A 234505-nucleotide genomic window follows, 5' to 3' on the forward strand; every position below is an offset into this window, starting at 1 on the left:
TGGAGGTGATGTCATTGCGCTGTGTTTTGGCTGGTATGATGTCGGGACTCGGTGCGCATGGAGAAATGCAGCAGACAGTAACCAGTGGCTAAGGATCGCGGGGAAGCCCGGAAAATCAGGTGCAAAGTGCGGCTGTTGCAGGTGGCTGAGTTTGCCAGCCAGTCACAGCTCTTCTCCCCCCACCCTTCTACCCCTCTCCCTCCCTTCCATCCTCTCCTTTCTTACCACATGCTGCATTGCGTTGCGCCCGTGCTCCCCACTACAGCTTGAAGTTTCCTCCATCAGCCAGTGCAGTGAGCTCACCTCCAACAGCACCATGCCGACCCTGCCCGCGGGGACTAAATCTGACTCCTGCTCCTGTCTGTGCGAGGACAGACCCGCAACCCTGATCTTTTCCTCATAAGAATTAATTTGGAAACTTTAATACACATCTGTCCACGTGGACAGGTATCCCACTGGGGGTCAACAAGGTGGCCTGGAGTTGCTCACCTCTTAAGCGTAAGTGCATATTCACCTGTTCCTCTCCCTGTCATGGACGTGCAGCACTTAAAAGCACTGACTTCGCCCCTTTGTTCCCCTGCCAACACCGCGTCTGCTGGACTCTTCACCACATTCTGGACAGATGTCCGAGATTGAGATTAATAAGTGCAATTTTGCACATTATCACTTACATGTATGTTTACAAGGCTAAATACTTGTTAAATACTTGTTCTGTGTTTACAAAGTTCAGTGCAATGTTCAGTCTACTGTGGTTGCACAAATCATTTGTTTTTTTAAATAATGGTGGTGGTATTTATGTATTTTAAATTTTATATTTATTTGTTGTCATGTTTGGTGCAATTGTTAATGCAAAATTATTTATTTGCAGCTGTTTTCAAAACATGAATAAATTATTACTAAAATAATAACTCAATATTAATTTGAGTATTGAGAAGTTATTTTGGCAATAAAACTGAAAATTTCTGAATTATTGTTCATTTTTGGGGTGCATTTGTGCTTAGGGCACCCAAATGTCTAGCACTGGCCCTGCTCTCAATCAAAACACTATGATCAACAGTCAAAAGCCACAGACAAATCCAAAAGTACAAGTACAAAATATTCACCTGCATTTCTGCGCATTAAAGTATAATTTGAAACTCTAATGCCACGTTCACACGGACACCACGCAACGCCACAAATTCATCGCCCAGTGTGTCGCTCTGCTTGAGCCGCGTTCACACCAGACGCCAGGCGACACCACAAATTCATCATTTGCTGCAGGAGCTGTGTCTGGATGATGCATGGATGCTTAGGAGAAAAAAAAAGACAGCAATGTGATTCATCTATAATATTCAAGACAGCAAAAGTTACCCCGAATGCTATAGGCGTTTGGAAAGCTGGGGGGGGGGGGGATGTCTCCCCCCCCCAGAAAATTTTGAGAATACAAGTGCCCTGTGGTGCATTCTGGTGCATTCTTTGGACAAAATTTGGACCTGAAACAGCTGTAAAATTTCTTTTGTGATCTCATGCAGTATGGCACAACATGTGGCTTTTGAATGCATGTTGTGCATCCTGTAGGAGCATGTACAGAATATAACAACACAACAGTTTACAAATATAGCTAAATCTTCATGAAAACTTTGTTTGTTTGTGATTGGGCTCAAAGACTAGGCAATTAAAAATCATAACTCTCAACTAAAATGTTATAAATAACTTCATAACTGCTTTCAGACTAGGTAGAGATATCATATCATAATATCATACCATAATACTGAAGCCACTCGATTACTATTATTCATTCAATAATGCACAATAAAATGTTAAATTTGTTTAAATTATCCATCTCAGTCTGAGCCCAAACACCTCTAAGAATCTGAACCTGAATTTATTTATTTTTTTATTTTATACAGAAATTTATTGATTGACATACCTTGATTAACATACCTTATAGTAAAAAAGCCACATATTCTTGTGTAAATTCCTGTAAATCCACTCAAAGCCACTGTGTCTTTTTCCCATGAAAAATGTCTACATTAATAAAAAGTCATTTACATTCTTGTGTAAATTCATGCAGCCTAAATCCATTCAAAGACAGTCTTTTTTCCCAATGAAAGAAAGTCTAGATTAATGAAAAAGTCACATAATCTTTTTTAAAATCCTGTTTGAACAGCACAATGTTTATTTTCCAGAGAGAGAAAAATTCTTACCGTGTTTCCTGAGGGCACAGTTCACTTTTCCCGTTTCTTTTATCTTTCAGGTGTATTGATGAAGCCAGCGACAGTTCCACGGATTCTTGTCCTTATCAGACTTTTTCAGTCTTTCTCGCCATCTTCTCTCTGTCTGACGTTGGTCCGTGACAGAGACATGCTGCACAAGTCTTCTTTTAAAGACTTTAGCGCTCTAACGGTTTGCGATGTCCACATGATACCTTTAGCTTAAGCTTCATGCAGGAGACACACAGTGTCGCCGCAGCAACCAACCAAGCAATCATGATTACAGAGTAAAACACGACCCCCCCCCCCCCCCCCACAATGATGATGAAATCCGTGGAATTACGCGAATCCATGGATTTTTCACAGCCCTGCATTTCTTTCAGATGGCAAGAATTTACAAAAAGATGGAAAACCGTCAAAAGACGGTGAATAAGCATCCCTGATGATGGCCGCTTTCAGCGGTAGTTCCGCCTCTCCAGGACCCAGTTTGAGGACCTCCTGTCCCGTTCATGCGCGCACATGTGAATAAAGAAAAAAATTGGCTGCTGCAGTTCCTCGCTCTCCTCTCCAACTCTGTCATAATTGTGTTATAAACCAGTCACCATTTGTTTTATTATACATCTGTGTAGTTAATAAAATTATCTTCACGGACGATTTCTTTGCGAGCACATGTGAACAAAGAAAAAAACTGGCTGCTGCTGCAGTTCCTCGCTCTCCTGTCCAAGTCTGTCATAATTGTGCTATAAACCAGTCACCATTTGTTTTATTATACATCTGTGTAGTTAATAAAATGATCTTCACGGACGATTTCTTTGCGAGCACATGTGAACAAAGAAAAAAAACTGGCTGCTGCTGCAGTTCCTCGCTCTCCTGTCCAAGTCTGTCATAACTGTGTTATAAGCCAGTCACCATTTGTTTTCTGTGTAGTTAATAAAATTATCTTCAGGGACACTTTGTTCGCGTGCGCACATGTGAAAAAAAAAACTGGCTGCTGCAGTTCATCGCTCTCCTCTTCAACTCTGTCATAACTGTGTTAAATAAATAAAGGACAAAAGGGACATAAGTCCTGCTCACAGGCTGGCTGCCAGAGACAGGGCATGTTCACATCAAGTATAAACTCCAGACAGCTCCACGTCACTACATATCCAGTCCCTGATTTGGTCATCGCTGCGCCACAAGACGAAAAACTTCAGATTTTTCAACTTGGGGAAGAGGGCGAAGCGACGCGATGCAACGCGATATCGCGCCACAAACGTGGCAATCGCACAAAATCGCTTTTTGGCTTGAGTCGCATCCATTGCGTCGCATTGCGTGGCTTGAACTTTTGTGGCACCACAATTCGTCCTTACATAGGGATTACATGTCAACCTGTCGCTGCCGTCGCTCGTGTGGCATCCGGTGTGAACGTGGCATAAGAAGAGCTGTGTCAGTAGAGCACAAGTGATGGAACCCAGATCAAAATTTATCATGAATATTATGTTCGGCTAAAATCTCAATCTGTCTGGCCACCACTTTTCTAAAATTTTGAAGATAAAAGGCAATTTTGAAATCGGTCTGAAATTCTGAGGAAGACGAGGGTCAGCATGAGGCTGTTTCTAAACAGAATGAATAACAGCCTGTTTAAAACAGTGAGGGGCACAGCCAGAAATCAATGATCTGTTGATTATTGATAATGCACACGGGCCAATGGCACGGAAACTGTTTTTAATAAGATGTGGGTTTATCAAGTGGGCAGGAGGAATGTTTGACATAAATGAATGAATTAAAATGACAATAAAGTTTTAAATTGTCATTTCAGCTGTTAAAAGTATTTTGTCCTTCAAATCGAAACATGTACGTTGGTATAATTTAATTATTTACGCTGAATTCCATTTTGTCACAACATAATGCTGATTGACAACATTCACAATTAATTATATTTTCAAGAAGCTTGTTAAGTAAAACAAAGGTCAGCTTGAATGACACCGAGCCTATTGGTGTGGGGGAGCCCCTGCTCCCCCACACCAACACACACACCAATGTAAACCCGGTTTTTATGATAAACTCCTGGTTTAGCTGTAGTCACAAAACCATGGAGCTTTTACACTGAACGTAAGAAGGTGATGAGGATTAAAATCAAGAAAAACCGGTTTGGCTGAACCCGATCTGAAGTGACATGAAGCCATGTGACAGAATTACAGCTCTGATGTTTACCGGCAGGCCAACCATTGTTCCTGTGTGTTTCTTGGTATGCCCGTCTCAGTGGCAGTTCTGGCAGTTGGGATGACAAGGCTGATTATTGACTCGGCATCTACAACCACTAGACGTGTCTCCAGTTCCCTGTTTAAAAAAAAAAGTTTATCCATTTCCTGCATACTGACAGCTTATCTGTTTAGTTGCGTGTGTGTTTTTACATTTGGTCCCCAGCGAGCTTGTTTGGTGACCCAGCAGATTTCTGTCTTGCACATCAAACAACGGATCCAATCGCAGCCATCTTTCTTTTGGACGATAATGTGGCACCGTGGACAGCGCATGGCCTCCCCGCTCTCCAGTAATCTCTGAGGTGACACACACCATTTTTTTTTTTTTAATGCCTTGTAACCACAGAAACGATAGCAAAAATCAACCAAGATTATGCTTCAACACATGCAATCACAATCACAGCACTAACATCAAGGAAACTTAACCACAGCAGAACTGTCTAGTAGTACAGACTGGATACCGATGGAATAGTCATTAAAAACACTTCTAAACAGATTATACAGTTAGCTGCTTATCTTAGCTTATTAGCTGCTGGCTGGCGCCACTTGTGATTACAAGTTGATTGCTGATGAGGGGGGTGGGTTTTACAGAATAAGCTCCTTATTGGTAATGGATTTGCAATGACTGAGCAGTGCCAGCCAGTGGAATGAAGCTAAGGTAAGTGGCTAACTGCATCATCTGGCATCTTAAAAGGATTTACATTTTGTGAGGTAAATATACCACTGATCTCTATATATTACTGGATCACTCACTGGCCAATATTTTTGAAGCAAACTGGCCGCCATATTACCACTCGCATGTTATGCTCTCGAACGTTCTTTTCTATTGATTTTTAATGAGGCGCACGCAACTTTATTCTTTGTACTTTTGTTAAAAAATACCTTCATGTGCAGCTATAACCTGCGTAAACTGCCAGATCAAAGGCTATGGATGAATATTTCACCTGTGAGTATGATTGAAATGGGAATTATTCCAGCATTTAGGCAAAGATAATAATAATAATAATAATAATAAAGTAAGTGGCTTATTAACTCAACGTGTAGCCACATCACATGTTGTGTTTTGTGTTGGGGGAACTATTTTAAGACATTTATTAGGTCTACTTGTGCATAGTTTTGGAGCTTTAGGTGTTGTTATGGGCTTTATTACTTATATTAGGCTGAAGCTCATAGAGCTGTGTGTAATAAATGTCACTGCAGGGAAAACAACTCTCCTGTAGTTAGTTAAGTGGTGCTTTATTCTTTTAGTGCAACTACACTCAACAAAAATTTAGACGCAACACTTTTGGTTTTGCTCCCATTTTGTATGAGATGAACTCAAAGTGCTAAAACTTTTTCTACATACACAATATCACCATTTCCCTTAAATATTGTTCACAAACCAGTCTAAATCTGTGATAGTGAGCACGTCTCCTTTGCTGAGATAATCCATCCCACCTCACAGGTGTGCCATATCAAGATGCTGATTAGACACCATGATTAGTGCACAGGTGTGCCTTAGACTGCCCACAATAAAAGGCCACTCTGAAAGGTGCAGTTTTATCACACAGCACAATGCCACAGATGTCGCAAGATTTGAGGGCGCGTGCAATTGGCATGCTGACAGCAGGAATGTCAACCAGAGCTGTTGCTCGTGTATTGAATGTTCATTTCTCTACCATAAGCCGTCTCCAAAGGCATTTCAGAGAATTTGGCAGTACATCCAACCAGCCTCACAACCGCAGACCACGTGTAACCACACCAGCCCAGGACCTCCACATCCAGCATGTTCACCTCCAAGATCGTCTGAGACCAGCCACTCGGACAGCTGCTGAAACAATCAGTTTGCATAACCAAAGAATTTCTGCACAAACTGTCAGAAACCGTCTAAGGGAAGCTCATCTGCATGCTCGTCGTCCTCATCAGGGTCTCGACCTGACTCCAGTTAGTCGTCGTAACCGACTTGAGTGGGCAAGTGCTCACATTCACTGGCGTTTGGCACGTTGGAGAGGTCGTCTCTTCACGGATGAATCCCGGTTCACACTGTTCAGGGCAGATGGCAGACAGCGTGTTTGGCGTCGTGTGGGTGAGCGGTTTTCTGATGTCAATGTTGTGGATCGAGTGGCCCATGGTGGCGGTGGGGTTATGGTATAGGCAGGCGTCTGTTATGGATGAAGAACACAGGTGCATTTTATTGATGGCATTTTGAATGCACAGAGATACCGTAACGAGATCCTGAGGCCCATTGTTGTGCCATACATCCAAGAACATCACCTCATGTTACAGCAGGATAATGCACTGCCCCATGTTGCAAGGATCTGTACACAATTCTTGGAAGCTGAAAATGTCTCAGTTCTTGCATGGCCGGCATACTCACCGGACATGTCACCCATTGAGCATGTTTGGGATGCTCTGGACCGGCGTATACGACAGCGTGTACCAGTTCCTGCCAATATCCAGCAACTTCGCACAGCCATTGAAGAGGAGTGGACCAACATTCCACAGGCCACAATTGACAACCTGATCAACTCTATGCGAGGGAGATGTGTTGCACTGCATGAGGCAAATGGTGGTCACACCAGATACTGACTGGTATCCCCCCCAATAAAACAAAACTGCACCTTTCAGAGTGGCCTTTTATTGTGGACAGTCTAAGGCACACCTGTGCACTAATCATGGTATCTAATCAGCATCTTGGTATGGCACACCTGTGAGGTGGGATGGATTATCTCAGCAAAGGAGAAGTGCTCACTATCACAGATTTAGACTGGTTTGTGAACAATATTTGAGGGAAATTGTGATATTGTGTATGTGGAAAAAGTTTTAGATCTTTGAGTTCATCTCATACAAAATGGGAGCAAAACCAAAAGTGTTGCATTTATATTTTTGTTGAGTGTATTTTAAAAAAAATCCACTATTTCTGTGTTATCCATAATGACTTTTGTTATCCATCCACTTTTGTTCATGATATGGTACCAATACACACACACAGAGACACACACACACACACACACACACACACACACACACACACACACACACACACACACACACACACACACACACACACACACACACACACACACACACACACACACACACATATGTATAAAACCTTGTTGATTATTGTACCACTTGTATAAACTTTGATTAAATAATGATAATTTTTAGAATTGAGTATTTGTCCCAGTGAGATATGAGTAAGTAATAATAGAAGGAAAGAAAGTGTCAAAGTAATAAAAGAAAGAAAGAAAAGAAATCAAATAGGTAATCATGACAGGCATAGATTAGGAGAGATCAATCTTACATCATCTGAAGACCAAAAATAAGTAAATGAGAGAATCAACTCAGTTGTTACTTGAAATTGTTGACCTTCTAATAAGCTGTCTATGTGCGGTCTGCATAAGTTGGGAGTGGCAAGATGGCTGCCAGTTTGCTTCAGCGGATTGTACAGAGTGTGTGGGCCAATGAGCGATCAGTAAAATATACACCTTTACTTCTGCAAGGATCCTGTCAATGCTAACAGAAATTTTTGATAACATTTTTGCGTGTTCAGTGGCAACAAGAAGTGGTTTACTCTGATTGTGATTTCCCCGTCCAACATCATTACTTCGCCGGTTAGCCAATGGTGGTGTTTGTGTTCTAAATAAATAATGCGCCAATGAAATTAATTTTTGTCCTGAGTGAACAGATGACCGCAAAAACATTCAAAAATAGCACCAAGGTTGAAAAATGTTTGAGTTTCTTTTTAGGATACCATTTTGCATATAATATACACTAAAAAATGCAAACCCAACTCTGTCATGGTTTTTAAAGATATTTAGCACCAAAGTTTAACAAAATGATATACTTTTTCTACATAAACCTTAAAAACTATCCAGTTAAATGAAAATTTTCTTATTTCCTTCAGTATTTTCATGTACAGATGTGCAGTGATGACTAATGTTTAATATGTCATTTAATATTGTCCAATGGCAATACTGGCATTGGCATGTAGAGCAAGTCTACATTTGGTCATGTGAAACTGACAAGGGATGGAGGAGATCTCACAAACTAGGAGCGAATCTGGGCTTTGGTATCATTACCATTACGGCAGGTTCCGTCCTCTGTGGGTGCATGAATTTTAAGCCATTTGCTAATGCCATGAAGTAATCAAAGAAAAAAAAAAGAAACTTTTCATTAACATTTTCAAATATGAAAATACTGGTGAGTACAGGTGGTACCTCCAGCCTCCATAGCAGTGGAAGGTACCAGAATTCCAAAATCAGCCATTTTCAAACTTGACCAAGGTCTTGACCTGAAACACCCTAGGCCTCTCAATTCCAGAGCGCTCACGGTAATAAGCCAATTGTTGATGCCACCCAACTCCTACCCACCCAGCCACCGCGGAGACAATAATACCTCTTCAACCTGTTATAGGCTGTGGGGAAACAACTTGCTCATTTTATTTAGAAATTAAAATTTTGGTTTAGATTTTGTACTGCTGGCCAGCGAACACCAGTAATTTGCCATGGTCCATGAGGAGGTGTAATGTAACAAGAGTGCTCTGATGCTACTTTGGTACAAGTGCTTGCTTCTGATGACATTTCAAGGTATGTGATAGCTGATTTCAGATGGCAGACACCAACTCATGAAACTGGCAGTGCCTAGGCTTGTTAATCAAGCAAGGGCCATAACTCTGGTAAAATGGGCCCAACTCAAATAATATGATAATATGTGTATTACCAACCTATAACAAGGACTTGTACCACATTTCATGAAATTCCTCTCGAAAATGTGAGAGGAGTTGATTTCAGAATGCAGGCAACCACTCATAGAACTGACAGAGTCTAGATTTTTTGATCAAGGGCCTTAACTGTGGTAAAGTTGGCCCAACTCAAACGATATGATAAAATGTGAGAGGAGTTGATTTCAGAATGCTTATATCCTTTTTGGGAATGGCAGACAGACTGAAATTGCCACAATTCCCCTTCGGGCCGTCAGCCAGTGGCAGATAAAAACCAAAATAAATACAGTAAAATAGAACAGCTCAACTGTCACCCAATGTGGAAATTTCTGACAGTTTATTTTAAAAGTGATTCAGGTGTCTGGTGTAACAGTACACTGCAGTCCTTTTGCAAAGTGCTCAGTAACGAGTCTGTTTTTTTAAGGCTGACTTACCTCCAACATCTGGTTCGTCTGCTTGGCTGCCAAGTCATTCTCTGCTCGGATGCGCAGGTCATCCTGGTAATCTTTACAATTCATGCCCTTATGAATGGCCTGTAAATACAAAAATCCTTTATGGTGGCGGATCCATTAGCGTCATCCAAAAAGAAAATCTGAATGTTTAATTTCTTACATTTGTTCAAATAAAACCAAATAACTATCATAAACACAAGACTCTACCCTGCAGAGAATGCAATTGGTTTCATTGCAAAGTTCACAGTAGAACACGTTGACTTCGTCCTCGTAGATGCACCAGCCTCTGCAGTTGAGAGTCTGACAGTGGAAGCTGTGCTCCGAGCGGCTTTCTGCAATGCTGAGACGCAACTCCAGAAAGCGCTGGTGCTCCTCTTCTGTCAAGAGCTGAATGGACAGAACCATAAGAGACACAGACAGGGGGTCAGTGCATATACACATTGTTCACTGTAGTATTACTACAGTCAAAGACACCAGAAAAGTGTGTAGATGATTCAAGACATTTTTACTGAATCCATACTGGAATAGTCAGTACAGAGGAGGGTCGAGCAATCTTAATAACAGCTGAATAACATACTGAATGGGTTTAACTACCCATTAAGTTTTCAATGATTACTTGGTTAGTTCCAAAAAATCTCTGACTTGTGTTATCAACTCACTGCTGCGATCTCTCGGTCTTGTAGCTTGCAATCGCAGCTTGGACAGGCCACCTCAGCATCCTGACCGCTCACTACGGTCTCTTTAAGACAATCCCTGAAAGAGGGCACACACAAGAAATAATTAAATAGGAAAAACATTATTTTAGAAAAACATAATTCAATACACTCTAAATACACAGATGGGTGACAAGTTAAACAAAAAAACAAGAGAAAGTGTCTTAGTAACAGTTTCACTGTCTCTTTGTAACGATTTTACAACTCTGTAGAACTACACCAGAGGGATGGAGGTCATTATACCAACAGATATTCCCTCATTTTGCATTGTAATGATGTTGGTAGAGATCGCCAGGCTTAAATCTGTCAAAGGTGTTCAGCTGGGTTGAGATCTGATAGTCATGAAGGCCATAACATATATTCACACCATTTTCAAACACATCAAACCATTCAGTGACCCAATGTGCTAGGGATGGGTGACTGTCATCCTGGAACGGGCTATTACCATCAGCATAAAAATATTTCCTCATCGACAAAGATCCAGTCTGTCTGAATGTTCCATGACACACACCCAAATGTCCTCAGACCACTTAATGCTACAAACTGGATTTGACCTGACTGCTTTGCATCCAGTCATGATGCACACCCTAAACCGATAAAAACAAGTGCTTCATATCTGTCTGAGACGAACCAGGGCACCTGATGGAATGTTCCGTTATTGCTTATCACGCTGACACAAACAAGTTCATCACAAAGATTTGATATGACACATGCTGCTTGAATAAACAATGGGATCATGTCACCTGACTTCCTGGAATAGGCCATCAGAAGTGTATCTCTGTACTTATCTCGGCTCCTCAGCAGTTGAGATACAGAGACACCTGGGAAGAGCTTATGGCATCAGGAGTTTGCAAGGCAGAGGTGTTTGGTGATGCTGATACCTTTGCAGGAGAACAAAGGCGCAGGTCTTAGGGTCCTGGTTTTTTCCATCTTACTGTAAGGTTGTGAGACTTGAACACTAACCAGTAACCCAAGGAGACAATTGGATGTCTTTGATACTAGGTCACTTTGATCCTTTTGTACTGCTGAAATGACTGTGTTCAGTGAGCTATTATTTAGGGAGACTAAGATTATGTGTATCACTTTCATTGTGAGGGAATATCAGCCACGACATTTTGGACACGGTGCGTTTCTCTGGACATGAAGCTCAAAACGCAGATGCCTTAGTGTTGAGGACCCCAGCGGCTGCAGAAGGCCAAAGGGACTCCCATATATCACTTGGTTGTGGCAGAGAGATGGGTACTTTTGAGAGATGGGGATCACTGGATATCCTGCCTGGGTGGCTGCACCAACGCGCAGCACCAGCGCATGTTCCCAGATCTGACCTGATGTCACAGCATGACTGAGCAAAAAGCTAATGATGAAAATAAATTTCCAGTGCAGACTGTTAACTTTAATTTGAGGGTACATATGTCTAAACCATGTAAAATGTGCTGGAATTACCATTTTTAAGTGACCATAAGTACTTAAGAAAACCCTCTGCTGTGTATGTTATTGTCTGGTTATTTTGTTAAATACTGTCAATATACATGGAGCTAACTGTGGGTTTGTTTGACTGACTTGCAGAAGCTGTGCAGACACTCTCTTAGCGTGATGCCTTCCCCGGGGTCCACGGAGCAGAAACAGACAGGGCACTCCATCTCTGACTCGTTGGGGACGAGGCTGTGACGGTCAATCTCCAACAGGTGCAAGAAGTTCCTCTGTCGCTCTTCCTGCTTAGCCTTCAACATCCACAAATAGAGGAAAACACACAAAATGGAGAGAAAGATAGAGATCCTGCAAGGCAGGTAACTTACCACTGTCACAATTTAGCACCATCACCATCATTCCACAAAATGGAAAAATAAACAACAATTTAGGGGTGTTGGCATAAGGCGACGTAAAATAAAGAGATGGCCAATAAGTTATTCCTGTTCTCACTTAAAGCTCCCTTGCTTCTCTGGTAATGAAGGTTCTATTGTAGTTCCGCAGTTGTGGAGCATCATTCACTCAGTACTACTGCTTGAAATGTGCCCAAAACGTCTCGTACCTGTACCACTGTGCTTGGAATATGCAGCACAGTGGTATACACAGAATTTTTTGTTTTGTTTTTTTGTTTTTTTTACCTGCAGCTACATCCCCATATATTCATGTTTGGAATCAGGTAAAGATGATTTGAGGAAACCTAGTGTTATTGTGATCTGCTGCTGGTTTTAAGGAGCAGTGCTGTTACCTGTTCATACTGCAATATGGCCAGCTGCTCTTGCTGGATTCTTTGTGCCTCTTCAGGGTCTGGTTTGTAGATGTTAGGCACCGTGTAGTCCTTGGGTCTTTCACCTCCACATATTGCACAGCCAGGACGTGTTGGTTTGTTTATGTAGGTACACAAGAGACAGGTCCAGCCCAGCTACAAACACACACACAAACACACAGATATTCTTGCAAAACCCTTGTATCCACACTATGGAGATATAACACGGCTGATAGTGTGTACACTGACCTGAGGTTTTGGAAGCACAGCAGGTTTAGTCACCACTGGGAGCTCAGGAGGAGTTGGTTTAGCTGCTGGAAGAGGCATCGGCTTCTCGGTGACAATATCTTTGACCCCTCTGGGTATCAGTTTCAAAATCTCAATGATGCCTGTAAACAAACCATATAAATGATTCTACTCAACCATTAAGTTGGCTCATTTACTGACAAGGCTTTTTTTCTTAACAAAAAGTGCTTGGCAACCTTACACACACAATGGATGTTATTAAACCGTTTACAATGGAACAAAGATAAGAGTAACATGGTTGTTGTAGATCCTGGTCATGCTACCTGTCTGTGTCCTTGGGCAATATGAGGTCTGTTAGAAAAGTATCCGACCTTTTTATTTTTTGCAAAAACCATATGGATTTGAATCACGTGTGATTGCATCAGCCAAACTTGAACCTTCATGTGCATGCGTGAGTTTTTTCACGCCTGTCGGTTGCGTCATTCGCCTGTGAGCAGGCTTTGTGTGAGCAGTGGTCCACCCCTCTCGTCGGATTTTTATTGCGAATAAATGTCTGAACGATTTGGAGATTTGCTGCATCAAATTTTTCCAGAAACTGTGAGAGACCTGCAGGTGGACACCATTCTGAAAATTCATATGGCTTTCAGCGACGATTTTATGGGGATTACACAGATTAAGGAGTGCTCCAGCCGGTTTAAAGACCGCCCACAGCTGCTGAGAGCACGGCGCACTCCGAGCACCGATCGACAGGCTGACACCCCGCTGAAACAACCAGATCATTTCCAACGTGAAGGCTTTGTTGATCCGGGACGTTGTCTGACTTCCACAAAAAAAGGCAGAAGACGTGGACATCAGCACCTTTTCGGCACATTCCACTGTTACAGGAGTTTTTTTCATGGAAGGAGGAGCGGAGGGATGCGCCACTCATGGCACGGCACAAAACCACCTCTGTGTTGGTCTCACAGGACAGCTTTCAGATGGCTCAGACGGCTGTCGGTGGCTTTTCAGTCGTGTGACTATCCGAGAAATTGTGCATGAGCTGGACATGCCCCAACATGTCCTGTGAGGCTTCATCACGGCGTTGCTTTTCGCCATGTGGCTCTGCCGCAACGCACGGAATTCCTCCGCTGCTCTTTCCATGACAAAAACTCCTGTAACAGTGGAATGTGCCGTTCATTTCTAAACTGGACGCTGTGTTGATCCGGGACGTCGTCTGAGTAGCACAGAAATTGTGGAAGACGTGGACATCAGCACTTTTTCGGCACATTGAGACAGACGTGCGGAGGAATTCCGCGCGTCGGGACGTTTCCGCATAGCGCAAAGCAACGGAGTGATGAAGCCTCACAGGACATGTTGGGGCATGTCCAGCTCATGCACAATTTCTCGGATATTCACATGACTGAAAAGCAACCGAAAGCCGTCTGAGCCATCTGAAAGCCGTCCTGTGAGACCAACACGGAGGTGGTTTTGTGCCGCGCCATGAGTGGCACGGTGGCGCATCCCTCCGCTCCTCTTTCCATGAAAAAAACTCCTGTAACAGTGGAATGTGCCAAAAAAGTGCTGATGTCCATGCCTTCTGCCTTTTTTTGTGGAAGTCAGACGATGTCCCGGATCAACAAAGCCTTCACGTTGGAAATGATCTGGTTGTTTCAGCGGAGTGTCAGCCTGTCGATCGGCACTCGGAGTGCGCCGCGCTCTCAGATGCTGTGGGCGGTCTTTAAACCAGCTGGAGCACTCCTTAATCTGTGTAATCCCCATAAAATCGTCGCTGAAAGACATATGAATTTTCCGAATGGTGTCCACCTGGAGGTCTCTCACAGTTTCAGGAAAAATTTGATGCAGCAAAGCTCCAAATCGTTCAGACATTTATTTGCAATAAAAATCCGACGAGAAGGGTGGCCCACTGCTCACACAAAGCCTGCTCACAGGTGAATGACACAACTAACGGGCGTGAAAAAACTCACGCATGCGCACGAAGGTTCAAGCTTGGCTGATGCAATCACACGTGATTCAAATCCATATGGTTTTTGCAAAAAATAAAAAGGTCGGATACTTTTCTAACAGACCTCGTACATGACATCTGCATTGTCCCAGTTCACTTAGCTGTAAAACCGTACCAGTTTTGGCTGGAGAAATGACCTGTGACTGATTGGCATCCCATCCAGGAGGAGTCATGGAAAGAGAAGGTCAAGGGAATGCCTGCGTTAAGACTCCATTGGCTAGTGAAGGTCAAGCGAATGCCTGCAATAAGACTCCATTGGCTAGAGAAGGTCAAGGGAATGCCTGCAATAAGACTCCATTGGCTGAAGAAGGTCAAGGGAATGCCTGCGTTAAGACTCCATTGGCTGAAGAAGGTCAAAGGAATGTCTGCGTTAAGACTCCAGTGGCTACAGAAGGTCAAAGGAATACCCTTGTTTCACCTGACTATAGCAGATAGATGGTTACTTTCGAGAGGTGGGGATAGACGGGTTGCGTGCCTGGGTTTTTACTGTCTAGGATCCAAGATGGTTCCGTGGTATCACAGATGCAGCAAAGTGCGGCACCAGTGCATGCTCCCAGACTTGACTTGTAGCATCAATGTTAATGAATGAGACGCCAAACTGACACACACAAAAACATACATATGTCCATCTTTTGAAAATACGAGGTCTGTGATAAAACTAACGTACCTTTTTATTTTTTTCAAAAACTATATGGATTTGAATCACGTGCGATTACATCAGACAACCTTGAACTCTCGTGCGCATGCGTGAGTTTTTTCACGCCTGTCGGTTACGTCATTCGCCTGTGGGCTGGCTTTGAGTGAGGAGTGGTCTACCCCTCCCGTCGGAATCTCTTTGTCTGACAACTTCCTGAGAGACTGGCGCTTTGCTTGATCAAAATTTTTTCAAAAACTGTGAGGCACATTGAAGTGGACACCATTCGAGAAATTCAGCTGGTTTTCTGTGAAAATTTTAACGGCTGATGAGAGATTATGGACTGTTGCTGTCGCTTTAAGGACTGCCCACGGAGCGGGACGTCGCGACGCGCCCTGAGCCGCCTTCGTCTGCCTGTTTCGAGCTGAAAACTTCCAAATTTAAGCCTCTGTTGACCCAGGACGTCGTGAGAGAACAGAGAACTTTCAGAAGAGGTCAGGATCAGCAGTTTATCCGGACATTCCACTGTTAAAGGAGATTTTATTAATGAAAGACGTGCGGACGGGTCCGCGCGTCGGGACCTGGAAGGCGCGGTGCGGCGGCACAGGAAAAACACCTCCGTGTTGATAACCATTTGTAAAAACCAGGCGGCTTTTGATGGCTTTCAGTTGAGTGAGTATCTGAGAAATTGTTTAACAGCTGGACATGTTCCAACTTGTCCTTAAGGCTTCCAACGGAGGTGTTTTTCCTGTGCCGCCACACCACGCCGGCTGCGTCCCGACGCGCGGACCCGTCCACACTTTCTTTCATTACAAAATCTCCTTTAACAGTGCAATGTCCGGATAAACTGCTGATCCCGACCTCTTCTGAAAGTCCCGACGTCCTGGGTCAACAGAGGCTTAAATTTGGAAGCTTTCAGCTCGAAACAGGCAGACAGCGGCAGCTCAGGGCGCGTCGCGACGTCCCGCTCCATGGGAAGTCCTTAAAGCGACAGCAACAGTCCATAATCTCTCATTAGCCATTAAAATTTTCACAGAAAACCAACTGAATTTCTCGAATGGTGTCCACTTCGATGTGCCTCAGTTTTTGAAAAAATTTTGATCAAGCAAAGCGCCAGTCTCTCAGGAAGTTCTCAGACAAAGAGATTCCGATGGGAGGGGTGGACCACTCCTCACTCAAAGCCAGCCCACAGGCGAATGACGTAACCGACAGGCATGAAAAAACTCTCGCATGCCCACGAGGGTTCAAGCTTGTCTGATGTAATCGCACGTGATTCAAATCCATATAGTTTTTGAAAAAAATAATAAGGTCCGTTACTTTTCTCACAGACCTCGTATATCTTTTTAAACATCTCTGCCATCCTGACACCAACCTTCTATACACTGTTGCTGCTGGTCCAGCTTGTCTTGTTGCCGTGTGAGATGAGCAGCAGCAGCTGAAAGAATAAACAGAAAAGCTTGGTCTCCACTCCGACGAACACCGTGGCTGAACAGTGTGTCTTGGTCCTGTGCCAGCCGCTTGCCAATGACCCAACGTTGAAGTGAAGTGTGGAAACCATACTCAGTGCTGAACTGTACATGGAAAACAATTAATTAAAACTATATATTTATATACAAGCAGCTGGGGAATCTTTTTACTATCAATTTATCTATAGACTATTTTCTTTTTTAACCCATTACTTGTTTGGCCATAAAATGACAGAAAATGGTGAAAAACGTCTGTCGGTGTTTCCAAAAGACTGAGATCATGTCCTTAAAGTGTCTTGTTTTATCCACAACCCAAAGATACTCCATTTATTTTCAGCAGATGAAAGAAACAAGTAATAAAAAACTGAAAATATTCACATTCACAAAATTGAAATCAGAGAATTTGCACCCCCACCTTCCTCCCCCCAAAAAACAAGTCAAAATGATTATTCTGTTCTGAAAATAGTTGTTTAGTTGTTGAATAATCATTGCACCTCCACAAACAATGCATGTGCTAGTGCACGTATAGACCCTGCACTGGCTGAAGAAGTTAATTAACTTGTGCTTTATGATGTTTGAACACCAGAGTAAGCAGATCAGTTTGAATGTTTCGAAACAATTGGTTCCAGTTGCCAACATAATCAGGACCCATTTCACACTACACACAATGTCCTCCTTTTGATGTGAACTGCACAACAATATTCTGAAATAGGGTTGTTGCAAACGTTTCAAAACATTTTACAACTGTGTCTGAAGTCTGCCATCAGTAACTTGCAGTGCAGACAAAAAGTTTTGGTATCATCCCCAGTCACACTTTCTATCCACTGTAAAATTTTGTAGTTCAGCAGTTCATTTTTTGATCGATTATTAATTATATTTGGGATACTCAAAAGGAAATCTTTAATCAGATCCATGTTTTCTTTATTCAGATCCATCTCCATGTGTTACTGTTTAATAAATTTAAAAATTATGCAAGATTTTGAATACAAAAATGCAAAGGTTCGTCAAATCTGCTTGGTATCGTATGACCACAGTAAAATTTATCATGCCATTTGGACTGATGCTTGCATAATTAACATTATATCTTTTTTCATTTTCTTCCCTCTTCCATCAGTCCATCTGGTACTTTGCCTGCTTTTCCTTCTCTCTGTATGTTAGGCTGCTCCTGGTTTGCGTGGGAAGGAGTTTGTCTGTCAATATTGGACGGCCCTGTGATAGACCGGCAGAGTGTCCAGGATGTGCCCCACCTCTCACCCACTGACTGCTGGGATAGGATTGTTTGCTTAGGGTCACCACAGCAGATCCAGTTGATTTGGCACATGCCAGATGCCCTTCCTCACGGAACTTCATGTGTACAAGACCGGTGTCCCGACGAGATTTCATTCCTATCGAGAAGCCAGCCCCCTGCGCAACATCGCATGCATGCGCAGTTCTCTTGACCCAGATTTTCACCTATTGATCTGTATATATTACTGGATCGCTCATTGGCCCACACACTCCGTACAATCCGCGGAAGCAAACTGGCGGCCATCTTGCCACTCCCAACTTATGCGGCCCGCACATAGACAGCTTATTAGACAGCTTATTAGAACATCAACAATTTCAAGTAATAACTGAGCTGATTCTCTCATTTACTCCTTTTTGTTCTTCGGAATGTAAGATTGATCCCTATTTGATGTATTTTCTTTCTTTCTTTTATTACTTTGACACTTTCTTCCCTTCTATTCTCAATTACTCATATCTCACTGGGACAAATACTCAATTCTAAAAATTATCATTCCTTAATCAAAGTTTATACAAGTTTTGTGGAATCATCAGCATATTGTTATTCAGCCAGATCACAATCAAGGGGTACAGGTTAACCAAATCTTTGTTATATGTGATTTACAATTTAATGTCTTGCCAGTGAACGATTTGCATGTGTTCGTTAGTTTCATGATACTGAAATGAACCATAATGTACAGTTTGGTGAAATTTGCAATGTTCTTTTTAAAATTATGGTGTACAGTGGTCCGTCGTTTATCGCGGGAGTTACGCTCTAAAAATAACCCGCGATAAGCGAAATCCGCGAAGTAGTCAGCGCTATTTTTTGCAATTATTATCAATGTTTTAAGGCTGTGAAACCCCTCACTACACACTTTATACATTTTTCTCAAACAGGCATTAAAATTTTCTCACTTTTCTCTCCTGCGTAAACACTCTTTTTTCTTCTGGCGAGAAGATTATAAACAGACACATGCAGAACACAATGCACGTGCGCTCCCTTCGCTCACTGCCTCCGGAGGTACAGATTCGGGACCCGCAAAGAATGCAAGTCCTCTCTGGGTGGCCATGGAGCTCTGCGGCTGCAGTCAACATCCGCATCAAAACAACAAGCGTAGTCTCTGGACCTGTTGCCAGATTGACTCAGTAAACGCATCGGAGGCAGTGAGAGCAATCGCGGTGATGCCGACCGGTGCCGCAACCGGCCCGCCTGATAAGGACGCAGAACACAATGCGCTGTTAAAAAAAAAAAACATGAAAAATTGCACTAAGAAAAATCCGAAAAACTGCGAGGCTGCGAAAGGTGAACCACGTTATAGCGAGGGACTACTGTATTAAACAACTAGAAACCGTTATTTTGATGTTACTGTGGTGCTGATTTCATCAAAGTACTACAAAGAATGTATCTTATATGCAGAAAACCGGTAAACAATGCTTAATACTTAAGTTAAATTTCGTTGTTGGATTGGTAATGTGTGATTTGTATTTTACTTGCTGAGAAGCAACGCTGATATGGCCGATTATTGTATTCATGTTTGCCGTTATGAAATTAATCTTTTTCATGTCACTGACAGAAAATGTTTTGTTTTAAAGTAAATATGCATATTTCTGAGTGACCATAACACTGTTATTTGATACACAATGACACTTTGATTGATCGAAATACATTTTGTGATTGGTGTCTCGATAAATTCTGGATTTATGTCTCGAGAAATATGACCCTTAATATTTCACAAAAATCAGTGTAGTGTCCATACACCACTATTTAAATGGTTTAGACTGATCTAGTTTAGCAATATTATTTCATTGAAAAGTTCAAATTTCTTTAGTAACAACTAAAATTATATTTACATGCAACAACTGATATTTAGTGTAAATCAGCAAGGCGGATTTGGAATTCAGGTTTGCAAAATGTACTGTCTGTACACCAAGATATTTTGTGCTGCAAGTCTGGTCTACAAACAGATACTTGTATTAGAGTTACAATAAATAATGCAAAGCTCACTTCTGTATGAGAAAACATGTTATATTTTCCCTAATAAAGAAACACCACATAATTATATGCTGCCTCCCACCCACCAATTCCCCCACCCTTCACACCCCCAACACACACAGACACACATACACGCTAAAGATCATTTCAGGTTGGTTCTGGGTTGATCGATCCTTCATAATAAATGATACCACTATTGTGAGGCAATATGCCTGTGGTAATGTCCTGTATATTTAGGACCAGTGTTTAACCCTGGGCCTTGTGCATCACAACGTTATCAGGGCTTGAACATGCATTTGATTGCGAGATTCTAAATCAGTTTTAAATGAACGCAGATTATATTCTATTCACCTAGAAAACATATTATACGTATGCATCACATATTTAAATAACAGCACCTTATCATTTAACAAATGATGAAATTGTAGTGTCTGTACACCACACTATAGCACAAAAAACATGTATTTTGAAATGAGCTCTAGCTTTTCAGGAAGTGAAGTTAATAAAGAGATATTTTGGCATTTATCAGATAACACCTTTAATAATTTTTTCTGAGTGTAAATAATTTAATAAAGGTACATCAAATTTCTATCCTTAGTGTACCCCATTGGCACCCCTTGATTGTGATCTGACTGATGATGATGATGATTATTATTATTATTATTGTCTTTGCCTATATGCTGGAATAAAAATTATTGTTCATTACTTCCCATTTCAATCAAACTCATGGGTGAAATGTTCGTCCACAGTCTTTGATCTGGCGATTTGCACAGGTTATAACTGCACATGAAGATATTTTTTAACAAAATTACAAAGAATAAAGTTGCGTGTGCCTCATTAAAGATATAAAAAAAAAGCGTTCAGGTGCGTAACATCAGAGTGGTAATATGGCGGCTGGTTTGCTTCAAAAATATTGAGCTATAAATAATGAGTTATCCAGTATTATATAGAGAACAGTGGTGGGGACTCATAAATCGACAAACCCACACATCTCGACAGAACACCGGGGGGAAGGTGGGCTTTTCATCCTGGCTACACTTGCTTGCATTGAGGCAAGAGCGCTACCAATATACCACCATGCTATCCTTTTTTCTCTCTGTATACTCCAGCTTGCTCAAATGAGTCTGAATGACTTTCCAGAATTAGTGATTCCACCCCCCATTATTCATTGTGATTTCATTAAATTTTGCTGCACTTTACATTTTTTTCCTCCAGTTCCCTATGGCCCCTCTGCAGTGGTTTACTGCACATCCACCCAGTTTTGGGAACCACTGGTTTGTACAATGAAAGGAAATAAGTAGTAAGTGATTACTATCACATCACCAAAATACCTTGTCTTTGAGTTGTGCAACTGTCATATCTGCAGAAACCTCAACCGACACTGGAATGTAGGTGTCTGACTGAGCATCTTCCACACCCACTTTCAACCTACGGAATAATCAGTCAGATAAGTTCCACCTCAAAGTTGCTGCTTGTGAGACTGTACTGAATATAATATCAAATAAAGTGACTGATCTTGCTCAGACATTTCAAGAATTTACTCATCAGTCACTGTGGCTGTAAAAATTGGAAATGTATGGAAAATAAAACAATAATAACAAGAAGAATAATAATAATAATAATCAAATTATTTAGTAGAAAAACTGACAATGTTCTCAACACAATAAAACACAAACCACAACAATAAAGCAAAGTTCTGTATCCATAAGGTCAGTTAAAACTAAATTAAATTAAGTTCTACAAATACAGCTTTTGAATGTAAGCTGTATGAATGTAACAAATTCAGGACATTTTGTTAGGAAGTCGTTTTGAAACACTGTGTGTCAAAACAGATCACTGATGTGACAAAGCAGGACTCACGACAAAAAGGTGGACTCATTGTCACCGTACGTGTATACTTAGTTGATAAAATTTAAAGACAGTCTATATCAGGCCGGGAATGAGAGGAACAGTAGTAGCTAGTAAACCCATATTGATCAGTATGTCTGGTATTTATATTGTGTATTTGTATTTATATTTGCAAACTGTTTTCTTTTTTTTTTTACTTTTGATACTCTGTGTGCTTCTTACCCTGTGTACTGCTATACAATGTTGCTGGAACCTCAATTTCCCTGAGGGAGTCTTCCCAAGAGATCAATAAAGTTCTATCTAATCTAATCTACAGTGTTTTGTGATTAATTAGGTCCGTTGTTATGTTTCGGACGCGGTCGGAGCACCGACCCAGCGTTTGAAGGACCCAGCATAAAATAAGCAGAGCACGGTTCAAAAGATAACAGAATTTAATAAACATAACAGAGTGACGTGCTAAACAACTAAAACGTCCGCGGTCTGGTGAGGTGGAAACACGGCGCGCTCTTAACAGCGCAAACGGTCCGGAGCCACAGCAGTTCGGACCCAGGGACCCCGCCGACACCCCCCAGGTGGCCGCGACAAACCGAGTCTGTGAAGAAAGAAAACATGAGGTGAGTCCAACTCCACACAGAGAGACACAACTCAAAGGTGCACGCAATCAGCAAACACTTCCTGGCTTAAAGCTATACATCAGCTTCTCACCCTGCAGGCACAGAACAACTCAGTTCAAATCTCCACTGCAGCAGAAGCTGATTAGACAATTAGCATAACGTGACAGCTCACTAACACAAGGTGTGAGGGACACCAAATCCACTGTCATTACTTCATAAAAGTCACCAAAATCAAATTACCTCAGGAAGTGTGCTGAAGAGCGTGAGACCTCACCCAATCCTCCTTCACAGACTGTGGCGTCAAACCTGGAGCGGTCTCTGCGTCCGTGATGGTGAGATTGCTCTCCTGACGTCGATCTCACACGTCTGCTCACAAGGTCGAGTCTCTGGCAATCACACACTGTGCATTCAAGGTTTAAATGCAGAAATCTCTGATTATGACAAAATACACCACAGCTGTGAGTCCTGATGACCTGCATGTGAAAACAAGCCTCAGGTGTTCAGGGTGAGGTCCTGATGCTCAGCCACTCAGTCCTGAATGCATACCACCTGGTGGGAGAAACAGAAAACAAAAACCAAGCCAGCCAAACACCCCAGCCCACAACTTCCGTTTTCATTTGTAAGATCAAAATATAACGCAATGCTAAAATACCCTCAGCCCCATGAGCATAAAAATAGGAAACAGAATGTGACCTTTAGACCTCTTAAAATAGGTTAAAATTAGCCATCTTTGAACGTGTCCAGGGTCTGTGCCACAAGAATGTTTCCTGTTAGTTTGAAGACCCTAATACAACCCCTGGCAAAAATTATGGAATCACCGGCCTCAGAGGATGTTCATTCAGTTGTTTAATTTTGCAAAAAAAAAAGCAGCTCACAGACATGACACAAAACTAAAGTCATTTCAAATGGCAACTTTCTGGCTTTAAGAAACACTATAAGAAATCAGGAAAAAAAATTGTGGCAGTCAGTAACGGTTACTTTTTTAGACCAAGCAGAGGGAAAAAAATATGGACTCACTCAATTCTGAGGAATAAATTATGGAATCACCCTGTAAATTTTCATCCACAAAACTAACACCTGCATCAAATCAGATCTGCTTGTTAGTCTGCATCTAAAAAGGAGTGATCACACCTTGGAGAGCTGTTGCACCTAGTGGACTGACATGAATCATGGCTCCAACACGAGAGATGTCAATTGAGAGGATTATCAAAACTCTTAAAAGAGGGTAAATCATCACGCAATGTTGCAAAAGATGTTGGTTGTTCACAGTCAGCTGTGTCTAAACTCTGGACCAAATACAAACAACATGGGAAGGTTGTTAAAGGCAAACATACTGGTAGACCAAGGACGACATCAAAGCGTCAAGACAGAAAACTTAAAGCAATATGTCTCAAAAATCAAAAATGCACAACAAAACAAATGAGGAACGAATGGGAGGAAACTAGAGTCAACGTCTGTGACCGAACTGTAAGAAACCGCCTAAAGGAAATGGGATTTACACACAGAAAAGCTAAACGAAAGCCATCATTAACACCTAAACAGAAAAAAACAAGGTTACAATGGGCTAAGGAAAAGCAATCATGGACTGTGGATGACTGGATGAAAGTCATATTCAGTGATGAATCTCGAATCTGCATTGGGCAAGGTGATGATGCTGGAACTTTTGTTTGGTGCCGTTCCAATGAGATTTATAAAGATGACTGCCTGAAGAAAACATGTAAATTTCCACAGTCATTGATGATATGGGGCTGTATGTCAGGTAAAGGCACTGGGGAGATGGCTGTCATTACATCATCAATAAATGCACAAGTTTCCGTTGATATTTTGGACATTTTTCTCATCCCATCAATTGAAAGGATGTTTGGGGATGATGAAATCATTTTTCAAGATGATAATGCATCTTGCCATAGAGCAAAAACTGTGAAAACATTCCTTGCAAAAAGACACATAGGGTCAAAGTCATGGCCTGCAAATAGTCCGGATCTTAATCCAACTGAAAATCTTTGGTGGAAGTTGAAGAAAATGGTCCAGGACAAGGCTCCAACCTACAAAGCTGATCTGGCAACAGCAATCAGAGAAAGTTGGAGCCAGATTGATGAAGAATACTGTTTGTCATTCATTAAGTCCATGCCTCAGAGACTGCAAGCTGTTATAAAAGCCAGAGGTGGTGCAACAAAATACTAGTGATGTGTTGGAGCGTTCTTTTGTTTTTCATGATTCCATAATTTTTTCCTCAGAATGGAGTGATTACATATTTTTTTCCCTCTGCTTGGTCTAAAAAAAGTAACCATTACTGACTGCCACAAAAATTTTTTTTCCTGATTTCTTATAGTGTTTCTTAAAGCCAGAAAGTTGCCATTTGAAATGACTTTAGTTTTGTGTCATGTCTGTGATCTGCTTTTTTTCTACAAAATTAAACAACTGAATGAACATCCTCCGAGGCTGGTGATTCCATAATTATTGCCAGGGGTTGTATGACTGGTAAAGGGAGAGAGCTGGCTGATATGATGGAGAGGAGAAAGGTAGACATATTGTGTGTGCAAGAGACCAAGTGGAAGGGAAGTAAGAGCAGGAGCATCGGCGGTGGGTACAAGTTGTTGTACCATGGTGAGGACAAGAAGAGAAATGGTGTTGGGGTCATTTTAAAGGAAGAGTATGTTAAAAGTGTGTTGGAGGTTAAGTGAGTGTCTGACAGGGTGATGAGTGTGAAGTTAGAAATTGAAGGGGCAATGATGAATATCATCAGTGCATATGCCCCACAGGTAGGTTGTGAGATGAAGGAGGAAGAAGATTTGTGGAGTGTGTTAGATGAGGTGGTGGAGAGTGTGCCCAAGCATGAAAGAGTGGTGATAGGAGCAGACTTCAATGGGCATGTTGGTGAAGGGAACAGAGGTGATGAGGAAGTAATGGGTAGATATGGTATCAAGGATAGGAATGGGGAAGGACAGATGGTAGTTGATTTTGCAAAAAGGATGGAAATGGCTGTGGTGAATACCTACTTTAAGAAAAGGGAGGAGCACAGGGTAACATATAAGAGTGGAGGAAGGTGCACACAGGTGAACTACATTCTTTATAGGAGATGCAAGCTAAAAGAAATCAGAGACTGTAAGGTGGTGGCAGGAGAGAGTGTCGTTAGACAGCATAGGATGGTTGTTTGTAGGATGACTTTAGAGGTAATGAAGAAGAAAAGAGTGAGAGCTCAACAAAGGATCAGATGGTGGAAGCTGAAGGAGGAAGACTGTTGTGTGAAATTTAGCGAGCAGGTGAGAGATGCACTGGTTGGAGGGGAAGCAATTTTGGACAACTGGAAAAGTACTGCAGATGTGGCGGGGGAGACAGCTAAGACAGTACTGGGTATGACATCTGGACAGTGGAAGGAAGACAAGGAAACTTGGTGGTGGAATGAAGAGGTCTAGGAAAGCATAAGGAAAAAGAGGTTGGCGAAAAAGTTTTGGGATAGTCGGAGAGATGAAGAAAGTAGACAGGAGTACAAGGAGATGCGGCATAAGGCGAAAAGAGAAGTGGCAAAAGCGAAGGAAAAGGCATATTGCAAGCTGTACAAGAAGTTGAATAGTAAGGAAGGAGAAAAGGACTTGTACCGATTGGCCAGACAAAGGGACAGAGCTGGAAAGGATGTGCAGCAGGTTAGGGTGGTAAAAGATGCACATGGTAATGTGCTGACAAGTGAGGAGTGTGTGCTGAGAAGGTGGAGGGAATATTTTGAAGAGCTGATGAATAAAGAAAATGAGCGAGAGAAAAGGCTGGATGATGTGAGGAGAGTAAATCAGGAAGTACAAGAGATTAGTAAGGAAGAAGTGAAGGCTGCTATGAAGAGGATGAAGCGTGGAAAGGCAGTTGGTCCAGATGACATTCCAGTGGAGGCATGGAAATGTCTAGGAGAGATGGCAGTAGTGTTTCTAACCAGATTGTTTAATAAAATGTTGGAAAGTGAGAGGATGCCTGAGGAGTGGAGACAAACTGTGCTGGTTCCTATTTTCAAGAACAAGGGTGACGTGCAGAGCTGCAGTAACTACAGAGGCATAAAGTTGATCAGCCACAGCATGAAGTTATGGGAAAGAGTAGTAGAAGCTAGCCTTAGAAAACAGGTGAAGATCTGTGAGCAGCAATATGGTTTAATGCCGAGAAAGAGCACTACAGATGCAATGTCTGCTCTGAGAATACTGTTGGCGAAGTACAGAGAAGGCCAGAAAGAGTTACATTGTGTGTTTGTGGACTAAGAAAAAGCTTATGATAGGGTGCCAAGAGAAGAGCTGTGGTATTGTATGAGGAAGTTTGGAGTGGCAGAGAAGTATGTTAGGGTAGTGCAGGACATGTATAAGAATAGTGTGACAGCGGTGAGATGCGCAGTCGGAATGACAGACTCATTCAAGGTGGAGGTGGGATTACACCAATGATCAGCTCTGAGTCCTTTCTTGTTTGCAGTGGTGATGGACAGGTTGACAGATGAGATCAGACAGGAGTCCCCATGGACTATGATGTTTGCAGATGACATTGTGATCTGTAGTGAGAGTAGAGAGCAAGTTGAGTCTAGTCTGGAGAGGTGGAGATATGCTTTGGAGAGAAGGGGAATGAAAGTCAGTAGAAGCAAGATTGAGTACATGTGTGTGAATGGGAGGGAGCCCAGTGGAATAGTGCAGTTACAAGCAGTAGAAGTGGTGAAAGTAGATGAGTTTAAATATTTGGGGTCAACTGTAATGGAGAGTGTGGTAGAGAGATGAAGAAGAGAGTGCAGGCAGGGTGGAGTGGGTGGAGAAAGGTGGCAGGAGTGATTTGTGACCGAAGAATATCAGCAAGAGTGAAAGGGAAAGTTTACAAGACAGTAGTGAGACCAGCTATGTTGTACGGCTTAGAGACGGTGACACTAACAAAAAGACAGGAGGCAGAGCTGGAGGTGGCAGAGCTGAAGATGTTGAGATTCTCTTTGGGAGTGACAAGAATGGACAAGATTAGGAATGAACATATCAGAGGGACGGCTCAGGTGGGACGGTTTGGAGACAAAGTCAGAGAGGCGAGATTGAGATGGTTTGGACATGTGCAGAGGAGGGACCCAGGGTATATAGGGAGAAGGATGCTGAGGATGGAGCCACCAGGCAGGAGGAGAAGCGGGAGGCCAAAGAGGAGGTTTATGGATGTGGTGAGGGAGGACATGCAGGTGGTTGGTGTGACAGAGGAAGATACAGAGGACAGGGTAAAATGGTAACGATTGATCTGTGGAACCAGCTCCCAATTCAGATCAGGGAGACAGACACCCTCTCTACTTTTAAGATTAGGCTTAAAACTTTCCTTTTTGCTAAAGCTTATAGTTAGGGCTGGATCAGGTGACCCTGAACTATCCCTTAGTTATGCTGCTATAGACTTAGACTGCTAGGGGGTTCCCATGATGCACTGAGTGTTTCTTTCTCTTTTTGCTCTGTATGCACCACTCTGCATTTAATCATTAGTGATTGATCTCTGCTCCCCTCCACAGCATGTCTTTTTCATGGTTCTCTTCCTCAGCCCCAACCAGTCCCAGCAGAAGACTGCCCCTCCCTGAGCCTGGTTCTGCTGGAGGTTTCTTCCTGTTAAAAGGGAGTTTTTCCTTCCCACTGTCGCCAAGTGCTTGCTCACAGGGGGTCGTTTTGACCGTTGTTTTTTTTTTTACGTAATTATTGTATGGCCTTGCCTTACAATATAAAGCGCCTTGGGGCAACTGTTTGTTGTGATTTGGCGCTATATAAATAAAATTGATTGATTGATCTGCTGTGGCGACCCCTAACGGGACCAGCTGAAAGACAAAGAAGATGGAGGCTTGCTTTAAAACGCTACATTTCCATCCACAAATTAAAAGGATTTTCCGAGGTCATTTTAAGAAATCAGGAACTGTATGTGGATTCATGTCCATCTGTGATGGTGAATTGGACTGAAATGAACAGGTCAAACTTTATATTTTTTCCGTGTGTGAATGCAACAGTCGTTCTGCATATGGGCCGCGGCTTTCAGCCCATCAGTGGCCAGCATTAATAGACAGATTTAGACTTATGAGTAAATTACAAGAAACATCTGCCAACAATCACATAACTTACAACTTATGTCCAGCATGTATGAGTCACACGCTGGCATGCGTTGAAAATGCCCACAATTTTTTGAGGAGTTCAGCTTCTCAGGACGTACAGCGAGCTTCAGCATGTTTCAACGTGCTTCAACTTGCTCTTAACTTATAAAATAACTTACCCTTAACTTATTGATCTTATGCGTTTTTTAATACGGTTGGCATACGCTGGCTAAATCGTCTAGGTGTGACAGGGCCTTAAAATTTAGAGAAAATTTTTCAAACTGGTCAAAGATCAAAAAGATCAATGTCTGTATTGGACGAGAAAACGTTAGATTGCTGCATCTCCATCAGAAATGAAATGGCACGCCAATCACTGTTTGTGTTATGCTGCGTTCACACCGGGTGCGACATGAGCGACAGCAGCGACAGGTTGCCATGTAATCCCTATGGAATAATGCATTTTGGCGCGAAGTCACGCAGCACGACGCGATGGACACGAATGAAGCGACGCGAGTGAAGCAATTTTGAGCGATTGGCGTGTTTGTGGCGCGATATTGCGTCGCATCACGTCGCGTTGCCCTCCTTCCCAAGTTGGAAAATCTGAACTTTTTCGTCTCGTCGCGCCGCGATGACCAATCAGGGACTGAATATGTAGTGACGTGGAGATGTCTGGAGTTTGACTGAAGATGTGAACATGTCCTGTATCTGGTAGCAGCCTGTGAGCAGGACTTATGTCTCTTTTGTCCTTTATTTCATAATTATGACAGAATTTTTGGAGCGAGCAGCAGCCCCACAGCAGCGGGAGCGGAGTTTCTTTTTCTTTTTATTTTACGTGCGAGCAAGCGAATCGTCCATGGAAAATATTTTATTAATTAACTACTAGGGATGGGTATCGAGAACCGGTTCCTTTCGGTTATCGTTAAGAAATGATTCGATCCACCGACATCAATAAGCTTTGTGCTTAACGATTCTGTTATCGGTCCTTCAGAGTGGCCGTTGTTTTGGCGGGTGTTTGTCAGGAAAATGATCGTTTCTCTACACTGATTACAGACGCTGCAGCGGGTCCTTAACTTTTCTGCAGCGCGGCTTTGCTTTGAACCTTGAACCAATCGAAGCGTGATTCGCAGATTGAAGCAATGCTTCGGTCGATTGCTTCGTTTATTTATTTATTTCGCTTAATTTTCCCCCGCTAAAACCCTAAAGAGCATACGTCTGTTGGGAAAGTGTAGGAACACGGACCCACAACAGGGGGCGCAAATGAACGGACAATGGAGAAAATCAAATCACAAAGTTTTACTGTTGTGAATTCACACAACAAACACAACAGATTACAAATACAGCAGTAACCGAATTCCAAAGGTGTCGTGTGGGCAGGCTCGACGATAGGAGACGTCTGTCCGAGTCGAACCGGAACCACCCGATTTCCTCTGCCACCGAACCCCGGGGATACTGGAGCCGCCAAGTCCCGAACCCCAGGTGGCCACTGCCTCCGCTCGTCGGATCCGGTACTGCTGGCAAGGAACAGAAACAGTCAGGTGTGGGTGCGGCTGCACCCAGTAACACAGGGTGGAACACCACCTCCACCTCTTGTCAGGAAAACACTAAAGTGCAGGAGTGTGAGTACTTATCCAAATACTGTTTCCTGCTGCTCTTCTCTCTCTCTGTATAAAGGCAAAAGGTAATTAAGGTTGATATAATCGGCTGGATACGTTACCTCCTTGGTAAAGCGATATCTCGGCAATGAGGTGGAGATGCCGTCCTGCTGATATACCTCCCTGTTGATTGATATCAGCTGTCTCGTCTCAGGTGATGGGTGACAGCTGTCACCCTGGCTGCTCCTGTGAGGCGACAGCGCCCTCTGGTGCCTGGAGCCCGCACTCCAGACAGGTCGCCCTCTGGTGGTGGTGGGCCAGCAGTACCTCCTCTTCGGCGGCCCACACAACAACGTCTGTGAGTATTATTTACCTTTTCTATGTTAAACCGACCTGTTATGGTCTTCTGAAACAGTTGATAGATGTATTTTCTAACTTAAAAATGGGAGCGATGCTAACGCGTTAGCATGTCTATGGCATTTTCAATGTTAAAAGTTAGCATTTAGCAATTCGTTCGGGTGCGTTCGGGTGCATCCATCACGTTCGGGTGCATCCATCCATCCATCCATTTTCTTCCGCTTTATCCGGAGTCGGGTCGCGGGGGCAGCAGCTCAAGCAAAGCCGCCCAGACCTCCCGATCCACACACACCTCCTCCAGCTCCTCCGGGGGAACCCCAAATTGTAATATTCCTTAAATTTATTTTTGCTTATACGAGGTCTGTGATGAAAAAAGCGGTCCTTTTTATTTTTTTCAAAAAATAAATGGATTTGATTCATATGTTTTTACGTCAGACATGCTTGAACCCTCGTGCGCATGCGTGAGTTTTTTCACGCGTGTCGGTGACGTCATTCGCCTGTGGGCAGGCCTTGAGTGAGGAGTGCTCCACCCCGCCCGTCGGAATCTCTTTGTCTGAATAGCCGCTGCGGACGGCGCGCGTTGATTTATCAACCTTTTTTCTGGACCTGTGAAGAATATCCGAGTGGACACTATTCGAGAAATTAAGCTGGTTTTCGGTGAAACATTTAACGGCTGATGAGAGATTATGGGGTGTTTCTGTCGGTGTAAGGACTTCCCACGGAGCTGGACGTCGAGCAGCGCTTCCAGGCGCCGTCGTCGGCCTGTTTCGACCTGAAAACATCCTAATTTAAGGCTTAATTCACCCAGGACGTCGTGAGAGAACAGAGAAGATTCAGAAGAGGCCGGCATGAGGACTTTATGCGGACATTCCACTGTTTAAGGACATTTTTTAATGAAAGACGTGCGCGCAAATTCGCCGAGTCGTTTCCGTGACGACTCGGCAAATCTGTGTGCGCCGCGACAGGAAAAACACCTCCGTGTTGAAAACCATTTGTAAAATTCAGGCAGCTTTTGATGGCTTTCAACAAGTGAGTAACTGAGAAATTGTTTAACAGCTTGGGCATGTTCCAACTTGTCCGTTAAGGTTTCCAACGGAGGTGTTTTTCCTGTCGCGACCACCCGCAGTCGGGTCCAGCCCGACATGCGACTCTGCCCGCACATTCTTTCATTACAAAATGTCCGTTAACAATGGAATGTCCGAATAAATTCCTCATGCTGACTTCTTCTGAAAGTTCTCAGAAAAAAGTTCTCCTGAAATGTGGAAGTTTTCAACTTGAAACGGCGAGACGCTGCCGCCTCGAAGCGCAGATCGCCGTCAGGCGCTGTGGGCCATCCTTACGGCGACACTACCAGACCAAAATCTCTCATCACCCGTTAAAATTTTTACAGAAAACCAGCTGAATTTATCGAATGGTGTCCACTCAGTTGTGCCTTACAGTTTTTGAACAAATTTTTATCAAACAAAGCAGCAGTCTCTGAGCCATTCCTAAACAATGAAAAAACGACGAGAGGGTGGGCGACTCCTCACTCAAAGACTGCCCACAGACGAATGACGTAACCGACAGGCGTGAAAAAACTCTTGCATGCCCACGAGGGTTCAAGCATGTCTGATGTAATCACACGTGATTCAAATCCATATGGTTTTTGAAAAAAATAATAAGGTCCGTTACTTTTATCACAGACCTTGTATATTAATAATCTAATAATTATTATATACAATTTTAGAGAAAGAGACAAAAAGAACCTGAATAGAAACACAACAGAAAATATATAATAGCAACTAACATAAATAAATAAATACATACAGAAATAAATGAACACCTAGTGACTCTCACACCTCTATTTCATCCCTGTCTTATTTAAGTTTAATGACAGTTTGTTTTGGTCAAACCATATTTTCAGTTTGTTAATTTCTTTAGTGATTTCGTCCAGAACTGTCTGCCAAACTAGAAAACTGCTGCATCCTAGTAAGAGCAGAATACTACTGGAATGAATTTGAATAAGGAAAGTTGTATGTTTTTTCTCTCACCTAAATGGATTCAGCACTCACTCCAGTTTATCGTCTGGAATAGTCCCAGATTGCATTTCAGAGCTTCTAGAATTCAAACATTTTCGTGCAGGTGGTGTTGGGGGGTAATTTTGGGTTTCAGCTTTTTTTGTTTTTCACCACTTTCATCCCTGAATATGAGTTGTGTTTCACTTTTGTGTGGATTAAAGTTACTAACTGGGACTCCTGTCTTGTTGCGTGAAAGAAACGAGAATCATCCTCCGTTCTGTTCACACAGCTCCAAATGTTGCGCGGCTCTCTGACAAGTCAAGATAGAACGACAGAATTCAGTCTGAATTAATAAATTCAAAGCGAAACACAGTTTTGTTTATTTTTATTTATGTCCAGAGATCAAGGATACAGTGACTAATTTCATATTTATTTACTTTAAGACTCAAGAAAATACATCGAAAACCTGTAAAGCCTACTTTTAGTACAAAATTCACGAGGTATCGATAAGGGAATCGATAAGGAATCGGATCGATAAGCAGAATTGATAATGGCATCGATATCGATAAAACCTTATCAATACCTATCCCTATTAACTACACAGATGTATAATAAAACAAATGGTGACTGGTTTCTAAACACAATTATGACAGAGTTTTTGGGGGAAGAGCGAGCTGCAGCCCCACAGCAGGCAGCAGAGTTTATTTATTTATTTATTTTTTATTGTTTACATGTGCGCACATGAACGGGACAGGGGCTCCTCAAACTGGGTCCCGCAGAGGCGAAAGGACCGCTGAAAGCGGCCGTCATCCAGACGCAGTTCCTGCAACAAATAATGATACTCCCTGAATTGGGAACGTCTCATGATATTTGTCAGCTTTCCACAACAGCTCGCTCCGTGTGATCAAGGTCCATCATGTTAACTTGACTGACAACCAGAACCGGCGAGCGGAATGGAAGCTCCTCCTATTTGATGACGCACCGGAGCGAATTTTTTTTAGCAAAAGCAGAGCGACACACCAGGCGATGGTGGTGCGTCCGTCACCACACGACCCCCGCGAATTTGTAGCGTCTGATCGCGCCCGGTGTGAACGCGGAATTAGACCCCATCTGTTTACAGCCCTGCCTGAATAATTACTGAGTGAACAGAACTGTGTCCCACCTTATGGAGTCCTGAGAGTAGGCCTGACTGTTAATGGTGACACACACTGGAATGTTGAGCTGTGACAATCTCTGGGACAGGCTGGCTGCCTCTTCTGCATCTCCATTGCTGAGGGCTTCACTCAGGGAGCGCGCCAATTCCTCCGCTACACACACACACACACACACACACACACACACACACACACACACACACACACACACACACACACACACACACACACACACACACACACACACACACACACACACACACACACAATAACAAAAGCCTTCACATCCAACATTTTATTACAATAAATATTTCTGCAGTGGTCCCAAAAGGCCATTTTAATGACATTATAATGCAAGTGTTTGTCAGATCATTTAGTAAATCCTGGCAAATACACTCTGGAGGACATCTTGAAAATTCACAAGATACCCAACAAGTTTCTGGTGAATTTTGGAATTCGGCATACATGTGCCCTGCCTTCCTGCTCATTTCAGTGTTTACATGTACTAGGGGTTGGACCGGGTTGTGTAGACCAACACTTGAGACGTTGTTGCCAGTGAGGAAAGTATTGCTGACCTTGACTTCATGGCCAGTGCTGTAGTTGCTGTGGAATCGATGAATGTCCTGATTGCAGCATTTGAGAAGCTGAGCAAGGACATGGCTCAAGGCCAAGATCCAGGCTTTCAATCATTAGTACTATATATGGTGAAACGGGCCATAGGCCTGAAGTGGATCCCTTGCAACTCCCCCCCCCCCTCCCCACACACACACACACACACACACACACACACACACACACACACACACACACACACACACACACACACACACAACTCAAAAAATCTATTTTTTCCAGCCCTCTGGACCCAACAAACATGAATTTGATTGTTAGCATTGAAAATATTAGGATGCTGTCCATGGTTTGAAGACTTACAAGGGCTGTCCGTAAAGTATAGGTCCTTTTTAATTTTTTCAAAAACTATATGGATTTCATTCATATGTTTTTACATCAGACATGCTTGAACCCTCGTGCGCATGCGTGAGTTTTTCCACGCCTGTCGGTGACGTCATTCGCCTGTGAGCACTCCTTGTGGGAGGAGTCGTCCAGCCCCTCGTCGGAATTCCTTTGTCTGAGAAGTTGCTGAGAGACTGGCGCTTTGTTTGATCAAAATTTTTTCTAAACCTGTGAGACACATCGAAGTGGACATGGTTCGAAAAATTAAGCTGGTTTTCAGTGAAAATTTTAACAGCTGGTGAGAGATTTTGAGGTGATTCTGTCGCTTTAAGGACTTCCCACGGTGCGAGACGTCGTGCAGCGCTCTCAGGCAGCGTCATCAGCCTGTTTCAAGCTTAAAACCTCCACATTTCAGGCTCTATTGATCCAGGACGTCGTGAGAGAACAGAGACGTTTCAGAAGAAGTCGGTTTCAGCATTTTATCCGGGTATTCCACTGTTAAAGGAGATTTTTTTAATGAAAGACGTGCGGACGGGTCCGCGCGTCGGGACGCAGCCGACGCGGCGCGGCGGCACAGGAAAAACACCTCCATGTTGATAACCATTTGTTAAAATCCAGTTGGCTTTTGATGGCTTTCAGTGGAGTGAGTATATGAGAAATTGTTTATCAGCTGGAGATGTTCCAACTTGTCCTCAAGGCTTCCAACAGAGGTGTTTTTCCTGTGACGGAGCGTCGCGGCGGCTGCGAGCCGACGCTGCAATCCGCCCGCACGTCTTTCATTAAAAAAAATCTCCTTTAACAGTGGAATATCCGGATAAAATGCTGAAACCGACTTCTTCTGAAACTTCTCTGTTCTCTCACGACGTCCTGGATCAATAGAGCCTGAAATGTGGAGGTTTTAAGCTTGAAACAGGCTGATGACGCTGCCTGAGAGCGCTGCACGACGTCTCGCACCGTGGGAAGTCCTTAAAGCGACAGAATCACCTCAAAATCTCTCATCAGCTGTTAAAATTTTCACTGAAAACCAGCTTAATTTTTCGAACCGTGTCCACTTCGATGTGTCTCACAGGTTTAGAAAAAATTTTGATCAAACAAAGCGCCAGTCTCTCAGCAACTTCTCAGACAAAGGAATTCCGACGAGGGGCTGGACGACTCCTCCCACAAGGAGTGCTCACAGGCGAATGACGTCACCGACAGGCGTGGAAAAACTCACGCATGCGCACGAGGGTTCAAGCATGTCTGACGTAAAAACATATGAATGAAATCCATATAGTTTTTGAAAAAAATTAAAAGGACCTATACTTTACGGACAGCCCTCGTATATGAGGGTAACTCCCAAATTGTAAATTGCCACTTTTTGTAAAACACAGTATTTTATGCCATATTAATTTGCTTCTGGATTAATTTATTTTACGTAGCCAGTGTAGTCGCCAAATTTTTCAGTCGGCATACGCTGGCTTAATAGTCAAGATGTCACAGGCCGATTAGCATACATCAAATAGAAGCTCATTACACGTACAATTCCCAAAACAAGCTTTTGTTTAATGGTGCTCCAGTCAAAAAATACTTTACATTCATTTACATGCGTATAGGGGAAACCGGGGCACGGTGAATCAAGGGACACAGTGAATCGGCAGCTATATCTGCAAAAATACATATATATTTGCAGCAGTTATGCCATATTTTTATGCATAAAGACATCCCCCCTTATAAATTAGTGTTTTGTTTTTGGATACATTAAGGGTAAAACTAAGTGGCAAGTGAAGTCAGTTTTTTTCCTATCAAAAGTAAATTTTGTGGATGTCAGTGTCTTTGTATTTATTTCTCATAACAGAGGAAAGGTGGCCCAAAAATTATTAGATAGAAGACTACCCCGTCCAACTGATGAGTATGTGTTATGTCTTCTCCAGACTATCAGCTATTTGATAACATAAATCATGTGTGTCACATGCACCCGGGGCACAGTGAATCAATCTAGAAAGTGATTTACGAAGCCCCAGTATCAAGCGGATGACAAATATTACTTATTGAAGCTTAAACATTTATTTTTCCATGAATTATTTCTATAATTTGTGTATATAAACAACTATTTTCACATTTTAACAGAAATAATGACAGTTGTATTTATAATACTTTCTAAAGGACTTATATCACTATATAAGGCACTCACACATTACATAGCTGGTTTGCTGGATTATACTTTGTATATGCATCAGCATATAGTTAATAATTTTTAAGAAATATTTATAATCATTTGTTTTTTCATTATATTCTAAGTCGATTTACTGTGCCCCATGAATTAGTGTGTTTATGCTGCCACAAAACAACATTTCTAATTCACTGTGCCCTGGTTTCCCCTACCCAAAGCACATATATTGAAATGACAAAAATGTAAGTTTATATATATATATATATAATTATGTTCAATAATGAGTGAATAATAAATAAACACGGATTGCATCCCAATAACTACTGTAACTCTTGTAATGCTGCTTTACTGGCCAGGTATCTTTTGAAAAAGATTTTAATCTCAACAAGACATGTCTGGTTAAATAAAGGATATGACATTAATGTTGATCAGATCCAGAGACTTGATAAAAAAAGAACTGGGAAAAGCTTACGGAGACATAAATTTGCAGGACAGGCGCCGAAAGCTTTGCAGCAGAACGAGCGTAGACATCTGTGGGGTCTTGGTACATCCCGTCTTCCTGCATGGTTGCAACACTCGGATGCTAATTAATGAATGTATGCGACATGTGGATGTTTCTTGCACTAGGTCTCTGAGGATCCTTGAGTACCACTGGATTGACTTCATGTCAAATGAATGGGGGAACTCACTGAGGGGTACCTCATGCATCGTGAGGGAATGTCATCTACAAGAACTTGCTCATGTGGTGCATTTGGTGAAGCATGGCGCAAAAGAGTGGGTGTGTGCCTGGATGGCTACCATTTGGGATTGGGGTCCATTGATGCAGCATTGTGTGGCACTACAGCATGCTCTGAGCACTTCATAGACATCCAAGAAATTACAGTAAGAAAGTTAAAGTAATTTCCTGTTACATGTTTATATAATCTGATTAATGCAGCAGATAAGAGAATATTTAGAAGGGAATCCTGCAAATGGTGATGAAAGCATCAAATTCAGCAGAAATACTTCTTAGACACCCCTCTTTAGAAAAAAATGATTGGCCACTTGAATTTTCAATCGGTGGTCAGGTAGGGGTCAATTGAAGAATTACACAGAGGTCATGTCAAAATTAAAAGATGCTCCAATCATATTGATAAAATATTCCACATTATTTACCTGATCATAAAGATTCCAAAAAGGTATAGTTTGGACTATCTGTGACTGAATTCTATGGAGTTACGGGATAAAAACAGCAAGAATGGTGAAAGGTCAGTTTCATTTTGTACAGAGGTCAAAAGTTAAAGTTGCTCCAGTTTTGGTAAAAAGTGATGCAAATTACTAGTTGAGTTAACATGGTTTTAAAAAGAAATAGTCTGGACCATGTATCATCCTTACTTAACACGTTACGGGGCAACATATGTCACATGTCATAGAATCCAATAGACGTAGACCTTGTTTGACCTTTACTTTGGAGACCAAGCATTCAGCACTGTCAAAACTATTCCATTTATTAATCCTATTAGCTCAACCAATAATTTGCATCACTTTTAACCAAAATTGGAGCAACTTTAACTTTTGACTCCTGTACAAAATGACACTGACCTTTGTCACCATTCTTGCTGTTTTTATCCCGTAACTCCATAGAATTCAGTCACAGATAGTCCAAACTATACCTTTTTGGAATCTTTATAATCAGGCAAATAATGTGGAATATTTTTCAATATCTTTTCATTTTGACCTCTGTGTAATTCTTCAATTGACCCCTACCTGACCACCAACTGAAAAGTCAAGTGGACAATTGTTTTTTTTTTAAAGAGGAGTGTCTAAGGAGTATTTCTGTCGAATTGGATGCTTTTATCACCATTTGCAAGATTGTTTCAGTTATTTGCTGCACTGGATTTGTTGCTGTTGAATTCAGCGCATAGAGAAGTCAATCTACAGTTGGAAATCTGAATGAATGAAGTGGGTGATGAGGGTGTAAAGCAGAGGGATCATCAGGGAGTAAAACGGTGGAAGTTTCACCATGTTCTCCTTTGTGCCCGGTAGGTGGCGCTGTTTTGGCTGTTTGTTTGTTTGTTTGTTTTTTCATAATGCGTCCGAGGAGACGGAAGAAATATGTAAATGCCAGTATGTCAATCCAAACACAAACTCACTTTCACATTAAATACATAATTCTGAAAAACCTAATCAAACAAACACGAAATACAGCAGTTTGACTGTTCTGAATAAAATCCAAAGTGTATTCGCTCACCTTCCTTTAAAGTAACTTCAGAAGCCATTCTTCACCTGAAAACGACCCAACACCGAATCTATGGACTAATTTTATATATATATAAAAGTTTTGTGAAGAAAAACGAGACTTTCCAGGATGTTTTCCATCCAACGTCTTCAGGTCGCCACAGCTGTCCCCCAAAAGTCCATCGACCTGAAGTTTATAAAGTAAAGCTGACGGCAATTCTACAGCCTGTGTAAAGCCTAAATTTCCTTTGTCTTTCTTTTGTGTCTTGATTTAAGGTTTTATTCTTTTAAAGCGACGTAAAGCAAGCTCGTTCTTCCGACAGGTCCCATAGAAAGTGAAACTAATCTGAAGTCAATATGAAGAGGAAACGTAACAGGCTCGTAGCTCCGCCCCCTTTTATACTCGTAGTAATGCAGTTATCAAAACAAAACAATTATCATCATCATCATCATCATTATTATGACTATTTTCAAAAATTTTATTGAAACAGGCACTTCAAAGTAAAGGTGTTGTTTGGTTTCCTTGACAGAAACACTTTGGTAGTCATTGGAAAAACATGATTATTATTACATATAATTACATTCGTATTATTATTATTATTATTATTATTATTATTATTATCGACTAGATGAGGAATAAAAGAAAATATAACCCAAATGATAAAACATCTGGAGAAATGAAAACCACGTACACTAGATGGCAGCGTCTAACTAAAGTAGACTTTGTGGGAAAACTGCTCAGATTTAATTAAAACTGAAAGTCATGATTTATTACAGAATATTTGAAGAGTTCAGGTGCAAACTTAAATCATTTTTGTTTAGAAATAAAATAATTTTTACCTGATGGCAGTTGTACATCTCACTAACGAACTTTATTTATTTCTTTATTTGTTTACAAAAATGTATTAATTACTAAATTTTGATTTATTTGTCTGCAAAACCCAGTATGTCGACCTTTGATTTTGTTTTAATTTTTATTTTATTTTATTTTATTTTATTTATTTATTTATTTTTTTTGCAAAACCCAGTTAGTCCATCTGTGGGAATTAGTCATTTGCAGCATTAATGAAGACACATTGGAAACTTTAGCAATAAATGCGACACCTGGCAGAGCACAGTACATTATGCTGTCATGCTAAACGAGATATCAATCCTTTCCCACTGTACTTTTTCTCTGGCAAAGGCAGATTGGCCTGGCCAACATCATTTACGTTTTCCTGTTGGTGATAGTACAACAGGTTCATCAATTTCATCAAATGTTTCCATGATTAACGTGATATATTCAGAAAAATAAGTGAATTCAGAGCGCAAATAAAGCAATCGTGGGCACAGCCATCTTGATCCCCGGATACACGGCTACTATATGGTTTTTGCAAACAAACTACATTTTCACTTGGTTTTTCTGTAGGACAACAGAAACGGGTCCTGCGGTAAAATTAATTTATCAGTTACTGCAGTTGACTGAGCTTGGCTCCATGCCCCCGTGACCCTTAACCAAGGTTTGGTAGGATTACTTTGAAAGAATACATGTGGATTACATGTAATCTGATTACTTTTGGATTACATTTCAAAGTAATCCTACCCAACCCTGCCCTTAACTGGATTAATAGGGTACAGAAAATGGATGGCTAGATGGTTGGGTGGGTAATACACTGCAGTCATTCATGTGTAATGGCTGTCTCATTTTTATCAGACTTGTCCTTTGCCTTGAGTTTGTGCCTGGACTCTTCATTTTAAACTTGTATTTTCAAGCGCCTTGGGGCAACTGTTTGTTGTGATTTGGCGCTATATAAAAAAAAATTGATTGATTGATTGATTGAATTTTCTATTCATTTTCTGTCACTTAATTCGGGCATAGTGAGGCGCATGCTAACTAAGCCACGGTATGTTCTGACCAAACTAATCCATACTTATATGTTAGCACCATAGTTAGCACTTCTTCAAACTGGTGTGGACTGTCACCAAAAGCATGTGTCACGCTGAGTCATGTTAACATGTCTGACTAAGCTTCATTTTTGTCATTGCTTGGGGTGTATGCTAATCAAACCACTGCAACTGTTTCCTTTCTCCACAGAAGCTTAGTGGTTCTACTGCAACTTCCTCCCTGACATCAGAAATGCATGAATATATGTGCTAAAATAAAATATGACTGACAGCCTAGCTAGCTGATGTACCAAGCTACCCCTGCTAGTAATGGTACCAATGTGTACAACTGGCGTCTTGTTTTTGTTGATGGAGGATTATCATCAGTTGAGGTCTGGGACAGTGCCTAAGTAGTGGCAAACTGGGGTGGTGGTCCCCATATTAAAAAAGTGGGCTCAGAGAGAGTGTACCAATTACAGGGGCATCACACTACTCAGCCTCCCTGGTGAAGTTTACTCCAGGGTGCTGGAAAAGAGGGTTCGGCCGATACTTGAACCTCTGATTGATGAGGAATAATGCGGGTTCTGTCCTTATCATGGAACAACCGATCAGCTCTTCACTCTCACAAGGATCCTGGAGGGTACCTGGGAGTATGCCCATCCAGTCTACATGTGTTTTGTGGACTTGGAGAAGGTGTATGATCGGGTACCCCGGGAGATACTGTGGGAAGTGCTACGGGAGTATGGAGTGAGGGGGTCTCTTCTCAGGGCCATCCAATCTCTGTACACACAAAGCGAGAGCTGTGTTTGGGTGCTCAACATTAACTTGGACTTGTTTCCGGTGGAGGTTGGCCTCCGCCAGGGCTGCACCTTGTCACCTATCCTGTTTGTGATATTCATGGACAGGATATTGAGGTGTAGCCGGTGGGAGGAAGGTTCCAGGATGGTAGGCTTAGAGTCTCATCACTGTTTTTTGCAGATGATGTGGTCCTGTTGGCGTCATTGGCCTGTGACCTCCAACACTCAGTGGATCACTTCGCAGCCGAGTGTGAAGCGGCCGGGATGAGGATCAGCACCTCTAAATCTGAGGTCATGGATCTCAGCAGGAAACCGATGGATTGCCTACTTTGGGTAGGGAATGTGGCCTTGCCCCAAGTAAAGGAGTTCAAGTACCTCGGGGTCTTGTTCAGGAGTGAGGGGACAATGGAGCGTGAGATTGGCTGGAGAATTGGTGCAGCAGGGGTGGTATTGCATTCGCTCTACCATACTGTTGTGACGAAAAGGGAGCTGAGCCAAAAGGCAAAGCTCTTGATCTACTGGTCACCTATGGTCATGAGGGTTGGGTCATGACCGAAAGAACTAGATCGTGGGTACAAGCGGCCAAAATTGGCTTCCTTAGGAGGGTGGTTGGTGTCTCCCTTGGAGATAAGGTGAGAAGCTCAGTCATCCGTGGGGAGCTTGGAGTAGAGCCACTGTTCCTTTGCGTTGAAAAGAGCCAGCTGAGGTGGTTCGGGCATCTGGTAAGGATGCCCCATGGATGTGTTCCAGGCACATCCATCTGGTAGGAGACCCCGGGGAAGACCCAGGACTAGATGGAGAGATTATGTCTCCACACTGGCCAGGGAATGCCTCGGGATTCCCCGGTCAGAGGTGGTCAATGTGGCCTGGGAAGACTCTCTCAGGGAAATTGAGGTTCCACACTCTAATAAAGGAACCGCTGTCTCAATGAGAAAAATTGATGTAACAATTTGCATAGACGTTTTTTAAGTTAATTCTTTACAATTGAGTTAATGCCACAAGACTTCTCCAGTTAAGTTGAAAAAAAAAAATCACTTTTTCTCATTGAGACAGCAGTTCATTTTGCAGCAGCATCGTATAGCAGCACACAGGGTAAGAAGCACAGAGTGTCAAAGTGAAAGCAAAAAAAAAAAACTTTTCAGAATGTAAATACAAATATAAATACTGCTTGCTACTGGCTTACTGGCTACTACTTTAGCCACTTAATCTCTTCTGGATTGGACTACTGGGCTTTCCAATTGGTTCAAAATGCTGCAGCCAGACTTTTGACACGAAGCAGAAAGTTCAACCACATTACATCCATTTTGGCATCCCTTCACTGGCTTCCTCCCAGTGATATCAGATTTTAGGTTCTGCTGCTAGTCTATAAAATTGTTCACGGACTGGCACCTCCCTACCTAGCTGACCTAATTAAACCTTACGTACCGGCCCGGGCTTTGCATTCTCAGGGTGTGGGACTACTTTGTGCCCCTATGGTGAATAAGAAGTCTGTGGGTCAAAGAGCTTTCTCTTATCGTGCACCTGTTCTGTGGAATGATCTCCCTACGTCAATAAAACAGTCAGATTCTGTGGAGACTTTCAAGTCCAGACTTAAGACGCACTCATTCTCCCTTTCATATGGCTAGCATACTAGCATAGTATAGTTCTATGCTTTTTACTCTTTTAATTCATTTTTTAGGAAACGGAGCGGGCCGCAGCCTCAACTTTACCTAAATTGTGGGTCTTTTAGTGAAGCTTAGGGCTAGTGACTGGCGATCACCTTAGTATTTCCTGTTTTTCTTGTTGTTTAATGCTGACAAATTATATTGTATTTCTTATCTTTCTGATGCCTGATTCTGTTTTTTTTCTCTGTGTTTAAGATGCAGCTCCATCCAGAAATGGGTGCGGTATTTGTGCTGGTGACCCTCCTGTCCTGTGCACCAACTGCATTTAATGTATATTCATTTTGTGAATTGTTCTGTAATTTATGTCTGTCGCATGGCCCAAGCAGAGGGTCACCCCTTTGAGTCTGGTCTGCTTGAGGTTTCTTCCTCAGAGGGAGTTTTTCCTTATCACTGCTGCTCTGGGGGTTAGTAAGGTTAGACCTTACTTGTGTGAAACACCTTGAGGCAACTGTGTTGTGATTTGGTGCTATATAAAGGAAAATAAATTGAAACTGAAATTACTTTTCCTCTCCTTCCTGTCCCCTGTCTTCCTGTTACTCCTCCTCCCCCAGTAGTAAAGCTGTTCAGAGTTTTACAGTGATGCACATAAGATTTTAGACAGAAATCATAGCACAGTAAAGCATATACAACCGGATCTCATGGCAAGTTTGTGATGGTGTCATGAAAGGTGATTTAATCTATTAGTTCTTGATATTGTCACGAAATTGAGTAGATTTTTGTCATGGTGTCATGAAATTTTTTTGTGATGGTATCATGAAATTTTGGGTGACGGGGGGGGGGGGTGTTGGGGTTAGGGTTACAGTTACATTTAGTGAACAAAGGGTGACTGTGTTATGAAAGTTAATAGATTGTATAAGAGTTTAACAAAAAAGTGAAACAGGGCTGAACATCATGCATCCAGTGGAAATATCTGCACCACTTCCTAACATGCCCTGCGTTGGAAATGGTCTTGTGAACTAATAACCCAGTTTGCAAAGGTGAATATTACGATTAGACAAACCATATCTTCCTGAATAGATAAATAAATAAATGAATTAAAGCAAAAATCTGTACATTTTTTAATAATCAAAGTACATACAATAAGTTACACATTTGTTGTTGCAATGCCTTTGTTTTCTGTGAACATAAACTAAGAGTAACACCTGTAACTTGTGGTATACATTTTTGGTATTTGTCACTTGCAGGTTTTATTATAATTTATGTGGGATTGTGTTTTATTTTTTTCATGTGGAACCAGTGTGCCTCTACTACACAGAAAGCTTTTGTCTCATATGAAATTAAAGTAGATTAGGTTTGGTTGTACTTTTTTTAGAATGGCGTGTTGCACTGTGAAGCTCTACAAGAAATGTGGCTGCTCACGCCTGTTTGATATTCTTATCAATAACGAAATCAATCATCAAATTAAACACCTTATTTTAAAAATGAATCACCTTGATTTGTTTGATGTATTGCCTGATACATAACAACACAATTATGACAAATGATTGAAGTATTTTTTTAAAAACATGATTAAATATAACCTAATTTTCTTATATAGATTATTACGTCCACAAGGACAAAATAAAAATCATTGGTTTATTTATTTTTCAGTCTGTTTCTTACCAGGATTACATCAAAACTACTGCACAGATTTTGACAAAATTTTCATCACAGATAGATATTAGGCCATGGAAGAACCCATTACATTTTGGAGGTGATCTGGATCCAGATTCTGGATCAGATTACACTTTAAGCTGTTAAGGATTACGTCAGAACTACTTCATGGATTCTCTCTAAATTTGCACTTCAATGAAGAAGACTCCACTGAATGTTGGAGGTGATCCAGATCCAAATTCTGGATCAGGATTTCAATTTTTACACTTCACTTTGCCAGATTTTGAGGACTACGTCAAAACTAATTAATAGATTTTCACCAAAGTTTCACCACACCTTGGTGTTAGGCCTTGGAAGAGGTGATCTGGATCCGGATCCAGATTCTAGATCAGGATTTCACTTTGTAGACTTTTAAGGATTACGTCAAAACTACCTCACACATATGACATCACAATGTAAAGCCAAGATCAGGAAGACACTATTTTGTTTCAGCTTGTGAATTAAATATCAGATTGCAACATCTTGATCAGTCGGAACATTCTGGATCAGTATGCAGTTACTGCATTGTGTATTGTGTTGTGGAATCCAGATTCAGGTAAAGTCCAGGTCATGACGTGAATCACATATCTTTTATTTTGAGTCCTCATTAACCCTTGGCAGACATCAGAAATATCAGATTGCGCTTAATATATTTTTTTCATCAAGAAGAAATGAGAAGTGGTTACAAATTATATTTATAAATGTTAAGTATTTAGCAGGGTTTCAGTATATATATATATATATATATATATATATATATATATATATATATACTCAACAAAAATATAAACGCAACACTTTTGGTTTTGCTCCCATTTTGTATGCGATGAACTCAAAGATCTAAAACTTTTTCCACATATACAATATCACCATTTCTCTCAAATATTGTTCACAAACCAGTCTAAATCTTGATAGTGAGCACTTCTCCTTTGCTGAGATAATCCATCCCACCTCACAGGTGTGCCATATCAAGATGCTGATTAGACACCATGATTAGTGCACATGTGTGCCTTAGACTGTCCACAATAAAAGGCCACTCTGAAAGATGCAGTTTTATCACACAGCACAATGCCACAGATGTCGCAAGATTTGAGGGAGCGTGCAATTGGCATGCTGACAGCAGGAATGTCAACCAGAGCTGTTGCTCGTGTATTGAATGTTCATTTCTCTACCATAAGCCGTCTCCAAAGGCGTTTCAGAGAATTTGGCACTACATCCAACCAGCCTCACAACCGCAGACCATGTGTAACCACACCAGCCCAGGACCTCCACATCCAGCATGTTCACCTCCAAGATCGTCTGAGACCAGCCACTCGGACAGTTGCTGGAACAATCGGTTTGCATAACCAAAGAATTTCTGCACAAACTGTCAGAAACCGTCTCAGGGAAGCTCATCTGCATGCTCGGCGTCCTCATCGGTGTCTCGACCTGACTCCAGTTCGTCGTCGTAACCGACTTGAGTGGGCAAATGCTCACATTCCCTGGCATTTGGCACGTTGGAGAGGTGTTCTCTTCACGGATGATGCGAAGGAGATGTGTTGCACTGCATGAGGCAAATGGTGGTCACACCAGATACTGACTGGTATCCCCCCCCAATAAAACAAAACTGCACCTTTCAGAGTGGCCTTTTATTGTGGGCAGTCTAAGGCACACCTGTGCACTAATCATGGTGTCTAATCAGCATCTTGGTATGGCACACCTGTGAGGTGGGATGGATTATCTCAGCAAAGGAGAAGTGCTCACTATCACAGATTTAGACTGGTTTGTGAACAATATTTGAGGGAAATGGTGATATTGTGTATGTGGAAAAAGTTTTAGATCTTTGAGTTCATCTCGTACAAAATGGGAGCAAAACCAAAAGTGTTGCATTTATATTTTTGTTGAGTGTATATATATATATATATATATATATATATATATATATATATATATATATATATATATATATTTTTTTTTTTTTTTTATTTTTTTTTTTTACGATTTTTGCACAGTACTGTACATTGTAACTTCAGCTAAATATATACCAGTTTAAGAGGATCGCTCGTGTCCAAAAATGAATAAAAGGCTACATTATTCCCCCTCGCTGCAGGTTAATATTAATGCGGCATATAATACTTTTGGCGTGATGTGTTGTCCTTTACTTCCATGCAGTTGCACCCAAATTAACTCAGAAAAACCAGCCAATCAGGGAAGCTTTAGGAGGAGGAGCTGCATCTCTGCTCAGCAAGCACAAACTTGCAGACCATCTCTGAGTCTGTGCTGTCACTGACACCTGCAGTCTGCCTGCCACTCGTCCACAGCCTGAGGTTCTGCAAGCCGTGTCTGGACTCCAAGATGCTGGCTTGCACGGAGATGATCACTATGTGCCTGCAGTCGGCCAAACAGAAGCACCTCCGGGCTCAGCAGCAGCAGCAGCAGCAGCCCCTGCACTGCACTGGGCAAGGACTTACTATTTTTCATGATGTGAGTAGTACACTCTTTTATTACAACATCACTGTCAAAGCAAAGTGGAATTTGTACACTGGATTGACTCATCCAGGTGTAGTCGCACAAGTTTCTATGCTGCAAAAGCTTGAAATAAGGGAGAAACAACAGAATTTCTTTTATTTGTAGAAACTGCATTGAAGGCAAATCTTGTATTAAAGATCATTATGATAAAGATCAGATCAGTATTAAAGATGTGCAAAATGATTAGAAGTAAATGGTATTTGTGCACTTGTGTCAGGAGAAACGTTGCTGCAGCTGCTGCCTCTGCATGATAAATGAAGCTCTCAGTTGGACACATTCACAGGATGCTGGCTTGTTTTTCCTGTTGTGTTGTACACATTATAAGATGCACAAGGATGTAGCTTTGTCTTTCATCAGCTTTAAGCACTGTAAAGCTACATTCACATTCAATAAGTATTTTATCACGTGTACTCAGAGGTATGTCCATCAAAAGAAGATATTGGAGGGAAGTGTCTTCATCTTCAAAGAGGTCTTATTGTGTTTTATTTTTTCATTTAAATCACTCATTAACAAACACAAACTGAGTGATACTGTATGGCAAATCTATCTGGAGTAGGCAGTTCTGAAAAATTGAGTCTCCATGCAAGAAAGAGACACATGAGGGAAGCCACCAAGACACCCTTGTCAACTCTGAAGGAGTCATAGGCTTCTGTGGCTGTGATTGGAGAAATAGGGCATCTACAGGGCAACTTCTATCTGTTGTGACAGCAGTTTGAAAAAGGATTTTTGTAAAAAGAAGACATAAAATTTAAGCTAATTTGCCAGAAGGCACATGGGAGATTCGAGCATAGATTTGATGTGTTTTCCTTCGCTGTTCCACTCCGTCAAGAACTTGTGAGTTCTAGTTGTAAAGCACTGGTCACACAGCAATAACGAAGGACAACGAAGCCCAAATGAAACAAGAAGTCTGGACTTACGTTGACTTTCAGAGGCATTGTTTAACCTTTGTTCCTGTAGCTGGCGCTTCATCAGAATTTTCAAACTGTTGAAAAATGTGAACGAATACCGACGACAACTTCAGCGTGTTTGTATTTTGTTTTGCTTTCTGTCTTGACGGTTCTTATTGTTTGCGTAGTTTCTGTAATGTCAGCGTTTTGTTTGACTGTCATCCAACTTCGTCCAACCTCCCAAGTCTGACGTCTTGTGCGAACATTGACAGTATCTGAACGGATCAATAACTAAAGCTCAGAGGACCTGCACATAACATCCTTGTATCGCTGATGACTCGTCCATGTTTGGGACGAAAAGCAACGTTGTCATACAGAAATAATAGCGTTAAGAACGTTTTATCAACTACTTTAACTTTTTATGCATGTTCCAGCCGTTTGTGCTTGGCCTGCGTGTGCGCACATTTTGTTGTTGCAAAGACCAACAACATCTTTCACCTGTTGTCCTGCACCTGCAACTATTGCGGACATGAGCACAGGGCTGGCTACGCTCTGTCTCATACAGACTGTTTCATTTTGATTTCATTTAAAGGGTTGAGGTTGACGTTCGCTTTGTTTTTCTTTCATTAGTTTCAGATGATTTTGGATGATTCGCAGGCTTTTCGGTGATGGGGAAGATCCAGGGTCATTCGTTCACCTTTGCACAATTTGTGGGTTTTTTACTTTTTATCCTTCGTTCAGCTGTTGCGTGTGACCGGGCCCTAAACGGAGCACAAAATTATATCTGCCATTGTTTCAGCTTTGATATTTTTCTTTAATTTCTGTCATGTTAAAGAGATTTATATTCTCTATGGGCTTAAAGGGAATAATTTCAGACAGTTTAATATAAACAAGCTTGAATGCTTCTAAAAATCTGATTTCATAAAAAATTCAAACCATGAAAAAACTAAGAGGCAAAACTGCATTTCCCATAATGCAAAGACAATGGTGTAAAGAAACAAACATACTTGATGCTAAATATGCAAATTCATGTGACATCACACATTCTTTCGTCATTTCCTTTAAAATTAACACATTGCAGTGAGGACGTATAATGAATAAGAAATACACTGAAAAAGAAAATACTTGAACCAACTTAATTGAATTGTTTCAATTGGTAACACTGGAAAGAATTAAGTTCTTTGAAATTAAGTTAAGATAGACTGGCACATTTGATAGATTAACACATTAACATGTTAATAAATTTGATTAACACACGTGCATTAATCAAATTTATTCATGTAATTTCAAAGAGATTAATTCATTTTGGTGTTACCAATTGAAACAATTCAATTAAGTTGGTTCAAGTATTTTCTTTTTTCAGTGTAGTCCAGTGGAACAATAAGAAAAGGAAAACTACAGAATGTTTTGTCCCAAACCTTACCAGTTTAATCTACCATCTGGTGGATGAACCTTTAAATTCTTCAGCCATTATGCTAGTAATGCATGTAAATACGTAAGCAATGGCGTTTGTGTCACATATATCTTGTCATGCAGTGAGACTGAAGCATCTTTGTAACCTGAATTTGTTCTTAGGAGGCCGGTTCAGTAACAGTAACTGTGATATCAAGTTTGTCAGTATTTGCCAAGTCCTGTCCACTTTCAAACTGTCCAATCAGACCAGATATAACAGAAAATGCTGTCACAATGTCTGGTAATTGTTGTGGCGATATTATATTAATTGTGTGAATGCACAAAAGGACAAACAGTCATCAAATTGCCATCTTTTTCTTGCTAATATTTGTTGTACACAGAAGTTGGAGTTGCCTGAACTCTCAGCTGACTGCAGAAAGTTCTAATTGGAGAGTTGTGGCAGATGTCTCAGCAGATGCCATGTTCTTGCTTTTGGGGGAAATGTGTTCTCAATCTGCTTTGTATCTAAGATGCCTTGAGATGATGGGCCCTCTTGAGAATATATAGTGCATAGTCTAAAGCATTAGGTGCAAGTGTATTTAGGAGGTGTGCATCTCCACTTTGCTATTTATGCAGCCCATAACCTGAGCATAAAGTAACATGCTGGGCATAATGTGATTGTATTTAGTCTCTCAATTAATCATGGGTGTATTTCGGATCAGCATGAAATACACCATTCAGAGTGCGATCTGTGAGGACCTTTAAGATCAGTGTGTGCTGGAACCTGGCATACTGCTATGTCCATGGCAGACTCAACTGAGAAACAGAACTGCACGCAAATATGATTACATTATTTAGGGCCCCTTCACACATATGTACAACTCAGGGCAACTCATGTCGTAACTGTTATTTGCTGACGTGGGTCAGAGAACCGAACCAGCATCTGACAATGGCCCAGCGCTAAATAACCAGAAAGTGGTTCCAAGAAACAAATTTATTCCCCCTCATGTGCAATAATTCGTGTACAACATAAATAGTCAGCTGTCTTGGCAAGGTGAAGGACGGCGCGCTCTCCAGCGCCCAAATGGATCAAAGCCCGGCACTTCTGGACTCAGATTCACCGCCGAACACCCCCCAGGTGGATACGACAAACTGACTCTGTGAAGGACGGAAAAGGTGAGGTAAGTCAACAGAGCTACAACAAATATCCTTCAGAGGCACACACCATCAGCAACACATTCAGGTCTGAATTTAAGCCTTATGTAAATGAGCAGCTTCTCACAACAGGTGGAGGATCATCAATCCGTACGCCATGGCAGTGAGAAGCAAACTGCACAATTCTCATCAATGTTCAAATATACTGTGTAACAAAACGCCAAATTACTATTAACGATTATTCAGACGATAATCACCTCTGATGTGTCTGACAGCACGTGTCCCTCACCCGTCCTCCTTCACAGGCACGAAGTGTCAAACCCTGGCGCAGTCCTCAGCTTCTCACAACCGAACGTCACAAGGTCGAGTTCCCGGCAATTCTGCTCAAATCACTCATGGCTTAAATGCAGAACGCCATCTCATTATCTGCTTCAGCTGAAAGTCTTTAAGTCTGCACGTGAGCATCATCCACAGGTGCTGCAAGTTGTTAGGCCTGCACGTGAACATCCTCCACAGGTGCAGCCAATAGTTCTGATGAGGGTGAAGGACTCTTCCGCCAGCACCTTCTCCACAGAAAAAAAACAGTTTGCATACCACAAAGAAAACAGCACCCAAATGTCCAGCCAAACCCCCCAACACACAACAGTACCCCCCCATCAACGGGAAGCCTCCCGGAGACCGAACAGACCAGGCCCGAGAACAGCACCTCCCTCCGGGGTCCACGACAGGAAGCAGATGGTGTAACGCCCCCAAAGTCCACAGCAGACAGCAGGACAGGGCACCGCGGCTGGAAGGCCGGCTGGCATCAACAAAAACCCCAAAAGAGTCCCAAGTACAACCTAACATACAAGAAAAATACAAAACCCACCCAAACCCTCCCCAGGGGACCGTCCCATCCAACCCCGGGAAGAAAAGAAAAACTCCCAAATCCAATAACCCAACACAGCCCCGACAACACAATACAAACACAATTTCACAAAGAAAAATAACAAACAACCCCTCCAGATGACGTGCAGAGCTCAACACCCCCCAGAAGACCTTTACCGCCAGTTCCATGAGTAATAACCAAAGCCGGAATCCCACAGAGGTCCCCAGGTATACATGGAGCAACAGCGCCCCCCAGAGGACCGTACCATCAACCCCAGGAGGCACCCTCCCCACAACCCAGAAACCCCAGACCAGGCCACACTTGGCTAGTCGGCCCCACAATCAATTCCCCCCCAGAGGACCGTCCCATCAACCCTGGAGGTGGAAGCTGGAAGGAAACATAAAAAACACAAAAATCCAACCCCCGGCGGACTCCACTAAACCACCCCGGGGGCAAAGAAAACAACTGGAAACCCTGTTACCCTCCCCAGCACCCCGAAAGACCCCAGATTACTCCCAGAGCCTATCGTCAGTACAATTTCGGCGAACGGCACAAAACTACCAAGCCGGGGAAGGAAACAGGAAAAACTAACCCAGTCCCATCCCCTATGCGCAGCGGAAAACCGGAAATATGTCCGGTGCCCCTAAACCGACCATACCACCAGCCTATCGGGAGGGGTGGAACTACCGAAATGGCAAACGGCACAGATCGGCCCACCACTCGACTGAGGTACGTTCCCGCTGCAACTACACCCCGGTAACGCCAATGACGAACGGTCAAAGGCCCACCGGGGCTGGAGTGGAACCGGGTAACAACCAAACCCAAAAAAATGCCCCTGACAACCCCCCCCTAGGCGCAGAGGTTTCTGAGAAGCGCTCAGCATAACCAACCTGCACCACCCCACAACCCAAAAGACAAACGGTCTTAGAGTACGTGAGGTTGGGGTTAGGGAAACAGGAAAATAAAAAACAACAAAACAAAACAACCCAATCCACAAACAAAAATTACCTAAGTTCAAATAATGAAGACATACGATTACCTGAGTCCAGCCAAGCTCCGAACTGCCAGTCGTTCACCCAACCAGAACAGCCTCTAATTCCCTAAACACTTTATAACCCCTACATGAAAACAAAAACAGACCAAATAACTAAATAACCAGAGGTCTGCCCCCTTTTTTTTTTTTTTTTTTTATATATATATTATGCCTGTCCAAAAACACCTGGAGATACGTCATCGTTATCTTTCTTGACGCTTATGTGACCAGGGCAATATGGCTGTTTCAGCTCGTCCGAGCTGCATGGGCTCATCCGCAAGAGGAGCCAGAGGTCCCGTCGGAGGAGTCTCAGTGGAACGAAGAAGAGGAGGCCCTGATCTGTGTCGGGGAAAGCCCCGAGATGGAAAGACCCGCTCACATGTCCACCCTCTCTCGCGTCCACGCTCCTTTATCCGATCATCTAGACGAATAACCAAAGATATTAGCTCATCTAAATCTTTTGGTTCGTCACGGACTGCTAGCTCGTCTTTTAATAAATCGTTCAAACCATCCACAAACACTCCTCTCAAAGCTGCAGCATTCCAACTGGACTGAGCAGAAAAAATTCGGAAATCAACGGAATAATCCGCCGCACTCCGCCTCCCCTGCCTGAGATTCAGCAACCGTTGGGCAACAGTATTTGTTTTCACCGGATGGTCAAAAACCAATCGGAACTCCCGGGAGAAATCCTTAAAGGATCCTAACAATGGAGAGTTATTGCTCCACAATGCAGTGACCCAAGCTAAGGCGTCACCTCGAAGCAAATTTGTCACATATGAGACACGGCTACCATCAGAAGAGAAGGAAGCCGGTCGCTGAGCAAAAACCAGAGAACATTGCATCAAAAACGGAGCACAGGCTTCAACGTTTCCCGCATAAGGTTCCGGATGACAAATAATTGGTTCGGAAGCAGACTCTCTGGGTGACGGAGTTATCTGCACCGGTATCGATGGTGCCGCAGCTGGAGCAGCAGGAAGCGGAACGGCTTGCGCTGCGAGCTCCGTAACGCGGGCATCTGTTTGTTTAATTTGGTTTGCGAGATGCTGTAATTGCTCCCATATCTTCTCCAAGTGTTCTTGAACTCTTTTCGCAAATGGAACCGCTTCTGCCGCTGGGTCCATTTTGTACTGGCCGGGAACTACTGTTATGTGCTGACGCGGGTCAGAGAACCGAACCAGCATCTGACAATGGCCCAGCGCTAAATAACCAGAAAGCGGTTCCAAGAAACAAATTTATTCCCCCTCATGTGCAATAATTCGTGTACAACATAAATAGTCAGCTGTCTTGGCAAGGTGAAGGATGGTGCGCTCTCCAGCGCCCAAATGGATCAAAGCCCGGCACTTCTGGACTCAGATTCACCGCTGAACACCTCCCAGGTGGATACGACAAACTGACTCTGTGAAGGACGGAAAAGGTGAGGTAAGTCAACAGAGCTACAACAAATATCCTTCAGAGGCACACACCATCAGCAACACATTCAGGTCTGAACTTAAGCCTTATGTAAATGAGCAGCTTCTCACAACAGGTGGAGGATCATCAATCCGTACGCCATGGCAGTGAGAAGCAAACTGCACAATTCTCATCAATGTTCAAATATACTGCATAACAAAACGCCAAATTACTATTAACGATTATTCAGATGATAATCACCTCTGATGTGTGCTGACAGCACGTGTCCCTCACCCATCCTCCTTCACAGGCACGATGTGTCAAACCCTGGCGCAGTCCTCAGCGTCTCACAACCGAACGTCACAAGGTCGAGTTCCCGGCAATTCTGCTCAAATCACTCATGGCTTAAATGCAGAACGCCATCTCATTATCTGCTTCAGCTGAAAGTCTTTAAGTCTGTACGTGAGCATCATCCACAGGTGCTGCAAGTTGTTAGGCCTGCACGTGAACATCCTCCACAGGTGCAGCCAATAGTTCTGATGAGGATGAAGGACTCTTCCGCCAGCACCTTCTCCACAGAAAAAAACAGTTTGCATACCACCTGGAGAGCAAAGAAAAGAAAACAGCACCCAAATGTCCAGCCAAACCCCCCAACACACAACAGTAACAGCTCGTATGAGTGAACCACGCAAACATCATGCCGACGGGCAGGCGTGCACGATCCCGGTGCAACGGTTCATGCATGCGGGATCATCGCGCAGCTGCTGTGAAGAAACAATTAAAACAAAAATACATGCTGCTATGGTTCCATCCATGCGGGAAAATTAAAAAAAAGAAAAAGAAATTATATGCCACCCATGGGAATCGAACCCGAACTTTCCAAAAGCTCTGACTGCCAGTCAGAAACTTTACCACTGACCTACCATCGCTGTCCTGTGAAAGGTGTGGGGAACTGCCTGATATCAGGAAGAATATTGATGTATTTTAAAAAATAAAACCACACACCATATAAAAACACCGCATTTTATTGAATCCCTCTTATCAAGCGGACAATACAAGTATGATCTGTCTGTTCCTCTGTGTACAGTCCTGAAATGACATGAATGAGAAGCAGGGCACTCTTTTGTCCACATCTGCTGTCGGTGTGTGCAGCCAGCCCCGTGCGTGTGTCCTCCCTGACACGTGTGTCCTCCCTGACAGGTGTGTCTTGTGAACGGCGCACTGCAGGACAGCCGCCCCCAGCCGTGACTTCCAGATCCACAGCTCCCCACAACTGCTCCTGTCGGCGGCCACACCTCCTGTCAGTTCACCGCACACACCAATTGTTATTGTGTCTGTTTTGCAAAGCCACACTCATGGGGCACAGAAATTTCACATTCACCTTGACATTGATCGTCTGCTGACTGTTTTTGTGTTAACAGTGCAAATGGCCACAAATTTTCTAAGTGCAATGCGAGCGGTGTTAGATGTTCGTGTGTGTCACCTGGAATTTGGCCGACACAGCGCACACTCTGTCTTTCAGCCTCTGATGTGTGGAAATAGTTGTAGCAACAGGTGTACGAGGCAGCTATGATTTTACACGTTTTGCATATGATTCCTGCTTCATGCGCAAATCAAACAAATATATATATATATGCTCATCTAAAAAAAAAAATTCAGGGCATTCAGGGCTATGCTCTAGAATGGGTCAGATCCTACTTAACGGATAGGAGTTTTTGTGCAAGAGATTTTGTTTCCTCCACAGCTGTCATGTGGTGTACCACAAGGGTCCATTCTTGGGCCACTTCTTTTTTCATTGTATTTGCTTCCACTGGGATCAGTTTTTTTCATAGATTTGGGGTGTCATTTCACCTTTATGCTGATGACAGTCAAATCTATGTGCCCCTAAAGCGTGAGAATGCTTTTGGTGCCAATCATCTTCTGGAGTGCATTGAGAACATTAAAGACTGGATGTCTGCAAACTTCCTACTCTTTAATGAAAAGAAAACTGAAGTTATTCTGGTCGGGCCAAGTAAATCATGTAGTTGTGGTTCAATAAACCTTGGACCATTGACACAATGTATTAAATCTACGGTTTGCAACCTTGGTGTGAGAATGGATAAAGATTTTAAGCTTGATAAACAAATCAGTGCTGTTGTGAAGGCAAGTTTCTTTCATCTGAGGCAGCTAGCTAAGATTAACTCCTCACTTTCAAGGCATCACTTGGAGATTTTAATCCATGCTTTTGTTATGACTCGGCTGGATTATTGTAATGCACTGTACGCTGGTATTAGCCAGGCCTCACTTGCTCGGCTGCAGCTGGTCCAGAATGCTGCAGCCCGTCTTTTGACTGGATCCCGGAGGTATGACCATGTTTCGCTCATTCTTTTTTCCCTTCACTGGCTGCCTGTTCGCTATCGTATTGATTTTAAAATTTTATTGTTTGTTTTTAAATGTCTTAATGATCTTGTTCCACGGTATCTGTCTGACCTGCTCGTGTCTTATTCCTCATCACGTTCTCTTAGGTCACGAAATCAAGCTTTGCTTGTAGTTCCTCATACAAAGCTCAAATGTAGAGGTGATAGAGCTTTTTCTGTTGTTGGCCCCAGATTGTGGAATGACCTGCCTCTCTGTATCAGGCAGGGCGGAGTCCACCTCTAGTTTTTAAATCTCGTCTTAAAACATACTTGTTTTCTTTGGCTTTTGACTAGAGGGTTGATGATTTTATTGTTTTTAAAAACTTTTATTGTTGCCAATCTATTTATTTATTTATTTTACGTCATTGTACAGTGTTTTGGTCAACTTTGTTGTTTTTAAATGTGCTCTATAAATAAACTGGATTGGATTGTATATATATATATATATATATATATATATATATATATATATATATATATATATATATATATATATATATATATATATATATATCACTGAACCTTTATTTCAGTAGTAGTCGAACAAATAAACAATAAAATATAAGACATGACTGCGACAACATGAAGTTTAACACAGCAGTTTATTATAAAACATGCAGCGCTTTTTTCTCTGTAGATTTCCAGGTTGCATGTTTCTGTGCATGAAACAGACAAACACAATTACTCATTTATGATGCACTTAACAATGCATCAAACGTCATGCTGCATGGAGTCTTTTCCATGTTAATGACCCACTTAGTTTCAGTAGTAAGAGAATTTCAGATTATTGAAACGCAGACCAGCAGAGTGAAAACAGGCCGCAGTGCCTTTGATGACATCTGATTCCAAGGCCAGAGATGATGAACCATCCTGGTAATCGGTAGTCTTTTTATTGTGTATGTGTGTGTATCCAATTCACCTCGTGTTTGTCTTCTCTTTCTTTGTTTCACATGAGCATGAAAAAACAAAAGAGCAATCAAGAAGGCAGAATGTAAAAATGTTCTTCAATGATAACAAGTGTTCTCACTGTTGTGCACACATCATCCAAGGTCCAGAAAAAGTCCTTAAAATGGTCACATTCCATACCTTTTCAGCAAGCTAATATACACCACCAGAAGTCTTAGGGCAGGCTTCCATGGCACATTTTTGGCTCCAATTTAAATATTGAGGAAAATGGGCCAAATAGTTCTTTTGACCATGACCCAACCCTCATGACTGTAGGTGAGATAGGAACTAAGATTGACCAGTAGATGGAGAGCTTCGCCTTTTGACTCAGCTCCCTTTTCATCACTACAGTATTCTGAAAATTACCATTGTTAGGGCCCCTTCACACATAGTACGAATAAGTACAAATCAGGGCGAATTACGGCGGAACGGCTCGTATGAATGAACCATGAAAACATCAAGCTGATGTGCAGGCATGAACGATGCTGCTGCGACGGTTTTGTGCACATGGGAACACAGTGCGAGCAGCTGCAGCATGTGTAACCACATCGCACAGCTGCTGTGAAAAAAAATACATGCCACCCACATGATTTGAACCTGCAATTTCCAAAAGCTCTGATTGCCAGCCAGAAACGTTACCACTGAGCTACCATCGCTGTCCTGTAAAAGGTGCGGGAAAATGCCTGATATCAAGAAGGATATGGACGTATTTTAAAAAAATACAACCCCACACCATATAAAAACACAGCATTTTACTGAATCCCTCTTATCAAGCGGACAATGCAAGTATGATCTGTCTGTCCCTCTGTAGATGACCCATGGTCACAGACGTACAGTCATGAAATGACATGAATGAGAAGCAGGGCACTCTCATCATGTCCACATCTGCTGGCATCGTGTCCAGCCAGCTCCGTGCACGTGTCCTGCCTGAGACACGTGTCTTGTGGACGGCGCGCCGCAGGACAGACACTGCGTCATGTGGAACAGAGGTCACGTGGGTAATGTGACATTCAGATCGCCCACTGCGTGTTATGATCTGATGGTCCGTTTCACCTGGGGTAGCTTTTCAGTGTGCGCGGCGTGCGCTCGCTCACTGCAGCCCATTGCAACAGCAATATATGTTTTTACATATGTCCATGTGAGGACAGCAAACAGACACACGTGCATCACAGTGGACAGTTGTTAGTTCATGTCCATCCAAACACAGTACGTGTTCTCCAGCTGGGATGTCCAGAACCAGAGATCTCCACAGCTGCTCCTGTCGGCGGACACACCCCCTGTCAGTTCAGGGCACACACTAACGTGTCATTGTGTCTGTTTGCAAAGCCACACTTGTGGGGACACTTGGACAAATTTCACATCCAGCTCGAAAGTGATCGTCTGCTGACTGTTGTCGTGCTAACAATGTGAATGGCCACACATTTTCTAAGTGCCAAGTGAGTGTTGTTAGATGTTCATGTGTGTCAGTTGGAATTTGGCCAACATCTGCCGCAAGAGGGTTCGATGGGCTCGCACAGCACACACTCTGTCTTTCAGCCACTGGTGTGTGCATATAGTTGTAGCAACAGGTGTATGAGGCGTTTGAGGCAGCTATGATTTTACGCGTATTGCATACGAATCCTGCTTCATGTGCACTTCATACGCAGTTCAACCACATTCGTTCTATGTGTGAAGGGGCCCTTAAAAGTGTAGCCCCTTTTGATTTTTTTTTTTTTAAACTACTTAAGTAAAAAGTAAAGCTTTGGTCCCACTGAATAATAAAGTCATTGTCAGAGGGGTTGGTTAGGAACGGTTGGACACAAATGCAAGGCTTGAACAAGCAGCTCTGGTTTTTAAAAGGCTTTATTGAGGAAGTTAGCAGAGGTCGGTACATGAGTAGGCAGTCCTAAAAACACAGCAGTACAAAAAACATCAGGCTAAGGTGTGGTCATTCAAACAGGCAGGAGGTCAGGAATGAGGCAGGCGGGACTATGGAATGCAAAGAACAGAGCTGGAGAGAAGGCACAAGGTGTGTCTGGTGAGGAACTACTGCACCCAGTGAACCTTATATAACCCAGGTGATGAACTGCAAATCAGGAACAGGTGTGCATAGAAAGCACCAGAACAAGGGTGTGGCCAGAGAGAGTGACAGGCCCACTGCCAAGAACCATGAGACAGACAAGAGCGATAGGGGCAGACAGACCCAAGTAGAACAACCCCCAGCAACAGAATAAACACACAAAGAAAACTAATGAACAACAAAAAATCACATAACAGACCAAAAAAAATAAAACAGACAACATGACAAAATCTCAAACTCTGTCAGCCATGAATAATGAGCCATGTATGGATTTGTAAGAAATTTCTGTGATTATTCGAATAATGAGTCACATATATGAGCATTGCGCAAACAATTAAAAAACACTGCGAATGAGTGCGTCAGCGCACATAGTGCACCTCATCTGTTCAATTATAATGAGATGTTAAATCTATCATAAACATACTTTTACAGTTGCTCATGAAAAGGAATAAACATGCAACTGTTTTACCAAGTCAGTACAATATAAACATTACAAATAATTACCTTTTAGGCTGTTCCAAATACGTTCTCCACCTCATGCAGTGCACGAGAGAGAGAAAAGAAAAGCTGCAGATAAAACAATCCTCTGTGATTCCGGAAGCGATTGGAGGTGTTTTCAACAGCCAAACTCTGAGAGAAAATTATTAACCTGCTATAAAATAATTATTTTATATACCATGAACAGTGCACAGAATGGGTGGGATTGTCACAAAGTGCGCAAGAAGGTGGAGCCAAAATAGCCTGTCCAAAATAGCCTGTCCTGTCCTCGTAGCCACCAGGTACTCGGATAATGGGTCCCTAACATGCTCATACTCACCACTAACATGCCTCTAATATCCTTGTTTGTCCTCGTAGTACCCCGTACACAAACTGCCCCATGCTGTTTTTGCTAAATTTTGAACTTCTTGAAAATAGTGCCATACTCAGAGATGAGCCTTGTTAGTTGAATATTCTGCCTCTAAGAGCCTCTAACAGCCACTATTCTCCCACGTTTGTTGAATAACTCGACTTGTACCAAAAAATATATACGACGTGGCTCTTTATTCATTGTTCATTATTCGGTGGGACCAGGGCTTAAGTCCCTTTGGCTGGTCCCTTGTTTTCACTCGGGGTCGCCACAGCAAATCAGAGGTGGATTTGTGTGTTGATTTGGCACGTTTTACACCGGATGCCCTTCCTGACGTAACTCCACATTACTTGGAGGAATATGGCAGCGGTGGGGCTTGAACCAAAAACCTTCTGCACTGAAACCAAGTGCACTAACCACTTGACCACAGTCATAAAAAAACATTTTCTTCAGCACCACTTATTTGTTCCTGTGGGTTGAAGTAAAGCATCCTTGGATATTGATGAACTTCTGTTCAAAACTTGTTAAACTGAGACTTTGGAAGGCTCAGATTAGCGATAAGGCATTGTGAGGGAATGCCCGCTATGGCATTTTGGTCATGTGACTGTGGGTTTTGTTAGACTTGAACAAAATGAACACTACTTGTTCTGTACTGGTAAATAAAACGTGTTTGAGATGTGGCTGCAGTTTACTCTTTGTTAGGCAGAAAATTAATAGTGCAGAACAAAACTGGTTGTCAGCAGAGCATGAGAGAACCCACAGTTTGAACACCTGCCACCACACCATCAGAACAGCGGTGCTCTGAAAGCATGTCTGACCTTTGCTGGGCTCGCTGTAAATCACGCCTTATTGTCTATTGAAACATGAGAGTCCAATTTCACAGCCACAAAACACATTTTACATGACCAATTCTGGTGCCAAACAACATATTGACTGCTGGCGCAGGACTCAAGAAATATGGAAATATAAAGCAAGAGTTTTTAATCATAAGAATGATGAAGGATAGAATGAATGCTGTTGCTGGGACAAAATCTTCCGCAATTATTTGAATTCAGACAAACGGCATGTTTAGCCAACCACCAGTAGAGGCTTGCCTCTACTGGTGGTTGGCTCTCACTGTGGTATTGTATCACTTCCTGTTCCGGAGCACAGCGGTGTTTTGCTGTATCTGTTAGCTGTTTGATCTGCGCAGTTAGATTGATCTAGTTACCTAGATAACGATTTGTTTCACAGTGTAATCTCTACGTGCCTTGACTAAAGCACTCCCTCTGCTGAATCACCTCTAAATTATTTACACATTATTCACTTTGTGTGTTTTTAGGAATCCGCTAGCTTAGCGCAACTACTAGCTCTTAGCCGGTTTAGCATGGCGGCTTCTCCTGTCTCTCCTGCACTTTTCTGCTCTGGGTGTGAAATGTTTAGTTATTCCTCGGCCTCCTTTAGCAGTAATGGTACTTGTAATAAGTGTAGCTTATTTGTAGCTTTGGAGGCCAGGCCGGGCGAATTGGAGACTCGGCTCCGCACCGTGGAAAATTCTACAGCTAGCCAGGCCCCTGTAGTTGGTGCGGACCAAGGTAGCTTAGCCGCCGTTAGTTTCCCCCTGGCAGATCCCGAGCAGCCGGGAAAGCAGGCCGACTGGGTGACTGTGAGGAGGAAGCATAGTTCTAAACAGAAGCCCCGTGTACACCGCCAACCCATTCACATTTCTAACCGTTTTTCCCCACTCGACGACACACCCGCCGAGGATCAAACTCTGGTTATTGGTGACTCTGTTTTGAGAAATGTGAAGTTAGCGACACCAGCAACCATAGTCAATTGTCTTCGGGGGCCAGAGCAGGCGACATTGAAGGAAATTTGAAACTGCTGGTTAAGGCTAAGCGTAAATTTGGTAAGACTGTAATTCACGTCGGCAGTAATGACACCCGGTTACGCCAATCGGAGGTCACTAAAATTAACATTGAATCGGTGTGTAACTTTGCAAAAACAATGTCGGACTCTGTAGTTTTCTCTGGGCCCCTCCCCAATCGGACCGGGAGTGACATGTTTAGCCGCATGTTCTCCTTGAATTGCTGGCTGTCTGAGTGATGTCCAAAAAATGAGGTGGGCTTCATAGATAATTGGCAAAGCTTCTGGGGAAAACCTGGTCTTGTTAGGAGAGACGGCATCCATCCCACTTTGGATGGAGCAGCTCTCATTTCTAGAAATCTGGCCAATTTTCTTAAATCCTCCAAACCGTGACTATCCAGGGTTGGGACCAGGAAGCAGAGTTGTAGTCTTACACAGCTCTCTGCAGCTTCTCTCACCCTGCCATCCTCTCATTACCCCATCCCCGTAGAAACGGTGCCTGCTCCCAGACCACCAATAACCAGCAAAAATCTATTTAAGCATAAAAATTCAAAAAGAAAAAATAATATAGCACCTTCAACTGCACCACAGACTAAAACAGTTAAATGTGGTCTATTAAACATTAGGTCTCTCTCTTCTAAGTCCCTGTTAGTAAATGATATAATAATTGATCAACATATTGATTTATTCTGCCTTACAGAAACCTGGTTACAGCAGGATGAATATGTTAGTTTAAATGAGTCAACACCCCGAGTCACACTAACTGCCAGAATGCTCGTAGCATGGGCCGAGGCGGAGAATTAGCAGCAATCTTCCATTCCAGCTTATTAATTAATCAAAAACCCAGACAGAGCTTTAATTCATTTGAAAGCTTGACTCTTAGTCTTGTCCATCCAAATTGGAAGTCCCAAAAACCAGTTTTATTTGTTATTATCTATCGTCCACCTGGTCATTACTGTGAGTTTCTCTGTGAATTCTCAGACCTTTTGTCTGACTTAGTGCTTTGCTCAGATAAGATAATTATAGTGGGCGATTTTAACATCCACACAGATGCTGAGAATGACAGCCTCAACACTGCATTTAATCTATTATTAGACTCAATTGGCTTTGCTCGAAATGTAAATCAATCAATCAATCAATTTTTTTATATAGCGCCAAATCACAACAAACAGTTGCCCCAAGGCGCTTTATATTGTAAGGCAAGGCCATACAATAATTATGTAAAACCCCAACGGTCAAAACGACCCCCTGTGAGCAAGCACTTGGCTACAGTGGGAAGGAAAAACTCCCTTTTAACAGGAAGAAACCTCAAGCAGAACCAGGCTCAGGGAGGGGCAGTCTTCTGCTGGGACTGGTTGGGGCTGAGGGCCGCCCACCACTTTAATCATATCTTAGATCTTGTTCTGACTTATGGTATGGAAATTGAAGACTTAACAGTATTCTCTGAAAACTCCCTTCTGTCTGATCATTTCTTAATAACATTTACATTTACTCTGATGGCCTACCCAGCAGTGGGGAATAGGTTTCATTACACTAGAAGTCTTTCAGAAAGCACTGTAACTAGGTTTAAGGATATGATTCCTTCTTTATGTTCTCTAATGCCATATACCAACACAGTGCACAGTAGCTACCTAAACTCTGTAAGTGAGATAGAGTATCTCGTCAATAGTTTTACATCCTCACTGAAGACAACTTTGGATGCTGTAGCTCCTCTGAAAAGAGAGCTTTAAATCAGAAGTGCTTGACTCCGTGGTATAACTCACAAACTCGCAGCTTAAAGCAGATAACCCGTAAGTTGGAGAGGAACTGGCGTCTCACTAATTTAGAAGATCTTCACTTAGCCTGGTAAAAGAGTCTGTTGCTCTATAAAAAAGCCTTCCGTAAAGCTAGGACATCTTACTACTCATCACTAATTGAAGAAAATAAGAACAACCCCAGGTTTCTTTTCAGCACTGTAGCCAGGCTGACAAAGAGTCAGAGCTCTATTGAGCCGAGTATTCCTTTAACTTTAACTAGTAATGACTTCATGACTTTCTTTGCTAACAAAATTTTAACTATTAGAGAAAAAATTACTCATAACCATCCCAAAGACATATCGTTATCTTTGGCTGCTTTCAGTGATGCCGGTATTTGGTTAGACTCTTTCTCTCTGATTGTTCTGTCTGAGTTATTTTCATTAGTCACTTCCTCCAAACCATCAACATGTCTATTAGACCCCATTCCTACCAGGCTGCTCAAGGAAGCCCTACCATTATTTAATGCTTCGATCTTAAATATGATCAATCTATCTTTATTAGTTGGCTATGTACCACAGGCTTTTAAGGTGGCAGTAATTAAACCATTACTTAAAAAGCCATCACTTGACCCAGCTATCTTAGCTAATTATAGGCCAAACTCCAACCTTCCTTTTCTCTCAAAAATTCTTGAAAGGGTAGTTGTAAAACAGCTAACTGATCATCTGCAGAGGAATGGTCTATTTGAAGAGTTTCAGTCAGGTTTTAGAATTCATCATAGTACAGAAACAGCATTAGTGAAGGTTACAAATGATCTTCTTATGGCCTCAGACAGTGGACTCATCTCTGTGTTTGTTCTGTTAGACCTCAGTGCTGCTTTTGATACTGTTGACCATAAAATTTTATTACAGAGATTAGAGCATGCCATAGGTATTAAAGGCACTGCGCTGCGGTGGTTTGAATCATATTTATCTAATAGATTACAATTTGTTCATGTAAATGGGGAATCTTCTTCACAGACTAAGGTTAATTATGGAGTTCCACAAGGTTCTGTGCTAGGACCAATTTTATTCACTTTATACATGCTTCCCTTAGGCAGTATTATTAGACGGCATTGCTTAAATTTTCATTGTTACGCAGATGATACCCAGCTTTATCTATCCATGAAGCCAGAGGACACACACCAATTAGTTAAACTGCAGGATTGTCTTACAGACATAAAGACATGGATGACCTCTAATTTCCTGCTTTTAAACTCAGATAAAACTGAAGTTATTGTACTTGGCCCCACAAATTCTAGAAACATGGTGTCTAACCAGATCCTTACTCTGTATGGCATTACCCTGACCTCTAGTAATACTGTGAGAAATCTTGGAGTCATTTTTGATCAGGATATGTCATTCAAAGCACATATTAAACAAATATGTAGGACTGCTTTTTTGCATTTACGCAATATCTCTAAAATTAGAAAGGTCTTGTCTCAGAGTGATGCTGAAAAACTAATTCATGCATTTATTTCCTCTAGGCTGGACTATTGTAATTCATTATTATCAGGTTGTCCTAAAAGTTCCCTGAAAAGCCTTCAGTTAATTCAAAATGCTGCAGCTAGAGTACTAACGGGGACTAGAAGGAGAGAGCATATCTCACCCATATTGGCCTCTCTTCATTGGCTTCCTGTTAATTATAGAATAGAATTTAAAATTCTTCTTCTTACTTATAATGTTTTGAATAATCAGGTCCCATCTTATCTTAGGGACCTCATAGTACCATATCACCCCAATAGAGCGCTTCGCTCTCAGACTGCAGGCTTACTTGTAGTTCCTAGGGTTTGTAAGAGTAGAATGGGAGGCAGAGCCTTCAGCTTTCAGGCTCCTCTCCTCTGGAACCAGCTCCCAATTCAGATCAGGGAGACAGGCACCCTCTCTACTTTTAAGATTAGACTTAAAACTTTACTTTTTGCTAAAGCTTATAGTTAGGGCTGGATCAGGTGACCCTGAACCATCCCTTAGTTATGCTGCTATAGACTTAGACTGCTGGGGGGTTCCCATGATGCACTGAGTGTTTCTTTCTCTTTTTGCTCTGTATGCACCACTCTGCATTTAATCATTAGTGATTGATCTCTGCTCCCCTCCACAGCATGTCTTTTTCCTGGTTCTCTCCCTCAGCCCCAACCAGTCCCAGCAGAAGACTGCCCCTCCCTGAGCCTGGTTCTGCTGGAGGTTTCTTCCTGTTAAAAGGGAGTTTTTCCTTCCCACTGTCGCCAAGTGCTTGCTCACAGGGGGTTGTTTTGACCGTTGGGGTTTTTACGTAATTATTGTATGGCCTTGCCTTACAATATAAAGCGCCTTGGGGCAACTGTTTGTTGTGACTTGGTGCTATATAAATAAAAGTGATTGATTGATTGGTTTTCAATCACTGTTTCATGCAGCGATAACTTAAAAACATGGTGATAGCTGTGTTGTAGAAGACTGTCAGAAGTAATCTGATTTTTGAATAAATCATGAGTTACACTGTAGAGAAACAGACATTGACAGACGGGCAGAATAGCAGACCCTGAGTTTGCTGACTGAAGGGAAATTAAATTAAGGGTGCAGCTTCAAGTCCAAATGTATGACAGTGTCCATTGAGGCTTTTCAGGTTTAAAATCCCGCAAAACCTCGGAGAGGTCACCGTGCTGCGAGATCTCAGTAACATTGAGAACTGCATTGAGACGCTCTGATTGGGCTGCACTTTAACCGCTGCACACGGACAACACCATTAACATCGCAACATAAAACTATTTTTATATTGTGCCTAAAACTCTCGTGAATATATTCTCTGGGTTTTTAGATGTTGTTATTGCGTTTGTTTTATGTAAACATGCGAGAATCACAGGCTGTCTCTCCGTTATTTTCAGTGGGAGCTGCTGTGAGCTACGCTCGCTTCCTGATTATGTCGTTCTGGGAGAAAGTGAAGTTTGCTCTTTAACGTCTTGATTATTGTTCTTTACTACACTGTTTGTCCTCTTTGTTCCAGACTGATATATATAATATGTCTGAAATTTGGTTTGCTCTTATTAAATTCCACGCAGATTAAACATAGCAGACACGGATTATTTGTTATAATTGTTTTAGCAAGTTTTCAGGGTATCATGCAGCAGTCTCTTATTAACGTGACAAAAAGCATAAAAAATTACATTTTTGTAGTATAATATTCACTTATAATTGTCATCATGTGGATTCTCTAAGTTGTTTTGACTGCAGCGACTCTCTGGCGCGCAAGGGATTATGGGATACATGAAAACCCCGAATGCTGACAGCACCAAGAGATGTGAATGATGATGAGCATGAACTCGATTAAAATAGATGTTGAAAATAAGCTATGAAGAATGAATAAACTATGAAAAACTTGTTAGAAATTCTAAAACTTAAGAATTATTTGAAGGAAGTGCTGTTTTATGTAGAATGTCAATGGGATGAACTAAATATCTGAAGATGCTAGCTTGCAGATAGAAAGCTAGCTAGCTAGCCAAGCCTGTTTGCTACAATGACCCACCAGAGGGGTGTAATACAGCACAATATTATTGAGTTAACAAGGTACGTTAAGTCTAAACACTGTTAAAATGATCAAGCTGGTTTTGCTAAAAGCACGAGTAAACACAACTTCAAAAAATGTTTTGTTTCAGGGCAAAAGGTTAAGTTGAGTTTACTCACATTTTTATGGCAGCTATAGAATGTCAATTTCAGTGATACTAACGTGGCTCTTTTTATCTTGGCAAAACCCTTATCGTGATGGTGTCACTAAAAAATTACACAAAATTTAAGGACACATTGGGGGGGGGGGGGGGGGGTGGTTACGTTCAGGGTTAGCATTAGGGTTAAAATTAGTGAGCGAAGGGTGACTGCATACATTTTGTGACGGTATAATGAAAAACTAGAGTACTGTGCTCTTAGAGTGCATTCCAATCCCCTCAAAAAAATTTCCCTTGGAAAAAAATTTCAAGGTCAAAGTCCTGTTAGAGGTGGCTTTTCATAAGCTAAATTAGATATGATCAAATCGCAGGAGTATGTATTTAGTTCATGCACTTAAATCTAAGTTTTTAGTGGTGTTTGAGGTTCTGAATTAACATAATTTTCACACAACATTGGTTATCTCTGCTATGCACAATTTGTGATTGCTTTTTGGAGCTGGTTTCTAAGTGATAACTGGAAGATAGACAAACTGGCATAAAATTGGAACCTCCATCCAATTTTGTTTGTAGAGGTAAATCCATAACAGAAAAATGAGAGTGATTGAGGCACTTTTGATTGAGATAAAATGCAAAGTGTACACCAAATGGGCTTTTCAATATTACATTCAAATGTTCACAAAATCCACAATCCTGATCAGATCTGGATCAAATTTTGTCATGCGATAGTGAGTGCCAGTCTACACCTCACTATCAAATATGAGAGTGATTGGGGCATGTTTGATTAAGATACAGTATAATGTAAAATATACATTAAATGTTTTTTTTCCCCATGTTAAATTTAAATGGCCACAAAATCTGTAATCTGGATCAAACTTTGTCAGTCAATAAAGGATACTATCCTACATAATGCTCTCAAATATGAAAGAAACCTCATCTTTTTTGACAGAGTTTTGAATTCTTGAAATTCATTCAGCGTTAAAGATATGGATTTTTTTCCAATTTTCCAACATTTGTCCTGACTTTCACCTTTGACCTTTAAAACTGAATCAGTTCTTGCCTATTGGGATATGAATCTTCAGTAAAAATGTCATAAGGATATATGAAAAATTGTGGGCTCCTGGCTGTTCACAAACAAACAAACTTGTGATTTTCATGTCAACTGCTTGAGCCAAATGTGACTGCATCTGAAAAACAAACAAACAAACAAACACTTGTCTTTGTAGAGCATAATGAGGTGGACTTCCAATATATAGACTTAGGTTTGCTTCCCGATCACTCTACTTGTCTGTGTCCTTGAATGAGACACTGTATCAGCATTGTGTCGGTCCAAACAGATGTAAATGGGTCCAAGCCTTAACTAGGGAACAACATTTCAATGGACTGGTGTCCCAACCAGAGGTAGTTGTAGACTCTCATTTCCTTCGTGCCATAGATAAGCACCAATGTGCCGCAGGGTGTCTGTCGGACTTGTTTCTCCTTCATTTGCTGAAAAGTCCATTTATTGCTTCTTGTTCTGCAGGTATTTCAACACAGGTTAAAGAATTGATTAGTCCCTACCTTATCTTTAAAATAAGTCATAAAATGAGCAATAAAACTGACTAAAATTAAATTTTTGCACATTTTTCCAAACTGAGTGCTGTAGTACAACCCCTGGCAAAAAATATGGAATCACCGGCCTCGGAGGATGTTCATTCAGTTGTTTAATTTTGTAGAAAAAAAGGCAGTCAGTAACAGGCACTTTTTTATACCAAGCGGAGGGAAAAAAAAATATGGAATCACTCAATTCTGAGGAAAAAATTATGGAACCATGAAAAACAAAAGAATGCTCCAACACATCACTAGTATTTTGTTGCACCACCTCTGGCTTTTATAACAGCTTGCAGTCTCTGAGGCATGGACTTAATGAGTGACAAACAGTACTCTTCATCAATCTGGCTTCAACTTTCTCTGATTGCTGTTGCCAGATCAGCTTTGCAAGTTGAAGCCTTGTCATGGACCACTTTCTTCAACTTCCACCAAAGATTTTCAATTGGATTAAGATCCGGACTATTTGCAGGCCATGACATTGACCCTATGTGTCTTTTGCAAGGAATGTTTTCACAGTTTTTGCTCTATGACAAGATGCATTATCATCTTGAAAAAAGATTTCATCATCCCCAAACATCCTTTCAATTGATGGGATAAGAAAAGTGTCCAAAATATTAACGTAAACTTGTGCATTTATTGATGATGTAATGACAGCCATCTCTCCGGTGCCTTTACCTGACATGCAGCCCCATATCATCAATGACTGTGGAAATTTACATGTTCTCTTCAGGCAGTCATCTTTATAAATCTCATTGGAACGGCACCAAACAAAAGTTCCAGCATCATCATCTTGCCCAATGCAGATTCATGATTCATCAGTGAATATGACTTTCATCCAGTCATCCACAGTCCACAATCCATTTGTTTCTCATTTGTTTTGTTGTTGTGCATTTTTGTCTGTTTAGGTGTTAATGATGCCTTTCGTTTAGCTTTTCTGTATGTAAATCCCATTTCCTTTAGGCGGTTTCTTACAGTTCGGTCACAGACGTTGACTCCAGTTTCCTCCCCTTCGTTCCTCATTTGTTTTGTTGTACATTTTTCGATTTTTGAGACATATTGCTTTAAGTTTTCTGTCTTGATGCTTTGTCTTCCTTGGTCTACCAGTATGTTTGCCTTTAACAACCTTCCCATGTTGTTTGTATTTGGTCCAGAGTTTAGACACAGCTGACTGTGAACAACCAACATCTTTTGCAACATTGCATGATGATTTACCCTCTTTTAAGATTTTGATAATCCTCTCCTTTGTTTCAATTGACATCTCTCGTGTTGGAGCCATGATTCATGTCAGTCCACTTGGTGCAACAGCTCTCCAAGGTGTGATCACTCCTTTTTAGATGCAGACTAACGAGCAGCTCTGATTTGATGCAGGTATTAGTTTTGGGGATGAAAATTTACAGGGTGATTCCATAATTTATTCCTCAGAATTGAGTGAGTCCATATTTTTTTCCCTCTGCTTGGTCTAAAAAAGTAACCGTTACTGACTGCCACAATTTTTTTTCCTGATTTCTTATAGTGTTTCTTAAAGCCAGAAAGTTGCCATTTGAAATGACTTTAGTTTTGTGTCATGTCTGTGATCTGCTTTTTTTCTACAAAATTAAACAACTGAATGAACATCCTCCGAGGCCGGTGATTCCATAATTTTTGCCATGGGTTGTATAGTCAGAAACATCGTTACAGATGTGTATATTTATTTGTATGTTTATATTGTGGCACAGAGAGTGCGTGGAGTGTGCATCTTTTCTTAGATGCCTTTCATTATCATTTATTTCAGTTGTATTCAGAAATCCCGTCCCGAGCTGATGCACTCGCACAGCACAACAGCTCTTTCAATTGTCTTAGCTCCTGTGGAGATGCGGTTCAGTCTGTGGCACTCCGACAAAAACAAACAAACAAAAGTCCTCCGACAGACTTCATGCGTCTCTGTTGCAATAATCCCTTCAGTAGCAGTTGGCTTGAAGCAGTATTAACTCTTTCCCTTCTTTGTTTCCAGATTTTCCGCAGAGCAGACAAGAACGGTGAGTAAACAGCAACAACATAATATAGTTCACAATTAACCATTTGTTGGAATGCATTCATATCCCCAATTATTTTTCCCTTTAATTGGTATTTGAAGGAGAACTAAGGAGTTTGCATTAGTGACTGTTCGTGTACATTTCCATTTGCCTCCATGTTCCACTAAGTTTTTTCATCCATTTTGGAATGAAGGTTGTAACATAAGAAAATGTGGATAACGTGAAATGCTGTGAATACTTTCTGGATGCATTGTATAAGTGTTGAAAGTATCAAACTTCTGGAGATATTCATTTATCTCCTCTCCTTTGGGTCATTGGTGTTTGAGATTGAAAGAAGCTTAGTAAGAGGTTATGGTGGACAGAGCTGGAGAACAAATGAAGTCTTTAGGGTCCTGGTGCTTCCTGTCTTACTGTATATTTGTAAGACTTGGATGCTAATCAGTGACCTCAGGTTACAACTTGATATCTTTGGTACTAGGTCTCTAACTCTGGACAGGATCTAGCATGTTGGTGTCCCAGGGTTGAGGATGCCAGCAGCTGGAGAAGGCCAAGAGGACATCCATTCTTCACCTGGCTGAGGCAGATAAAGAGCTATACTTTTGAGAGGTGGTGATATACTTGTTATTTACCTAGGTGGTTGTCATGCAGGACCAAGGCGGTTGTATAATGCGGTGTATGCAGCAAGACATGATACCTCTGCATGCTCCAAAACATGACATAAATGAGACTGATGTGTATTAATCCCATCCAAGTGTTTAGACAAATATCCGAATATCTGAATATCCGTGTACTTTTCATACACCCTTTCCCAAATGTAGAGGAAAAAAATGAATACAGAAATACTATGTAAAGGTCATTTGGAATTGTCATGTCTTTGCCATTGCTGGGTGTATTGTTTTATATAAATGGAACCGTGTAACCGTATAAATGGACAAATGAACCGTATAAATGGATATCTTCATTTCTCTATCTCGGATATCTTACCCCCCCACAAAACTTCCTTTTGGCAAGATATGTTTGTCAGTATGTACAACCCCAATTCCAATGAAGTTGGGACGTTGTGTAAAATGTAAATAAAAACAGAATACAATGATTTGCAAATCCTCTTCAACCTATATTCAACTGAATACACCAGAAAGACAAGATATTTAATCTTCAAACTGATAGACTTCATTGTTTTTGTGCAAATATTTGCTCATTTTGAAATGGATGCCTGAAAAATGTTTAAAAAAGGCTGGGACAGTGGTATGTATGTTTACCACTGTGTTATATCACCTTCTAACAACACTCAATGAGCGTTTGGAAACTGAGGACACTAATTGTTGAAGCTTTGTAGGTGGCATTCTTTCCTATTCTTGCTTGATGTACAACTTCAGTTGTTCAGCAGTCCGGTGTCTCCGTTGTCGTATTTTGTGCTTCATAATGCGCCACACATTTTCAATGGGCGACAGGTCTGGAATGCAGGCGTGTAGAAAGTTCTCCAGATTCTCTGAATTTTCTGATCATATTATGGACTGTAGATGATGGAATCCGTAAATTCCTTGCAATTGAACATTGAGAAACATTGTTCTTAAACTGTTAGACTATTTTTTTTTCATGCAGTTGTTCACAAAGTGGTGACCCTCGCCCCATCTTTGCTTGTGAATGACTGAAACTTTTGGGGATGCTCCTTTTATACCCAATCATGAGTGTCCTCAGTTCCCAAACACTTATTGAGTGTTGTTAGAAGGAAAGGTGATGTAACACAGTGGTAAACATACCACTGTCCCAGCTTTTTTGAAATGTGTTGCAGGCATCCCTTTTAAAATTAGCAAATATTTGCACAAAAACAATAAAGTCTCAGTTTGAACATTAAATATCTTGTCTTTGTGGTGTATTCAATTGAATATAGGTTGAAGAGGATTTGCAAATCATTTTATTTTGTTTTTATTTACATTTTACACAACGTCTTAACTTCATTGGAATTGGGGTTGTATGTTTGTTTGTTTGTAATCATTGCATTTTTCACCTTTAAGTGGCTGTGCAGCACACAGTTTACATCACAGACTCTTGCAGCTTCAGATATAGCAGCCCTAGTAGGGTACCTTTCAGTACACAAAAGGATCAAGCTCAAGAAAAAGCCTCAGGACTCCGAAAAAGCCTTGGGGCTCCGGCAAGGGCAGTCGCATCTCCTCCTCTCTCCTCTATTTCTGCTCCAACCTTCAAAGCCCCTACTTCACTGGACTGTGAATTCTTTAAACTAACACTATTGACACCATTTTTTTCAACAAGGAAATCAGGTGTTGGGGGACCCTGCATGCCCAGATGGAACCTACCCTGCCGGCTATGTTCTCGACGCCTGGGAGAAGTGGTACGTTGCGTGCTTGGTACCACTCTCTGTGGAGGACATTTAAGATTTATTTATATTTGGTTTTATAGTAGTGGAAGGGCTAGTGCTTATTGGTTTATGTGCTGCCCTGACCTACCGGAGAATTGGCAAGACGGCTGCTACCACAACCACGACCCCTCACCTGTCCGTCATTATTAATGAGTTGGGCAAGGCGGTACAGTCTCAGACTGTGTTAACCCTTAAACTCAGATGTAAGTTGGAAAACATCTCGGAGCAAATGTACGCCTTGCAAAGGAACATGTTGGAGACCAGGGAGTACTCATAAATTGGATTTGGTCAGTTAGAGGAGCTGTAAATGGTGTTTCTCTACTTAACCCTAAACATGGCAGGCTTATCAGCCTCCGAAGGTCAAAACGTCCCACTTGTTTTCCTCCAGAAGAATCTCTACGGCCTTGGTGAACCATTCGGCTGCCCCTCTTATCTTTCTGCCCTCCCCTATAGTCTGACGTTGTCAAGGCAACTCCAGACATTATGCACACACTGACAGAAACTGATACCAACTCATCTGACTGATACGAACTCATCTCATCTGCACACATGACACACGCCCCCCTCCCCCTACCACCCCCCTTGCCTCCGCCCTGCTACTCCTCCCCCCTTTGGAGGCCGCACGGCTCTGCATCCACAGCGGCCTTCACCTCCCCCAAGCTTGGCCGCATGGCATGCTGCTGCGGCCACCTACACCCTCATTGGCTCAATTCGGATAATGGACTGTTTCAAAGTTTAGCATACATAAGCAATCAAATGTATATGTGTGGTTGTTTTAATTCTAATGTGTGCCATTATTATGTTCAGCTAGTAATAATTGTTGATTAATTGCTGTCTTTTGTCTGAAGTAATTGGGTGTGAAGAATGAATTGCCCTTTTAGGGATAAATAAAGCTGTTTGAATCTTGAAGGTTAAAGGTCAAGGTCACAGGAAGGTCAAACACTAAATTCAACAAAACAACTTTCTTGGTCGCAGTTTTTGAAATGTTGCCTCCAAATTTGGCATGAACATAGAGATAGGCCTTGCTTATAAGCCATTACCTGGGATAAGCAATTGACCTTGACTTTTAGGGTTTCGCTTGAGGTCAAATGTGACCTAAATTAGGTCAAATTTCAGATTACAGTAAAACATGTTGTGTAATACACCAAATTAATAATGTTTTATGATTACATTAGTACTAGCAGAATATAGTTATATGATTACAAATAGATAAAACTTTAATTATAAGTAAAATGTTCATTACAGCAAACTATTGCCATCATACTAGGTGTTGAAAAACTAACATAAATATATTGTTTGCTTATTATCATACCATCAGTATAATAAGTTTGGTTCATTGGTTCAACTTTGGTTGTAGTAAAGTGCTTTATAAACAGAGGTGTCAAGTAACGAAGTACAAATACTTCGTTACTGTACTTAAGTACACTTTTTAGGTATCTATACTTTACTCCATTACTTATTTTTCTGCCTACTTCTGACTTCTACTCATTACATTTTCACACAAGTATCTGTACTTTCTATTCCTTACATTTTTAAAACAAACAGCCTCGTTACTCTTGGCTTCAGTTTAATGTTTATATATATATTTCACGTCATGTGCGCCTGTAATCAACTTTTCTGCAGCACGGCTTTGCTTTGAACCGTGAACCAATCAAAGCAGTGGTTCGCAGATTGAGGCAATGCTTCGACCTATTGCTTCGTTTAGTCTTTCTTTCTTTCGCTTAATTTTCCCCCGCTAAAACCCTAAAGAGCATACTTCTGTGAGTATTATTTACCTTTTCTATGTTAAACCGACCTGTTATGGTCTTCTGAAACAGTTGATAGATGTATTTTATAACTTAAAAATGGGAGCAATGCTAACGCGTTAGCATGTCTATGGCATTTTCAGTGTTAAAAGTTAGCATTTAGCAATTGCAGCCGTCATCACGTTCGGGTGCATCCATCCATCCATTTTCTTCCGCTTTATCCGGAGTCGGGTCGCAGGGGGAGCAGCTCAAGCAAAGCCGCCCAGACCTCCCGATCCACACACACCTCCTCCAGCTCCTCCGGGGGAACCCCAAATTGTAATATTCCTTAAATTTATTTTTGCTTATATATTAAGATGTATTTTATAACTTAAAAATGGGAGTGATGCTAACACGTTAGCATGTCTATGGCATTTTCAATGTTAAAAGTTAGCATTAAGCAATTGCAGCTCTCATCACGTTCGGGTGCATTTGTTTTCAAATTGTAATATTTCTTAAATTTATTTTTGTTTATATATTAATAATCTAATGATTATTATATACAATTTTAGAGAAAGAGGCAAAAAGAACCTGAATAGAAACACAACAGAAAATATAAAAGCAACTAACAATGAACATACATACATACATATATAAGTGTTTCCTGTGAACACCTAGTGACTCTTACACCTCCACTTCATCCCTGTCTTATTTAAGTTTAATGATAGTTTGTTTTGGTCAAACCATATTTTCAATGTGTTAATTTCTTCAGTGATTTTCTCCAGAACTATCTGCCAAACTAGAAAACTGCTGCATCCTTGTAAGAGCAGAATACTACTGGAATGAATGTGAATGAGGAAAGTTGTGTTTTTTTTTTTTTTTCTTCACTAAATGGATGCTGCACTCACTGCAGTTTATTGTCTGGAATAGTCCCAGATTGCATTTCAGAGCTTCTAGAATTGAAACATTTTCGTGCAGGTGGTGTTGGGGGGTAATTTTGGGTTTTGGGTCTTGGACCACATGTAGAACGAATCAGTTTTTAAATTAAGCTTTCAGTTCATATAGTGGCATCTACCTTTTTTTTTTTAAAGGTTACTTTATACTTTAAGTAGGTTTTGGAGCACATACTTTTTCACTTTTACTTGAGTAAAGAAGTCGAGTTGATACTTAAACTTTTACCAGAGTGTTTTTAAACTGCAGTATCTATACTTCTACTTAAGTAACAAATGTGTGTACTTTTGACACCACTGTTTATAAATAAAGATGGTATGGTATGGTACTGTGTGCTCTATACATACACTGTGGATATTTTATGCAAAACTAAATTGAAGTATTTTCCATCATATTTCCATCACATATTTTCAGGTTGTCAATCAGGTCCATATTTTTGTAAAGTATATTTGGAAGGGGGATTTAAAGGTACTTCAGAATAGGAAATATTACTATTGTAGATAGCTATAGATAAATACAGAAAGAAAACCAATATCGTTCACCATCAGTCAGACTGCTTCATCTGTGACCATAAAACATTCATGAAATATACAACCCCTGGCAAAAATTATGGAATCACTGGCCTCGGAGGATGTTCATTCAGTTGTTTAATTTTGTAGGAAAAAAGCAGATCACAGACATGACACAAAACTAAAGTAATTTCAAATGGCAACTTTCTGGCTTTAAGAAACACTATAAGAAATCAGGAAAAAAAATTGTGGCAGTCAGTAACGGTTACTTTTTTAGACCAAGCAGAGGGAAAAAAATATGGAATCACTCAATTCTGAGGAAAAAATTATGGAACCATGAAAAACAAAAGAACACTCCAACACATCACTAGTATTTTGTTGCACCACCTCTGGCTTTTATAACAGCTTGCAGTCTCTGAGGCATGGACTTAATGAGTGACAAACAGTACTCTTCATCAATCTGGCTCCACCTTTCTCTGATTGCTGTTGCCAGATCATCTTTGCAGGTTGGAGCCTTGTCATGGACCATTTTCTTCAACTTCCACCAAAGATTTTCAATTGGATTAAGATCCGGACTATTTGCAGGCCATGACATTGACCCTACGAGGTCTGTTAGATAATAAACCAACCCTTTTATTTTTTTTTTAACTATATGGATTTGAATGACGTGCGATTACACCAATCATGCTTGAACCCTCGTGCGCATGGGTGAGTTTTTTCACACGTGTCGGTGACGTAATTTTCCTGTGGGCAGGCCTTGAGTGAGATGTGGTCCCGCCCTCTCGGCTGAATTCCTTTGTTTCACACGCTGCTCGAGACGGCGCGCGTTGCTTTATCAAAATTTTTTCTGGACCTGTGAGGAATATCCGAGTGGACATTATTCAAGAAATTAAGCTGGTTTTTGGTGAAAAGTTTAACGGCTGATGAGAGATTATGGGGTGTTTCTGTCGGTGTAAGGACTTCCCACGGAGCGGGACGTCGTGCAGCTCTTCCAGGCGCCGTCGTCGGCCTGTTTCGACCTGAAAACATCCTAATTTAAGGCTTAATTCACCCAGGACGTCGTGAGAGAACAGAGAAGATTCACAAGAGGCCGGCATGAGGACTTTATGCGGACATTCCACTGTTTAAGGACGTTTTGTAATGAAAGACGTGTGCGCAAATTCGCCGAGTCGTTTCCGTGATGACTCGGCAAATCTGTGTGCGCCGCGACAGGAAAAACACCTCCGTGTTGAAAACCATTTGTAAAATTCAGGTGGCTTTTGATGGCTTTCAACAAGTGAGTAACTGAGAAATTGTTTAACAGCTTGGGCATGTTCCAACTTGTCCGTTAAGGTTTCCAACGGAGGTGTTTTTCCTGTCGCGACTCTCCGCGGTCGGGTCCAGCCCGACATGTGACTCTGCCTGCACGTTCTTTCATTACAAAATGTCTGTTAACAATGGAATGTCCGAATAAACTCCTCATGCCGACTTCTTCTGAAAGTTCTCTGTTCTCTGACAACTTACTGGGTCAACAGAGCCTGAAATGTGGAAGTTTTCAACTTGAAACGGCGAGACGCTGCCGCCTCGAAGCGCAGATCGCCGTCAGGCGCCGTGGGCCATCCTTATGGCGACACTACCAGACCAAAATCTCTCATCAGCCGTTAAAATTTTTACCGAAAACCAGCTGAATTTATCGAATGGTGTCCACTCAGTTCTGCCTTACAGTTTTGAAAAATATTTGATAAAAAAAAGCAGCAGTCTCTGAGCCATTCGACGAGAGGGTGGGCCACTCCTCAGTCAAAGAATGCCCACAGGCGAATGACGTAACCGACATGCCTGAAAAAACTCTCGCATGCCCACAAGGGTTCAAGCATGTCTGATGTAATCACACGTGATTCAAATCCATATGGTTTTTGAAAAAAATAATAAGGTCGGATACTTTTCTAATAGACCTCGTATGTGTCTTTTTGCAAGGAATGTTTTCACAGTTTTTGCTCTATGGCAAGATGCAATATCATCTTGAAAAATGATTTCATCATCCCCAAACATCCTTTCAATTGATGGGATAAGAAAAGTGTGCAAAATATCAAAGTAAACTTTTGCATTTATTGATCATGATAATGACAGCCATCTCCCCAGTGCCTTTACCTGACATGCAGCCCCATATCATCAATGACTGTGGAAATTTACATGTTCTCTTCAGGCAGTCATCTTTATAAATTGGCTTCCTGTTAATTCTAGAATAGAATAGAATTTAAAATTCTTCTTCTTACTTATAAGGTTTTGAATAATCAGGTCCCATCTTATCTTAGGGACCTCGTAGTACCATATCACCCCAATAGAGCGCTTCGCTCTCAGACTGCAGGCTTACTTGTAGTTCCTAGGGTTTGTAAGAGTAGAATGGGAGGCAGAGCCTTCAGCTTTCAGGCTCCTCTCCTGTGGAACCAGCTCCCAATTCAGATCAGGGAGACAGACACCCTCTCTACTTTTAAGATTAGGCTTAAAACTTTCCTTTTTGCTAAAGCTTATAGTTAGGGCTGGATCAGGTGACCCTGACCCATCCCTTAGTTATGCTGCTATAGACGTAGACTGCTGGGGGGTTCCCATGATGCACTGTTTCTTTCTCTTTTTGCTCTGTATGCACCACTCTGCATTTAATCATTAGTGATCGATCTCTGCTCCCCTCCACAGCATGTCTTTTTCCTGGTTCTCTCCCTCAGCCCCAACCAGTCCCAGCAGAAGCCTGCCCCTCCCTGAGCATGGTTCTGCTGGAGGTTTCTTCCTGTTAAAAGGGAGTTTTTCCTTCCCACTGTAGCCAAGTGCTTGCTCACAGGGGGTCGTTTTGACCGTTGGGGTTTTACATAATTATTGTATGGCCTTGCCTTACAATATAAAGCGCCTTGGGGCAACTGTTTGTTGTGATTTGGCGCTATATAAAAAAATTGATTGATTGATTGATAAATCTCAGTGGAACGGCACCAAACAAAAGTTCCAGCATCATCACCTTGCCCATTGCAGATTCAAGATTCATCATTGAATATGACTTTCATCCAGTCATCCACAGTCCACGATTGCTTTTCCTTAGCCCATTGTAACCTTGTTTTTTTCTGTTTAGGTGTTAATGATGGCTTTCGTTTAGCTTTGCTGTATGTAAATCCCATTTCCTTTAGGCGGTTTCTTACAGTTCGGTCACAGACGTTGACTCCAGTTTCCTTCCATTGGTTCCTCATTTGTTTTGTTGTGCATTTTTGATTTTTGAGACATATTGCTTTAAGTTTTCTGTCTTGACGCTTTGATGTCTTCCTTAGTCTACCAGTATGTTTGCCTTTAACAACCTTCCCATGATTTCCAGGGTGAGGGGGAAGATATCCATGTGGGGAAGATATACTCTTGCAATGGTTCTGCACAAGAAAGACTTTACAGAGTGGATAATATCTGGAAACAGGAATGCTAATGGCCCACCTTTTTCACCTTTGACCGCATAAGGAGCAGTCAAACTGTAAAGGCAAAATAATGCGATATAAAGACTCCATTGTCTTGTCATATTGGATTAAAATTACAGCAAAGCAATCCAATAAATCTGAATGTTCTCTATCGACATATTACATATTGATGAAAATAATATTGCTTCACCATGAAAGCTGACAGGATTTTAATAAATAATTGTCCTTGTTGCCTGTGGTGGGACTATGACTGAGAATGTCCAGCGAAAAACCAATTTATTCCTGTCTTAGAGCAGATGAATTTCAGTGTTGAAGCAAATAAAGGAAGAAAAGACTCAACATATTACAGGATTTAAGGAGAACATAATCAGCATCATCTCAAACAGCAATTACATGTCAAAAGTCTTTGGCATGAGATGGAGCCTGTTGGAAATTGTTCTGTGGCTTCCAGGCGAATGCATTTAGTTTAAAATTTTTATTAGAAAGAGCTGAGTCAGTCTGTTTTTCATGGCTGAACCAGTTGTGGAGAAAACCTGGTAGAAAAGAGGGACAAAGGAGTGTTAATATTAAAAGAAGACAAGAATATATACTGTGCTACTCTCACAGCTCTCTATCTTGGGTTAGAACAAACGTTAGCCGGCGTGACACCATTCTGTTTTATTTAACATTAAATGTGCAAGATACACTACATTGTTAAAAATATCTCCACAGATGTTTAATTTTCCCTGCAAACTGTGTTAGAGTATTCTGAAAATGCACCACCGGCCTGCTGCTAATGTGTATTTGTGGGGTGATTTTGTGGAATGGACCGAGGGATGAGATCAACAAAATAAGACAGTTTTAAAAGATGAACAAAGACATAATTTATCATTATTTACCAGCATCTTAATGATAATTTCAAGGGGTGGTGGCCAAGTGGTTAGTGCACATGGTGCAGAAGTGCAGAAAGTTGCCGGTTCAAACCCCACATTTCTCCATATAATGTGGAGTTGCATCAGGAAAGGCATCCTGCCTAAAACTTGTGCAAAATCAAAATGCAGACACACCTGGGATCTGCTGTGGTGACCACAAGTGAAAACAAGGGAGCATCAATGATAATGTGTTGTTTGATTAACAAGAAGATTGCAGTGGTTTGGTGGGGGACGTGTGAATGGATGTATTTACCTTAGTTTTGGGAGTATAAGTCACATTTTTATACATCTGTGAGGTCCTGTGATTTATAAGCCACTGCAGATTCTTATTTATTTTGCGTCCTCCCACAACTTATATTGCTGATCTATTTTTTGATGGCTTTGTTCCTACATTTTATATTTTGCCTTCTTTTTAAAAATGTTTGAAATAAACTAAATCCAATCAATATGAAATATATAATTTTTTTTATGGAAATCAGTTCCGATACTTTATAATGTTCTCCACTCAGATTGCAATAGCCAATCACTGATTAGCCTTTCTGTCCATCATTTACTTGTATTTTGGCATGCTTGGCGTCAGAAAGTTATGTTGGATCCAGAAGGATCCAAAAAGGCTAGGACCAAAAGTTATATTGGATCGGTTCCCACTGAACAATAGCGTTAGAGCTTACTGCCAACAGCTAGCCAATCAGAGAGCAGCATACGAATGTCAGGGACTAGCTGACAGATGCTGGTTGAAAAAATGGCGACAAACATGTCACCTGCCAGTGAGGTTTGCTGAGTTCACAGAGGAGGAACTGGTGGAAATATTGAACTCCAGGGATGCCAAAAACACTAAGAAGGTAGCCAAGCACGCTACTGACATTTTAGAAGCATTCATCTGACTCAGTCACATGCTGTTCACAACAAAATTAATTGATCTAATTTACTTGACTCTTGCAGAACATAACAATTGATGGATGTATATTGTTTGTAAGTTTGATTGGTGACTGTGCCTAGTACATTGAAATGTGGATTTTTTTTTTTTTTAACATTTCAGTAGATTTTTTAAAATGTGTCCATTGTGAAATTTGGAATTATTAAAAGACTTTTATTTTATTTTTTTCTATTTAATTATTTTTTTTTTTTTTTACAAAGTTTCTCTTGATAACACATTTTGGTAGTTCAAAAGGTTATTGCCTCTTTTCTTAATATTGTATGAAAGCAACATATGGGCTTTAAATTAGAGGCTAAAACACACCTTATGCAATCTTCAACACATATGGCCTGCTAGTGTGCACTAAGTCTAAGAATATCCCAACCAGTACTGGTTTACAAATAACAAAATATTTGGTTGAGTGATTTTTCTTATGAAGCTGCAATGCTTTCATGGGAATTTCTAAACCACTTTGGAGAGGCTGAAAAAGTCTTAACCTTTGGAGAGATAAGCCCGCGTCCCACTTTGTGCCCTACTTTTAACCGGACTTCCCCGTTCATTCGTTTGGTTCTTGTTATGTTGATCTTGTGAGCACTTTAACTAAAACAAAAAGAGAGCAGGATGAAATAAGAGCTGCTTGTATCCTGCTGTGCTGAAGTTTTAGCACCTTACCAGTTTCACCAGTTGCACAAACTCACTAAGGTGGATTAGTGGTTAGCATTGTTGCCTCACAGCAAGAAAGTCACGGGATCGATTCCCACTGTTCCTTTCTGTGTGGAGTTTACGTCCTCTTCCCATGTTTGCGTGGGTTCCCTCCAAGTGCTCCGACTTCATCCTACTCCCAAAGACACACGGGTTAGGTGAACTGGAAACTCTATGTTGACTGTGAATGTGTTTTTTTGTGTATATGTGTCCCTCTGATAGACTGGCATCCTCGCCTCTCGAATAAATTAATAAAATTACTAAAATTATGTAGATTTCCCTGGTACACCTCATCCCATTCATGCTTTTTATGCACATTACAGCTGACTAACCCAAAGTTTTACTTAGTTGTATAACGCGCCTAACATATATTTGCCCCTCTGTGTGTGTGTATGTGTGTGTGTGTGTGTTGGGGGTGGGGTGGGGGGGGCAGGAAGAATGAAACCTGAACACTGTCAGGCCCAGCTAACAGGCTAACCTTGGTTCAGGTGTTTATTGCATTATATTTTGGGGGGCTGAGTGGTGGATCTCACAATGGTTTTGCTTTGCTGTGGCCATTAAATATTATGACCCAATTATTTCCTCAGTAATCGTGTATTAACTCGACCTAACATCTTCAAGATAACCATAACTGCTACAAATGCTAATGTTGTTAGCATCCAACAGATGAGCTCAGCTAACAGGCTAATCTTAGTTTGGTTGTTTATTACATCATATTTTTGGGGGCTTGGCAGTGGTCCTCTGGTTCTGTGGCCATTAAATATTATGACCCAATTATTTCCTCAGTAATCGTGTATTAACTCGACCTAACATCTTCAAGATAACTATAACTGCTACAAATGCTAATGCTGTTAGCATCCAACAGATAAGCTCAGCTAACAGGCTAATCTTAGTCTGGTTGATTATTACATCATATTTTGGGGGGCTGGGCAGTGGTCCTCTGGTTCTGTGAGCATTAAATATGATGACCCACTTATTTCCTCAGTAATCATGGATTAATGAACTAACATCACAAAGCTACACATAGCTGCTAAAAATGCTCACACCTTTAGTATCCAAAACTACATCACACAGTAATTTTACTTCACTCAAATACTGGCCCACACACCCCTTAGATGATTTGTTTGGGAAATTAATGACACAACAAGCCCTATTTTTATTATATAGGTATTTGTAAGAAAATGCTAAGAAAAACAGAGACAGATCTTTACTGTAGACACAGCCTACCCTGAGCCCCTTACCGACTGCAGTGACAACACACGCACAAAAACGACAAAAAAATCAAAAAGCATCAACACATTTCACAAAGCAGTGGACCGACTGCTGCTGGGAGGGCCCGTCGAAGCGTTAAGCCTGATTAGATTCTGATTGTGTCCTGATTTGTCCATGTCCTTGCTATGTATATTTTGAACATGTCCAAAGTTCAACCATGTGCTCCACGTTCATGGAGACCATACCATGTCCTTATCAGTTTCTACTGTGTTTTGTAAAAGTTCCTGTTGTGTCCACTCAATGTTTTCCAAGTGTACAACTAGAAATGCAGCTGAGTGTGATGGGGATAAGTGCCGTGTGACTGGGCCATAAAGCATACTCCACAATAGCTGGACTTCATGTCGTCTTGGAGATGATTCACCACCACTCATCTTTAGTTTTTACATAAAAGTCATATGATATCGCCACATCACAACAAAGTTGCCTCAGGGCACTTCACACAAGTAAGGTCTAACCTTACCAACCCCCAGAGCAAGCAGACAGGCGACAGTGGTAAGGAAAAACTTCCTCTGAGGAAGAAACCTCAAGCAGACCACACTCAAAGGGGTGACCCTCTGCTTGGGCCATGCTACTGACACAAATTACAAAACAATTCACAAAATAATAATACACAAAATAACACACAAAATAATATACAGGAAATGTTGCCGGTGCACAGGGCAGGAGGGTTTCAGAAACAGACACCACACCCATCTTTGGATAAGCCACATCTCAAACATATCATATAAAAACAGAATCAGGCATCAGAAAGACAACAAATACAGTATAATTTGTCAGCATTAAACAACAAGAAAAACAGGAAATACTAAGGTGATCGCTGGCCACTAGCCCTAAACTTCACTAAAAGACCCAGAATTTAGATAAAGTTGAGGCTGCAGCATTTCTGCTTCGAGTCAAAAGTCTGGCATTTTGAACCAATTGGAGACCCCTAATGCTGGACTGTGGTAAACCAGAAAATACAACATTGCGGGACAAACATTGAGACAAACGCATGAATCAGGGTCTCAGCATCAGCCATAAACAGGATGGGATGAATCTTCGCTGTATTTCGCAGGTGAAAGAAAGTCTCTAAACTCTAATCTGTAGGTCAAAGGACAATGTAGAATCAAAAATTAACCCGAGGTTCCTCACTTTGTCAGTGTGATGTGTGACACATGAGCCTAGGCTAAGTGTTAGTTGGTCAAATTGATGCCGATGTCTCACTGGACCAAGAATCATCATTTCAGTCTTATCAGAGTTTAAAAATAGGAAGCTGCAAGACATCCAGCTTCTCACTGATGCAAGGCAATGTTCCAAGGATTTTATATGGATGAGATTACCAGCAGTTATCGGCATGTATAACTGAGAATTATCAGCATAGCAGTGAAAGGTAATCCCAAAACGCTGCAATATGTGCCCAAGGGGTGCTATATAAATGGAAAAAAGCAGAGGGCCTAAGACGGACCCCTGTGGAACCCCACATTTCATGTCACTAAGGTTAGAGATAGTGCTATTGTACAAAACACAGTGAGAATGACTGGTCAGGTATGACAACCACCACGAAAGGGCAGTCCCAGTAATCCCAAAATGATTCTCAAGCCTATCGAGTAGACTATGATGATCCACGGTAGCTAAAGGTTATAAGAGATCATGATACAGTTCCTCATGAGAGTTGTTAAAACTGACTTACCTCTAGAGTTGTCCTCTCCCTGACTGATGTGAGAAGAAGCCTTATCTTCCTGGGTAGCGATAAAAGGACAGCATTTTAAGTGTCAGAAAGACTATTGTAACCCTCTGTAAGCATAAGAAGGATAGTGTTTTAAATAAGGATGGGATGACTATCTGTAATAGTCGACTACAACTACTTAACATCCGACTAGTCCACTATTTTTTATTAGTTGACTAGTCGAAAGCCATTTCTTAAGTTCATTTAACCCTTAAATGAATAGACCTGCTGGAGCTGCGACCACTCCAGTCAGTGAAGAAAGTGTGTGAACCTTGGCAGGTGAATTAGTCAACTCAAATGGGTAGTCTCTGCCTAGTAAATTAATGCAGGTATTGTCTTCATGCTAATGCTGTTTTTTGTATTTGTGATTAAATGTCACATTTGATTTTCACTATGAAGACCCGAAATTGGCTTAATTCATTCAATGTCAAATTTAGTCATCAACCAGTCGATGTGAACATTAGTGACCTCGTCGACTAGTCGATGACTAATTCATTAGTCATCCCGATGCTAGTTTTAACTCTCTCGCCCGAATGAGGTAACGAGACACCTATTTTTTATTTTTATTTTTGTGCATTTCAAAGTTTGTTGTAAATTGCCTGGATATATTTCCAAGTTGGTGTGTTCATGTGCCGAAAAGGACTGATAAATGATATTCATATTCTGCTGCACTGCAAATGTTTTGGGCCATTGAACACAGAAGACAAACAGCCAACATTCACTCATTCATTTTCCATACCCGCTTACTCCAGTCAAGGATCACGGGGGGTTGGACCCTATCCCAGCATTCATAGGACATGAGGCGGGGTAAACCCTGGAAAGGACATCACTCTGTCACAGGGCCACAGCCCACATGGATTCAATAATTTTTGCCCGAGGCCAAAAATATGGGCATCGGGTATTGCGAAGGCCTGGTGTCCATCCATCTGTCTCTCTGTCCATCTGTCTAGTCCTATTACTACCATTGTCTTCAAATTCACAGGGAACATTCTTGGGACACAGACCTTGGAAAAGCTCAAAGTTGGGAGGGAGTTTTTCCTTACCACTGTTGCCCGTGTGCTTGCTCTAGGGGTTGGTAAAGTTCGACCTTACTTGTGTGAAGCACCTTGAGGCAACTTTGTTGTGATTTGGTGCTATATAAATTAAATAAACTGACTTGAATGGCTAAATGTGACTTATTATAAGAGCTCAAAAGGTTGTTTTTTTTTTTTTACATATTCCCCCAACACACACAGGAACAACAAAAAAATGTGGTTAATGCTTCCTAATCAATAATCTAAGGTGATGACTGGATGTTTTTGGTGTTAGGTCTCTCTGGAAGATCCTTGAGTACTGCTGGAATGACTGTTTCAGAAATGCAGCTACTTTTGGAGACTCAGATGAGGAGTATCACTTGGGCTTTGAGTTACTGTCAACTGCAACATTTTGTCCATGTGAAGTGTTTCTCTGAGAAAGATCCAACATGCAGATGTCTCAGTGTAAAAAGCCCCAGTGGCTGGAGAAGGACACCCATATTTCACCTGGTTGCAGCAGATAGATGATTATTTTTGAGGAGTGGGGATGGACGAGTTGTCTTTCTGGGGAGTTCCCATGCAGGACCAAAAGTGGTTCTGTGTGTGGCAGACGTGGTAACATGCAGCACCAGACTGGACCTGACCCTGAAAGATGCTATGTGACAAAAATGAAACTAATAAGTACTGTACGTTCCTTTGAGTTCTCCCTTGTTTCACTGTGTTACCACAGCAGAGTCAAGGTGAATCTGTATGTTGATTACACGTGTGCCAACTCCACATGACATGCAGAATGGGCAGGGCCTTAAACCTGGACACAGTGCACATTGTTGCACAAAAAACAAAAAAGTTGGTGTGAATTTTAAACTTCATAAATCTATCATGTGAAGTTACCATAAGGTTGAGAATATTTTCTGCTAAACAATACATTACTGCCAATCTGTGCAACTATTGCACCATCATTTTGAAACGACAGAGTAGCAAAACGTCTTGCATCAGTTCTGACATTCTGTGGTCACAGTGATTTTCTTGCTTGTGAAAGAAGAGAAAATGCACAAATCAGAATTGATAAGAAGCCAACAGGTGTTAGTCATCAGCAAACAGACACATAATTCCCCCACCTGGCTGCAGATCTTTCTTCTCTTGGCGATTTGTTGGTAACTTTGATGCCATTTGGAAAATAATGAATTCATCTCCCTTAAAGCCCCCATCACACATAGCAAGAGTTTGCCAAAGCCATGCCTGACACGGCAAATACTGCCATAACCTGATGCAGTCGTGAGAAAAAGGGGTGTGGTCAGCCATGTCAGAAGACAGACAGACTGCCTTGTTCACACCTGTCAGATTGCATCCAAAATGTATGTAGGTGACACAGATTGCTGTCAGATGCCCATAAAAGGCGCTACAGACTGCCAAAATTTCTGGATGGCAAATAGAATGGAGCGCTGTGTTCCTCGCTTTGTAGAGGACATGTCTTGGACATCAAAGAACAACCAATGTATGGACAGGACTCACATCATGTGTGTCCATCCGTGCGGTCACCCACTCTCATTCAATCACTACTTCGCTTGTCCTCTTTTCCCGCAGGCTCACTGACCTCACGTACATGTGTGTGTGTGCGTAAAGGTGCTGTCATGAGGAAATCACTGCTCAGTGTGTCTGTATATTTTCATAATGAGCCACTACGTGCGCTCGCACATGCACGTAGCACTGCAGGTCATACCAGCAGGCTTACTGTGCCAGATCCAGCTCAGAGTTCCTTCATATGCACTCAGATTGTTTCGGATCCCGTTTTGCCGCCATCGGAATATGTAAATTGCGGTTAGATGGTCCTTAGATAACACATGGACCAACGTCGGACAGGTGTCCCATCTCCACCGTGCCCGGAGAATTAGGAATATGTACATTACACTCGGGGGAACTGATTTTAAAATTTAAAAAATTTTAAATTTTAAAAATGCTTGTCGCTGTTCAGCTTTGTTTATTTTGTTTATCGGTTTAAAAGTTATCGGACAAAATTAATCGTAAGATAAATGGTCCGATAATGGTTTTTAAAGTTATCTAAAAAGATAATCCGATGATGAAAACATTATCTTCGATAATTATGTTATCGTAATATCGGAAGTGTGCCCACCACTGTTATTACTACTACTGTAGTTGTTGCAATTATTATTAATATATAAACAAAAATAAATTTAAAAAATCTTACAATTTGTAATGCATTTGACTCTTTCAGGACAACAAACACTGAGCCATTAATTATTATACAGAAAACAAATGCACACAAACGTGCTGTGATGCGAACAGCTAAATGCTAACTTTAACATTGAAAACGCCATAGACATGCTAACGCGCTAGCATGGGTCCCGTTTTTAAGTTATAAAATACATCTATCAACTGTTTCAGAAGACCATAACAGGTCAGTATAAAAGGTAAATATTACTCACAGACATATGCTCTTTGGCATCTTAGCGGGGAAGAATTAACATAAAGTGAGAAAAGACAAAGAACCAACGAAGCTTCAAAGAGAGCTGCTCTGTGGAAACGGTTGATTACAGACCCTGCAGGGGTTCTGTAATCAATGTAGAGACATGATCATTTTCCTGACAAACATCCCCAAAAACAACGGCCGCTCTGAAGGACGATAAGGGAATCATTAAGCAAACAGGTTATTGATGTCAGTGGATCGAATCATTTCTTAATGATACCTGAAAAGAACTGGTTCTCGATACCCAGTCCTAGCCCCGTCACACATAGCCAGAATCACGCAGAGTGGCATCGGACGTATGACTTGGCGCACATCCGAAATATGTTGGATTTCAGTTCCAAAACGTTCTGACAGCCATCTGCGGAAGTCGACAAAGTTGGTCAAAAATCTGCCGGTGGCCCCCGAGTGTGACACATATGCTCATAATTCTCCAGGCACCATCAAGATGGGAAACCTGTCTAACGGTGATCCATGTATTATCTGATGACCATCTAACTGCAATTTACATATTCCAATGGCAGCAAAACGGGATCCAAAATGATTTGAGTGCATACGAGGGAACCTTGAGATAGATCTGGCACAGTATGCCTGCCAGTATGACCCGCAGTGCCACATATAGTAATCCCACCCCCACCCCCCAGAGTACAAAGGAACTGTTGAACTATATGTTGCACACATCATCATGATAATAATTCAGAATTATTGTCATGTACAGTGAATGTGAACAACTATCAAACCGAAAGCTCCGTGCACGGCTGCGCGCATGGTGCCGCAAATTTGAATGGGCTGTTACATCCGCAGTAGACCTTACAGTACAGATATTTGTCTATTCCTTCCCATGGGTGATGTAAATAATGTAAACTATTGTTTCCATCATAACATGGGCAGCTGCCTCTCTGTGGTGCACAGTGATGCATCATTGCACCCATCAGGCTCGGAGCTGAACAGATCTCACATTGTAATAAATGTTCATCTAACTCTGGAGGAGATATCACATGGAGTTGTGCCAGGCCGTTACGCCATTAATAAATATGCATCTTACCTCCAACAGCAGTCCAGGGGTATTTCACAGTGTGGACGAGGACATGAAGCCAGGACAGCAGCTTGTGGTTAGAATCCTCTCACCACCCCCCCCCCCCCCCAAAAAAAGGTGATAATGCAACCATCGCGGCGTCCAGAGTTGCGTTCTGCAAAAAAAGAAATTTCCCTGGACAGGCTCCATCTGAGGGAGTGTATGGCCCAACTGCAGCAAACTCTGGAGTGAAGCTGTCCACTTGTCCAGTGGAAGGTGCGTGCATGTGCGCCCCAGGCAGTCTTATGCACACACATTTTTGAGTGATAATTACAGCCCCATGTGTGGCGTGGCGCGCAGGTGTTCTATGAGGAAAACTGCTCTTGTCTGTCCTGCAGCCAGTTGGAGATCGGGCAGTCTGCAGTGCCTTTTATGGCCGTCTGACAGCAATCTGTGTCATCCACCTGCTGTCTACGTACGCTTTGGATGCCATTGTACAGGTGTGGACGAGGCAGTCCGGATGCGTTTGGACGACGGCTGGCCATGCCGCTTTTCCACCCCGACTGCGTCGCATAATGTCAACCTACTTTAATAATTTGCTGTGTCGGAATGGCTCCTCCACATTCTTGCTATGTGTGATGGGGGCCTTATGGGCCTTTCACATTGAACGCGTCAGAAACGTCAAATGCGTCAAAAATCGGTCTAAAAAGCATTATTTTCAATGAGACGCGTTGCTTTTTAGATGCATCACAAGCGTTGCGTCAAAAGCCGAGCTACAGCGACCTTCTGACGGGAGCACGCATTGCCGCTTGTCGGCAGGCTGGCGCGGTCAAAGTTCAACCCAGTCCAACTTTCAATGCTCTGAGTTGTGACGTACCTTCGCGCTGTCCAATAGGAACGATGCGAACGATGCCAAAACACGGAAGACTAGTGGCAGAAACCACTGATCTGTACAAAACAGAAACGTGTCACAGGACTGCTCATTTATAGAGCAGTTTTCTGAAGAAAAATCCTTGGAAATGTTTTTTGTTGTTGTTTCTTACCTCAAAATTTCTGATTACTGTTAAAAAAAAAAAAAAAGTTTAGAACACTTGTAAATAAAATTGCTAAATAAATCAATAAATGGTTCTTTAGAAACCTTTCATCTGTAAATTAATTATTTTTAGACAAATAAAATAACATGGAAATTTGTACATTTTTAAGTCTGGTAGATTATTTACTTATTCATTTCAACCAGTAAAACAAACACTGTAAAATTTACAGTGTCTGTTTTTCAGTGTAAATAAATACAAATTACAAATGCAACAGGAAATAATTTAACAATGACTGCAGTGTGATTGTAAAGTAGGATTTCTGTGACATAAACCTCATGATGATTTTTTTTATATATGTAATTGCCTTTAATGTTATCAGGACAGTCATTTTCTAAAATATAAATTTGAGCACAATAAGTGGAGAGCTTCTACTTGTACAAATGTCTTTTGACTTTGATTCGTGGATATTCTTAATGATCCATTCATTTATTGTTAAAATTTAAAATGAAACAGCTTTTTAAAAAATAATAAAATAGTTGCTGTTGAAAGAGCCTTTTATTTAGAAGCAGGTGATGATGTGCTGAATTTTCGGGACCAGATGAAGGTCTCTTCTGCAGCTTTGAACTCTGGTGGTGTTGCTGAAGACACTTTTGTCCTATTTTGAAGAGCAGAGATGTTTTCTTTAAACTGGACTTCGTGGTGTTCAGCTCATCAATGGAAGTTTGGTTGTCTGCACAGCAAATGTTCCTGATTGGGACAAAAAATATTTCTTTAAATATAAACACTAAACAGTTTATATATATAAAAAAGAAACAACAACAAAAAAAAAAGATGGAAAAAAGTTATTTAAAGTTAGGCTTTTGTGGTGTCCGAAAAAAGCTGTAGTTTTATTTGGTAAAAATAAAAAAGACTAAACCATTTACAAATTAAAGCGTTCACTCAGATCAACTGTGCTAAAAGGCTAAGCTAACGTTAGCTGATCATTAAACCCTCACAGCAGTGCAGTAAACATGTTTTATTTTTAGATTATTCTCTCCTCAATAAAGCTGCAGAACTAAACTCCATTGGGACTTCGCATATATCCAAAAAGTGGGAGATTTCGGACTGAGTGGGTTTGCTCCATCCCCCCGGCTGCCTGCCTCCGTCTGCCCAGTGATGATGCCTGAAGGCTGGCTTCTCTGTGCGAGTCGGCCTGCTGTCGCGGTTCGATCGATATCCAATCAAGTCGTCAGTCCTCCCTCGGTCGGCATCAGTCCGAAAAGTAGCTGAGTAAAAGCTTCTCCCAACAGGGTGATGGGAGAATCGTTCTACTGCTGTTTTTTAAAGCTTTTTTGTCGTTCAGGTGATGCAAATTCAAGATGGCGATCGCTGAACTTTTTTCAGGTTGTGGAAACAGCCAGAGTGTGACGTAGCAATCTCCGCCCCCTTGCCACTTCCGAAGCGAAGCATCTGACGTCACGACGTGTTGGAAAAGCATCCGACAGATTGGAAAGCGTTGACGCATCAGCCTGACGTGTTCAGTGTGAAAGGCCCATTACAGTCTAAACCGTACTTAGAGATACGAATTGGTTGTGGTAAGAAATTCACGAATGGCAATCAAGACTTTCATTGAGGGAGAAGTGATGCATGCGCAGCAGCACATTAGACTTAGACATGCTGCTGTGGTGCTCTGATTGCTCCCTGTCTTTTATGATGAAATTATGCTGAATTTAAAAATCTTAGCCAGAGAGAAGAAATGGTTTGAGAGAGGTGTGAAGGAGGCATTCTATGTGAAACAGTTGAAACCCAGCCTTAACTGGGGAGGGGGTCTGAGACACGCTTTGTCCCCTGTTTACAATGGGGTACTCAGGTCAAAGCAGTTTCAGTCTTTTGTTCATGGTAACGAGTCATTCACGCCATCAGGAGAGGCGTCAGTCCCATCGTTAGGAGGGACAGCTACCCTGTCACTAGGAGGGTGCTAACTAGAGCACAATAGGTGCTAATTAAAGCAATTGTTTAGTCACTAGCCAATAGCAGTCTGCCTCTCGGTAGGAGGCGTCTGGTTAGGTTTAAAAACTCCAGCTTTTGTGGCTTCGGTTTGTTCTTCTCGACAAGGGTCAGACAGAAGTCAGACTACCAGAGCAAGAATTTTAGTTGAGGAAGCTTCTGTGATTTGAAGCGAAATGTCCTCGCATCAAGCAACCTAGTCCAGTCGAAGATTCAAGCTTCTCTACTATGCTGAATTTATGTCAAAATGATTGTTGTACAAAAGCTTCAGATATCTGTCACTGAGGTAGATGATGACTGGAGTGCAGTTTTAAGCAGAAACAAGACCATAATTGGTGAATTGCTGCTGATGCTCTAAAATGACGCATGTGCCTTGAAGGTGGGGGGTTAGGGTGGACCATTCGGCCAGCGACACCGGTACACATTTACAGCTGAGTGAACTGGGACAATCCAGATGAGGTCTTGTCCAAGTACTCAGACAGGTAGCATTGCTGGAAATTGAACCCAGATCTACATATTGGTTGCCCAACCCTTATCCTGCTGAGATACATGCTCCACTGCTTCTACAAGAGGGATTATCAGATACCTTTTACAGCATCACCATATTCAGTATCTCAAAATAACTGAAGAGTAGAGGTTGCATCTGCTGGTGGGGATGGGGGGGTCTGATAACAAATATGGGACACACTTTAATTTTAGTAAAGCAAAATGACAAGTGCAGGAAAACCTGATTAAATGAAATTTGGGAGCATGCAATATTGTCAGTATTTTTTTGAACGTATTTATTGTCTCAATTGGAAACCACCCAGGTAGAGCAGAGATGTACAAGGCAGAAAAAAAGGAAGGAAAATGTAAAGGCTGTTTTAAAGAGCGAGCTGTTCTAAGAGCGAGCCAAAGAGCCCAAGGGCAGTTTAAGTAGCTCAACTAAGCCATTACTCACTGTGGTCAAAAGTAACAATGAGCAGTCTCAGAGATGCTCTGAATGAACAGATGGCGTTCAAAAAAATGCCCTTGAGCTTTCAGCTTTACTGAATCAATCAATCAATCAATCAATTTTATTTATATAGCGCCAAAACACAACAAACAGTTGACCCAAGGCGCTTTATATTGTAAGGCAAGGCCATACAATAATTACATAAAAACCCCAACGGTCAAAACGACCCCCTGTGAGCAAGCACTTGGTGACAGTGGGAAGGAAAAACTCCCTTTTAACAGGAAGAAACCTCCAGCAGAACCAGGCTCAGGGAGGGGCAGTCTTCTGCTGGGACTGGTTGGGGCTGAGGGAGAGAACCAGGAAAAAGACATGCTGTGGAGGGGAGCAGAGATCAATCACTAATGATTAAATGCAGAGTGGTGTATACAGAGCAAAAAGAGAAAGAAACACTCAGTGCATCATGGGAACCCCCTAGCAGTCTAAGTCTATAGCAGCATAACTAAGGGATGGTTCAGGGTCACCTGATCCAGCCCTAACTATAAGCTTTAGCAAAAAGGAAAGTTTTAAGCCTAATCTTAAAAGTAGAGAGAGTGTCTGTCTCCCTGATCTGAATTGGGAGCTGGTTCCACAGGAGAGGAGCCTGAAAGCTGAAGGCTCTGCCTCCCATTCTACTCTTACAAACCCTAGGAACTACAAGTAAGCCTACAGTCAGAGCGAAGCGCTCTATTGGGGTGATATGGTACTATGAGGTCCCTAAGATAAGATGGGACCTGATTATTCAAAACCTTATAAGTAAGAAGAAGAATTTTAAATTCTATTCTAGAATTAACAGGAAGCCAATGAAGAGAGGCCAATATGGGTGAGATATGCTCTCTCCTTCTAGTCCCCGTTAGTACTCTACCTGCAGCATTTTGAATTAACTGAAGGCTTTTCAGGGAACTTTTAGGAGAACCTGATAATAATGAATTACAATAGTCCAGCCTAGAGGAAATAAATGCATGAATTAGTTTTTTAGCATCACTCTGAGACAAGACCTTTCTAATTTTAGAGATATTGCGTAAATGCAAAAAAGCAGTCCTACATATTTGTTTAATATGCACATTGAATGACATATCCTGATCAACAATGACTCCAACATTTCTCACAGTATTACTAGAGGTCAGGGTAATGCCATCCAGAGTAAGGATCTGGTTAGACACCATGTTTCTAAGATTTCTAACCTTGTGGAACTCCATAATTAACCTTAGTCTGTGAAGAAGATTCCCCATTTACATGAACAAATTGTAATCTATTAGATAAATATGATTCAAACCAACGCAGCGCAGTGCCTTTAATACCTATGGCATGCTCTAATCTCTGTAATAAAATTTTATGGTCAACAGTATCAAAAGCAGCACTGAGGTCTAACAGAACAAGCACAGAGATGAGTCCACTGTCTGAGGCCATAAGAAGATCATTTGTAACCTTCACTAATGCTGTTTCTGTACTATGATGAATTCTAAAACCTGACAAACTCTTCAAATAGACCATTCCTCTGCAGATGATCAGTTAGCTGTTTTACAACTACCCTTTCAAAAATTTGAGAGAAAAGGAAGGTTGGAGATTGGCCTATAATTAGCTAAGATAGCTGGGTCAAGTGATGGCTTTTAAGTAATGGTTTAATTACTGCCACCTTAAAAGCCTGTGGTACATAGTCAACTAATAAAGATAGATTGATCATATTTAAGATCGAAGCATTAAATAATGGTAGGGCTTCCTTGAGCAGCCTGGTAGGAATGGGGTCTAATAGACATGTTGATGGTTTGGATGAAGTAACTAATGAAAATAACTCAGACAGAACAATCGGAGAGAAAGAGTCTAACCAAATACCGGCATCACTGAAAGCAGCCAAAGATAACGATACGTCTTTGGGATGGTTATGAGTAATTTTTTCTCTAATAGTTAAAATTTTATTAGCAAAGAAAATCATGAAGTCATTACTAGTTAAAGTTAAAGGAATACTTGGCTCAATAGAGCTCTGACTCTTTGTCAGCCTGGCTACAGTGCTGAAAAGAAACCTGGGGTTGTTCTTATTTTCTTCAATTAGTGATGAGTAGTAAGATGTCCTAGCTTTACGGAGGGCTTTTTTTTTTTATAGAGCAACAGACTCTTTTTCCAGGCTAAGTGAAGATCTTCTAAATTAGTGAGATGCCATTTCCTCTCCAACTTACAGGTTATCTGCTTTAAGCTGCGAGTTTGTGAGTTATACCACAGAGTCAGGCACTTCTGATTTAAAGCTCTCTTTTTCAGAGGAGCTACAGCATCCAAAGTTGTCTTCAATGAGGATGTAAAACTATTGACGAGATACTCTATCTCACTTACAGAGTTTAGGTAGCTACTCTGCACTGTGTTGGTATATGGCATTAGAGAACATAAAGAAGGAATCATATCCTTAAACCTAGTTACAGTGCTTTCTGAAAGACTTCTAGTGTAATGAAACCTATTCCCCACTGCTGGGTAGGCCATCAGAGTAAATGTAAATGTTATTAAGAAATGATCAGACAGAAGGGAGTTTTCAGGGAATACTGTTAAGTCTTCAATTTCCATACCATAAGTCAGAACAAGATCTAAGATATGATTAAAGTGGTGGGCGGCCTCATTTACATTTTGAGCAAAGCCAGTTGAGTCTAATAATAGATTAAATGCAGTGTTGAGGCTGTCATTCTCAGCATCTGTGTGGATGTTAAAATCGCCCACTATAATTATCTTATCTGAGCGAAGCACTAAGTCAGACAAAAGGTCTGAAAATTCACAGAGAAACTCACAGTAACGACCAGGTGGACGATAGATAATAACAAATAAAACTGGTTTCAATCAGCCAACCGGAACTGGGGTATTAAATTGCTGTTATTTTAAATTGTCTCTGTGAGCCATTATTAGAGTAGATTGCTCAATCGGGTCTTGACGGCAACAGCCATGCTGTCACTGAATACAAATAATACGTCACCTCTGACAGCTCCCACACTAATGCCACAAAAACGCAATGAGTTTGGGGCTTTATTTTTTTATTTTTTACCCTTTCTGAAGTTATATAACTGTCTTGGACAATTCTGTCATCATGATTCAATAAATACTCACAGAGAAACTCCCCTCGTATCAGTATTTTCAATTTATTTTCAATTTTCCAGGTTCTGAGTAACTCATGCTGTCTAATATGTTTGTGATTGATGACTGCCCGTTAGGACTCTGGGATGCCCCACATGAGCATAAGCCTATCTGCAGGTTTGGACACTTTTATGAGGATTAAACATCGTGAAGTTTCTGTCTGGCAGGCTAACTGCTGACTTCAGTCTTGAACTGATCTGTGTCTGTGCCAGCAGACAGATTGATAGTAGACTTGGGAGGTTGGCGGGGAGGAACCAACCAAACACTTCTTCAACAGATGACAACCAAGATATTTATCTTCAGCTGTGCTCTTGATTTTTTTTTTTATGTACACTGTCTGTCACAACAAGCTGTGCTCGGCACTTAATTAGACTGAACAGAATTTGGGAAAAATTGAACTTGTAGTCTGTACTTTCTTCCATTTTACTCTGATATTTCTGCACAGGATGTTTTTTAAATTTTAGCTTTGCTTGTTGATTTATGCAAAAGCTACGTATTATGCTAATATTTGCTCTGATTTAAAATGCACTTTTTGTGTTGTGACTGCATACCTCTGATTCTTGATTGAATGTAGTAGAAACAACAGTACAAATTAGATATCAGTGAGCAAGAACACCCCACACTCCACCCCGCCCAACGCGCTAAAATAGTCATTGCTGGAATGTCTTGTACGTCTCTCAGTTGTAGTACATGGAGCTCTCTAGAGAAGATACAATCGTGTAACATTATGCATTAAGTGCAGACGTTCAAATATCTCCCCTTGATGATGTCAGACCAGGCTTATTTTCTTTCATGCACATCTTCATATGGTGTGTTGTGAACTTTCACTGAAAACTGCCATCTGGTGTAGGAGGAGTTGCATTTACAAGACTTTGTGGACAGGCAGACAGACTGCTAGTCAGCGTGATTCTTATATACCGCGCACTACATAGGTGAGACTAAGCAACCTTTACACAAAAGGCTATACCAGCACCGCAGAGAGGGCGCCAGTGGACCTCAGTCTGCAGTTCATCTCCACCTTAAAGACACTAACCACACATTTGAGGACAAGGAAGTTAAAATATTAGCCAGAGAGAAGAAATGGTTTGAGAGAGGGGTCAAGGAGGCATTCTTTGTGAAACGTTTGAAACCCAGCCTTAACCGGGGAGGGGGTCTGAGACACACTTTATCCCCTGTTTACAATGGGGTACTCAGGTCAAAGCCGTTTCAGTCTTTTGTTCATGGTAATGAGTCATTCACGTCATCAGCAGAGTCGTCAAGGGAGCCATTAGGAGAGGGTCCGTCCCATCATTAGGAGGGACAGCTGCCCTGTCATTAGGAGGGTGCTAACTAGAGCACAATAGGTGCTAATTAGAGCTATTGTTTAGTCACTGGCCTATAGCAGTCTGCCTCTCTGTAGGAGGGGCTAGTTAGGTTTAAAACTCCAGCTTTTGTGACTTCTTGATTATTCTTCTCTACAAGAGTCAAGACAGAAGTCAGACCACCAGAGCAAGAATTTTAGCTGAGGAAGCTTCTGCGATTTGAAGCGAGACGTCCTCGCGTCAAGCAACCCAGTCCAGTCGAAGATTCAAGCTTCTCTACTATGGAAACCACCTGGACAACTGAGAGCCTACACAGAAACATTTAAAACATGTTTAAAATGTTTACAAAGGCTGTAAAATGTGTAAATGCATATACAGATATACACACACAGATATATTTAAAATGTGTTTAAGATGTGTAAAAGAATAAAAAACACACACAAAGATGTTGAAACTGTGCATGCATGTCAGTTTTTTTGGGGGGGGGGGGCACTATCTATTTGTTCTCTGTGGAGGGGGCTCACTCTCCCATACTTTGAAAACCCCTGCCCTAAACTAAGAGGGATAAGGCAATGCACAACTACTGCTACTCAGCTTGACTTGACACGAAGTTCATCCTGCTTCCTGACTCATGTATGTATGAATCTGACCTTTACTCTAATCCTGTCAACTACGCTCTAAAATAAAACCATTTATCATAATCATAACATATCAGGTCTTTTAAAATTGAGGGTTAACTTTCTTTGTGCTTATATGTTTCCTGGGCCATTAGGTTCATATTATGCATTTCATAAATTTGTCTATAACGACTGTATGTCCTGTATTTCAGATGATGGCAAGCTTTCATTTGAAGAATTCAATGCCTACTTTGCGGACAGTATCCTGACTACCGAGGAGCTACAGGAGCTTTTCTACTCCATAGATGGACGACAGAATAAGTGGGTTTCAATCTTGAACTTTGACTTTCATATACTGTTTGAAAGACGTTTTCATCTGAATTAAATTGTGCCTATTAAAGATAGAAAGAAGTAGGAAAGTACCCTGAACATCAAGAGCTAGGGGCAGAATTAATGGGTTCCTTTTAAGTTCTTGGCTAAAAGGCTTAGCGCTGGAAAGTCTTCAGTTACTTACAGAACTGCAGCTAAATTTCAGCAGTCTGAATGATGTCGATATCCCCATTCCCTTGAACCTGTGGACCACACTATAGACACATCAACAGCTGATCCTCATTAATTGCAAATGGTAAATGGACTGCATTTATATAGCGCTTTTCCATCTGCATCAGACACTCAAAGTGCTTTACAATAATGCCTCACATTCACCCCGATGTCAGGCTGCTGCCATACAACACGCTCACTACACGTCGGGAGCAACTAGGGGATTAAGGAATTTGCCCAAGGGCCCTTAGTGATTTTAAAATAAAGCAATGAAGCCATTCGGCAAGAACCCTCCCCACCACCACCACCACCACCACCCCACACCCCCTAACCCCACTGCCAAAACTAAATGAGAACATGCAAGAAAGCAAAAGCTTGAAAAGGCAGACTATTCTTGCATAGCAATTTCGCTCATTAATATTTTCCCTTTTCCTCGAGTGTTTTGGTTTAATTATTTTTGGTAAATTGCACATTTATATTCATGAGCTACAGGCCTGTATGCACAAATTATAGCGCAACGTGCACAAAGCTAGGAGATGGGTTTTCTACACTGGCTAAGTTCTTTTGTGTGCTCATGTAAATTCATTTTAATCATTACTTTGAATCATGTAATGTATTAAAAAAAACTGAGGGATGGGTTAGATAACCATGTTTCTTGATTACCAAAAAAACTCAAAACCTTTCAACATCAGTAAATTTGTTAAATGCCTTTAACAAATTGTGCCTCTCACAAATGTGGCACTCCATCGGTCATCTCGACAAGCTTTAAAGCTTAGAGTGATTTTGTAAGAACCGAGATCTAATGGCTAAACACTTGCAAAACCTGCCTGGGTCGGTCAACATTCCAACCTAAATCAGAAAACATTGGAACAATATGGAAGCATTTACTTTGACTTTTATTTCATTGCAGACAGTATGAACCCAAGATAGGTTTTCATGTTCTCTGTAGTCAACTTAATTTAATTTGTTCATATAATCTATTCCTGCATTCAATGCCTGCAAACAATATAAAAAAATATTAAGTAAATAAAATAAATAGAAAGGACAGGGGCAGTTTATACTAAACATAGGGCAGCCCAGTCTCACTCTTTTTTTGTGATACTGTCACAAAATGCATTACATTTTTGATGTGATGCATATGTATTTCCACGTGATGACAGCAAGCACACATGCACACATCCATCAAAACATGGGACGTGTTCTGCAGCTGTGATGTCCAGGACCAGAGATGTCTCAACAGCTGTTGACAGCCAGCCACGCCCCCTGTCCTGTCAGCGCACAGACCAAGGTTTTACTCTGTGATCAGATAAGAAGTGCCTCGCCTGCAGGTCGGGCGTGCGAACTACATGCATAAATTTGTTGGGAGGAGCAGGGGGACCGCGCAAAACACACACACACACACACACATGTTGTGGGGGGAGCCGACACTCTGGCATGCCACATGTACACTCTGCAACTCCACAGTCATGGGGCACTTAGACAGATTTCACATCCAGCTCAGACAGTGATCATCTGCTGACTGTTGTCATGCTAACAGCGTGAATGGCCACACATTTTCTAAGTGCGTCAGTTGGAATTTGGCCGACACCTGCTGCGAGAGGGTTCGATGGGCTCACACAGCACACACTCTGTCTTTCACCCGCTGGTGTGTGCAAATAGTTGTAGCAACAGGTGTACGAGGCACTGTCAGCAGCTACGATTTTACACGTTGCATACAATTCCTGCTTTGTCCACACTTCATGCGCAATTTGACCACATTCATACTGTGTGTGAAGGGGCCCTAAGCTATTGTCTGAATTTTATCGGCCCACCCTAGGCATAGCCAGCCCGTGACTTAAAGTCTCTCCATATGTGTGGCATCTACCGTGGGAGTGACCTGCTCTTTACCTTCATGAGTAGGTCTCACCTAGCTGTTGGTGGGGTGTGTGTGTGGCTGAGTCACTGCCTGTTCTGTCTGTCGTCCTCTGCGACCCTCTCTCTCCCCACCTGGACACACCCCTAGCAGCATCTTCCAGGTGTTTGTCAAGGTGGAACTGCGTATAGAATCCACTGTGGTGTGTGTAGACTCAGTCGCTTCCTCTTATATAGTAGCAATGGTATTCTTAGCATCCTTTGAATTCTACCATCTCTGCGATGCCACCTAAAACTCCTCACAGGTATGACTCATATAAGCAGGTGAGTCCGACAGCCACACCTCCACCAGGTGTTATATCAGATCTGACTCAGTCAACCTTGCTAAACCCCGCCTACTGCTACACAGCAATAACTCATTTCTTTTCCTCCAACACATTGATAACAGCAACAAACATACAAACAAAAAACCAAGAAGGTAATCCTCCGGCTAATTCCCATTTGGTGTACATGCATTTCACCTCCCCTGAAATTCCCACTTCATCCTAGGAAAAATTCCCGTTTGGTCTACCCCCATTTTGTCTGCACTCATTTTGACCACTATTCCCATATTGTCTACTCCTAGTTTGTCTACTACCCAAGAGTGTTGAACTTCTAAATAAATCAAAGAAGAGTGATATTGCCACATGAAATTTTGTAATAATATGTTGTTAAGCATCTCCGGGAAAAAATTGTCACTGGAAAGCTGTCAGTAGCTGACTTTATGGACCCTGTGTGGCTTGTAAACTGTGAAATAACGTGTATTAACATGTGAAATAAATATTATAAATATAAAAACATGTGTTGTTGTCATTTATGATACAAACAGTGAAAAATAAACATAATAAAATAATTAAAAAACTGCATTTTTAGACAAAGGTAGACGAAATAGGAAAACTGTGAAAATCAGGTACAGACGAACTGGGAGTAGACCATATGGGACGTTACCAGTCCTCCAGCAGAAACCTCCTTTAGTCACGATTTGTAATGCAAAAGTGTTTTTCTGCTTGTGTTCTGTAAATCTGCAGGAGAAACCTTATCAAATAAAATGGTTACCCATGCTGTAGATTTTTATCTTTTCACATCCTCCAAGGAAGTAGTAAAATCATCTGCGTTTATTTAGTTGTAGCAGGTTTACGTCAAAACTACTGCACGGATTTTGACAAAATTTTCACCACAGATAGATATTATGCCATGGAAAACTCCATTAAATTTTGGAGCGGATTCAGATCTGGATCCAGATTCTGGTTCAAGTTTCACTTTATATAAGCTTTGAAGCTTAACGTCAAAACTACTTCATGGTTTCTCACCAAATTCGTACCGCAGATAGATATTAAGGCATGGAAGAATTTTGGAGGTGATCCGGATTGGCGGACATCAGAAATATTTGATTACTTGATTTTGTATTTGTGTTTTCTGTATTTGCATGTGTTTTCTTAATTTGGAAGTGTTGTGGCCTCTCTGAGCCACCGTAACATGGCAGTGAAAGCTGTCCAAAATCATAAAATAGGAAATGGTAATGAATTAGCTGATTTGGTGACAAGTATGGGTGCTTTCATTTAAAGTAGAAAAAAAGGATTCAATGGAGTGAAAGTAGCAGCCCTGAAAAGAGATGCACTGGAACTCACTTTAATATAAAAATGTGAGTGGAAAATGAAATATGTTGATTATTGTTTTTCTTGTAACACAAAGCATTAATAAGCCTCATTTAAATTTTGGTCCTGATGATGAAAATAACCTTAATGCCATTCGTTGCAACAACAGGGAAGCTTTCATACAATGATGTTCCTGCTTTTATTAAACCATTATATGAGCAAGAGATAGCGTGACATTTTTCTGTCAAAATCACACTGATTTTAACATTTTAACAACACAGATGAACACATTCACGACCACATATGCATTAACACATTTTAAACATAAACCTACATTATAACACAGACTGTAAGTGCATCACTTTTGTTCAGTTTTATTGATTTTTGCCATATGAGTCTTATATATGCTGTACTAAGGTGCAGAAATACAAATGTTCTCACACTTTAGCGTCACAGAAACAAAGTGCAGCATGTCTTCACATTTTTCTAATTAACATTCTCGATCTATCCCCACTCATCTCCTCTTATGTTCTTCCCTGCAGCAATCTGGACACCGACAAGTTATCAGGTTTGTGAGTTTATTAGAATGTGTCACAGAACTTTTGTATCTGCAAGGCTGCCGACTGCATGGAAAAAATCAAATAAAATCACCCTCTCGAGTGTTTTTCTGTAAAGTTTATTTATTTTATTAAAAAGTATCCTCATTCCAAGAGCACAGCTTTTCATTCTGCAGCCATATGGAAAGAAATGACAGTTCTGTTGGCCTGTTTTTTAAAAAAGAAATACTTTTAGGATGTAAGTGCGTGTGGGTTGGCCTCGATAAAGTGAAGAAATAGGGCAGAGACCTGTAAATACCAGTATTACCCAGAATAAACATGCATAATTTATTGAATGGGAATTGTATTTTTTTTCAGTCCGATGTCAAGGGAAATGGTCTATCACAGATTGTTCCATTTCTAGTAGATTTTAGGGCACTGGCCTTTTATTGTTCACTGTATTGACTTGTTATTAATAAACGACCCAAATGTGAATATTTTATATTTTATATAATATATTTTCTCTTTTAAAAAATCTTATGAAAAAATATTTTTGACCCAGAAAAACTAGAGTCTAATTTTCCATCTTTTGCAATCTGAGAAATCCAGTGAGTCAAAATCTCACATAATCTCAAGAAATCTTGAAGCACGACCTACTTTTTGTAGGCCAGGCTCAAAACTTCTTAGTCTTCCCTCATATACTTTAAATAAGAGGCTCTTTGTGATAACTTTAAAAAGCTAGTTCACACTGCCTTAAAATTTTAAGATGACTGAACTTGAGAACACAAATTTTACATAATAATGTAGCTTTTATGATGATTTAAATATGGCAACATAGTGTTACATATTTTTATGTCAGGCACAAATGATCTACGGATTTGTGAAGAGCAACACACATTTCAGGAAAAAAGTGCTACACAGTACAATAAATAAATATAAAGTGCCACTGTACAATATATAAAGCAGGGGAATTACCAATGTGCCACTGTGCTGTTAATAATAACACAGGTAAATTTTGTTACCTACACAAGATTGTTTCAGTTATGTACCACAATTTCTGGAGTATAAAATGCAGTTTTTTTTTTAAAAGGTCCTGCAGTAGGTCACCTGTCTTGAAAACGGAAAGTTGTCAGTTCAAAGTCAAACATCAAGTTTGAGTTTCCAGTTTGGTTTATTTTTCATGCTATATTGCACTTTTTATTCGAAATACATGTTGCGCAACACAAATCCATAGATTGCACTTGATTGGGAGCACTTTGTGGAGGATAGGAGCAACATTTTAGTTGGAGTTGGAGACGGCGAGTGTCTTAATTTCTGTGCAATTGCAGATTGGTGCGGCCTGGACTCTGTTCTTCGTTTCAGTTTTATCCTTTCAGGCTGTCATTGTAAACACTGGACTGTATGTGGTTGCTCAGCTGCAGCATTTACATCACTGCATGTTCTGACAATTCTGTGTTGTTTTAATATATTTCATTAGTGTGGCCAAAGCAGATGGCCACCCCACTGATCCCGGTCTGCTTGAGGTTTCTTCCTATAATCAAAATATGCCAGATAGAATTTTCCCTCACCACTATCACCAATGTGCTAGATCAAGGGGTGCTTAAGGTTTGAAACCTGCTCGTGTGTAGCACCATGGGGTGACGTTTGCTGTGATTTGTCTTTTTGAATCATTTGTGACTATGACATGAAAATATGTAACACTGTGTTGCAATGGCTAAATCATTTGTAGCCTCAACTAATTAAGTCAGTTAATTTTAATTAATTTAATTAATTAATTAAATTAGCTTATAATGCGCCAAATCACAGCAAAAGCCGTCTCAAGGCGCCTTACATAAAACAAGTCAACAAAAAATTGAATAAATAATTAAAAATGAATAACAAAATTCAAATACATAAATAAAAACAGAAGTAAAAGAATAAAACAGATAAAAATAAAAACTATCCTTAAGAAAGAGAATAAAAATAGGTTTTGAGTCTTGACTTAAAAATGTCCACAGACTCAGACTGCCTCACGGTCGCAGAAAGACTGTTCCACAGGGTGGGTGCACGATACAAAAAGGCTCTTTGATCTGCTGACTTTTTCTTCACCCTGGGAACACAGAAGTCCTGCATCCTGTGACCGCAAAGCACGTAGAGTTCCACCAGATCAGCCAGATAAGATGGCGCCAGTCCATGAACAACCTTTTAAGTCAATAACAAAACCTTAAAATCTGCTCTCACAGAGACAGGGAGCCAGTGCAAAGATGCCAAAATGGGGGCGATATGTTCAGACCTTCTGCTATGTGTCAGAAGTCTGGCAGCAGCATTCTGAACCAGCTGAAGACCCCTACTGCTGGACTGTGGTAACACTGAAAATAGAACATTACAATAATCTAGTCTAGAAGAAACAAAAGCATGAATCAGGGTCTCAGCGTCAGCCATGGACAGGATGGGGCGGATCCTCACTATATTTCTCAGATGGAAAAAAGCAGTCCTAGTAACATCCCTGATGTGGAGGTCAAAAGACAACGTGGGATCAAAAATTACCCCAAGGTTCCTCATCTTGTCCGTATGATGTATGACACATGAACCCAGGCTGGGCGCCAGCTGGTCAAACTGATGCTGATGTCTCGCTAGACCAAGAACCATCATTTCAGTCTTATCAAAGTTTAAAAGTAGGACGTTACTAGACATCCAACTTCTCACTGATAGAAGACAGTCCTCCAGTTATCGGCATGTACAACTGAGTATCATCAGCATAACAATGAAAGGCAGTACCAAAACTCCGCAGTATACGCCCAAGGGGTGCCACATACAGGGAGAAAAGCAAGGGGCCTAAAACAGATCCCTGTGGAACCCCAAATCTCATGTCAGCAAGGTCAGAGGTAGTGCCATTATACAAGACACATTGAGAACGACTGGACAGATATGACATCAACCAGGCAAGGGCACTTCCAGTAATCCCAAAAAATTCTCCAACCTATTGAGCAAAATATGATGATCCACGGTATCAAATGCAGCACTGAGATCTAACAACACCAAAACTGTAGTGGTATCTGAGTCCATTGCTTGCAGCTAAATTCCCTCATCGCTCCAAGTGGAGTCAACATTCTTAAAACAGCCCATACACTTATCTTCTTGAACTAATGCGTGTCAGTATTTACTGTAACAAACCAACAAAAAACAAAACAAGACAGAAGCAACTAACGGACAACAACCATTAATATTTGTGAAATACCTGTGATACATATGATGTGTTTCTCTTTCTTGTCTCGAGTCGCTCATCACCAAGTACACGGACCCATTTTGTTGCTTTCAATCATTCTGTGCACATTTTTCAGCCAATTCTAGAGGGAATCTACATCAGTTTGTAAAACTCTCACTTGTCTCCCATCTTCCTCTATGATAAGACTTCATAAACCAAAAACTAATTATGATTTTCATTCATTTTGTGATAAGGGGATTATGAAATCATGCTTGAATTCATATATGACCTATATACATTATCTCAGGGAAAAACCGATTATCAGCTAGGCTGATTATCGGTCGACCATCAGAATCAGAATCACCTTTATTGTCATTGTAATTTACATTGCAACAAGATTTGAGTGCAACTCCAAAAGGTGCTTTTCCGAGGTGCGAGTAATTGTTAGCCAAATAAAAGATAATGAAATTTAACAAAATAAATTATATTTGTTCAACTAAAATAAAATGTGGACAAAAAGTAAAATGTAAAACAAGAATTATGTACAACTATGGAATGATATTGCACAAGAACTTTGAAAAGTGCAGATTAATGTGGTTTGTTATTGTTCAGTGCTGTGATTATTGGCTGGCTGATAATTGGCCGGCCAATAATCGGCCGAACGGCCCTGCCGATGGAATTTAATTTTATTTTACCAGGTTAGTCCCATTGAGATCGAGTTCTCTTTTGGATGGGAGACCCGGACAATTATAAAGTTTCCAATGCACCTAACCCAGACCGATTATCGGTCTATCCCTAAATGGAGGATCCAACAAAAGACTTTTATCTCCTGTTAATGATTCATAGTTGATGAAATATTCATGCATGAATTCATGATAATTCATGCACCCTTAACATAAAGTGTTACCTTTTTTGTTTTTTTCCTCATGTCGTATAGTTGTTGGACTTTGAAGATGTTTTCTATCGGCACACGTCTGAGCACTTGTTCTTGTGATGTCACTGACTGTTTCCTGTCTCCTGTTAGATTATTTTTCACAGCACCTGGGGGAGTATCTCAATGTCCTTGCAGCTCTTGAAGGCCTGAATGTTGCCATTTTAAAGGCAATGGATAAAACTAAAGAGGTACGAACTGATGTCTGCTTTACTTCTGTCAGGATTGTGGATTTTGGTCTGTTACTTTTCTGCTTGGGGCTTGTACGAGGTCTATTAGAAAAGTATCCGACCTCATTATTTTTTTCAAAAACCATATGGATTTGATTCATATGTTTTTACGTCAGCCAAGCTTGAACCTTCGTGCGCATGCGTGAGTTTTTCCACGTCTGTCGGTTGCGTCATTCACCTGTGAGCACGCCTTGTGGGAGGAGTGGTCCACCCCTCTCGTCGTTGTTTCATTGCGAGGAAATTGCGGAATGATTTGGGCTTTTTTTCCATCAGAATTTTTTCAGAAACTGTTAGAGACAAGCAGCTGGAAACCATTCGAAAAATTTATCTGGCTTTCGGTGAAAATTTTATGGGCTTCACAGAGAATAAGGAGTGTTACTACAGCTTTAAGGACACCCCACAATGGTGCATGGCGCGCCGTGCTCCGAGCCGCCATCAAGAGGCAGAAACCACCACATCATTTCTAAACGGATGGCTGTGTGGAGCTGGGACCGTCGTGTGAAATTTCTCTGGTTATCACAAGAGCTGGACATCAGCCATTTTCCGGCAGATTTCACTTTTAACAAGAGATTTTGTCATGGAAAGCCGCGCGGAGGCTTCGCGCGTCAGGACCGATTCACTGATCGAGCGAGACAAAGGAACACCTCCGTTTCGGAGTGCCAGTCCCAGCTCTCCACAATTTCTCTTATACTCACTGTGCTGGTAAGCATTGAAAGCCGAGATAGGCATGTCCCAACTTGTCCCCTGGCACTCCGAAACGGAGGTGTTCCTTTGTCTCGCTCGATCAGCGAATCAGTCCTGATGAGCGAAGCCTCCGCGCGGCTTTCCATGACAAAATCTCTTGTTAAAAGTGAAATCTGCCGGAAAATGGCTGATGTCCAGCTCTTGTGATAACCAGAGAAATTGCTCACGACGGTCCCAGCTCCACACAGCCATCTGTTTAGAAATGATGTGGTGTTTTCTGCCTCTCGATGGCGGCCTGGAACGCGGCGTGCCGTGCGCCATTGTGGGGCGTCCTTAAAGCTATAGTAACACTCCTTATTGTCTGTGAAGCCTGTAAAATTTTCACCGAAAGCCAGATAAATTTTTCAAATGGTTTCCAGCTGCTTGTCTCTAACAGTTTCTGAAAAATTCTGATGGAAAAAAAGCCCAAATCATTCCGCCATTTCGTCACAATGAAACAACGACGAGAGGGGTGGACCACTCCTCCCACAAGGCGTGCTCACAGGCGAATGATGCAACCGACAGGCGTGGAAAAACTCACGCATGCGCATGAAGGTTCAAGCTTGGCTGACGTAAAAACATATGAATCAAATCCATATGGTTTTTGAAAAAAAATAATAAGGTCAGATACTTTTCTAATAGACCTTGTATGTCTGATGTCTCTTGTCTGTCACTTGGGTGCTTGGTGGTGGGTGGTTGTTCTGTTTTCCACACCTTCTTCTGGAGCTTTCCTGCACACCTGTTTTCTATTACCTGCTCATCACACCTTGTATTTAAGTATCATGTTTCTCTCACTTTCCTGCCAGATCGTTGCGCTATATGCCTTTACTTCCAGCCCTGTTCTTTTTATTTTCCTTGACCTGTTTTTGCTTGGCTGTTTGATGACAGCCTGCTCATTTTTTGGACCACGCCTTAGCCTCATGATTCTGTTAATGTTGCTGATTTTGGACTGTCTTTTTGTGTACTGAACCCTGCTTGTCACCTCAGCAAAACCTTTTGACAAAATCCGTCCAGTGTCTGAGCTTTAGATTTGTGTCCAGCCCTTTTGTACCACTGGTTCTGATACCTTCAAAATGTCATGGCAGTTTAAGTTTCTATCAATTCTTGCTGTACTTTCTCCTTCGGCATGCAGCACCACCTGCTACAACCCCTGGCAATAATTATGGAATCACCGGCCTCAGAGGATGTTCATTCAGTTGTTTAATTTTGTAGAAAAAAAAAAAAACAGAACACAGACATGGCACAAAACTAAAGTCATTTCAAATGGCAGCTTTCTGGCTTTAAGAAACACTATAAGAAATCAGGAAAAATAATTGTGGCAGTCAGTAACGGTTACTTTTTTAGACCAAGCAGAGGGAAAAAAAATATGGACTCACTCAATTCTGAGGAATAAATTATGGAATCAGCCTGTAAATTTTCATCCCCAAAACTAACACCGGCATCAAATCAGATCTGCTCGTTAGTCTGCATCTAAAAAGGAGTGATCACACCTTGGAGAGCTGTTGCACCAAGTGGACTGACATGAATCATGGCTCCAACACGAGAGATGTCAATTGAAACAAAGGAGAGGATTATCAAACTCTTAAAAGAGGGTAAATCATCACACAATGTTGCAAAAGATGTTTGTTGTTCACAGTGAGCTGTGTCTAAACTCTGGACCAAATACAAACAACATGGGAAGGTTGTTAAAGGCAAACATACTGGTAGACCAAGGAAGACATCAAAGCGTCAAGACAGAAAACTTAAAGCAATATGTCTCAAAAATCAAAAATGCACAACAAAACAAATGAGGAATGAATGGGAGGAAACTGGAGTCAATGTCTGTGACCGAACTGTAAGAAACCGCCTAAAGGAAATGGGATTTACATACAGAAAAGCTAAACGAAAGCCATCATTAACACCTAAACAGAAAAAAACAAGGTTACAATGGGCTAAGGAAAAGCAATCGTGGACTGTGGATGACTGGATGAAAGTCATATTCAGTGATGAATCTCAAATCTGCATTGGGCAAGATGATGATGCTGGAACTTTTGTTTGGTGCCGTTCCAATGAGATTTATAAAGATGACTGCCTGAAGAGAACATGTAAATTTCCACAGTCATTGATGATATGGGGCTGCATGTCAGGTAAAGGCACTGGGGAGATGGCTGTCATTACATCATCAATAAATGCACAAGTTTACGTTGATATTTTGGACACTTTTCTTATCCCATCAATTGAAAGGATGTTTGGGGATGATGAAATCATTTTTCAAGATGATAATGCATCTTGCCATAGAGCAAAAACTGTGAAAACATTCCTTGCAAAAAGACACATAGGGTCAATGTCATGGCCTGTAAATAGTCCGGATCTTAATCCAATTGAAAATCTTTGGTGGAAGTTGAAGAAAATGGTCCATGACAAGGCTCCAACCTGAAAAGCTGATCTGGCAACAGCAATCAGAGAAAGTTGGAGCCAGACTGATGAAGAGTACTGTTTGTCACTCATTAAGTCCATGCCTCAGAGACTGCAAGCTGTTAAAAAAGCCAGAGGTGGTGCAACAAAATACTAGTGATGTGTTGGAGCGTTCTTTTGTTTTTCATGATTCCATAATTTATTCCTCAGAATTGAGTGATTCCATATTTTTTTCCCTCTGCTTGGTCTAAAAAAGTAACCGTTACTGACTGCCACAATTTTTTTCCTGATTTCTTATAGTGTTTCTTAAAGCCAGAAAGTTGCCATTTGAAATTACTTTAGTTTTGTGTCATGTCTGTGATCTGCTTTTTTTCTACAAAATTAAACAACTGAATGAACATCCTCCGAGGCCGGTGATTCCATAATTTTTGCCATGGGTTGTACATGAAAACGCTCAGGTGCTGTAAATGTGCTCAGCGTTGTGCTGATTCATGAGCACAGACACTGGCTGCACGGATAAATTAATGCTGCGCTTAGTTCTCTCAAAACTGATGAGTTAACAAAAGTGAAGTGAAATACTGTTTGTACAAACTGGGCAGAGTTGCTCATAGTTGTGAAGTAGTTTGATTTTTCCAAATGCCTCAATTAATGTAAGAGAGTCCTTTATCTGATGCTTTATTCTCTAAATTTAATTATTGCATTTTCACCTCCTTTACAGTGAGATCAAGTTATAGAGGTATTTTTGTGTGCACATAATTTAAAAAGTATTAAAATGACTATTGGTGGCAAATACAACGGGCCCTCCTGAAAGGTGCAATGCCAAGATTTGGCAATGAATGAATTAAGAAATGAATTCAACAAATATATCCATCTAGCTGTAGAGATATAGTGATATATCCATCTATCTACATATGTAGTGGCTGCACTCTGCGTTGTGTTGTTATGACTCCGCCCATTCGCTCCCCTCGGACGCAAACTCACAATCCTTGGCATGGGAATCAGACTCTCTAACCAGAAGGCTAAAACCCAGGCCTCTGGCCTTGTGACCAGAGAATCCTTTTGAGTTGTTGGGAGTGAGGTTTCCTAACTGCATCTGCACAGCGACACCTGCTGGCCTCCGTTACATATATATTGGTTGAATTCTATGTTGAATTAGTTGTTAAACTCATTGCATTGCACATTTCGATGGGGGGGTCTGGAATTTGACCCTGAGTGCTGTTTTTCCATTTAATCAGTGATAACTCCAAGGTATGTATCAGAGAAGACATGTCAATTAGGGAATAACCTGTTGTGTCTGACGATGTGTTGGACGTTCATGCTGGGATATATGGTCGAAAATAGGCAGTTTTATCGGTGATGCTTTAGCAGAGCCAGTAAAATTGATATTTTCAACCGTATATATGAAGCAGCGAGTCATCTCTCCAACAGCGGTCAGGGCGCGGACTAATCCATCAAATGTGGAAATCCATCAAATGTGAAACGTAATTCTGTATCAGAATCTACATCAATACTTTCGTACGGTAGCTTAAATTCACCCATTTTGGCGGCAGCACGCAACTTTCTCTCACTCTGAGCTAACAGCGCTATCAGCTAGCAGAGCACGCAGGCAATGTTCTGACGAATTGTGTGTCTCAGAAGTTCTGCGTCCCGACAATACTGCGTATGCGCAGTTGCACACAGAGGATGGGAGTAACATTCAACAGTAATCACATCTCGTCAGAACACCGGTCAGGGCGTGCAGAAATACATCTTTGGCCACCCGTGTAATATATTGTTCCATTCCACAGATATTATATGCCTGATTGTGTCACACGATTAACCAATCAGATTTGCAGAAAAATGTAATTGGATTAGAATGAGGTGTAACAATTGCCAAGAACGTGTCAGTGTTAGAAGGTCCCATATGAAGTGTCATTAAAACACTGCGTACAGTGTTCTGTAGAGATTTTATATTTAAAACTTACTTGAGCAACAATTACTGCATTTTCAGGTGTATAAGTTGCATTTTTTCTTTTTTAATTTCAGATTTTTCTGCATTGTTGTAGTGGACCTTTTACTATTGGCATTTATTATTTTATTATTGGAGTTTCTTTTCTTTAGTGCTTTGATTCCTGGGAAAGCCCTGTATAAATAATTAAGATTTTTTTTTTTGTATATAAGTCGTACTGGAGTATAAATCGCAGGACCTCCCAAACTATTAAAATTCTGCAACTTATACTCTGGAAAATACAATCGTTTTCATCAGTATAGTCAATGTGGGGGTCTGGAGGTTAGAGAGGTGGGCTTGTAACCAGCACATCCTTGGTTCGATTTCCCTATCAGACAGGAAGCTCACTCTAGGGGTGAGATGCTCTCAAACAGAGGTAGCAGTGAAGGGCAAACACTGTGCAGGTTTTTCTTCCTACCAGTCACCTTTGCAGGTGAGTTCACAGATGATCAGGACTTGAAGTTGTTGGGAAGAATTCATCAGTAAAATCAATTGTGAGGAAAACCTGCTCCTTCATGGCACACTGTTGACAGCCCAAGAGCAAAATCTTTAATCCCCAGTTGGCTGGCATCAGCATGTTTGTGAATGGATGAATCATTGTGAAGTGTTTTCAGTGTCTGCATCACTTGTAAAAATACCATAGAAATACAGTCCGAACCTTTTTGCAGAATAGTACAAATATGGATGCACAAAAGTCAAACCTAAAGTAATAGAAGATGCAGAAGATGTTGTTGTGGGCACTACAACATTTCTGTTACTCTTTGTTCTAGGGATGTCCCGATCAGGTTTTTTTGGCCCCGATCTGATTCCGAGTCATCTGATTTTGAGTATCTGCCGATACTGAGTCCCGATCCGATACTTTAAAAAACTGAATGAACAAATGCTAAATATATAATATTTTCATTTTAATCACCTTATTTTATTATTTATCACTTAAACAGTGCACTTCTCCTTGAGGTAGCTTGAACAATTAAGTAATAATCTACCAGACTTAAAAAATGTACAAATTTTTATGTTATTTTATTTGTCTAAAAATAAATGTCCAAGGTTCCTTATGCTAAAAAAGAAATGATCTAATCTGAAATAACAGGTGGTTTTAATTTACAGATGAAAGGTTTCTAAAGAACCATTTATTGATTCATTTAGCAATTTTATTTACAAGTGTTCTAAACTTTTTTTTTTAACAGTAATCAGAAATTTTGAGGTAACAAACAACAACAAAAAAACATTTCCAAGGATTTTTCTTCAGAAAACCGCTCTATAAATGAGCAGCCCTTTGACACGTTTCTGTTTTGTACAGATCAGTGGTTTCTGCCAGTAGTCTTCCATGTTTTGGTCCGACGTGTCGTTCCTATTGGACAGCGCGAAGCTACGTCACAGCTCAGAGCATCGAAAGTTGGATTGGGTTGAACTTATGTTTTTTTTCTTTTGTTCAATAAAAAAAAAAGAAGATTGGGTTGAACTTTGACCGCGTCAGCCTGCTGACAAGCAGCAATGCACGCTCCCGTCAGAAACGTCGCTTTAGTTCGGCTTTTGATGCGATGCTTCTGACCTCTAAAAAGCAACGAGTCTCATTGAAAATAATGCTTTTTGGACCGATTCTTGACGCCTCTGACGCTTCCGACGCGTGAAAGGCCCATTAATCTGCAATAATGAGCTTGAAATAGCGCTGATCAAAATAATGAGGATAAAATCTATATCGGATTCCTGATCGGGATGCAACGTCTGATTTCGATCAAGTCTGAAACCACGTGATTGGGCCCGATTTCCAATCACGTGATCGGATCAGGACATCCCTACTATGATATGATTTTGTTCCTATGGCCAAAGCAGCTGGTCTCTCCACTGAGTCTGCTCTGCTTGAGGTTTCTCCTGATAATCAAAAATCACCTGAGGCAGTTTTTCTTTATCACTGTCATGGGGTGGGTAGGGTCTGGAGTCTAGACCTTTCTTGTGCATAGCACCTTGAGAAGACTTCTGTTGTAATTTGATGCTATATAAATAAATCAAATTGTATTGCTAATATTGATGGTAACACTAACATTTTGGCTAGCATTAATGCTATCTTCTCTGACCATATTGCAATCAGGCACGCCATTTTGTAAACCAAATTTTTATGTCCACTATATGCCCTATGTAAATGTGTAAATGGGGAGTCTTCTTCACAGACTAAGGTTAATTATGGAGTTCCACAAGGTTCTGTGCTAGGACTGATTTTATTCACTTTATCCCTTAGGCAGTATTATTAGAAAGCATTGCTTAAATTTTCATTGTAACGCAGATGATACCCAGCTTTATCTATCCATGAAGCCAGAGGACACACACCAATTAGTTAAACTACAGGAATGTCTTTCAGACATAAAGACATGGTTGACCTCTAATTTCCTGCATTTAAATTCAGATAAAACTGAAGTTATTGTACTTGGCCCCACAAATCTTAGAAACATGGTGTCTATCCAGATCCTTACTCTGGATGGCATTACCCTGACCTCTAGTAATACTGTGAGAAATCTTGGAGTCATTTTTGATCAGGATATGTCCTTCAATGCGCATATTATGCAAATATGTAGGACTGCTTTTTTGCATTTGCGCAGTATCTCTAAAATTAGAAAGGTCTTGTCTCAGAGTGATGCTGAAAAGCTAATTCATGCATTTATTTCTTCTAGGCTGGACTATTGTAATTCATTATTATCAGGTTGTCCTAAAAGTTCCCTGAAAAGCCTTCAGTTAATTCAAAATGCTGCAGCTAGAGTACTGACAGGGACTAGAAGGAGAGAGCATATTTCACCCATATTGGCTTCTCTTCATTGGCTCCCTGTTAATTCCAGAATAGAATTAAAAATTCTTCTTCTTACTTATAAGGTTTTGAATAATCAGGTCCCATCTTATCTTAGGGACCTCATAGTACCATATCACCCCAACAGAGCGCTTCACTCTCAGACTGCAGGCTTACTTGTAGTTCCTAGGGTTTGTAAGAGTAGAATGGGAGGCAGAGCCTTCAGCTTTCAGGCTCCTCTCCTGTGGAACCAGCTCCCAATTCAGATCAGGGAGACAGACACCCTCTCTACTTTTAAGATTAAGCTTAATACTTTCCTTTTTGCTAAAGCTTATAGTTAGGGCTGGATCAGGTGACCCTGAACCATCCCTTAGTTATGCTGCTATAGACTTAGACTGCTGGGGGGTTCCCATGATGCACTGAGTGTTTCTTTCTCTTTTTGCTCTGTATGCACCACTCTGCATTTAATCATTGGTGATTGATCTCTGCTCCCCTCCACAGCATGTCTTTTTCCTGATTCTCTCCCCTCAGCCCCAACCAGTCCCAGCAGAAGACTGCCCCTCCCTGAGCCTGGTTCTGCTGGAGGTTTCTTCCTGTTAAAAGGGAGTTTTTCCTTCCCACTGTCGCCAAGTGCTTGCTCATAGGGGGTCGTTTTGACCGTTGGGGTTTTACTGTAATTATTGTATGGCTTTTGCCTTACAATATAAAGCACCTTGGGGCAACTGTTTGTTGTGATTTGGCGCTATATAAATAAAATTGAATTGATTTGATATGTCCCACTTCCAGTTTTAATGTTAATTATTAAAGTGAAATAGCCCATTATGTTGCCATCAAGAAAACACACCAGCTGATTGGTTCTTAGAGTCTTGAGTTATTTAAAAGCATAATATAATTTAGATTTATTTAATTATTATTTATGAAAAATCACATTTACAGTTCCTTTGCAGGGAATTTTTTGTTAGAAAGTGCTACCTTGATTATTTATTATTGGCAAGCATGTTTCGTGTCACTGCCCTGGTGTATGTGGCCTGTCACATTTGGGCGAATGATGAAATATCTGAAAGAAGAGTTGCTGATTTTGCCTCAGCTGTGAGACGTGTTTCCAGTAGGTGTCTTATTAAATGTAATTATTCATGTGCAGTTCCAAATGCTTTCAGTGTGTTTACCTCTAAGATTAACATGCAATCTATACAACCGTGCCAACATAATGTAGTAGTCGATTGGAATAGAAAAGAGTTTGTTAGCAGAGGCGAGTGGATGCTTGAGAAATAATTACCCCTCCTGTTTTAATTAGTTGGCCTTGTTCTTCTGCTCTTCTTAAAGCTATTGGAATTGGGAAATCCACAGAGAGTTGTACAAGCGTGAGTTAGCATCTGTTTCCTTTTGCAAAGCGCTCTGGACCTTCGTAATTCCCATGTTGCAATTTCAACACAAGCTAGTTGTCATAAGTGTTTAGACAGGGCCACTGCACACATACTTCATTAGCACATTGCATAAATAAGATTCCTTTGACAAAGCAGAATCATTATTCGTGTTTGGGGGAGCACAAGCAGCAAATATGTCTCCTTGTAAAATTGTTCCTCCTTGGAACTTGGATGCGTTATAATAATTACTAGAGCACTGTGCTGGTAGCGCACAAACCTCTGCCACAAAATTATACCTTGGAAAAAAATTTCAAGGTCAAAGTCCTGTTAGAAGTGGCTTTTCATAAGCTAAATTAGATGCAATCAAATGTCAGTAGTATGTATTTAGTTCATGTAACTGAATCAGTTTTGTGTTGTTGTCAGGTTTTTTCCAACTTTTTCAGTTTCTGAATTCTTTTTCAGATTGTTTTCACAGAACAATAGTTATCTCTGCTATGCACAATTTGTCATTGCTTTTTGGCACTTGGTTTCCAACTGATAACTGGAAGACAAACAAACAGGCTTAAAATTGAAACCTCCATCCAGTTTTGTTGGCGGAGGTAAAAAAAAAACAAAAAAAAAACGAGTGACTGAGGCACTTTTGATTGAAATATAATGGAAATTGTACACCAAATGGCCTTTTTAATATTACATTCAAATGTCCACAAAATCCACAATCCAGATCAGATCCAGATCAAACTTTGTCAGGTGATAGTGAGTGTCAGTCTGCACATCATTTTCAAATATGAGAGTGATTGGGGCATGTTTGATTAAGATATAATGTAAAATATATATTAAATGGAGTTTTCAATATTAAATTTAAATGGTCACAAAATCTGTAATCCAGATCAGATCTGGATCAGACTTGGTCATGCGATAGTGAGTGCCAGTCTGCACCTCACTTTCAAATATGAGAGTGATTGAGCATGTTTTATTAAGATATAATGTAAAATATATATTAAATGGCATTTTCAACGTTAAATGTAAGTATTTACAAAATCTATAATCTGCATCAGATCTGGATCAAACTTTGTCAGGTGATAGTGAGTGTCAGTCTGCACATCATTTTCAAATATGAGAGTGACTGGGGCATGTTTGATTAAGATATAATGTAAAATATATATTAAATGGGGTTTTCAACATTAAATTTAAATGGTCACAAAATCTGTAATCCAGATCAGATCTGGATCAGACTTGGTCATGCGATAGTGAGTGCCAGTATGCACCTCACTTTCAAATATGAGAGTGATTGTGGCATGTTTTATTAAGAAATAATGTAAAATATATAATAAATGGGGTCTTCAATATTAAATTTAAATGGTCACAAAATCTGTAATCCAGATCACATCCGGATCAGACTTGGTCAGGCGATAGTGAGTTCCAGTCTGCACCTCACTTTCAAATATGAGAGTGATTGTGGCATGTTTGATTAAGATATAATGTAAAATATATATTAAATGGCATTTTCAACGTTAAATGTAAGTGTTTACAAAATCTATAATCTGGATCAGATCTGGATCAAACTTTGTCAGGTGATAGTGAGTGTCAGTATGTACCTCACTTTCAAATATGAGAGTGATTGTGGCATGTTTGATTAAGATATAATGCAAAATATATATTAAATGGCATTTTCAACGTTAAATGTAAGTGTTTACAAAATCTATAATCTGGAGCAGATCTGGATCAAACTTTGTCAGGTGATAGTGAGTGTCAGTCTGCACATCATTTTTCAAATATGAGAGTATTGAGGCATGTTTGATTAAGATATAATGTAAAATATATATTAAATGACATTTTCAACGTTAAATGTAAGTGTTTACAAAATCTATAATCTGGCTCAAACTTTGTCAGTTGATAAAGGATACCATCCTACATAAGATTCTCATATATGAAAGAAATCTGATCTTTTTTGTCAGAGTTATGAATTTTTGAAAATTCATTCATTGTTAAAGATGGGGATTTTTTTTCCCCATTTTCCAAGGTTTTTCCTGACTTCAGCCTTTGACCCATGACCTTAAAAACTGAATCACTTCTGGCCTATCAGGATATAAATCTTCAGTAAAAATTTCATAACGATATATGAAATCTTGTGGGCTCCAGGCTTTTCACAAACAAACAAACAAACACTGACAAACAAACAAACGGGTGAAAACAACCTTCTCCATCGTCGTTGTCAGAGGTAATAAAAATGTATGCGTTGAGAGTATTAATTATACAGTTTAACTGCAGTTCTGAGACCTGTTATAAATACATGTAAATGCTTTGTGGGAGTTCTTGAATCATCATAAATGTCTCTGTTTGTCCATGTCAGGAGTACCAGGGCTCCAGTGTGCTGGGCCAGTTTGTCACCCGGTTCATGCTGAGAGAGACGTCCAGTCAGCTGCTTTCCCTTCAGAGGTCACTGCAGTGTGCAATGGAGGCTGTGGAGGAGCAGAGCAGCCCTGCACCGTGAGTACTGCACCGCCACACACAGCCTGCACCGCATTATGTGCACATTTTGCTTCATGCATTAAAGCTGCAGCTATTATACTGTGCCAAGAAAACATAATAATTATTGAGTATTATTGCACCTGAAATAACACTGACATGAAACGGTTTAGCTGCTAACCTAAAATTGATGAAAGGAACACGTGCAATCAGATTATTGTCAATATCAACAATCAGCAATTCTTTTTCTCTTTTTTCTTTAAACCGATTTCTTTTTATTCTTTCTCAAATGACAGCTCAAACCCTGACTGACGTTTTTATACTCTGTGTACACTGGATGATAACCCTCAGTTTTTACTTGAAGCTTTGAGGATTGTAAAGTGAAAGCATGTCACTGCACAAGAGTGTTTTGTGCTGTGGCTCATTAAGGGGGATAATAATTTTAACCCTGGGTAGATTTTGTGAAATTATTTTGTTTCTGTTTGTGAAGTAAAATAATTTAAACATCCAAAATAAAATGAGGAGGTTTAGAAACACTATGTTGAAAATTCCTTCTTCTGTTAAAAAAGCACTTAGGATTTTTTTTTTAAGGAAATGCAAATTTTATCAATCAAACTTTATTTGTATAGCCCTTTACAACAGTGACTACTGAACCAAAGTGCTTCACATCAACGCATAAACTCAACAACAAATGAACAACCACAATAAAACTATGTACTAAAAGCAACTCTAAAAGCAAAACAAATAGGTTTTTAGTTTAGCTTTGAACAGAGAAAGAGTACTTATCGAGCGCAACTCAATGGGCAATGAGTTCCAAGTTATAGTGGTGCTAATAATTTTGTCCTCATCTGTAAATGAAAGATTCCAATCTGAGTGGAATCATTTTAGTGAGTCCACGAGTATTGCCTATTAAGCATGATCAGGTTGACACAATTCTCTATGTGTGTTGTTAAACCAGTTGTATCGGCTACTTTTGCAATTTTGTTTTCACAGTGCAGCTATGTTCTATTTTTGCTGGTCAAATTGCAGCAGGAGAGATTTTAGATTAACAAGGGGAGCAGAGGAAATCCATCATCTCACTGACTTCTCTTTACTTCTCTTTCTCCACCTCACGTTGTGCAGCAGACACCACTGCTTCATGTTCACTATGGATCAACTCTTTGCTCTGTTTGTTTCTGCCCATTGAAATAGGCAAAGATTTTAAATACTTTTTTTAATTTCTGGGAAAAGTGTCTTCAGTCTCTTCCCTAATCCCTTTAAGAGAAAATCTCAAAGAAGTTAAATGTCTTCAAAAGTGGATCTTTACTCTCGAAGGGGGTTGGTGGGATGAAAACCCACAAACATTTACGCTTGCTTACTTACGTGTAAAATGCTACAGTAAGAAGTTTCCATCATGTGCCATCAAAGGGAAACACATTTTGTACATATCTGAAGTAAATGAGAATGATATATATATATATATATACAAAAATAATGAATGTTTATGAGTTCAATGGTACAAATATTTCAAGAGATGAAATCTGGAATGGTCCATTCAAGAGGTGAATTCACCGAATTAAATATTTGTTCCATTGAAAGAATGTAAAAACATTCATTATTTGTTTTATATAATGGCTAAAATGGATCCTTGTCATTTGATATTATATTAATTTATAAACAACAGAAAAGGGACTTACATTTTGGTGTTCGTCGCGTGTGCATTGATGTCAAGAATCCAACTCAAACTTTAAATAGGAGTCCAAAAATAATTCTAACAATACAGTCTGTGATGCCGTGATGCACTGACTTTGTGTAGTTCCTCACTCTAGGAAAAAATCACGTCAGAAATTTGTCTAGCTTTTCATCCTCACTTTATCCTCTTAACAGCTATTCGTGCTTCCAGACGGTTTATGGTGTAGTGGATTATTTTTGTGTGTGTGTGCGTATGTGTGTGTTAGAAGACTTAGCACCGTCAGTTAGCTCCTTCCTTTTGCTGACAGCAAAACAAACTAAATGTCGGCCCCACTAGTTTGTGCATGAGCGGGGGTCGCAGCGTGCAATGGAACCAAACTGCACGGTAAGTGGAACGAATAATCCATGTCACATGACATACATATATACATACATACATATATATACATGTGTGTGTGTGTGTGTGTGTTTTCACCACGGGGATGCTGCCTAATATTTTTGTATCGGCTCTGTGCTCTGAAACAGCTAAAGCCCCGTGTACACATAGACGGTAAGAGCTCCCGGAAGCGTCTTGGAAGAGTTTTTGGCCGTCTTAAGGATCACATGCCGTTGTTAACGCCGGCACAAGGGGGCGTGGCTTAGTTCCGAATCGTCGAAAAAATTATTCAACATGTCGAATAATTCCGGGAGTGCTCCCGGAGAATTAGCGTGACAACGGAGACAACGCGAACAACGGCGTCTGATACTTTTAATCGCCGTTTCATCCTGCCCCTTCCTGTAGTGCCGCAGTTTACACCACCGTAATTGGCGGCCGGTGTTGTATCCCTAACCAACGGCGTGTAAAACGGCGATAGAGCCCACATCGGCATCGTCAAGGGCGTTTTAACCGGCGACAGAGGCAGACAAAACGGCAGCGCTAGCAGACAGTACGCTGTTCTAAACACCACCTCCCGGTTAACGGCGTTCCAAACGGCCGATAGGCGGCGGTCAATATAAAAACGCTAGCGCGCTGCATGCAGGCCTCTCACTCACGGCCAGCTCCAGATATTTTTGCAGAGAAGCTCCAGTATGCCTCCTAAAAGAAACTGGCAGCGGCAAGGACTTACCAAGAGGTCTGGTTCAGAAGCAGAGGGTAGCCCTGTTGTGGAGACGGAGCAACATGTTGAAGAGGGGAAAAGGAAAGAGAAGAAAAGGCTGAGTATGATCTCCCTCCCTCTGCAGTGACAGGCATGTATTCCTGCTGCTTCAGCCTATTATACTCTGGGGGCGGTGCCTATATGCAAAAGTTCCTGGAGTAACGCAGGATTTGCCTGGATAAATCCAGCGGTACACAGGGCATTATTGGCAGCAGCAGAACACCGCTGTTCTCACCTGCGATTGTAAAGAATAGAACTGGGTATTAACCCCCGTTGCTTGACGTGTGCTGGATGCTACGGCGTCAAAACACCGCTTTATTCGGCGGATTTAGCTGCGTTTTATCCGCGTATTTGCGGCTAGTACGGTGGTCAAAACGCCGGCGAAATGCTCCGCCCCTTTCCACCGCGAAAACAGTCGGAACTACCGCGAACTTCGGTCTACGTACTACCCGCCGACAAAACCATCTATGTGTAAACCATGCTTAAGACACTGCTGATGAAGTGTGTGATTAAAGTAGAGGCGTGTTGTGTATTTAATGTGAAGCAGTGTGGTAATGCACCTTTAAAACATTTGTGCTCTGTGCTGAATGCTGAGCTGTGTGTACCAGTGACACTGCACATTTGAGATGAGGTGAGCGAGAGGACAGAATTGGGTTTCATTTATCCTAAATCAGCTGATAAGAAAAACCCATCTGCTGCCAGAGGAACATCACTGAAACACATTGATCTGTGACCAAATGTTGTTCTAAATGCACCTGAAAACTAAGTTGCCACTTTGGGCAAGAGAGGGGGATGGAGCACTGACTCTGAGAGTACCGTTCACTCGCCAGTGTTGAGCAGACGAGTGTTAGTGCTGAGCGTTACTGTCGACCCCTGGCCCTTCCAAATGGGGTATCTTCAAGTTGAAATTTTGTGCCACTGTCAAGTTCGGGCCGATTTCTTTCTAACATGTATCTCCAATGCTTTAACTTTGCCGCTGTAATTGTTTTGGTCTTGCTAACATCTTGTGACTGTGAGAGTTCAGTTTGATTGCCAACATCATCGCTAAATCCACCTTGGTCACATCATCAGCCACATTCTGAAGAAAATACTTCATATCAATTAATAACAAAAATAAAACTTCTTTGTGTTTATCGGCAGATTGCAAACCAGGTATACAGGCGCATACAGCCACCTACTGTATCAGAGTGTGTGGAATAACGACATTAATTATTCTACATCTATTCAATATATAACACGAAACAATAAAATGAAAAATAGCATAATCAAAATGTGCAAAACACATCTTATTGTTTATTGTTTGTTTGGATCCCCATTAGCTGCAGCTTAGCTGCAGCTACTCTTCCTGGGGTCCAACAGATTTACAAATATAGTAAATCAAAAATACATTAAAAAAAAATATAAAAATAAATGAAAATAAGAATCACATATCAAAACCAAAAACATATCAAATCAAATTAATCATCATCTGTGCATGGTGAAAGGGTTGACTCAGATTACTCCTTATACCAATAAATACTGTTTCAGAAGTTTGCTAAAGAAACATTAATTTGCGATGAGTTTGATGTGATCCGGTCATAAATTCCATTCATGCATACCCCTAAATGTGACAGTGTTCTTAATGGCATTGGTTCTAGCTACAGGTAACGTAAAATTTCCCACCACAGCATGTCTGGTTCTATAAGTATGATTTTCTGAACTAAAAGAAAAATTCCTGAACAAACTATAAGGTAACTTAGTGACAATAATCTTTCTAACAAAAATGATCAGCGCATATAAAAGTCTATCTTTGACTAACAACCAATTTAATTTTTTATGCATTGTGTTGATATTTGTCCTATAACTGCATCTAAGTGCCACACGAGCAGCCCTATTCTGAATAATCTGTAATCTATTCATCATTTCTCCAGTAGCATTTGACCAAACTACTGGGCAATATTCCAAATATACTAATAATAGTGCTTTAATAGCATAGTTCCTTGTAGTGCAACTTAGAAACCTTGCATGTCTTCTCATAATTTATATACCTCTGCCCATTTTTAAAAAATATTATTTATATGTTTTTTCCATGATAACTTTGAATCTACCACTACACCCAGCAGCTTGGTCTCATGCACTTGATTTATTATCATATTATTAATCTTAATGTCTAATATGAGATTTTTCATAACAACACAGCTAGATCCAATAACCATACAGTTAGTCTTCTCTATATTTAACACTAACTTATTGAATGTTACCCACTCAGCCACATTATGCATTTCCATATTTAAAACAGTTTCAAGATCATTGAGTGAGCGTGCTGATGTTTAAATGGTCAAATCATCTGCATACATTACTATACTAGCTTTATGTAAAATATATGGTAAATCATTCGTGAAAATTGTGAATAATAATGGACCGAGGCAACTCCCTTGTGGCACTCCACATAATACCATCCTGGTGTTAGAAAAACTGCCATTACAGAACACTGACTGTGTTCTTTTAGATAGGTAACTATAGAACCAAGTCAGAGCTGATAGCTCAAAACCATAACAAGCAAGTTTTTCCCAATAACAAATCATGATTAATAATATCGAAAGCAGCAGAGAAATTGAGAAACATGGTACCAACTATCCGACATATGAGTCAACACTGTGGCAGTGGAGTGACTCTTTCTGTATGCATGTTGAAAATCAGTGATTAAGCTATTAGAAGAAAAATAGTTATTAATTTGCTCATATACAATAGACTCCATAATTTTTCCTAACATAGGTAAAATAGTTATGGGTCGACTATTTAAAACTGGGAATGGAAGATTCTTATTTTTTGGTAGTGGGATAATTTTAGCCTGTTTCCACGCCTGTGGACATGTATTACAAGAAAACCTAAGGTTTATTATATGGGCTAAAACAGGAGCAATACAATCAGCTGCTAGTTTGAGAAGCCTACTGTCAAGACCGTCCACACCCGGGGGCTTGTCTTTACACGATTTCAGCAATTCCCTTACCTTATTTGTACTTACGTTCTCAAATTTAAACCTGATGTTTTTACAATCCATAATTTTATTCTTTATCACTAGATAGGATTCAACATTACTTAAATTAGGCATATTCTCTCTCAATTTGTCTGATTTGCTTATAAAATAGTCATTAATTAGCAATATCTACTGGCTTTGTTATGAATTTATTATCTACCTCAAGAAAGGACGCATTGATTCTGTTTTTCCTGCTAGTCAACTGATTGAAAACATTCAATATCTTTCTACTCTCAGTTCCTACTTTCTGAACTCGATCCTCAAAAAAATCTTCGTTTTCTTTCTATTCAGTTTAGTTACAAAGTTCCTCATTTTACGATAACAATCCCAGTCGAATTTATTTCCTGTTACAATCGCCGTCTTTTTCATCTGATCTCTCCTTTTAATAGAGTCTTTAATTTCATCATCCAATCGGGGTGTGACAACGTTCCTGACAGTAAACTTCTTCGAAGGAGCATGAGTTTCAACTAAAGCCAGGAATAGGCTATTAAATCTTGAAAGTGCAATTTCGGGATTCTGAATAGATAACACCTAACACCTGTTATGTGCAGACGCAGGTTGAGGAGCGGACCAACGTCTGACTGAACCCAGCACTAAATAACCAGAAAGCGGTTCCAAAAACAAAACAATTTTATTTCCCCTCCTGTGCAATACTTGGTGTACAACATAAATATTTGGTTTGTCTGGTGGAGTGAAGGACAGCGTGCTCTCCAGCACCCAAAGGGATCGAAGCCTCGGCGCTTCTGGATTCAGATTCACCGCCAAACACCCCCCAGGTGGACACGACAAACTGACTCTGTGAAGGATAGAAAAGGTGAGGTAAGTCAACAGAGCTACAGCAAATATCCTTCAGAGGCACACACTATCAGCAACACATTCAGGTCTGAATTTAAGCTTTATGTAAATGAGCAGCTTCTCACAACAGGTGGAGGATCATCAGTCCGTACACCACGGCCGTGAGAAACAAACTACACAATTCTCATCAATGTTCAAATATACTGCGTAACAAAATGCCAAATTACTATTAACGATCATTCAGACAATAATCACCTCTGATGTGTGCTGACAGCATGTGTCCCTCACCCATCCTCCTTCACAGGCACGATGTGTCAAACCCTGGCGCGGTCCTCAGCGTCTCACAAATGAACGTCACAAGGTCGAGTTCCCGGCAATTCTGCTTGAATCACTCATGGCTTAAATGCAGAACGCCATCTCATTATCTGCTTCAGCTGAAAGTCTTTAAGTCTGCACGTGAGCATCATCCACAGGTGCTGCGAGTCATTAGGCCTGCACGTGAACATCCTCCACAAGTGCAGCTAATAATGCTGATGAGGGTGAAGGACTCTTCTGCCAGCACCTTCTCCACAGACAAAAACCAGTTTGCATACCACCTGGAGAGCAAAGAAAAGAAAACAACACAAAAATATCCAGCCAAACCCCCCAACACACAACAACACCAGCAAAGAGCTTTCACATCATCAACAAATTTCTCATTATTAAACATTTTATATGACCTCTTGAATATAACTGTGGGTCCAGGTCCACCTCCCATCGTGGCTAATACAATTATGTTCAGGTTCTGATCACTACAGCCAGTGGGAACAGAAATTACTTTACTGCACCGCTCAGGGGAAGTGGTAAAAATGTGATCAATATATGTTGATATTCTGTCACCATCATTATTAACATGTATTCTTGTTGGTTCATTAATAACCTGAGTAAATCCACATGTAGTAGTGGCAGTAAACACCTTTTTTTTTAAAAAATGGCACTCTTTAGCAAACCAGTCAATGTTAAAATTGCCCAAAAAGTATGTATCCTGACCCACAGCAGTATAGGTGTCCAACATCTCACAAATTGTATCTAAATATTCACAATTAGCATTTGGTGGTTGGTAACAGCAACCCATCTTAACATTTAGAAAACGGCACAAGTTTAACAATTTTACAACAATCATACAACATTTTTAAAATACTGAACAAGAGCAGTCTGTGAGTAAGTAAGTAAGTCCCTTTGGCTGCTCCCTTGTTTGCACTCGGGGTCACCACAGCAGATTCAAGGTGGATCTGCATGTTGAACTGGCACAAGTTTTACACCGGATGCCCTTCCTGACACAACTCCACATTACGTGGAGAAATGTGGCAGGGATGGAATTTGAACAGGGAACCTTCCGCACTGAAACCAAGTGCACTGTCTGTGAGTGCTGTATTTTATTTATAGCCTAAAATCATAGTGTTGATGCTCTGATTCCAACAATATGCTTATATTTTCTGTTTTTTGTTGTTGTTGTTTTTTATGAAAAAATGACAATTTTGTAACTTCACCCAGGTGAAGACTGGTACCTCTACTAGTAATCTTAAAATACAAAATAATCTAAAATATCTTATTGTGGTATGAATATTTGGTTGTAGCTTGATGTGCACAATTTGCTCAGATATACAGTATATGGAAGTATGTAAAGAAAATGACAATCATTACATCCACCAAGGGAGTAATAAAATCTTTTGTCTGTCGTACTGTTAGCAGGATTGCGTCAAAACTACTGCACAGATTTTGACAAAATTTGCACCACAGATAGATATTAGGCCATGGAAGAATCCATTAAATTTTGGAGGTGATCCAGATCCGGATTTTGAATCAAGATTTCACTTTTTTTAGGCTTTGTAGGATTACTGTTGGGAAGGTGTCGTGACACGGACCCACAACATGGGGCGCTAAGGAACGGACAATGGATAATCCAACGAGTAACAATTTAATGTTGTGAAAACACACAACGGAATACAGACAGAAATATTGATTGCCAATTATACACCAGGTGACGTGTGGGCAGGCTCGAAGATAGAAGACCTCTGGCGAGAGAAGAGCTGATTCCCACACAGCTTCCACCACCAACGGGCCTGAAGAACACCGGAGCCGCCAAGTCCCGAGTCCCCAGGTGGCCTCTGCCTTCGGCTGTCGACCCTGGTACTGCTGGCAGAGAACAGAGAAAGTCCAGGTGAGTGTGAGTCCGCACACTCAGTAGTCCACTCACAGATAATGTTCTTTAAGGAGGGAGCACCTCCACCTCCAATCACACACTCGTGCAGCTCCTGTGTAACCACTTATCTGATATGGAGCGTGATGCGAAGTCGTCGCGGTCACGCCCTTACGCCAGCTCCGATAAGGACACCACAGGGCAAACGGCTGCAAAGAAGAGTTCAGTTTAGCAGAGAAATCTCAATAGAGACGGTTACCTCTTGGTTGCTGATTTCTCGGCGGGGAGGTGGAGTTGTAGTCCGGCTTTTATGGTGATGTGGAAGATGAGTGACAGCTGGTGCAGATGATGAGTGACAGCTGTCACTCTCCGTTGCTCCGACGCCCTCTCGTGCTTGAAGCCCGCACTTCAAGCAGGGCCCCATCTGGTGGTGGTGGGCCAGCAGTACCTCCTCTTCAGCGGCCCACACAACAGGACCCCCCCCTCAACGGGCGCCTCCTGGCGCCCGACCAGGCTTGTCCGGGTGACGGTGGTAAAACTCAGCCAGGAGGGCCGGGTCCAGGATGAAGCTCCTCTTCACCCAGGAGCGTTCCTCGGGTCCGTACCCCTCCCAGTCCACCAGGTATTGGAAACCCTGGCCCTTCCGACGGACGTCCAGGAGCCGACGTACGGTCCATGCCGGCTCCCCGTCGATGATCTGGGCAGGAGGCAGTGCAGGTCCAGGGGTGCAAAGTGGTGAGGTATGATGAGGTTTCAAACGGGACACATGGAAGACGGGGTGGATCCGCAGTGAAGCTGGTAGCTGCAGCTTCACTGCGGCCGGGCTGAGGACCTTGAGGACGGTGAACGGTCCGATGAAGCGGTCTTTCAGCTTTGGTGACTTGACCTGGAGTGGTATGTCCTTGGTAGATAACCACACCTCCTGCCCGGGCTGGTACGCAGGGGCTGGGGAACGCTGGCGATCCGCATGGGCCTTAGCCCTCGTCCGAGCCTTCAACAGGGCAGAACGGGCGGTCCGCCACACCCGGCAGCACCTCCTGAAGTGGGCCTGGACCGAGGGCACTCCGACCTCTCCCTCCACAAGCGGAAACAATGGGGGCTGGTACCCCAAACACGCCTCAAACGGGGAGAGGCCGGTAGCAGACGAGACCTGGCTGTTATGGGCATACTCGATCCAGGCCAGATGGTTACTCCAGGCCGCCGGGTGCGTGGAGGTTACGCAGCGAAGGGCCTGCTCCAGCTCCTGGTTAGCCCGTTCTACCTGGCCGAATGTTTGGGGGTGGTACCCGGACGAGAGACTCACGGTGGCCCCCAGCTCCTTACAGAAACTCCTCCAGACCTGCGAGGAGAACTGGAGCCCACGATCCGATACGATGTCCGATGGTATCCCATGCAGACGCACGACGTGGTGGACCAGGAGGTCTGCTGTCTCCTGGGCCGTCGGGAGCTTCGGGAGGGCCACGAAGTGGGCCGCCTTGGAGAACCAATCCACTATCGTGAGGATGGCGGTGTTGCCCTGGGACGGCGGGAGGCCCGTGATGAAGTCCAGGCCGATGTGGGACCAGGGGCGATGAGGCACCGGCAGGGGCTGGAGGAGGCCCGTGGTCCTCCTATGGTCTGCCTTGCCCCTGGCACAGGTGGTACAGGCCTGGATGTAGTCCCGGACGTCGGCTTCCAGGGACACCCACCAGAAGCGCTGCTGGACAACTGCCACGGTCCTACGCACTCCGGGATGACAGGAGAGCTTGGACCCGTGACAGAAGTCCAAGACGGCAGCTCTGGCTTCTGGTGGGACGTACAATCTGTTCTTAGGGCCGGTCTCCGGGTCCGGGTTTCTTGCCAGGGCCTCCCGGACGGTCTTCTCCACATCCCAGGTGAGGGTGGCCACGACAGTGGACCCGGGGATGATGGTCTCGGTTGGATCCGACAGCTCAGCCTTGGCTTCCTCTTTGTGCACCCGGGACAGCACGTCCGATCGTTGGTTCTTAGTCCCGGGGCGGTATGTGATCTGGAAGTCAAAGCGCCCGAAGAACAGAGACCAGCGGGCTTGCCTGGGGTTCAGCCGCTTGGCGGTCCGGATGTACTCCAGGTTCCGATGGTCCGTGAAAACCATGAAGGGCAACGTCGCTCCCTCCAACAGGTGTCTCCACTCTTCAAGAGCCTCCTTCACCGCGAGGAGTTCCCGATTGCCCACGTCATAGTTGCGCTCGGCTTGGGTCAACCTGCGGGAAAAATAGGCACAAGGATGGAGAACCTTATCGGACTCCCCGCTCTGGGACAGCATGGCTCCTATCCCTGAGTCAGAGGCATCCACCTCCACTATGAACTGGCGATTAGGATCAGGCTGCACCAGAACTGGCGCAGACGAGAACTGGCGTTTCAACTCCCTGAACGCGGCTTCGCACCGATCCAACCAGGTGAAGGGGACTTTAGTGGAGGTCAGGGCAGTCAGGGGACTAACTACCTGACTGTACCCCTTAATGAACCTCCGGTAGAAATTCGCAAAGCCGAGGAACTGTTGCAGCTTCCTTTGGCTTGTTGGTTGGGGCCAATCTCTCACCGCCGCAACCTTGGCCGGATCAGGGGTGACGGAGTTGGAGGAGATGATGAACCCCAAGAAGGACAAAGACGTACGGTGGAACTCGCATTTCTCGCCCTTCACGAACAACCGGTTCTCTAACAACCGCTGTAGGACCTGATGTACATGCTGGACATGAGTCTCAGGGTCCGGAGAAAAGATGAGTATATCATCCAGATATACGAAGACAAACCGATGCAGGAAGTCCCGCAAGACATCATTTACCAAAGCTTGGAACGTCGCGGGGGCGTTCGTGAGACCGAACGGCATGACCAGGTACTCGAAGTGACCTAACGGGGTGTTAAATGCCGTCTTCCATACGTCTCCCTTCCGGATCCAAACTAGGTGGTACGCATTCCTAAGATCGAGTTTAGTGAAGATTTTGGCTCCATGCAGGGGCGTGAACACCGAATCCAACAGAGGTAATGGGTATCGGTTGCGAACCGTGATCTCGTTCAGCCCTCTGTAATCGATGCATGGACGGAGTCCGCCGTCTTTTTTACCCACGAAAAAGAAACCCGCACCCATCGGGGAGGTGGAGTTCCGGATCAGCCCGGCAGCTAAGGAGTCCCGGATGTAGGTCTCCATTGATTTGCGTTCCGGACGTGAGAGGTTGTACAGCCTGCTAGACGGGTACTCAGCGCCCGGGATCAAATCGATGGCACAATCGTACAGTCGGTGCGGGGGAAGAGTGAGTGCCAGATCTTTGCTGAAGACGTCAGCAAGATCGTGGTACTCCTTTGGCACCGCTTACAGATTGGGGGGGACTTTGACCTCCTCATTAGCCGTCATGCCGGGTGGAACCGAGGATCCTAAACACTCTCGGTGGCAGGTTTCGCTCCACTGTGTCACAACCCCAGACGGCCAATCAATCCGGGGATTGTGCTTCACCATCCATGGGAACCCCAAAATCACTCGGGAGGTAGAAGGTGTTACATGAAACATGATCTCCTCCCTGTGATTCCCAGACACAACCAAGGTCACGGGCTGTGTCTGATGTGTGATTAATGGAAGTAGGGTGCCATCTAGCGCCCGCACCTGCAGTGGTGACGGCAGAGCCACCAGGGGGAGCCCTACTTCCCTTGCCCATCTGCTGTCCAGCAGATTCCCTTCTGACCCCGTGTCTACCAGTGCTGGGGCGTGAAGGGTTAAATCCCCACTCAGGATCGTTACTGGGATTCGTGCAGATTTGCGGGGCTTCCCCGCGTGTGTGTTATGGCCCACCCTTAGCCCAGTTTCTAAGGACGGGCGTTGTAGTTTGACCGTTTGGGGCAGTCTTTTTGCATGTGCTCACAAGAGCCACAGAAAAAACACTCCCCACGGGCCAGCCTCCTTTGTCTGATGTTTGCTTTCACTTTGGCCCTGCTCGTGTCCATAGCTTCGTCAGCAGGGGGAGCTGTTGCCACACGGAGCTCTCTGGCAGTGAAGCGTGGGGACGACGGCACCCTTTCGGAACCGGAAGGGAGAGGGACGGCTCGTGCCTGGCCATGCCCCCCGGCCTGCTCCCGACAGTGTTCATTCAAACGGTTGTCTAAGCGTATAACCAAATCGACAAGCCCATCAAAATCCCGCGGTTCCTCCTTAGCCAGCAAATGCTCCTTCAGGACCGGAGACAGTCCGTTTATGAAGGCGGCGCAGAGCACAACGTTATTCCAGCCGGACCTCGCTGCCGCGATGCGGATGTTGACTGCATACTCAGCTGCACTCCGACGCCCCTGTCTCATTGACAGTAGCACGCTCGAAGCAGTCTCGCCTCTGTTGGGATGATCAAAAACCTGTTTGAACTCCCGCACAAACCCAGCGTAAGACGTTAGGAGCCGTGAGTTCTGCTCCCAGAGCGCCGTAGCCCAGGCGCATGCCTCTCCTCGAAGTAAATTGATCACATAAGCCACCCGGCTAGCGTCTGATGCGTACATGATTGGACGCTGTGCAAAAACGAGCGAACGCTGCATGAGGAAGTCTGCGCACGTCTCGACACAACCTCCGTACGGTTCCGGAGGGCTTATGTATGCTTCAGGGGACCAGTGGAATGTCTGTGTCGGGCCCAGGACCAGCAAGAGGAGGGACTGCAGCAGCGCCCTGATCGCGTGCTTCCACCCTGGCGGTGAGAGCCTCCATCCTCCGATTAAGGAGTACATTATGCTCGGTCACCAAATCCAACCGAGCCGTGAAAGCGGTTAGAATATGCTGCAGATCACTCAACACACCTCCCGCTGACGCCTGTGCCTCTTGCTCTTCCATTGGCCGTTCAAGCTCTGGTTGACGCCCCTCAGGATCCATGATGATTGGCCGAGAAATCCTGTTGGGAAGGTGTCGTGACACGGACCCACAACAGGGGGCACTAAGGAATGGACAATGGATAAGCCAACGAGTAACAATTTAATGTTGTGAAAACACACAACGGAATACAGACAGAAATATGGATTGCCAATTATACACCAGGTGACGTGTGGGCAGGCTCGAAGATAGAAGACCTCTGGCGAGAGAAGAGCTGATTCCCACACAGCTTTCACCACCAACGGGCCTGAAGAACACCGGAGCCGCCAAGTCCCGAGTCCCCAGCTGGCCTCTGCCTTCGGCTGTCGACCCTGGTACTGCTGGCAGAGAACAGAGAAAGTCCAGGTGAGTGTGAGTCCGCACACTCAGTAGTCCACTCACAGATAATGTTCTTTAAGGAGGGAGCACCTCCACCTCCAATCACACACTCGTGCAGCTCCTGTGTAACCACTTATCTGATATGGAGCGTGATGCGAAGTCGTCGCGGTCACGCCCTTACTCCAGCTCCGATAAGGACACCACAGGGCAAACGACTGCAAAGAAGAGTTCAGTTTAGCAGAGAAATCTCAATAGAGACGGTTACCTCTTGGTTGCTGATTTCTCGGCGGGGAGGTGGAGTTGTAGTCCGGCTTTTATGGTGATGTGGAAGATGAGTGACAGCTGGTGCAGATGATGAGTGACAGCTGTCACTCTCCGTTGCTCCGACGCCCTCTCGTGCTTGAAGCCCGCACTTCAAGCAGGGCGCCATCTGGTGGTGGTGGGCCAGCAGTACATCCTCTTCAGCGGCCCACACAACAATTACGTAAAAAAAAAAAAGTACTTTAGGGATTTTCACCAAATTTGAACCACAAATAGATATTAGGGCATGGAAGACTCCACTGAATTTTGTAGGTGATCTGGATGTGGATTCTGGATCAAGATTTCACTTTATATAGTCTTTGAAGGATTACGTCAAAACTACTTTACAGATTCTCACCAAATTTGCACCACACATAGATATTAGGGCATGGAAGACGCCATTGAATTTTAGAGGTGATCCGGTTCTGGATTGGCAGATGGTTGCCCTTGTTATCTATTCTGGAAATAGATAGATGAGATATCAAAATTGAAAAAACAAACAAACATGTAACTAGAAGGGCATTCAGTAGAGCGCATACCCCCGCCACGCCACATATAAATATCAAAGGATGTGGATTCACAAAAGGGCAAACTAATACATTATGCTATATTCCAGAGTTTAATCCGGATCATCACCAAATTTTAATCGATTGATCCTGGACATATTTCCCATCATTCCACCAAATTTGGTTCAAATGCGTTCAAAACGTTTTGAGTTATCCTGTTAACAGACAAACAGACAGACAAATGGCGGTGAAAACATAACCTCCTTGGTGGAGGTATCAAAAAAAGAGTTTTGAGCAATTTTATAAAATATCTACACATCTGTATCTTTTAAGAGCATCAAAAGGTACTAATGTGCCAAATTTAATGCAAAACTTTGCAATTTCATTCTAAAGTGTTCCATATCTGCTGGACGACAAGATATTTCCCTTCCGATTCTCAATTATTCTGAGTATTAAAAGATTTTAATCCGATTCATGGACACGTATGTAATTAGTGAGAGTGACGTGGCTTTCAAAATGAGACACAAGGCTCAGTCGGTTTTACAGGAGATTTAAGTTTGGAGAATTCAGCCTGTCAGTTCTCAGAACAGCTGTCAACTTTGTTCAAAGTGAAAACTGCAGGCAAAGGACTTTGACCTGAGTGCAATGTGCCTTCACTCACTTAGGAACCGTCAGTTTTACAGCCCGCTTTTCTCAGGCAATTTCATACACAAATATGACAGAACACTGCATCCTTCACGTCACTACGCTATATGCTCTTGCATAAGCTTTGCTGCATAACTGCAAGATGAGACTGGTGCCTTTATGTTGGTGCTGGTGTTCTGATGTGTGCGTGACACTGATCAAGAGAAATGAGATATTCAGCACAAATGTACCACATTTTTATCATTGAGTATGTATTTCAAACAGTCTTCTCACTAATGAGTACACTGCCTAAAATAAAAAAAAATGAACACTTCCATTAAGAATAATTGGGGCTTATTGCACAACAAGAGCTCAAAGTCAGTGTCACCCACTGGTGATCTTCTGAAACAATGCGTGCGAGTCACTGTGTGAATCACATCCACTGATTGTTAATCAACTTTTTTTATGCAAGACTTCAAACTCACGATTTGTTTATGCTGTGCAGCAGATTACAGATCTCCCACGTTGCTTTGCTGCAGCACTCATTAAAGAAATGCACTGGAGAAGATGATAAAAAACATTGAGGGAATATAGCTGATCACCACAAAACTCCAATATAATGAGAAATGACAGCAACCAAATTCATCTTGCAGAACATAAAATGTTGCACTGATATACTGTCCTGTTCTTGTGTTTTTTTTTTTTTCTGGTTAGGTAACACAGCTTGGAGCTGAGCTGTTCGTGACACAGCCTCAAAGATCTTTCCTCAAGCTGCATTTATTAGAAACAATAGAGCAATTATAAGCAGGGTGAAGAATCGAGGGCAGACTGAAGAATGGGTTAGCCCCGGAAAAAGGATAATAACAGCGGCACTGAAATAGGAAAGCCACAAAACATGAAAAATGCAGGCGGAACCAGCACTTAACCTTCCTTTTCTCTCAAAAATTCTTGAAAGGGTAGTTGTAAAACAGCTAACTGATCATCTGCAGAGGAATGGTCTATTTGAAGAGTTTCAGTCAGGTTTTAGAATTCATCATAGTACAGAAACAGCATTAGTGAAGGTTACAAATGATCTTCTTATGGCCTCAGACAGTGGACTCATCTCTGTGCTTGTTCTGTTAGACCTCAGTGCTGCTTTTGATACTGTTGACCATAAAATTTTATTACAGAGATTAGAGCATGCCATAGGTATTAAAGGCACTGCGCTGCGGTGGTTTGAATCATATTTGTCTAATAGATTACAATTTGTTCATGTAAATGGGGAATCTTCTTCACAGACTAAAGTTAATTATGGAGTTCCACAAGGTTCTGTGCTAGGACCAATTTTATTCACTTTATACATGCTTCCCTTAGGCAGTATTATTAGACGGTATTGCTTAAATTTTCATTGTTACGCAGATGATACCCAGCTTTATCTATCCATGAAGCCAGAGGACACACACCAATTAGCTAAACTGCAGGATTGTCTTACAGACATAAAGACATGGATGACCTCTAATTTCCTGCTTTTAAACTCAAATAAAACTGAAGTACTTGGCCCCACAAATCTTAGAAACATGGTGTCTAACCAGATCCTTACTCTGGATGGCATTACCCTGACCTCTAGTAATACTGTGAGAAATCTTGGAGTCATTTTTGATCAGGATATGTCATTCAAAGCACATATTAAACAAATATGTAGGACTGCTTTTTTGCATTTACGCAATATCTCTAAAATCAGAAAGGTCTTGTCTCAGAGTGATGCTGAAAAACTAATTCATGCATTTATTTCCTCTAGGCTGGACTATTGTAATTCATTATTATCAGGTTGTCCTAAAAGTTCCCTAAAAAGCCTTCAGTTAATTCAAAATGCTGCAGCTAGAGTACTGACGGGGACTAGAAGGAGAGAGCATATCTCACCCATATTGGCCTCTCTTCATTGGCTTCCTGTTAATTCTAGAATAGAATTTAAAATTCTTCTTCTTACTTATAAGGTTTTGAATAATCAGGTCCCATCTTATCTTAGGGACCTCGTAGTACCATATCACCCCAATAGAGCGCTTCGCTCTCAGACTGCAGGCTTACTTGTAGTTCCTAGGATTTGTAAGAGTAGAATGGGAGGCAGAGCCTTCAGCTTTCAGGCTCCTCTCCTGTGGAACCAGCTCCCAATTCAGATCAGGGAGACAGACACCCTCTCTACTTTTAAGATTAGGCTTAAAACTTTCCTTTTTGCTAAAGCTTATAGTTAGGGCTGGATCAGGTGACCCTGAACCATCCCTTAGTTATGCTGCTATAGACGTAGACTGCTGGGGGGTTCCCATGATGCACTGTTTCTTTCTCTTTTTGCTCTGTATGCACCACTCTGCATTTAATCATTAGTGATCGATCTCTGCTCCCCTCCACAGCATGTCTTTTTCCTGGTTCTCTCCCTCAGCCCCAACCAGTCCCAGCAGAAGACTGCCCCTCCCTGAGCCTGGTTCTGCTGGAGGTTTCTTCCTGTTAAAAGGGAGTTTTTCCTTCCCACTGTAGCCATGTGCTTGCTCACAGGGGGTCGTTTTGACCGTTGGGGTTTTACATAATTATTGTATGGCCTTGCCTTACAATATAAAGCGCCTTGGGGCAACTGTTTGTTGTGATTTGGCGCTATATAAAAAAATTGATTGATTGATTGATTGATTGACTTATGTGGTGATCAGGAAGGACCAATATCTTATTAATTATTAATTAGCCATTTTTAAATATTTTTTTCTAAGATCATTTAGGTAGAAGAACCACTTACACATTGGGCACCGCAGCCTATGTTTGCGGGGGCGTGCGCTAAATTGGTAAAATATAACGCAATTCTTCTACATCTGGGGGCAGACAAGGGCTGTCCCCAGATTAATATCACTTTGAGCAGATGGAATCAGTTAAACAGTGAAATCAGCTGGTGGAGTCAGTGGCTGCAAAGAAAACCTGCACCCTCTTGGCCCTTTCTGGAACAAGTTGCCCACCCCTGATTTTGACCTCTGTGTAATTCTTCAGTTGACCCCTGCCTGACTGCCTCTTGAAAATTCAAGTGGCCAATCAGTTTTTTTTTTTTTTAAAGAATTCATGTCTATGGACTATTTGTGCCAAATTGTATCATCATTTGCAGGATTACACTCTAAATATTCTCTTATCTGCTGCACTATATATGAGATGTAAGATGCTGCTCCTCAGTGTTTCTCAATTGCCCTCAAAAGTATTGGAACACTTGATATTTCACACATTTTAATTTGTTTATTCCATCTCAAATCCATTTTTTCCCTACAATTATCTTCCTTAACTCAAACTGAAAGCATATCTCTACAACTTGATATAAATGAATTAAAAATATGAAATCCAGCTTCCTGATGAAGTGGTGTAGAGGAGGAGTGTTGTGTGTTGGGGGGTTTGGCTGGATGTTTTTGTGTTGTTTTCTTTTCTTTGCTCTCCAGGTGGTATGCAAACTGGTTTTTGTCTGTGGAGAAGGTGCTGGCAGAAGAGTCCTTCACCCTCATCAGCATTATTAGCTGCACCTGTGGAGGATGTTCACGTGCAGGCCTACTGACTCGCAGCACCTGTGGATGATGCTCAAGTGTAAACTTAAAGACTTTCAGCTGAAGCAAATAATGAGATGGCGTTCTGCATTTAAGCCATGAGTGGTTCAAGCAGAATTGCCGGGAACTCGACCTTGTGACGTTCGTTTGTGAGACGCTGAGGACCGCGCCAGGGTTTGACACATCATGCCTGTGAAGGAGGACGGGTGAGGGACACATGCTGTCAGCACACATCAGAGGTGATTATTGTCTGAATGATCGTTAATAGTAATTTGGCATTTTGTTATGCAGTATATTTGAACATTGATGAGAATTGTGCAGTTTGCTTCTCACTGCCGTGGCGTACGGATTGATGATCCTCCACCTGTTGTGAGAAGCTGCTCATTTACATAAAGCTTAAATTCAGACCTGAATGTGTTGCTGATAGTGTGTGCCTCTGAAAGATATTTGCTGCAGCTCTGTTGACTTACCTCACCTTTTCCATCCTTCACAGAGTCAGTTTGTCGTGTCCACCTGGGGGTGTTTGGCGGTGAATCTGAGTCCAGAAGCGCCGAGGCTTCGATCCTTTTGGGCGCTGGAGAGCGCGCCGTCCTTCACTCCGCCAGACAAACTAAATATTTATGTTGTACACTAATTATTGCACTGGAGGGGAAATAAAATCGTTTTGTTTGTGGAACCGCTTTCTGGTTATTTAGCGCTGGGTTCGGTCAGACGTTGGTCTGCTCCTCAACCTGCGTCTGCACATAACAAGGAGTTTCTTAAAAAGAAGACCTGAAACTTCAGCTACAATTTGACACAAAGTACATTTGAGATGAAAGCCTAGATTTGATGTTTTTGTGAAAGAAACTTTTGTATTTCTTCATAATTGATGTAAATAAGGTCCAAGACATATTCAGTGACTTGGAAATGTTCATGTTTCCATCCCCTGACTTGTCTAAAGAAAACTGGCAATAAAACTGATTATTATTTATAGGTTTAAAAAAGTTTTAGAGATTTGCTTTCAGTTTGAGTTCGAGGAAGATAATTTTAGAAATTTTTATTCTTTATTTTTTTTTTAAATGGCATAAACAAATTAAAAGGTGTTAAATTCCAGTGTTCCAATACTTTTGGAGAGCACAGTATCCTAACCTTATGATGAGTGCAAAATGATTGTGATGTTATTACTGTTTTGTTTAAGAATGTTTAATTTTCACTGTTGCTGCACTTTGTGTCAAATCATAGTCATATCATGTATCATATTGATATGAAAATTTAGTAAGTTATATCTTCTATTATACATTCCAAATCTAAGGTGGAACTCTGCTAGTGTTTACTAAGGTACACCTAAATATCTTTAAAAAAAGAGAGAGAGAGAGGAGCCACTTAGGTGCCTGGTCTTGAGAACCAGGGATGGTAGGTTGAAAAGCTTTTTTATCCCATGGGAACTCTCCCTACCCACCTAAGCGGCTCAAGAATATGGACAGCGTGTATATAAGTGACATTTACATGACAATTTATATGACAATATTGAGATACGATAATTTGGCCATATTGTACAGCCCTACTGTCAACTAGCTGAAAAATTGAATATTAATTTACATCTACATTAAAAATGCTTAAAGTGGCAGGGGGTTAAGAGGGCTGTAATTAGGGGGTTCAGCTGAAAAGCAAAAAAAGAAAAATTCTTAAAGCAATGGGGAGTATGGGGAGCAGAGCCCCTCCAGAAGCTGAAAGCAAAATAAGGAAAATGCTTAAAAAGGAAGCCGAATGTTTTTTGCCATGCTAATGCTCCCCTGAAGCATACTCAAAATAAAGTCTGAAGGACCTAAATGACATGGTGAGATGCTGACAAGCTTCACTCGTTCATGTTCGTCACATATGCATATTTAATGTCAGAAATGCATGATTTTTTGGCACACAGAGCTTTTACCTCCCAATCTTAATATATAAAAATTTAGATTTTGAGAGTTTTACTGTTTCTGAGTTTTAAGATACAAACGTTTGTTGGAAGGATGTACGGAAGGAAGGAATTTCTCTTGACAAGTTGTGAAGAACCATTTAAAACCAATATATTATTTTTCTGTTTTGTTCTCATTTTAATCAACATTCCAGACACATTTTTTAGTATTTAATTAATGCTGTAGTCACATTAAATATTGACAAGGAAATCTCATCCCTCTGAAATGAGAGTAACTGGAAGCTATTGTGCAGCAATTTGTGGTCATTCAGGATGTAATCATACACACAAATATGAGCTTGACCTTTTTACTCAATCACTAAGTGTGTTAAATATTTTATAGCAAAATACTTGTTTTTATATGCATCTGAGCCAGCTATGCTAGCTACCTCAAACAACATGGGTACCTAACTAGCTGCCAAGCTGTTGGCAAGCTAATACATTAACAGTTATTCCAAGAGAATGTATATTATCTTATTTTGTTTCTTGTTAATGTTTTAAACTTCAGCAAACACAAATCATCTGCATGGCTAGCAAATATGATAGCTACCACTAACATAAAGATGACAGAAGGTATTCCATGACAGAGAACTAGTTAGTTCTTAGGACAGTGGCTACCATAAATTAGAAGTGGACTGTATTTGTACTGTCCAGTACTGTTTTACAACTAACTGCAAACTGTAGTGATCTTTTTTAAAAGGGACCATGTAAGCTGCTAACACCTGTAGTTCCTTAAATGGCCAGTTGAGACTGTCTCCAAAACTAACTCAATCCCCATAGAAGCCCATGTTAAAATGTCCAACTTTATAGCAGAAATAAATATGTTGACAGCCTGATACAAAAAATGGTTTTGGTGTCTGTAGCTACTCTCCCCGTTCATGACAACTGCTTAAGCTATTTTAAGCCATAGAGCTGGGGACATAGTAACTTTGAGTGATAACTACCCTTAGCAAAAAGTAATATATTTAAAGTTAATTTTATTAAGTATGCTTCAGTATAAGTATAAGTATAGCAAGTATACTACAGACTGTGTACTGTTAGTATACTAGAAAGTATACAAATTTAATACTTTTTCGGACTAAAATTGGAACATTTCAAGTTTATAAAAGTATATTTTAAAGTTTGTTTTAAGTTTGCAAAAGTACACTTTAAAGTATACAAGTATACTCATCTATATACTATCAATGTACTTGGTATATCCCTCTTGTATGCTTAAAGTATACCACACGTACACTTATCAATGTACTTGATATATCCCTCTCCTATGCTTAAAGTATACCACAAGTGCACTTATCGATATACTGCCATTGTACTAGTTGTATACTTTGAGTCCCTATTTTTAGTTTATTTTTGTATACTTAAAGTATACTGTTATACACACTGGTTATTTCACTATTTTACTTTTTATACTTTAATTTTGCTTGGCATATTACTTGTAGCTTACTATTTATATACTGAAAATATACTCCTTAAAATATTCTTAAAGTTTACTCATACTGTATGTACACAAGAGTGTGATGCATTTAAAAAATCACAAGACAGAATGTTGAAAACAAGTTTGATATATTTTCAAACATTTCAAAACAAAGACCTATGAAATCAAGTCCTTCCTTTGTGGAGAAAATTAAAGGAAAAAGTGCATGTAAAATGTAAACATAATGGTCTCTCCAAGATCAAGTCCTTATTTGTAAAAATGTAAACATAGCATCTTCAACTGAGAACTAAAGTCGTTCCTTGTCAAAAAAGGTAAAAGAAAAGTGCGAACCTTTGGAACCAAAAATAAATAACTACATAGAAAAAAAAAATCTGTACTTTTATGACTTCTTGTTGTGAAAGTGTAGGAACACGGACCCACAACAGGGGGCGCAAATGAATGGACAATGGAGGAAGTCAAATAACAACGCTTTACTGTTGTGAATAAGCACAACAAACACGGCAGATCACAATAGTAAGCAGTGAAGACAATTCACAAAAATGTGTCACGTGGGCAGGCTCGAAGATAAGAGACGTCCGTCCAAAGCAGAACCGGAACCACACGATTTCCTCCGCCACCGAACCCCGGGAATACTGGAGCCGCCAAGTCCCGAACTCCCAGGTGGCCACTGCCTCCGCTTGTCGGATCTGGTACTGCTGGCGAGGAACAAAAAACAGTTAGATGTGGATGCGTTTGCACCCAGCAACACGTATGGTGGGAAAATCACCTCCACCTCTCATCAGAAACTGGTAAGTGCAGGAGTGTGAGTACTTATCAAAGAGGTAGGGAAAAAGTCCAACACAGTCTCCAGCTGTAAATACTCACTGTCTGCTATTAAACACACAAAGCAACAAAGTATTATTGTCGGGAAGACAACACAATCGGCTGAGCACTTTACCTCCTAGGTAGAGCGATATCTCGGCAACGAGGTGGAGATGTCGTCTTGCTGATATACTACTGAAGATCAGATGATTGGTGACAGCTGTCGTAGGTGATAAGTGACAGCTGTCACCCCGGCTGCTCCTGTGAGGCGGCAGCGCCCTCTTGTGCCTGGAGCCCGCACTCCAGGCAGGGTGTCCTCTGGTGGTGGTGGGCCAGCAGTACCTCCTCTTCAGCGGCCCACACAACAGGACCCCCCCCTCAACGGGCGCCTCCTGGCGCCCGACCAGGCTTGTCCGGGTGGCGGCGGTAGAAGTCGGCCAGGAGGGCCGGGTCCAGGATGAAGCTCTTCTTCACCCAGGAGCGTTCTTCAGGTCTGTACCCCTCCCAGTCCACCAAATACTGGAAGCCCCGGCCCATCCTACGGACATCCAAGAGCCGGCGCACAGTCCAAGCCGGCTCGCCATCGATGATCCGGGCAGGAGGTGGTGCCGGACCCGGAGCACAGAGGGGTGAGGTGTGATGCGACTTTATCCGGGACACATGGAACACAGGATGGATCCGCAGTGAGGCCGGAAGCTGAAGCCTTACTGCGGCTGGACTGATGACCTTGAGGATCTTGAAGGGGCCGATGTAACGATCCTGCAGTTTAGGGGAGTCCACTTTGAGGGGTATGTCCTTTGTCGACAACCACACCTCCTGCCCTGGCCGATACGCAGGGGCCGGGGTCCGCCGACGGTCTGCATGGGCTTTTGCCCTCGTCCGGGCCTTTAGCAAAGCAGAACGGGCGGCGCGCCACACCCGACGGCACTTCCGCAGGTGGGCCTGGACTGAGGGCACACCGACCTCTCCCTCAACCACCGGAAACAACGGGGGCTGGTACCCCAGACTCACCTCAAAAGGGGAGAGGCCGGTGGCAGAAGACACCTGGCTGTTATGGGCATACTCGATCCAGGCCAAATGGGTACTCCAGGCCGCCGGGTGCGCGGCCGTCACGCAGTGCAGGGCCTGTTCCACCTCCTGATTGGCCCGTTCTGCTTGCCTGTTGGTCTGAGGATGATACCCGGACGAGAGACTCACCGTGGCCCCCAGTTCCCGGCAGAAGCTCCTCCAGACTTGCGAGGAGAACTGGGTACCGCGATCGGAGACGATGTCTGTTGGGATCCCATGCAGCCGGACGACGTGGTGGACCAAGAGGTCCGCTGTCTCCTGGGCAGTCGGGGGCTTCGGGAGGGCCACGAAGTGGGCCGCCTTGGAGAATCGGTCCACTATCGTGAGGATGGTGGTGTTGCCCTGGGACGGCAGGAGGCCCGTGACAAAATCCAGGCCGATGTGGGACCAGGGGCGATGAGGCACAGGCAGCGGCTGGAGCAGTCCCGATGCCCTGCGGTGGTCAGCCTTGCCCCTGGCGCAGGTGGTGCAGGCCTGGATATAATCCCGGACGTCGGCCTCCAGGGACGCCCACCAGAAGCGCTGCCGGACAACTGCCACGGTTCTTCGCACCCCTGGATGACAGGAGAACTTGGAGCCGTGACAGAAGTCCAGGACTGCAGCCCTGGCCTCTGGTGGGACGTAAAGTTTGTTCTTCGGCCCAGTTCCGGGGTCCGGGCTCCGTGCCAGGGCCTCCCGGACAGTTTTCTCTACGTCCCAGGTGAGAGTGGCCACGATAGCGGACTCCGGGATGATAGGTTCCGGTGGATCCGACAACTCCGTTTTGACTTTGTCTTCATGCACCCGGGACAAGGCATCCGATCTCTGGTTTTTGGTCCCGGGGCGGTAGGTGATCCGGAAGTCAAAACGGCCGAAGAACAGTGACCAGCGGGCTTGCCTGGGGTTCAGCCGCTTGGCAGTCCTGATATACTCCAGGTTCCGGTGGTCAGTGAAAACCGTGAATGGCACGGACGTTCCCTCCAACAGATGTCTCCACTCTTCAAGAGCCTCTTTCACCGCAAGGAGTTCTCGATTGCCGACGTCATAGTTCCGTTCGGCCGGGGTCAACCTGCAGGAAAAATAGGCACATGGGTGAAGGACCTTATCGGTCTCTCCGCTCTGGGAAAGCACAGCTCCTATCCCTGAGTCCGAGGCGTCCACTTCAACCACTAACTGGCGACTAGGATCGGGCTGCACCAGAACGGGTGCAGACGAGAAGCGCCGTTTCAACTCCTTGAACGCGGCATCGCACCGATCAGACCAGGTGAAGGGGACTTTTGGAGAGGTCAGGGCTGTCAGGGGGCTAACTACCTGACTGTAGCCCTTAATGAACCTCCTGTAGAAATTTGTAAAGCCGAGGAACTGTTGCAGCTTCCTACGGCTGGTAGGTTGGGGCCAGTCTCTCACCGCCGCAACCTTGGCCGGATCAGGAGCGACGGAGTTGGGGGAGATGATAAACCCCAGGAAGGACAAAGAAGTGCGGTGAAATTCACACTTCTCGCCCTTCACAAACAGCCGGTTCTCCAACAACCGCTGCAGGACCTGACGTACATGCCGGACATGGGTCTCAGGATCCGGAGAAAAGATGAGTATATCGTCCAGATATACGAAGACGAATCGGTGCAGAAAATCCCGCAAGACATCATTAACCAATGCTTGGAACGTCGCGGGGGCGTTTGTAAGGCCGAACGGCATGACCAGGTACTCAAAGTGACCTAATGGGGTGTTAAATGCCGTCTTCCACTCGTCTCCCTTCCGGATCCGAACCAGGTGATACGCATTTCTAAGATCCAGCTTAGTGAAAATTTGGGCTCCATGCAGGGGCGTGAACACTGAATCCAACAAGGGCAACGGGTATCGGTTACGAACCGTGATTTCGTTCAGCCCCCTATAATCAATGCATGGACGAAGTCCGCCATCTTTTTTTCCCACAAAAAAGAAACCTGCACCCATCGGGGAGGTGGAATTCCGGATCAACCCGGCAGCTAAAGAGTCCCAGAATGTAGGTCTCCATTGATTCGCGCTCAGGTCGTGAGAGGTTGTACAGCCTGCTGGACGGGAACTCAACGCCCGGAACCAAATCAATGGCACAATCGTACGGACGGTGCGGGGGAAGGGTGAGCGCCAGATCCTTACTGAACACATCCACAAGGTCATGGTACTCCACCGGCACCGTCCCAAGATTGGGCGGGACTCTGACCTCCTCCCTAGCCTGGGAACCGGGATGAACCGAGGAACCTAAACATACCCGATGGCAGGTCTCGCTCCACTGAACCACTACCCCGGATGGCCAATCGATCCGGGGATTGTGTTTTAACATCCAGGGGAACCCGAGAATCACACGGGAGGTGGCAGGAGTCACGAAAGACTCGATCTCCTCCCTGTGGTTCCCTGACACCACCAGAGTTACTGGTGGTGTCTTATGTGTGATTAGAGGGAGTAGGGAGCCATCTAGTGCCCTCACCTGCACTGGTGAAGTAAGCGCCACCAGAGGGAGCCCTGCCTCCCTGGCCCATCTGCTGTCTAGCAGATTCCCTTCAGAGCCCGTGTCCACCAGTGCTGGGGCCTGAAGGGTTAAATCCTCGTAAAGGATTGTAACTGGGAGTCGTGTGGCAATATGGGTATGTCCCACGTGAATGTCTTGGCCCACCCCTAGCCCAGTTTCTGGGGGCGGGCGTTGGTGTTTAACCGCTCGGGGCAGTCTCTCAATTGGTGCTCTATCGAGCCACAAACAAAGCACACTCCGCGGACTAGCCTCCTCGGTCTATCTGATGGCCTAAATGTGGCCCTGCTCATGTCCATAGCTTCATCAGCAGGGGGAGCTGTAACCATACGGAGCGTAGAGGCCGTGGAGCGTGGGGAGGGCGGAACTCGGTCGGAACCGGAAGGGAGAGGGACGGCGCGTGCCCGGCCACGCCCTTCGTCTCGTTCCCGACGGCGTTCTTCTAACCGATTGTCTAACCGTATAACGAGATCAATAAGCCCGTCTAAATCCCGCGGTTCGTCCTTAGCCACCAGGTGCTCCTTCAGAACCAACGACAGTCCGTTTACGAAGGCGGCACGGAGGGCAGTGCTATTCCAGCCGGACCTCGCAGCCGTGATGCGGAAGTCGACTGCATAAGCAGCTGCGCTCCGGCGCCCCTGTCTCATTGACAACAGCACGGCTGAAGCGGTCTCTCCTCTATTTGGGTGATCGAACACTGTTCTGAACTCCCTCACAAACCCATCATATGTCAGAAGGAGCTGTGAATTTTGCTCCCAGAGCGCTGTAGCCCAAGCGCGTGCCTCACCGCGAAGCAGATTAATCACATAAGCTACCTTACTAGCATCAGTCGCGTACATGACGGGACGTTGTGCGAAGACGAGCGAACACTGCATAAGGAAGTCCGCGCACGTCTCCACACAACCCCTGTACGGCTCTGGAGGACTTATGTATGCTTCAGGGGAAGGTGGGAGGGGTCGTTGAACGACCTGTGGAACGTCACTGTTGCGCACAGGATCGACAGGAGGGGGAGCCGCAGCAGCGCCCTGAGGGCACGCTTCCACCTGCGTGGCGAGAGCCTCCACCCTGCGGTTAAGGAGGACGTTCTGCTCGGTCATTAGATCCAACCGAGCCGTAAAAGCGGTGAGGATTCGCTGCAACTCACCGATCATTCCTCCTGCAGACGCCTGTGCACCCTGCTCTTCCATTGGCCGTTCAACAACCGGTTGACGCCCCTCGGGGTCCATGACGTTGGCCGAGATATCCTGTTGTGAAAGTGTAGGAACACGGACCCACAACAGGGGGCGCAAATGAACGGACAATGGAGGAAGTCAAATAACAACGCTTTACTGTTGTGAATAAGCACAACAAACACGGCAGATCACAATAGTAAGCAATGAAGTAAATTCACAAAAATGTGTCACGTGGGCAGGCTCGAAGATAAGAGACGTCCGTCCAAAGCAGAACCGGAACCACACGATTTCCTCCGCCACCGAACCCCGGGAATACTGGAGCCGCCAAGTCCCGAACTCCCAGGTGGCCACTGCCTCCGCTTGTCGGATCTGGTACTGCTGGCGAGGAACAAAAAACAGTTAGATGTGGATGCGTTTGCACCCAGCAACACGTATGGTGGGAAAACCACCTCCACCTCTCATCAGAAACTGGTAAGTGCAGGAGTGTGAGTACTTATCAAAGAGGTAGGGAAAAAGTCCAACACAGTCTCCAGCTGTAAATACTCACTGTCTGCTATTAAACACACAAAGCAACAAAGTATTATTGTCGGGAAGACAACACAATCGGCTGAGCACTTTACCTCCTAGGTAGAGCGATATCTCGGCAACGAGGTGGAGATGTCGTCTTGCTGATATACTACTGAAGATCAGATGATTGGTGACAGCTGTCGTAGGTGATAAGTGACAGCTGTCACCCCGGCTGCTCCTGTGAGGCGGCAGCGCCCTCTTGTGCCTGGAGCCCGCACTCCAGGCAGGGTGTCCTCTGGTGGTGGTGGGCCAGCAGTACCTCCTCTTCAGCGGCCCACACAACACTTCTTTTCGGTTACTTGAGTCAATGGCTTGACTTAGTATATCTTGCTCCAAGTGCATAATATGTGTTAGTACTTTGTGGCAGAAAGATGTAAAAAGTATACTAAAGTATAAGTTTTAGTATTAAAGTATAAGTGTAAGTCTTAGTATTAATGTACTTAGACTTAGACTTTTGTTTATACTTTTCAGTATAAGCCAAGTATACTTCACTATACTATTCTTAAGTATATAAAATATAGTTTATAAAAAGTCACCTTCAAGTATACTTCCTCAATTTTAGTAAAAAATAAGTATACTCATAGTACACTTGAATAAACTTCTTTTTGCTACGGGTAGTGTGCCAGTGTAGCTGCTAGCAGAGGCAGTTAGCTGCTGTGGTCTCACACCCAAGCCACCAGTTATGAAGCTCACTGCTGATGAATTCATTAATTTTCGAAACTTGCTTATTCTAGTTAAGGGACCACACAATCCGCAAAAAATATGCTTTAAAAAATCACCCAAACAAAGATAGCCTTTTAACTTTAGCAAGCTTGGTAGCTATGCAAAAGGTGGCCCTGCTCAAGCTTCATTTTTCCCTCCCACGTCACATCAGTCTTGTCCACACTCCACCTCTTTACAATTTATGGGTTGGCCTGAGTTAGGCACTGACCAGCTTCGCCAAGATGGTGACATCTAGAACCCTCATCATTTGAACTTCAGACCTGCTCTTCAGAAAACCTATGAGTGGCATCGTGGAGGGGTAGTCCAGTACGCAGTCTACAGTTATTTCTCTTTTAGCTCTGTCCTGCTTGTGGGTATAATGATAGAATGGTGCAGAGGGCCTGAGGCAGAGAAATGAAGTAGGGAAGAGATGACACACATCATGAGGAGGATTATAGATTTGGGAAAATGAGAAGGACAGATTTGCCTGTGTGAGAGCTAGGAGAGGTGAAATCTGAGACCTCACGGGTTGGTAGCAAACAGCTTAGTTTGTCTTCCTTCAGGCTCTTATCAGTGTGAAAACCTCACAGCATCGGGCTCCCTCGGCGCTGTCAGCGTGAAGCTGCACATACACATCGTGACGTGTGCACACACACACACAGAGGTGGAGGCACACGCATACAACAACAAACACGTGTGCGCAGGCATTTTGAAATAGAATGTCAAACACTCATGCCTCATGTCCTGCCCTTGACACAGCACTTAAGCTGACAGCTGACACTTTCCCCTCTGCTGCAGAGATACGTGAGCGCGTGTTCCTCCTGACCACAGTGCCTGGGGCTTAATTGTGTGATTCCAGCACTTTGCTACTTTTCATGTGTGTTCCTCATGTTTATTTGCAATGTGTTTGTGTCTCTGCATTACACCTAGCGCACAGCAGCGCAGTACACAGCGTGGCACAAAACAGCACACTACAGTGCAGTGCAATGCAGCGCACAGTGTAACGTGGCACATGCCTTAACGCAGAGCACAATGCAAAACAGCACAAACAGCACAAAGCAGTGAGCAGTGTAGCACAAGAGTTTTTGTGAGTTTCCAACCTTTGCAGTTGTCATTTCAGGCACCCATAGGTGTGTTGGTCAAACAATGGTGCATTGCTAGTGTATAAAACAATGCACAGAGACCAAGTGGGTGCAGGACCAAGTGGGCAGCATGGTGGCTTAGTGGTTATCACTATTGCCTCACAGCAAGAAGGTCATGGGATCCAGTCCCACCTGTGCTCCAGTTCCCTCCCACATTTAAAGACATGTAGGTTAGGTGGATTGGAAACTTTAGGGCCCCTTCACACATAGTGCGATTTTGGTTGATTTGCGCAGAAAGTGCGCATGAAGCAGGAATCATGTGCAAAACGTGTAATTTCATAGTTGCTTCCAACGCCTCGTACACCTGTTGCTACAACTATGTGCGCACACCACCGGCTGGAAGACAGATGTGAGAGTGGCAGGTGTCGGCCAAATTCCAGCTGACACGCACAAACATAGAACACCGCTCGCATGACACTTAGAAAATGTGCAGCCATTTGTACTATCATCACAAAAACAGTCTGCAGACAATCACTGTTGAGCTGGGTGTGAAATTTGCCGAGTGTACATGTGGCGTGCCAGAGTGTCGGCTCCCCCCACAATACATGTGTGTGTGTTTCGCGCACCCCCCCCCCCCCAACATATCGGTGCGTGTGGTTTGACTGGCAGTCAGAGATTTTGCAAGACATGTGTTTGAGTCCTGTGTGTGGCATGCAATTTTTATTTTTTTTAATTTCAGCAGCTGTGCGATATGTAACCACATTGCACAGCTGCTGTGAAAAGCTGCTGTGTTCCCGCGTGCACAGAACTGTCACAGCATGTATTTTTAAAAATTTAAAATTTATTTTCTCGTCACAGCAGCTGCTGGCAGTGTGTTCCCGCATACACGATCCATTGCCATCGTGCACACCTGCCCGTTGGTGCAGTTTCGCCGTGAGTTGTACTTTATTCGCACTATGTGTGAAGCGGCCCTTATAATGTCCACGTCTCCCTTGCAAAAGAGGTCTCGATCTCAGTGGGACTAACCTGGTTAAATTAAAGACGTGTGTATGCTCTGCTTGTGCACACAGGGATGCACATCAGCACTCATCAAACGACAACAAAACTGGATTGAAAAAAAAATAAATAAAATAAAACTAAATAAAAGTAAAACCCCTGTGTCAAAATATGAAACTTTAAAAAGGCTTTTTAGACAGATCCAAACATGCAAATTTATAAAAAAAAAAGACAATTCATCCAGAGAGGCAATTCAAAGTGTCTGTTAAAAAGAAAATGCAACCTAACACAGGGAAATACAGACTAATTTGGAGAGCAATGCAATTAAAGTTGTAGTAAATTAAAAATTTATTTGAGTTGTAATGATGTTCCCTTGCTTGAAATGTCGTTTTATCCATATCACTATGGAAAATCTTTTATCACATCAGAAAATTCTCCCATATACATATAATAAAGCAAAACACCCAAATATCAATTAATTTATTTATTAAAGGCAATGTGTTGTGGGCTGGGGTGTTTGGCTGGCTTTGTTTTTGTTTTCTGTTTCTCCCACCAGGTGGTATGCATTCAGGACTGAGTGGCTGAGCATTAGGACCTCACCCTGAACACCTGAGGCTTGTTTTCACGTGCAGGTCATCAGGACTCACAGCTGTGGTATATTTTGTCTTAATCAGAGATTGCTGCATTTAAACCTTGAATGCACAGTGTGTGATTGCCAGAGACTCGACCTTGTGAGCAGACGTGTGAGATCGACGTCAGGAGAACAATCTCACCATCACGGACACAGAGACCACTCCAGGTTTGACGCCACAGTCTGTGAAGGAGGATTGGGTGAGGTCTCACGCTCTTCAGCACACTTCCTGAGGTAATTCGGTTTTTGGTGACTTTTATGAAGTAATGACAGTGGATTTGGTGTCCCTCACACCTTGTGTTAGTGAGCTGTCACGTTATGCTAATTGTGTTTGCTGATTGCGTGCACCTTTGAGTTGTGTCTCTCTGTGTGGAGTTGGACTCACCTCATGTTTTCTTTCTTCACAGACTCGGTTTGTCACGGCCACCTGGGGGGTGTCGGCGGGGTCCCTGGGTCCGAACTGCTGTGGCTCCGGACCATTTGCGCTGTTGAGAGCGCGCCGTGTTTCCACCTCACCAGACCGCGGACTTTTTAGTTGTTTAGCACTGCACACACTGTTATGTTTATTAAATTCTGTTATCTTTTGAACCGTGCTCTGCTTATTTTATGCTGGGTCCTTTCAAACGCTGGGTCGGTGCTCCGACCGCGTCCGAAACATAACACAATGAAGAAATAAAATGTGACCACACATTTTATTTCTTCATATATCATCATCATATCAATCATATATCTATAGTCATCAATAACTATTAACCTCAACATCATTCTTAAGTTGCAATATATATAAAAAAAATCCTACATAATATTCATTATCCATTTTTAAGTTAATTTTTATGTGCACCAAGCTGTAGTAATTTTTGTTACTGTAAAAAATAATGTCCTTTATTACTTTATTCATGCATTTGTCTCTTCGAGATTGGGCTACTGCAATGTTCTCTGTTTTACCACAGTCCAGCTTTAGGGGTCTCCAGTTGGTTCAAAATGCTGCTGCCAGAGGCATAAAGTTTGGCCACATTACGAGGTCTGTTAGAAAAGTATCCGACCTTTTTATTTTTTCAAAAACCTGATGGATTTGAATCACGTGTGCTTGCATGAGCAAACCTTGAACCTTTGTGCGCATGCGTGATTTTTTTTCATGCCTGTCGATTGCGTCATTTGCTTGTAAGCAGCCTTTGTGTGAGGATGGGTGGAGTCTCTCGTCATTTTTTCTTTGCAAGGAAATGGCGGAACGACTGGAGCAGCGCCGCGTCAAATTTTGCCAGAAACTGGGCGACAGCCAGGTGGAAACCATTCGGATTATTCAGACGGCTTTCGGTGACAATGCTTTGGGCATCACACAGATTAAGGAGCGGTACAACCAGTTTAAAGACGGCCGCACAGCGGTGGAGAGCGAGCCACGCTCCGGTCGGCCATCAACATGCTGAAATGACCGGATCATTTCCAAAGTGAACGCTGTGGTGATGTGGGACCGTCATGTGACTATCCGAGAAATTGCAGAAGAGGTGGACATCAGCACTTTTTCGGCACATTCCACTGTGACATTTGGCCATGAAAAGAGTTGCAGCGAAATTCATGCAGATGGCTTTGGCACAAAGTTGATGGCGCAGCAAAAGCGCCAACGTGTTGAAGCCTCACAGGACATGTTGTGACATGCTCACCTCTTCCACCATTCGGAAGATTCAGACGGCTTTCGGTGGCTTTTCAGTCGTGTGACTATCCGAGAAATGTTTCCGTGCTTTAGTAGTATAGAAGTATAGTTTAGAAGTATAGATATGGTAAAAGTATTGCACAGGATATATATATATATATATATATATATATATATATATATATATATATATACAGTGATGCCGGTAACGCGTTACTTAGTAACTGATTTGGAAAGATTATATACAGTGATGCCGGTAACGCGTTACTTAGTAACTGATTTGGAAAGATTAACGCGTTAGATTGCTCGTTACTAAAAAAAGTGGTCAGATTAGAGCGTTACTCTAATCTGACCACTTTTTTTAGTAACGAGTAATCTAACGCGTTAATCTTTCCAAATCAGTAATCAGATTAAAGTTACTTCTCCATGTCACTGTGCGTTACTATTATTTTTCATTGTGGGTCGATAGCAGCATTAAACTTGGTCTGTGGGCAGGAGGTCGGGGTTCGACTGAACTGCCCACTTTAAGCGAACTGTGAGCTTTTCATCTGCGTTTTTTTGCAGCTGCTCGACTCGTCCTCACCTCTTAAAGCACAGTGACAACAGCACACCTGCACTGAGCTTTACAAAGACATTTTTATACTGTTTTTCCTCCTTTATTTAGAATTGTGAGCTGAGCCACTCTGTATCTGGTCGTTAAAAACAGCTGATCCTCCGCGACGCATCAACAACTAACACTATTTTCCACTCAAATGCACCTAAACACTCTTTCTGAGGACCACATGATGTGAAAACGCAATAAAACTTTCTTACCTGTAAATCTGGTCATGTTTTCTGCATAAATAAATGTTATCCATTCTTTGTGCTCAAACGCCAAAGCAGGGGCGAATCTAGATGAAATGGGGGCGTGGGGCAAGGATGTGCCCCCCTCCCCCACAACACCCCTAGATTAAAGGTCCAGTTTTGAAGCCGTTTTTTACTACAACTACTAATATTGCTTAAAATAATAATAATTTCGACAAGTAAAATGTTTAGAGAGAATTTAAATGTTAGAAAAATGTTAGAATATAATAGTTACATTTATAAACAATGTAGGTTCGAAATTGCAAGTTTTACTGTTACAGTGCTGTCAACAGTTAAATATGAGGTCAAGAAAGAGGTCTTTATTTTACTTTTTATAAAACAAGTATTTATTTTCATTGAAGTCAAGAAAGGGTGACTATAAAGTGAGTTTTGGCAAAACAGGTATCATTGTCATGTTGAGGTGGCAGAGGGTTGTTTTCGGCAGCTGGGAAAAGTAACTAAAAAAGTAACTAGTAATCTAACTTAGTTACTTTTACAATTGAGTAATCAGTAAAGTAACTAAGTTACTTTTTCAAGGAGTAATCAGTAATCAGTAATTGGATTACTTTTTCAAAGTAACTGTGGCAACACTGTATATATATATATATATATATATATATATATATATATATATATATATTACATTTATTACATGCACAACTGTGCAATTTATCCTGTGCAATAATTTTACCATATCTATACTTCCTTATATATATATATATATATATATATATATATATATATATATATATATATATATATATATATATATATATATATATATACACGAAGGCTGTCAATAAATTATAGGTCCTTTTTATTTTTTCAAAAACTATATGGATTTCATTCATATGTTTTTACGTCAGACATGCTTGAACCCTCGTGCGCATGCGTGAGTTTTTCCACACCTGTCGGTGACGTCATTCGCCTGTGAGCACTCCTTGTGGGAGGAGTCGTCCAGCCCCTCGTCGGAATTCCTTTGTCTGAGAAGTTGCTGAGAGACTGGCGCTTTGTTTGATCAAATTTTTTCTAAACCTGTGAGACACATCGAAGTGGACACGGTTCAAAAAATTAAGCTGGTTTTTGGTGAAAATTTTAACGGCTGATGAGAGATTTTGAGGTGATACTGTCGCTTTAAGGACTTCCCACGGAGCAAGACGTCGCGCAGCACTCTCAGGCGCCGTTGTCAGCCTGTTTCAAGCTGAAAACCTCCACATTTCAGGCTCTATTGATCCAGGACGTCGGGAGAGAACAGAGAAGTTTCAGAAGAAGTCGGTTTCAGCATTTTATCCGGATATTCCACTGTTAAAGGAGATTTTTTTAATGAAAGACGTGTGGACGGATTGCAGCGTCGGCTCGCAACCGCCGCTATGCTCCACCACAGGAAAAACACCTCCGTTGGAAGCCTTAAGGACAAGTTGGAACATGCCCAGCTGTTAAACAATTTCTCATATACTCACTCCACTGAAAGCCATCAAAAGCCGCCTGGATTTTACAAATGGTTATCAACACGGAGGGGTTTTTCCTGTGCCGCCGCACCGCGCTGGCTGCGTCCCGACGCGCGGACCCGTCCGCACGGACCCGTCCGCACGTCTTTCATTAAAAAAATCTCCTTTAACAGTGGAATATCCGGATAAAATGCTGAAACCGACTTTTTCTGAAACTTCTGTGTTCTCTCACGACGTCCTGGATCAATAGAGCCTGAAATGTGGAGGTTTTCAGCTTGAAACAGGCTGACGACAGCGCCTGGGACCGCTGCGCGACGCGTGGAAAAACTCATGCATGCGCATGAGGGTTGAAGCATGTCTGACGTAAAAACATATGAATGAAATCCATATAGTTTTTGAAAAAAAAAAAAAAAAAAAAAAAAAAATATATATATATATATATATATATATATATATATATATATATATATATATATATATATATATCATTGTGTAGCTTTCCTTTGTGGCTTCCAACTGTTTTCTTTTTAATTCGAACAAAAACTGTCCTCCCGCGCTGTCAACAGTTTTCTGAGCCTGTCACTCTGGGGTTTCAGCTGTTTGCTCAAACATTCTTCTTTGGCTTTGAAATTCTGCCAGTCACTTTCTGAAATGGACCATTCTTTATGCCTCTCTTTAGAGAAAGTCTGGGTCATTTCTTGGTACACTGCAAATTATTTGGTTCTTACCAAGACAAAAAAAGCTTTAGATTTAGAACTGTTACATAATTAATTTTGTTTTAAAGGTTATTTGTTTTTATTTTAAGTGTTCTACATCCTTATTTCAATATTGAACAATCTTAATTCAAGACATCTTGTCAAGTGAAATTATCTGTCCATGCAACAAGATAATTTCCCTCAAACATCATGTTTTTATTTTGTTTTTAGACACCTCTTTTTTGCAGTGTGCAGTTTTCCTTTGAGTGAGGTGGTGGTTTCCGTGAGAGCTGCTGCGAACAATGCACACATACATGAAGTCACAGAATCATACATGTAGTAAGATGCTTTATAGAGGCTTATTGTAGTTTATCTGTTTAGTGCTTTGTTTTCTGGAAAAGCCCGATATAAATAGTGATGAATATCATTATTATGTACAACTATAAGGAACAGGTTTGTCGAGGTCGTGTCCCAAAGTTCTTGAAATGGAGCAATATCTCCACTTAGTGGACATTTACTATTAAGGCAGATACAATTCAATTAATGCAGGCTCAGTAGATTTTCACTAAGAGCTCTAGTTATCAATAATTATTAATGTGATTTTTCAGTATATAATGGCACAGGACCTCTCAAACTAGTAAAAAAAAAACAAAAACAAACAAACCAGGATCTCTACTCCAAATAATATGGTATTTAGCCTCATTCCAAGATGAAGTCACATACATCTAACCCACAGAATCATCAGATACAATAGGTTTTGCCCCCACAGTCAACACTGTGAGTACAGTGGCTTGCAAAAGTATTGAACCCCTTGGTATTTAACGCATTTCAATTTGTTTATGGCATTTCAAATACAAAAGTAAATTAGCCTTCTCACTATAAAAATTTCTAAAATTATTTTCCTTAGACTCAAAGTGAAAGTAAATCTCTACAACTTGATATAAATTAATTAAAAAAAAAAATTCAAGATGATGGGTTGCATAAGTAATCAGCCCCATTGGTATAATACCTGTAAATAATCAGTTTTATTGCCACTTTTCTTCAGACAAGTTAGGGGATGGATACATGAAACGAATCCATTGTTTGCCTATTTACATATTCTAAAATTCTTGGACTTGGTTGATTACATTACAATACAAATTATGTATAAAGTTAAAATTAAACTGCTGCCACAGCATGTCTTGGATCTGTTTAAACTGAGGGACTCGTTATAATTTGAGAGGAATTTTATTTTCCTCTCTAATTTTTCATTTCTTTCACCAAAACATCAAATCCAGGCTTGCATCTCAGATGTACCTTCTGGCAAATTGAAGCTGAACTTTCAGGTCTTCTTTTTAGTAAAACCCTCCTCTGTACCACTTCATCATGAAGCTGTATAACTGGGGATACAAAATGCAAACATGCACTATGCACAATTTCTCCAATCACAGCCAGAGAAGCCTGTAACTTCTTCTGGGTTGTCTGGGTGTCTTGGTGGTTTTCCTCACTCTTCTCCTTCTTGCACACACTCAATTTTTGAGAACTGTCTACTCCACACAGATTTACCATAGAGTGCCATACTGTTTGTATTTCTTCATAACTAATGTAAATAAAATTCAAGACATATTCAGTGACTTAGAAATGTTCATGTGTCCATCCCCTAACTTGTCTGAAGAAAACCGGCAATAAAACTGATTATTTACAGGTATTATACCAAAGGGGCTGATTACTTATGCAATCCATCATCTTGGATTTTATATTTTTAATTACTTTATATCAAGTTGTAGAGCTTTACTTTCACTTTGAGTCTAAGAAAAATAATTTTAGAAATTTTTATAGTGAGAAGGCTGATTTACCTTTTGTATCTGAAATGCCATAAACAAATTAAAATGCGTGAAATACCAAGGGGCTGAATACTTTTGCAAGCCACTGTATACAGTTAATATAAATACAGCAAATACTCATGGGCTACATATGATTTATGGATGGACCAAATATTGAGGACTGCTCTGTCTTCTGAGCCTTAAGTTTGATATGTATGAGCCGTAGCCCCTCTCCTCCCAGTCTTTTTCTATCCTGCCTTATTTTTAGTTTCCTTTATCTCCCCTGTGACTAACTCTGTCTGCCACAGCTTTTTATTTGACTTTTTCCCCATACTGCTCTGACAGTTACTGTCTTTCTCTCTGATGTTTGTCTCGCTGGGTCTGTGCTGCTGCCATGACAGGAGAGAGGAAAAGACGCAAGAGCTGACAGAGGTGCAGAGAAATGGCAGGCGGTGTGATGGCAGGGTCCATAATAGCCTGTGTAATTCCTCACCAGAGCATCCCTCCGAGATTCTGAATACAGGTAAGACAAATGTTACATTTTAGTCAAAATAATGACATGAAGAATATGATTTTATGTATCATTCTAAAAAAAAATCCCAAGAAAAGCCTCAAACTAATCATGAATTATTCAACAATTAATGTTTCTATTAATATCAGCACATTGGAACCAAACCTCCTGAACAAGCGACATGTGGTCCAGTGTCTTGTGTATTTTGTCCCTTTCAAATCATCATGTGGCTCAGAGTCTGAGTTACACAATAGAGTTATCACCAAATGTCAATCATCAGTCTTTCAACCTCCATACGACCACTGCAAACCGTTCATGGAATCTAAACAGACGTGTATGATGATGCTGATATCTTTGAAGAAAAATGAAATCTTTAAGGTCCTGGGGCTTCCCGTCTTACTGTACGGCTGTGAGACTTGGACCCTAACCAGCGACCTATGGTGACAACCGGGTATCTTTGATTCAATGGTTCTTCTGGTGATCGTTGGGAACTGCTAGAATCACATTGCGTTAAATGAATAGTTACTCAAAGAGACTCAATGCATTTTCACACATGAAATTCTGGAAGAAGGTCTGAACCACAGTTCATGTTTTTGTACGGCGAGTTTAATTTCATTCCGCGATCTTGCGGTCAGACTAAGGAACTTTCCATGACGTTATAACCTTACGTCATCATCTATGTAGGCTGTGTCTCCCCACACCCAATCTCATGGCAAGTTTGTCATGGCATCACAAAAACAGATTGAGTCTGTTAGTTTGGGATACCGTCATGAAATAGCCGATTTTCATGATGGTATCATGAAAAAATTTTGTGATGGTAAATTTGGGGTGATAAGGGCGGATGGCATTTGAGGTTATGGTTAGCATAGGGTTACGTTTAGGGTTGAAATTAGTCAGCCACAGGTGATCGCCTCACCAAAATGTGATACATAATCACTAGTTGCTTTTGCATGCAATCAGTGGCCAGTGTCACACTTTTAATCTGAACTCCTGGTCCCAGGTCTGTAGTATCATAACGTTCCCACTGAATTCACACATTTTCCACTTGCTGTCAAACATGAAATATTTTTCAGTTTTTACCACCTGCCTCAGCAACACACAAAACAGATGTTATTTTACCTTTAAAATAAGGACAGCAGCGCAGCGAGTCACCCAGATTTAATCAGATAAATTAAGTTATTTTCCATTTCTTTTCTTCACCTACTGTTTCATGTGTAACAGTAACCTGCCTCCTTCCTGTAATTTGTCTGAAAGTGAGAACTATCCAAAATGTGTTTCCACACTGCCAACACACCAGAACATGGACCAGTGTGATCCAGATAGAAACCACCTATTTTGGTCAAACCAAATTTTGGTTCTTTGGTCTGGACTTTGGTCTGAGGCAGCTTTCACACCTGCTGTTTTGGTTAGGAATAACCAGAAAAATCAAAACATCTGGACCAAATAAGGCATACTGCTTGCATGCTCGGGGATATTCAGTTATGACCCTAAAGCCATGCAGTGCATTATAAATGGATGCATGGTAATCATATGATTACCATCCATGTGGATTGCATATTTGTAACATAAATCAGTCAACTTAATGCGAGGTGTATTTGTCAGTCAGATGTGAGTGAAGCAAGAATGAGAATCAAGTAGTAGTATTAATAATTCTATTTAAATTGATTCAATTTAATTATATAGTGCCAAATCACAACATAAGTCACCCCAAGGCTCTTCACAAAAATAAAGGCACCTTGACACTTCCACGAATTTGATCTCCGCTCTGGCACGCAATCTGGCATGTCAGTGACTAAACTCGTCGTAAACTGTGTTTGAGCTGTGCGCGGCTGTGTGCCAGTGTGCAAAGAAACTTTTGAAATGTTCAAAACTTCTGGCACGCATTCATTTTGTGAACTAGTTGTGAACATTGCACAACCTATTCGAAAACATTGTGTCACTGCATGTCAATGCGTCTTATTGCGCATAGCGCATCTGAACGATTATGACGAGATGTTACATCTACAATAAACACTCAACAAAAATATAAACGCAACACTTTTGGTTTTGCTCCCATTTTGTATGAGATGAACTCAAAGATCCTAAACTTTTTCCACATACACAATATCACCATTTCCCTCAAATATTGTTCACAAACCAGTTGAAATCTGTGATAGTGAGCACTTCTCCTTTGCTGAGATAATCCATCCCACCTCACAGGTGTGCCATACCAAGATGCTGATTAGACACCATGATTAGTGCACAGGTGTGCCTTAGACTGTCCACAATAAAAGGCCACTCTGAAAGGTGCAGTTTTATCACACAGCACAATGCCACAGATGTTGCAAGATTTGAGGGAGCGTGCAATTGGCATGCTGACAGCAGGAATGTCAACCAGAGCTGTTGCTCGTGTATTGAATGTTCATTTCTCTACCATAAGCCGTCTCCAAAGGCGTTTCAGAGAATTTGGTAGTACATCCAACCAGCCTCACAACCACAGACCATGTGTAACCACACCAGCCCAGGACCTCCACATCCAGCATGTTCACCTCCAAGATCGTCTGAGACCAGCCACTCGGACAGCTGCTGAAACAATCGGTTTGCATAACCAAAGAATTTCTGCACAAACTGTCAGAAACCGTCTCAGGGAAGCTCATCTGCATGCTCGTCGTCCTCATCGGGGTCTCGACCTGACTCCAGTTCGTCGTCATAACTGACTTGAGTGGGCAAATGCTCACATTCGCTGGCGTTTGGCACGTTGGAGAGGTGTTCTCTTCACGGATGATGCGAAGGAGATGTGTTGCACTGCATGAGGCAAATGGTGGTCACACCAGATACTGACTGGTATCCCCCCCAATAAAACAAAACTGCACCTTTCAGAGTGGCCTTTTATTGTGGGCAGTCTAAGGCACACCTGTGCACTAATCATGGTGTCTAATCAGCATCTTGGTATGGCACACCTGTGAGGTGGGATGGATTATCTCAGCAAAGGAGAAGTGCTCACTATCACAGATTTCGACTGGTTTGTGAACAATATTTGAGGGAAATGGTGATATTGTGTATGTGGAAAAAGTTTTAGATCTTTGAGTTCATCTCATACATGGGAGCAAAACCAAAAGTGTTGCGTTTATATTTTTGTTGAGTATATATATAGTAAATAATTACCTTTGAGATATAGTGTGGCGTCAAGCGGGACAAAACATGGCATCAAGAGGGACAAAGGCAGGTCAAAGCTGATGAATTGATGAATTGTGCGGCAGTGCCGGGATCAACTTCGTGTAAGTGTCAAGGTGCCTTAAGGTCAAACCAACGCCCCTGAGCAAGCACAGAGGCAGCAGTGGTAAGGAAACACTTTTTTTGAGGAAGAAACCTCAAGCAGACCAGAGATCAAATAAAGTATTACAAAAAATTAATAAACCCAGTGTTTTGAATACATAATAACCAGGCTTATGTATTTGTATATATAAAAAAAATCCTATTTATTTCATACAAACCAGTTTGACAAATACACCTCACATAAAGTTTATTAGTTTGACAAGACTTTGTCAGCAGCTCATCCTTTCTTTTTGTCAATCCACTGTGAAGTAGTGCAAATTAACATCGCACCACTTTTGCAAGCAGATAATTTTGTACATTTGTTTAGTTTCAAAGAACTTCAGAAGTGGTTCCGAGTGTGATGGTTTTGAATTTCGTGGTCTTTAGGTGTGAACGTGAAAGACGGAGAGAAGTGGTGCTCTCAGATCAACAGGCTGCAGGAGCTGCTGGACAAGCTGGAGTGTCAGGTCTGAGATGTTTCTGTGACCCTCTGATGTGAACTACAGTGTTTTCATGATAGTTAATTGAGTGTCAAAGGTCAAATAAATGTGAGTAGACAGACATCAACTTTATTTCACATTAGGTCCTAAATAACCACAAATAAAATGTAAGACCAGTCACACAATAACAAGAACTGTTTAACAAGTATTTTTATTTTTTATTTCCTCTTTCGCTTTAAAGATTAAAATTATTGGTCTGTTTTCCTTAATATTTATGTTTATTATTGCACGTCAGTGACTGCACAGTCTATCATTGACATTGATTCGTGTTAATAAAGCACGTAAAGCTTTAAGTATGAGTAAATGCTATTTTCACAATTAAATATACCACTCCTTGGGTGGTGGTAGTGGCCCTGAAGAGCCGTGGTGGGCTTCCTTTATTTTCATTTCTGAAAAATGGCAAACCTAGTTGGAGCCCTTCTACCACTGAAATTTGTGACCAAATTCAAATATTTGGTCACAAATTTCGTACACCTGTTGCTACAACTATTTGCGCACACCAGCAGCTGAAAGACAGAGTGTGCGCTGTGAGAGCCCACTGAACCGTCTCGCGGCAGGTGTCGCCCAAATTCCAGGTGACATGCACGAACATCTAACACCACTCGTGTGGCACTTAGAAAATGTGTGGCCATTTGCAGTATTAGCATGAAAACAGTCAGTGGTTGATCACTTTCAAGCTGGATGTGAAATTTGTCTAAGTGCCCCATGACTGTGGAGTTGCCAAGTGCACATGTGGCGTGTCAGAGTGTCAGCCCCCCCCCCACAACACATGGGTGCGTGTGTTTCGCGCTCCCCCCTGCCTCACCCCCTGCCTCACCCCCTGCTCCCCCAACATGTGTGCGTGTGCTTCGCATGCCTTCCACAGGCGAGGCGCCTCTCATCTGATCACAGAGTGACACCTTGGTCTGTGTGCTGAACGGACGGGGGCGTGGCTGGCTGCCAAAAACTGTTGAGACATATCTGGTCCTGGACGTCACAGCTGCAAAACACGTCCCGTGTTTTGACGGACACGCATGTGTGTGCTTGCTGTCATCACGTGGAAATACATAAAAGCATATATCGCTTTTGCGATGGGCTGGGGAAATGGACCATCAGTTCATGTGGACACGCAGCAGATGATCTGAATGTTACGTCTGTCTGACACCACACGCGTGTCAGGCTGTGAGGGCTGTGCCACGGGACAATGCAACAGTGCGACAAATACTTCACGTATCAGCAGAAATACACTGAACAAATGCCATTTGGTCAGTTATCAGAGCGCTTTTTTCTCTTATTTTTTTTTTAAATATGTTTATCTGCTTGTTGATTTTAGCCATTTCACTCTCCTATTATAAGACAGTGATGGTAGTGCAGTGGTAAAGTTTCTGTCTGGTAATCAGAGCTTACAGGTTTGAATCGAGTGAGTGGCATTTATTTTTTAATTAACCATGGTTATTTAACCGTGGGGTTCTGTATTGCATCTCCTCTTATTTATTATTTATATCAACCCAGTGATATTCACTAATTATACAGCTGGTTTTTATTTATTTTTCTCCACATCAGTTGTGCGATGTGGTGCAGTTGCTCGCACTGTGTTCCTGCTTGCATGACACCATTGTGTGCACAATACCGTCGCATGCACAACACTGTCACACTGGGATCGTGCACAATGTTTTCGTGGTTCGCTCATATGAACTGTTCCGCTGTGAGTCGCCCTGATTTGTACCTATTCGTACTATGTGTGAAGGGGCCCTTAATTTTGTGTGGCTGTTAAGTTAGGGCTACACATTTGTTTGGATGCAAATCCTGCACAAAATTGAATTGTGTTCATCCAGTGAGTCATTTGTTGGCGTACTTACGCTGAATAAAAAAGAAAACTTAATTAAATTGCTTCAATTTGTTACACTCAAATAAATGTTTGTCCAAATTAAGAGTTGGCATGAATATGATTTAAGTTCATTTGGATCACAGTACTTCATTTGAGTATTGTCACTTAATCACTTTATAAGAGTGGTTGAACAATTCTCCTGTTTCAATGCACATTGTAGAGCTGATTGGACAACTGAATGTGGCTCGATGTCATTTTCTTTAATTACATGCGGGGCGTCGGGTTAGCATGTTTTATTTCATACACAGCCGATGTGGAAAATGTCAGAATTAATGTGGATGTTCAGTCCGTTATGAACCATTCGTGACGTTACATTGAGGGCGGCATCCTTGTACATAATTCTGTTTGTGATTAAAAAGCACAAACCATGCACGGTGTGTGTTAACAGTGCTGCACATCTGCACACAAAATCATCACAAAGTCATTTGTCTCTGTGTGTTTCACATGACCCTTTGTCTCCACTCCACCTCAAAGCCTCTTTCACGCTCTTCTGCCACATCTTCTGCTTCATCTCCTTCGCTGCCTCTTTCCGTTCACCTTTATTAACCTCTGTTATTTGAAATCTCTTGACGCCATCCTTCATTTCAGTGTTTCTCAAAGCATTTTTCCCACCCCTCCTCCTGTTTCCATTTCCCAGTTTGTCCTTGCAGAGGGACTCAATGTGTAATATCGCAGAAATTCATAACCTTGAGGATGTTCTGAAGTGTATCTCGTTACGTATCTTATCTGTCTCTCCCACACTCACGATGTCCCTTGAATGCAACTTTAAAAAAATTTTGTCTCAAACATACACAGCAGGGACTCTGACCTTTACACAATATTCTGATTCTGTAATGTAACATTTAGTATGTATTTGTATAACATTATGTCTACACTTTCACTGACTGGAAAAAAAAAGCGATTTCCTAAGTAAATAATATTTTTTACACCTTGGATGCACCTATTCACTTCATGTCATCAAAACTGTGCTCTGATGTGACATTTCCCCAAAGTATTGAGTGAATTATTGGGACCTTTGCCACCTTTTTGTAATTTGTCTCACAAAATGAGCTTTGGGAAAATAATAACAAAAACAAAACAAACAAAAAAAATGTAGCAGATCACCCAAACAAATATAACATTTTCCACCTCCTGACATAATAACAACATTACAATAACATTTATAACTATAATGTGCAAAAGCAACCCTCTGTTATTTCAGTATTCTGTCAAGATTAAAACAAAGCCATTGAGTAATTAAAACGTACAAAGAAATTCGGGTCCTACAGATTCAAATGTGCAAAACCAATATAATTATACTGATTTAAAAAACACAGCAAAATATTTTGATGAGGACAAAAATAAACGATTGCTCTTGTTCTTTAGGGCCCCTTCACACAACACAATTGAGGCTGAATGGCACACGAAGGAGGATTCGTACACTAACTGTGAAAATTCCGAGCCTCCTCGAATGCCTTGTACAGCTGTTACCACAACCATTTGTGCACAGCACATGTACACCACGTTCGCGTGCAGCCCGTGCCAGAAACCCATTCGAACGGCGGGTAAGATAAGGTCACATTGTCAACTGATCATGTTTACAACATTCGCACGGCATCGTGCGCAGGTTGGACATATATACTATACGAGGTCTGTCAATAAAGTAACGGTCCTTTTTATTTTTTTCAAAAACTGTATGGATTTTACTCATATGTTTTTACGTCAGACATGCTTGAACCCTCGTGCGCATGCATGAGTTTTTCCACGCCTGTCGGTGACGTTATTCGCCTGTGAGCACGCCTTGGGAAGGAGTGATCCCGCCCCCTCGTCGAATTTTCATTGTCTGGAAATGGCGGAATGAAAAGGACTTTTTTTCCATCAGAATTTTTTCAGAAGCTGTTAGAGACAAGCACCTGCAAACCATTCGAAAAATTTATCTGGCTTTCGGTGAAAATTTTACGGGCTTCACAGAGAATAAGGTCTGTTACTACAGCTTTAAGGACCCCTTTAAGGACGCACGGCACGTCGCGCTCCGAGCTGCGACGACGCGGAACAAGCCACCGGACAATTTCTAAACGGATGGCTCTGTGGATACGAGAGCGTCGTGTGCTCTTTCTCTGGTTATCACAAGAGCTGGACATCAGCCATTTTCCGGCAGATTTCACTTTTAACAAGAGATTTTGTCATGGAAAGCCAAGCGGAGGCTTCATGCATAACGACCGATTCGCTTTGGAAGCGAGACAAAGGAACATCTCCGTTTCGGCGTGTCAGAGGACAAGTTTGGACATGTCCAGCTCTCCACAATTTCACTGATACTTACTGGACTGGTAAACATTGAAAGCCGAGATAGACATGTCCAAACTTGTCCTCTGACACGCCGAAACGGAGGTGTTCCTTTGTCTCGCTTCCAAAGCGAATCGGTCTTTACGCGCGAAGCCTCCGCGCGGCTTTCCATGACAAAATCTCTTGTTAAAAGTGAAATCTGCCAGAAAATGGCTGATGTCCAGCTCTTGTGATAACCAGAGAAAGAGCCCAGGTGGTCTCGTATCCACAGAGCCATCCGTTTAGAAATGGTCCGGTGGCTTGTGCCGCGTCATCGCAGCTCAGAGCGTGGCGCGCCGAGCGTCCTTAAAGGGGTCCTTAAAGGGGTCCTTAAAGGGGTCCTTAAAGCTGTCCTTAAAGCTGTAGTAACAGACCTTATTCTCTGTGAAGCCCGTAAAATTTTCACCGAAAGCCAGATAAATTTTTCAAATGGTTTCCAGGTGCCAGTCTCTAACAGCTTCTGAAAAAATTCTGATAAGTAAGCCTGCAGTCTGAGATATGGTACTACGAGGTCCCTAAGATAAGATGGGACCTGATTATTCAAAACCTTATAAGTAAGAAGAAGAATTTTAAATTCTATTCTAGAATTAACAGGAAGCCAATGAAGAGAGGCCAATATGGGTGAGATATGCTCTCTCCTTCTAGTCCCCATTAGTACTCTAGCTGCAGCATTCTGAATTAACTGAAGGCTTTTTAGGGAACTTTTAGGACAACCTGATAATAATGAATTACAATAGTCCAGCCTAGAGGAAATAAATGCATGAATTAGTTTTTCAGCATCACTCTGAGACAAGACCTTTCTAATTTTAGAGATATTGCGTAAATGCAAAAAAACAGTCCTACATATTTGTTTAATATGCGCTTTGAATGACATATCCTGATCAAAAATGACTCCAAGATTTCTCACAGTATTACTAGAGGTCAGCGTAATGCCATCCAGAGTAAGGATCTGGTTAGACACCATGTTTCTAAGATTTGTGGGGCCAAGTACAATAACTTCAGTTTTATCTGAGTTTAAAAGCAGAAAATTAGAGGTCATCCATGTCTTTATGTCTGTAAAACAATCCTGCAGTTTAGCTAATTGGTGTGTGTCCTCTGGCTTCATGGATAGATAAATGTAAATATAGATAAATGTAAATGTTATTAAGAAATGATCAGACAGAAGGGAGTTTTCAGGGAATACTGTTAAGTCTTCTATTTCCATACCATAAGTCAGAACAAGATCTAAGATATGATTAAAGTGGTGGGTGGACTCATTTACATTTTGAGCAAAGCCAGTAGAGTCTAATAATAGATTAAATGCAGTGTTGAGGCTGTCATTCTCAGCATCTGTGTGGATGTTAAAATCGCCCACTATAATTATCTTATCTGAGCTAAGCACTAAGTCAGACAAAAGGTCTGAAAATTCACAGAGAAACTCACAGTAACGACCAGGTGGACGATAGATAATGACAAATAAAACTGGTTTTTGGGACTTCAATTTGGATGGACAAGACTAAGAGTCAAGTTTTCAAATGAATTAAAGCTCTGTCTGGGTTTTGGATTAATTAATAAGCTGGAATGGAAGATTGCTGCTAATCCTCCGCCCCGGCCCGTGCTACGAGCATTCTGACAGTTAGTGTGACTCGGGGGTGTTGACTCATTTAAACTAACATATTCATCCTGCTGTAACCAGGTTTCTGTAAGGCAGAATAAATCAATATGTTGATCAATTATTATATCATTTACCAACAGGGACTTAGAAGAGAGAGACCTAATGTTTAATAGACCACATTTAACTGTTTTAGTCTGTGGTGCAGTTGAAGGTGCTATATTATTTTTTCTTTTTGAATTTTTATGCTTAAATAGATTTTTGCTGGTTATTGGTGGTCTGGGAGCAGACACCGTCTCTACGGGGATGGGGTAATGAGCGGATGGCAGGGGGAGAGAAGCTGCAGAGAGGTGTGTAAGACTACAACTCTGCTTCCTGGTCCCAACCCTGGATAGTCACGGTTTGGACGATTTAAGAAAATTGGCCAGATTTCTAGAAATGAGAGCTGCTCCATCCAAAGTGGGATGGATGCCGTCTCTCCTAACAAGACCAGATTTTCCCCAGAAGCCAATTATCTATGAAGCCCACCTCATTTTTTGGACACCACTCAGACAGCCAGCAATTCAAGGAGAACATGCGGCTAAACATGTCACTCCCGGTCCGATTGGGGAGGGGCCCAGAGAAAACTACAGAGTCCGACATTGTTTTTGCAAAGTTACACACCGATTTAATGTTAATTTTAGTGACCTCCGATTGGCGTAACCGGGTGTCATTACTGCCGACGTGAATTACAATCTTACCAAATTTACGCTTAGCCTTAGCCAGCAGTTTCAAATTTCCTTCAATGTCGCCTGCTCTGGCCCCCGGAAGACAATTGACTATGGTTGCTGGTGTCGCTAACTTCACATTTCTCAAAACAGAGTCGCCAATAACCAGAGTTTGATCCTCAGCGGGTGTGTCGTCGAGTGGGGAAAAACGGTTAGAAATGTGAACGGGTTGGCGGTGTACACAGGGCTTCTGTTTAGGGCTACGCTTCCTCCTCACAGTCACCCAGTCGGCCTGCTTTCCCGGCTGCTCGAGATCTGCCAGAGGGGAACTAACGGCGGCTAAGCTACCTTGGTCCGCACCAACTACAGGGGCCTGGCTAGCTGTAGAATTTTCCACGGTGCGGAGCCGAGTCTCCAATTCGCCCAGCCTGGCCTCCAAAGCTACGAATAAGCTACACTTATTACAAGTACCGTTACTGCTAAAGGAGGCCAAGGAATAACTAAACATTTCACACCCAGAGCAGAAAAGTGCGGGGGAGACAGGAGAAGCCACCATGCTAAATCGGCTAAGAGCTAGTAGCTGTGCTAAGCTAGCGGATTCCTAAAAACACGTAAAGTGAATAATGTGTAAATAATTTAGAGGTGATTCAGCAGAAGGAGTGCTTTAGTTAAGGCACGTGAAGATTACACTGGGAAACAAATCGTAATCTAGATAACTAGATCAATCTAACTGCGCAGATTAAACAGCTAACAGATACAGAAAAACACCGCTGTGCTCCGGAACAGGAAGTGATACAATACCGCAGTGAGAGCCAACCACCAGTAGAGGCAAGCCGGCTACAACTGATAAAGGCTACAACTGATTTACTTTTCAAAATATTGTGGGTGTGGGTGTTTTTCTTCTGCAGGCCTCCTGTCTTGTGCACCAGCTTGGACTCCCAAATGCTCCCAAAATGTCCTGTATAATTTCCTGTATTGTCTATTGTGTCAGTAGCATGGCCCAAGTACAGGGTCGCCCCTTTGAGTCTGGTCTGCTTGAGGTTTCTTCCTCAGATCATCAGAGGGACTTTTTTCTTACCACTGTCATCTGTGTGGTTTCTCTAGGGGTTAGTAAGGTTAGACATTACTTGTGTGAAGCACCTTGAGGCAACATTGTTGTGATTTGGCGCTATACAACCCCTGGCAAAAATTATGGAATCACCGGCCTTGGAGGATGTTCATTCAGTTGTTTAATTTTGTAGAAAAAAAGCAGATCACAGACATGACACAAAACTAAAGTCATTTCAAATGGCAACTTTCTGGCTTTAAGAAACACTATAAGAAATCAAGAAAAAAAGATTGTGGCAGTCAGTAACGGTTACTTTTTTAGACCAAGCAGAGGAAAAAAATATGGAATCACTCAATTCTGAGGAAAAAATTATGGAATCACCCTGTAAATTTTCATCCCCAAAACTAACACCTGCATCATATCAGATCTGCTCGTTAGTCTGCATCTAAAAAGGAGTGAACACACCTTGGAGAGCTGTTGCACCAAGTGGACTGACATGAATCATGGCTCCAACACGAGAGATGTCAATTGAAACAAAGGAGAGGATTATCAAACTCTTAAAAGAGAGTAAATCATCACGCAATGTTGCAAAAGATTGTTGTTCACAGTCAGCTGTGTCTAAACTCTGGACCAAATACAAACAACATGGGAAGGTTGTTAAAGGCAAACATACTGGTAGACCAAGGAAGACATCAAAGCGTCAAGACAGAAAACTTAAAGCAATATGTCTCAAAAATCGAAAAATGTACAACAAAACAAATGAGGAACGAATGGGAGGAAACTGGAATCAACATCTGTGACCGAACTGTAAGAAACTGCCTAAAGGAAATGGGATTTACATACAGAAAAGCTAAACGAAAGGCATCATTAACACCTAAACAGAAAAAAAACAAGGTTACAATGGGCTAAGGAAAAGGACTGTGGACTGTGGATGACTGGATGAAAGTCATATTCAGTGATGAATCTCGAATCTGCATTGGGCAAGGTGATGATGCTGGAACTTTTTTTGGTGCCTTTCCAATGAGATTTATAAAGATGACTGCCTGAAGAGAACATGTAAATTTCCACAGTCATTGATGATATGGGGCTGCATGTCAGGTAAAGGCACTGGGGAGATGGCTGTCATTACATCATCAATAAATGCACAAGTTTATGTTGATATTTTGGACAATTGAAAGGATGTTTGGGGATGATGAAATCATTTTTCAAGATGATAATGCATCTTGCCATAGAGCAAAAACTGCAAAAACATTCCTTTCAAAAAGACACATAGGGTCAATGTCATGGCATTGGGTCAATGTCAATGAACAGATCTGATTTGATGCAGGTGTTAATTTGGGGGATGAAAATTTACAGGGTGATTCCATAATTTTTTCCTCAGAATTGAGCGATTCCATATTTTTTTCCTCTGCTTGGTCTAAAAAAGTAACCGTTACTGACTGCCACAATCTTTTTTCTTGATTTCTTATAGTGTTTCTTAAAGCCAGAAAGTTGCCATTTGAAATGACTTTAGTTTTGTGTCATGTCTGTGATCTGCTTTTTTTTCTACAAAATTAAACAACTGAATAAACATCCTCTGAGGCCGGTGATTCCATAATTTTTGCCAGGGGTTGTATAAATGAAAATAAACTGAAATTAAAATTGTGTAACTGCAGAACTGCCAGAGTTCATTTTAATCCTGTGTCTGTATATATATATATATATATATATATATATATATATATGTATATATATATATATATGTATGTATATATATATATATATATATATATGTATGTATATATATATATATATATATATATATATATATATATATCACTTTAGTATCACTCGCCAACAGCTCATACCATTAAGAATGTATGCAATTTTTAATATGGAAGGGGACATTTTCTTTGTTTTCCATAAATTAAAAGGGTGACAGAAAAAAAGCCATTAATCAGTGATGATGACAAAAGTGCAGACCAAAACTGTGCTCGAGACAGCCACAAAGACACTAAAAAGGACAGAAGAGTGGACAAACAAAAGACTGTGTCAACATGAATGACAATAGCGCACCACACCAAAGCCACTTAGCCCCAAAATATGAACACAGCCCCACAGTACACCACCCTAGCTATAACCCCCTGGTGACCTGAAACCCACTTTCCTGCCCCTCAAAGGAGACCAGGGGGCAACAGGCCCACCACCATGCATCCCTCTGCCATGTCTCCATGCCACACTGCAGGCCACTGACTAGGGAAATGTAATCCCCCCTCCCACCGCCCAGCAATGGGTAGGAGCTCATGGGATTCAAGGATTTAATGTTCTCAAAAATAATTTTGAATTCTGTGAATTACTGTTTTCAAAAGGGAGAAAAAACAAACAACATGAAACTTGTTCTTTGACAGATGCTTCATGATATCAGATTATTTATGTCTGCCATAATGATCTATCTTCTCTCCTGTCTAATATTTTGTTATTTCAGAGTCCAAAGTTGGAGCCACTCAAAGAGGACACTTTGGCCAGCACATACAAGTCTGTAAGTCACAAACACTAATGCTGCATTGACACATAACGACGACAAGTCACGAATGCCATGAAGTATACATTCTTGGCCGCTGATCACAGATGTGATGATTTGAGGCAGAGGCGTCAGGTGACCACGCGTTACTATTAATGGCACATTTTGCTGGCAAATTATCAGGAACCATTACACATAGTCAAGAATAATGTTCCACGCTATTGCGTGCTGTTCCGCGCTATGGTGAATCACATGCATGTCCAGTGGCCTGGTGTAGGTACCTCAGCAGAAAGGGAGGTTGAAACCATGGGTGCATCACCTGCAGCTGTAGGCTGGTGCTCCAGGTTGGGCCTGTCTGACACCATGGATGGCTCAAACTCTGTATCGGAGAAGACATCCCTGTTATAAGGGAAAAAGCCCAGTGGATCTGAATCCAGAGGAGATATTCTGTGGTGTCATTGCATACATGAAAGCATCATTCACACAGCCAGAGATTTTGTATATGCTGGCTGTTTTGCCTGGGTTGGATCTCATCCAGCCATCAAGAGCTCGATTGTAATAGGTTTTAAATGGACCATACACACTCTTATCCAGAGGTTGCAGGTGATGGGATGTGTGGGGTGGAATTGTGAACATAACAATACCATTTGTTTTTACTATATCCAAAGCCTTCAGTGAAATGTGGGCTTCATGGTTATCCAAGATTAGCAGCAGTGGCAGGTCAGGGGAGCACTTGGTCTGCTGAACAAGATGTTCAAGGAACTCAACGAAGGTGTCTTCATTGATCCAGCCTGATCTGGTAGAGGTACCAATTCATTCTGGAGGTGCTCCTGTAATGAAGTCGCCTTTGTATCTAACCCTTGGGAACATAAACATAGGAGGGACTGCATTACCAGTCGCATTGACTGCCCAGCCCACAGTCATCAGTTCACCTCTTTCAGCAGATGTGATGGCGCCTACTTACTTCTTTCCTTTTTCTGCCACTACCTGCTTTGGTGTCTGTACTGTTGTTACACCTGTTTCGTCAACATTATAAATCATGTTTGGAGGGAATTTATGCCTGTAAAACAAAGAAAAGAGCAATGATGATAATCAGAATAGTTAAACATTAAGTAATGCAAAAGTATTAGCAATTACACATTCCTTAATAGCCTATATCATGGTAATTCTAGCTGGTAAGTACCCATGCGTTAGTTTGTTGTTAATTTACTTAACTGTTGTATGTAGTCGTCATAAATAGTTATTAATGTTTTTATATGTATGAATTCTGTTACCTGTCCATCACGTTAGCCAGATTGTCAAAGAACTTCCCAACTATATTTTTACTGAAGGCTGTAGCCCTTCCTAAAGATGTCGCTTCAGGCATATGGCAAGAGAGATGGTGGTGTGGCATAAAATTCTTGAATCAATCTTTACCTAAAAAAGTAATGGTACTGTATTGAACTACACTAAGCAAATGGGCCTGTACCAACCAATGTTGACCTGTCAATATTTCTCTCTTTTGCCACTGATCTGATGGACTTTCCACCCTTGACATCATTGGCTGCTCTCTCCATCCCTTCAAGGGGTGCTGAGCCCCAGCTTGTTTTCCTCTTGTAGGATTTTGACATGATACCTTCTCTACAATGGTTAACATATAAAAAACAAAACAAAGCCAGTTGAGTATACTCAACTGAAATACCATTTTATATGTCAGAGACTTAACTGCATTTCAGTGCCTTATGGTGGGGTTAAGTTGAACCATTGGCTCAATTTTCCCCATAGCCACGATTTTGAAAAAAAAACAAAAAAACAAGCTAGCTTAGAAATTCAAGCTAATCTTTAGTGCAGGGGTGGCCAAGTTCGGTCCTCGAGAGCCACCTTCCTGACACTCTTAGTTGTCTCCCTGCTCCAACACACCTGAATCCAATGAAAGACTCGTTAGCAGACTTTTAATGAGCCTTTCATTGGATTCAGGTGTGTTGGAACAGGGAGACAACTAAGAGTGTCAGGAATGTGGCTCTCGAGGACCGAACTTGGCCACCCCTGCTTTAGTGAATTGATTCACATGATTCTATACATTAGCAAATTACAAACATATATATTATATATGTTATATAATTATAATTATATATAATTATGTTACCTATGCCATTTATCTTGTATAGGTAACATAATTATTATGCAATTCAAACAATATACTTTATGGATTTTAAATAAATACTGTCATTATTATTGATTTAGAGTAATTACATTTTATTAATACTGAATACATAAAGCTGAGGATTAGGCATTTCAAATAAATAGGATTTATTACAGTAATGAATATGCATCATGTAAGGTTTATTTGGTAGGTTTGTATTAAAATTATCTAAAAAAAAGTAAATGGAATTTGTCATGTAATAAAATTACATAAATCTTAAAAGTTAGCGTTAAATATTTCTGTGAGTGCACCTAGATACAAGAGGTGGGTCTGCTTACCCACTGGCTCAACTTACCTCACTCTCTCCTGTACAAATTGATAAATGTTGTTTAGCCACAGTGATGGAAGAAAAGGGAACAACTTTGCAGAGGCACACTTTTGTTTTTTGTGAAAATAAACCAAAGACGCTGTTACAGGCTCAGTTGCAATCTGTCAATAAGACACTGGAGGTCAGACAGTGAGACCCTGACCCTGTCGTGTTGAAATGCGAGTGCTGCAATAAGTGCACAGCGCAACTGCTGCACAGAATAACCTACCCTTTCTTTGACTTTAAACTGCGGTTTTCTGTGTAAAATGTGGAGGATAGGATCAATTCTGTCGAGAAGAAAAACTCTTGATTCGTCACACGTAGACTTGTTTAGAGTGGCTCAGATACTGTTAGTTTGGGTAAGGTTTGACCCTGACCTTAAAAATGTGGAAGATGGTCACCTTTGCTCAGGGAAAGAGTGATCCAGGTGCCCACCTGCATGAGCCTCCTCCGGTTTGGACCCCGGTGCTACCGTGCAGTAGATTAGCCCTCATGATGCCTAAGCAGTGACCTAAGGTGACCACTAGCTCTCTTTGGAGGAACCTTGGGTACCGCTAAGATGCCTTTGTGATAAATGTTTACTTGGGGAGACTCAGATGAGAAGTGTCACTTGTGCGGTGAGGGAACATCAGCTACAATGTTTTGGCCATGTGGCTCATTTCTCTGGGCACCATCCAGTAAGCAAGTGCTTCAGTGTTGAGGACCCCAGGAGCTGGAGAGGGTGATGGGGACACCCACATTTCACCTGGGTGCGGCAGATGAACGGTTACTTTTGAGAGGTGGTGATGGATTGGTTTACCTGAATGGTTGCCATTCATGATCCAGGGCACTTCCGTGGGGCAGTAAATATTGGTAATGTGCGGCACTAGCGCATGCTTCCAGATGTGACCTAACTTTAAAAATGAAGGCCGGTGTCTTTTAAAGGTCAACTTTTTAATTGCATTTTTGCAAGACAGTGTACTAGTAGTGTTGTGGTACTCAAATCCAGACACCTCCAAAGAACCAGTCTTGATTTAAGTCTCAAAGTCAAGACCAAATGTTAGGACTTTAAAGTGCAGAAGACTGAGTCAAGACCAGCTTTTGAAGGTGATGAGACCAAACCAAGACCAACACTGGCCTTGAATATTACGACACTACTATCTAGACATTGACAGTGGCTCTGGATCATAGGATTTAGACAACCAACCGATAGACCACGGTTCGATTCCAGTATGTGCCGCTATGCAAGGTGCTCAACTGCACACCAGGAGCAACTGAGGGACTAAGGACCTTGCCCAAGGGCCCTTAGTGATTTTCCGATATGGGCAGGATTTGAATTGAGGATCATCTGATCTCAAACCCACCGCTTAACCATTAGACCATCGCCTCCTCTTCTGTGAAATAGGTGTGATTTACTTTGCTTTTACCATGGCACACAACAGGTGTTGTACTGTCAAATTAAGACCATGTTGATTATGGTAGTAATGTTGCTCTTAAACTGAGGATTGGCTTAGATATGCATGAGATTCCAATTGTAGCTGTCTTAGTCAGAAAATCGACCATCATCAATCAATCAATCAATCAATCAATTTTTTTTTATATAGCGCCAAATCACAACAAACAGTTGCCCCAAGGCGCTTTATATTGTAAGGCAAGGCCATACAATAATTATGTAAAACCCCAACGGTCAAAACGACCCCCTGTGAGCAAGCACTTGGCTACAGTGGGAAGGAAAAACTCCCTTTTAACAGGAAGAAACCTCCAGCCGAACCAGGCTCAGGGAGGGGCAGTCTTCTGCTGGGACTGGTTGGGGCTGAGGGAGAGAACCAGGAAAAAGACATGCTGTGGAGGGGAGCAGAGATCGATCACTAATGATTAAATGCAGAGTGGTGCATACAGAGCAAAAAGAGAAAGAAACAGTGCATCATGGGAACCCCCCAGCAGTCTACGTCTATAGCAGCATAACTAAGGGATGGTTCAGGGTCACCTGATCCAGCCCTAACTATAAGCTTTAGCAAAAAGGAAAGTTTTAAGCCTAATCTTAAAAGTAGAGAGGGTGTCTGTCTCCCTGATCTGAATTGGGAGCTGGTTCCACAGGAGAGGAGCCTGAAAGCTGAAGGCTCTGCCTCCCATTCTACTCTTACAAACCCTAGGAACTACAAGTAAGCCTGCAGTCTGAGAGCGAAGCGCTCTATTGGGGTGATATGGTACTACGAGGTCCCTAAGATAAGATGGGACCTGATTATTCAAAACCTTATAAGTAAGAAGAAGAATTTTAAATTCTATTCTAGAATTAACAGGAAGCCAATGAAGAGAGGCCAATATGGGTGAGATATGCTCTCTCCTTCTAGTCCCCGTCAGTACTCTAGCTGCAGCATTTTGAATTAACTGAAGGCTTTTTAGGGAACTTTTAGGACAACCTGATAATAATGAATTACAATAGTCCAGCCTAGAGGAAATAAATGCATGAATTAGTTTTTCAGCATCACTCTGAGACAAGACCTTTCTGATTTTAGAGATATTGCGTAAATGCAAAAAAGCAGTCCTACATATTTGTTTAATATGCGCTTTGAATGACATATCCTGATCAAAAATGACTCCAAGATTTCTCACAGTATTACTAGAGGTCAGGGTAATGCCATCCAGAGTAAGGATCTGGTTAGACACCATGTTTCTAAGATTTGTGGGGCCAAGTACAATAACTTCAGTTTGATCTGAGTTTAAAAGCAGGAAATTAGAGGTCATCCATGTCTGTAAGACAATCCTGCAGTTTAGCTAATTGGTGTGTGTCCTCTGGCTTCATGGATAGATAAAGCTGGGTATCATCTGCGTAACAATGAAAATTTAAGCAATACCGTCTAATAATACTGCCTAAGGGAAGCATATATAAAGTGAATAAAATTGGTCCTAGCACAGAACCTTGTGGAACTCCATAATTAACTTTAGTCTGTGAAGAAGATTCCCCATTTACATGAACAAATTGTAATCTATTAGACAAATATGATTCAAACCACCGCAGCGCAGTGCCTTTAATACCTATGGCATGCTCTAATCTCTGTAATAAAATTTTATGGTCAACAGTATCAAAAGCAGCACTGAGGTCTAACAGAACAAGCACAGAGATGAGTCCACTGTCCGAGGCCATAAGAAGATCATTTGTAACCTTCACTAATGCTGTTTCTGTACTATGATGAATTCTAAAACCTGACTGAAACTCTTCAAATAGACCATTCCGCTGCAGATGATGTTAGCTGTTTTACAACTACCCTTTCAAGAATTTTTGAGAGAAAAGGAAGGTTGGAGATTGGCCTATAATTAGCTAAGATAGCTGGGTCAAGTGATGGCTTTTTAAGTAATGGTTTAATTACTGCCACCTTAAAAGCCTGTGGTACATAGCCAACTAACAAAGATAGATTGATCATATTTAAGATCGAAGCATTAAATAATGGTAGGGCTTCCTTGAGCAGCCTGGTAGGAATGGGGTCTAATAAACATGTTGATGGTTTGGATGAAGTAACTAATGAAAATAACTCAGACAGAACAATCGGAGAGAAAGAGTCTAACCAAATACCGGCATCACTGAAAGCAGTCAAAGATAACGATACGTCTTTGGGATGGTTATGAGTAATTTTTTCTCTAATAGTTAAAATTTTGTTAGCAAAGAAAGTCATGAAGTCATTACTAGTTAAAGTTAATGGAATACTCAGCTCAATAGAGCTCTGACTCTTTGTCAGCCTGGCTACAGTGCTGAAAAGAAACCTGGGGTTGTTCTTATTTTCTTCAATTAGTGATGAGTAGAAAGATGTCCTAGCTTTACGGAGGGCTTTTTTATAGAGCAACAGACTCTTTTTCCAGGCTAAGTGAAGATCTTCTAAATTAGTGAGACGCCATTTCCTCTCCAATTTACGGGTTATCTGCTTTAAGCTACGAGTTTGTGAGTTATACCATGGAGTCAGACACTTCTGATTTAAAGCTCTATTTTTCAGAGGAGCTACAGCATCCAAAGTTGTCTTCAATGAGGATGTAAAACTATTGACGAGATACTCTATCTCCCTTACAGAGTTTAGGTAGCTACTCTGCACTGTGTTGTTATATGGCATTAGAGAACATAAAGAAGGAATCATATCCTTAAACCTAGTTACAGCGCTTTCTGAAAGACTTCTAGTGTAATGAAACTTATTCCCTACTGCTGGGTAGTCCATCAGAGTAAATGTAAATGTTATTAAGAAATGATCAGACAGAAGGGAGTTTTCAGGGAATACTGTTAAGTGTTCTATTTCCATACCATAAGTCAGAACAAGATCTAAGATATGATTAAAGTGGTGGGTGGACTCATTTACTTTTTGAGCAAAGCCAATAGAGTCTAATAATAGATTAAATGCAGTGTTGAGGCTGTCATTCTCAGCATCTGTGTGGATGTTAAAATCGCCCACTATAATTATCTTATCTGAGCTAAGCACTAAGTCAGACAAAAGGTCTGAAAATTCACAGAGAAACTCACAGTAACGACCAGGAGGACGATAGATAATAACAAATAAAACTGGTTTTTGGGACTTCCAATTTGGATGGACAAGACTAAGAGACAAGCTTTCAAATGAATTAAAGCTCTGTCTGGGTTTTTGATTAATTAATAAGCTGGAATGGAAGATTGCTGCTAATCCTCCGCCCCGGCCCGTGCTACGAGCATTCTGACAGTTAGTGTGACTCGGGGGTGTTGACTCATTTAAACTAACATATTCATCCTGCTGTAACCAGGTTTCTGTTAGGCAGAATAAATCAATATGTTGATCAATTATTATATCATTTACCAACAGGGACTTAGAAGAGAGAGACCTAATGTTTAATAGACCACATTTAACTGTTTTAGTCTGTGGTGCAGTTGAAGGTGCTATATTATTTTTTCTTTTTGAATTTTTATGCTTAAATAGATTTTTGCTGGTTATTGGTAGTCTGGGAGCAGACACCGTCTCTACGGGGATGGGGTAATGAGGGGATGGCAGGGGGAGAGAAGCTGCAGAGAGGTGTGTAAGACTACAACTCTGCTTCCTGGTCCCAACCCTGGATAGTCACGGTTTGGAGGATTTAAGAAAATTGGCCAGATTTCTAGAAATGAGAGCTGCTCCATCCAAAGTGGGATGGATGCCGTCTCTCCTAACAAGACCAGGTTTTCCCCAGAAGCTTTGCCAATTATCTATGAAGCCCACCTCATTTTTTGGACACCACTCAGACAGCCAGCAATTCAAGGAGAACATGCGGCTAAACATGTCACTCCCGGTCGGATTGGGGAGGGGCCCAGAGAAAACTACAGAGTCCGACATTGTTTTTGCAAAGTTACACACCGATTTAATGTTAATTTTAGTGACCTCCGATTGGCGTAACCGGGTGTCATTGCTGCCAACGTGAATTACAATCTTACCAAATTTACGCTTAGCCTTAGCCAGCAGTTTCAAATTTCCTTCAATGTCGCCTGCTCTGGCCCCCGGAAGACAATTGACTATGGTTGCTGGTGTCGCTAACTTCACATTTCTCAAAACAGAGTCGCCAATAACCAGAGTTTGATCCTCGGCGGGTGTGTCGTCGAGTGGGGAAAAACGGTTAGAGATGTGAACGGGTTGGCGGTGTACACGGGGCTTCTGTTTAGGGCTACGCTTCCTCCTCACAGTCACCCAGTCGGCCTGCTTTCCCGGCTGCTCGGGATCTGCCAGGGGGGAACTAACGGCGGCTAAGCTACCTTGGTCCGCACCGACTACAGGGGCCTGGCTAACTGTAGAATTTTCCACGGTGCGGAGCCGAGCCTCCAATTCGCCCAGCCTGGCCTCCAAAGCTACGAATAAGCTACACTTATTACAAGTACCGTTACTGCTAAAGGAGGCCGAGGAATAACTAAGCATTTCACACCCAGAGCAGAAAAGTGCGGGAGAGACAGGAGAAGCCGCCATGCTAAATCGGCTAAGAGCTAGTAGCTACGCTAAGCTAGCGGATTCCTAAAAACACGCAAAGTGAATAATGTGTAAATAATTTAGAGGTTATTCAGCAGGAGTGCTTTAGTTAAGGCACGTAAAGATTACACTGGGAAACAAATCGTAATCTAGATAACTAGATCAATCTAACTGCGCAGATTAAACAGCTAACAGATACAGAAAAACACCGCTGTGCTCCGGAACAGGAAGTGATACAATACCGCAGTGAGAGCCAACCACCAGTCATCATGTGGGTAATAATATTGCCCTATACTCACTTGTCTCATACAGATATTGATGATTTGTGCCAAGAACATTCATCTTTCATGAACTTCATCTGTTGGTTGGTTTGTGTAATTGTTTCACAGGATATCTCAATAAAACATGAATCGATTTCAATGAAAATTGGTGACAAAGTCAGCGTTGAGTCAAGGAAGAGTTTTTTGTTTGTTTGTTTTGTTTTTTTGTTTTTTTGATTTTGGGGAAGATGTGGTTCTAGAATGATAGCATTTTATCTTGTCTCATTGTTTTTCATGCTACTTCTACTTAGGCGAAACAGCAACCCCACAGTTTAACTCAGTTAAGGGCAGATAAACAGCCTAGTCAGGCCTTTGAGTAGATTTAAGCAAGTCTTCTTGTTACCTCGCTGATCTTTTCTGCTGCTCTCAGCACACATTTGCTCCAGAAAATGTACTTCAACCACCAAGATCGGTCACTGTCCCCTTTCTACACCCTTGTTTCCCTCAAACACTGCTAGTCTATAACCACGTGCACCAGTATTTATAGCACATTTTGTGCACATAACAGCTTGTTTCCAGCTGTATAAAGTCAGCATAAGGCCAGCCTTAAGGTGTGAAAATGTAAAGTGGACAAGTTTGTGTTCAAAAGGCAAAACTCAGTATGGCCTTTGAAAGAGGTTGGACGGATCTCTGGTGTGTTCTTATAAGCCCAGAGGAAATTACTGAGTCACAGTGCGCTCAGAGACAGAAATGGACAAAGTGTGAAAACACCCACAGAGAGGTCAATGTGCACTCAATTATCGCGCTGTAACTATGGTGACAATTAAAGCAAAGTAAAAGACGTGACAAAACGAGTGCCCCACATTGAGTCTGTTACGCAGTATGTTTTCTTTTTGATCATGTTTTTTTTTAAATAAATAAATAAAAAGTATTCAAGCAAAGGCACATAGTACTAAAAGACACACATTTAGGGGTATCTTCAAGACCCAGCTTCTTCTTAGTTTTGAACTTTTCCAATGTCTGTGAGAGGTCAAGATATCTGATGGACTTCCTTTACACAGTCCTGACCTGCACCTCCTACAGGACAGCATCTACTCCGTCTATCCACCTCCAGTTCAACCCTCTGTTTTGTTGGCAGTGTTCATCATGTTTAAACCACCTCAGCCTAATTTCCTGGATTAGTTTTGTTGCATTCTGATTTCTTCTTCTGTTCAGCCTCCATACAACCATCTCAGCATTCTCATTTCCACCATATTTAATCCTATTCAGGACTTTTGGGGTCCATTGGACCCCATGGCAATTGTTTTCTCCATATTGTGCTCACTAAAGTCCTGAATAGGGTGAACTTCTCCTGCACTCCCTTCGGTACCCATGTCTCATCCCATGTGTCAGTTCTGATCTTACCACTGTTTCATAAAAATTTAAGCCTTAAAGGGTTAAAGGGGACACAAATAGCTAATCAGCCAGTCACATGGCAGCAACTCAATGGATTTAGGCATCTAGACATGGTGAAGATGACATGCTGAAGTTCAAAGTGAGCAATTTCTTCCCTGAATGGGGAAGAAATGGATTTAAGTGACTTTGAACGTTACATGGTTGAGGGTGCCAAACAGGCTGGTCTGAGTATTTCAGAAACTGCTGATCTACTGGGATTTTCACGCACAGCCATCTCTACGGTTCACAGAAAATGGTCCAAAAAGAGAAGATATCCAGTGGGTGGCAGATGTGTGGACGAAAATGCCTTGTTGATGTCAGAGGAGAATGAGCAGACTGGTTGAATGGGCAACTGCGTTTTTCTATCATGTCAGTATGGACCAACATCTCTGAGGAATGTTTCCAACACCTTGCTGAACCTGTGCCATAAAGAATTAAGGCAGTTCTGAAGGCAGAAAGGGGGCCCAACCTGGTACGAGCAAGGTGTACCCAATAAAGTGGTTAATTGAAGTTAACAGAATGATGTTATGATGCATAGGGCGAGCAATGAGGAGTTGTGACTCTAATTGGACGGTCGCTGCACGGATGCTGCTCTGTAACGGGATCTCCTCTCTCAAGTTTCTTCTGCTGGTGTCAAGCTGCGGAAACAATAAAAAGACTAGAAAGAGACTAGAAAGTGATGCAGTTATTACTAAAGGAACGCAATCATTTTTACACACTGAGTTCATCCACATTAGATATATTACGAGGACTGCTTCATTCCACCTGCGAAATATAGTGAAGATTCGTCCCATCCTGTCTATGGCTGATGCTGAGACCCTGATTCATGCGTTTATGTCTTATAGATTGGACTACTGCAATGTTCTATTTTCTGGTTTACCGCAGTCCAGCATTTGGGCTCTCCAATTGATTCAAAATGCTGCTGCCAGACATTTGACACAAAGCAGAAAGTTCGACCACATTACACCCATTTTGGCATCCCTTCACTGGCTTCCTGTCCCAGTGAGATCAGATTTTAAGGTTCTGCTACTAGTCTATAAAATTGTTCATGGACTGTCACCTCCCTACTTAGCTGACCTAATTAATCCCTATGTACCGGCCCGGGCTTTGCGTTCTCAGGGTGTAGGACTGCTTTGTGTCCCTAGGATGAATAAAACATCTATGGGTCACAGTGCTTTCTCTTATCGTTATCGCTTTCTCTTACCTCCACAGCATGTCTTTTTCCTGGTTCTCTCCCTCAGCCCCAACCAGTCCCAGCAGAAGACTGCCCCTCCCTGAGCCTGGTTCTGCTGGAGGTTTCTTCCTGTTAAAAGGGAGTTTTTCCTTCCCACTGTAGCCAAGTGCTTGCTCACAGGGGGTCGTTTTGACCGTTGGGGTTTTACATAATTATTGTATGGCCTTGCCTTACAATATAAAGCACCTTGGGGCAACTGTTTGTTGTGATTTGGCGCTATATAAAAAAATTGATTGATTGATTGATTGATCGTGCCCCTGTTCTGTGGAATGATCTCCCTGCGTCAATAAAACAGTCAGATTCTGTGGATACTTTCAAGTCCAGACTTAAGACGCACTTATTTTCCCTTTCTTATGGCTAGCATACTGGTATAGTATGTTACTATGCTTTTTACTCTTTTAATTCATTTTATTAGGAAATTGAGCATGCCATGGCCTCAACTTTATCTAAATTCATGGTCTTTTAGGGAAGCTTAGGGCTAGTGGCTTAGTATTTCTTCCGTTTTTCTTGTTGCTTAATGCTGACAAATTATACTGTATTTGTTGTCTTTCTGCTGCCTGATTCAGTTTTTTTTTCTGTTTTCTGTTGTTTGAGGTGCGGCTCCGTCCAGAGATGGGTGTGGTGTCTGTTTCTGTGGCCCTCCTGTCCTGTGCACCGGCAAAATTTCCTGTATATTCATTTTGTAAATTGTTTTGTAAATTGTGTCGGGAGCATGGCCCAAGCAGAGGGTTGCGCCTTTGAGTCTGGTCTGCTTGAGGTTTCTTCCTCAAATTATCAGAAGGAGTTTTTCCTTACCACTGTCCCCTGTGTGCTTTCTCTGGGGGTTGGTAAGGTTAGACCTTAGTTGTGTGAAGCGCCTTGAGGCAACTTTGTTGTGATTTGGCGCTATATAAATGAAAATAAATTGGAATTGAAACTGTAATCTGTGCTCTGAAATTTCCAATGTGTACACAAGAATACTTTATGCACACTCCATTCCATATTCGATATATTCATCCAATATTTTCAACCAAATTTTGAGCAGATTATTTTCTTCTCTAAAAGGTCCAATCGACTGATCAATCCATATGTATTTGGACTTTTGTAGTTGGAATTTTTCCTCTGTACAACATTGCAATAGAATTAAAACACAACAAAACAATCAATGTTTGTACACTGTAAAATTGAAAATGTTGTGAAACGGCTTCCTTAAAATTCTAAGTGAAAAAATATAATCTGTTCTATTTGTTAGCAATCAGCTCTTTCCCTTGTATTTTTGAGTTGAACATGTTCTATTTTATTGTGTAGTGTAGACTTTCAGCCTTAATTTAAGAGGTTTAACAACAAATTCTGCCTGAACAAACGAGGAATTACAGCCATTTTATGCAGTGTGCCTCCATTATTCATGTCCATAAGTGATTGGACAAATTACATATAAGTATTATTATAAGTATTATTATTATATAAATCATCACCTTTGCAGCTGGTTTTCTTTAGTTCAGTTTCAGTTTCAGTTTATTGCCATTTGCAGTAGAAAAACAACAGTGGAATTAAAATTCCAAGTTTTCTTTAGATAGTGAGTAGTGGGGCTGTTAAGCATAAGAATTGTGCACAAAATGAAAGAAGCATGAAACTTTCAGGATTTGCTCTTGACATAAGCTTTGATTTAAGATGTGGAGGCATTCGCAGTTTGACCCCTGGGGTCAGTTAGAGGTCATTGGCCTCTAGGATATGCAATTTCTATGTATGAAATTAGAAATTGTGTATTTCTGTGTTTCTGAGCATGGGAAACTCATTTCTGATTAGTCCAATTGCCACAGAGGTCAAAAACTGTCACTCCTAGAGGTCAAAGGTCAAGGTTGCTTGAAAAGAGCCCACATTTTGTTCAGTCTAAATATATAATGTACTGCTTCTTTGTATTTTAGCAAACAATGCCATGTTATGCATCACTCAAACTTAAAATATAGTTTCTTGTTCATTTTCTTTCATTTAGTGTTTTGTCCTTACAATATCTATGCTATCTGATCGAAATAATAGGCATAGTTTGGAGGCACAGTGACACTTATTTTCCATACCATGCATCATACAACCCCAATTCCAATGAAGTTGGGACATTGTGTAAAATGTAAATAAAAACAGAATACAATGAATGCAAATCCTCTTCAACTTATATTCAATTGAATACACCACAAAGACAAGATATTTAATGTTCAAACTATTAAACTTTATTGTTTTTTGTGCAAATATTTACTCATTTTGAAATGGATGCCTGCAACACCTTTCAAAAAAGCTGGGACAGTTTTATGTTTACCACTCTGTTACATCACCTTTCCTTCTAACAACACTCAATAAGTGTTTGGAAACTGAGGACACTAATTAATTGAAGCTTGAAGGTGGAAATCTTTCCCATTCTTGCTTGATGTACGACTTCAGTTGTTCAACAGTCTGGGGTCTCCGTTGTCGTATTTTGCGCTTCATAATGTGCCATATTTTCAATGGGTGACAGGTCTGGACTGCAGGCAGGCCAGTCTAGTACTTTTACCTTTACTCTTTTACTACAAAGCCACGCTGTTGTAACACGTGCAGAATGTGGCTTGGCATTGTCTTGCTGAAATAAGCAGGGACGTCCCTGAAAAAGACGTTGCTTGAATGGCAGCATGTGTTGCTCCAAAACCTGGATGTACCTTTCAGCACTGATGGTGCCATTACAGATGTGTAAGTTGCCCATGCCATGGGCACTAACACACCCCCATACCATCATAGATGCTGGGTTTTGAACTTTGTGCTGGTAACAATCTGGATGGTCTTTTTCCTCATTTGTCCAGAGGACACGACATCCATGATTTCCAAAAACAATTTGAAATGTGGACTCATCAGACCACAGCACACTTTTCCACTTTGCGTCTGTCCATTTCAAAAGAGCTCGGGTGGTGTTTCTGGATGTTGTTGATGTATGGCTTTAACTTTGCATGGTAGAGTTTTAACTTGCATTTGTAGATGCAGCGACGAACTGTGTTAACTAACAATGGTTTTCTGAAGGGTTCCTGAGCCCACGTGGTAAGATCCTTTACACATTGATGTCAGTTTTTAATGCAGTGCCGCCTGAGGGATCGAAGGTCACGGGCATTCATTGTTGGTTTTCGGCCTTGCCGCTTACGTGTCGAAAGTATTAAAAATTAAATTGTTAAATTATATTGTTAAATTATATTGTTATATTGTGGACTGCAGATGATGGAATCCCTAAATTCCTTGCAATTGAATGTTGAGAAACTGTCCTTAAAATGTTGGAATTTTTCTCACAGTTGTGCACAAAGTGGTGATCCTCGCCCCATCTTTGCTTGTGAATGACTGAGACTTTTGGGGATGCTCCTTTTGTACCAAATCATCACACTCACAATTAGTGTCCTCAGTCCCAAACACTTACTGAGTGTTGTTAGAAGGAAAGGTGATGTAACACAGTGGTAAACATACCACTGTCCCAGCTTTTTTGACATGTGTTGCAGGCATCCATTTCAAATATTTGCACAAAAACAATAAAGTTTATCAGTTTGAACATTAACTATCTTGTCTTTGTGGTGTATTCAACTGAATATAGGTTGAAGAGGATTTGCAAATCATTGTATTCTGTTTTTATTTACACTTCACACAACGTCCCAACCTCTATGGAATTGGGCTTGTATGATGCACAGGTGAACATGCTCTACAAAATTTTCCCACACACATTAGCTTGTCAGAAACCACTGTTGGTTATGTTGAAGCTCTATTAATTGATGGTGCTGCAGCTGTGCATATGCTCAAGCCAGGCACTGCTAAAACCTTTCAGGAGTGGACTATGCTGACAGTGTATTTATACCATACATAGTATCACAGTTGACAGGCACAATACGCATCGACATTGTTTGGGATGTGTACAAAACAAATAGCCTAAAAGCCACAACAAGACAGAGGAAAGCAAAGAGAACTCGGAGAAGAGTGGAACCTGTCACTGTGATGCCAAAGAACTGGAAAGATTTCTTGTCTGTGGAGGAAAACAAAGCTGAGCTATTTCATTTTCTCTCTATTCAAGTGGTTAATACACCATTACATCTTGACAAAATAGTGTATGCCACAAACAATAATACTGTCCTCTGTTCTCCTGGGGGTTGTGACGTGAGTCTCCTGTGTCCATGCACTCATGAGGAAGCTGATACTCATCTCTTTCTTCATGTGGTGGATGCAGCCTACAAGGGAACCAAGAAAGTGATGGTGCGAACTGTTGATTCTGACGTGGTCATCTTGGCAGTGGATGTCTTCAAGAAAGTCAGTCTGGAGGAAATGTGGATTGCCTTTGGAGTTGGTAGCAGTTTCTGTTATATAGCCATTCACAAGGTGGTTGCTGCACTGGGTCCTTCCACTAGTTCTGCACTGCTAGCATTTCATTCTTTTACTGGCTATAATACAACTTCTTCATTCTGTGGTCGTGGTAAACAGACTGTCCGGGATACATGGCATGTATACCCAGAGGTTACAGAAGCTTTCCATGAAATGTTGCAGATCCCTCAAGAGTTGAGTGATCTTTCCTTGTCTCAGGTTGAACGTTTTGTTGTACTGATTTATGACAGAACGAGTGCATGTTCAGAAGTCAATGAGGCAAGAAAGCGTCTTTTCACCCAGAGGTCAAGATCACTGGAAAACATCCCCCTACACAAGATGCTTTGAGACAACACACCAAAAGAGCAATGTACGAAGCTAACATATGGAACCTTGCCTTGGTTCCTCAACCACATCTGCCCAGTCCCTCAGACTGGGGATGGATTGACACTGATGTTGGTTGGCAGCCACTTTGGACAACCGTCCCTGAGGCATCACAGGCTTGCTATGAACTTGTACAGTGTGGTTGCAAAAAGGGCTGGGGTGGGCACTGTAAATGTATAAAGACAACATTAAAATGCACAGCACTGTGCACATGTTCTGGTGACTGCAGTGACTAAAATGTTCACTAGTTCTACTAGTTCGCCCTTATGACTGTTCGATGTGATGTAAGCACACGTTTGACTTGGTAGCTGGCCTTGGTCCTGGAATGATTGAAGCGGAGATCATAGAGAATGGTGTCTTCTTCTACCCCCTATGGATATAAGAGTAGAGCCACTAGTGAAATAGAGGAGTAGGTGGAGGGGGGTGATAAATTGCGGCGCCAGGGTGCATGACGTGAGGATGAACTGGTGGGTTTATATCTCCTGGAAGATGGGAGTCAGGTGAGTTGATGGCTGTCAATCATCCAATGGACTCCTCCCGAACTATGTTTAGAAAACAACATTTATGATGACACATGTTGTGGACACACCAAGTTGTAAACCCTTCTTATGAGTTCAACTCTGAGTTCATAGGTCTGTTCTTTTGCCTGGTTCATATTTACATGTAATTCTTTGATAAGCTGTACATTTTATATTTAGATTGACCAAAATGTGGGATCTTTTCAAGCTACCTTGACCTTTGACCCCTGAGAGTGACTGTTATTGACCTCTGGGGGTCTTGGACATATCAGAAATGAGTTTTTCGTACTCAGAAACATGGAAATATACATTTACTTTATATTTCCATCACATTTACGTCCTAAGACACATCAATTTCTAATTTAATACATAGAAATTTCATATCCTACAGGTCAATGACCTCGAGCTGACCCCAGGGGTCAAACTGCAAATGCCTCACATCTTAAATCAAAGCTTATGTCATCAAGAGCAAACCCTGAAAGTTTCATGCTGCTTTCATTTTTTGCACAATTCGTATGATAATCAGAGCTTAGCAGCCCCACAAGAGGAGATGGATACATGAACATGCAGAAGTCACAATTTGCATTGTTCATTAAGAAATACAAACAGTACACTACTGGATGTTCTCAAAGCTGAGTGACCTTGCAAGAAGGAGACGAGTGAGGGAAACCACCAAGACACCTGTGACAACTCTGAAGGAGACACTGTATGGCATCTGTGTCTGTCATTGGAGAAACGGTGCATAGTGCAGTCACAACAGAAACCTGTCACTCCTTCAGAACTGTCATAGGTGTCTTGGTGGCTTCCCTCACTAGTCTTCCTATTGCACACTGAATCAGTTTTTGAGAACTGCATATTCTGGACAGATTTACCACACAGTAGGGTACTGTGTGGTAAATCTGACACACCTCTGACACACCTTATGTGTCAGAGGACGTATCTGTATTATCATGTTATCATGGCTGTTAGACCCCGTCCAGACGGCCACAGTGTGCGTCACAGAGATGCACTGACTCGCTGGGACACACTGTATTCGGTGTGATTGCGCAATGTTTACGTCTAATGCACATGATGATTGCGTACCACAGACTTTGCACATTACAATATTTCCTTTGCGCACCCTGAACAGGATGGGTGGTGTGTGGTCTGGCTCATCGGGGGCACAATCAGGACTTGCCCACGCTTTCAGACTGCTCCAACTCCTGGTGGGTTGCCATTTCTGATGCCAGTTCGAATGCCATTTGAGCGACAACCACAGTGCGGATATTCCCCAGTTCGAATGCAGCACGACAGTAGTGTGTCTGTTCTCTACATTTGTGCTGGCTATGTGTATTTGGTGTATTTTCCTAACTGCCACACGAATGCTGTCCGAGGAATTCCAATGCAGCTCGAATGCAGTTCAACTGCAGGTGGAATTGCACGAATGATGTTCGAACGTCCATTTGTCCTGCAGTAAGAATGCAGTACGACTGCAACTCCACCACTGTTCAGATGTTTTTCAGCAGGAGTGACACACAAATGTGCTGACTGCTGTAGGAATGCTGTACGAGGAGTTCGAGTGCAGTTCGCATGCAGAACGAATTGCAAGAATGTCATTCAAATGTCATTTTGTACGGTATTCATGGAATTGTTGCTCTGTTGTGACGGGGTATTAACAAATCTCAGCACTGCCAGTTTCATGAGCTGGTGTCTGATTTCTGAATTCAACTATCACATACCTTGAAATGTTATCAGAATGTAGCAAGCACTTGTACCAAAGCAGCATTTGCCAGCAGGGGATATTGTGCTCTCAGAGCACTCTTGTTTTGTTTTTCTTCTTCTGCCAGACTGTGTTAGAGATGCAACTTTTATTTAACAGTTTAATGTTGCATTTTGCTGTTATTCATTGAAGAAGAAAAACTCTCTGCTGCAGTCAGGTGTAAATGAAGCATGGAGCTACTGAAGGCTGTGACGTGGTGAAGAAAGCCACTGATAACGCATCACGGCACTCTCTTATAAGCGTGTTGTTCTGCCATTATTTTGGTGCAATGATTGGAATTTTAAGGACACTTTAAGTAATTTAGCTCCATGCAGTGGCCTCAGCGGTTGGTACTGCCTGATTTCAGTTTCCAGTTTCATCCCTCAAGCAGCTGTTCCCCCTCAAACAAAAATTAAATCGCTGATTTATGAATAACATTCATGCCAAATCTGATGCTTGCATAACCATGTGAAGGATTGTTTCAGTTATCTGCTGCACTACTGATCTTGTTCTTGTTGTCTTCTTCCATGTTGTTGGCAACAGAACATCTTGCTGGTTCAGAGGCAGATGTCGGTGATCGATGAACATGTGGATAACTTCCAGAAAGTCCTGAAAAGCTACACTGATGCCACCTCAGCCCACGATGACAACCTGCAGTAAGCCACTGTTTGTTTTCACACAAAGCAAAGTACAACTGTCAAATAATTATAGTTGCTTATCCATTATTATTATTATTAGTGCTGTCAGGTGATTAAAAATAGTTAATCCAATTAATTATTTCTTAGTTCTGTGGTTAATCTAAATTAATCGCATTTAATCACATGTACAATTTTTTTTAAGATATCACCCATCAAATCACAAAACACATACACAGGCTCTCAGAAACACAAAAACAATGAAGAAAAGAAATTTATTTTTAAAAACAATTTTGAAAATACTTAAAATACCCTCGGCCGTGTGAGCATAAAAATACGAAACAGAATGTGACCTTTTGACTTGTTAAAATAGGTCGAGGTTAGGCATCTTTGAACTTGTCCAAGGTCTGTGTCCCGAGAATGCTCCCTGTGAATTTCAAGACCCTGGAATGGACAGGATTAGGAATGAACATGTCAGAGGGACAGCTCAGGTGGGACGGTTTGAAGACAAAGTCAGAGAGGTATATAGGGAGAACGATGCTGAGGATGGAGCCACAAAGCAGAAAGAGAAGAGGGAGGCCAAAGAGGAGGTTTATGGATGTGCTGAGGGAGGACATGCAGGTGGTTGGTGTGACAGAGGAAGATACAGAGGACAGGGTGAGATGGAAACGATTGATCTACTGTGGCAATGGGAGCACCCAAAAAAAGAAGAAAAGGTGCTGTAATTAATGAATCTAAATTAATGTATTTATTTTGGCAGCCGTAATAATAATAATAATTATTATTATTAATATTATTATTATTATTATTAGTAGTAGTAGTAGTATTTGAGTTTCACAAAGTGACACACTCATAAATTTATTTTATAAATGTGCCTGCACCTGTTATTGCTGTTTTATACAAAGTAAGAAATCTAACTTTCTGGCTTCTTCAAGTTGATGTTTCATTCAAAAGGACTTACGTTTTTTTGATGCAGTTTTTCTGTGCTGTGTGCAGACTTGCATTCACTTTGTATCGTCTCCTTGCCCCGATGTGTCCCCCCCCCCCCCCCCCATCTTGCTGTCAGTGTGGCAGTTCAGAAGCTCCCAGGAAAGTCGTGTTACATAATGTATGAGTTCTGGCAAGACCGTATCTCCTGGATGAGGTCAGTGTGTCCGTGCGTGCGTGTGTGCGTGTGTGTGTGTGTGCGTGCGTGTGCATGTCAGATGTTGGCAGACTGTTTGGCATTCTTAACTTTTTGATGGAAATGTTGCCCACGAGTGAAGACAAGCAGGTGGTCGATCCCTCAGTTCACACATATGTGCACGCACAAAAGAAGCAACTTCAAATACAAATATGTATCAGTGAATATATTCATTCAAGGGAGCATTTTACACCAACTTCATGTGGTCCTAAAAACAGTTCTGACAAAGAAAAAAAACATTCAAATATGACTGGAAGAAAGATTATTTATTTGAGAAATTAGTTCATCAGAACAGTAAAAGTTTGAAATAATGGCATTCTTTGCATTTATTTTGTTTTAATCTTTATGTCTGATTATCACTGAAAATACAGTATATTATTATTATTATTATTATTATTATTATTATTACATAAATATACAGTAACAGCAGCACGGTGGCTTAGTGGTTAGCACTATTGTCTCACAGCATGAAGGTCATGGGATTGATTTCTGTATGAAGTTTACATGTTCTCCCCTTGTTTGTGTGGGTTCCCTCCTTGCTGAAAATACAGATTGCCATTGCATTAAACTAAACAAAATATAAACTATTTGCACTATTTGAGTTTCTGTACTTCATATCTATTCGCTTTCATGTTTGCCAATGGACATTCTAGCACAGTTTGTCCAATGCTAAATAATAAAATCCTAATTTTGTTATCCTCCAAAAGCAGAGAGTGGCTTGTTATTTTAAGATCAAATGTTTATTTCATTATCACAGAATAACAGTTCTTTTTGTTCATGAAAATAGCTTAATTTATCTCAAGAACAAAATGCCTCTTTCTCAAAATATCTTATCATGAGAAAAGAAACCATAATTTTCTTGTGATAGCAAAATAATTCAGTCATTATGGCCAGAAAACAAGCGTTGATCCATGACAGCAAAATTGAAAGTGTTATGAAATGTTTTGAAACCTTTGCAATACCCATCGAAATGTCACATTCCTATAATAGACAAGGCTTTAGTTTGTCACCACATGTTCCAAAATGTTTGACATTCATTGCAGTTGTTTAGCCCCATCTAGTGCTGAAACATAATGAAATACAAGTGAATGAACTGGGATTGCCGTGCTTTGATTCCGAAAACAGTACTGAGGTAAATTCAGTGATGCGCACAGTTCCGCTAATCCGCTAACCGCTAATTAGCAAAGCTAACTTTTTGCTACCTGATTAGCTTTTCAGCTAACTTTGAAAACCATCAGCGGACCAATTAACGTCCTCTAAATTTAGTTCTGATAACTTTTAGACTGCTAGCATATTTTTGTGAGCATAGTGAATAAAGCTTAACAGTTAAAAAACATTTGTAAAGCCTAAAATCATACATTTTAGTGCCTGCCTGTTACATGTGTTGTAGCAGACAGACAGCTATGAGAGGTAGAGCTTAATCCTCTGCCAGCAGAGGAGAGCTGACTACCAAAGAGAAAGGAAGAGAAGAGAAAAAAGATCATTTATAATCACAGCCATATAGACTTGCAGACATATCACAGTAGTCATGCACAGCAAGACAGTTTTGATTTATGGTTAAAATTTTAAACAATTTCGGACAAGTTATTGAAATTAAATGAAATTAACTCTGTGGTTTTACAAAGTGAAAATATCAGCTATATCTTTTAGTTTTAAAGTAATGCAGTAAAATAATTTTGAAGGTTTTAGCTTTTTCAGACACACATGCCGAAAGGTATTATGGGAAAATTAGTTTTCTGTGTTCAGTAGTTGGTCAGTATATCTAAAATCCAACACACAAGTTACTGCAATGTGTGTGTTGGTTTTTACAAATAAATCTGTATTTGTAAATATGTAATTTTTTTCATTTGTAAAAAAAGACAATTTGAAAACTGAAAATTCTGTTTGTTAAGTGACTCAGCACTTTTAGCGAATGTGTGGCAATTGGTATTCACACTGCCATCTACTGGATGGCCATCAACTGCCATCCAGTTAAAACTTGTCCGGAATTAGTTTGTTTAAAATTGTAACTATAAGTCAAAACTGCCGCTGTGCATGACTGCTGTGATACCCCTGCACGTCTGTATAGCTGTGAAAATAAATTATCTTTTTTTGTTTTGCTCCCCTTCTTTTCTCTCTGGTCAGCAGGTCTCTTTTGCTGAGAGAAGGCTGATCTGAGACAGAAGCACTGGCTTGTTGTTGTCAGTAGCTGCCAGTGTACTGGAGTCAATACTAAAAGTTATTGGTTTAGCTTTTAGCTAATCGGTTTAGCGTTATAAAATTTAACTTTTCAGTTAGCACATTAACAGCTATCAAAGCTAACTTCTTGGTTTGCTGTGCCCACCACTGGGTAAATTTCAAAAATAAATGTTTCATTAATTGTGGGCTTTTTGTGCTATGATTGACTCAGGGTTCTAGGTACTGTGGGCGGTGCCAGATAGTCCCGCCTGGTACTGCAAATTGGCTGTACCACCCAGTATGGTTTTTCCAAAAAATGAACTGAAATGTTGCTGAAAATGTACCAATTCGATCATATTTCATAGTTTGCTTTATTTTGCATTTTCAACCAAATAATTAAAGAAATAAGAACTATATATATCTCATTATCATCTTTTCAAAACCACTGTAAACAGCAGAGATCAGCAGTCACCTGCTTTCAGCATTCTGTGAAGCCACAGCACTGAAGGCAGCTCAGAGCGGACAGCTGCTCTGACTGAAAAGAAAAAACAACTCTATCAAAATATTTAATGAAATAATCCAGAGTGCATCCTGTGTCCGTAAATGGTGATACATTCAGAAATTTATGGTTTGTTTTACAGTTTAAAGGTTTTGTGTTTCCAAAATGCTTCGTTTGCTCTGTGAGAGCGAGGGGGAGGGGCAGAGAGAAAGAGTAGGAGGAGGAGGGGAGAAGAGGAGGAGGGGGGCTTCACTCATTTTCCATATGAAATGTAATAGTTTTCTTGTTTTTGACATATTGACGTTTTCATGTTAATAGTTTTATAGTGTTTTTTTAAGTAATGCAATCCCACTCAAAAATGTAAAAAAAAAACAAAACAAAACAAAACCATAACTGACATGACAGAAAACCTGCCTGCTTCACTGGATTCCGGCGGCGGCGGCGGCAACCGTCCGTCTCGAGAGGCGATGTTGTAGCTCCTTTGGTCAGCTGCATTCCCTGGAGTGGGTGTGCATGCCGATGCGTGAGTGACAATCTCTGTCACATCTGGTGCAGACAAAAGGTGTTGACTGTTGTGCCGGTTGCTGCCGCTCCTTTCGCCTGGCTCTCTTTTGGGCGGCGGTTGTGTTCCGTGCTTCCTCTGAGATTTTCACGCCCTGCATCACAGTAATGTGCCAAGCAGAGCGTTCATCTGCTAGGCTCTCCCATGTCTTGATGTCGATGCCACAGTTCAGCATATCACTCTTGCAGACGTCCTTAAAGTGCAGTCTTGGGTGCCCAACCCTCCAAGAGCCTTCTGCCAGTTGGCTGTAGAGGAGGTCCTTTGGAATGTGGCCTGTGTCCATTCACCTTACATGACCAAGCCATCGAAGGCGCCTCTCACACAGCACAGAGTGCATGCTGTCCATGTTGGCACAGTGCAGCACCTCTGTGTTGGAGATCTTGTCTTGCCATGTGATGTGCAGAATGCGACGCAGGCACCTCATATGGAAGCTGTTCAGATTCTGCTCATGCCTCGCGTAGGTGGTCCACGTCTCGCTGCCGTACAGAAGAGTGCTGAGCACGCAGGCATGGTAGACGCGCATCTTGGTTTTCACGTTGAGGTTGGAGTTGTTCCAAACTCGCTGTTGCAGTTTTGCCATGACTGCTGCTGCCTTGGCGATTCTACTGTTGACTTCTATGTTGATGGACAGCATGCTAGAGATAGTGGACCCGAGGTACGTGAAGTTATTGATGACCTCTAAGATGTATCCATCTATGGCGATTCTTGGTGGGAGCTCGGTGCCCTGAGCCATAACATTTGTCTTCTTCAGACTGATGGTTAAACCAAACTCCTTGCAGGCGTGGGATAGGAGATGACTAGCTGTTGGAAGCCATCCTCTGTGTGAGATACCAAGGCTGCATCGTCAGCAAACAGCATCTTGTGGATCTGGTGTAGATGTAGATACCATCACTGCAGTCTTGGAAAGTATACTGGAGAAGCAGGGAGAAGAAGATGCCAAATAGTGTCGGAGCGAGGACACAACCTTGCTTCACACCACTGCTGACTGGAAAGGCCTCAGACATCGCACCGTTATAACAGACTGTGCCATGCATGTGCTCATGGAATGACGTGACCACTGCAAGAAGCTGTGGGGGACAGCCTATTTTCTGTAGCAGCGTGAAGAGTCCACTTCGACTGACCAAATCGAACACCTTTGTCAAATCGATGAACGCAATGTAAAGAGGCATCTGCTACTCATGACACTTCTCCTGCAGCTGGCACAGTGAGAAGATCATGTCCGCTGTTGAGCGACCAGCCCTGAAGCCGCACTGGGACTCTGGGTAGATGCGGCAGGCGAGGGCTTGCAGGCGAGTAAGCACAACATGGGCAAACACTTTGCCAACGATGCTTAACAGGGAGATGCCCCTATAGTTGTTACAGTCACTGCGGTCTCCTTTGTTCTTGTATAGGATGACGATGTTAGCATCACGCATGTCCTGAGGGATATAGCCCTGTTCCCAGCAGAGGGAAAGCAAGTCATGAAGTGGCCTAAGCAAAGCAGATATCCCGCTCTTGAGGACCTCTGGTGGAATGCCATCACTGCCAGGGGCCTTCCCGCATGCAAGGCATTCAATGGCTTTGCTAAGTTCTTCCACTGTAGGTGGAGCGTCAAGCTCATCCATCACTGGCATGTCAGGGATGGCGTTGAGGGCAGCATCGGTGACAATGTTTTCTGTCACGTAGAGCTTCAGGTAATGCTCTGTCCACCGCTGCATCTGCTTCTCCATGTCAGTAATGACTTCTCCAGTCTTCGACTTGAGGGGTGCAGTCTTGGCTGGAGCTGGACCCATTGCCTTCTTGATGCCCCCTTACATTCCTCTCGCATTCCCAAAGTTGACAGCTGTTTGTATGCTGCTGCAGAGGTTTAGCCAGTAGGTGTTGGCGCAGTGATGGACAGTCTGCTGGGCTTTGCTTCTGGCAGTCCTGAGTGCTTGAAGTGTGCTTGGGCTGGGCTGACCTTTGTGCACCAATAGGGCCTTCCTCTTTGCCTCAGTTACGGGTTCCATTTCCTCCCAATGTGCCTCGAACCAGTCAGCACGTTTCTGCTCTTTCTTCCCGTAAGCAGAGATGGCGGAGTTGTACACAGCATCACGAAGGTGGGGCCATTTGGAGTTGATGGTGTTGTCGGTAGGAGATTGAGGGAGGTTGGCTTCCAGCTTACTGATGAACTGCTGGGTTTTCTCAGGATTTCTGGCACAGCAGATGTTGATGCAAGGATGTCCCTTCTTCTTTGCGTGGTGCAACTTCTTTGTTCCTTTGTCTGAGAAGTTGCTGAGAGACTGGCGCTTTGTTTGATCAAAATTTTTTCTAAACCTGTGAGACACATCGAAGTGGACACGGTTCAAAAAATTAAGCTGGTTTTTGGTGAAAATTTTAACGGCTGATGAGAGATTTTGAGGTGATACTGTCGCTTTAAAGACTTCGAAGTCCTTAAAGCGACAGTATCACCTCAAAATCTCTCATCAGCCGTTAAAATTTTTACCGAAAACCAGCTTAATTTTTCGAACCGTGTCCACTTCGATGTGTCTCACAGGTTTAGAAAAAATTTTGATCAAACAAAGCACCAGTCTCTCAGCAACTTCTCAGACAAAGGAATTCCGACGAGGGGCTGGACGACTCCTCCCACAAGGAGTGCTCACAGACGAATGACGTCACCAACAGGCGTGGAAAAACTCACGCATGCGCACGAGGGTTCAAGCATGTCTGACGTAAAAACATATGAATGAAATCCATATAGTTTTTGAAAAAAATAAAAAGGACCTATACTTTATGGACAGACCTTGTACAACAGCAAAGCAAAGGATACTTAGTTCCTCTCCAGGTGATACCCCGATTTCTCTGCTTTTCTCTGTCTCATTTCCCTGTTTCTTTCTCCTCTGATGTGTTCAGTTACCTGCAGTCTAACAGCAGCAAAGATTTCCAGCGGTGCGTCATCGACATGTTGGAGGATGCTGAAGTCGTGTCGACAATGTTGCTCCCAGGTTTGTGTACCATGTACACCCTCGTCTAGAATGTTTGCTCATTTTTTTCCATGCTGTCTGAGGTAATATTTCAGAACAAGAAGATTGCATTCAGGGTGAACCCAGAACTAAACAACAAACAAATCTCTCATTTCAAAACACAACTCCCACCTTCCCATCGCACACAAAAGTTGACTAAGCTGAACTCTAAGAGAGAAATATGATGCCTTTCTGCTCCCAGTTAAATCTTACTTTTTGCAACATGCACACATTAATTAAATTCAGCAAAAACTCTAATGGGTATTTAGAGTATTTAGGGTATTCTCAGATGGCTGAGAATTAGGGCTGTAACTGCAATCTGTTGATCACTGTTTTCCAACCAATGTTGATGCCTTTGCAGGAGAACGAAGTGTCCAAGACTTTAGGGTCCTGCTCCTTCCCACTTGGATGCTAACCAGTCAGGTGACAACTGGATGTCTGTGGTACTAGTTCTCCCCAGAGGATCCTTGGGTACTCAAAGAATCACTTTGTGCCAAAAGACTGCTTACTTAGGTATACAGATGATGATATTTTGGCCATGTGGTGCCCTTCTCTGTGCATGATCCAGCATGCAGGTCTCTCAGAGCTGAGGATCCCAGTGGCTGGAGAAGGTCAAGGGGATGCCTACCTGTGACAGATAGCTGGCAATTTTAGAGCTGTGGGGATGGACCTGCCTGATCGTCTGCCTGAGTGGCTGCCATCCAGGACACATGGCGGTTCATCAACAGTGCGGTAGCCGTGGCAATGCACTGCAACCCCACATACTGCCAGACCTATGCCAGTCATTGGTGATGAGACAGTTACTCTAAAGTGTGCCCGTGTATTGGAGGCCAGCAGGTGGTGCTGTGCAGAAGGCGTTAAGTAAACCTCTCTCCCCAAGGCCAAAAGATGCTATAGTGACAGAAGCTAGAGCCCATGTGTTTTAGCTATGTGGTTAGAGCGCCTGCCTCCCATCCCAGAGACTGTGAGTTTGAGCCTGGAGTGGGACGAAGTGATGCAGGTTACGCCTGTCTACTGTAAAAGGATTACAGTACTGTCCCACTGATAAATTACAATAATCAGCTGTGGCTGCCAGACTAATTTTTCAAAAAGTAATTTAAAACACTTCAATGAGATGTCTTTGGGCTTCCATTTAGCTCAGGGCCACCACAGTTAGTTCTGTTTGGGATCCACATGTTGATTTGGCTTTTCTAACACAACTGCAGCTGTACAAGTAATTTGGGACATGGCTGTCCTTGGATCAAGGATATTCTGTTTGGGAAGCAAGTGCACTAATTGGGTGCACCACCACAGACTGTGTAATGTACTAATGTATCTGTTTTAGCCTCATATATCCACCCTTTTCAGGTTTGAAATCCCGCAAAACCTCGGAGAGGTCGCTGCACTGCGAGATCTCAGTAACATTGAGAACTGCATTGAGACGCTCTGATCATGCTTCACTTTAACCGCTGCACACAGACAACACCATTAATATCGCAACATAAAACTATTTTTATATTGTGCCTAAAATATGAATATATTCTCTGGGTTTTTAGACATTTTAATTGTGTTTGTTTTATATAAACATGCGAGAATCACAGGCTGTCTCTCCGTTATTTTCAGTGGGAGCTGCTGTGAGCTACAATCGCTTCCTGCTCATGTTGTTCTGGGGGAAAGTTTGCTCTTTAACGTCTGGATTATTGTTCTTTACAACACTGTTTGTCCTCTTTGTTCCAGACTAATATATATAATAATATATAATATGTCTGAAATTCAGTTTGCGTTTATTAAATTCCACACAGATTAAACGTAACAGACACGGATTATTCGTTATAATTGTTTTAGCAAGTTTTCAGGGTATCATGCATGCAGTTTCTTATTAACGTGACGAAAAGCATAACAAATTACATTTTTGTAGTATAATATTCATTTACAATTGTCATCATGTGGATTCTCTATGTTGTTTGACTGCAGCGACTCTCTGGCGCACAAGGGATTATGGGATACATGAAAACCCTGGATATTCTACTCAATTTTAAACAGACAGACATGATATTTTTTAAATAACTGTTTATGTTAATATAACAAATTAAAAAAAACATGTCACTTTAGAATGGAGTAGGCTATAGCAGTAGGCTAAAACAGACGAGTTTGTAGAAGAAATCTTACAGATGCTTAGGAAATTTTACAAATGCCTATGTTTCATAAAGCTTCATTTTCATGCCCTCATATAAAAACGACAGCTAAATAGTGCTTCGTCTGCGTGGAACAACCTTGCATGCTTGGCCAAGACTTATGTTCCAGACAGTAGTTATCAGAAATGTTGTAATTTTGCTTTCAACTGAAAGTGCAAACAGTATGCCTCTCAGAGCTCGGTGTCTGTATCAAACCACACCCCCTGGGGCGAGTTATGCTCCAGGGGCTTAAACGTGCTGATGGGGAGGGCAGGCTTTACCTTTCACCTTCCCACTCCCACTGCAGACTTTGTATTGTGTGGGAACGGTGGGGGACTTCAAACTTGAATAAATTACCAAAAGACCATCAGGAGACTTAAATGTGTTTATTTCAGTGTAAAACAGGATGGAGAACATTTTCTTTCACAAGAAGTTATGCAGCCCAATACATAAGTTGGCCAATGTTTTTTTCTTTTTTTGGGGGGGGGGGTGGTTCTTGCAGAATTAGTCTGCCGTTCACACCTGTTGGTGGACTTCTCCCAGTTTGAGAGTACTGTAATCATTGCAGTAGGCACACTGTAGAATAACAGTATAATGCTGGTAACTCGAGCAGCCAGTAGTTTACTTACTGTTAATTAAAATGGAAATTTGTTACAGTGCAGGTATAGTGTGTTTCTGAATAATTTGCTCTCTGTTTGCATTGTTGCTGCTCTTACGTGTAAAAGAAATGGTTGAAAACATCAGTGTAGTGCGACTCATTTATAAATGTTTTCTTCAGATAATTTGTTTTAGACCAACCTTGGAATCACTTGCACATTTTAACATGTGATATTAAACTGATAAACCACAACTGAGTTGAATCAAATTCAAAGCAGATTTAGGATTTTCTTTTATCTTTCTTTTAACCCACTCTGGTGTTTCCGTTGAGTCATAAATTACTCTGAGTTCTAAACTGCTTGGAGGTGACCTCACGCAGCGCTGTCGTCTTTCTGTCCATGTGTTTCCTCAGCTTCCTGGTGGATTATGACTAACAACTAACAACACAAACCACAACGTCTCATCTTCTGCCCACATCGCACGGACAAAGACACGCCAGCACCATGTCCTGCCCGCCTACACACACACACACACACACACACACCCTGAAAAAAAGAAGAATTCTATAGATGTGCATGTGTTTGACGACAGCATCCTGCAGAATCTTTTCATTTTTCCATCTTTGCTCATTTTTGCACCGCTGACAACACAAGGGGAGACTTGCAGTCTTCAACCAGTTGATTAACTTGAATGTGACTCATTTTCTGCAATGCAAAATGCAAGTTGACAATTTTTGTCTTTCACTTGTGCTATGGTCTCATCCTCCTCTCTTGGTTTGTCTGAGAACCCCCCCCCCCCAAAAAAAGATGCCGGAAAAAGCTCCTTGAGAGCAAAACCAAGTGGAATGACAATTACCATGCCAACAGCGTTTTGTGCTTTTGATGACTTGTTTACTGTTGACTCAAGAAAAATGAGAGATGGAGTTGAGATTCAATGTTTGTGCAGCCTAACCGTGCATGATAAGAACTGTATATGCTGTATAATAATGTTACACTCCTTTTTCTTGGTGGCATGTGCACAGAATGCCAAAACAAAACCGTCATCTATATATATTGCAAGCTATGGTAGTGGTCAGTTACTTGTAATTGTTCCGTTTCCTCAGTCTGCATTATAAATCTGTCCATTTCAAATGGAGCAATATTTATTTAAAAAAAAAAAGCATACATAAGGAAGCAGATTGTGAGGACGTTTTATTAGATTACTAAATTATTGAGATTAAAATAGATTTAAAGTATTATGTATTTTATTTTCATGTATTTTTTTCCATCTGTACATATGGATTTACATGTATTAGAAAATATGTTGTGTTTATGTTTGTGAATGCAAATCACAAATTGTAAACAAACTGGAGCTTTAATAAAAGCGTTAAATCCCCTAAAAGCTCATTTCATGTCTGTTAAAATGTGAATTAATATTCAGTTTGGATGCATTTGTTAATTTTCTTTTTTACTTTTTTTCCACAAGTTTGCAAAATAGTTTCTTTTAATATGATTTATTTATTTCATAACCTTTCTTGGCTGCTAAATGGCTACTTTTCTAATTTTCTTTACAAGTTACGTGTGAATTTTGGCTATGTTCATTACATTTCAGGCTCCGGCAAAGGACTTTTTTCACAATTGATTAATCAAGAAAATTATTGACCAATTAATTATTTAGTCATTTGGTCCACAAAATGTCACAGAATGCTGTCCACAACCCAGAACTAGAGCACAAGCCTCCACCAACACTAGTTTCCAATTCTACAAATTTCAACCTTGGAAAATTTTTAAGGTCAAAGTCCTGTTAGAAGTGGCTTTTCATAAGCTAAATTAGATGTGATCAAATGCCAGGAGTATGTATTTAGTTCATGTACTTCAATCAAACTTTTTTGTGGTGTCAGGTGTTTTTTTTTTTGTTTTGTTTTTTCAACTTTTTCAGTTTCTGAATTATTTTTCAGATAATTTTCACAGACCATCTCTTTTGGCACTTGGTTTCTGACTGATAACTGGAAGACAGACAAGCAGACATAAAATTGGCACCTCCATTCAACTGTGGTGGTAAATCCATAACAGAAAAATGAGAGTGATTGAGGCACTTTTGATTGAGATATAATGCAAAACGTACACTAAATGGGCTTTTCAATATTAAATTCAAATGTCCACAAAATCCACAGTCTGGATCAGACCAGGATCAAACTTTGTCAGACGATAGTGAGTGCCAATCTGCACCTCACTTTCAAATATGAGAGTGATTGGGGCACATTTGATGAAGATATAATGTCAAATATACATTAAAAGGGGTTTTCAATGTTAAATTTAAATGGCCACACAATCTGTTATCTGAATCGGATCCGGTGTCGCAGACTGAATTTTTCCCCGCTAAAACCCTAAAGAGCATATGTCTGTGAGTAATATTTACCCTTTTTATGTTAAACCGACCTGTTATGGTCTTCTGAAACAGTTGATTTATTTTATAACTTAAAAACAGGACAGATGCTAACACATTAGCATGTCTATGGCGTTTTAAATGTTAAAGTTAGCGTTAAGCTGTTTGCATCTCAGCACGTTTGTGTGCATTTGTTTTCTGTATAACAATTAATGGCTCAGCGTTTGTTGTCGTAAAACAGTCAAATGTATTACAAATTGTAATTTATTTATTTATATATTAATAATAGCAACAACAACAGTAATAGCAATAATAATAACTAATAATGCTACAATACAATTTTAGAGAAACAGACAAAAAGAACCTCATAAAACAAAGCACCAGAAAACAAAACCAACTAACAATGAACATAAATAAATATAGAAATAAATAACGTTCCTGTGAACACCGAGTGACTCTTAAACCTCCACTTCATCCCTATTTTATTTAGGTTTAATGACAATTTGCTTTGGTCAAACCACATCTAAGCTGTGGTTTTACACAAGAAAAAAATAAAAGAGCATTTTACAGATTAAATGTGAATAAGACAGTTTTGAGTTTCTCAGTGCGCATGCGTTTTCAAAACGGGTGACAATGTTACTTTGTGCACAGCAGAACAACGTTGTCACTTGCTTTCGGCCCTAATTTTGTATTTTATTGACTGTACAGCCAGCGACACGGCACCATTTTGGCGCATTTAGCCCAATAGAACCAATCAAACTACAATACAGAAGACAAAGAATTTTTACTTGACAGTTTGAAGTGAGTTTTCTTTGTTTCAGAGGACTTCATACCTATTAAAATTCACCAGAATACACAAAATTTGACTTGCTCTTTAAAAAAATGTATGGGGGAGCATCCCCAGACCCCCCATAATCAATATTGTGTTTTTACTTAACAGTTTGGAGTGAGTTTTCTTTGTTTCAGAGGGCTTCATATCCATTAAAATTCACCAGAATACACAAAATTTGACTTGCTCTTTTAAAAAATTTATGGGGGAGCACCCCCAGACCCCCCATAATCAATATTGTGTTTTTACTTAACAGTCTGAAGTGAGTTTTCTTTGTTTCAGAGGGCTTCATACCCTTCATCTGGAGATCCCCCAGACCCCCCAGAATCAAGACTACACCCTGCCCCCACCAGCCTTTTATGTATCTTTATGTTCAAGTTTTGCATTCTTTTTATGCTTTGTCTCTCGCTCCTTAGAGTCTATTTATAATAGATTTATATACTGTATAATGGGTTTATTGTATTTATTGAGGAAAAAAGAGTGTGTGCCCCCACTACGCCACATTTTAGGGAATTGCTGGCATTGATTTTTGCCAGGAAAAAATTTCAGTTGGATGAAAATTTATTGCTTTAACCCATGTTTTAAGCAGAAACAAGGCCGATTTAAGTGGAGGCGCAATGAATGCAGCAGCTAGCAATTCGTGCTGCTGTGGTGCTCTGATCGCTTCCTCCATCTGTTATTATGAAATAATGCAGAATTTATGCCAAAATGATTGTGTACAAACACTTTAGATATGTGTCGCTGAGATAGATGATGACTGGAGTGCAATTTTAAGCAGAAACGAGGCGATAATCAGTGAGTCGCTACTTGAAGCTTTGAAATGACAGAGGCGCAATGAACGCAGCAGCTAGCAACTCGTGCTGTTACGGCGCTCTGATTGCTTCCTCCATCTTTTATGATGAAATAATGCTGAAATTATGTGGAAATGATCATTGTACAAAAGCTTCAGATATCTGTCACTGAGATACAGTGAGGAAAATAACTATTTGAGCACCCTGTGATTTTGCAAGTTCTCCCACTTAGAAATCATGGAGGGGTCTGAAATTTTCATCTTAGGTGCATGTCCACTGTGAGAGACATAATCTAAAAAAAAAAAAAAAAAAAAAAAATCCGTAAATCACAACGTATGATTTTTTTAATAATTTATTTGTATGTTACTGCTGCAAATAAGTATTTGAACACCTGCCAACCAGCAAGAATTCTGTCTCTCACAGACCTGTTAATTTTTCTTTAAGAAGCCCTCTTATTCTGCACTCTTTACCTCTTTACCTACTTTTAAGATTAGGCTTAAAACTTTCCTTTTTGCTAAAGCTTATAGTTAGGGCTGGATCAGCTGACCCTGAACCATCCCTTAGTTATGCTGCTATAGACTTAGACTGCTGGGGGGTTCCCATGATGCACTGAGTGTTTCTTTCTCTTTTTGCTCTGTATGCACCACTCTGCATTTAATCATTAGTGACTGATCTCTGCTCCCCTCCACAGCATGTCTTTTTCCTGGTTCTCTCCCTCAGCCCCAACCAGTCCCAGCAGGAGACTGCCCCTCCCTGAGCCTGGTTCTGCTGGAGGTTTCTTCCTGTTAAAAGGGAGTTTTTCCTTCCCACTGTCGCCAAGTGCTTGCTCACAGGGGGTCGTTTTGACCGTTGGGGTTTTTCCGTAATTATTATATGGCTTTGCCTTACAATATAAAGCGCCTTGGGGCAACTGTTTGTTGTGATTTGGAGCTATATAAATAAAATTGATTTGATTTGATTTGTATTAATTGCACCTGTTTGAACTTGTTACCTGTATAAAAGACACCTGTTCACACACAATCAATCACACTCCAACCTGTCCACCATAGCCAAGACCAAAGAGCTGTCTAAGGACACCAGGGGCAAAACTGTAGACCTGCACAATGCTGGGATGGACTACAGGACAACAGGCAAGCAGCTTGGTAGAAGACAACAACTGTTATGATTATTTATTAGAAAGTAGAAGAAACACAAGATGACTGTCAATCTCCCTCGGTCAGGGATTCCATGCAAGATCTCATTTTGTGGGGTAAGGATGATTCTGAGAAAGCTCAGAACTACACAGGAGGACCTGGTCAATGACCTGAAGAGAGCTGGGACCACAGTCACAAAGATTACATTAGTAACACATGATGGTGTCATGGTTTAAAATCCTGCAGGGCAGCAAGGTCCCCCTGCTCAAGTCAGCACATGTCCAGGCCCATTTGAAGTTCACCAGTGACCATCTGGATGATCCAAAGGATGTATGGAAGAAGGTCATGTGGTCAGATGAGACCAGAATAGAGCTTTTTGGAATCAACTCCACTTACCATGTTTAGAGGATGAGAACAACCCCAAGAAAACCATCCCAACCGTGAAGCATGGGGGTGGAAACATCATACTCTGGGGGTGTTCTTCTGCAAAGGGGACAGGACGACTGCACCGTATTGAAGGGAGGATGGATGGGGTCATGTATTGCGAGATTTTGGCAAACAACCTCCTTCCCTCAGTAAGAGCATTGAAGATGGGTCATGGCTGGGTCTTCCAGCATGACAGTGACCCCAAACACACAGCCAGGGCAACAAAGGAGGGGCTCCGTAAGAAGCATTTCAAGGTCCTGGAGTGGCCTGGCCAGTCTCCAGACCTGAACTCAATAGAAAATCTTTGGAGGGAGCTGAAACTCCAAACCTGGAAGATTTGGAGAAGATCTGTATGGAGGAGTGGACCAAAATCTCTGCTGCAGTGTCTGCAAACCTGGTGAAAAACTACAGGAAACGTTTGACCTCTGTAATGGCAGACAAAGGCTACCGTACCAAATATTAACATTGATTTAATGAGGTGGGCTTCATAGATAATTGGCAAAGCTTCTGGGGAAAACCTGGTCTTGTTAGGAAAGACGGCATCCATCCCACTTTGGATGGAGCAGCTCTCATTTCTAGAAATCTGGCCAATTTTCTTAAATCCTCCAAACCGTGACTATCCAGGGTTGGGACCAGGAAGCAGAGTTGTAGTCTTACACACCTCTCTGCAGCTTCTCTCCCCCTGCCATCCCCTCATTACCCCATCCCCGTAGAGACGGTGCCTGCTCCCAGACCACCAATAACCAGCAAAAATCTATTTAAGCATAAAAATTCAAAAAGAAAAAATAATATAGCACCTTCAACTGCACCACAGACTAAAACAGTTAAATGTGGTCTATTAAACATTAGGTCTCTCTCTTCTAAGTCCCTGTTAGTAAATGATATAATAATTGATCAACATATTGATTTATTCTGCCTTACAGAAACCTGGTTACAGCAGGATGAATATGTTAGTTTAAATGAGTCAACACCCCCGAGTCACACTAACTGCCAGAATGCTCGTAGCACGGGCCGAGGCGGAGGATTAGCAGCAATCTTCCACTCCAGCTTATTAATTAATCAAAAACCCAGACAGAGCTTTAATTCATTTGAAAGCTTGACTCTTAGTCTTGTCCATCCAAATTGGAAGTCCCAAAAACCAGTTTTATTTGTTATTATCTATCATCCACCTGGTCGTTACTGTGAGTTTCTCTGTGAATTTTCAGACCTTTTGTCTGACTTAGTGCTTAGCTCAGATAAGATAATTATAGTGGGCGATTTTAACATCCACACAGATGCTGAGAATGACAGCCTCAGCACTGCATTTAATCTATTATTAGACTCATTTGGCTTTGCTCAAAATGTAAATGAGTCCACCCACCACTTTAATCATATTTTAGATCTTGTTCTGACTTATGGTATGGAAATTGAAGACTTAACAGTATTCCCTGAAAACTCCCTTCTGTCTGATCATTTCTTAATAACATTTACATTTACTCTGATGGACTACCCAGCAGTGGGGAATAAGTTTCATTACACTAGAAGTCTTTCAGAAAGCGCTGTAACTAGGTTTAAGGATATAATTCCTTCTTTGTGTTCTCTAATGCCATATACCAACACAGTGCAGAGTAGCTACCTAAACTCTGTAAGTGAGATAGAGTATCTCGTCAATAGTTTTACATCCTCATTGAAGACAACTTTGGATGCTGTAGCTCCTCTGAAAAAGAGAGCTTTAAATCAGAAGTGCCTGACTCCGTGGTATAACTCACAAACTCGCAGCTTAAAGCAGACAACCCGTAAGTTGGAGAGGAAATGGAGTCGCACTAATTTAGAAGATCTTCACTTAGCCTGGAAAAAGAGTCTGTTGCTCTATAAAAAAGCCCTCCGTAAAGCTAGGACTTCTTACTACTCATCACTAATTGAAGAAAATAAGAACAACCCCAGGTTTCTTTTCAGCACTGTAGCCAGGCTGACAAAGAGTCAGAGCTCTATTGAGCCGAGTATTCCTTTAACTTTAACTAGTAATGACTTCATGAATTTCTTTGCTAATAAAATTTTAACTATTAGAGAAAAAATTACTCATAACCATCCCAAAGATGTATTGTTATCTTTGGCTGCTTTCAGTGATTAGACTCTTTCTCTCCGATTGTTCTGTCTGAGTTATTTTCATTAGTTACTTCATCCAAACCATCAACATGTCTATTAGACCCCATTCCTACCAGGCTGCTCAAGGAAGCCCTACCATTATTTAATGCTTCGATCTTAAATATGATCAATCTATCTTTATTAGTTGGCTATGTACCACAGGCTTTTAAGGTGGCAGTAATTAAACCATTACTTAAAAAGCCATCACTTGACCCAGCTAGCTTAGCTAATTATAGGCCAATCTCCAACCTTCCTTTTCTGTCAAAATTCTTGAAAGGGTAGTTGTAAAACAGCTAACTGATCATCTGCAGAGGAATGGTCTATTTGAAGAGTTTCAGTCAGGTTTTAGAATTCATCATAGTACAGAAACAGCATTAGTGAAGGTTACAAATGATCTTCTTATGGCCTCAGACAGTGGACTCATCTCTGTGCTTGTTCTGTTAGACCTCAGTGCTGCTTTTGATACTGTTGACCATAAAATTTTATTACAGAGTTTAGAGCATGTCATATGTATTAAAGGCACTGCACTGCGGTGGTTTAAATCATATTTATCTAATAGATTACAATTTGTTCATGTAAATGGGGAATCTTCTTCACAGACTAAGGTTAATTATGGAGTTCCACAAGGTTCTGTGCTAGGACCAATTTTATTCACTTTATACATGCTTCCCTTAGGCAGTATTATTAGACGGCATTGCTTAAATTTTCATTGTTACGCAGATGATACCCAGCTTTATCTATCCATGAAGCCAGAGGACACACACCATTTAGCTAAACTGCAGGACTGTCTTACAGACATAAAGACATGGATGACCTCTAATTTCCTGCTTTTAAACTCAGATAAACCTGAAGTTATTGTACTTGGCCCCACAAATCTTAGAAACATGGTGTCTAACCAGATCCTTACTCTGGATGGCATTACCCTGACCTCTAGTAATACTGTGAGAAATCTTGGAGTCATTTTTGATCAGGATATGTCATTCAAAGCGCATATTAAACAAATAAGTCAGACTGCTTTTTTGCATTTACGCAATATCTCTAAAATTAGAAAGGTCTTGTCTCAGAGTGATGCTGAAAAACTAATTCATGCATTTATTTCCTCTAGGCTGGACTATTGTAATTCATTATTATCAGGTTGTCCTAAAAGTTCCCTGAAAAGCCTTCAGTTAATTCAAAATGCTGCAGCTAGAGTACTGACGGGGACTAGAAGGAGAGAGCATATCTCACCCATATTGGCCTCTCTTCATTGGCTTCCTGTTAATTCTAGAATAGAATTTAAAATTCTTCTTCTTACTTATAAGGTTTTGAATAATCAGGTCCCATCTTATCTTAGGGACCTCATAGTACCATATCACCCCAATAGAGCGCTTCGCTCTCAGACTGCAGGCTTACTTGTAGTTCCTAGGGTTTGTAAGAGTAGAATGGGAGGCAGAGGCTTCAGCTTTCAGGCTCCTCTCCTGTGAAACCAGCTCCCAATTCGGATCAGGGAGACAGACAACCTTTCTACTTTTAAGATTAGGCTTAAAACTTTCCTGTTTGCTAAAGCTTATAGTTAGGGCTGGATCGGGTGACCCTGAACCATCCCTTAGTTATGCTGCTATAGACTTAGACTGCTGGGGAGTTCCCATGATGCACTGAGTGTTTCTTTCTCTTTTTGTTCTGTATGCACCACTCTGCATTTAATCATTAGTGATTGATCTCTGCTCCCCTCCACAGCATGTCTTTTTCCTGGTTCTCTCCCTCAGCCCCAACCAGTCCCAGCAGAAGACTGCCCCTCCCTGAGCCTGGTTCTGCTGGAGGTTTCTTCCTGTTAAAACGGAGTTTTTCCTTCCCACTGTCGCCAAGTGCTTGCTCACAGGGGGTCATTTTGACCATTGGGGTTTTACGTAATTATTGTATGGCTTTGCCTTACAATATAAAGCGCCTTGGGGCAACTGTTTGTTGTGATTTGGCGCTATATAAATAAAATTGATTGATTGATTGAAATCTTAGAAACATGGTGTCTAACCAGATCCTTACTCTGGATGGCATTACCCTGACCTCTAGTTATACTGTGAGAAATCTTGGAGTCATTTTTGATCAGGATATGTCATTCAAAGCGCATATTAAACAAATATGTAGGACTGCTTTTTTGCATTTACGCAATATCTCTAAAATTAGAAAGGTCTTGTCTCAGAGTGATGCTGAAAAACTAATTCATGCATTTATTTCCTCTAGGCTGGACTATTGTAATTCATTATTATCAGGTTGTCCTAAAAGTTCCCTGAAAAGCCGTCAGTTAATTCAAAATGCTGCAGCTAGAGTACTAACGGGGACTAGAAGGAGAGAGCATATCTCACCCATATTGGCCTCTCTTCATTGGCTTCCTGTTAATTCTAGAATAGAATTTAAAATTCTTCTTCTTACTTATAAGGTTTGAATAATCAGGTCCCATCTTATCTTAGGGACCTCATAGTACCATATCACCCCAATAGACCTCTTCGCTCTCAGACTGCAGGCTTACTTGTAGTTCCTAGGGTTTGTAAGATTAGAATGGGAGGCAGAGCCTTCAGCTTTCAGGCTCCTCTCCTGTGGAACCAGCTCCCAATTCAGATCAGGGAGACAGACACCCTCTCTACTTTTAAGATTAGGCTTTAAACTTTCCTTTTTGCTAAAGCTTATAGTTAGGGCTGGATCAGGTGACCCTGAACCATCCCTTAGTTATGCTGCTATAGACTTAGACTGCTGGTGGGTTCCCATGATGCACTGAGTGTTTCTTTCTCTTTTTGCTCTGTATGCACCACTCTGCATTTAATCATTAGTGATTGATCTCTGCTCCCCTCCACAGCATGTCTTTTTCCTGGTTCTCTCCCTCAGCCCCAACCAGTCCCAGCAGAAGACTGCCCCTCCCTGAGCCTGGTTCTGCTGGAGGTTTCTTCCGGTTAAAAGGGAGTTTTTCCTTCCCAATGTCACCAAGTGCTTGCTCACAGGGGGTTGTTTTGACCGTTGGGGTTTTTACGTAATTATTGTATGGCCTTGCCTTACAATATAAAGCGCCTTGGGGCAACTGTTTGTTGTGATTTGGTGCTATATAAATAAAACTGATTGATTGATTGATTGATTTTCACAGGTCTTCAAATACTTATTTGCAGCAATAACATACAAATAAATTATTAAAAATCATACATTGTGATTTCTGGATTTTTCTCTCTCACAGTGGACATGCACATAAGATGAAAATTTCAGACCCCTCCATGATTTCTAAGTGGGAGAACTTGCAAAATCACAGGGTGTTCAAATACTTATTTTCCTCACTGTAGATGATGACTGGAGTGCAGTTTGAAGCAGAAGCGAGGTGTTAATCCGTGAACCGGAGTAGATGCACAGAAATGACGCATGCGCAGTGAAGGCAGAATGGACCGATTTAGGGGGGGACCGTTTGGTCTGTGACACCAGATCAAATTTTGTCAGTCGATAAAGGATACCATCCTACGTACATAACACTTTTAACTATGAAAGAAATCTGATCTGTTTTGACAGAGTTGTGAATTATTGAATATTCATTCAATATTAAATAATAGGGATTTTTCGAATTTTCCAAGATTTTTCTTGGCTTTGATCTTTGACCTATGACCTTGAAAATGTAATCAGTTCTTGCCTAACAGGTTATGAATCCTCTGTAAAAATGTCATAACGATATATGAAAAATTGTGGGTTACAGGCTGTTCACAAACAGACAAGCAAACAAACGGGGGCAAAAACCTGCTTGTTGGCGGAGGTAAAAAAATAAGTTTATTGCAACATAGGAATAAAGAAACTCATAAAATATAGCAAAAATTAGTCATATTTAAGAAGGTGAAATCAGAGAATTTGGATGTTTGTAAAAATTACTTAAAACGATGATTAAAATAGTTTCTGATTAATTTCATAATCAATTAATCAGTGCTGCTAATAACATTTGCCACATCAGATTTATGTGTGCATGTGTGTGTGTGTGTGTGTGTGTGTGTGTGTGTGTGTGCGTGTGTGCGTGTGCAGGCGGGGGGGGGGGGGGGGGGGGGTGTTGCAGGTGGGTCACATTTGTGTTTCTTGGTGATCTGTGCCAGACCGGACTGTTCCCACATATGCGGACCCATGGAGCTCTGGAGTGACCATATGAAGGAGAGACAGGACAAAAAAAAATGTTGCTTCCACATTTTGACAATTTTGTTTTCATGTTTTCATTATTTTGTCCCCACATTTCTGATTAATTCCTCCACACAGGATAAATCAATAATTCTGGCAACACATTCAGCCACATCACTTGTTCCTACATCCACAGTTCTGTACGTTCCAGCCTCCACCTGCTTATAGGACATAAAGCACTGTGTACAAGAACATTGTCAAATCTACTTATGAATCTAGGTGGCTTTCCTCACTGTTGGCTTCCCTCAGTAGCTCAGTCACTCAGTTTTTGGGAACTGCTGAAACAGATTTATCATACTGTTTATATGTCTGAATGTTTGATGTAAATAACGTCCAAGATGTATTCATTGATGAAAATGTTCATGTATCCATCCCCTGACTTGTCAAAAACAAAAGAAAAAAGGCTGCAAAAGAATTCATGGGTTCACATACTTGCATTGTTTTGAATTTTTTATTTAACTGCTGCCATGTTGTAGAGATTGTTTTCAATGGCATAATTTTCAAAATTTTAAGATGAAAAAGTCTAAAAATTCAAGGGGGCACAAACTTTTTTATAGCGTTGCATAATACAGCATAATATTTATAAATTCTTCTTATATGCGTGTATGATAGCACAGAAACTTTAGTGTTTTTGTGCGTTAGGTGGCTGTACATGGGCTTTGTCCCTCAAATTGCTGCAAGAGACAACAGTAGTGTGCTGGTGCACAAGAAACTAGGAACGTGCTGCTTGCATCTGTGATTTATGTCCATAACAGTAAACAATAATTTAAGCAGCAGCATGCTCACTGCAATGAGCTGCCATTTACCAGCTCTTAAGCAGCAATTAAAAAAAAAAAAAAAGAAAGAAAGCAGATGACCTGTTTTCCTCTGCCTGCGTCTTGGAAACATAATTGCTGCTTTTGTTGCATTTGCAAATGCATGCGTGCATAAACAGGCACATCACTGCACTGATGGCTGAGGCTGCGAGGCCTGACTGTGTGATTGACGCTGGTGATTTAAAAGTGTCTCATCTTCAGCCTTCTGTCACGCAGCCTGCCTACTGCAAACCTCAGTGAATACGTCAAGACCGTCAGCGCAGACACGAGGATGCCGCTCCTCATTTGTGCTGCACAACAGTACAATGTGAAGCGATTTTCACAGAACAAGTGGGTAAAAAATGGAATATTATTATCATTAAATGATTTATTTGTTGCATACCAGATGTCACTGACATGAACAGTAAGTGCACAACCAATGAAACGCAATACAGATTTAGTACAAAAAAACTAGGTTAAAGTCTCTTGTGTGGCTGCTGGCAAACTGCTGCTGACATTTCACACCTTTTTAATTTTTTTAAAGAAAACCCTTCTGTGTTCCACTCAACTATGAAGCTGTAGTGACATGAGGTTGATGTTGAGGTTCTCTTATTTAACGTGGGTAACCAACGGAAGTCTCAACGAAGGACTTATTTCCAGAAGGGCCAACGGCACGTGTCTCTCACTCCTCCCCGGCACTGATGTTAAGAGTGCCAGTGGGGAGCGTGGCTTCAATCAGGAAGCAAACCCGAATTGCTGGCATCCCAGTCCAACATGCAAACCGTTACGCCACCACCTCCCTTTTGTGAGTTGCAATGTGCAGTTTCTTGAGTCACAGCCACAGAAATCAATTACTCATTCAGAGTTGCAATAGGTCTCTTGGTGGTTTCCCTCACTCTTGCACAGTGACTCAAATGGTAAAAGGTCACCATTTCAAAAGCGCTTTCATGTCTGATGCAGAAGCTGAAAGTGCTTTAAAATCAGGACGTAATTTCACCTGTTCACACATCCACTTACACATTGAGTTCAGCGTGCTGCCATGCAAGATGCTGAACTGCACAATGAAAGCAATTTGTGGATTAAGGATCTTGTCCAATGTGGATTCAAACCAAGGATCACCTGGTCATAAGTCCATCACCTACAGTGCATCCAGAAGATATTCACAGTGATGCACTTGTTCCACATTTTGTTACAGCCTTAAAACAAAATGGATGAAATTCATTGTTTCCTCAAAATTCTACACACAATACCCCATAATGACAATGTGAAAAAAGTTTTTATGAGAGTTTTGCAAATTTATTAAATATAAAAAAAAACCTAAGAAATGACACGCACATAAGTATTCACAGCCTTTGCATTGAACCTCAAAATCCTTGAGATGTTTCTGCAGCTTAATTGGAGTCCACCTGGGATAAATTCAGCTGATTGGACATGATTTGGAAAAGTACATACCTGTCTACTGTTATCTTCCCCCAGCTCTTTCTGTAACACTGCCTCTCACTAAGTACTAACTTGAACTATTCCGCTCTTTTAAATTTATTCAAAGTCACAGTGAAAAAATATCAGGCCTGGATTCTGTAGAACTTCTCTCACAGACGAGATCCTCCCTCACAGAATCCCGAACAATGGACACAAACAGTTTTTATAAAATGTTTCATATGTGTAATAAAGGTGGACCTTATTTTGCAAAATCCTTTCCTTATTGTCCCCCGTGGGCATTCGAGGGAGGTCCAACCCCCTGCCGGAGATCCGCGCGGTAATGGAACATATATGATTTATAATGTAACCTAACTCTCTTTGTCCCAAATGGTAAAAAAAACTGGTTAAATACGATTTCACATGCACATATCAACAGAGAACAAAGGAAAGTAAGAATAAGAGTGAAAACTACGAATACAGTCATAAGTAAGATAACTATTTTAATACCAAAACAAGTACAGAAAACAAATAAAAACCATAACTGAACACACAAATATGTCTAACACGACATATAAGGTCCCACAGTTGACAGTGCATCTCAGAGCACAAACCAAGATTAAAGTCAAAGGAATTGTCTGTAGACCTCAGAGACAGGATTGTCTTGAGCCACACATGGTACAAACATTTCTGTTGCTTTGAAGCTCCCAATGAGCACAGTGGCCTCCATCATCCCTAAATGGAAGAAGTTCAGATCCACCAGGACTCTTCCTCAAGCTGGCTGCCCATCTAAACTGAGCAATCGGGGGAGAAGGGCACTTCGTCAGGGATGTGACCCAGAACCCGATGGTGACTCTATCAGAGCTCCGGCATTCCTCTGTGGAGAGAGGAGAACCTTCCAGAAGGACAACCATCTCTGCAGCAATCCACCAATTAGGCCTGTATGGTAGAGTGGCCAGACAGAAGCCACTCCTTAGTAAAACGCACATGACAGCCCACCTGGAGTTTGCCAAAAGGCACCTGAAGAACTCTCAGACCATGAGAAACAACATTTTCTGGTTTGATGAGACAAAGATTGAACTCTTTGGTGTGAATGCTAGGCGTCATGTTTGGAGGAAACCAGGCACCATCCCTACAGTGAAGCATGGTGGTGGCAGCATCATGCTGTGGGGATGTTTTTCAGCAGCATGAACTGGGAGACTAGTCAGGATTGAGAGAAAGATGAATGCAGCAATGTATAGAGACATCCTGGATGAAAACCTGCTCCAGAGCGCTCTTGATACCAGACTGGGGCAACGGTTCATCTTTCAGTAGGACAATAACCCTACGTACACAGCCAAGATATCAAAGGAGTGGCTTCAGGATAACTCTGTGAATGTCCTTGAGTGGTCCAGCCAGAACCCAGACCTGAATCTGATTGAACATCTCTGGAGAGATCTGAAAATAGCTGTGCACTGACGCTCCCCATCCAACCTGATGGAGCTTGAGAGGTGCTGCAAAGAGGAATGGACAATACTGGTCAAGATAGGTGCAACAAGCTTACAGTATCATATTCAAGACGACTTGAGTCTGTAACTGCTGCCAAAGGCGCATCAACAAAATATTGAGCAAAGGGTGTGAATAATTATGTAGTACATATGATTTCATAGTTCACTCACTCATCTTCAACAGCTTCCAATTAAAGGTCACGCAGTAGACCAGAGCCCATTCCAGCAGCATAGGGTGGGTGGGGTACACACTGGACAGGATGCCAGTCTGTCGCAGGGCCACATAAAGACAAACAGGCATTCGAGTGCAGTTCGGATTTGCATGACTGTCATCCGAAGGCTCCTTCGTGTGCCATTCTGCCTCATTCGTGCTATGTGTGAAGGGGCCTTAAATTTTGACAGCGACAATACATTTTAGAAACTGGCAGGATCTTAAGTGAAAGTAAAAAACAATTTGCAAATATAAATATAAATACACAAATATAAATACCAGAAATACTGCTCACTACTGGTTTACTGGCTCCTCTCATTCCCATCCTCTGTCTTCCAGTTACTCCTCCCCCTGAGAGAGGAGCTGTACAGTCTGATGACCTGAGGGACAAAGGAGTTTTTCCAGTTTGTTGGTCCTGCACTTGGGAAGGAGCAGCCTGTGGCTGAAGAGACTCCTCTGGTTGCTGATGACGGTGTGCAGAGAGTGACTGACAGATATACTATTGATGGTCCAGTCCAGGAAGTCATTAAAAGAGTACACTTTCATCTAGATCCAGGAGAATCACAAATCCAGAAAACTCCTCATTCATCTTCTCAGGTGCTACAATCAGGGCATCCATTTATTCCACAAGATGAAACCATTGTCCTTGAAGTCATGGTCATTAATGCTTTCTAATTATTTTCTGTGTGCAAATATCTTCAGGCTATAATGGAATTTTTTTTTTTTTTTGAGAAATTGAAGTATTTCCATGGTAACAACAAAAATGGCAAAATTCAGCTCCTGCTTACTGTGGCTCTCATAAGGCTACAGAGCTGATCTTGTTCTCAGAGGATTTAAGTTTCTCTTCAGTCCAATTCAACCTTTTCCTTGAAAATGACTAAGAATGCCATTTTTGGCTTTCAAATGACCCCTCGTGGTGTTCCAGTAACAGATAGTTCAGTAATTTATTCCACCAGATCCATTTTCACATGTGTTACAAATCAGTTTAACTGAATATAACAAATCACGAGTCATTCTGGTCATGATAAAATGTCCTTACTGCACGTTGATTGTTATTAATTCCATATTTAAAGCTGTGTGACACTGTGAGATACACCGAAAGTATCATTTTTGACATTTTTGGGGCATGGCCAAATTTGGTAGATTTTCACCTGTTCTACAACATACAGACAAAATTCAACGGTTGTTTCTCCGTCACTGTCTCTCATGGCTTCCTGCACTGAACTTTCCTCCTGCTTTTGCTAATGGTCTCTGTGTGGGTTTGTGTTGTGGTTTTGACTGCTTTGAATCAGCTGGGTTTAATTCAGTCTGTCTCCTTTCCATTTTTTTAAGAGAATGAAGGACTTTTCTGCTGCTGCTGGCGACGGCTGAAATGACTGTGGAATGCATAAATTTAATTCATTGCAGACTCTCAGGAGACTGAAGTCTTCTCACACTTATGTTACATATTTCAGTTTGAAAGTCAAGCAATGAATGCACTGATTCTTTGACTGCATGAGGAAAAAATGCACCAGAAATTACATCACATTTAATTCAAAACTGGTGAGATGAGCATTGATGCTCTCTTTATTATTTCAGTTTTGTAACAGAAGGATATTTGTGAAAGTACAAACCTTCACCACAACCTTTAGCCAGGTTGTCAAAGAATGATCTTTAAGACTTTGCAGTGTTTATCGTGCATTATTTCATAGTCAGGCTATGGATGCAGATTCCTCATGGGTGTTGCCATTGGAGAGAATTTTGTCATTTCAGGACAGGTACTTCCATGGCTGAGATGTTGCTTGTTGGGTAATTTGCATTGCATTTATTATAACGGTACAAGATCTGAATTCTCAAAAAATGACGTATCGGCCACCTCAAGGTTATGTTCTGGGTCCACTGTTATTTTGTGCACACCTTATTCAATCAGATCTCAGATGTTAAGCAGAGCAGGTCGTGATTAGTCCTTGGCTGGAAAACCAGTTTGAAACACCATGAGCTTGGGGGAGGTGACGTTCCAGGGATTCAACCAATGTGCCTGAGACAAGAAGGTCCTGAATTCAAATTGCCATCAGAACAGAAAATCACAAAAGTCCTTGGATATGGTCCTTAATCCCCAAATAGTTGAGGTTGAGTGGAGAGTGTGATGCAGGATGGTGGATTAGTGGTTAGCACTGCTGACTCACAGCAAGAGGGTCATGGGTTTGATTCCCACCCATGGCCTTTCTGTGTGGAGTTTCTGTGTTCTCCTCGTGTTTGCGGGGGTTTTGTCCTGGTGCTCTGGTTTCCTTCCACATTTAAAGAAATACAGGTTAGGTGAACTTGAAACTTTATAATTGTCCTTGAAAAAGAGGTATCAATCTCAAGGGGACCATCCTGGTTAAATAAAGAGTAAATTACAATAGTAGAGGACCGAGCTGAGACGTGTGTGCATATCATTTAGGAGAGGATAACTCAACTGTTAGACTAATACGACCCCACTGAACAGCTTAGGATATGTGCCAAAATCTCTATCCGGGACGAACAGCCCAAAAATGACTGTGCTGTACTTCAACTTGAGTCATACTGCAAATACAGCTGTATTTTCTAAACTACAGCAGCTGTCGATTTTCCAAGGTATTCAAAATGTTCTTAATAACCACTACATGTTTGGGAGGGTCATAGAAAAGTGTAACATTTTTATTTTAATATTTTAAGACAAAATGGCTAAAATAAGTGGATCAACTTGTTACGGTATATCGAAAGAAAATGAACATTTTATTTTCAGTTATACTATTATCAAATCAAATCAAATCAAATCAATTTTATTTAAATAGCGCCAAATCACAACAAACAGTTGCCCCAAGGCGCATTATATTGTAAGGCAAAGCCATACAATAATTACGGAAAAACCCCAACGGTCAAAACGACCCCCTGTGAGCAAGCACTTGGCGACAGTGGGAAGGAAAAACTCCCTTTTAACAGGAAGAAACCTCCAGCAGAACCAGGCTCAGGGAGGGGCAGTCTTCTGCTGGGACTGGTTGGGGCTGAGGGAGAGAACCAGGAAAAAGACATGCTGTGGAGGGGAGCAGAGATCAATCACAAATGATTAAATGCAGAGTGGTGCATACAGAGCAAAAAGAGAAGGAAACACTCAGTGCATCATGGGAACCCCCCAGCAGTCTAAGTCTATAGCAGCATAACTAAGGGATGGTTCAGGGACACCTGATCCAGCCCTAACTATAAGCTTTAGCAAAAAGGAAAGTTTTAAACCTAATCTTAAATCTAATCTAATCTAACCTAATCTTGAGAGAAAAGGAAGGTTGGAGATTGGCCTATAATTAGCTAAGATAGCTGGGTCAAGTGATGGCTTTTTAAGTAATGGTTTAATTACTGCCACCTTAAAAGCCTGTGGTACATAACCAACTAATAAAGACAGATTGATCATATTTAAGATCGAAGCATTAATTAATGGTAGGGCTTCCTTGAGCAGCCTGGTAGGAATGGGGTCTAATAGACATGTTGATGGTTTGGAGGAAGTAACTAACGAAAATAACTCAGACAGAACAATCGGAGAGCAAGAGTCTAACCAAATACCGGCATCACTGAAAGCAGCCAAAGAGAACGATATGTCTTTGGGATGGTTATGAGTAATTTTTTCTCTAATAGTTAAAATTTTATTAGCAAAGAAAGTCATGAAGTCATTACTAGTTAAAGTTAAAGGAATACTCGGCTCAATAGAGCCCTGACTCTTTGTCAGCCTGGCTACAGTGCTGAAAAGAAACCTGGGGTTGTTCTTATTTTCTTCAATTAGTGATGAGTAGTAAGATGTCCTAGCTTTACGGAGGGCTTTTTTTATAGAGCAACAGACTCTTTTTCCAGGCTAAGTGAAGATCTTCTAAATTAGTGAGACGCCATTTCCTCTCCAACTTACGGGTTATCTGCTTTAAGCTGCGAGTTTGTGAGTTATACCACGGAGTCAGGCACTTCTGATTTAAGGCTCTCTTTTTCAGAGGAGCTACAGCATCCAAAGTTGTCCTCAATGAGGATATAAAACTATTGACGAGATAATCTATCTCACTCACAGAGTTTAGGTAGCTACTCTGCCCTGTGTTGGTATGTGGCATTGGAGAACATAAAGAAGGAATCATATCCTTAAAGCTAGTTACAGCGCTTTCTGAAAGACTTCTACTGTGATGAAACTTATTCCCCACTGCTGGGTAGTCCATCAGAGTAAATGTAAATGTTATTACGAAATGATCAGACAGAAGGGGGTTTTCAGGGAATACTGTTAAGTCTTCAATTTCCATACCATAAGTCAGAACAAGATCTAAGGTATGATTAAAGTGGTGGGTGGACTCATGTACATTTTGAGCAAAGCCAATCGAGTCTAACAATAGATTAAATGCAGTGCTGAGGCTGTCATTCTCAGCATCTGTGTGGATGTTAAAATCGCCCACTATAATTATCTTATCTGAGCTAAGCACTAAGTCAGACAAAAGGTCTGAAAATTCACAGAGAAACTCACAGTAACGACTAGGTGGACGATAGATAACAACAAATAAAACTGGTTTTTGGGACTTCCAATTTGGATAGACAAGACTAAGAGACAAGCTTTCAAATGAATTAAAGCTCTGTCTGGGTTTTTGATTAATTAATAAGCTGGAGTGGAAGATTGCTGCTAATCCTCCGCTTCGGCCTGTGCTACGAGCATTCTGACAGTTAGTGTGACTCGGGGGTGTTTAAACTAACATATTCATCCTGCTGTAACCAGGTTTCTGTAAGGCAGAATAAATCAATATGTTGATCAATTATTATATCATTTACCAACAGGGACTTAGAAGAGAGAGACCTAATGTTTAATAGACCACATTTAACTGTTTTAGTTTGTGGTGCAGTTGAAGGTGCTATATTATTTTTTCTTTTTGAATTTTTATGCTTAAATAGATTTTTGCTGGTTATTGGTGGTCTGGGAGCAGGCACCGTCTCTACGGGGATGGGGTAATGATCATCAATGAAATATTATTATCAATGAAATATAGATTTAAAGTGAAAAATAAAAAACAGAACTTGTTTCTTTAGCAGGCAGCAGTATCTAGAGATCTTAAAGGTTTAAAACATTATTAGCGAAATTTCCCAACAGCAAGTAGCCTAGAAAGTTTGTGTTACTGTGTGTTGTTCGTCTGACCTAATGTTTTCTGTGAATAAATACTACACTGTATACAAGCAAAGAGGATGACAAAAAAGAAAAAAGAAGAACACTCGATGAAAGGAAGTGAAACACCAGTGAATAGCTCAACTCCAGGTTCAGACCTTGTACTTTGTGAATCATGCAGTATCTCTTTAATTTGCATTCAGGTTTCCTTGGGCTTGATGTGTGTAAAAACAGCTCATCAGTTCACAAAGCTGAGGGCCACGGCTAAGGTGACTGAGCGGCATCTGTTCCATTCCTCCTTGATGGTTTTTTCTGCCACCTTGGCAACCTAATTGTGAAAGATAAAGCATAAAAAGGTGTCCAAAGTCAAAGGCTGTTTCACCTGCGTGGTGAAATACAGTGGCAAAATCTGTTTTTTTTGGTTAATTTTTCAGAGAATATGAGTGACAAGACAAAACTTTTTTTTGCACTCATGGTTAGTGGTTGGCTGATGCCATTTAAGGTGGCAGTAATTAAACCATTACTTAAAAAGCCATCACTTGACCCAGCTATCTTAGCTAATTATAGGCCAATCTCCAACCTTCCTTTTCTCTCAAAAATTCTTGAAAGGGTAGTTGTAAAACAGCTAACTGATCATCTGCAGAGGAATGGTCTATTTGAAGAGTTTCAGTCAGGTTTTAGAATTCATCATAGTACAGAAACAGCATTAGTGAAGGTTACAAATGATCTTCTTATGGCCTCGGACAGTGGACTCATCTCTGTGCTTGTTCTGTTAGACCTCAGTGCTGCTTTTGATACTGTTGACCATAAAATTTTATTACAGAGATTAGAGCATGCCATAGGTATTAAAGGCACTGCGCTGCGGTGGTTTGAATCATATTTGTCTAATAGATTACAATTTGTTCATGTAAATGGGGAATCTTCTTCACAGACTAAAGTTAATTATGGAGTTCCACAAGGTTCTGTGCTAGGACCAATTTTATTCACTTTATACATGCTTCCCTTAGGCAGTATTATTAGACGGTATTGCTTAAATTTTCATTGTTACGCAGATGATACCCAGCTTTATCTATCCATGAAGCCAGAGGACACACACCAATTAGCTAAACTGCAGGATTGTCTTACAGACATAAAGACATGGATGACCTCTAATTTCCTGCTTTTAAACTCAGATAAAACTGAAGTTATTGTACTTGGCCCCACAAATCTTAGAAACATGGTGTCTAACCAGATCCTTACTGTAAAAGCCTGTAGCCGGTGAGTTCAAATCAAGACCCTGTTGATTTGAAGAACACAAAATCCATCCACTACTTTCAGAATACAAATGTCAAAGTATGTGCTGGCTAACAACATTCATAAAACTGAAGGGGAAAGATGCTGGATTGGAAAAAGAGAAAAAAAAAAAAAAGACCACCACTGAGTGGATCCACAAAACGTCCATAAGTAACTCAATAAAACTACTCCCTAGTGAGCTCTGAAATTTAGTTTTCTGAATGATACAGGTGAGGACCCTTTACCAAATTTTGGCCATGCTGGCAGCTTTATGAATTAGTTTAAATTAGATTGTTGGAACAGGATGAGGGTCCACTGGTCTTAGGGTCCACTGGTCCTAACCTCTTTATATTATTTCATGGTGCATATTACAACCCTAAACTGATTGTAAAGTTCACAGATAAATGTAATACTTTCAAATAGATAAAAAAAAAACAGATCCAGTTTTGTTCTTTTACAAAAATAAAACATATAATTCTGTTGACATACACCATTAATCACCTTTAATTGCACTATTGTCTATAAATCTGTTGGATTGAGCATCAAATAATGGTAATTTACCATAATTACACTGAAAAAAGAGACTGTTTGAACCAACTTAAAAAAGTGCTACAACTTGTAAAAACCTGAATGAATTAAGTTGTTTGAACTTAAGTTTGTAAGTTAGAGTTGATTTAACTTTCAAACTTAAGTTCAAACAATTCATTCAGGTTTTTACAAATTGTAACACTTTTTTAAGTTAGTTCAAACATTGTCTTTTTTTCAGTGTAAATGGGTTTTTGTAATTGTCACACTTTGTAACATTACTTAACGTACTTTAGTGCAACATATAGCCTATGGCAGTTCGTGATGGCATTACGAAAAGTACATTAATCTGTTGGTTTGTGACGGAGGCACGAAAATGGGGTGCTTTTCATGGCGTAGGCACGAAAAAAAGCTTGAGACTGCACTGAGCCTACCATAAATGTAAAAACAACGTCAACATGCTTTCCTTAATACTAGGACTAGGACTAGTAGACCCTACGACTCGTGGAAGTTCCTGTCTGGGCTTGTTCAGGCAGGCAGTTGGACTTTTGTTTGCATGAAATTTATGAAGCCTTGTTGTCAATAATAACGTCCTCTGTTGCTTGTTTGTAAAAATAAATAAATTTAAAAAGTGATCACGTGAGGAAGTTAGTGACTTCAAACAGTGATTTATTTGAAACTCTCACATTGCATTAAAAACCCCATCATTCCAAGCTATTAGTTTTCTAAGAAAACATGAACATTGTTTTATGCAGATTGAAGAGATTTGATATAGTTGATTGCAACTCTGCATAAAAACCAGCGCACTCCTGGCCTTGAGGCACTTTAAGCACTCATAATATCATACTGTTAAAAATAATTTAGAGATCTTACTGGTGGGACAAACACGGAGAGAGAGAGCAAGAAAATGTAGCTGCACAGATAAGAAAAACACAGACAGGGCTCCACAACGTGTAAATCCTGCTGGGAGGTACATGATCAAAACAAGATGTCCAGCACAGAACTCCAATGTCATATCATTTGTGTAACGATTAAAATTCACAGATCGTAGTCTAATCTTATTTTAAAGGGTGTCGACACATATTGTGCAAAATTGTTTTTTGCAATCCACCGGGCAGGTGTGGCATTTCAAGATGTTGATTAAGCAGCATGATTATTGCACAGGTGGATGGATTATCTTAGTAAAGGTGAGGCGCTCACAGATATCAAAAAATTTGTGAACAAAATTTGAGAGAAATGCAGTTGTGTTCAAAATTATAGCAGTATGTTTTAAGAAATCTCAAAATCCTTCAGGCTGAGTGCTTTTATTTCCATACACTTAAATGCACTGGGAACACTTCACATTCTATTCCAAATCAAAGCATGAAGACAAATTTATCAAATTTGTTATTACTTTACAGGAATGTGAAGAAAAAGGATTATTAGGCTGTTAAAAAAAACCCTGCAGTGTCTGTGTTTTTCTTTCCAAATCAATCAATCAATTTTTCAATCAATTTTTTTATATAGCGCCAAATCACAACAAACAGTTGCCCCAAGGCGCTTTATATTGTAAGGCAAGGCCATACAATAATTATGTAAAACCCCAACGGTCAAAACGACCCCCTGTGAGCAAGCACTTGGCTACAGTGGGAAGGAAAAACTCCCTTTTAACAGGAAGAAACCTCCAGCAGAACCAGGCTCAGGGAGGGGCAGTCTTCTGCTGGGACTGGTTGGGGCTGAGGGAGAGAACCAGGAAAAAGACATGCTGTATAAGACATGCTCAAACATTTACTGTATAAACTGAAAAATGCTTCAAGATTTATCTTTTCTGTGAATCACTGAACTAATATTTAGTTTTATACCCACTATTTCTGAGAACTGTTCTGTTTTAAAGCATTGGGCTCATTTTAGCTGAGTACTGTAGCCTATCATTTTTTGCACTTCTTTATGTTTTCCCCTCTTCAATCAACATTTTAATCAAAGTATGCTGTTCTATTACCCATTTTACTCAAATGTCCAGAGAAAAATGCGTGACAACCATGTTTGTTGCCTCCATCCTTAAATTAAGTGCCATCTGTTTGACACCTGTTTTTGCACAGAAACAAAAATGCAGACACTGTTATATATATATATATATATATATATATATATATATATATATATATATATATATATATATATATATATATATATATATATATATATATATATATATATATATATATATATATATATATATATATATATATAACAGCTGAATATTTGTTTTTCTTCACTTTCTTCACTTTCTGTAAAGTAATAACAAATTTGATAAATTTGTCTTTATGTTTTGCTTTGGAATAGAATGTGCATTTCCTAATGCATTTGCGCATATGGAAAAAACTTTTTCATGTTGTCATTATGGGGTGTTGTGAGTAGAATTTTGGTTAAAAAAAAAAATTAATTCACTCCATCTCAGAATGAGGCTGTAACATAACAAAATGTGGAAAAAAGTAAAGTGCTGTGAATACTTTCTGGATGCACTGTAACGTCAAACCCCTTTTTGACCCCCCCACCCACCCACACAGACACACACACACACACACACCCACACACACACACACACACACATGCACACACACACACACACACACGCACACACACACACACACACACACACACACACACACACACACACACACACACACACACACACACACACACACACACACACAGAAACACATACTCAGCTCAACCCCCCCACTCCTTGAAAAATTCTTTCCTTGCAGTGTAACAATGCATAGAAGTTTAGAAAGGGGGTGGGTTTTTTTTTTTTTTTTTAGAAATATATGGGAATATCCAGCATAAAGATGCTCCTCTGTACCTGGCAAACACATAAAAGCATAAAGACCAATGTGCACAGCAATGTGCATTTGCTGACTCCACTTGTCCTTTTTTTGAGCTTTTCAATAAATGATGTTCCAGCCATTCCTGCATCTCATAAAAAAACCACAACAGCAATAAATCCTTTGATGCTGCACACCTGCACACACAACACAAAGGGAAAAACTTTTCTTTCTAAAAGTGAAGTTGCTATGGTTTAGTCTCAGGCATAGTGTAGGTGCAAAGATGCCCAGCACATAGAGATACATTTTTAACTAGAGGGCCACTCAGCAGAGCACATAACTCTACCAAGGCGCAACAGGCTCTTCAACCATATCAGTCCTACCCCATGTGCTAACCCTTTGACCTTTTAACCTATGAGGAGTGGCCAATCAAAAAGCAGCACACAACTGAATAAACAAGCTACAGTCGTACCACCGGGGCATGGAAATGCTCTTAAGGTAATTTATATAATTTTAATGTTTACATCCATGTACAGGAGTAGTACATGCGGGGGGTATTCATTTTTGTCTTGTGTGTCCATCCATCTGTCAGTGTGTGAACACAATAACCCAAAGATTTTTGATCTGATTTGGACCAAACTTGGTGGAATGATTGAGGATTAGTCCAGGATGAACAACAGGTCCAGTGCCTGTTGATAGACAGACCAGGGAGCTCAGTGAGGTAGAAACTGGACTATCACTGCTTTAACCTCTGTAAAACTCAATGAGTTAGTTTAACTCAAACCATCTGAGGAAACCGATCACCTTAAACCATTTGAGTTTGCCAACTTAAATAATTTTCAAAAATTTAATTGTTAAAGTTTTAGGAACTTAACAATTTATAGTTAATTAACCCCTTAACCCCTAGAGCCTATTTCACCAAAATCACATACCCCTAAATTATGATTTATTTCTCAGCTTGTACAAGGTCAAAAATGCAAAAGTTTGGATCAACTAAAAGACAGGTCCTAGGGGATGTTGTGGATGCAAAAAAAAAATTGAAAGTAAATAATACTTGGTAGGAGTAAATGAGGTTTATTTTTCCCAAAAAATGAATTCTGATTTATGTCTTTATTTGCTTGGCGTTTCAGCTGTAGTTAGTTGATATGTGATTGAAGTGGATACTTTTGTAGAGGAGACTTCACTTGACATTTTGATGTATAATAAGTGTATGTTGGTGTCAGCATTGGTTAGTTATGAGTGTTCAAATGTTTCAAAACAGGGCAAGTCCCCAAATTTGGGGACTCTATATAGGGTTTAAAAGCTTAAACATATGTAAATCTAGTTTATGTTTTTCAATAAAAAAAAAAGACAAATAAATTTCTGCCTAAAAATTTTGCATTACATTTTTTATACATTCTTTGGTTTACTTGTTGACTCCGCGTTGTGTTGTTATGACTTCACCCATTTGCTCCCCTTGGGACGCGAACTCGTGATCTCCAGCATGGAAGTCAGACTCTCTAACCAGAAGGCTAAAACCCAGGGCTCTGGCCTTGTGACCAGAAAATTCTTTTGAGGTGTTGGGAGTGAGATTTACTAACTACATAAGCACAGAGACACCTGCTGGCCATCGTTACATAAACTCAATTAAAATGAGTGAAGGGAATGCACTGGAAATACATCACCAACACTTAAATGCCCCAAACCTTTAAATGCACTTAAAGGAACTGAGTTGTTATGACAACAATTCATTTTGAGTTAGTTTAATTAATGGAAATGAGTGACTATAACTTTTTTCAAAGTTTGAGTTACATTAGGTAAGTATGGATTAAACATGGTGGAAGGGTTCACTCAAAAAACTGATGCACTGGATGAACCCAATTCAATTTTGAGCAGGATTTCCATCTAATAAATACAATATGTAGCCTCAATTCAAATAAAGCACATCCATGGAAGACAATGTAATTTAATTTAGTTGGGGCTACATATATTTATTAGATGGAAATCAATTTCAATTTATTTTCATTTATATAGCTCCAAATCACAACAAGGTTGCTTCAAGGCACATCACATGAGTAAGGTCTAACCTTACAACCCCCAGAGCAACAATGGTAAGGAAAAACTCCCTCTGAGGAAGAAACCTCAAACAGACCAGACTCAAAGGGGTGACCCTCTGATGCACATAATTGAATTGAGTTCATCCAATGGCCCTTTTTGTGTGTGTGTGTGTGTGTGTGTGTGTGTGTGTGTGTGTGTGTGTGTGTGTGTGTGTGTGTGTGTGTGTGTGTGTTCATCAACAGTAAGTTGGTTCAAATTTGGTCAAAACTGATTAGATGTCAAGGCCAGACAGACGCATTCACTGGGAAGACTCCCTCAATTTCCCTGAGGGAGTCCCAAGGGATCAACAAAGCTCTATCTAATCTGATCTAATCTAATCTAATCTAATCTAATCTAATCTAATCTAGTCTAATCTAATCTAACATTTTATGAAATCACTGACTCATGAAGTAATAATATGCCTGAGTTGGTGTCAAAAACATATAATGCTTTGACTTCCCTTTCCCCTGTATTCTGGATCCACGCAAAATTGCATTTGCCAAAATTAAAAAATAAAAATAAAATTTAAAAAATGATCTAAATTCTTAGTAGTTCCAATATAATTTAATGCAGTATAGCCAGTCGGTGTTAGCATCATCTGCCATGTTAGCTAATATTAGCAACACCAGTTGATAAACACACTATGAAGTACTTTATGCATAAAACTACCACAAGAACATGTCTACAAACAGCAGTACTACAGTTTAATGAACTGGACACACACACACACACACACACACACACACACACACACACACACACACACACACACACACACACACACACACACACACACACACACAAAAACACAGAGAAATGCTTTAAAAAAAAACAGTAAAAATTGTAGCTTTCACTGCTGTTGATGCTCAGAGCAGCCATCTTGGACTGTGAACCTGGGGTATCGGGGTATGTGTGGTTCCAACAAGTTCACCAGTTCTGAATTCTGACTTCAGGGGCATTTCCGTGGGTTGTATTTGGGAAATTCCGATGTCACCTAATGGTCCACTGGTCCACTTTAGAGGTGTCTAAAATTGTATTACAAAATTTTTCCAGGCATGAACATGGAAAATATATTGTAATATTTAGTACTTGTAGACAAGAAGGATAGAAAACTGTTGTGCTTACCTCTTTGGGGGTGGTCCCTGTCTTAATTAGGCGGTCAGACCCCCCAGTACCCCCTGTACTTCAAGCTATGCTTCTATCTAAATTAATGTTGATTTCTGAATGCTCAAGTGGCTTTTGCATTTAGCCACTGTGAACATATCAGGGAGTTATCAACTTTTCTCAAGATTGAAAAAATATGCCCTGCCTTTTTTTTTTTTTAAGTTTTGAAAAGTCTCCCAACATGCTCCAGTCTGACAAACTGTAACTCACTTTCTCTCACTAAAACCTATAGCATCACCTTGTGCTAAAACATGATAATGCAACTCATCTCATGTTGGAATTAAAATTTTCTATTTTTCATGTAACATTTATCATTGATCGGGTGGGTTTTGTCCTCACTTATCTCCACAGGGCCCTGAAATAATAGTTAAAAAAAAAAAAAAAAAAAAAATAACCCAAGCATTTAATCTGACCTGACTTTGATATTAAATTCAGCAACGGTAAACATTCTACATTATGCATGAGTGATTTTCAGCCCACCTCAGAATAATTCAGTCTCTTTGAGAGCTCCTCAGTAATTTCACACCTGAATTATATTCTGTCTTTTCAATACGTATTTTATCAGCAGTCGCTGAATGAGTCACAGCATTAAGGAGACAAACAAGCGGCACAAATTGCACTCTTGACTTTTTGAGAAGAATGTACAATGTGTGTTCCCGTTAGAATGGTGTGGCACAACAGAATCTGATTATTGTGCAAGCTGTTGTCTATATTTCTATAATTACAGTAAATTATATTCAGAGTACCCACCCCCCACTAAAAACAAACAAACATATAAACAAACTAGAGCACTGCGCCCGTAGAGCACAAACCTCCACCAACACTAGTTTCCAATTCTACAAAATTTTACCTTAGAAAAAAAATTTAAGGTCAAATTCTTGTTAGAAGTGGCTTTTCATGAGCAAAAATATAATACAAAATATAGATCAAAACAGCTTTTCATTGTTAATATCAAATATCTGCTAAATTCGCAATACAGATCAGATGTGGCTCAATCTATTCATTGAGAATGTCAGTTTGCACCTCAATGTCACAGAGAGTGAATGAGGCACTTTTGATTGAGATATAATGCAAAATCTACACAAAGAGGGACTTTTCAATATTAAATTCAAATGTCTACAAAATCCACAATCTGGATCAGATCCACAGCAAACTTTGTCAAGCAATAATGGGTGTCAGTCTGCACCTCACTTTGAAATATGAGTGATTGGGGCATGTTTAGTTAAAATATAATGTAAAATATATGTCAAAGTAGAGTCTGCAATTATAATCGGAGATTCTACTAGTGGAGTCTTCAGTTGGATCTCCGATTTTTGACATATACTTTAAATGGGGTTTGTTAAATTTAAATGGCCACAAAATCTGTAATCTGGGTTAGATCCGGATCAAACTTTGTCAATTGACAAAGAATACCATCCTACAGAACCCTCTCAAATATGAAAGAAATTTCTACTCTATTCAATGCTTGCTTGGGTGTTGGCTACAGTCATATAGTCCAACAACTGTGGTACCTATTTCATTGAGACACTGTGATCTTTGTGGGATCACTGGATACCCTGATTACGGCACTTGAGAAACTGAGTGAGGAGTCTGGGTGTTTGCTATTGTCCTCACAAGCGTATAAAGCAAAACTGCACATTTCAGAGTGGCCTTTTATTGTGGCCAGCCTAAGGCACACCTGTGCAATAATCATGCTGTCTAATCAGCATCTTGATATGAAACACCTGTGAGGTGGGATGGATTATCTCAGCAAAGGAGAAGTGCTCACTAACACAGATCTATACAGATTTGTGAACAATATTTGCAATCAATGGGTCTTTTGTGTATATAAAAAATGTTTAGATCCTTGAGTTCAGCTCATGAAAAATGGGAGCAAAAACAAAAATGGTGCATTTATATTTTTGTTCAGTGTAGATCAAGGGTACAACTTGTATTGTGAGGGAGTATCATGTACAACATTATGACTATGTGTCCTACTTCCTTGAGTATAATCCATCATGCAGGTGCCTCAGTGCTGAGTATCCCAGGAATGGGAATAGGCTAAGGGAATGTTCACATATCACCTGGTTGCAGCAGGCAGATGGCTACTTGCAGGTGGTGGGGATGGACTGTTTGTTCTCCTGGGTGATTGCCAAGGAGGACCCATGGTGGTTCCAAAGTATGGCACCACCACATGCTCTCTAACCTCACCTACAGACCTTTGAAGCAGCGAGACATATTCTCTGATCAAATAACTGAAGTGCAAAGGGCATGAGGTTGTTGCACCTTCTATGAAATTGGAGTTACCTAGTTTTTGTAAAGTGCACAATACTGTACAAAAAATTTTTAATACTGTAAATCCCTAGCCCTAATACCATAACCCTGACTTAGAACTGGTGTGGACCAAGGGAATCTGAGAGTTAAATTAAAACACAGTGACAATGTTTGTGAAGATTCCAGCTTTTAATGAATTCCTGGACTCAGTCATCAGAAGTGTATCTGTATGTGGTGAAAGGCATTCACTTATCTTGGCAGTGACATAATGTCTCTGGGTCCTTGGCCTTTGAGACTGAGAGGCACCTAGAAAGAGCTTGTAGAGTCATGAGGTCACTGGACAAAGTGCTGATATCTTTGCAGGCAAATGAAGGTCCAAGTCTTTAGGGTCCTGATGCTGCCTGTCTTGCTGTATGGTTGTGAGACTTCGACGTTAAACAGTGACCGAAGAAGAAGACTGGATGTCTTTGGTACCGCTAATCACATCATAATTCATTGATCCAGTTAGTGTTTGTTGTCTATGTGGAATCATGAAGTGCAAACCGATAAGGTTAATCAAAGGATATGACTAAAATGTGTAACGTTGTGTGGTGTTTGTTGCGTGACTCGAGTTAACTGTCTGAACATTCATGCTTGCACTCTTCCTCCATTTGAGACATTACATCAGAGACAAAAAAAAATATAAATTTTGAAGTAATTCTATTTATTTTGTACTTTGTGTCAAAGATATCTTTTCATATGAGGTTATAATCTCATAATAAAAGAACGTGTTAAGGAACAACAGAGGAAACAACATGGCTCAACAAAATAAAGGGATTCTCTCATAATATTCTTTACAAAGTCATCTTACAACAAACAAAACAGGAACGTAGACTGTCGTGACAGCAAAGTACAATCAATCAAAGATCTGCACTAAACGTTTGACTTTAACCTAATGGAAATATAAGGTGAACAGCGCAATCTGCAGATATCAAGAGTTTGGCTCCTGAGATTCTTTGCGGGACAGAGTCACGACTCTAAACCTTCACCACATCAACGTAAGCACCGGTGAGCTTCTATTTTTTTTATTTCATAAAAGTATTAGACATCTTATCATGAACCAACTTCATCTGATCCAAACACTGCTATGGTGAAAGATCTGAAGAATCATCTGACCCTCGAATACACAACTGCTGATTTGGACAGGAAACTGGAATGAAGACACAAATCTTTCTGTGCTGACTCAGTCCAATCATTCAAACATCTTTTGTGAAGATGTTTGCGGATTACAGATGGGATTTATCCAGTTACCGGATGTGGAATGCACCTTTATTATTGTTACATCAACATGGCACGATGACATGTAACAGGCCATATTAAAAATAAAATTAAATTTAAAAAATAACTAAAAATTACTCCCAATAGCATATACTGATATTTGTTAGTGGTTAGCATTACATATGTGGCCCAGTAACTGAGGTTGATGTCAACTGTTTAAGTCAACTGCAGTTAGCATGACATTACTGTTAGCTGTTACTTTATGCTAATAGTAACTGCTAATACAATACAACATGCAACATTTGACACTATTACTGTCAACCACAGCTAGCATGAACTCAGTATACTAATGGATGACGATAGCGTTTGACGCTGTTCGTATACTGAAGTCATGATAAAAGCAGTTAATGCTAACAGCAATCAGTAACACATTAAAGGATGTAGTGTTTGACAATGACCATTACTGTCAACCACAGTTAGCATGACTTCAGCATACTAATGCATAATGATAGTGTTTGACACTGTTACAGTTAACCGCTTTTCACATGACTTAAGTATACTCGTGTGAGGACAGTGACTGGTGCTGTTAGAGTCACCTGCAGTTAGCATGACAGCAGTAAGTAACAGTAACCGCTAACACGTTACCACATGTTGTGGTTGGTTAACTGTTACGGTCAACCAC

At 41.4% G+C, this 234505-nt stretch overlaps 2 protein-coding genes and 1 long non-coding RNA gene across 3 annotated transcripts; 1 reads left to right on the top strand and 2 right to left on the bottom strand.

Moving 5' to 3' along the window:
* Positions 1-4408: 4408 nt before the first annotated feature.
* rbck1 (RanBP-type and C3HC4-type zinc finger containing 1) lies at positions 4409-39385 on the bottom strand. Its single transcript, XM_034166076.1, has 12 exons — positions 39084-39385; positions 33759-33903; positions 21468-21564; positions 16787-16985; positions 12782-12921; positions 12515-12688; positions 11863-12023; positions 10249-10342; positions 9797-9976; positions 9572-9670; positions 4586-4729; positions 4409-4511 (listed from the first exon to the last, which is right to left on the bottom strand). Exons 1-12 carry the CDS (start codon positions 39109-39111, stop codon positions 4431-4433), a joined length of 1542 nt encoding a protein of 513 aa, XP_034021967.1. The 5' UTR covers positions 39112-39385; the 3' UTR covers positions 4409-4430.
* A 7857-nt stretch (positions 39386-47242) lies between these two features.
* Positions 47243-203000, top strand: necab3 (N-terminal EF-hand calcium binding protein 3). The gene is made up of 13 exons (XM_034166078.1): positions 47243-47489; positions 71331-71355; positions 99580-99688; positions 103935-103960; positions 108137-108234; positions 119868-120004; positions 158632-158753; positions 162423-162502; positions 172514-172567; positions 191397-191509; positions 192555-192632; positions 198761-198852; positions 202033-203000. Exons 1-13 carry the CDS (start codon positions 47361-47363, stop codon positions 202059-202061), a joined length of 1092 nt encoding a protein of 363 aa, XP_034021969.1. The 5' UTR covers positions 47243-47360; the 3' UTR covers positions 202062-203000.
* On the bottom strand, positions 136090-138086 carry LOC117506566. Its single transcript, XR_004559503.1, has 2 exons — positions 138044-138086; positions 136090-136313 (listed from the first exon to the last, which is right to left on the bottom strand). It is a non-coding gene; the product is annotated as an uncharacterized LOC117506566 (long non-coding RNA).
* Positions 203001-234505: the final 31505 nt, after the last annotated feature.

The sequence above is a fragment of the Thalassophryne amazonica genome, chromosome 3, assembly GCF_902500255.1.
Source record: "Thalassophryne amazonica chromosome 3, fThaAma1.1, whole genome shotgun sequence".
Lineage (NCBI taxonomy): Eukaryota > Metazoa > Chordata > Actinopteri > Batrachoidiformes > Batrachoididae > Thalassophryne > Thalassophryne amazonica.

What these genes read in the sequence shown, in the direction of transcription:
- rbck1 (XM_034166076.1), bottom strand. Translation starts at nt 39,111, where the DNA reads ATGGCTTCTGAAGTTACTTTAAAGGAAG. An exon ending in TACTCTCAGGACTCCATAAG is followed by an intron (nt 21,565 to 33,758) that starts GTGGGACACAGT and finishes ATTATTCCGTAG; the next exon opens with GTTGAAAGTGGGTGTGGAAG. An exon ending in AGACGAACCAGATGTTGGAG is followed by an intron (nt 4,730 to 9,571) that starts GTAAGTCAGCCT and finishes GTGTCACCTCAG; the next exon opens with AGATTACTGGAGAGCGGGGA.
- necab3 (XM_034166078.1), top strand. Translation starts at nt 47,361, where the DNA reads ATGCTGGCTTGCACGGAGATGATCACTATGTGCCTGCAGTCGGCCAAA. An exon ending in GACTTACTATTTTTCATGAT is followed by an intron (nt 47,490 to 71,330) that starts GTGAGTAGTACA and finishes CTTTGTTTCCAG; the next exon opens with ATTTTCCGCAGAGCAGACAA. An exon ending in TGGACAAGCTGGAGTGTCAG is followed by an intron (nt 162,503 to 172,513) that starts GTCTGAGATGTT and finishes TTGTTATTTCAG; the next exon opens with AGTCCAAAGTTGGAGCCACT.